Here is a 288358-nt window from a genome sequence, read left to right on the forward strand (position 1 = left end):
CTAATAGAGAAATAAACTTCCAAGCTATTTAAGACACTTTTTAGTGAGACAGTTTTTCAGCAGCCAAAATGGTACCCTAAATATTTTGATCGCCATTTATCACATCAATAAATTGAAGGTCATGTATCATAAATGAAAGGATTTTAATGAAGATTCTTGTACACATTTGTAAATTTGATTAGAAAACGAAGTCTAATGGTTTTTAAACTAACATCAAGAAAGCAGAGGAACTTTTATTCCATTTAACTTTTCTTAGTTATGTGATATGATGGCAATAATAATAATAAATTAAAGGTAAATCTAACTATTAACAAGAATATCACAATACTCTCTTTTCTAATGCAGAAATTCATAGTCATGTATCCCTTGGGGATACTTTGTTACCTAATCATTGGGCTTCCTACATTATGAACAGGACCATGATTTAGTGGCTTTGACCTAAGAATTGGCACACTAGCCTCATAATTCCAAATGTAGACTATTTTTCTTACTGAAAGAAATACTTAAAATATATATTATACATTATATATTTTAACAAATTTATTGGAGCATAAGTGCTTTACAATGTTGTGTTAGTTTCTGTTGTATAACAAAGTGAATCAGCCATATGCATACGTACATCCCCATATCCCCCCCCCCCGTTGCGCCTCCCTCCCACCCTCCTTATCCCACACCTCTAGGTGGTCGCAAAGCACCAAGCTGATCTCCCTGTGCTATGCAGCTGCTTCCCACCAGCCATCCACCTTACATTTTGCAGTGTATATATGTCAGTGTTACTCTCTCACTTTAACCCAGCCTACCCCACCCACTTTCCGTGTCCCCAGGTCCACTCTCTACATCTGTGTCTTTATTCCTGTGCTGCCCCTAGGTTCATCAGCACCTTTTTTTTTTTTTAGATTCCATATATATGTGTTAGCATATGGTATTTGTTTTTCTCTTTCTGACTTACTTCACTCTGAATGACACTCTCTAGGTTTATCCACCTCACTACAAATAACTCAATTTCGTTTCTTTTTATGGCTGAGTAATATTCCATTGTATATATGTGTCACATCTTCTTTATCCATTCATCTGTTGATGGACACTTAGGTTGCTTCCATCTCCTGGCTATTGTAAATAGAGCTGCAGTGAACATTGTGGTACATGACTCTTTTTGAATTATGGTTTTCTCAGGGTAGATTCCCAGTAGTGGGATTGCTGGGTCATACGGTAGTTCTATTTTTAATTTTTAAAGGAACCTCCATACTGTTCTCCATAGTGGCTGTGTCAATTTACATTCCCACCAGCAGTGCAAGAGGGTTCCCTTTTCTCCACACCCTCTCCAGCATTTATTGTTTGCAGATTTTTTGATGATGGCCATTCTGACAGGTGTGAGGTGATACCTCATTGTAGTTTTGATTTGCATTTCTCTAATGATTAGTGATGTTGAGCATCTTTTCATGTGTTTGTTGGCAGTCTGTATATCTTCTTTGGAGAAATGTCTATTTAGGTCTTCTGCCCATTTTTGGATTGGGTTGTTTGTTTTTTTGATATTGAGCTGCATGAGCTGCTTGTATATTTTGGAGATTAATCCTTTGTCTGTTGTTTCGTTTGCAAATATTTTCTCACATTCTGAGGGTTGTTTTTTTGTCTTGTTTATGGTTTCCTTTGCTGTGCACAAGCTTTTAAGTCTCATTTGGTCCCATTTGTTTATTTTTGTTTTTATTTCCATTTCTCTAGGAGGTGGGTCAAAATGGATCTTAATGTGATTTATGTAATAGAGTGTTCTGACTATGTTTTCCTCTAAGAGTTTTATAGTGTCTGGCCTTACATTTAGGTGTTTAATCTATTTTGAGTTTATTTTTGTCTATGGTGTTAGGAAGTGTTCTAATTTCATTCTTTTATATGTAGCTGTCCAGGTTTCCCAGCACTACTTATTGAAGAGGCTGTCTTTTCTCCATTATATATTCTTGCCTCCTTTATCAAACTAAGGTGACCATATTTGTATGGGTTTATCTCTGGTCTTTCTATCCTGTTCCGTTGATGTATTTTTCTGTTTTTGTTTCAGTACCATACTGTCTTGATTACTGCAGCTTTGTAGAATAGTCTGAAGTCAGGGAGCCTGATTCCTCCAGCTCCGTTGTTCTTTCTCAAGATTGCTTAGGGACTTTTGTGTTTCCATGAAATTTTTTGTTCTGGTTCTGTGAAAAATGCCATTGGTAGTTTCATAGGGATTGCACTGAATCTGTAGATTGCTTTGGGTAGTATTGTCATTTTCACAGTGTCGATTCTTCCAATCCAAGAACATGGTATATCTCTCCATCTGTTTGTATCATCTTTAATTTCTTTCATCAGCGTCTTACAGTTTTATGTATAGTGGTCTTTTGTCTGCTTAGGTAGGTTTATTCCTAGGTATTTTATTCTTTTCGTTGCAATGGTAAGTGGGAGTGTTTCCTTAATTTCTCTTTTAGATTTTTCACCATTAGTGTATAGGAATGCAAGAGAATTCTGAGCATTAATTTTGTATCCTGATACTCTACCAAATTCACTGATTAGCTCTAGTAGTTTTCTGGTAGCACCTTTAGGATTCTCTATGTATAGTATCACGTCATCTGCAAATGACAGTTTTAATTCTTCTTTTCTGATTTGCATTCCTTTTATTTCTTTTCCTTCTCTGATTGCTGTGGCTAAAACTTCCAAAACTATGTTGAATAATAGTGGTGAGAGTGGGCAACCTTGTCTTGTTCCTGATCTTAGAGGAAATGGTTTCAGTTTTTCACCATTGAGAATGATGTTGACTGTGGGTTTGTCATATATGGATGGCCTTAAATATGTTGAAGTAGGTGCCCTCTATGCCTACTTTCTGGAGAGTTTTTATCATAAATGGGTGTTGAATTTTGTCAAACACTTTTTCTGCATCTATTGAGATTATCATATGGTTTTTATCCCTAAATTTGTTAATATGGTATATCACATTGATTGATTTGCGCATATTGAAGAATTCTTGCAATCCTGGGATAAACCCCACTTGATCATGGTGTATGGTCCTTTTAATGTGCTGTTGGATTCTGTTTGTTAGTATTTTGTTGAGGATTTTTGCATCTATGTTCATCAGAGATATTTGCCTGTAGTTTTCTACTTTTGTGACATCTTTGTCTGGTTTTGGTATCAGGGTGACGGTGGCCTCGGAGAATGAGTTTGGGAGTTTTCCTCCCTTTGCTATATTTTGGAAGAGTTTGAGAAGGAAGGGTGTTAGCCCTTCTCTAAATGTTTGATAGAATTCACCTGTAAAGCCATCTGGTCCTTGGCTTTTGTTTGTTGGAAGATTTTTAATCACAGTTTCAATTTCAGTGCTTCTGATTGTTCTGTTTATATTTTCTATTTCTTCCTGGTTCAGTCTCGGAATGTTGTGCTTTTCTAAGAATTTGTCCATTTCTTCCAGGTTGTCCATTTTACTGGCATATAGTTGCTTGTAGTAATCTTTCATGATCCTTTGCATTTCTGCAGGGTCAGTTGTTACTTCTCCTTTTTCATTTCTTCTCCTGTTGATTTGAGTCTTCTCCCTTTTTTTTGTTGATGAGTCTGACTAATGGTTTATCAATTTTTTTTATCTCCTCAAAGAACAAGCTTTTAATTTTATTGATCTTTGCTATTGTTTCCTTCATTTCTTTTTCACTTATTTCTGATCTGATCTTTATGATTTCTTTCCTCCTGCTAACTTTGTGGGGTTTTTTGTTCTTCTTTCTCTAATTGCTAGAGGTGTAAGGTTAGGTTTTTTATTTGAGATTTTTCTTGTTTCTTGAGGTAGGATTGTATTGCTATAAACTTCCCTTTTAGAACCTCTTTTGCTGCATCCCATAGGTTTTGGATCATCGTGTTTATATTGTCATTTGTTTCTAGGTATTTTTTGATTTCCTCTTTGATATCTTCAGTGATCTCTTGGTTATTTAGTAGTGTATTCTTTAGCCTCCATGCGTTTGTTTTTTTTTACAGTTTTTTTCCCCTGTAATTGACATCTAGTCTCATAGCATTGTTGTCAGAAAAGACACTTGATACGATTTCAATTTTCTTAAATTTACCAAGGCTTGATTTGTGACCCAAGATATGGTCTATCCTGAAGAATGTTTCATGAGCACCTAGAAGAAAGTGTATTCTGTTGTTTTTGGATGGAATGTCCTATAAATATCAATTAAGTCCATCTTGTATAATGTATCATTTAAAGCTTGTGTTTCCTTATTTATTTTCATTTTGGATGATCAGTCCATTGACGAAAGTGGGGTGTTAAAGTCCCCTACTATTACTGTGTTACTATAGATTTCCCCTTTTATGGCTGTTAGCATTCACCTTATGTATTGAGGTGCCCCTATGTTGGATGCATAAATATTTACAATTGTTAAATCTTCTTCTTGGATTGGTCCCTTGATCATTATGTAGTGTCCTTCTTTGTCTCTTGTAATACTCTTTATTTTAAAGTCTATTTTGTCTGATATGAAAATTGCTACTCCAGCTTTCTTTTGATTTCCATTTGCATGGAGTATCTTTTTCTGTCCCCTCACTTTCAGTCTGTATGTGTCCCTAGGTCTGACATGGGTCTCTTGTAGACAACATATGTATGGGTCTTGTTTTTGTATCGATTCAGCCAGTCTATGTCTTTTGGTTGGAGCATTTAAACCATTTACATTTAAGGTAATTATCAATATGTATGCTCCTACTACCATTTTCTTAATTGTTTTGGGTTTGTTTTTGTAGGCCTTTTCCTTCTCTTGTGTTTCCTGCCTAGAGAAGTTCCTTTAGCATTTGGTGTAAAGCTGGTTTAATGGTGCTGAATTCTCTTAACTTTTGCTTATCTGTAAAGGTTTTAATTTCGCCATCAAATCTGAATGAGATCCTTGCTGGGTAGAGTAATCTTGGTTGTAGGTTTTTCACTTTCATCACTTTAAATATGTCCTGCCACTCCCTTCTGGCTTGTAGAGTTTCTGCTGAAAGATCAGCTGTTAACCTTATGGAGATTCTCTTGTATATTATTTGTTTCTTTTCCCTTGCTGCTTTTAATATTTTTTCTTTGTATTTAATTTTTGGTAGTTTGATTAGTATGTGTCTTGGCATGTTTCTCTTTGGGTTTATCCTGTATGGTACTCTCTGCACTTCATGGACTTTATTAACAATTTCCTTTCCCATGTTAGGGAAGTTGTCAACTATAATCTCTTCAAATATTTTCTCAGACCCTTTTTATTTTCTCTTCTTCTTCTGGGACTCTGATAATTCAAATGTTGGTGCATTTAATGTTGTCCCAGAGGTCTCTGAGACTGTCCTCAATTCTTTTTGTTCTTTTTTCTTTATTATGCTCCCTGGCAGTTATTTCCACCATTTTATATTCCAGCTCACTTCTCTGTTCTTCTGCCTCAGTTATTCTGCTATTGATTCCTTCTAGAGTATTTTTAATTTCAGTAATTGTGATGTTCATCACTGTTTGTTTGCTCTTTAGTTCTTGTAGATCCTTGTTAAATGTTTCTTGTATTTTTCTATTCTGTTTCCAAGATTTTGGATCATCTTTACTATAATTACTCTGAATTCTTTTACAGGTAGGTTGCCTATTTCATCTTCATTTATTTGGTTTTGTAGGTTTTTACCTTGCTTCTTCGTCTGTAACATTTTTTTGTTGTTTTACTTTTTTTTTTTTGATGTATGGTACTGTATTCCTGTCTTACTGGTTGTTTGGCCTGAGACATCCAGCACTGGAGTTTGCAGGACATTGGACAGAGCCGGGTCTTGGTGCTGAGATGAGGACCTCCGGGAGGCCTCACTCCAGTTAATATTCCCTGGTATCTGAGGTTCTCTGTTAGTCCAGCAGTTTGGACTAGGAGCTCCCACCACAGGAGCTCTGGCCTGACCTCTGGCCTGGGAACCAAGATCTCGCAAGCTTCATGGTGTGGTTAAAAAAAAAGAGAAAGAAAGAAAGAACAAAAAACAGGGACAGTACAATATCAAAGAATAAAAAGCAAAATAAAATTAGAAAGATAAAAAATATATTAGGAAAGGTAAAACTATAATTGAAACAACTGCAATAAGGCAAAATAAAACCAGAACAGAAAAAAGAAAAAAAAAAAAAAGGGCGGGGGGAACAAGCCAAAAGGAGAGAACAACAAAGTTACACAATAACAAAGTGTAAAGAATAAAATAAAATTAGAAAAATAAAATATTTATTAGGAAAAATAAAAATATAAAAGAATCAACAACAAGGAACCAACAAGGCAAAACAGAACCCCAATCTAAAAGAGTAAAAAAGAAAAAAGAAAAAACCCTTGGCTATGGGGGTGGAATTTAGGCAGGGGTGGAACTGAGGTAGGGGTGAGATTAAAGGTGGGGCGGGGCCTAGGTGCAGGACCCATTTAGCCAGAAAAAGCCCTGGGGGTGGGTCCCAGGTAGGGCGGTGTTCAAGCTTGTGGCGAGGCTCTGCTTAGGACCTGCACGGAAGGGGAGAGGCAGCACTTGGAAGGGAGGGTCTCTGGAGTGTGGAGATCCGGAGTTTGGAGATAGGGCCCTGAGTGAGGGTGTGTGGGTGGGGTTTAGGCCCAGTGCATTGGAGGGGGTCTCTGAGTATAGAGATTCGGCCCTGGGTGTGGGTGTAGGGGCGGGGCTTGGGCTCTGCACAGCAGGAGGGAGGCTCTGAGGGCAGAGGATAAGGCCTGGGAGCCCAACAGGCTCCCCGGTGCCTAAATGAACAGGGAAAGTGCTGGCCCCGGTCCTTTCCGTTCCTTTGAATCCTTCCCCAACCATCTCCCCCAGGGTCTCCCCTGTCGCTGCTGGACCCCTAACTGTGGGTGGGTCCCGCTGGGTGTAGGAACTCCTCCCCTCCCCCAGTCACCCATCAGGGGTGCCGGTCCCGTAGGTCTGGCCTTTACTTTTGCTCCCCCCTCCCTCCCTCCCACTCACTCAGGACCCACTCGGCTGGAGGGGGCCTTGGTAGGCAGAGGATCAGGCCCAGGATCTCAGCAGGTTTCTGAGGGCCCAAGTGGGCAGAGGAAACCTGGCCACACTCCCTTTTAATCCTCTGCCCTCCCAATGGTTCCCCAATTTCCCCCTTTGGGTGTGGGAACCCTTCCCCTCCCCCAGCTGTCCTTCAGGGGTGCCAGTCCTGTCCCACCTCCACTTCTCCCCCTTCACTCCCCCCACGCCCCACATCCTACCTGGTCGCTGGGGCCTCCTCCCATCCCCTTAGGTGTCCGTGGTCCCCCACTGGTGTCTGTTAGGTGCCCTAGTTGTGAGGAGACACTAATTCCGTGTCCTTCTAGTATGCCATCTTGACTCTGCCCCCTATATATTATATACATTTTTCAGAAGTCTGTGAAATTTACAACAAATTATAATAGAATCAAAACCAAAATTCTCTTCATTTATTCTCAACCTCTAATTACATAATTGGGAAGAACCTTGTTATATTTTCAATGTTTTCAGCATCTGCTTGGGAGAGTGATATCCAATTCCTCATATATCAAAATTTTCAGGGTCCTGATTATTTAAAGCCTTGAAGGCCATGGAAAAGATCATAGAGTGCATTCTATGGCAAGCTATGTGGGATGACACTAGAAAGATTAGGATAGAATAATAATACAGTAAAGTTTAGGCTTAAAAAAAGTAAGGTTAGTCTGTGGAGAATATAAATTAATATTCACATATATCATCTTAAGAGTTTCATGTGAAAGCAGGAAACTGAGTACATAAATTCCTATGGTATATATAGCAAAGACTGTAGTAACACCCTACTGCTACTACTGTATCTGCTATACTTATCAGTTATTGTTAATATACAATTCAGTTGAAATACCATGGTAACAATGAGGAAAAAATTGGACTGTTGGAAATTTCTTTTAATCTTATCTGGTAAGGGTTACTGATTTCACAGCCAGATTTTGAAGGTAAATATTATTACTATTATTTTTTTTTTTTTTCTTTTTGGTCAGGGGAGGTAGGAAACTTATACTGTCCACAATAACATTAATGTTTACAGAAAATCCATTAGGAACATTATGGTGTCTGATTTGCACAATTCATGCCTGTCTCATTTAATCTTTATAACAACCAAATGAGAAACACAAAGTTCTAAAAGGTTTTTCTTAGAAATGCCAAGGCATACATCTAATAAAAGAGAGGTAGAATTCTCCCCTAGGTCTTCATTTATCTTTTAATTTCCTTTTTTTCTAAAAAAAAAAAAAAAACTATGCTAGCCAAAAATAAGTTTATTTTTTTTGAGTTGAATGTAATGTCAATGTGAATTTAAAAATACATATTAAAAGTTTCAATGTAGATATGGATTTTTACTTAAAAATGCTACTCCTAGAAATTTATCCTTAGGAAATAATTAGACATTTAGCATAAGCAACAATCTAATTGTCCAGTGGAACACCACCCAGTCATTAATTACCATATAAGGCTAAAGATATACACTTATTCATATAAAAAGTTGTTCTTGTCATGTTGCTAAGTGTAAAGATGAAAAAGAAAAATCACTGAAAAGAATGCATACTAAAAAGCTATTTGGTTTTGTTTGTTTGCTTGTTTGGGTAAAAATAAACATTTCATGTGTCCATGTTTGAGGGAGTATCAAAGATGTCCTGCAATTTCTAATTATTAAAAAAACAATTTTTAATGCTTGAATAACAATCATCAAATCTTTTATCCTACATGATTACTGGAACCACAGGTTTTACCCCATATTCCTGCCCAAATCATTAGGGAATGTTTCAATAATGCTGAAAAAGTTCACACATCCCTTTCAGCCCCAATTTTAGAAAGTCATTTTGCTTCCATCATTCTCTAGTCACTATTCCTTGATTTTCCTAAATATCTTTTAAACTTGTCTACATAATTTCATCTCTACTGCTATCACTATTCTCCACTTCATTATCTTCACCCATTTGAGCTATGTTAATAGCTTTCTAATGACCCTTCCGTCTCTAGTAGGATCGTCCTGCAGCTACAATGATTTTCATAAATGCAAAGTTCAGCATACCATGCTTTCTTAAACTTTCCAGTGACTTCCTAGAATCCTTAAAAGAAGTTTTAATTAAATATTTTAACAGCAGTGTCCATAACCTGGCTTTTACCTTTTTGTTTTCTGTGTTACATCACATCCCTCTACCTCTTACAACGCAGCCACATTGAACTTGTTTTAACTCTCTCTAACTTTAGAAAGATTGTTAGTTCCTTTCTAGTGTACATATCATCCCAAAGCATCAAAGAATCCCAGGAACAGGAAGCGAAATGCACACTGAGTGAACCAGAAGCAAAGTGCTCTCAGATTGTCAAGTCTGCCAGAACTGGTAGACACAGCAATGATTGTAATAAGAGGTGCGGCCAAGAGAATTTGACGTTTTTTCATGTGTCTGTGATAAAGTTATGCACAGAAACATACTTTATAGACTCATATTTTATAGAATTCAGAATTCCATTTACCCTTACATTTTTTGTTGTTGTTGTTTTAGCACTGCCATAATATTTGTTCTCTATTTGGTGCAAACCTTATTGCTTTTCGTTTCTAACATTTTATACACATGTTCTTAACTCTCTTTTTTTCTCAACAACTTATCTAAACTTTTTCCAAAGAAAATATATTTATTTTATTTTATAAGCTTTTAGATGACACATTTTAATTTCTCCCATCTTTCAGAAGTAAATATTGCTTAGGAAATCTCAGAATCAAAGTTAAGTTTAGGTAGAGCCAATTTGGCACTTAGGAAACATCATATTACCTAATATAAATAGCAAACACCAATTCCTTATTTCTGCCTTTTCAGATAATGAAAGTGTTACCTTAAAGCAATAAAATGAACTTGTTCAGCTCTACTAGATATGTCACCAGCAGAAAGCAATAGAGCTGGACCAAATAAGCTACAGAAGACAACAGGCCACATTAGACAAATGTTGTACCTTCATTCATCATCAGAATACTTGAATTTTTCTGGAGTTATTTTTTTCTTTCTTTCTTTATGTTTTTTTGACCTAATAGCATTGCGTTTTAACTCTCTGGTCCTTGCACATTACTTATCAAACACACTACTTGTCTTATTACATTATCTATATTGGCGATTCTTTCTTCTCCTATGTGTCACCCTATTTCTTGTTAAGTATTTTGACTGGCTCTGACCTATCAATATTGGCATAGTCCCACTTATTTATGCATTCCACAATTATTTATCAGCTATACGATAGTGACTATGCTTTGTTATATATTGTTTTATTGTTTTCAGATTATTTAATAATGTTTTATTTATTATTGTTATATGTTACTTATAAAAGTGTATAAAATAAAATACTGTGTTGTCTAAAAGTTCAGAATAAGGATAGCAAAACAACATTTTCACTAGATAAGATTTGGATTTTGATAGAGTTAATTACTGGGGAAAAAGTGGGAAGCCATCTAAATCAGCTTGGGAAAAATGGGAGCCTTTTAAGAAGAAATAACACTAAAAGGAATTTTCCATGATAATTTGACATTATTGAGGAAAAATGTAATCTTGTGTTTTATTATGAGAGGTACAAGTACTTTCACTTGGCTGGTCATAACATAAGAGTAAGATATAGTCAAAGATGGAGCAAGTGAAGTAGAATGAAGTATAAATATGATGAATCATTAAAGAATTTTAGATAGAAGGCATGATAGGATTTATAATAGGAAGTTTAGCAAGGCTATGAACGGTTGGTCAGAGAGCTGTGACTGTAGTAAGTTAGATCAATTAGGTAACTATGTAAGTAATCCAGAAGGGAAGTAATCTAGATCTTACTTTAAGAGGGTATAGAAGATACCCCCATTTGAAGAACATTTATGAAGCAGAATTGAAGGCAGTGAAATACTGAGTTCCTGAATATACATAAGAAGGAAGAGAGAAAAAGAGAGAGAAAGAAGAAGAGGAAAGGAGGAGGAAAAGGAGGAGAAGGAAGTGGAAGAGGAGGAGGAGGAGATGAGAGAGACTTACTCCATGAAGCATGAATTACTCCACAAAGTGTGGTCTCATTCAATGAGTTAATCACGCCATTAGACATCTTCCCCACGGGTGGTGAATGTTCGTAACTATAGCCTTACATAAACTCTATTGTTTTGAGAAAATTGTAAATCTATTTTTATTTGTTCAAAGCATTATCATTTTTATAAATTGCCTTGAGGTGCAATTTCATTTACTAAATATTCTATTCAATAAACAAATATTGATTCAATACTGTATGGCAGGGATTATTTTTGGCTATGAGTACACAATAGTAAATAACAGAAATATAGTCCATATCTATCTTCCTTCAGATTTTTTGACAGGCTATAAGCACATAAATAAACACAGCAATTACAAATTTGTATAAGAGCTTTGAAGGAAAAAAAGGAGGATATTTTATAGAGAATAAATTTTAGAACTGTGTAGTCTGATAGTGGGAGATACCCCATAGGTTGTTCACAAAATACTTTTCAGAAGAGAAGATATTTTGGCTGAGACTAGAAAACGGAGAGGTGCTGTATCAACTCTTTAGGAATAGGATGGACTTTTACTCAAAATTTGGTTCAGATGTCAAGACTGATGAGGCTGCACACACTGAAAGGGTATGAAATGCTTTATCACTAACACAGTGAGGCTCCCTGAGAGCAGAGCAGGTCTCTTAAGTTGATCCAAAAAATGGCTTGAGAAAGTAAGGAAAGGAGACTTGCTTGGGGTAATGAGTGGGGCCATAGTAAGGGTCTCAGAGCACAGAAAGGGGCTTGTAGTAGTTTGAAACTCCTATAGGTGTCAAAAAGCTTTCCTGGGCTTTCTTATCAGCTTGTCCAGATATGGAGCCAAAGAGGAAAGAGAAGGGGTGAGGCACCTGGCAGAAGTCAAACATCCAAAAGTAGAGACTTTCTTACAGAAAGCTACCTTTGGACAGAGCTGGATGATGGGTGAGGAGAGAGTTGGTTTAATTCTAGGATGAAGGAAAAGTTAGAACTTAGCCCATGAGACCTGAGAAAACTGAGCATGATTAAAGCAGAATGCTGGTGTGGATGGTGTATGGTAAATAAAGGTGAGGAAATTTTTAAAAACATTTATCATTTTATCCATGTTTCTCTGTATTTTGTTCAATCTCTTAACCAGGATGTCATTCAGAATAACATAATCAGAATGGACACCAGCCTTAGCTCTAGAGTAAGATCCTCCAGGCTCCCCACTGAGCCATGAATTAACCCTTTAATATTCAGATTACTTAAAAAGTCCATGATGTCTTAGAGAGAGGCCAGGTGCCCAGATCAGTAGGGAAGATAATTGGGAAGCTCAGGGCAGTGGCTCTTTCCCAAGGCACACAGAGTATTTCAAACTTTTAAAGCTGGTATAGTATCAGCTGAATGTTCACCTTATTTTAAATATTTTCTACAAGTGAACGAACTAGAAATTGAAACTTATGATCAAAAGTCAAAATGAAGATACAAACATTTCAAGTAGTACTATTTCTTAAACTTCAACATAAATATAAAATATAAAAATAGATATTTTAATATGACTTGCATCCTCAGTTTTAAAAACATATATGATATTGTACAGGGATATGATTAACCCATATACAAACTTGCGTAAATTTTAAAATATTTCTCTTCCTCTGGGTGCAAATATCCCCGTTCTTATTCTTCTGATTTGGTGAGGACCACAAACTAAATTTCAGCTCTTATGTGCCACTCAAAGAGTGCCTTTGTGCAGTGCACAACTTGAAACAGTACGTAGGTTGGACTTAGTGTTAAAATTCTTGAAAAGTGATAATAATCTAAATGTTCTTTAATTATTTTGAAAATTAGGGAAGAAAAGAGTAGCTGTCTTGCAAGTAATAGCAATGAGTCTCTACATATTTCGAAGGAGAATATTTTAGATCATCAACATTCAGTTCCAGTTTGGCTAGGAGAAAAACAAGAAACACTAGTCACTAGTTTTCTGTTTTTAGGAAAGAAATTGGTGAGAAAAATAATTCATTTCTTATTATTTTCAATTGTAGGTTGTTGGTGAAATTATCTCCACTTCGAGGAAGGGAGGACTGTTCTGGATATTTGCTTTAAAATATCACTAGAAAATCCTTCATTTCATTTTTTCATAGTTGATGGACACAAAGCAATGGCATACATATATGTATGAGCAAAATCACCAGCTGAAAAAACTTTTATTTCCCTGCGGGAACGTAATAGAAAAAATCTTGGAATTTCATTTTTTTTGTTACTTCTGCTTTTTAATGAAAATACTAATTATCCTCAATAGGAACTCTGGTAATACATTATTTAATCTTTCTTTGTTGAACTAACCCAGATGCTGTCAGACTATTCAAAATAGTTTTGTCAGTTTTTAAAAGGCAGTCTTTCTGTCATATGTGGGTGGAGAGGTTGATGAATTTACCTGACAAAATTCATTGGTAAATAATAATTCAGTTTGCTTTATTAAAGCATTTTTCATTTTACAGTTGTGATTAAAAGTCTTAGCTTTTTCTTTTGCATTTTATGATGTTTCAGAGTATATCAGTAAAGCTACAAAAATATTCATTTTTCCCCACTGAAAGAATACTTTGTATAAACATGTCTTAAGCAAAAAGGAAAATTCATTTTTATGGTTGATTTTTCACAGTGACTCACAGAGACAGAGTTTTTACTACAAGTGTATAGTATATTTAAATTAAGGAACCCTTCTTTTCTAAGAATTCATTTTCTGTTTTCCACAGCACTTTCTGTGAATCCTCTAGCTGTCTGTATTTTAATAAGAATGTTGGACTTCCCTGGTGACACAGTGGTTAAGAATCTTCCTGTCAATGCAGGGGACACGGGTTCGAGCCCTGGTCCGGGAAGATCCCACATGCTGTGGAGCAACTAAGCCCATGTGCCACAGCTATTGAGCTTGTGCTCTAGAGCCTGCAAGCCCACAACTACTGAGTCCGCGTGCCACAACTACTGAAGCTCGCGTGCCTAGAGCCCATGCTTCACAACAAGAGAAGCCTGTGCACTGCAAGGAAGAGTGGCCCCCGCTCGCCGCAGCTAGAGAAAGCCCACATGCAGCAACGAAGAGCCAATGCAACCAAAATTAATTAATTAATTAATTAATTAAAAAAAAATAAAAATGTTTATGACCAAAGGAATATATGGATTAAATCAGCTACTATAAGCCATTTGAAAGATCAAAGTAAATTTCTTTAGTAAAACTGTGTGCCCAGGCTGTGTTGATAATTGAACAGTTTTAGTTAAATAAAAAACACTGACATCTTAAAAGTTCACCATCATAAATATGCTTTGCCTAAGATTTTGAAGAGCTTCTGGAAAGAACATCGTAATAATAATTATGTTGAGAATATTTTGTTATTTAGCAAAACAATCTAATTGGCCAAAGTTCGTTTTAACAGGGTGGAAAACATATATGTAATAGATATTTTTAATGCAATGTCATAACAGAATTTCCAAAAATTTGCAATCAAAAGGAACTGAATCAGCATAACTGCTTATTTCAAAGTATTCTAATGCTGACTTTTTAATTGATAAATAAAAGGTTAAAGATTCACACATTTTATTGCATGAGAATATTACAAAAGCTTAAACTATATCTGATAAAAATATATAATGCATTTAAAACATCTTTCAAAATAAATTGCTTGGTGAGATATTTGCTAAATAAAATTTTACATGCTCTAATCTTACAGAGCTTTATAGAAATCTTAATAATTCATCTAAAATTATAAACATATCATTGTATAAAAGTATGAAATAAACTCTGAAATGAAAATAGCTGTATTTAATATTTTATAGCAATATTCACTTATAGAATAATAAAAATATTTTAAAATAGTGAAGATAAGGGGGATAATCATAATAGTTTTCATTATTTAAGCAGCAATTGAAAATATTTCTTTATAACATATTTAATAAATGTTTTACCAAATATTTGTTTAAACACCACATACAATATTGGTTTCAAAAAATTAAATAATTTAAATTGCTTCAATATAATTTTAAGAGAATTTCAAAAATTTTTTGCAAATATATAATTTTATTGTAGAGCCTTTTATATTAAAATTATAATATAAAAATTAAAACATTTATTTTTCCTTTTTCATACTAAAATATAACTATGATTCTCAAAAATGAGATGCAATAAACTTAAGTAAAACAAAATGTGATACTGAGATTCATTTATTTTTTGAAGGAGTTTCATTCATTCTTGTTTTAATTATCCAGTATTAAATCAACATTGTTAAACATAAGTTTGAAGTGTAGAAGGGAATATATAGAGGAAAACATAAAACAATAGAACTGGAAAGGAAATGGACCATTATGAAAGAAAGTGCGTCATTATGTAGGTCAAGGGGGAGCCTACATATATTTTAGTTTAAAAAAAAATTGTAGTCACAACCTCATGTAGCTTGTAAACCACTTCATCATTCCAGTTCCTATTTGGTATGTTAGTTAACTAGAGTTTGGGTAGCTGCCTCACTTTAGCACAAACAACCATGTTTATGATTCACTCCGTGGCAGATGGTAGATGCTATCCTTGTCCCATATGTAACTCATAGATGTCTCAGTGTGCAACTTCCAAATGCCTGAAGGAACTGCTGAAAAATTAACTGCCAGCCTGAAGTGCCAAGAAATGAATGCTGTGAGCAGCCCTGAAACAATGACTTTTCATATTTCATATAAACATATTCTAGCTATATTTACCACAGGATAAACAGGATAATTTTGAGGTGTGTCTTTTGCATTGTTTCCATCATTTTTCTGTGGGATTGAGGACCTTGTTCTTCACCACTATACATAAGCCTGAGCTGTGATGGGTAGCCACAGGAAACACATGAATACAGTAAGTTATTTCTCTACATAATATGTTAATTATTTTATATAGAATAATTAACCAGGTTCACAAACCTATTAGTTTTGAATTAATTCATTTTAATTCAACAAGGTTTATCGGCACTACTAGGAACTCAGTGGTGTGCCACTTACAACGATGGGTTTTAAGACCTTCTTAGACACTCTACATGTTTTACAGTGCTCAAAATAATTACATTTACATTAGAAAATTCATGAAGATAGGCAACATTTGAGCCACATTCTCCTTAACAAATTTTAAATAATAGACATCATAGAAAGTATGCTTTCACTACTACTATGGAATTAAACCAGAGATCAATGACAGAAAGATAGGTGAAAAATCCCCCCAAATTTGGAGATTAAACAATACACTCCTAAATAAGGAAACTGCAAGAGATTTTTTTTAAATTTTTATTGGGATATAATTGATTTACAATGTTGTGATAGTTTCTGCTGTACAGCAAAGTGAATCAGTGATACATATACATACAACCACTCTTTTTTAGATTCTTTTCCCATATAGGTCGTTACGGTGTATTGAGTAGAATCCCCTGTGTTATACAGTAGGTCCTTATTAGTTATTATTTTTTAACACCTTTATTGGAGTATAATTGCTTTACAATGGTGTGTTAGTTTCTGCTGTATAACAAACTGAATCAACTATACATATACATATATCCCCATATCCCCTCCACCTGTGTCTCCCTCCCATCCCTATCCCACCTCTCTGGGTTGACACAAAGCACCAATCTGATCTCCCTGTGCTATACCCCTGCTTCCCACTAGCTATCTATTTTACATTTGGTGGTGTATTTATGTCCATGTCACTCTCTAACTTCTTCCCAGGTTACTCTTCCCCCTCCCTGTCACCTCAAGTCCATTCTCTACGTCTGCGTCCTTATTCCTGTCCTGCCCCTAGGTGCAGAACCTTTTTTTTTTTTTTTTAGATTCCATATATATGTGTTAGCATATGGTATTTGTTTTTCTCTTTCTGACTTACTTCACTCTGTAGGACAGTCTTTAGGTCCATCCACCTCACTACAAATAACTCAATTTTGTTTCTTTTTATGGCTAAGTAATATTCCATTGTATATATGTGCCACATCTTCTTTATCCATTCATCTGTCAATAGACACTTAGGTTGCTTCCATGTCCTGGCTATTGTAAATAGAGCTGCAATGAACATTGCGTACATGACTATTTTGAATTACGCTTTTCACAGGGTATATGCCCAGTAGTGGGATTGCTGGGTCATATACTAGTTCTATTTTTAGTTATTTGAGGAACCTCCATACTGTTCTCCATAGCAGCTCTATCAATTTACATTCCCACCAACAGTGCAAGAGGGTTCCCTTTTCTCCACACCCTCTCCAGCATTTTGATTTGCATTTCTCTAATGATTAGTGATGTTGAGCAGCTTTTCATGAGTTTGTTGGCAATTACTATATCTTCTTTGGAGAAATGTCTATTTAGGTCTTCTGCCCATTTTTGGATTTGGTTGTTTGTTTTTCTGATATTGAGCTGCATGAGCTGTGCGTACATTTTGGAGATTAATCCTTGTCAATTGCTTCATTTGCAAATATTTTCTCCCATTCTGAGGGTTGTCCTTTTGTTTTGTCTATGGTTTCCTTTGCTAAGCAAAATACTTTAAGTTTCATTAGGTCCCATTTGTTTATTTTTATTTCCATTACTCCAGGAGGTGGGTCAAAAGGATCTTGCTGTGATTTATGTCGTGGAGTGTTCTGCCTATGTTTTCCTCTAAGAGTTTTATAGTGTCTTCCCTCACATTTAGGTCTTTAATCTATTTTGAGTTTATTTTTGTGTACGGTGTTAGGGAGTGTTCTAATTTCATTCTTTCATATGTATCTGTCAAGTTTTCCCAGCACCACTTATGGAAGATGCTGTCTTTTCCCCATTGTATATTCTTGCCTCCTTTATCAAAGATAAGGTGACCATATGTGCGTGGGTACATCTCTGGGCTTTCTATCCTGTTCCATTGATCTATTTTTCTGTTTTTGTTCCAGTACCATACTGTCTTGATTACTGTAGCTTTGTAGTATAGTCAGAAGACTGGGAGCCTGATTCTTCCAGCTCTGTTGTTCTTTCTCAAGATTGCTTTGGCTATTTGGGGTATTTTGTGTTTCCATACAAATTGTGCAATTTTTTGTTCTAGTTCTGTGAAAAATGTCATTGGTAGTTTGATAGGGATTACACTAAATCTGTAGATTGCTTTGGGTTGTGTAGTCATTTTCACAATGTTGATTCTTCCAATCCAGAAACATCGTATATCTCTCCACTGTTTGCATCATCTTTAATTTCTTTCATCAGTGTCTTATAGTTTTCTGCATACAGGTCTTTTGTATCCTTAGGTAGGTTTATTCCTAGGTATTTTATTCTTTTCATTGCAATTGTAAAAGGGCGTGTTTCCTTAATTTCTCTTTCAGACTTTCCATCATTAATGTATAGGAATGTAAGATATTTCTGTGCATTAATTTTGTATCATGCTATTTTACCAAATTCATTGATTAGTCCTAGTAGTTTTCTGGTGGCATCTTTAGGATTCTCTACATATAGTATCATATTATCTGCAAACAGTGACAGTTTTACTTCGTCTCTCCTGATTTGGATTCCTCTTATGTCTTTTTCTTCTCTGATTGTTGTGGCTAAAACTTCCAAAACTATGTTGAATAATAGTGGTGAGAGTGGACAAACTTGTCTTGTTCCTGATCTTAGAGGAAATGGTTTCAGCTTTTCACCATTGAGAACAATGTTGGCTGTGGATTTGTCATATATGGATGGCCTTAATTATGTTGAGGTAGGTGATCTCTAGGCCTACTTTCTGGAGAGTTTTTACCATAAATGGTTATTAAATTTTGTCAAAAGCTTTTTCTGCATCTACTGAGATTGTCATATGGTTTTTATCTTTCAATTTGTTAATATGGTGTATCACATTGATTGATTTGCATATATTGAAGAATCCTTGCATTCCTGGCATAAACCCCACTTGATCATGGTGTATGATCCTTTTAATGTGCTGTTGGATTCTGTTTGCTAGTATTTTGTTGAGGATTTTTGCATGTATGTTCATCATAATCTGTTGGTCTGTAATTTTCTATCCTTGTGACATCTTTGCCTGGTTTTGGTATCAGGGTGATGGTGGCTTCGGAGAATGAGTTTGGGAGTGTTCCACCCTTAGCTATATTTTGGAAGAATTAGAGAGGGAAAGGTGTTAGCTCTTCTCTAAATATTTGATAGAATTCACCTGTGAAGCCATCTGGTCCTGGGCTTTTGTTTGTTGGAAGATTTTTAATCACAGTTTCAATTTCAGTGCTTGTGATTGGGCTGTTTATATTTTCTATTTCTTCCTGGTTCAGTCTTGGAAGGTTGTGTTATTCTAGGAATTTGTCAGTTTTTCCAGGTTGTCCATTTTATTGGCATATAGTTGCTTGTAGTAACCTTTATGATCCTTTGCATTTCTGCAATGTCAGTTGTTACTTTTCCTTTTTCATTTCTAATTCTGTTGACTTGAGTCTTCTTTTCTTTCTGGAAGAGTCTGGCTAATGGTTTATCAATTTTGTTTATCTTTTCAAAGAACAAGCTTTAAATTTTATTGATCTTTGTTATCACTTCCTTCATTTCTTTTTCATTTATTTCTGATCTGATCTTTATGATTTCTTTCCTCCTGCTAACTTTGTGGGGGGTTTTTTTATTCTTCCTCTAATTGCTTTAGGTGTAAGGTTAGGTTTTTTATTTGAGATTTTTCTTGTTTCTTGAGGTAGGATTGTATTGCTATAAACTTCCTTCTTAGAACTGCTTTTGCTGCATCCCATAGGTTTTGGGTCTTCGTGTTTTCATTGTCATTTTTTTCTAAATATTTTTTGATTTCCTCTTTGATTTCTTCAGTTATCTCTTGGTTATTTAGTAGTGTATTGTTTAGCCTCCATGTGTTTGTTTCTTTTTTTACAGTTTTTTTCCCTGCAATTGATATCTAGTTTCATAGCATTGTGGTCAGAAAAGATACTTGATATGATTTCAATTTTCTTAAATTTACCAAGACTTGATTTGTGACCCAAGATATGGTCTATCCTGAAGAATGTTTCACGAGCACTTGAGAAGAAAGTGTATTCTGTTGTTTTTGGATGGAATGTCCTATAAATATCAATTAAGTCCATCTTGTATAATGTATCACTTAAAGCTTGTGTTTCCTTATTTATTTTCATTTTGGATGATCAGTCCATTGGTGAAAGTGGGGTGTTAATGTCCCCTACTATTATTGTGTTACTATAGATTTCCCCTTTTATGGCTGTTAGCATTTGCCTTATGTATTGTGGTGCTCCTATGTTGGTTGAATAAATATTACAATTGTTAAATCTTCTTCTTGGATTGATCCCTTGATCATTATGTAGTGTCTCTCTTTGGCTCTTGTAATAGTCTTTATTTTAAAGTCTATTTTGTCTGATATGAGAATTGCTACTCCAGCTTCCTTTGATTTCCATCTACATGGAATATCTTTTTTCCATCCTCTCACCATCAGTCTGTATGTGGCCCCTAGGTCTGAAGTCGGTCTCTTGTAGACAGCATATATACGTGTCTTGTTTTTGTATCCATTCTGCCAGTCTATGTCTTTTGGTTGGAGCATTTAATCCATTTACATTTACGGTAATTATTGATATGTTTGTTCCTATTAGTATTTTCTTAATTGTTTTGGGTTTGTTGTTGTAGGTCTTTTCCTTCTCTTGTGTTTCCTGCCTACAGAAGTTCCTTTAGCATTTGTTGTAAAGCTGGTTTGGTGGTGCTGAGTTCTCTTAGCTTTTGCTTGTCTGTACAGGTTTTAATTTCTCCATCGAATCTGAATGAGATTCTTGGTGGGTAGAGCAATCTTGGTTGTAGGTTTTACCCTTTCATTACTTTAAATATGTCCTGCCACCCCCTTCTGGCTTGCAGAGTTTCTGCTGAAAAATCAGCTGTTAACCTTATGGGGATTCCCTTGTATGTTATTTGTTGCTTTTCCCTTGGTGCTTTTAATATTTTTTATTTGTATTTAATTTTTGAAAGTTTGATTAATATGTATGTAGTAATAATTTGATTAATAAGTGTTTCTCCTTGGATTTATCCTGTATGAGACTCTCTGTGCTTCCTGGACTTGATTGACTATTTCCTTTCCCATGTTAGGGAAGTTGTCAACTATGATCTCTTCAAATATTTTCCCAGTCCTTTTCTTTTTCTCTTCTTCTTCTGGGACCCCTATAATTTAAATGTTTGTGCATTTAATGTTGTCCCAGAGGTCTCTGAGACTGTCCTCAATTGTTTTCATTATTTTTTCTTTATTCTGCTCTGTGGTAGTTATTTCCACTATTTTATCTTCCAGGTCACTTATACGTTCTTCTGCCTCAGTTATTCTGCTATTGATTCCTTCTAGCGAATTTTTAATTTCATTTATTGTGCTGTTCATCATTGTTTCTTGGCTCTTTTTTCTTCTAGGTCCTTATTAAACCTTTCTTGTATTTTCTCCATTCTATTTCTAAGATTTTGGATCATCTTTACTATCATTACTCTGAATTCTTTTTCAGGTAGACTGCCTATTTCCTCTTCATTTGTTTGGCCTGGTGGGTTTTTCCTTGCTCCATCATCTGTTGTGTATTTCTCTGTCTTCTCCTTTTGCTTAACTTACTGTGTTTGGGGTCTCCTTTTCACAGGCTGCAGGTTCATAGTTCCCATTGTTTTTGGTGCCTGCCCCCAGTGGTTGAGGTTGGTTCAGTGGGTTTTGTAGGCTTCCTGTTGGAGGGGACTGTGGCTTGTGGTCTGGTGGATGAGGGTGGGTCTTGTCTTTCTGGTGCACAGGACCGTGTCTGGTGGTATGTTCTGCGGTGTCTGTGAACTTATTATGATTTTAGGCTGCCTCTTTGTTAATAGGTGGAGTTGTGTTCCTGTCTTGCTAGTTGTTTGGTATGGGGTGCCCAGCACTCGAGCTTGCTGGTCGTTGAATGGAGCTGGGTCTTAGCGTTGAGATGGAGATCTCTGGGAGAGCTTTTGCCAATTGATATTACGTGGGGCCAGGAGGTCTCTGGTGGACCAATGTCCTGAACTCGGTTCTCCCTCCTCAGAGGCTCAGGCCTGACACCTGGCCGGAGCACCAAGACCCTGTCAGCCACAGGGCTTAGAAGAAAAGGGAGAAAAGATAAAAAGAAAGAATGAAGAAACTAAAATGAAATAAAATAAATACAGTTATTAAAATAAAAAATCAAAACTATTATTAAAATGAAAAAACTTAAAAAGTAATACCAAAAAAAAAAAAGAAGAGAGCAACCAAACCAATAAACAAATCCACCAATGATAACAAGTGCTAAAACTATACTAAAAAAAAAAAAAGAAAAAGAAAGAAAACTGGACAGACAGAACCCTAGGACAAATGGTAAAAGCAAATGTATACAGACAAAAATCACACAAAGAAGAATACACATACATACACACTCACAAAAAGAGAAAAAGGAAAAAAGAAAATATATATATATGAAAAAAAGGAAGAGAGCAACCAAATCAATAAACAAATCTACCAATGATAATAAGCTCTAAATACTAATCTAAGATAAACATAAAACCAGAAACAAATTAGATGCAGAAAGCAAACCCCAAGTCTACATTCCTCCCAAAGTCCATTGCCTCAATTTTGGGATGATTCATTGTCTCTTCAGGTATTCCACAGATTTAGGGTACATCAAGTTGATTGTGGAGATTTAATCTGCTGCTCCAGAGGCTCCATGGAGAAATCTCCCTTTCTCTTCTTTCTTCACACATCTCCTATGGTTCACCTTTGGATTTGGCCCTGCCTCTGCATGTAGGTCACCCTCTGACATCTGTTATTTGCCCAGACGAGGGGATTAAATTAGTGGCTGATTAGGGGGCCCTGGCTCACTCAGGCCAGGAGGAGGGAGGGGTACAGAATCGGGGCAAGCCTGTGGCAGCAGAGGACAGTGTGACATTGCACTAGCCTGAGGCATGCCATGTGTTCTCTGGGAAAGTTGTCCCTGGATCACTGGACCCTGGCAGTGGTGGGCTGCACAAGCTCCCAGGAGAGAGGTGTGGATAGTGACCTGTGCTTGCACACAGGCTTCTTGGTGGCTGCAGCAGCAGCCTTAGCGTTTCATGCCCATCTCTGGTGTCCATGCTGATACCTGTGGCTCACGTCCATCTCTGGAGCTCGTTTAGGTGGTGCTCTGAATCCCCTCTCCTTGTGCACCCTGAAACAATGGTCACTTACCACTTAGGCAGGTCCAGTTATTTTCCTGGATGCCCTCCAGGTTAGCTGTGGTGCACTGGCCCCCTTCAGGCAGTGTTCATGCCACCAACCCCAGTCGTCTCCCTGGGATCTGATCTCCAAAGCCCAAGCCTCAGCTCCCATCCCCAACTTGCCCTGGCGGGTGAGCAGACAAGCCTCTCAGGCTGGTGAGTGTTGGTCGACACTAATCCTCTGTGCAGGAATTTCTCCACTTTGTCCTTGCACCCCTGTTGCTGTGCTCTCCTCCATGGCTCTGAAGCTTCCCCCCAGCCACTCCCCGTCTCCACCAGTGAAGGGGCTTCCTAGTGTGTGGAAACTTTTCCTCATTCACAGCTCCCTCCCAGAGGTGCAGGTCATGTTCCTATTCTTTTGTCTCTGTTTTTTCTTTTTTATTGTGCCCTATCCAGGTATGTGGGGATTTTCTTGCCTTTTGGGAAGGCTGAGGTCTTTTGCCAGCGTTCAGTAGGTGTTCTGTAGGAGTTGTTCCACATGTAGATGTATTTTTGGTGTATTTGTGGGGAGGAAGGTGATCTCCACGTCTTACTCCTCTGCCATCTTGAAGGTCTCCCTCCTCAAGAGATATTTTAAAATATTTTGAACTAAATGGAAATAAAAATATAAGCTACCAACATTTGTAGGATGCGGCAAAAGCAGTGTTTAGAAGAAAATTAGCACAGAATACATGCGTTAGAAAAGAAGAAAGATCTAAAATTAATAATTTCAGCATCAGCCTTAAGATATTAGAAAAAGAATTAAATCCAAATTAAGCAGGAGAAAAGAAGTAATAAAAATCGGAGCATGTATCAAAGAAATTGACAACAGGAAAACAACAGAGAAAAACAAAGAAACCAAAAGTTGGTTCTTTGAAAAGGCTGACAAAATTGATAAACTCACAACCAGTCTAACTGATAAAAAATAAAAATACACAAATACTAGTATAAGAAATAATGGAGGCTGTATAGCACAGGGAACTCTACTCAGTACTCTGTAATGACCTATATAGGAAAAGAATCAAAAAAAGAGTGGATATATATATATGTATAACTGATTCACCTTGCTGTACCCTTGAAACTAGCACAACATTGTAAATCAACTATACTTCAATAAAAATTAAAAAACAAAAGAAATGAAGGAGGGCACTCACTATCAATCCCATGGATGTTATAAGGAAAATAAAGAAATATCATAAACAATTCTATGCCCACAAATCTGATAACTTAGATGAAATGGACCAATTTCTTGAAAGCCCCAATCTACCGAAACTAATTAAATATGGAGAAACAAATAATTATATGCACACGCGCACACACACACACACACATACATGCATATATGAAATAACATCAAAAATAGAAAGCACCAGGCCCAGATGGTTTCACTGGCGAATTCTACCAAACAACAGAAGAGCAAATCATTTCAATTCTCAGCAATCTCTTTGAGAAAATGGAAGCAGAGGGAACACTTTCTAAACTCATTGTATGAGGCCAGTGATACACAAATACCAAAACCAGACAAAGATATTACAAGAAAGGAAAACTACAGACCAATACCTCTCATGAAAATGGCTGAAAAATCCTTAAGAAAATATTGAACAATCAAATCAAAATGTGTATGAAAACTATTATTACCATGACCAACTTGAACTTATTCCAAGAATGAAAGATTGGCTCTACATTCAAACATCAATTAATGTAATCTATAACATCAACAACAGCTAAAGAAAAAAGATTATATTATCATATAGACAGATGCAGAAAGGGCATTTGACACAATCCAACTCTCGTACAGGATAAAAACTGTTAGAAAACTACAAATAGAGGGGAACTTCCTCAGCGTGATAAAGAACATCTACCAAAATCCTATAGCCAACATCATATTTAGTGATGAGAAATGAGAAGCTTCCTATTAAGATCAGGAATAGGCAAACATTTTCCCTCCCACCAATACCATTCAACATTATACTGGAAGTTCTAGCTAATGCAATAAGAAATGAAAAGGAATTTAAAAGGTATGCAGATTGAAAGGAAAAAATAAATATCTCTTCATTTAAAAATGACATGAATCAAAATGCAGAAAATCACAAAGAATCAAACAAAAAACTCCTGGAACTAACTAGTGATTATAGCAAGGCTGTAGAATATGAGGTTAATATTCAAAAGTCAATTGTTTAAGCAATAAACAATTGGAAGTTAAAATTAAAAACACAATGCCTTTTATATTAGCACCAAAATATTGTGAAATACCTAGGTATAAATATAACAAAATATGTGCAAGATATATACGAGAAAAACTATAAAACTGTGAAAGAAATCAAATAATATCTAAACAAATGTAGGTATATTCCATGTTCATGGGTAGGAAGAATTGATATTGTTAATGTATCAGTTCTTCTCAATTTTATCTATAAATTCAATGTAATCCCAAACAAAGGCCCAACAAGTTACTTTGTGATATAAACAAACTGATTCTAAAGCTTCAAAGGAAAGAAAAGAAGCCAAAATAGTCAATATGATATTGAAGGACAGAGTTGGAGGACTGACATGACCCAACTTCAAGTCTCACTAGAAAGCAACCATCAGGGCAGTGTAATATTAGTGAAAGAGTAGTAAAATAGATCAATAGAATAGAATAGAGAGCCCAGAAATAGACCCACACAAATACAGTCAACTGATAACTGACAAAGGAGCAAAGGTCATTGATTGGAGAAATTGTAACAAATGACACTAGGACAATTAGAAAGCTATATGCAAAAGAAGAAAAAAAAAATCTAGAGACGACCTTACATGTCTTACAAAAATTAACTCGAAAATTAACTCACAGACCTATACATAAAACATAAAACTATAAAACTTCTGGAAGATAACATAGGAGAAAATTTAGGTGACCCTGGGTTTAGCAATCAGTTTGTCAATAAAAACACCAAAAGATAAAAAGCATGACCCATGAGAGAATGAATTGATAAGTTAGACTCCATTAAAATAGACACTTCTGCTCTGTAAAAAAAAAAATTAAGAGAATGAAAACAGAAGCCACAGATTGGGAGACTGTATTTGAAAAGCATATATATGATAAAGAGTTTGTATCTGAAATACATATTTTTAAAAACCTATTAAAACTCAATAGTAAGAAAACAAACAACCTGATTGAAAAGTGGGCAACAATCTGAACAGACACCTAACCAAAGAAGGTATATCAATGGCAAACAAGCCTATGAAAAGATGTTCAACATTATACTTCATTAGGGAACTGCAAATTAAAACAATGAGATACCAGTACTCACTTATCACCCTAGGATGGCTAAATTCAAACACACTGACAATAAGTTCTAGTGACGGTGTTGACCAACAGCAACTCTCATTCTTTGCTAGGAGCAATGCAAAATGGTATGGCTACTTTGGAAGACAGTTTCTTACAAAGCTAAATATAGTTTTAGCATATAATCCACTCCTAGGTATTTGCTCAAATGAGTTGAAAACTTAAGTCCATGCAAAAATATGCAAACAAATGTTTACAATCAATTTTTATCATAATTGCCAAAAATTGGAAGTAAGATGTTTTCCCGTAGGTGAATGGATAAACACTGTGCTACATCCATACAATAGAATATTATTCAGTGATAAAACAAAGTGAGCTATCCAGCCACAAAAAGACATGGGGGGACCTTAAATGTATACTGCTAAGTGAAGCAAACCAGTCTGAAAATCTGTTTGATTCTAACTATATGACATTTTGCAAAAGACCCAACTATAGAGAAAGTAAAATGATCAGCAGTTCCCAGGGGTTGGGGATGAGGGGGAAGGGATGAATAGGTGCAGCACAGGTGATTCTTAGGGCAGTGAATCTATTTTGTATGACATTATGATGGTGGACACATGACATTATGCATAGAACTGCACAACAGAAAAAGTGAAACCTATGTAAACCATGGAATTTAGTTAATAATGATATATCAGTATTGGTTCATCAGTTGTAACAAATGTATCTCAAGAATGAAAGATGTTAATAATAGGGAAAACCAAAGACAGGGAAGGAAGCAGTATTTGGGAACTCTTTGTACTTTCTGTTTAATATTTCAATAAATCTAAATGCACTCTAAGAAATAAAGTCTATTTATTAAAAATAAAAATCACCAACATCCCCCCCAAAAAAAAAGGATTACATTTCCAAGTCACCTGCTTATGGTTAACTTTTGAAAATACATGTCTGCCAGATTAACGAAATTTGTTTAAAGTTAACTCATGTAATAGCTAGAGAAAATATATTAAAAAAATTAAGCACAATAGTGAATTGTACAGAAAGAAAACAATATGGATTTTATGAAGCTTTCCCTGATCCTATTTAAAATTATATCTCCCCAAACTTGGAACTCCCTATTGACCCTTTCTGACTGTATTTTTGCTCATAGCACAAACTACCATTTTACCTACTATATATTTTACAACTTATTTTGTCTCACTAGAACGTAATTTCCTTCAGGGCAAATATTTTTGACTGGTTTGTTGACTGCTGTATCTCCAGGGCCATGCACAGCATTTAGAATATAGTAAATGCATTGTATATGATTGGATTAATGGATTTATGGGAAAAGATTTAAAACTGATATGTGAAATAACAGAAAATATATTGATATATATTGGTCTCTGCCCTAGGTTCCCAGCACAGAGCTCCTAAAACCGTTGTAACTTTCTAAGTTATAAGAATTCTAGGAGCATCTTTTTCTAATATCTTGTCTTTGATCCGGGTTTCTCAGACAGAGGTCCTAAAACCCCTTGGAATTTCTTGGGTAATAACAGCATCTTTTGTTCCAGTGAGGTGACTCTTGGTGGGCTCCTTAAGGGGGGCTGGTCAGTAGAAAGACCAAGCCATTATTAGACGCTTGGAACTTTCAGCCCCACCCCCTCACTCTATGGGAAGGGGAGAAGGGCTAGAAATGGAGTTAATGGTTGATCATGCCTACAGGATGAAGACTCCATAAAAATTCTAAAAGTATAGGGTTCAGAGAGCTTTGGGGTTGATGAACACATTCACATGCCAGGAGGGTGACAAACCCTAACTCCAAGGGATCAGAAGCTTCTGTGCTTGGGACCCTTCCAGAACTTGCACTATGTATCTCTTCATCTGGCTGGTTGTTTATATCTTTTATCATATATTTTATTCTATACGAAAGTAGTAAGCATAAGTAAGTGTTTCCCTGACTGTGAGCTGTTCTTAAAAATGATAGAACCCAAGCAGGAGAGGCATGGGAACTTCTGATTTACAACTACTTGGTCAAAAGCACAGGTGGCAACCTAGACCTTCAACTGGCTTCTGAGGGGTGGGGTCAGTCTTGCGGGGCTAAGCTCTTAACCTGTGGGGTCTGTGATAATGTCAGAATTGAATTGAGTTGTAGGACACCCAGCTGGTATAGAAGAGAACTGCTTAATGGGGGGAAAAAACCCATACATTTGGTGTCAGAAGTGGTATAAATAGAGCGTGAGTACAGCAGAAACAGAGTTTTTTTGAGACAGGACAATCATTAAAAATTTAAGACTCCTCATAGTGGAGGATAGATTAGGACTGGCCTTTAAATGATTTGTAAGATTGGAAAGAAGGAGAAGAGGACAAGAGAGACCACACTTGGTGGTAACACTATAATTCAAGTCAAACTGATAAATACCAGGTCAAACAGAACTGAAAAAAATTTGGATCAGGTGGACCAGAGAATGGGAGTAAATGTGCATAGCATCACAGAAGCAACCCGTATCAGCTATAAAGGCCACAGTTTCCAGACTTCATGATAAGAACTATGTGTATGCTCTTGGTTAGCAGTCAGACCCTAATCCCAAATCCTAATGCATTACAAAGTCTACCACAACATTTACACAAAAAGTCAACAAGGTATTTGGGGTTATCAGTGCCCAATTTTTGTTGGAAAGACCCCACCCCCGACCCCAGTGTGTTCTACACATCGCCAAATATTTTTTCAGTATTATTTCAGTATCATTTCAATGTAAGAAGAAAAGAAAAAAATGTACACACAAATAATGCAACTAGAAAATTGTGCATTCAATCATTTCTTCATCAGATACATTTTTGACCACATGTAAGTAGATTAAAATGTAGATAATATAAAGAATGGGATACATATTTTGTAAGCACAATTAAATTACAATCTTTTTTGGTGCACACATCACAAAAGACATCAATTCTTAACAATGAAGGAGCAAAGCAACACATTAAAAATATATCCAAAATAAGACAGGACAGAGGGAGAAATAATACATAATTATTACTCCAGAAGATCCATAGGAGTCAAAAGCATTGCATACTGTGCCTCAAGTGGCAGGGACATTTCAGAGTCAGCGGATTTTAAGCCAGTACAGAAAGATAGAATAAGGCAAGGTACAGAAAGGTAGGAAGGTGTTCCTGAGAGGGTTAGAGTCACCACTTGATTTAAAATTCATTTTGTGCCCCACCAGCTCTTCCCACTTACATCTGATCTGATACACTTCACTTTACAGCAGAGCTACTTAGCACATGTCTCTGAGCTTTTCAAAAAGTAAGGATTACATTATTCAACTTAGAACCATCAGTTCTTAGCACTGTGCTTTTTAAATTTCCTAATTTGAGTAGCTAATGAATGCATGCATTTAGGGGAATCAACGACATTTTAAATAATTAAAACCTCACTAGGAAGATACATTTTGGGGCTAAAATATCATGTGGTGAATCCCAAAGCCATTTATAGACAGCTTTTGCAAGATTCACTGCTCTAAGTTACACTCTAACTTGCTCCAACTCTATTTCACATTGAGAAGAAAATACATTTTAGTTTATTTCAGAAGAGCTAAGAAATGCATTATAAAGGAGCAGGGTAGAAGCATTTACTGAAGATTTATAATAGTTATTAAAATTTTGGCAACCAATTCCTGAGGTTTCTTGTTAGATTTAAGAAAACAGTAGCCCAGGATGTCTCCGTTACTTGCCCAAGGTCACACAGTAAGTAAATGGCAAACAATATCTCCATTTCTCCAAAGACTCTTCATATATCACATTAACTATTATAGAACAGCAGAGGGGCAGAAATGACTTTTTCTAAGCCGTGGGAGTATTTTGTGTCACTCTGTTTGAAAAATATTCAGCCATGTATTTTCAACCCAGAGTCATAAGGAATAAAGATAAGCCTGTAAAAAAGCGCCGAATTGCAGAAGAACATGAAATTTCTTATGCACAATTCCCAACTCTATCAATCATGAGTTGTGTAACCTTATATAGGTCATGTTAACCTCTCTAAGCTACCAAACTTTCATCTGTAAAATGGAGATTAAAAAAATCACATCTATAGTGTTGTTATGAAGATTAAGTAAAACAATATTTTAATGTGCTAGGGGCCGGTACATAGAAACATTCCTTGGGCATGATAGATGCTCTTTTTTACTTTTTAAACTATGCCTCTGACCCCTAAATATATATTCAGTCATTGAACAAAAGTTAATACAGTATTTGTTGTGTGTCAGACACCATATCTAGAATCTTGCTATACTATGATCTACAAAAAGACAGGCTCTTACCCCTCATCCTTTAGAAAACAGAGACTGTAGCAAATCAAATGCTGATGACATACTTAGAGAGTGAGGATCTAGGGCATCATGGTGAGAAACAATACAAAGTGAGGTAAAGAAAGATGCAAACAAATGTTTACTGATGCATACCTTTGGCAGGTGGCTCCACAAGTATAGTACCAGGTAGACTATACGGCATCAGTACTGTGCTGCTTGGCCTACAGGAAGAACATCTCTGGACAGGCTGCAAGGTAAACTCAGGTCTCAGAGTGGTCAATCAAAGAAAAGTAGGACAGGAATTATGTGCCAATTTCTTTTTTACCTACTGTTTCCTATTATTCAGAGTTGATCCCACAGGGAAATACCTTACGTCCATTCTAAAATGCACTACCTAGTGACTGGGCATCCGTTCTGGGATCCCAGATCCCCCTGCTTGTGCTATGGTGTTTCATCTAAATGTATCAGGTGAGCAAGAAGGCAGAAATTCCGTGATTTCACTGGTCAACGCACGCTGTTGAAATGGCCAGAGGGAATGGCTCAGAACTCTCATGACAAATGAATTGCTGGCCCTCAGAAATGGCAGCATCTTAACAGAAGGTGAAAACAAACTATCAAAACTTTGTATCACTGGCACCAAAAGAGAAACATGCTTAGGAAAGGAAAAAATGCTTAGGAAATGAGAAAACGTGTCCATTACAGTCAGAGAAGCTTCCACTGGATTGAATAACATGAACAACCTAGTTAATATATGAAAAAGCATATTGTTTGGAGGAGCCCAAAAGACAGATTAGAGCAAAAAGAAAGCAAAAGCAGTCTCTCTATCCAACATTCAATGCCAGGCAAGACATGCAAGAAACTACATGATACGCTAAAGGACTGTAGGGCTAGGCTCAGAAAATAGAAATGGTATTTTGATATATCAGAAATACTGAGGCTTCTCCTGAGGGGCTGAAAATACATTGCCTTTGGCCAAGAAAAAGTTGCAATGGAAGCCATTAATTTCAGAATATGTAGGATGCAACAAAATTTAGACTAGTAATACTAGAGACATATGAACAGGATTTTTGGTAGAAATCATAAAGATGTTAAAAACCTGAGGGAAAATAAGATATATATCTATATCTTTAGATATAGATATAGATATATGTATAAATAATCTCACAAGTCATGAGAGGAAGACCACTGCCAGGAAGGAGATTAAGCAGCAGTCAAAAATATGAGAATCAGACCTATACTGGGCAATAAAGACATATATACAACTAAAAATAAGACTGTATTAATTTAAGTATGGATGTTCAATTTTCAATGTTAGAATTAAAATATTGAAATTCACTGTCTATCTTTCCAAGTAGTAGAGAGGAAATATATGCTTAATAAAAGCAATCAATACAAAAGGAGAAGAATAAATAAAAAGAGGAATAAATAAAAGGTGGGAAAAATAGAGCACATAATTTGAGAATGGAGATATATCTAGATATCTAGATATGAAAAATGTATTAAATTGATTAAATTTATGTGTATATATGTGTGTGTATATATACACATACATATACAAGTGTTTTGCTAATCACAGTAATTATAAATGGATTAAATTTTTTGTTAGAATACAGAAATTATCAGATTATATAAAAGAACTAGTGATATTTACCAAGGACACACATAAAAGAGAAGAAAAAGTATGATGCAGACAAAAAATAGAACTGGTAAATGAAATCCAGTAATGATATATATCAGACAAAATTAATGTTATTGTAAAAAACATTATTAGGAAAAAAGAGAGCCTCTATTAGTTAATGATTTCAACATTCAAAATAAAGTTAAAAAGCCAGGTAAGGAAAGTAAATTCTAAAAAACATGTGTAAGGATTAGAAGAGGTTAAGCAAAAAATATCATTACGTGCATAGTATCTACAGAAAATTTTTAGAATTAATGTGTGCAACCATGTTGCTATATGTAATATTTTTAAAAATCAACTGAATTCTTCTTTCTCAGTGGCAAATATTAAGAAATCATAGTTAGTAGATACCATCTGCAATAGCAACAATATAAAGTGTATCTTCAAATAAATCTAAAAAAGATGCTCAAAAACTCAATAAAAAATATTATAAAGCTTTATTGAAGTAATTTAAAGACCACCTGAATTAGTTGGAAGATGAACAATTTGATCCTGTCCAACCATATATTAAGGCTCATTTTAAATATGTAATAATTAAAATCTTGAAGCAGAGACAAAATAATACATGCAGAGGCCAGTAGGACAAAACAGAGACCCTATTATTTGACAAAGCACACTTAGTGATATGAGAGAATGGTCATTCTATATTGTTAAAGAGAAAGAAAAAATTGAAATGCTGCATGATAACATGACCACCATGATCCTAACTACACTGAAAAATATATAACCAAAGGAAAGTAATAGTATATTAGATGATGATGTGTCAATGTAGGTTTATCAATTGTAACAAATGTACCACTGGTGGGAGATGTTAGTAATGGTAGATGCTATACATGTGTGGAGGCAGGGGTATATGAGAATTCCATGTACATTCACTCAATTTTGTTGTGAACCTAAAACAGCTCTAAAAATTAAATTTACTAAGAAAAAAAGAAAAGAAAAAGGAAATCAGAAAAAAAAGGGTGGGGCAATGATAAAGCCTTCTACCCATTGCCTCTGTAAGAGATGGGAATATATTCTCCCACCTCTAGAGTTTCTTTCACTGGTTCCAGTTAACATCATTTTAGGGCTGTAAAAACAGAAGAAGTGAATGTTGTTGCCTATACTGCCAAGAAAGAGACATTATAACGATAACTAGGACATCTGCCAGTTTATGAATGCCTTTAAAATCTTTCCAGGAGTATTTGGATATTTTGATTGGCTATTATTTTCCATTTGTAAAACCTGCAAATAATTTGTTTGCTAAAATCATCTATTATACCTCAATTTTTATACAATTGACCTATTTAACTGGTATCTAATATTTTACATATTATTTAATATTTGGATTAAGCTATAAGATAAATTTCTGAACTCTTTCAATCTGATAAAATGTAGTCCTATCAGGCAGAATGCAGGATAAGTAATAATATAATTAAATCCTTTTAAAAGCATGAATGCTTAGCTTGAGGAGTTTGAGTCTCCTGTGTTCAAATTCACACACACCCATGCACATGTAAAAAGTTTTTTCATTGTTCTGGGAAATATTTAATTGACAAAAATAGAAAATGGAAGAAAAACAGGGATTGTTAACTGATAGAAAAACACTAAAGTTAACTGCTTCCAGTTAAAAACACTCTGTCTCTTATTTTACTGAAAATGAACAAAAATGATTCGATCTGCAATAGCTATAATAAATAAAGTTACATAATGTGTGAAATCTATTATTAGCAAAGTAAAAAGCAGGTAACTATATCCAACTAAATACTGAAATAGTACACTATGAATTTTTTGCAATTTTAATATCTGATAAATCTGATTCTTTTTCTACTCCTCTAATTTTATAAACAGAGAAACTCTCTAATCAAAAAAATTTCCCAATTCCTACTATGGGCTTTATTTTTATCTGTTTTTTAATTTCAGTTTTAATTTGTGCTTTTTTATCTTATGGTTTAGGTCCTGACATCTCATCCAATGTATTAAATTCTCATTTTTTGAATAATTTTTTAGCAAATACATTTCTTTTCAGTTTCTTTTTGAACTACATCTATTTTTTTCTGTATTATTCTATTGTTTCATAGCATGTTATGTGATGTTTCAGTTTTACCACAATGAACTTTAATTATGCAATATGTAACTCTTAGATAAACTGGGGCATATAGGTGTTTCTGACATTTTGAAATTTGATTCTAAAAAATGAAGATAAAACAGTGTGGGAAAAGGTCTATTTTTCTAGCCTGTTCTGTTACAATTTGAAGCCCATTCCTTGCTCTATGAGGCTTAGATCACAATTCTAATAATTAATACTTATTAAGCAACTTCAATGCTTTGGACACTGTTTTTAGTGCTTTATACATATTTTCTATTTTATTTTTTATTGAGTTGGAAACATGTTCATAAATTAACCATCACTCTCTACTTCCAACCACTGCAACATTTCTTATCCCTCTCTTACCCTCATTTTGAGGAGTTAGACTTTCTCCATTCACTGACTCAGCAAAGTGCTAGCCAAAGAAGAATCACAGTCTTACCTTTTGTGCTAAAAGCTTAAGAGTAGGGTGTAATCACTAAATTTGGAAGATGCTATTTATCAAAGAAAGGTTTTTCTATCACTCCCCCTCATTTCTTCATACGTCCCTACACTACACACACACACACACACACACACACACACACACTTGATTCATTTGATTTTGAGAATGATAGCATGATGAAGAGGGAAATAACAACAAAAATAAAACTTCTACATGGAGGAACCTTTGAGAAGGTACCCAATGTTGCAGCCCACACTGTCCTGGGTGGCCATCAGTGAGGGAGAGGATCCTGATAGAGACAGGGTCCAAACTGCAGAGGAAACATCTACCCCTGATATCCAAGTGTTCAGATTCCAGAGTTCTCCTCAGTCTACCAGGGCTCAAGAGTCTCAAGTTAACTGAGGTACTTAAATCCACAGGCCAAAGAGAACTCAGTATGCAATAGATTTTCTCTTGTGTCAAGGGCCACAGGAAGCCCTTGGACTGAGGGAGAGTAAGCCTGAAGAGAATGTCATGGCAGTGAACTGCTTGGCCCCAAAGTCAGAGTCTCAGCCTGAAATGTGGAAGGTGCCCTCAGCAGATGGCAACATGTGCGGGTGACAACTGGACCCGAGGTAATGTGCCCCCTGCACATAAACACACACAGTGGCCATGAGAGGGTCTGACTTTTCCAACTACTCTGATTTAGAATTTAAGTGCTGGCTCAAGAAATGATGAAAGGAACATGATTTAAGTGAGACTTTATTTGTCAGCCAGCGGAATGAGAAATTTAATTATATCCCAGTTATAGTTAAACAAAGAATATATTTTGCATATGTGCATTTGTAATTTGATACACATATTCAGACTGATACAACCTTACCATCCACATTTGATGGATAAAGAAAACAAGGCCCAGTATGACATTAAGTTTTCAAGGTCATATAGCAAGAAAGATCTACAGTCAGAATTGAAATGCTTGTAGGCTGATCCTGAGCCTACACTTTAAAAAGAGATGTCTTCTCAGAAATTATTTTTTATAGTAAAAGTGGCTGAGAAGCTTTTTTTTTTTTGGAGGGGAGGGGCATTCTGCCAACCCAACACTAAATGGGTGGATTATGTCAATAAATAGTCACATAAGATCTCTATCTCTATCTAGCTATCTAAAATTTGAGGATTTTTGTTTAAATGCTTAATATATTTTCTCACTTTCTCTTTCATTAAAAAAGAAATGAAAAACTGTGTGATATTTTAAAATTTTGCTTTTCAGGTTTATTAAAAATTAATTTATCAAATTAAAATAAATAAACTGACATCCTTTTTGTCCAAAATACTGTGTAACTGAGGCACACAGTCCCTGATCTTGAAGAATAAATGTGGACACAGATGTCTTAATGTTAATATCACATAGTTACTCAAAAGTGTGTCAAAGGAAGGTACAGTAAATGCACATGGCTGTGGTTCTCATCAGGAGTGAATGTTTCTATTTCAGAAGATCGATGAAGGAGATTCCATTTGAGCCTAATCATGAGACCATATAGAAGAATATCCATAAGCAGAAACACAAAATATTAAGAACAATCTAGTTTTGGGAGAGTATATCAAAGCCCAAAGGCCAAATGGCACAAGAATTTAGAATATCTGTCACATAAAGTAGGTAGTGAAAGTAGAAGCTTGAAATATCACTGGAATATTGATCAGAGAGGACCTGACATAAAATATTAAGGAGTTTGAACTTTATTCTTAAGGAATTAAATTATAGACCTAAAATATAAGATATACAGATATTTAAGATCTCTGCACATGTTCACTCCACAGCCCAAAGTGGTGTGTGTCATTCACATAGGCTCCAATATAAGTTATACCCCCTACAGTTGGGCCAAATGGTGGCTCTGAAGACACCTTCATTTGCAGAATAAGGGCTACATCAAAATATCAGTGGCAATGGAAAATGAGACAAAGTTTAGCCCCGTGGATATGTGAGATGGTGGTTGTAGAAATATTTGAATTAGACAACCAAAGAAGAATGCTCTGGTTATCAATGGATTGCTCTTGGCTCCAAATGCACTTTACCTGCTCTGCAATAAAGGAGATTTCTGGCAGGCACAATAGTAAGCTTTGTCAGTAGAGAGCACTGGAGGGACATTACAGTAGTAAGGAGCTTCTCTTCCCAGGTCTATTTTGTTGCCATTTTCCTTTCTTATTGCTGCCACTATGCAGCTGTACAAGGATTCTGCTTGAGCCCAGAGCATGTAGTTTCTCAGCAAGCTTGCAGCCCCTGCCCAGGTCTGGTGACCACCTTTCTGCTGCCCTTCTGAAACAGACACTCAAGACTTCAAGCTGCCCTGGCAGGACACGTTCACAAAGCTGCGACTCCCTTTCTACCCTTGCTTGCTAGTGTGAATGTAAAATATTGCTTGCCCTATCAGTAAACAAAGGATGCTGCAGCCATCAAGCCATCACTTTATGGTGAGCCCTGAGGGAACTCAGGAGGGAGGCAGGATGGCCCCCCCCCCTCCAACTAGCAGTCAGCTGCTGCAGGCACCCCCGACTGTGCACCCGGAGTAGACTCAGGATGAGAAGCACAGGATACTGGCCCCAGATGGCTGAGGTGCATAGCAAAGGAATGATTTCAATGAGCCCAGACGTTGCATCTTCCCATACATAGAAAAGCGCTAAATTCTTTAACTTGAGATATCTGTTTTTCTTTATTTCTTCATTTATTTATTTTTAAAGGGTGATATTTATTTATTTATTTTCAGAACATTATTTTATTTTAATTATTTTTTAAATTAATTAATTAATTTTTGACTGCGTTGGGTCTTCTTTGCTGCACGTGGGCTTTCTCTAGTTGTGGCAAGCAGGGGCTACTCTTCATTGTGGTGCACAGGCTTCTCATTGTGGTGGCTTCTCTTGTTGCGGAGCACGGGCTCTAGGCGCGTGGCCTCCTCAGTAGCTGTGGCTCGCGGGCTCTAGAGCGCAGGCTCAGTAGTTGTGGTGCACGGGCTTAGCTGCTCCGCGGCATGTGGGATCTTCCCGGACCAGGGCTCGAACCCGTGTCCCCTGCATTGGCAGGCGGATTCTTAACCACTGCACCACCGGGAAAGTCCTGCTTTTCTTTAATTAACAGTAATCTTTTGATATTTCGACCACCTGGTCTTTGTTGCAAAAACTCCTATATCTCCTGGCCCCCCACCTTGTCTCTTCAGAGCAGTCTCTCAGAGCTATCTGAGATGCTGTGCCCGGGGTTAAGTCCTCAGTTTTGTCTGCCAAATAAAACATAACTCAACTTTTAGGTTGTGCATTTTTTTTCAGTTGACACTAGCCTCTCTCAGCCTGCACCCCCGAGGATAAGAGGGTAGTTTATGCAACCCTACCAAGAGCACCCTAGGCTTCTGATGTCCCAAACAACTCTGCACGCCCTCCTCTCGACCCACCTGCACAGTGGATGGAGTCTTTCCATCCTCTCTGGCTGGGGCAGGCCAGTGAGCTTTTCCGCTATGCAATGGGCTGCACCCACAACTTCTGCCAAGGAGACTTGGAGCCCAGCCTTGGGGCAGGGGCACACTTGTCCAAATTTGTCCTTTCTTCCTCATGTACTTTAAAATTCTGTTTATATTTTGATCATGCCTTTGCTTATTGTTAACAATTATTTATATTAAACTTCTCCTGTTCAAATTAAATTGTAGTTTCTGTCTCCTGATTGGATATGAACTGATACAGGAGAATAAAATAAAGGAGGAGGAAAGAAGAACTGGATGTAATTATAATGACTGTGTTTGTTGCAATTTGACAGAGTAATAATGGAGATAATTTCTGGGAAGATGATTAGGGAAAGCAGAGAAATATTGCTAAAATACTTATTTCATTGCTTAATAAAGAAGCAGCTTCATAAATACTTGAATGCCCAAATAACTAACTTAGTTAATGAGATATATCATGACACAGTCACTGTGTCCTTGTTCCACTCCTCACTTTCTAGTTTGAAGTTGTTAAATGTATGCAGAAACTATTACAATTTTACATTAATCATATTTACAATGCATTTGTGTTTAAGTAGGTTTTAATTTGTTTACCATGAAAATATAACTCTCTAGTATGGCATGTTTCTGACAGCTTCTCAATTACATGTTAAATATATGTTTAAATTAGCTAGTCAGTATATCTTCTATCGTTGAAGCTACAGAGAATTTCCTGACAAAAATTTGCTCTTTGATCCCTGTCTTGCTAAATTCTATTGAATATCCCCTTCTTTTATATTGTTCTTTCTTCAGACAGAGGACAATGTAATTGCTTGGGTATGAACTTATTTATTACGTTATGCTTCTAGATCACATCAATTAGAAAATGGTGTTTCTTAATATCTTCAACGATCTATTTACAAATTATTCCTTTGGTGAAATAATTGTTACAGATGGTTGATTCTACTTATTGTATATCTTCATTTTATTTACAATGTGTATATTAGCTTCCTAAGACTGCTATAACAAATTCCCAGAAACTGGATGGCTTTAAACAACAGAATTTAATTCTCTCACAATTGTAGAGGTCTGCTATCTGAAATCAAGGCTATCGTTCCTCTGAAGGCTCTAGGGGAAAATCCTTTCTTGCCTCTTCCAGCCTCTGATGGCTCTTGATATTCCTTGTTCTTTGATTGTAGCAACATAATTCCATCTCTGCTGTCTTCATATGTCATTTTTCCCCGCGTGTATGTGTTCTCTTCTTATAAGGACACCAGTCATTGGATTTAGGACCTGTCTCAATTCCATATGACCTCATCTTAACAAATTATATCTGCAAAGATCCCATTTCCAAATAATTTCCAGTCTCACATTCTGAGATTCCTGGAGCATGAATTTTTGAGGTATGTTATTCAACCCACTACTCTAGGGATATTAATTTTAAGGTTAAGGAAATTATCTAGGATGGCTTCTGAAAAACAGAAATAACTTAGATATACCCATTTCAGTTCTTCTTAGTCCACTTTTATATTTGAAATATAGTACATACTTTTTATACTATAGACTTAAAATGGAGAGATAAATGAATATATCTGGAGATAGTAAACAACATGTGCCTAAGTTCCAAACTCCTCTTCAGCTTCACATTCTTTTAATAGGAATGTTGCTTTTTTTAAACCATTTTGTTGACCTTGATAGAGGTGGGCTAAATCCCTGCTAAGTTTCCCATAAGAGTCAGGATATATTATCCTGAAAAATAAATAAATAAATACTCCAGTTTGTTAGACAATGATGCATATAAGGATAAAAATCAAAACGGAAACGTAGATGAGAATTTCAAAGCAGAGTTCATTGATAATGGTACTATTTAAACAAAAGAGGAGAGGGAGTTATCATAAAATGATAACCAGAGATGAGCTTTCTGGAGAGAGAAATAGTCAGTGTAAATGTCCTGAGATGGATGTTGCCTGATGTGTTTCTAGGATAGCAAAGAGGTCAGTGTGACTGCAAGAAAGTGAGCAAGGAAGAGCTGCAGGAGATGACAGCACAGAGTTACGAGGGGGTGTGGGATCCTGGAGCATTTCTAGACCATAGTAAGGACTTTTCCCTTTAGTCTGAGTAAGATCAGACACCTGGAGGGTTTTGCCAAGAAGAGTGAGATTATCTAATGCAAGATTACAAGAGCTGCTGTGTTGCAAGTAGTCTGGGGTGGGGGGGAGGGACAAAGTGGAAGCAATACTATTAAATTAAAAAGAGAGAGTTTATTGCAATAATCCAGGTGAGAGATGACTGTGGTTTTGACCACGGTGTGAGGAGTACAGGTAGTGAGGTTTAGCAGCACTTTAACATATCTTCATACATCCACTTACAAAAACTCGGTGATTTTGTAACACATACACATTTACATAAGTAAACTGCCTCTTCAAATTCAGCAATGACATGAACATTGTGAAAGACAATGGTCAAATCTCGTTTTCCATCTCACAGGATATGCTCCCTGATTAAAGGTAGATTATCCATACACAGTAGTGGAGAAGTCTATGGATACAAAAGGTTGGGGGAAGGCAACCAGGAATTCAGTTTCCATGTCTAACCTGAGATATCTACAGGCCACCTAGATGGATATATTGTACAGATAGTCAAATATATGAATCCACAGTATAGGAGGAAATTCAAGCTAGAGAAATAAACTTTGAAGAGATATTGCTGGTACTGTTAGCAAAGAGGTAAAATGAGATCAATAAGGGAGTGAGTGTATCTAAAGAATCAAAGGGGACATTTGACGTTAAGAAGTCAGAAAGAAGAGGAAGAAGGTGGGGGACCTCCCTGACTGTCCAGTGGCTAAGACTCTGCGCTTCCAATGCATGGGGCGTAGGTTCAAACCCTGGTTGGGGAACTAAGATCCCGCATGATGCACAGCGTGGCATAAGAAAAAAGAAAAAAAGAAAAAGAAAAAAGAAGAGGAAGGAAGAAGCAACAAATGGAATGAAAAGAGGTTGCAGCAAGTGAAGAAGAAAAAAAAGGCCAAAAGAAAAAAAAAAAGGCCAAAAGCCAAATAAAGGCAGTGTTTCAAAGACATGGGAGTAAAGCATGAGCTGTGGTCAATATGGCTGCTGGGTCAAGTGAAATGAAGACTGTGAACTGACCAATGGCTTTAGCAATGTGGAGGTTTTTGGTGATTTTGACCAGAGGTATTCTATTTAGGTAAACTTGGACAAATCACAAAATCTCTGCACTTCTGTGTCTGGATGTATAATGGAAAAATTAAGTGACCCATGTACCTTATTTGCCTGTGGCTCATGTAGAAGAAAACATGTCAGAAGTGTCTTAAAATTGGTAAAGGTTTGTACAAACATAAACCAGTATGCTTCTTGTTATGAATAACTGACATTCCACACATCTCCTCTCTTTGTTAACTAACTCAGACAACCATTTGCTATGCTTTTTGGTTTGGCTTTCACTTCTTTTTATTCAGATGCTTTTACTCTATGTCAAAATATAAAGATATGATTTCTGTGAGGTAATAAGTATTGGAAACTCTTTACTAACACTTTTTCTTTGAACCATGCAATTTATGTTTCTGTTAAATCTCGATTGCACTTAGGTTTAAACCTCATTTTTATAGAATCCACATACATCAAAAAAAAAGTATTCAGTACAAGGCAGCGAACAAACCATTTTTTAAAAAGTAATATGGATTTGCATCATCTCATAAGTGCAGATGTGGAGTGTACGTATTTAGTGCAAGATTTATTTTGTTTGAAAACACAGTATTATATAAAATGTGTGAGGATCTTATTTTGCTGCTGTTACTAAACTGTGGTTAGAGGACATTTAAATCTTTCTATGTCAAATCTTCATCTCTGAAATTAATACATTAGTTTAGATGTTCCTCTAAATTCCTTTCAACCTCTTAATTTCTGTGGTTCATTTCTCAGAATAATGTCCAAAGATATCTGCTTCCATATTTCTAGGTACTTCCTTTCTTGCAAGTTTCCTAGACATCTCATTTTATCTCATCATAAATAACTCTTCAGTTGAACTATGCCACTCTTTTTCCATAAAATTCTTAAATGTGTCTTTTAATTTCATTTAAATTTAATAGAAAAAAACAGCCCAGACTGCAGGTATTCATTGCACATGTTGGAGAAAATAATTGTTATTAAAGGATTGACACTAAAAAATTTTATACGAAATCCAGATATTTCACTGACCTCCATTTAGGATCCACTTCTGAAAGCAATATTACTGAGATGTTAGTCATAGTCATAATATATCAAACGTATACAGGAACATGAGTTAATGTCTATACATTATGTAATTTCTAAAGCAATTATATTCCTATAGGCATTTCAAAAATTGATAAAGTATTTTTTAAATGTTTAAATATATTTGAGTCAGCAATTATTATACACTTACTATCAGGTAAACTAGTTTTCTGGATGTTGCCGTAGAACAACGTTGAGTAAAACACTCTGCCTTCAAGTAATTAATAATGCAAGGAAAGAGATAAGATTAAAATTATTTATTGTGATTCTAATCCATGTTAGGTATTACGCTAGGGCCTGGGGGCATGACAGTGAATAAGACAGTATTTCTTTCTTTTTAGAGTTTATAGTCTAATGGGGAGAAATAAAGGAGTAAGTACACAATTAAAATAACATCTGATAAGTGTTATGGTGTTAATGAAAAGAGTACAATGGGAATGCAAGGAAAAGCCACTTAATTCAACTGTATGGATACAAGGAAAGGATCCTAAGTGAGAATGACATTCGATCCCAAACCTGAAGAACTAGAGAAGGACGAAAGAGTTAAAACCAGGAAATAATATGGAGACAAGCTTAAATTAAGTAAAAGCAAGGCACATTTGGAGAAGTAATGTGTTTCACCAGATTTTAAAGGTGGCATGTGTTCTGGACTGAATTGTGTCCCCTCCAAATCCGTATCCTGAAGTCTTAACCCCCAGTAACTCAGAATGTGATTGAATGTGGAGAAAGTGTGTTTGCAGAGATAATTAAGGTTTAATGAGTTCATTGGGGTGGGTCCTAATCTTATACAGCCAGTGTCCTTATAAGAAAAGGAGATCGGGACATAGACACTACAAGAGAAAAGACCATGTGAAAACACAGGTGGAAGGAGGCCATTTACAAACCAAGAAGAGAGGCCCTAGGAGAAATCAACTGTGCCAACACCTTGGTCTTGGACTTCCAGCCTCCAGAACTGTGAGAAAGTAAATTTCTGTTGTTTAAAGAAATTAAACACATAGTCCGTGGCCCTTTGCTACAGCAGCTCTAGCATATTGCAACAAGGTTAAAAATATGTTAGGCATACCATAAGGAATTTTGAAGCTATTTCACAGACTCTGGGCTTTACTGTGAAGTATTTGTAAAAGCTTTGCATTGCTTTCATCAGTGGAGTAATGATTTTAAAATGTCACCCTACCTGCAATCCTTAATGAATTGGCAGGAGACATGACTGAATTTGGAATGATATATAGGAGGACGATGTGCAGGTTTCCAGGTAAGAAATGAGGATAGTCTTAATCAGAATAGGTAAAGTGAGGATGGCAAAGGAAGTGAAGTGCCTCAAGGGATATGTGAGAGGGAGAATTGTGAGGATTTCATTGACTGTGTGTGAATATTGTGGAAAGAGCCAAGGATGCCACTCACTACCAAGAGATGGAACACTGGTTTGATGGAGATGCCATTCACTGAGTAGAGGACTGTAAAATGCTGACATGTGCAACTAACCTCCCTTTCAGGATGGAGGCACTTATTACCTTAGATCCTGGGAGGACTGATAGCTGATGTCTCATCTGAGTTGCTTCCAGGAACTGCCCTTAGCTGAAGGAGCATCCTTTCTCAAAGGCATCCTTTTTGCTAGGGAGTAGCCCATATCCAATGACTGGTTACTGCAGTGGTATCAAACTTAGGCTGCTTCACCTCAAAGAAGGAAATGCTGAAAGGCTAGGGAAGCTTCAGAGACCCCAGAGTATCCGCTATGGCTTATATTCCAACTCTAGCATTCTTAAATTCAACTGCTCCCATTACCCAATTCTGCTTCCCTCACTCTTTCATAGGTGTTGTTCCTTAGACACTGTTTAGTAAACCTCCCCCTTGTACATTTTTCTCTATTTTATATTTCCAATTGACTTAATACAGTTAAGTCAGAAGTTATCCTAGGGAGCAGGTTTTAAAATAAGATTTTTGGACCAGGATCATTCACTTCATGGCTAACTGGCAACGAGGACTGGCATATTAGTGGTATGTGTAATAACAGTGATAGCCCCTTGATACAGTATTGGTACAGTTTGACTACTGATGGGATACTAATGGAAAGAAATGAACTGAATAGTACAGTAGCTCAGAGATTTGCAAGCTGTGGTGGGAATTGATGACCATAAGGACTGTGGAATCAGTTGGCTAAAACTAAGTGCTACCAGTAAGTCAAAGAAAAACAAGGAAAGGCTGAGATTGTTAATCACCAATTTAAGTAGCTGAAAGTCAGAAGGCCGCTTTTAAAAAGACATTTATTTTCTGTAGTCAAAGGAGAGAAACTTAATATTCAGACCCAGGACTCAGTTATAAATGTAGAGTAATTCCAGGAGAGGTTGGCAATTCTGCTCTTCTGGGGTCAGATGGAAAAGCAAGGAACTCTGTAGGAGTTGGAGTAGGGACCTCTGAGTCAATGTGCTTGAGAGCCATGAAACCCAAATCTTCCAGAGCTCCCTGGGCCTGGAGAATTGGCTCGATCCTTTAATATAACTCTGATGCTTAGCCTTGCTTGTAGAATGATGTAGGGACCTCCTCCTTGACAATGCAACTCACCCCTTCCTAAGGATCCATCCAGTCTTCTCATCCTAACCACCAGACTATAACAAAGACCAAAAGGATGAAGTCAACATATACTGGGAGCAGCCAGCAGAGTATGTAGGCACTGGATGCTGAGAGCTCTGTGTCAAGGGAGGGAGATACGTTGTTAGAAAATAGCCATGGTAGAGTGAACATAAGATGTAAGGCCAGAAAACTCAGCAGCTGACTATGCCTTACAGGAGAGCGTGTGAGGTATTCTATTATTAGTGAAGGTAACAACAATCTTGTTGAGAGGCTCAATGGTGGCTGTCTTCTCTAGAACATGAGTAACTACGTGGTATACTGTTACAGAATCAATCTCCTTAACAGCAATAGGGAACAATAGGGATGATAGAATCTCAAAATAATAGAGGTCAGATGGCTATGTTTAAACACAATGTTAATACATTCTTTTCTATCCCTGGCAGGAGTAAGGATCAGAATTAGCTATTATTTATGTGACACAAACATTTAATTCTCTAGTTCTCTGACATCAGCAGTGATAATGATTGGCTTTCTTTTTTTTTTTTTTTTTTTTGGTTCAGGGACCTGGAGATAAATTTTCAAAAAGAGTGGGGGAAAAAGATCAAGGATTAAGAAGTTTCAAGAAATAGAATGTGGATGGAACTATGGCAGTGGGCACAACGTATGAAGATCTTTGAAATGCAAATTAGCCACTGGAGAGCATACTCTACAGAAGAGGCTTTAGCCCACCCAGTAAACAGAATAGCATAGTCATTTGACATCAGAAAACTTCTATCATTGATTGTAGGCACAGTGATTCATAACAGAGTGGCCAGGGTGGCAGAGATCATGGCTATGCATGGCCACAACAGCATGAGTTCCTACTCCCCAAGCCTGATGTGCAAATATCCAGTAAAACAGTGCTGAACCCCCAGAACCTGTTGTCACATTTATTATGTAGTACTACTTCCAACCTGAAAGGACAGTGATATGCATTTCAGCTAAGGGTTTGTCTTTCCTGCCTATAGGGCTTTGGCCAGCAGATAATTTGGAGACTTGCAGACCTGTAATCCCACATAAGATTGCTTCAGACCATGGAGCTCAGCCCCCTTTCTAGCAAAGAAGTATGCCAGTGAGCTCATGACCATGGGATCTACGCGTTATACTGCACACCAGACCACCCAGAAGCTGCTATCCTGATGAGCAAAAAAAAACAGATTCTGAAGGTGAGATGCCATTTTGAAAATGATACTCTGAAGTGATGGGGTTTCATGCTTCCATACTCCAGGATGCAGCGAACATCCTAAATTATCATTTTATGGTGCTGGGTCCCCAGTAGGTAAAAAATGTTGATACAGGAATCAAAGAATGAAAAGAGAAGAAGTGTTCCACTTACTGTCATTCACCAAATGGGGAATTCATGCTTCTTGTCTTCACAGCATTAGGCTCTGTGGGTCTAGAGTCCCTGGTTGCTTGAGAAGAACACTTCCACCTGGGAAAAGAGTAAGAGTACCAGTGAACTTTAATTTATGGCTGCCACCTGGTGATGGCATCTCTTTATGTCACAGAATAGTGTCATCATACTAACAGGGAAGGAGGTAAAGTCGATGTTACATAGTGGGGACAAGGAAGGATTCACTTGGCAATCATTTGGGGTCTCTCTTGCTACTCCCCTGTCCAATTTTGATTGCAAGTGGACAAATGCAGCAGCCAAGGTCTGAGCGGGCCATGTTGAAAATAGACCAGCCCAGATACTTTGGGGATGAATTTCTGAATCACCCCATTCTACAGTCTCCTTAGGCTAACAGAGATACTAAAACAGTGTGGGGAATCTAGACTGGGTAGTAGGAGACAGAAATGTTAAATGTTGCCATGAGAATTATAGCACCAGTGGGAACTTCATTTGTTCCCTTTTACCTTCCTCTTCTGAATTACTCCAGAAAAGAGGCCAATTAGAATCTTAGGGAAAATATACCTAGCTGGAGTTGGATCATGTGTTGCAAATTTATGGTCAGTAATGGATTCTTTCTTGAGTTGCCCAGATCACCCTTCAGAAATGAGGATCTCATTCATCCAGCTACCAGGAATGTTGTCAGTTGCTGGCTCACAACTAAGCCTTTCGTAAGGAATTGCTCTTGACCAAAGGAGACTCATCTCCTGAAGTTACTAACTCTTCTTCAAGTGTGAGCCCACGTCTAGTTACTGGTGAATGCCACAGTACAAAGGTTCAATTCCCTTGCCTCAATTTAGGACGACACTGAAGGGCCATTCTAGTCCAGAGCTCACTGTGTTACTGGCTAAAACCTATATTACAGTTGTGTTACAGTTCAACTCCTCTATCTGCCAACCCCATTTCTTTACTCTACTACAGGAGATATTCTCCGGATACTTCCCTAGAAATTTATTGCAGGCAAATTTTCATGCCAGAGTCTGTTTTCAGGGAACCTTAGCTAAGACAAGAATATACCAGTAAAAGCAAATTAGAAGAAACATATAAAGAACTTAGTTGACTTTTATGGTGTTCTGGAATCTTCAGAAGCCTGGTAGATATATGGATTTGGAGTTAGTTAAGGTGATCTGGGCTGGTGATATATTTGGGAGATATCGACACTAGAGCTGGTACCTGAAGTCATGAGAATAAAGATCATTTAGTACAAGTGTTCAAGTAAAAAGAGAAGAAAGTCTCAGACAGAATCCTGATAAAACAACAAATTCAGTGGGTCGGCCAACGGTTAGATTCCAGCAAAGTGAAAGTGAACACTGGGGAAGGAAGAAAGCCATTTAAGAAAAATGAGTCTCAATGAATACACGTAATACTGAAAAGTCAAGACACCTAAGGCGTAAAAATGTACCTTTCACAAAAACATTAGCACTGATGCCCTGGACAAGAACAAAATTTATTGGTGGTGGCAGAAGCGAGGCTGCAATAGCTTAACCAACATGTGTGGTAAAGATTTGGAATCATGAATGTCAGACAAGGCTTCCAAGAGGTTTAACTGTGCAAGAGAAGAGAAAGATGACTGGAGTGTGATCTGGAATTGAAGTTTTTTTTTTGTTTTTTTTTGTTTTTTATTTTCTGTAATGGGAAAAGTCTTCCCATATTCAAGCCTATTTTTCATCTTATCCCGAGTATCTCTATCTTTTCATATATATATATATATATATATATATATATATATATATGTGTGTGTGTGTGTGTATATATATATATTTAATTTTAGTAATCCTATCCCTTGCAATTCATAAATAGAATTAAAAACTGTGTAGAAAGGGACAGAGAAAAATGAATTTGAAGAATGTACAGAAAGAATAAAGATAAACAGGATGGGAAAACAGGAGGCCAGGGCATATCGAAGGTAAGTGATGGAATTTTTGTAAATAAAAGTTTAAGAAGCAGTGCAAGATTTTGTTTTGTTTGTTTACTTTTAGTTATGATCTCTGTTATTGGGTTTGTTCTTTTGTCCTCCTTGAATTGCACTTGTTCAGTGATGTGAAATGGCTCTTTCTCAGTGCTAATTCATAAGTTGCAAAGAGTATTGCTTATAATTCTTTTTACAATGATATAGGTCTATAAATTTCCAATTTTAAATAACTAAATATCAGTATTTCTGTGTCTCTTTTATTCTTTTACTGGAATAAACTATAAGAAATACCATTCAACATTTGTCACTGAAACCCAAAGGAAATATTCTCATCATCTTTGAACACATTTTTTGGGGGGTAGTTTCAACAATTTATACTTTTGATCCTGGCCATTTTATTTTTTCTCTACTTACAACAGTGCAAATATAATGGAATATAGTGCTATAGGATTGAATTCTTAGGCTGAGCAGGGAATATATTCAGAATGTCATCATCTTCTACTGCATCTACTAGATATATTCACACTTGGCACATAACATGCTCATGAAAATGATAACCCCCAAAGAGAAAATGAAACTCCCCTCCACACAGTGAAGAGAAAAAAGGTAGGAAAAATATATACACAGTTTATTTTTGTTACACTGGGTAATTGTGTGGACACCTTCAATTCCCTAGCAATTGCTAGATATGGTTTTCATTTCATTTTCTGAGAACATTCCTCTGCTCTACGTTAAATCATGACCTCCTGGGACATGATACGTTTGATGCATAATGTGTTAAAATAATAAAATATAACATGTCAAGGATTATTACCCACCAAAAATCAAACAAAACAAAGGAGGTAAGAATAACAAGGTGCCCCCAAAGCTCCAGAGGACTTATTTCTTTTTGTTTGAAATATGAGGGATTGGTTCAGTACACTTCAACTTGGAAAAAGAGAAGACTACTAATGTCATTATTCCAGGCTCTGCTTCTACTTAAGGGTTACCTTGGACTGCACAATCACAATGAAAGTGAGAAAGGAGCAAAATATAAAAGAAAATGGCAAGCAATCTCACTATCAACAGATTTTCTCATAAGTCTTATAAAATCACAGCTTGAGAACTGAACTGATCTAATATTCTATTGAATAAATCTGTGCAGCTGAGATTTATAATCAATCTACCAACATATGTTTGTGTCAAAAATATTGTACATGCACTCACTCAATAAAACTCTTGAGCATGTAATATGTGTTTGAATATCTAGATGGAAGGATTAAGCCTATCTTCTCAGGCTAGTGAGAAAAGGAGCTATGAAAACAGAACCCAAATTCATCAGTGATGCCTACATATCTGAGAGAGAGAGAGAGAGAGAGAAAGCGGGGGGAATATTCCAAATTTTGATGGGAAGACTATATCCTCAGTCCATTTATTTCTTTGGAAAATCAATGTTGAAAGCTTACAGATTCACCCTAGTCTCAATCTCATGTGTTTTTCTCAACATTTGTCCCTGATTGAAATATTCTTCATCTTAGACATTGATTCTGCTACAGACTCTAACCTGCCAATATAGGTAGTCTTTTTCTGTAGCAAGATCCTGACCTCTTTATTGGAGGAAACTGTTCAATCACACATTTGTGCATTATTGCTTGGAAGTATTATACTTTACCCAAGGCTAGGTCAACTACTGCAAGTTGATTTTACCATAATTCCATTCTTAAGTTCTTAGAGTTATCTTGTTTTACTGCTTAGAGTGATGGATGCTCTAATAGATGTAGGGAAATTGACCTGTAGAGTAGAGGAGAAATAAGTTCTGAATGCCATTATTTCTGATGGTTCATACCAAAATAAGACTTTCCTATATGGGGAGCTTAAAAAAAAATCATGGTGTCTGATCTGGGCTGGGATATTCAGTCAGGAGAATGTATAAAAGGCCATTCCAGGCAGAAAGACAAACATAAATAAAAGCATTGAGCCATGGAAGTTTATTCTGACTAGAAACAAAGAAAAAAATCACTTAGAAGACACATAACTGCTGACTTGGGAGTCAGAGTAACACTTTTTCCCTCTCTGTCTGCCCTTCTTGTTAAGGACAAATATTCATCAATTTATTCATATCGTGAATAAGCTCAATTGTGTGCCCATTACCATTCTATAAGGAAGAGATTATGCCTACTTCAAAACACCCACATCTCAGAGGAGGAAAAGAAAGCATTAAAGATAATTATCATAAATGAGATAAAGATAATAACAGATGTAGTGTCCAAGAGCAAAGAAAATAATCAGTAGCTAAAAAAATAAAAAAAAAAAATCAGTAACTAAACCAGCCTGGTAGAGCAGAATGCGGGGGGGGGGGGGGGGGATTGCAGGAGGGAGTGGGCAAGGAAGTCTTCACAGTAGAGAAGAAAAATATGCCTGATTTATTTAAGAAGATCAGTAGGAGATTGAAAAGAAAAGACGAAATGAGAAAGTCAATTTACTTAGAGAAAATAACAAAGCTACAGAGAGGTAGGTGATTCTAGGAGTGTAGTCTGGGTGCAGTGAAAATGTATGGATGAGATGATGTCAAGAGGTCATACCAGGAAGGCCCTGTGTTCCATGCTAAAGAGTTACACTTTGACCCAGTGCCATAAGAGCAGTTGTTGAAGGGTTTAAAAAGAAAAGGACACAGCCAGCTATGCATGTGAGACAGATCACTCTGTAGGTGTATGGATGATGGATTTGAGGATGCACTATTAAAGGGAGGGAGACCAGGTCACAGTACTTAATTGAGAGATGATGAGTGAGAAGCCTAATTAAGGCAGTATTATTAGGGATAGTGATTAGTGAGTGTACTTACCATAAAAAAATTATGAAGCAAATATTCCTGCCTTTGTGATGGAGCTGTAGGGGAGATGAGAGAAAGGAAACAAATCTGAATTTGCTTTCAGCTTTGTAGCCCTGGTAAATTTATGAACAGTGTTGTCAGCAAACAAGATAAAATAAAAAGGAAGAGGAGAATTACCTTATAACTTTCAGACTGAACAAGTTTATCTTTGTTGCATTTCAAAACACCACTAAAATGGCAAGAGGCATATAGGTCCATAAGAACCAAACAATGGAGAGAGGAAAAAAAATTGAAGAAACAATGTCACTGCAAAATTTAAGGGGAAGGGATGAACATTTTAGCAGAGCAGAGAAAGATGGACTCTAAGTGAGAAGAGGGATAATAACAGGGATAAAACTAGTCCAATTTGCTTGAATATTTTAAGTATTCAAGGTTTTTAGGGACTATGAGGGGCACATGGAGGGCTAGGGGCTGAAATTAGAAGGATTGGATGAACAGCTATATCTTTACCTCCCTCAGGACCCTAAAAGATTCAGAAGTTTATTCTCTAGAAATATTGAACCATAATGCTCCAGACTCCAGGATATCTGGCACAGGTGTGGGTAAGGTGGGGAAATGGTTCATATACATATGTATAAAAGATTCACTTTGCTGTACACCTGAAACTAACACCACATTGTAAATCAACTATACCCCAATAAAAATTATTTTTTAAAAAAAGAGAAATGTGGTGAAAGAGGATGGCAGTGATGAAGACTGTGGTTGGATATGACTGCCCTCAAATGCCTTAACTTTTACACAGTAACTTGGGTAAGGGATAATTTATGAACCAAAAGTTTATTTTCAAATCAGTTTGGTACTAAAAATAATTTTAATACAAAACTTACATCTGTGGGAAAATACTTGATTTGGAATGGAAGATATTACAGAACTTTAGAACATAATCTGGTCACCTGCCAATCTACAGCTGCTCATTTAATATACAGCATGCCAGTATATGATGTTACACCACTACTAGTCTTTTCCTACTCACTCCTAATGGAAGACGTTTTCACATAGTGAGGGATGAGGAAGTCATTCTGGTTTATACCTAATTTGGTTTGAACTTCATGCTAACTAAACAGCCTGCCTTGTGGCCTGTCAACATAAATTGTATATCTGTTTAACCACTAAAGTAAAATTGGTGTTGCCCACCATCCAATTATACAAAGGGTTAAGTTGCAACCCACTGCAGTCACCCACTGACCATGTGCCCTGAGGGGAATTGAGGGGAAAAAAATAAATAAAACAGGATAAGGCATTCTGTGACTTGAATACCCAGCCCATAGACAGTTAAGATGCACACCTCAGGAAGAATTTTAATGACCCAGATTCTTGTATCTTCCCAAATAGAAAGTCACTAAAGTCATTAATTTGTGGTGTCTGTTCTTTGTGATTAGCAATAATCTCTTACCAAGATGTACTGATACTTGACTACACGTATTTCCCAGCCAAAATATTCATATATAAGCTGGTTCCTCCCCTACTTCTTAGAAACAGTGCCCTCAGAGCTACTGCGAGGCTGTTTCCAGGGCTATAGTCCTCAGTTTGGCTGTAATAAAACTCTCTTCTATTCTTATTATAGATTGTTTATTGATTATTTGCATTGACAATCTGTAGGACTGTAAAAGAAAAGAAAAAGTTATGTGGTTCAAGGCACAAAAAAAAAAAGGAAAGGAAAGAAGATAAATTCCAGCTCTTTTCCTAGGCTAACCCACAAATTTCATTTACTTTGTGTATGCACTCACCTCCCACTCTTCTGGAGGTCCACAGTACCCACATGCTGGCCTGACCCCTGTGAGGGAGTCCCCAATCTCCCTCACCAACTTAAACTTGACCTACACTCCTACCCACCTTCCCACCCTCGCCAAGATTTTCATAATCCTGGGTCATTTTTATGTTAAGAGCACTAAATTTGGGTACTAAACACTCATTAACATTTGTTATTGTTTTATATGTTGTTGTGTTTTCTTATACAATAAAGATATGCACACTTACACAAGAAGTGTGAGATTCTGTTTTCAAAGAAAGACTGAGGACTGAATAAACATACAATATCTTTACTGACTGAGGAAAGAAACACACTATATTCTCTATAATTTTATAGAAAACAATATACAGGGAAATAAAATTATAGAGAATACTGTGGACAGCTAAATAAATTGTATACAAAGGTCACCAGAGATCACCAGGAATTTGAAAGTAAATATATTAAAATAGAAATTTGGGACAACAACAACAAAAAAACCCTGTAAATAAAACTGTAAAAGAAATTCTGAGTTCTCTGAACCAAAAAACTTTTGTTGTAAGTTCTACATATTTGCTAGTGAGTTAAAGTTCTTTTGCAGCCAACTATGTCTATGGCTTGCAGTAAAGTCATAGTTCTTCACAGGTGTTAAATATTGAAAAGCACAAAGTTCTGTTGACAATGTGAATATAGTAAACCAATTATGAAAATGACAAAAATGTCTTAAGGTGAAAACAGTGTGTTAAAAAGAGCAGCTTTTATATTTTTGCTATTGTAAAATGTTCAGATAGCAGTTGAATGCAAGGGAAAATAATCCTGTATACTAGAAACCTTTATAAAATTCTCACCTACAACTAAAGCAATTGACTGTGGCTTAATGTTGTTTATAAAAATATTTGTGTGTACATATTAATTCACATAATCATATATGTATATATATATATTTATACATGTATTAGTTGACACAATTTGTTGTCCTTACATGAAACAGAAAAAAAAATTGAAACTAATAAAATAGGTTTAACATGCTTTTGAGCAAAAAAAAGTGTTTACCTACAAAAAAGAATGAAAAGTTCATTGTATTAATTACTTTACAAGATCAAGACATATGTGCTAATGTCACTACTTAAAAACTACGCCATTTTATCCCAGTTCATGACTCCCACTACACCTGTACGGCAATGTTTCAAAATGGAAATGATTCTTAAGAGATAGAAGTGAGCATCTTCCTGGGGAATGTGAATGAGTTGCCACACAGACACACAAACAGAATCTAAAGGGGGTGATTGACTATAGTGATAATTATTGGTCTTTAATACCTGTCCTTTTAGGTCTTCAAATTGTGTAAAATTACTCCTGAGGCATGCAAGTAAGAAGTAAGGGTTAACTTGTCCAATGCTACACCCCTGCAAGAGAGACTCCTAAGAGGGTGCTAGTCACCCCCAAATCCACTGCTTAATGGAAAAAATTAAGGTCAACCTCAAAGCTTGGACCCCAGTCCGAATTCACCCAAGAACAACAATGCCACAAGGAGTTTGCCACATAATACAACTGCAGTTGCATGTCTTGTGCCCCAAACCTCAAACATATCCTCCCAGGAAAGGGAGTTTTCCCCTCCAAACCTCAGTTCCCACCTACACTGAGCTGGCAATAGGGCTCCCTGGATTCACGGTTCTGAACCATCATGTTATTTTGTATGTGACCCCTGCTATCACCAAAGGAGAAGCTCTCTGGTTCTTTCCGAAAGCCCCACAACCCGAGGGCTGCAGTCTATTTCCCTAAGTCTCGCTTCAGGTCCTGTGAGCTCACTTCAGATATCAATTAGTTGTTCCAGAATGCAACAGGGCAATGGGGACTGCATGCCTGTCATTGATTTTCATCTCTGCAAGCGTTAACAATAAATGCTGTTCCAGCAAACATGATGTTTCTGCTTGACCATCTGTCCTTTTTCACATGAGATCCAGAACACATTAATCTGGATACACACAGAAATCACTGTGTCCCCAACTCTGGTTCCTTAAACAGAGCTCCAACTAATGACAGTTTGGAGTCCTTTAACATATGGTACTTGAACAAGAATGTTCTTTGTCCATCTTTCACTTGGATCACAACGCACTCAGAAGAACAATAACACACATAATATAAATAAAAGGTCAAGACATTTAGTGTGTACTTATGTTCTGTTTGCTCAAACTGATTTACTTCCAGCTACCATTTTATTTTGTTTGTAAAAAGAAAAGTGGCAAGAGAAAGATGAAGTAAGTTTTTCAAATATTAACTTCCCTATTTAACATTTTCCCCCCTAAGGTAAGTCTCTCTTACAAATATATGATAAATGAGAAAAAGGGCAAAAGACTTATTGGTTTGGGACTAAGAGTACAGCTATGTAAGTGAACTCATCATTTTTCACCTTTTCTTTTCAAGCAGTGCATTCTTTGTAGGGTTGTTCAAAATAGAAAGTTAAGTGAATCTAAAAAACAACATATAACACTTGTTTCACAATCAATTTATGATGTTTCTGACACATCGAAAGAAATGGTCAGTTTAAAATTATTAATTAAATGCAGGATTCTTTTAAGATGCAAGCAAATCTTTAAACTCTTTATTAAAACAACTGGACCCCTATATCTAACCAATTTCTCAATTGAAATATTAAATAATGTAATTTATCATTTATGAATTACTGTATTGCACTGAAAATGGATTTAAATGACATCATTAAAATAATGTCACCACAGAGAAGCACTATAAATGATCTCTCAGTCCCTTCAAATACTTGAAATTAAGATGGAATAAATCTTCACTTTGGCATATTCCTCAATTACTATTGATATTTTATGAATCATTGCCTTTTGGATGCATTATAAATACTATGAGATATTCAATACCCTCGGCAGAAAAGCAACTCTAGTTCCTCTAGTCTAAATCATCTGCTTTCCTGGGGTGACAAAATTCAGGTTTGCTGAAAAAGTTGATTCCCAAATAATCACTCAGTAGGTAGTTGCTGAGTGAAGACTAGGCAATAAATCTGGACAAAGAATTGTGATGTCATTAAGAAAGCGTAATATATATTCCTTTAATGGAAACTGCAAATGGATAAATGGTACTAAACTCCATGCCGTTAGAATGGTTCATGATGATCTGTGCTCAGCTAACCTCTCCATCCTTCTCTCCCTCCACTCTCTCGTCATTCTCTGTGTTTCATCCACACTGGCCTGCTTTCATTTCCATAACCACGCTGCACTCCTTCCTATCTCTAGCATATGGGGTTGCCTTTATCTAAATGTCCTTCCACTTTGTCCCTAGTTAATCTATTCATTCTTTATAATCATTCTTCAGATATTATTGGAGAACACTTTCCTTTCTTCCTCAGGGTAGGCCAAGCACCCCTCTTCCATCATTTCTTAGTATTGAATATTTTTTCTTTTCCATTTTAGAGTTACATATTTATTTTTGCCATTTTTGAACTTATCTTTTCTCCTCCCTAAGTTGTAAGCTCTATGATGGTCGATTGTATGATGTATATGATGGTATGATTTCTTTTTTGTTCAACCTTGTACCTCTGGGGTACAATGCCAGACAAAGAGAAAGTGCTTAATATTTGTTAAATGGATGAATGACTGAATGAAAATATGGATGAATAAGAAAATACCACAATTTGCTGTGTAATCTATTAATTATGTTATAGGTCAGGTAATATATCTAAGTATTTTAGTGTGCTCATTGGTATACTTGTAACATAGCAAAGAGATGTAGATGGGAGCACATTCTGTCCAATCTCAGCCATAGTGAGGTCCTGCCTGCCTCTGTTGCTAGTACCTGTCCATACACGTATTATACATTCCTTCAGCATCATAACATGTTGCTGAGAGTGGGGTAGATAGAATGTACCTGTCCAAAGATGAGAGTGAAGATGAACATTTTTGTATGGAATATATTAAATGAATGTTAATTCTATCATCATTTAAAATCAACGTAGTATAGTGCTGTCTTATACATGACTGCTTTGTAGCCTGTCCTTAGGGACTAGAACCTTCCATGTTCCCAACAGTGAGATATAATATATTTGTGTTTCCTTTGAGTTAAATGACCCAGTTGTCTTCCCTTTACTGTCACTTTACTTTATGTTGTATAGCTCTCCTTGGTCAAAAAGAGAATAACCAAATGAGAATTAGAACATTAAAATCAAGTTTTACATTCCCCATCCCACGTTTCCTCAATTTGGAATATGTAACATTTGGGATGCTAAGATAAAACTGAATAGATTGAACTGTTTTTCTGGGAAAGACTCTTCTAAATATGTTTAAAATAAAAACAAACAAACAAACAAAAAAAAACTTCAAGTCTTTTAAAATAATTTAGGAAATGGTATTCTGAGTTTTCTGAAGATCATAAGAAAGTTTACTTAAAGTTATCCATGATAAAGTAAATTTTGTACTAAAGTTTAAAAATGTTAACATAAATTGTAAAAAGCCAGTTTCTTGTACTTGAGTAACTTTTACTACAGATTTTCATGAAAATATTTCCAACAAAAGTTCAAAAAATTGTAGATCATTTGTTTCATATAATTTTATATATATATTGCTTCTCATGATAATGATCCTTTAGTTTAGAAGAATTTATAGGGTAAATCACAATGGATATCACATAAGGATTGAGACATGAAAGAACAATGTTAAAACATTCAAATCAAAACAGTGCTTGTTTGATAAAATAAAATAATCTTTGGTGTATTTTTTTCACTATTAAAAGTCCCTGTATGTTCTTTATTTAACTTGAAGTAAAAAAAAAATTATAAATAAGCAGTGTAAGGAGAGTATATGATCAACGATTACACTTTCCTTGGAACCATTACAGTTCTTCAAATATTTCAGAATTTATCATATATTCAAAACCAGATTATGTCTATATCAGACATCATTCATTCATTCATTTACTCTTTTCTTGGCAACAGAGAAATTTTTGTACTTGTAAGCCAATAAAACATGTACAGTATACCATAGGATATAGATGTATACACTGCAAAAAACAAAGTTTCCAAATTTCTTTCAAATATTTGAGTTTATTTTAAAACAGTTGACTTCTAGCTTGACTGGCAATCTAATTCTTCTGCATTGATCAAAAACATAGTGGTCTAAATTCTACTAGTAAAGATCAAGTGGATTTTTTTAATAAAAATATAATTATAGTGTACTAAAAGGTGCTCATTTACTCTTACTTTAAAATTCAAAATTAATTAGTGCCACAGAGCACAACTGTTCAATCATACATGAATATTATTAATTTCATCAAAGGAAATAAAACTGTAAACACAAACAGGAAATTAAGTAGCAAGGAAACTAAAAGATTCATATTGACCTTAATCCCATCTCAGATTCTGAGTTTAATTGCCAGTTGCAGAGTAAGCTCAATTTTAAAATCCCTCTAGTTTATTCAGAAAACTGACTTTTAAATTTTATGGAAATAGATGGAGACTTGATTTAAAAATCTGGAGAAATAAAAAATTCCTTGATGAAAGATTATGCAAAGTAGTATTCCCACAATAAGCACAGTATTCCACCAACTGTAAAGTCAAACAGATTCTACTCAAAAATCAAAAAAATATTGATATTTAATATGTACCTTTTGTTCCCTTTAAAAATGTAGTGTTTGATTTAGTTGTATGAGTTTAATCTAGTAAATCATTCACTTAAGCAAAAATAATACTTAATGATTGATTATGAAAGGCCTCATGAAACAAATTTTTATGAGAAAATAGTGATTAGCAACCCAACTGGTTTGAAGTAAATCAGAGAACCAGCAGAGTATGAGTTCACATCTTCCCATAGATAAACATAAATATCGTGATAAATAGTTGAATGTGGAGTCTTTCTACCAAGGCAGTTTTTCAATCCCATTTAGAAAAAAGTATAGTATCTGTCTCATTTCCTTCAGATTTATTATATGAAAAATGCTGTTTTGTACAACAGAAATTAAATCAATTTTCTGACCTATACTTTGGGGCAATTTTGTGGTTCATTATTTGTTCATTCTCTAGCTGTGGCTTAACTGTATATACAATCACCCTTTATATTGATGTTCAAAATTAGGCCTGTCATATCCCTCAAGAATTGACTCATCATTTATAAGAATCATAGTCAACAGTCCTTTATTTAGAATTCAAATTTTTCTATATATTTTGATATAATTTGGAGCTTGCTGTAAATTGCCTGGATTTTTAATCTACTAAACGTTTTATTTTAAATAACTCCTCCATTTCAACTACTCGCATTACAGTTTGACCAATATGTTGATTTGACCTCAAGTAAATTCTATTTTTATATTTTTAGCCATAACACACTTCTCCTGTAAGTAGCTATATAATTTATATGCATATATAAATGAAATTATACAGAATTCATTCCATGTGTGTACAAATTGGAATAAGTTACTACATAATCATACTTTCATACATACATACAAATTTTGAAAGAGTGAAATAGCCAGGTTCATATAACTTTTAGCTTTAAGGAGTCTATTTAGAAAAACCTATATCTTTGTATATTTGTTCTGTTAGTGCTCTCCATTTTTTTTTTTATCATTAGTAGCCACCTCCCCAAGCTCCATGTTCTAGGAATCATTCTTAAAGAATCATTTAAACTCCCTGATCTTTGGTTCCTGCTGTAAATTGATTCTATGCACAGCAGTCTAACGAAACCATATAAAAATAATTTTGTGATTCTAAACCATAGAAATATGTGGATGTTCCTTCACTAAAAGACAAACTTAGACACTGGTATGATTCTTTATCTCTTCACATCCTTTTTCACAAATAAGATAGCAAAACCACGAAGCCCAGAGAGAGCTCCTGGGTTAAGTGCTTGTGTAACTCTTTTTCTCAGCATGCAATTTCTTATTCTGCGCCTGTATTTCTTTAACTGACTCTCACTGTATGTTCCCATTATATCTTACTGTAGCAATGCTTCAAAATACTGTCCTTAGTGAAAAGACTCTGATCTGAGAGCTAGTGATGAAGGTGTAAATTACATGAGAAGAAGAAAAAATTCACCCTAGGAGGTTAAACCCATTTGCCTTCATGATTTGGACAAATTCATTCAGTGAGGTAATGAGCTACGAGAAACAAGCTATGTTTTAAACACTGCTGAGTGTAGAGAATGTTTTAGTAGGCTTGATTCTACCATTAGAGAGTTGTGGTCTGGTACACTGTTAGGAAATTCAGAATATGCTTAACTAACATGTCTTGTATTTTTAAGAAAGAGTGATTAAAAGGTGGGAATTTTCAAGAGAGCAGTGGTTTTTCTCTTTTTTGATAAATATGATACATTTAACATGCTTTTTATCACCAATAGTGTTTTACTTTTTGTGTATCTGTTTTTATACAACTTGTTTTATTCAAGATAATTTATTGTGGCTGACAAAATTTACCAGCAGAGCCTGCTTGAGACTTGGAACTGATGATATTTAGAAAAATAATTACTTAGAATTGACAGTGAGACCAAAGCTTAGCAAATGGTAAGAAGCAGGCCAATTAAGTGATAGGTACCACATATTAATAAAAATGTAAACCAAATGCAGGGAAACACAGAGGATTACAAAAAGGCTTTCCTGATAATGTCATGCATTCCAAGGAAGGAGTTCTTTACCCATATCAAAGATTATTTTACAAAAACATGGTGAAGCAGCTGCTGCATATTTTCAGGGATGTCTGAAAGAAACAACCTTCTACTTGCAGCAGTGAGAATTTTTGCTAAGATAACATTAGTTGACTTAATAATGGCATGACACAATTCCATTATTACTGTATTACTGTGACCATACTATTTGTACACAATAGTATGCTTTTAACCACAACAAAACATCATTACAATTTTTCTTATTTATTTTCAAGTAATTTTATGGAAAATTTAAGAGGCATAGCTTCCCATTTCTAGATGACTATGAAAATGACCAATAAATGCAAGGAAAAATACCTTGATCTTATCACCAAGTAGTGAAAAATAAGATCCAGCTGCACTTGTGCCTTTATTAAAATAAGGATGTGGTGAGAAAATACTGAGAACACATTACACTTAAAACACCACAAATAAATAAACCTTTGAGTTTTCTATGTTTTAGGAAGAAGCAATCCTTCCTGTTTTATGATTGTATTAAGCTCATGCAGCATTTTCCTTTTTCATAAACCTTTTTAGTATTGGCTAATAATAAAATAATAGTTTATGTTTAATGTACATGTATGTACTGGTGGCAGGAGTTTTTTAGCTCTCCAATGAATCCATTCTCCTGCTCTTACCTAAGAAGAGCGTTGTTCCTAGGCCTGAGAATTCATTCCTCAGCTTATATATGGACAGAGTCTATGAAATTAAATGTTCCCCAGGCAGTGAACAGCATTGTGCCAGTTTGGGGCCTGAGTCTGTAAGACTGTGGTCTTTCCCATATATTCTTTTCCTCTTTCCCTGCTTGATGGAACCAGACTCACAGAACCACTGTGCAAAGTGCAGATTATCACAGGCTGTTTGCTTCTGCCTTCCAGGAAAACTGCCATGTGAAAGAAATATGCTTCTTTGTTTCTTTTTATTTTTAAATTATAATATTGCTTTTAAAAAATGTAATAAAGTTAGCCTATTCTTCCAGCTAATAAGTTTAATACATGTCATGCAATCTTCTAAGAACTTTATATGAACTTTATATAATTTAATCATCAAAACAGTTTAAATAGGTGGGTACTTTTATTATTACCCTTCTTAGAATAAAGCATCTTAGTTTTATTTAGATGACGTAATTTGTACATGTTCACTCTGCTACTGCCATATTTCATCAACTCTAAGATGCACATTCTTTTCATATTGTAACATCTTTGAAGTCAAGATGCATCTTGAAATAATTGGTACCCTACAAGTTATTTGTAGGGGTTGCCTGTGTGTGTCTAGGAGATGATGTATAAAGTAATGATATGTTAAAAAAAGATGTCCTATTTTTGATAAAATAAGTAAACATGGTGGTAAGTATTCAAATCCAGGCAGCCCTGCTCCAAAACTCTTAATCTGAAGCATTACTTCACTTAAATAATAAAACAATTTCAACATAACACAAAACAGTATCTAGAAAGGGCAGTTTTGTATGTTTTCCAAGTTGATTGATTCTGTTTATTTTCAGTTCCCCATATCTCCTGAAATTTTGATTTAATAAGTAAATGACTTTTAATCTTTCAGCATAAATAAACAACTTTTTTGAAATATCCAAACAAATAGTAATAGACGGGAAGATCATTGCAACTTATTTTATATTTCTTTGTGATACATGAATACAAGAGAGGACTAAATCTTGTCTCCTGGGATATGTCTTGCTTTAATGGAATTAACAAATCAGACAAAATAAATGGTTTACGAGTAAGATATGTTTGAAAAAGAATCTCAGTCAAAAATACGTAGCCCTCCACTTAGTTGCTGCCAAAATGATAATGTATTTTTTCTTTTCCCTTTCTTTCCTCATCCTTCCAATAACTCTCTCTCCCTCCTCTGTCTCTCTTTCTCTGTCTCTGTCTGGCTGGCTGTCTCTCTTTGCTTTTCCTTTTGTGGGGAGCAGGGAGAAGATTTAATTTGAGTCATTTGAAAGGTTTTAAAGCAATCAGAGGAGATAAAACTATATCTTATACTTTGGTTTATCAACCAGATTATGAACTTCTTGAAGATATGCTGAATGATTTTTATCTCTGTTCTCCAGCCCTTGGTACAGAGTCCACTACTTACCAGCTCTTGAGAGTCTGTTAAATTTCACTGTGTTTTGAAAGAATGGGGTGGTAAAATTTTTTTCAATTACTTAACTCAATAATATTGAGCACCTACTCTGTACCAATTCATATTCCTGGCAGAGTTCAAGTGTAAGAAACACACTCATACCTACTTGGGGCTATCCTAAAGGTAATGATTATTTATATAATGACATTAAAGCTGATATTTTCCATTGTATATTTCTCCTAGTGTGTTCACTTCTCTCATAAATTTTGACTATGCTCATAAAAAAGAAATATAATCCTCAATAATACATTTTTATGTGACTTAAACATATAGACACATGATTCCAAAACAACCATTCTACTTTATAAAATCTCTCCTAAAGAAATGACCCTAAATATGAAAAAATATATAAAAACACATTTTAAATATAAATACTTATAACTGGACTTTACAAAGTGGAAAATTGGAAACAAGAAGTTACTATATCACAATAAAAGAGTTGTGGTCTTTGAGTTTTCATAACGGGATGTATTTTACTCTTAATTTTATTTTTCTGTGGTTATAAAAGCTTGTTATATATAGATATTTGTACTAGGAGCTGTATGGAAATTATAGAATATAATGTAATGCTTTTGAGGAGTTATAAAGGCCAATCACTATGTAACACAATTTAAAAGAATTATTACTTCATTATTCAGTACAAGATTATGAGATATTATACTATTATTCCCATTTTATTTCTGGTGAAACAGCCCAAGCAGATGAAATTATAAAAAAGCTACAAAGTAGGGGAAATAGGACTGGAACCAGGCAATTCCAGAACTGCTTCTTGACTCATCAGTTATATAATTTCCCCGGAAAAGGATGAACAAATACTGTCTCTCTCCTCAAGTAGCAGAGACAATATTATATACCTATGGGACAATGTTAAAGACTATCTGTAAATGAAAATAAAAGTCAGCCTAGACTGAAACGAACAAAAAATCTCTCTCATTAATTAGGCCAGGGAGAGGGGCTGGGTAGACACAGAAAATGACAGCTACTAAGTTAACAGGAATTATTGTATCTCCCAATGTCATAGAGCAGCTACAAAATGCCATAATGATCTCCTTTTTGAGTGACTACTGCTTTCTTACCAATCACTTTCTTTGCTATCTTCATTTATAACTAGAGATACACAATTACTAAGCTAGCTTCACTTTATTGAGAGTCTCCAATGCCTAATTAATCCCCACTTCTCCTATCTTGCCTTAGGAAAAGTGACATCCAAAACTAACCCCTACTTTCCTTAGACCCTTCTCAAAATCATTCCATAGGATGCCAAACTTTACAAAAGATGCTCCTCTGTAACGTTACACTTGCCACATCAAGTCAATAGCTCTGACTTAGATTACATGTTTGTCCCCGTGGTTTTCTGACCACATGGATTTAGGCCTTGCCACATGGATCGCCTTAATGCAAAACAGAAGTTGATAACTGCTGTTAGATGAGTTTAAATATTCTGCAGTTGGTGCACTGGAGAGGAAATGATTACATTAGTCAAAGGACCTATGAGAGTGGTTTTAAGTTGTAGACCAATTTGGTTGTGTGACTCTGCTTCAGGATCAAGGAACAGTTTGAACATGGGAAGGATACTCTCAGAAAACATCAAACCATCCTGCTTGGTTTGAATTAGGATTAAGGATATTAAGTCTGGAAAGGAAAGTTGGAGATATAATGTGGAATGTCTCAAATACTACAAAATAAAAGTTAGGCACGTCTTCCGCAGGCCATGAGGCTGGAGACAAAGGCATTTACATGGTGTATGATGGCTAAATCTTTGGATTGGAGAAAAAAAAAATCTAGTATCAGTTAAAGAATAGGTTGAACATGAGACAGAGAGAACATTTAGGAACGTATCACAAAATCTGAGACAGAGAGAAGGTTTAGGAACGCATCACAAACATTTGAGTGTATATTCCTGAAATGGGCCAGTGCCAGAATGATTAAAGTAAGGAGATTTTTTGTGTGACAATATTTGATGAGGGATAAAAGGGACAAAAAAAAATGTGCTAAGATTTTTAGTCAAACACAGGACAGATTCAGAAATTGGTGATGTTATCAAAGAGGGGAAGATGAATAATTTTTTGCTTGACAGGCTGCCAAGCTCAGGCATTGTACTAAGATGGAGTTACAAGCTGACATCTGAAAATAAGTATCTAGAAGAAGAGGAGTGTATCTGAACTGGAAAGGACAATTTGAGGGTTGTCAATATAGAAGTGATTTTTGAAAGTACATCAGTAGAGGATGTTAAGAAAGGAACTAGTGTGGAATGAGAGGAATGAGTCCACTTAGGAACCGTATTTTAGGAGAGAGTGAATAGTGGAAAACTGGTGAATAATAGAATAAAAAGGATGAGTGATACATGGAAAACAAAAATGTGTATTGCCGTAAAAATAGACTTTCAAGAAGAAAGAAGCTGACAATAATATTATACAGTGCAATGAGTGTAAGGAGGAAGAAAATAAGATTTGGTGGTTATGAAATCACTGCTGCCCCATTTAGAAAGTATTAACACATTCTAAATCTTTTTCCAAAGCTCTTTTTATTTTGAGCGGGGGATGTTAATTAAGGTATTGCCATATTTAAATTTATATAATTTTCCTCAAATCTATACCCCTTCCTAATTTCTCACTGATTTTATGATCTTTAAAGTCCTGTATTTCTTTAAAGTTAGAAGTTTCTATGAATGATGGTCCTGGTAGAATGTGGTAACACAGTGCAATACTGAATGAACACAGACCTGTGCTAGGAAATAAGAGCAGTAGAAATTGGCAAGATCATCTGAAGCTACCACTTGTATTCAAAGCACTCTGCCACCCCCACTGTTCTATGAATCCATTACTTAAGAATAATTGATTTTCTATTTAATTATAAACTTTCAAGGTCGTTTAAGCGTAAAGAGTATATGTCATATATTTGAATATTGTGGGTAACTTCAATGAATGGTTGATCTATAATCTTTCCTCGTCACCCACATCTGATTTACTGTGGCTCCACTGCTGCTAATTCACCATATGGGCAAAATGTCAAACAGGTTAATTTTCCTATGAATGTGAGTACTTTTATCGCTTATCATTTTTTGCCAGTTTTTCTTTTTCCTAATACATGAGTACCATTCTCAACACAGAGCTAGGTAACATTTTATAACTTATCTTTTATCTGTTGAGTCATTCCAGGAACTGCCAAGAACAACTTGAAGAACAATGCTGGGTCAATTACTGTAATCAGTTCCTCCTCTTTCTCTCAAAGACATTTGCCATTTAAGACACAGCTTAGTTCTGAATGGTCTCTTGATTTTAAACCTCTTGATGAAAGATTCACTGACTTCTCACATAAGAATCAATTTAGTAATGTTTCCAGAGCTTTGACATATTTGAAAAAGTCACCTTCTCTTTACTTTAAATATCATTTTCACCAGATAATTACTTCTCTTTTAATTTAAGTGGAAAAATCCTCCTTCATCTCCATAAAATTTTTTATATTCTTCTGTTGCCTTGCCCTAAACATGTTGCATTCTACAACATTCTTCATTTTATATGTGACATGTAATAATCTTCATTTTCTTTTTCCTGCTGGGATACTTTTCTGCTTCAAATGCTTTCTCAAAATTTGCTTATTCATTCCATTCTGAACTCTCCTTTGGTAACTTCATAATTGCTGAAGAAAAAAAAGTAGTTCCTACAAGTTGGACTTGGATTAATTTTCTATTACATGACAGTGAATGACAGTGGAGAAGATCTTGCCTTTCCAAACACTTGTGAAGAAACTGTTTTTCAAAATATCTAATAAGTATTTTGAAACACTTTCACGAGTTATATTACATTCTATACATGCAAAACTATTTAAAATATTTCTAAGGAGAATACTCATCTAGATACATGACAGTACTTCTCACTGGATATTTTCAACATGTTTAGGTAGGAAACAAATGTCTACCTTTTCTCTCAATGCCCACACTACTCAGGGAGCACCATTTTTGTCATGCCTGTTATGACAGAGCTTCATTGTCTCAGGATAATTGGTGCTCCTGGAGTTATTTCTGCCCAGGACCTCTTCCAACAATCATTACTAACAAACTATCACAGTATTTTAGAACACATATTTGTATAGAATTATATCACTTTCCTTACTACATTTATTCATACATTTTTCTCTTCAAATAATTTCCCAAACAACAACAAGTAAGGAGGACGTAGACAGACAAGTCTGCTTTTTACAGGTATATCTCCCCTTTGGACTGTAAATGTTATGAGGGATTATTGAGTTGATTTGTCTTCATATGCCTCAGTGAAGGAGGAGGTCATGGAGAGGATGTGACAGCTAGTTGAACCTCCAGCTGGACATGAGGTATCAGAGATTCCTCACTTCTTTCCCTGACCTTGGATGTGTATTCCACTTGCCTTCCCCATGCAAGTAGCTGCCCCAAAGTCATAACCTTGAGACTGTAATGTGATGCTGAGATCATCTGGAGGGTGTACATGGCTCATCCCAGTAAAGGCCTCTATATAAACTTTAAAATTCTGGTGACGGGTGCAGAGATGTACTTGTTTTGAGCCACCCAAGACAAGCCTTGTAAGTAAGTTTCCTTACTTATTAAACCTGTCACCTACCAATCTGGAGTGGTCTGCCTCTTTCTTCAGTCTCCCTGCCCTCCACATAAGGGGGCCAGTTTCAAATTATACCTGGGAAGTTCCCAAGGTTGTGAAGCAATATTCAGAACAATTAGAAATAAGATTTCCTTGCGAACTTTAGAAGATGGTAACATAGAAAGACCCTGAGCTCACCTCCTCCCACAGACACACCAAATATACACCATTACAGAGTCCTCTGTATTGCTGGAGAAGCCAGAACGGCAGATTACAAAGGATACTACAGGGCTGCATATACCTCCAGAATCCTTGGATCCTAAGAAGAAGATTAAAGACGCACAGTGAAGATTTATCCCTGATTGGCCAGCTGGCAATGATGAGTTAATATGATGAAATTTGGGGCTTTCCATATATGCAGGAAAATTTTTTCTCTTAACCTGGATTTTAAACTATCTCACTTTTACTGAGGATCTCTTGTGTAATCTATTTAAATATAAAGTTACATTCTAATAAGAAATAGGGCCCCCCCCCCCAAAAAAAACCTGAACTCTTAATTATACCAATCGTTAGTGTTTAAAATGTTGGGCCTATATTTTAGAGATTCTACATACTGAGAGAGTTATCAAAAATCCATAAAATTATCTGAGTTTAAGTAAGTGTGCTTAGCCAAGTTAACCCTGTTCATGAATTTCAAATACAGCAATATTGGTATCTAAAATCTTACCATAAGTGCCTCTCTTTAAACAACATGCAGAATGAGGTGATGCCTGCTTTGGTGGCATTCTGTATTTTAAAAAGATGAAACTGTAAATAGCACTCTAAGGCCAGTGGTTCCTTCAAATACTGCCCTCCTCCTTGCATTCAGAGATATGAAGATTTTCACGTTTTTTAAAGCCATTTATGAGTGAAGGGAAACAGAAGGATGAATTGACAGGTAGGCAATTAGCTCATTATGGGATAGGCAGGTGGAACGCTTGCCCTTTAAACAGGGTCTCAGCTGTTTTTCTGAGCTGCTGGTGAAGAAAAGAGATGATCATCAATTCCCATTTACCCTTTCCCTAATCTCCCTATCACTTGGAACACAGTTCTGACTGAAATGTGTCTGAATATATTTGGCATTTGTAAATGTCAAAATAATATCCTGAAACAATAAATACATACAGATATACTTAGAGACAAACAATACTTGAGACGTCATAGAAGACGTGTTAAGTCTTTGGTTTTGGGGTTTTTTTAAGGCAGGTTTAGATTATCTTTCATCATTCTTAAGACTCCAGGAAGGAATCTGGTGAAAAGATGAAACCTAGGGCACTTCCTGGGAGTAAGAAAAATTCTACCAAAATAGTAGGAACCTCTGTTCTGGCAGATTCTTCTAAAAAAATAATGATACCTTGTCACTTATTGTCACTATGAAGTCAAAACCAAATATCAACTAAACCCTATGCCACCAGAAAACTGAACTAAACCTCATTGTTTTCTAAGATTAAGTTAGCAGAATTTTAAAGTGGTAGTGAGTATTCCAAGCAGAAAGATGTGATCTTTCATTTCTGTATTTTATATAACAACTGTTATGTAATATTTCCTCTTGGTATTCGCTCATTTGTGATTTTTTTTAATTGAATAACTTCCAACATAGTAAAATATAATGCTAATGGTGATTAATTGGCTTTTACATTTTTGTCTTTAACCCCCAAATATGATTTACAGCTGACTCTTGAACAACACCAGGGTTATGGGTGCTGACTGCACAGTTGAAAATCTGGAAATAACTTTACAGTCAGCCCTCCATATACATGGTTCCACATCTGAGGATTCAATCAACCAAGGATCCTGTAGTTTCAAAGTACTATTTAGTGAAAAAAAATCTGCAGTAGACCTGGGCAGTTCACATCTGTGCTGTTCAAGAGTCCACTGTAATTGCAAATCAATTCATTCTTTGGGAGGAGCTAATCTACAGGCCCATATGATGAGTTAATGACATATTGTGCTTTAAAGTTACCCATTCTCTTTTGCTGGCACTTGTCCCTACCTCTACTTTTAATCATATTTAGCATCGTCTTCATAATATTTGGTATGTTGCTCATGGCAATAGGGAGAGAGAGCATGCTTACTTCAACAAAAAGAAGAAAAGGAAAGATTGAAAAGAATGTCAGCATTTCTGGAGGCCAAAGGGAGTGGAGGATGGGGCCGCTCTCTGTGCATCAGTCAGCGCATTTCTATAATGAGCCAATGATACAGATGCTAAGGGACTACTGTTTTTTATTCCTTCAGAAAGGCATCTTGCATATACAGTTTTGCTCAAACACTTGACAACTTCCTAAAATACCTTATGAACAAAAAGCAAGGAAAAAACATATAAAAATTTGATACTTGGAAAAAAGTTTGCCTAAATCACTATTATTATTTTTTTGTTCTATGATTTTCCTTTGGTAAATTTTAGGAATAGTTTAATTACCCGTATACCTTATTGTCTTTTCTCTTGTTCCTAACAGTGTCAAGGTTGGAAGCAGGCTATGGAAACATTCATGAGAACACAGATATACAGTTAATATCTAGTAGAAACTGTCATTTCCTGCCAGCTTACCCTGTGTCAGGCACTGTTCAAAGTGCTTCATGCACATTTGCACATTTCTGCTTCATCCGGAACTGTGGGATGTAGGTACTCATCTTCATTTTACAATTGAAGAGACTGAGTATTAGAAAAATTAATAAATGCACCCAAGGTTATATGCAAATGACTGGCAGAAGTGGGGCACCGTGAAGCTAGGGCCTGTTATAATAACCACACTCTCCTTTTGATAGATTCAAAATAAGGAACTATTGCAGGAAATTTTGCATCGTTGATGTTAACACTAAAAATTACTGTGAATGCTCAGGATATTTATAGGCATCTAGTTATTTGAATTTATATAAGTTAAAAAACTTGAATATTTGACATAATTATTCATCCAACTATTTAGCCATATTTTGTAATGTTTCACTGTAATTTGGTAAGCTGCAAATAAGATTTTCACCTAAAAACAGTTTCTTCTTTAACATGAGTGCTTTAATATTGTACTGCAATATCCAAAACTTTGAATTCTGTATAATAGTATATATGTAGTGTTTACAGCACATATATACACCCTATGTAGTGTTTATATATTTATATATTTACCTATTAAAATGTGATTTATAATACATGTATACATGGGGGTATGTAGATTATGTTTATATATATATATACACACACACTCATATATAGGAAATATAATGTGTGCATATATGTAAACATAATAAACTATGAGAAAAATGCATAGACAACTAATTTTGATTTTTAATGACAGCATTGTTCTTATTTGTTTTATATGATAACATTTATTTAATATAAATTATTTTGCCCAAAATTTAGATTATCATAAATATCTATTTAAAAATGGATTCTAATCATTCTATATACTAATGATCAACTTATTATTTTATAAAAACTAATATTTAGTCTTTTAATATCCAGACTAGTATCTAAAAAGATATTAAATATATAACTAGTATAGCTTAAGTAAAGATTAGTTTTACAAGGCTATGATTTTGAACAAGGAGTCATCCATCATCATAATAACTAGAGGTAGATGATGATCATTTTTAAACTTTCATGTTTATCAAGTTTTTACTTGGTCATTTGTCAAGAACATTTAAAATATTTATGTTGGAAAGTAAAAAGTCATATTATTCATAAAGCAAATATTAGAAAGTCTATGATACAGAGGAGAAAACTGTATACGAGTCACTATATCCTTGAAAAAGTACAAATTTGTCCACATTTCAGGTTTCAGTATGACTTATTTCCTGGAGATTTTTCTGAGTTTCAAGATATTTTCTCACATCTCAAAATAAACTATGCCATTTTAGCATGTGTTCATCATATATTAAATAATTTATGATACCAAAAATTTTTGTACGTTCTTCCAAATTATGCTGATTCAATTTTATATTGTATTTTTAAGGCAAATACATGGTTAAAAATAAGTTCATATTAAGCAAAAATTTTAACTTATAAAACATTGCAATAAATCTTTAATTACTGAACATTTCTATTTAAATCAGTGTTGAGGAAGGTAGGAAAGAAGGAAGGGAGGAAAAAGAAAAAAAGTCCTTTGCTTATTTTTATTAGAAGTTTAAGAGTGAATACTGTATTAATTTTCTTTTCTGCAATTGGATTTGCTGTTGCTGTTTAATTAATATTTTGTAGAGGTTCCAGATCAAGATTTAGAAAATCTAAATTATTGATTGAAAATAAATTGCCTTTAATGTATATTTCAAACTTTATTTATATAAAGTTGTCCACACATTGTGTCACATTTTGAGTACATACTGGAAATTTCTTCCAAAGAAATACGTTAAATTAGCATTGCACGTTAAATCAGAGTGCCCTTTCTACTAACTGCATTACTTATATTTTAGCTTTAATACCCAGAAAAAAAAATAAATATTAGGTATGCATAATTTGACAAATGATTTAACTAAGTCCAGAGATTTGAAATATATACACATTTAGTAAATGGCAAAACTGATTCAATCCCAAATTTCTCAGCCTCTGAAACCAATGCTGTGTTCACTTGACTATACTAAACATATTATACTGTAATATAATTCATTTTCTGACTTTTTTTCTTTATATACTCATCTCTCTGCCTCTCTATACAACTCTACCTTTTTCTACATGTACGCCTCTGTTCTCCTGTTTCGTCTATTCTGCTGCTGTATCCAAGTTTCCCCCCCATGTCACATCTACCTTTGCATACTCCCCGATTCCTTTCACTAATTGTTAATATGGAACTGAATTTACTTTATAAAACAACTTTATTATTTCTACAATGTATCATTATTTTAAAATCCATTATAAGTACTTAATTTGCTTTCTTAAAAATCTATGCGTGTGTATGTGCGTGTGTGTATGTGTGTGAGTGTGTGAATTATTCCTAACAGAATCTAAAATAGATTTCAAAACACAGATTAAATAAAAGACATGGAAAGGACATCGGAGATCTTTTCATCTCATCTATCTCCACCCATATCCTTCTCCCCTTAAATTCTTTTATAACATTATTAACAAATGATTCATTCAGACTCACCTTTCTGTTTATTTTCAGGATTATTTACTCGAGATAACCAATTGCATTATGAACATTCTACATTTTTTAATTAAAATATGCCTCTTCCTAACATTTGCGAGTTAAATAACATCATATTATAGTATTGAAAACTGAACAAAATTGTACCAACAGCTAGAATGGAAATATCTTACTTCCTGTTAAATTATTATTCTATTAATAGGTACTTATTTTTCTACTGTGTCTTACAGGGCCTAGAATGACAAAAGTTTTTGAAGTCTTTCCAGCTGTACTCATCTCAAGCCACATCTACTTGTTTTCACATTATATAACTTATTATTTGAACATATATTCAAATGTTATAAATGAAGGACTATTTCTACTAACACTTGAGGAATAATACACAGAATCCCAAAAAAAATAACAATTATAAACACTAGATAATACTAAAAAACAAAAAAATACTGTCTATAGCAAGTGTTGCTGAGAATGTAGAGCAACTGAAACTCTCATGTTTCCTGGTGAGAATCTAAAATGGTATAATTATTTTGAAAAATAGTTTGGAAATTTCCTAAAAATGAATATACACTTACCATATGACGCAGCCATTTCAATCCTGGAAATTTACTGAAGGCAAATGACAACATATATCCACATAAAATCTCATATATTTCTATTCATATTGGTTAAAACTTGGCAACAGCCCACACGTTCAGAAGATGAAAGGGTAAGCAAATATGGCATATCCACCCAATGGAATACTACTCAGCAATAAAAAGGAATACACTAATGATATAAACATCATAATGGATTAATCTCAAAATCATTATGTTAAGGAAAAGAAGCCAGACACAAAAGAGGACACATTGGAATGATTGAGAAAGGATGAATTAGGAAATGAGGCCATGAATGAGGAAACAGAGAAATGACTGAAATGTTTTACATCGTAAATGTGATTGAGACTGCACAAATGTGTACATCATTTAAAATTTATTTACTTGTACATTTTAAATGGATGCAGTTCACTATAGGTAGACTGTATCACAAAAAGTTATTTAAAGTGATATATCAAATTTAATATTGCTGATTTGGAGCTCCTGCATGAATATTCAATAATCTGAGTGCAGATTTTGCATGCAAGTAATTTGTTACCTCTTAATTAAAAAAAATTATTTAATAAACCAGAAAGCCATGCCTTCAACATTTTACTCTAAGTCCACACTTCTCAAATGTAAATACAGTCATATCCTAGAATAGAAGTAGTATGGGGTGTGGTAAAGAGTGTAGAGGGCCCAGACAGTTGAACAAAATTGACATTTCAAAATGGTAATTTAAAATAATTAATTGCTAATCTCAAACTTATTTTAAACTGTATTGTAGGCACACAGATATCCTATACTTATTAATAAGAATTCTTATGAAAGGAAGATATTTGTAAGGAATTACCACATTATAGTAAGCCCATTAGAGGACATTCACAGCCATTCAGAAGGATAGCTTCACTCTCTTCTCATTTTAGATTTACTTTAGTGGGATAACTTGAGAAACGTGTGAATTGCCATTTTAACACTGAACAAATTATTTCCCTAGACACAGCAAACATTTCAGGCCGGTAAATCATCTATGCATAAATCAGAAATATTTATTGACATTTTCTAAGAAGTACAAATCTACTTATAACTAAAGTTTCAGCATTATGCCCGCAAGGAGATTTCTGAAGCTATTTTCCAAACATCTATCAAAAAGTAAATGATTACAAAGTATTTTTCATATGAGCCTGTGCTTTTTCAGAGATGATATGCATCTTACAGGTGTAATTCATTCTGAGACGGAAAAGGGTAAGGGAATATTAATAAAAAGCAACTGGCCTCTTTATCGCAATAAATAATGCACAGAAAATAAGTCCTCAAAAGAGGACTTGTCCTCTACTTCTGGTATAAATAATCTTTTATTTTCCTTGATAATACAGGATGCAATGAAGACTTCTCATATTGTTTCTCAGTTGTTAAGAGTGAGGGCTCTGGTTTCGAACACTGGATGTCCAATTTACTAATCTGATCATGGACAACTTGTTTAAACTATTTGTACCTCATTATCACCTTATGCAAATTGGGGCTGTTACTGATATCTACCGCTTAGCATTTTTTTGTGTGATGTTCATATATATTAATATCTGGAAAGTGCTTTAAAAATTATCTGAAACAGGGTAAAAATTCAATACATATTACATGTATTTATTATGTTTAATTTTGATATATTATTCCCAGTATCTGTGAGCATTCTATTAAACACATTATTTTTACATAAATCCTCTTTCATTAAAATTGTCCATCTAATGCAGAATAAAAATTTAGTTTTTAAGACTCAATTTTGGAAATGCTGTTTATTTCTTTCAAAACCAACCTTATATCTGACTTTAAAAAAAAATACACTCTTATGATTCTAGGGTGAAGTTCCCCTACTTCACCATAAAAAAATATTTAGAATTGACCTTTGCTCATTACTCCATGCTTTCACTCTAATATTTCTATCCTTGCCATTTTATCAGGCATTTCCCTAAGAGTCACAATGAAGACTTGAGAAGCACTTCCCTGCATATTTCCACAAAATTCTGAGAGAGAAAATGCCATTGTATTAAATCAAGAATTTATCAGACGTTCTGCTTTCAGCATAGTAAAAGATACAAAGTAAAGAATGTTCTCCTCATCCAGTTCTACAGGGATTGAATCATTAGCCAGTGCAGTTTCAGACCTACAGACACTCTGAAAGGAATTCAAGGGGGAAGGTCAGGAATGAGGCACTCTGTGCTCTGGGAAAAGAGGCAGATAGACATCTTCAGAGGAAATTTTTATGAACTGGAATTCTTGCATCTTCCCATACTTAGAAAAGCACTAAAATCATTAACTGAGATATCTGTTCCTCATGACTAGAAGTGACCTTCTACAGAGAAGTATGCTTGATTACACGTACCGCTTTACCCAAAAGCACACATATACTGCCTGTCCCCCAGCTCTTCGGAACAGTTCCTCCGAGCTGAGAGGCTGTGTCCCAGACACTGAATAAACTCAACTCACAGTTCTAAGGTTGTGCATTTTTTTCTTCGAGTCCACAAAGATGTTTGGGTAGTTCAAGTGGAATGTAACAAAAAATCCAGCTATCTGAGATTTTATTCTGTCTCATTTTAATAAGAAACATGTAACACTTAAGAATAATTTTGTTCTGTGACAGTCACACTACCTTTTAGAAATTAGTAATAAATCACATTAAAAATACAACTATTTTCCCTTTTATAATGTAACTTTCATAATTTTTAATTTCTCAAAACAACAATTGTTAGTGAATATACTGATATCTGCAGACTGTAGATAAAATTTTCATTAAAGATAAGCCTTAGTATAATTCGCATAACTTAAAAAAATAAAGGGGTTAATTTTCTTTTTCCACTGACAAGAAAGAATATATATTAAAATCTTGAAAAGGCAAAACTAGAGTGACAGAAGATCAGTGGTTGCCAAGAGCTGAGGGTGATGGGAAAGGATTTACATTGTAGGAAAAGCAAAATATGTCACCCCCAAATGTGTCTTTTTGGCATGAGGATTAAATTATGCTGTTTATTTTAAAGAAACTGAAGACACGGGGGTCGGGAGAAATCTGAAAATTGAGTAGAAGTTTCTATTTTGTAAGAAACATTTACATTTATAAGAGAACTCCCCATTTGTAAGGGGGTCTCCCTCTCTGTACTAGGAAGAGAAGGATGAATTTAAATCTCTAGAAAGTCTTATCAATAAAGAAGGCAATGACCTAAATTTCTGTAATAAAATTACCCTTGTAGCCTGTGCTTTTCTTGGTAACTTATGATAACTGCCTTTCCCACACCCCCCCCCCCCCAACATCTTCTTTTTGTCTTTAGCTGGAGATGTTATTTAAAGTGGTACCTTGGGCCATTTTAGGGAGTTACTCTGTTTTCCTGGGTCTCTCCCACGTATACAGGAGGTATACATGTTATTAAACTTTCTGTTTTTCTCCTGTTAGTGTATTAAAGGGGGTGTCTCAGCCAAGAACCTAGAAAGGTAGAAGGAAAACAATTTTTCTCCCCCACAAGTGGCCCCAAAATGTGGGGTGGTTAGTTTTTATGGGCTAGGTAATTTCATAGGCTAATGAGCGGAAGAATTATTCCAACTATTTTGGGGAAGGGGAGGAAATTTCCAGGAATTGGGGCATCACCCACTTTTTGGCTTTTTATAGTCATCCTCAGATCTGTCATGCCACCTGTGGGTGTGTCACTTAGCATTCTAATGTATTACAATGAGCGTATAATAAGGAAGTTGAATCTTCTGCCATCTTGGACCTAATTGGTTCTAACCAGTTTTGTCCCAACCAGTTTTTCTCAAAGGTTGTGTCATTCTTTAAGGGTTGTGTCCTGCCCCCTTCTCTCTTATCTCAGTGGTGCAACTGGTGCTCTATTCCAGGCAGTAGGGCTCTGGAGAAAAGTACAGTATTTCTACAAACTAAAAGGTATGATTTAAATGAAAAAGTAAAGTAGAATAAGATATATTCTTTTATGAAATTAATTAATAGTTTAGTCAAAAATTTTGAAGTTTGGCTGATGATTTGTAGAAAAATTGTAGGAAGAAGGAATTTTATGCATGCTTCTCAGAGTCAAAATAAGCCCTCTTTCAAACAGCTTTACACCAAATGTTTTAGGTCACAGTAATTGTGTATTTAACAGTAATTACATCAGGTGACATGGATGGTCACTGCAGAATTTGTTCTAACACCATAATGTCAACTTAAAGAAAAACACACAACATAAAAACTGTGAGGTTAAGTTTTATTCAGGGTCTTACTGAAGGCTGTAGCCCAGGAAACAGTCTCTCAGTAGCTCTGAGAGAACTGCTCTGAGAAGGTAGGGAAGAAGCCAGTCTGCATATGATTTTGGCTAGGGAATACATGTAGTCAAGCATGAAATGAAGCAGGACCCTGTGGGGCCCTGGCTGGTACAAATCCCTTCCTTATTCCCTGTTTCTGGTTTGTAGGAAATAGGCTTCATTCAGCCTCCTAGACCTTTCCTGAGTTCCAAAGGGCAGATTCAAACAGTTGCTAATCAGGTTAGGGAGGGAATGAAGAAACAAGGGAGGAGCAATGAAGAAACAATAATTCAGCCTTGGGGCAGGGTCCTGGCTCCTCCTCAAGGGATATACATAACAATATCTTTGAGTTCTTCTGCAGGAACTAAGGCCCTCACTCAGCTTGGGGATGGTAACTTCAGGCTGAGCACAAGATTCCTGGAGCACTGCCCTGTTATCTCACTACCAACCAATCAGAAGAAAATCCCACACCCTGCAGCCCTCACCCCAAATTTTGCCTGTTAGAAACTTCTCCCCCAAAACCATCCAGGAGTTTGGATTTTTTGAGCATGAGCCACCCACTCTCCTTGCTTGGTCCTGCTATAAACCTTTCTCTACTCCAAACTCTGATGTTTTGGTTTGTTTGGCCTCACTGTGCATCAGACACACAAACTTGCTTTCAGTAACAAGAGTACATGTTGGTAAATGGTTACTGCTGGTCACAAGAGACAGATATCTCAATTAATGATTTTAGTGTTTTTTTATGTATATGGGAAGATGTAAGAATCTGGGTTCATTAAAATTCTTCCTTAGATATACATCAAACTATCTGTGGGACCTGTTTTTCCAAAGCACAAGTGGCTCATCTGTTTTCCATATTGAATTCCCCTCAGGGTACACTGTTGGCCAGCAACTGCAGTGACCAATGACTTAATCCTTGTAGAATTGGTTGGTGAGCAACATTGTTTGTTTTACAATAATATACATACACCCATACAAATATAAATATACATACATGTCTATTGTTCTATTGTTAGTGTTAAAATTAAAACAAAAAAGTGGAGACCGGCCTTGAAAATTCTCTGAGCAGACAAAATCAGGTTAGTCACACAAACAAAGTTTAATTTAGCTTATTTTGAAAAACTAATTTGACCTGGGTGGTTTCTTGCTTATGCCTCTGGAAATCATAAGCAAAACTCAAACTGAAACCGTGCAACTCAGACTGGGACTTGAACCCACGCACCAGGACTCAAACACAGCCAAAACCCAGATTGGGACTTGAACACACGTTCTTTTAACTGAGATCACACACCTGGTCTCAGGACTAAATGAAGCTCAGGTTCTTGATGTCTCATTGCAGAAAGAATTCAGTGAGAGACAAAGTGATAAATAAGAAGTGGATTCATTTAGAGAGAAACACACACCACAGACAGAGTGTGGGCCATCTCAGAAGGTGAAAGTGGCACCAAGATATAGGGTTGTCAGTTTTTACAGGGGTGGGTAATTTCGTAGGCTAATGAGTGGGAGGAGTATTCCAGCTCTTTTGGGGGAAAGGGTGGGGATTTCTAGGAACTGAGTCACCACCCACTTTTTGACCTTTATGGTTGGCCTTGGAACTGTCATGGCACCTGTGGGTGTGTCGTTTAGCTTGCTGATGTGTTGCAATGAGCATATACTGAGGCTCAGGGTCTAGTGGAATTCAACTTGTCTGCCATCTTGGACCTATTTGGTTCTAATCAGTTTATGTCGTGTTCTCCAGCTATGTCATTCTTTTAAAGGTTGTGACCTGCCCCCTTCCCTCCTGTTTCAAAACTGTTTTCCAAAATTGAAATGAGGTAACCAGTAACCAATTCCCTATCATTTAAGAAAATTCTAATATTATAACCAATCATTACAAAGAGTAACTTAGTCATTGCCTTCTCACTATATAAGCTGCTATAAAACAATATACCACTGAGCTCCATTCATGTTTTGGTTTGAGTGCTCCTGGCTTGCAAACTGTTTTTGTGTGTGTGTGTTCATGATAAACTTTTACCAATTACTACCACAGTGATTCATTGGTTTTACTTCTGTAATTTCTAAACTTTTGACATTGATTTAATATGACATGATATGCATGTGTCCATAAACATATTATATCTTTCACATTTACAGATTTTTAGGAAATATTTTATATCCATAAAGCTACTGAGATCTCTAAAGATCAGTACTGTGCTTATTCCAAAAAGAGAAAAACCAAGATTGTAAGCTAAAAAATAAAAAGCTTCTTTTTATTAGACATTTTATATTTTAAGGAATTAGGAGTAGGGGGAAATTCTAAGTAAAAAACTATTTTTCCTCAAAAACTTCTGACTACTTCATAAATTGAAATTTCCTAAGGACAGATGGACACCTGCTAGGATTTAATAGTTCATTCTGAAGCACTTTCCTTTTTAGTTGCAAATTTCTGCTGTTCATTTCAAGTATGGTTTTAAACTTTGTTTTTACTTTTTAATAAAAATTCTTCCTACTCTTTTGATATGCTGATATCCTATGATATCTCGCCTTTTGTTCAAACTACAGTGAATACTTCCTCCCTAGTCTCCTTTTGCCTATCTTTTTTTTATTCCCCCAATGGCATTTCCTTGAAATGTAATACATGGCTTTATACTTCATAAACCCATGGAATTTAAAATCTTTTTTACCTATGATCTCATTTCTTTGATTCTTTCCCACTTTCAAGCAATTCTTGCATGGTTGTGAAACATACATTTAGAATAATTTCTTCTTGTTGAAATCTCTAGTTTAGACAATGTAATTGACCTCTCAGAAACCAGGAAACCTTTCTGGTCTATTTTTAGCTATATTTGTCACCCACCAGCTGTCGAGGTAGTTAAAATTCCCCTGGAGAACACTGTTAAACAGTGTTATTGAGTGTTGCATTTCAAGTTCAAAATTTTACAGCACTGAAACCTGTGCTGTGTGCATAGTGGCTCCACCTCTTTTTTTTTTTTTTTTTTTATAAATATATTTTTAAAATCCTCATCCTGCTTTACTGCTCTATGGCATTTAACATCTTTTTTTTTTTTTTTAAGTGGGATGAATATCAGGAGTCCCACTTTCTTTTTTTTTTAATTAATTAATTTATTTATGGCTGTGTTGGGTCTTCGTTTCTGTGCGAGGGCTTTCTCTAGTTGTGGCAAGCGGAGGCCACTCTTCATCGCAGTGCGCGGGCCTCTCACCATCGCGGCCTCTCTTGTTGTGGAGCAGAGGCTCCAGACGCGCAAGCTCAGTAGTTGTGGCTCACGGGCCTAGTTGCTCCACGGCATGTGGGATCTTCCCAGACCAGGGCTCGAACCCGTGTCCCCTACACTAGCAGGCAGACTCTCAACCACTGCGCCACCAGGGAAGCCCGGCTCCACCTCTTAACAGGGATCAATATTGCTTTTGTTCTGCTTTAACTTAAATAGAAAGAGTGTCAGTAAACTCTGTTCAAAATCATATAAATATGATGTCTTCCTTTATCAAATAAAATTATAACCAATATTTCTGGATAATAGTAGATAAGCAGCACAGTAATTTTATAGATAACACCAATATTTTTTATATGACTTTCAGAAAATTTTTCCTCTTAAAAACAGAAAATATGTTTGGAAAATTACTGAAAATAGGGAGAAATTAGGTCAACATGTAATATAAGTGCTTTGTATTTAAAATGAAATACTAAAGTAAAAAGAATGAATTATAGATTTGAAATATGTAAATTGAAAAACAATTCTCATCTTTAAAAATAATGCCTTTCTGTCTTCACATAAGTCTAAATTTTGTTGCAAGTAAATTTTAGGAAATAGAGCTTTAAAATAGTGTATTGTACTTGGTCTGTAGTTGCTAAATTTCACAAAATAAAAGAATTACAAAGGTGAAAAGCGTGTATAGTTTTCAACAGCTCTTCATCCACTGAAATTAATTGACCATAAATTTGTTAGCAGTTGGACTCTGAAGTGGGATGGGACCAAGGTACAGGTACATATTATTTTAATGAACAATGATGTGTGAAAGGAATCATAGCCTTGTCAACAAGATAATGGTGAATTATATAGCCTATTTGTGGATGAAAGGCTGTGTGACAAGCACATGGAGTAGTCTGTAAAAAATGCCAGTTAAAGTTGTTATTTGAAAAGGAAAAACTCAAGGAAGTGCATAGCTTTCAGGACATGTCCATTAAATAAATACACTGAAGTCCTGTTTCGAAGATTTTGGATGAAATAGAACAATTTATTGGTTTTCTATTGCCTCTGTAACAAATTTACCATAAATAGTAGCTTAATATAAGATACATTTACTATCCTACAGTTCTGAAGGTCAGAAGTCTGACATAGGTCTCACTGGACTAAAATCAAGATGTGGTCAGGGCTGAGGTCCTTTCTGGAGGCTCTAGGGGAGAGTTCACTTTCTCCTTATTTGGATTCAGTTTCTTGTGGTTGTAGGTCTGAGCTCAGTGTAGGGGTTCAGAACAGGTTTCCCCAGGATGTGCCACTTGTGGCATGTGGGTTATTTTGAGCTAAAGGCAATGAAGACCTTGCAAGCTCAAGAGAAACTGCTACTTCCTTAATTAACTAGAAGAATTTAAATTGGGGCTTTTTCCCAGAAAAAAGTTATTCCCAGAGATACATTTTATCTAGGTGGCCCCATATGTATGGCAGGGCAAATATCTAATTACCAAACATCTGTTCTTCCTCTTATTGTCCTGTGAATGACCTTCCTGTCCTTGAAAGCCCCAGGTCCCTATCCCATTCCTTATCTCTGGATGGCATGTATATCCCATTTTAATTTTTCTGTCTTTGACCCTCTTATGTATGTGGGATTCCTGTAAGTATGAAATTAAATTTGATTTTCTCCTGTTAATCTGTCTCACGACAATATAATTCGTAGACCAGCCAGAAGAACCAAGAAAGGTAGAGGAAAGTTTTCTTCCTCCCTGACATCAGCTTTTCCTGGCTGGCTGTCAGCTGTCGCCTCTCAGCTTCAAGAGGCTGCCTTTGATCCTGGACTCATGGCTGTCTTCTTCCATCTTCAAAGCCAGTAACAACATGCTGAGTCCCTCTCATGAATCAAATCTCCCCTTCTTTCCTCTCATCTCTGACAAAGCCAGGAAAGGTCCTCTAATTTTAAAGATTCCTGAAGTAAGATTGGGCCAACCAGGACCTTCCCCTTAATCACACCTACGAAGTCTCTTTTGCCGTGTGAGGCAACATATTCATTAGGTTCCAAGGGTAGAGTATGGACATCTATTGCAGGGGGCCCTTATGCTGCCTGCCATGACTCTTGACATTGATTACTTTACCCAGGGCATTTGTTTGGTAAGGCTGACATAACGAAATACCACAGACTAGGGGCTTAAACAACCAAAATGTATTTTCCTCACAGTTCTATAGGCTACAAGTCCAAAATAGAGGTGTCAGCAGATTTGATTTCTTCTGAGGCCTCTCTACTTGGATAGCAGATGGTCACTTTCTTGCTGTGTCTTTACATGGTCTTTTCTCTGTGTATATGCAGCCCTGGTATCTCTTTGTGTGACCAAATTTCCGTTCCTTAGAAGGACACTACTCAAGTTAGATTAGGGTCCACCCTAAAGTCCTCATTCTAACTTAATCACCTCTTTGAAGACCTACCTCCAAATACAGTCACATTCTGAGGTATTGAGGATTAGGGCTTCAACATATGAATTTTGGGGAGAGGCAATTCAGCCCATAAAAGACAGTAATTTGGGCATTATGAGAGCTGGGAGTTTACAATGCCACTTCTCTCAAAGTGCAACTGAGAAAACCAGTAATCAGATAAACCAAGTAGCTCAAGGTTATGTAGGCAGTCCATTGTATGTCAAGAACTCCAATCAAGTACACCACATTTGCAGTGCAAACTTAATTTTCCCAATATGCCATGTTCCCTCTCCACACAGTCATATAATTTTAATACATATCTTACCAAAATTCAATTGTAGGGCTTGATTTTGCAAAATGAGCACATAAAAGAATAGTAATGTGTGCCTATCTACTGTGGCTTCTGAATATGAAACACCATTTTTGTGGGGGGGGGTGACCCATGTATTTTCACAGGCTTAAACTTCTGACTGATTGGCTCTCCTGAGTTTTGTTTTGTTTTATGTTTTTACCAGGAGTATGTTTTTTCAGGACTCAAGGAAAACACTTCACCACATTAAACATAAACTTAATTAATTTTAAGGACTTAATAGATATATTCAGTCTACCACATAATAATGAAATGACTCTAGCTCTGACTTTAAATAACACATGGTGAATTGTGGCATCAGACAAGGAAACTGGAAATCCTAATAGACTGTGGTTTTATGCTATGACTTGGGGTAGTCCGGGCTTCACACAGGAGGCAAACAGAGAAGAAATGGTGCAGTTGAGGGGTTGGATTGGGACAGCTGACTGGAGGAGATAACATTGAGTTTGCCCGGGAAAAGGAGGGAGTTGAGTGGAGAGAGAATGGAAGCAGCGGTGTGAATTCAGCAAGTAGGAGGCTCAGAATAGAGAGAGACAGCACTGGTAATTTAAAGAATGACAGCAAATGTAAAGAACTGAATGTAAGTTAGTTCATTCTGCCCAGAATCTGGAGTACCACGAGTGGATCTGAAAGGTAGAGAGAAAAGGCAATGATTGGAAAATGGTACATTAGTGGAAAATTATGAAAATAGAGATATAAACTAGGTCCTCATGATGAAAGGCCTAGTATGCTCTCCAAATACATTAGGATTTCATCTTGAAAGCAAATGGGAGTTCCTGAAGAACTGAAGTAGATAAATAGAATGAACATATTTATATTTTATCAAAACAAGTCCAGTTGATGAGTAAAAGATAAATAGGGGTGGGATATGAGAGTATGAAACAAGAAATAAAAAGCTGCAGCAATAATAGAAAATAATTAATACTAATTGAACTCTTACTATACGCCAGTTATTTTGGTGGATGCTTAAATGATGCACTTTCTTTTGACTTAACTTTTGGAGTAGGTATTCTTTTTAGCCATATTTTAGTAATGAGGAAACTCAAATCAGAGAATTCAAATGACTTTCCCAAAATAAAATATCTGTTGAGTGATAAAGGTATGATTTGAGGTCTGGCAATCTGCCTCCCGAGCTCATGCTCTTAAATACTACACAATCCACATCCTCAAGGAAGGTAAGACAATGAAATAAAGTCCAGAGGACTCAGGACATAGGAAAAATGGACAAAACAGGGTAATATATTGGATTTTAAAAGTTAAGGAAGGTAAAAACAACGTTAGCTCAGGAAACCCACCTTTACAGAAATCTCTGTGATTCCACGGCAATTTGTGTATTCCTCAATTGCATACGTTTTCAAATTTACTTTTAATTGGGGGTTTGCTTTCTCCTTCCTATACCTGACTTCAAACTCTTCATGGATAAGGAGTAAGTTTTAAGAGAGAGAAGGCTAGAATAATCTGTTATAGAAAGAATCAGAGAAGCTTCTCTTTCCTCATATTAAACAAATCTTGAGTGTTGATTCTTAATTAGTCACCTACTGATTATGTGATCCTTTGACAAGTTACTTCATTTTGTTAATTATTTCATTAATTACACATGAATTTATGACGATAATGAAGATTTCACTTTAGGATTAATTTGTCTATGTAGCTGCAGCATTGGTTAGTAAATGTTAATTATCTTTGTTTCATTGTTTTGGTCTTCAAGGAAACTTCAATCAGAGGTTAAGTCATCTAATACTGTTTAAAGTATCTCTATTTTTCTCATTTCCAAAGAGAAAAGATGCAGTTGATTCAGTATTAAAGGAAGTTAATGTGAAGAAAAAATATTATAATATTAAACTATTATTCAGCTAGATTCTTATGTAAATAGCCTTTGTGTCAAAGATACTTACAAAAGCATAGATCACTACTTTAGCATATCCCATTGCACTCAGCATTACTCCCAATAAGGACCAGTGTCACAGGCTGCATGTAGAAGGGCCCCATACTTGGTTTCATGCTCTGCTGTTGATATGTTGAAATACCTAATAATTTTTGAACAAGAAGCCTGCACTTACATCTTGTACTTGGTCCCACAAATTATGTAGTTGGTCTAGTTCCCACCTATCGAAATATAGATAGCTGGCACTCTCCTCCTTACTCTTTCAACATTAATTAAAATTAAATACATCAAAACCCAATTAATTCTATTTATTACACATAGATATTGAGAATTCTAGAAAATCACAGCCTTGCAAATGTTCATTAACATTACATACATTTAATGGATTTTTTAAATTTAGCTGCTCTAGGTCCCCAAGGCAAGGTATCCTCACCAAAAATCTAGGTTTCACAATGTATTTGGTTTTTGACTGAAAATTTTACCCATAGCAGTGCCAGGACTCACGTTCCAAGTATCTCCTTTGTGCCTATGTTTCCTCAAAGACCTCAAAGTCAGCTACTGTGGTATAATCCATATGTAAAGAAAGGGAAAGTGAGGGATATTCTCCATTGTATTTCTATATTTTTATTTTTCTTCTATCTGAAACCTTCCCAGTTCTTTTAGAAGGTTTTCTCAAAATTTTTTCCCACTTCTCCTAGCGATCATCTAATGAAAACCCTACAACTGGTTGGGCTAGGAAGGTTAATTCTTTACACATTCATTTAATAATTTTTATTAAATCACTATACTTCGCCTAGCATTCACCTAGCAGAGGATATAGCAGTGAGGAAGCTACAAAATCCTTTCCCTGTGGGAGCTTAAATTCTAGTGGTCATTTATACCTTTTAGGTAACTCTGACACATATAATATCAGAACTACAAGAACAATGCCCATTAATAACTTGGATACCTTTTCTTTTCTAAATACGATAAACATTTTCATTTTTCATGGGCAAAATTTTGAGGTTTTTTTTTTTTTTTTTGAGCTGGAAGGAAATTTTGATGTCACTAATCTTAGGAATGATAGGGTTTGTGGATAAATCATTCTCTTAAAAATCAAATTCTCTTTAAATGTGAAGCTACTCATCTATTTATTTTACAGTATTTGTTGTACAGTTTTCAGAATCCAAAAAAAAAAGGTACTAAATGTCAACTAAAATTACGTCTGAAAACAAACCTATTAGGGAATACAGCTATGATTGAATCAGATTATCAGCTGAGATTATACTGTTTTTCTGAGATTTAATGAAATTTGTATGTGTTTCCTAAGATATGTCTTAACACTCTGTTCTTCTTTTCCAGGTACTGTATGAGTTGTCGCTTTCTTAAATTCTTGTTCCCATTTCTGCTTCCAAGTTCCTTCTGCTGAGTTATACATCTCACTTTTACAACTGTTTCCTCTTAGCCTCTCACAAATGCAATTGTAAAATACAGTTCTCATCAGTGGATGTAGCATATATTAGAAGTTTTGAAACAAAAAAGTCTTTTGCTCCACAAAACTTACAAGTGAATATTTAAATTTTTTTATTATTACTTAGCAAGAACTTTATTCTTTATTAAGAATTGTTTTAGATCAATTATTTTGATCACCCTGAAAATATCCACACAAAGTCTAGCTCCAGACAATGATTCTTAGGCTATTTTCATTTTTATTTTTTGCCCTCTTTTGGTGTTTAATCCAGCCTCCAAATTCCTGTTCATTTCCTATCAATGTAGTTTAGCTGATTTCTATTTTTTTTGCCTTATATAATCACCTATATCAAATGAGTTTTTAGCAAAAAATGTCAGTTTTATTTCTTAGAGGTAATTTGCTGTAAGAAGTTTAAAATGATACTTTAAAAACTGCTATAAGTAATTGAGTTATTTAATATAATATGTGCAAAGTTAGAGAAGTACAGGGCACTATGGGAATCCACAGGAGAGGTATTTTGGTGATATTAGGATGGGCTGGCTCCCCACTTGAAGTGGCACTTAGGATGAGAAGAAATGAAACTATGTGCTATATATAGGCTGAGGAAAGGAAAGTGTTAAATACTCAAAACCAAAGCTGAGAAGATACTTGGGAAAGTGACAAGAATTCAATATGTTTGGAGGGTGGCGTGTGGAACACGAGGAGAAAGGAGGAGAAAGTAGAACAGGGTTTTGATCACTAGGGATAGTCACTGTAGGCTATTAAAAAGTTTGAACTTCTTCCTAAAAATGAAAACACTGGAAAGGTTTTAAGCAAAGTGATAACAATCTGTTCTCTACTTCAGAAATTTTACGATGGCTACAATATCCACAACAGATCCCAGGGAACAAATGTGAAAATTCAGGAACTAGTTATGAAGTACAGTATTGTGGAAATTCAGGTGATAAATGATTGTGGTTTGAAGCAGGATAATAGCATAGGGAATGGAGAAACAGGAAGGGGTATGAGAGTGTTCACTGTGAGCCAACGTTGCCAAAAATTCATTGATTTTGAAATTCACTGCATGGTAGAGAAGTTGGTTGATTTATATTTTTGATATTAAAGGCAAAGTGTATCTGACTAAACTGATTGTCTGTTATTTAAGTGGTTTTTGTTGCCTGCCCCCAAGATTTGATTTACACTTTGGAGATGACAGAAAATGAAGAATTCCTTTTATACGTTTTAATTTGATTTTTTTAGACAAAATGCCAATAAAGAAAAACAAGTGAGTTACACAATTTTTTCCCTCAAACAAGAGAGGTGGAACTTTAAGACTTGTTTCCTTTACCGTTTCAGAGAATCCTACTGAGTCTAGGACTGGGACAGACTTTAAAGCACTTTCTTTTCAAATTACATATTTGATGAGAAGATCCCATTAAAAGCATACGTATGAGGGTCACATAATCTGGTGCTTCTCAAACTTCAGTGTGTATGTGAATGACATGAGGATCTTGTTAAAATGTGAATTCCAAGTCTGTAATTTTGGGAGGAGGAATTTTAATAAGTTTTAATGTGAAATTTTGAGGTTTTAATACTCTTCCAGCTGTTGCTGATGTTCTTGAGGGACTATCTTTTGAGTATTATGGGTCTAACTTATACTTGAAAACAATTCCTAGTTAAACCAAGTTCATTGCTAATCCTGACATTATGGCATTATGAGAGAACACTGTTGAGTCCAGAATTAAGGTTAAATGAAAAAATGTTTATCTTTTATTTATACACTTTTACTATCTCCTAATCAGAGAGCCAGCTTAAGCTCAAGTTTTCTCTGCAAAGTGAAGGACAGATGGTACCTTTCTGTAGGACTCCTTGAATTAACTGGGGATAACTGATTGATCCACATAACCCAGTGAATTAACTGAACAAAACAGGCACCATTTAATTTAGTTTAAAAGTGACAGTGTAATATATCTATATCTACAAGCAAATTCCTTCACTTTACATATTTTTTGAAGATTCATTTACATGAATACTACTTCAGACTAAGCTTTAGAGACATATCACCAAATCTGGAAATACTTAGTTATCCTAGCACATTTCAATTTGCATCTTATCTCATATAAATATTTTGGAATGAATACTGAAAGCCATATAGTTATAGAATTTGATCCCATGTTTGTCTGTTTGAAAGCCTTTGTTTTTTCCATTATTACTTGACTATCTGTATTTTTTCTCCAATCAAAGTTAAATATGTAAAAAGATCAATTTGAGTCTGTTTCTATTTTTCTTATCTATAACATTCAGTAATAAGAAGAAGAAAAAGAAGAAGAAGATCACCTAATTCGCAGGTTCATTTAGTGAATTAGAGTCAATATGAGTACTCATCTGGTATACAGAAGGTGCTTATAAATTGTACTGGTGGGTGTAATTAGTAGAATTATTAAAGTTACCTCCTCCAGCTCTTAAAAATAGTCAGTATCCTTCTCACTGTCAGAGAATGTGCAGTGAAGTTGGGAGACTTCCTGCCTCATTCACCAGGGGTCTCTCTTGGGGCTTTTCATAGGCTCCCAACTTCTTTATATATATATTTTTTTCATTTTCAATGACATTTATCGTTTTCTTTCTAATTTTACAAGGAATACATGTTCACTGCAGACAACTAGAAATACATAAAAGCACATCAACAGACACTTGGTTTGCTTTCATATCTTGGCTATTGTAAATAATGCTGCAATGATAATGTGTGCATATATCTTTACATATTTTACAATTTATAGAAATACAGGTGGTTTATAACAGTATAACTTCACATGCAGAAGAGTCGATCCTATTGTTAAACGAAGTTAGAAATTTAGAATGAAGATCAAACCAAGGTGTGTGATTTCTATAAACGTTTCACAGACTCACTAATACATTTTTGGAGAGCTTAACTTCATATTTAACTTTCATTTAAGAAGCTTCAGTGGTTTTTCACATGTCTAGTGTTGTTTTGAAAAATAAGAAAGGAAAACACAAGACAAATATTATTCCTTAAATTATTTCTGGTTATAATTTTAAAATAAAATAAATATTTGATTTAGCAATAATATGTGAATTACTGGCAGTGGTGAGGTCATGAATGTAAATGAGCTGGAAAAGTTCCACATGACATAAAGTCCATTTAGAAAAAGTGAGAAAATTACTGGCCTTGTCATATGAGAAATATTTATGTCATTAGGTTGATTTTTGGTGTATTTGTTTTATGCTTGAATTTATTAACTGATCATTTGTAAAGTTTATGTAACTTTCTTTTCTGTTCATTGTTTATGCTTCCTATTTAGCTATGCAATGGAATCAAAGACACATGAATGAATATAATGTTTTTATAATTATTTGTTCATCAGCAATGAGCATTCAAGTTTTTCTGGTGTTATGAAATCATTGGTTTGATACAAATAATACACAATGGTTTTACTAAGTCAGAAAGTGACAATATAGAGTTCTCATCTAGTGGAACATTTTTGTTTGGACAAAATTATTTTAAAGAAAAAACTAATAAAAGCAAAACAATAGAAAAAAAGTAACAGCTTTTTATTGCCTTTGTCCTTTAAATTTTGTCTAAAATTTCCTGTTGTCCTTCAATAAACACTTATTATCAGAAAATATACTTGTTTAGTTGACATATTTAATTTTTAAATAATCAACTTACTAATATTAATTTAGTTAGCAAAGAACTATTACCTCATATGAAGTAGCTAAATCTATTTACACAACTAAAATCCATCTAAAATGTCAGTATCCTCTTCCACCATATTGTTTCATCACACAAACCTTCAGTGGCAAAATCTCATCTTTTATGAAATAAATAATGCTTTTTTTTTGTAATATGATGGCTGTATGGGGGTAATGCTTAGCATTATTATTTTTAAGAGGAGAATCTCTAGCCCTCCTTGGTCTATAGCCCTCTCATATATATAGCCCTTGAAACATGGGGTATATTGATTCCAGACAGCCTCCTATTAAAAAAAAAAGATCAGATGCTTGTTTTGGGAGTACATATTGTAAAATTGGAATGAAAACACTAGAGGAGACTAGCATGGACCCTGATCAAAGATGACAGACAAATTTGTGAAGCGTTCCTATCTTTATTCTCTAATGAAAATTAAAGTAGCCGAGTTTTGTTTTTTCATTTTTAAAGACTGAGCTGTATGATGCTTAGTTAGGTTTAAACAAATGAGATACAAATGAAATAAAAATAATATAATTTTACTTAAGAGCTCACAAAAATGAAGTAACTTATAATTTTAAGAAAACTTTCCATGGTATGCAGCCAAATGTTAATTTTTAAATGATGTGTTTTTACCTTTCTTTCCCTTTATAACTTAGTTTATAAAAAGCAGCTTTAAAAAAGCACTTTTATAAATTCATAAAATTATCCAGATTACCTGCTTTGCATTGCCCAAGTTCATGACAGAATTGTTTACTTCTTCTTTTCTTTTTGTCTAGGTAAACTTGATGCTGATATTGACAACTGATGTAATTGTAGTATTATTAACACTTTGCTTCAGATAAAAACAAATCCAGGCATAGATAAGGATAGACCTTATTCAAAAAGACTAATACAATAGGGGGAAACCTTGGAGCTCAGAAATCTGCAAGTGCCTCAAAATCAAACATAAAAAGGCTTTTCTTTCATAGAGAGAGGTAAGCAGAGCTTAAAAGAAACTTTTAAGAGGAAGTTGGACAAACAAGGAGTGTGTAAATAGCATAATAGATGTAATCTGTTGACTGAAAAAAATGCACAAACTAAAAACTGAGAATTATGTTTTATTTGGTGGACATACTGAGGACTTAAGTCTGGGATACAGCTTCTCAGATAGCTCTGAGGGACTGTTCCAAAGAGGTAAGGGAAGAGCCAGAATATGTAGGAGTTTTTGCACACTCAAAGAAAACAAAAAACAAAACAAAACAAAAACAGGTAGTTTCTTTTAATCTTTTTAATCAGAAGATTACTGTTAAAGAAAACCAGACATCTCAAGTTAATAAATTTAGTGCTCTTCTACGTATGGGAAGATCCAAGTGTCTGACTGGGCTCATTGAAATCATCCTTTTGATATGCACCTTAACTATCTAGGGCCAGGTTGTGCAATTTTTTTGGTTGAAAGGTCTGACAGGAAATGTGTCTGCTGGGCCTGCTGATTTGGGGATTTGGGGGGAGTACATATTCTGCATCTTAGCCTTTGACTCAGGGATGGGGACAAACTAAAGTTCAGGGAACTGTGGGGAAAGAGAAGCCTGAATAAAGTTTGGTCAAGACAAAGCAGAGGAGAAGAAATACACAATTTTGAATACTTGGTCAGGAGCTATAACAGTATATTATGTGTGTGTGTGTGTGTGTGTGTGTGTATGTGTAAGTACATTTATTGGTGGCTCAGTGTTTCACTTTGTTTGTGATAAGCTATTTTGATGGTTTGGTATGTAGCTGTGGTATTAGATAAAGATATTTGATGTTTGTCCCCTTCCTGTCTCCTAAAACCAAGCTCCTAAAAAGCTTGGGATTTCCTAAGTGATAAGGATGATAAAGGCCTTTTGTTAAAAGGAGGCAACTCTTGGTGAATGGGACCCTAGATAGCTTCAGGATGGGGGCTGGTTGCCAGAAAGATCATGCCTTGATTGGAAGCTTGGGGAGAAGAAACTAGAGATTGAGTCAATCACCGATAGCCAATGAAATCTCCATAAAAATATCTAAATGATGGGGTTTGAAATCTTCCAGGTTCATGAACACATGGAGGGGCTGAGAGGATGGCACACCTGGAGAGGGCACAGAAGCTCCATGATCCCTCTTCCCCTACTTTGCCCTCTGCATCACTGTCACTTTGGCCATTTCTGAGGTTTAGCCTTAAAAACAGACTGGAAAACGTAAGTAAAGTGTTTTCCTGAGTTCTGTGAACCTGAAGAGGTTGAACCTGATTTACAGTTGGTGGGTCAGAAGTATGAATGGCCTGAGACTTGTGACTGACATCTGGAACTGGAGCTGCCTTGTGGGACTGAGCTCCTTAGCTTGTGAGATCTGATGCCAACTCCAGGTAGATAGTGTCAGAATTCATCTCAATTGTTGAACACACAGTCAGTGTCTGGAAAATTAAATAAGTGGTGTTGGAAAAGATACCATGTATTTGGTGTCAAGAACAAGAAACTCTCTTTTGGTGTTAGAAAAAAATGGAATTTTCTAGAACAGCTCTGGCTCAGAGAAACATGTGGTTTGTGAAGAGAAAGAATAAAAGGGTAGTGGATAAGGAATCTTTAATCCCTGGATGGCTACTTAGTCACCCAAGGTATGAAACTTCAGCTGCATTGCGATCACTTACTAAAGGTAAAAGTTACTAGTGGTATTTAGAAATGGTTGCAGACCTGACTTCCGAGGACTTCAGTCACTGGATAACTAAGGAAATGTAAAATAATAAGAAGCATGCCAAACATATAATCTATTGTTGGTTATTATTATCTGTAATAGCTAAAATGAATGAAAATGCTGAGTTGGACCTTGATGCTAGACCAAGCACAGATTTCTCTTGGTGAGAGTCAAGGGACTTGTCCTAACAGGGTGGAAATTTTTAAAGGGTTACTAAGAAATGGAGTGAATAAAGGAAACATTGACAGGGGTGAAAAAATGAGGAAGAGAAAGGAGAGAGTCAAGAAGCCTCTTGCAGAAGGGTGGGAATATTTAGATGGTTATTTAAAAATGGGATGAATAAAATGAACATTGATGTTATTGAAACAAAGGTCTTAATACACCACTATTGAAAGTTAAGTGGACCAAAGAAAGTCCCTTCTGATCTCCCAACGTTAAAAGGCCCCAAATAAGTCTACTCTATGTGCCCTCGTTTGGAGTAATTAAAAAAATGAGAAGGCAAATATTTCAATGAGAAACTGGCCCTGGAAATACTTGATTCCATAATTGGGTCGATTAATCAAGATAATGATAGACAAAAGGACTCTGGTCCCTCAGCTAGAAACCCTGCTGGAGACAACAAATCCTTTTGTACTTATGTGGTTATAATGGTCAAGGGGTAGGAAGAAGTTTCTGGAATTTCTTGACATAGGAACCATTTGCACTGTGGTACCAAAACCCACTGGTGAAACACTAACATGGACTTCAATTAGATTTAGCAAATATAGAAATATAAGAGCTAGTAGGATTAAGGTGGAGGTCTGGAAGAAAATTAGAACGTTTAAACAGTTTCTGTGTGAAGAGGTTGTATCTCCTTTACCTGAATGTTTTATGAGAATGGATGTCTATGGATATTATGTCTGACTGCGGAATGCCTCATTTACCTAGTATTATAAAACCAAAAACTGTTAATGAAGGCCTGACGAAGGCTACAGTTACAAATGTAAGGGTTAATGGGATTAAGATGAAATTTGGGAGAAGAGTTGGTAAATTTGAATAGGCTTTATTTGAAATGGTTGCAGCTCTTTCACACGAATGCATTATTAGGACAGACATCATATCTGACTGGGAACATTTCCCTTATCTAGTATTGTAAAACACAAGCCATGTAAATCAACCCTTCAAGCAATATTAATTGGACATGCTAAATGGGAACCAGTAAGATTGGCTGAGCCCAAAAAGCACAGAATAGAAACTGGATTGCTGGTATGGACAAATTCTCTGAGATACCCCTGTATTGAGTGTATACTAGGGCTTATAGCAAAACCTGTGAGTGCCTCCCTGCAATGACTACTGGGACGTCAGAAATGTTCATTTGAGGGGCAGTTACCAGTTGGTATCAGAAATTAGTTATAACTGTCCCTATGATTGAAGGACATAAAATAATCTTGAAACCTGAAACACCCATGTCTTGGGTAATGTTGGATAAATGTTCTAATGGGGAGGACAGTGTCCAGAAGAGTTTCATAATGAAATGGAAATGATTTACAGTTGGCCCTCCATAGCTTTAGATTCCACATCCACAGATTCAACCAAGCATGGATGGAAAATATTAGAAAAAGAATCCAGAATGTTCTAAAAAGCAAAATTTGAATTTGCCATATGGCAACTATATACAAAGCATTTACGTTGTATTAGGTATTACAAGTAATCTAGAGATGACTTAAAGTATACAGAAGGATATGCATAAGTTATACGTAAATACTACACCATTTTATATGAGACTTGAGCATCCTCAGATTTTGATATCTGTGGGTGTCCTGGAACCCATCCTCCGTGGATACCCAGGGATGACTGTATATAAGATCTTTATACTAAGGTAATCCAAGGAGACACCCGTGAGTAGGGAGCTCTTTCCCCAGGACTGAATTTGTAACTGTGTGAAGAGCTGCTGGATTCTATTGTCACTTGGACAGCGTCCTATAAACAGCAATCAACTGACCAACAAAGAGGTGCCTGGTTTATGGATGGTAGCCCAAAAGTGAACGGACAGCATCCTGTTTAGAAGGCCATCACTTTGACTGAAAAAGGTAAAACATCAGTTCAGTGGGCTGCATTGCTTGCTGCTTGCCACAGTGTTTCAGTTTTTACTAAATGATGGGTTGCCCCTGGCAGGCCTGCAAGCCCTGTACCTGCCCAGCCTCAGGACTGAAGAAAGAGCCCGGAGTCAGCGACAGAACCATCTCATTCCTTTATCCTTGGCTACTCTTCTTTCCTTTTTCCATTTATGCCCAAACATTTACATCTTTGGAAGGGATATTAGGGTTGGCCACTGTGCTGGTCTAGAGTGTAGGCAGCAGTATTAGTCTAGCAAGTACTTCCCCTCATCTAAGGAGGGGGTTGTGGGAACCTCCTGATTTATAGCCATTAAGTCAGAAGTAAGGATGGCCCAGGGCTTGTTACTGGTGTCTGAAGTGTGGGACTTGAATCCCTTTAACCTGTGGGATCTGATGCTAAATCCAGGTAGATTGTGTCAGATTTGAATTGAATTGTTGGACACCCTGTTGGTGTGTCAGAGAATCAGAGAAGTGGTTGGTATGGGGGAAAAAAAAAACCTTCAATAGTATAAAATCAAGTCTTAAGTTTCTATTAAAGTTGGACAGTTTAGCTTTTTTTCTATCTATAAGCACATCACTAATCCTGGCCCATTACGTGAGTCCTATTGATCATAAGAGGGATTGAAAAAAGGAGAGTGTTTAAAATTGTTAAAAGCTATTCTCACTGCTGAGAAAAAGAATTTTAAGTTCTACTAGTGATGGGCCAGTAGTGATGGGCCAGTAGTTCTACTAGTGATGGGCCAGTAGTTGCAGATTTGCATATAAAGGACGGCATATTATTTTCACCTTTCAAGTACTTGAGACTACTATACCTCTAGACAACTGATGCTTAACTAAACAGTACATTTTCCGTTCCTGCAATTTTTTTTTTTGTAATTCAGTGGGTTGATTCCATTAATCACTTCTGCTCTCTTCAAAACTCTTTCCAAATCCCTGTATGTATCGATATTAAGGTAAATAAAGCATAAAGAAACAAATCTGCTGTCATCTGAGCCACAAGTTCCAGGTAATAGATTCATTCTTATCCTCGATTTAGGAAACCACAGCCTGTCCATCAGTGATGATCAGAAATTACATGATTTCAATTCTGTGCAGCCCAGCTCTTGGTAGGTGTGGGGTGAAAAGTACCCTCACCAATGAACTCAGCTTCAGCTTCAGGTAAATCCAAGCCCTCACCCTTCCATGACACATGAAAGGAGTCAATGTCTCAGATCAGTCCTAATAAAGACAATCTTGCTATTAGTACCCTAAGACCTATTACTCCAACTTCTCTTTGGATGTGTGAAATAAAATTAATATTTTATGGCAAGACAAGAAAAATTTAAACAAAAAATTTTCTCTGCCTTTTGGCCTCCTCTCTCCCCGCACTGTGCTTTGTGTATCTGCATTTTGCACCGACCAAACCTCCCCAATGGTAGCAATACCTGCTCAACCATAAAAAGCAACATTCTCCTAGCATCAGTAAGACAAGTCCTTAAAGATAACATTCCTTCTTGATCTCTTAAGGGGTCACATAGTGCTTTTATATCTGGATTATGTAAACTGTCAATAATACGTCATTTGATGTACAACTCTTTTTCTCAAAATAAACTTATATAACTGTGCCTTGACTTCTAATGGGTGGAACAGTTCTCAGAGCTTTCTGAGATGCTTTCCCTGGGTTATAATCCTCAAATTTGGCTTGAATAAAATTTTCCATTTCTTTCTTAGATCGACTGGTTAATTTTTCATCAAGAAATGGCTGTGTTTTCTCCCTTTATGTAATCTCAGAAATAGCCTCTAATTGTCGTTTGTAATTCTATGGCTGGACCTCAAGCTCTTGTATTTACGCTTCTACTCTTAAATATAATTTCTTTTTTTCCCACAAAACAATCATAAACTGTAGACAGACTAGCACCAGACACTGTAGTACCTGCTATACATATATAATTTCATTTACCACTCATAGCAAAAATATGGCATAGATAATATTTTCTCACATTTTCTGGAGAAGTTAAATTAACTGTGATTAACGACTACTAAGTAATAAATGGTCAACAGGATCTAATCTAGATCGACTCTGTTCTTTCTACTCTACTACGCTGCAGCTCCCAGCCCATGGTCCACTTTCCAGTGTGTTCATCTACAATGCCCACCTAGTTCTTTACTTCATATTGCCACTTCCTTATAGATAATATTACCCCCCAAAGCCACTTAAACTTGCCAACTGAAACCATGGAAACACAACCCTTCTATGCCTGTGGATCGTTAGGTTTTCCTACCTCTCCAGTATGCAAAGCAGGGATTCTAAAGGTGGGTTACATGGATCTCCCTGGGTTTAATAATTGGTTTGGGGGAACTCTGTGATATCCTTAAAGCTATGCAAAACAAAGCAAAAAACAAAGTAAAAATGTGTGTGTGTGTTTGTGTGTGTGTGAGAATATGTGCTTTCTCCTAGGGTAGTAAACTCTTTACCTACCACTTATCCTCTTTACAGATGTACAGATGTATAAATCAGGGATCATGTCATTGAAGGGCTTCTGTCATGCTCAAAGCCATTGCGATTTTTAAGGCGGACTCTATGCAACCACTCATAAGTAACTTCTCTTTCTCTTCTCATGTGGGAGAGGAATCAACAGCTGTATTTGGTGGTGCCACATGTGTGGCAGAGTGTAGGAGGGATTTTGTTTTCTGTTCTCATCTACTTCATCATTACTATTTCTCACTTTGCTTCTATCATCTTCTGGTGCATATCTCCTTTGTGGCCTATTCTATTTATTTATGAAAAATATTAATATTATGATGTGTATATGCTCATTTTATATTAATATAGAGGGCTATTTAATTATTTTTTCAGTTTTTTTTTTCTTCTGTAGCACTTTGAATATGTCATTCTACTGCCTTGTGGGGTTCTTTGTTTTTTATGAGAAGTCAGCTGTTACTCATATTGGGGTTTTCTTGTTACAAGCCATTTTCTCTTCCTGGTTTCAAGATTTTTTTCTTTGTTCCTGATTTTCAACAATTTAACTATGATGTGTCTGAATGTGAATCTTTTTACATCAACACTTGCAGTGTGTTGAGATTTTTGGATTTGTAGATTGACATTTTTCATCAGATTTGGGAAAATTTTTCAGCCATTATGTCTTTGAATATTATGTCATAAATATTTTTCATGTCCCTTTCTTTCTCTCCAATGCTGGTACTCCCATTATACATACGTTGATGTGCTTAATGATTTTAAACACTTCTCTCAGGCTCTGTTTACTTTCATTCTTTCTTTTTTCTCTTCACCATATTGCATAATCTTTATTAATCTATCTTTGGTGTGCCTGATTCTTTTTTCTGCCAGCTCAAATTTACTGTTGAGCCCCTCTAGTAATTTTTTAATTCTAATTACTATAATTTTCAACTCCAGACTTTCAACTCGGTTCTTACTTATAATTTCTATCTCTTTACTGATATTTTTTATTTGATGAGGCATTCTTATCTTTAATTCTTTGAACATATTTATAGTGGCTGCTTTTAAAAACTTTATCTGATAAGTCCAACATCTGGGCTTCTTCAAAGAGTTTCTATTGCCTATATTTTTCTTCTTTCTTTTTGTGTATGATTCACACTTTCCTGTTTGCTGTTCTTTATATGTCTCAATTTTTCATTGACCATCCCCCTCCTTGGGTGGTTTGATATGGTGTTGCTGTTGCTTCCTTGGTCATGTGTTTGTTTAGTAACTTGACTGAACTATCTCTGTAGCGTCTATTTTCCCCATAATATACAGCATCTGATGGCTCTTGTAATTTTTTTTTTCTTGTTTTTATCTTTTAGTCTAGTGGACTTTTAGATACCTAGTGGTCACATCTAAGTCAGTTAAGCCACTTGTTTGGTCAAAGATCATGTTTAAACATCTTTAGCCAGTTAGATTTTTATCCTTTACAGTTTTTACTGTTAGATATGTGTCTGGCATAGAGGATGCTATCACAATTTAAGGAGTTTATGATCTTGTCCCATGTTCATCTAGTAACTAATCATTTAGATTTTTCCTCTCTGATCATTCCTAAGAGGACACAGCCTAAGACATGCACATAGACTTTCACTCTGCCAGGAATGTGTGTGATTTTATTTTTAACCCTGGTTTCCTAAGATATGTCCATGAGTCAGAGTAGCTTATTATTCAGCCAGTGTTTTGTCAGAATTGCACTGACGTCTCTTGTGCCAATGAGGCTTCTGCCTTTTGTTGATGGATCTTTGTGTGGCTTGGGAAGTGCTTTTCAAATCTACCCATGTCCAGTTCTGATTGCTTCTGATGATCTGGTGCAGCCTAGCACATGCACACAACACTCCCAACCCCCATGGTTGACTGTTACTCCAAAGAAGTCTGGTAAAGACAATATTGTCCCTGGGTTCTTTTAAATTTCTGGTTCCTCTTCCATGTCACTTGTTGCTACTAGTATCAGGGTCCTATCTTAATTGCTTCCCTCTAAGGTCTTCATGGGTTTTGACAACAACCTTAGTAATGGAATTCTCTGAGCTCTGTTAAAAATAAAGTCAGCCCCTTCAGGCAGAGCTGTGGATCTCTAAATTATTATCGCCTTCCTCTTCCCTTGCTCAGAATCTTTGCAGGTCTGCACAGGAGTTGGAGGTGAGCCAATGGCCCACTTCTAGAGCGACATCCCAGCTCGAACAGCTGATACTGCAGGCAGTTAGTAACACCTGACCTTCTTGGCTTGCCCATCCCTGCATGGAAACTCTGCCCTATAAGCAAGCTGGAGCTGAGAAAACTGTGCCCAGTTTTTTTAGTTTATCATATCTAGAGTGGAGCTTGCATGCTACAATTAGGGCCTGAGTAGGGACAGGGGGCCTCAATCTTCTGAGTTATGCCTGTTTTGAATAGAGCTTCAGCAAAACAGGACTTGAGATGAGAAATTCCTACTACCTACCTCTTCTGAGGTGAAACCAGAGCTCTCAAATGAAACTGAAGGAAGGAGTTCCCATCTTAATGTCTGTACCCTCCTGGGGTAGAGGACAGGGGTAGAGTTTCTATACATGGAGCTGGGAGGGGGAAAAAGGAATAGGTCATGGCATAAATGCCATAGTCTCCTGCTATTGTTGAGATTTAGACTTTCTTGAACAAGTGTTGTTCCCTTTGCTTTATGGCCTTAAAACAATTTCCAGAGACTTTAAATTATTGTTTTGTTTTGTTTTATAATTTTCTCCAGTTAAAAGGTTGTCTTGTTGGGAGTAAGGTTCACTGCATTACTCACTCTTCCATTCCAAAACTACTACTTCCTTAATCATAATTCATCGCATTAATTTCATATTGCTCCCAGAGATAAACCCACACACATATGGTCACCTTATTTTTGATAAAGGAGGCAAGAATATACAATGAAGAAAAGGCAGCCTCTTCAATAAGTGGTGCTGGGAAAACTGGACGGCTACATGTAAAAGAATGAAATTAGAATACTCCCTAACACCATACACAAAAATAAACTCAAAATGGATTAAAGACCTAAATGTAAGGCCAGACACTATAAAACTCTTAGAGGAAAACATAGGCAGAACACTCTATGACATAAATCACAGCAAGATCCTTTTTGACCCACCTCCTAGAGAAATGGAAATAAAAATGAAAATAAACAGATGGGATCTAATGAAACTTAAAAGTTTTTGCGCAACAAAAGAAAGCATAAACAAGATGAAAAGACAACTCTCAGAATGGGTGAAAATATTTGCAAATGAAGCAACTGACAAAGGATTAATCTCCAAAATTTACAAGCAGCTCATGGAGCTCAATTTCAAAAAAACAAACAACCCAATCCAAAAATGAGCAGAAGACCTAAATAGACATTTCTCCAAAGAAGATATACAGATTGCTAACAAACACATGAAAGGATGCTCAACATCACTAATCACTATAGAAATGCAAATCAAAACTACAATGGGGTATCACCTCAAACTGGTCAGAATGGCCATCATCAAAAAATCTACAAACAATAAACGCTGGAGAGGATATGAAGAAAAGGGAACCCTCTTGCACTGTTGGTGGGAATGTAAATAGGTACAGCCACTATGGAGAACAGAATGGAGGTTCCTTAAAAAACTAAAAATAGAACTACCATATGACCCAGCAATCCCACTATAGGGCATATACCCTGAGAAAACCATAATTCAAAAAGGGTCATGTACCACAATGTTCATTGCAGCTCTATTTACAATAGCCAGGACATGGAAGCAACCTCAGTGTCCATCGACAGATGAATAGATAAAGAAGATGTGGCACACATATACAATGGAATATTACTCAGCCATAAAAAGAAACAAAATTGAGTTCTTTGTAGTGAGGTGGATGGACCTAGAGTCTGTCATACAGAGTGAAGTAAGTCAGAAAGAGAAAAACAAATACCGTATGCTAACACATATACATGGAATCTAAAAAAAAATGGTTCTGAAGAACCTAGGGGCAGGACAGGAATAAAGACACAGATGTAGAGAATGGACTTGAGGGCACAGGGAGGGGGAAGGTTAAGCTGGGACGAAGTGAGAGAGTGGCATTGACATATATACACTACCAAATGTAAAATAGATAGCTAGTGGGAAGCAGTTGCATAGCACAGGGAGATCATCTCGGTGCTCTGTGACCACCTAGAGAGGTGGGATAGGGAGGGTGGGAGGGAGAAGCAAGAGGGAGGGGATATGGGGATATATGTATACATATACCTGATTCACTTTGTTATACAGCAGAAACTAACACAACATTGTAAAGGAATTATACTCCAATAAAGATGTTTAAAAAAAATTTCATATTGCTAAAAAATTTTAAAGCATACTGAAATTTATTGTTCATTTAAATTGTATGTTGAACTGACTTAAACTTTAACCAACAAAGAAAATTTTGGTGGCATATTATTAAATACATTTAAGAATTTGCCTGACATAAATTAAGTAAACTATATGTTAAACACCATTTATAAGTTAATCTTTGGATATACATTTCATAGTGAGACAGGAACAAATGGGGCAGGGCACAACCTTTAAAAGAATGACATAGCCTTTGAGGATACAATAAAAACTGGTTACAACCAATTAGACCCAAGATGGTGGAAGATTCGACTTCCAGTAGACCTTGAGCCTTGTTATACACTCATTGTGATACATTAGCATGCTAAATGACACACCCACAGGTGCCACGACAGTTCCAAGGTCAACCATAAAAGGCCAAAAAGTGAGTGGTGGCCCAACTCCTGGAAATTCCCGCCCCGTCCCCAAAATAGTTGGAACAATCCTCTCATTTATTAGCCTGTGAAATTACCTGGCCCAGAATAACTAACCACCCCATAATTCAGGGCGTCTATCACTTTCCCAGATGGCCTACATTCTGTCTGTGGAGTGTGTTTCTCCCAGCGCTGATCTCACTTTCCAAGATGACCCCATTCCCTGGGGCTGCTCTCGCCTTTTGAGAGGGACCCCATTCTGCCTATAGAATTTGTATCTCTCTGAATAAACCTGTTTTCAATTTACTATGGCTCACTTTTGAATTCTTTTCTTTCTGAAGCTACGGACTCTCACTTGGCAACCTGTCCCAGGGACTCACCTGAGACCTGGGACATGACCATCCTCTCGCACCCCATTTTCCTGCAACAATAGAGCTTTATATTTTCATGAGGACTCTTTTGAAATAACTTAATATTTCATATCCCTTTTTTTATTTTTGCCTTAGTGACAGATATAATTATCCAACTCTACTGAGAAAAGATGTTGAAATATTTTCTCCTGCAATCATTGTGAAAAGTCAAAAATTTGTAAAGGTGCGACAGTAGGTCACATTACAATTTTTGAAAAAATACTTTTTAGGCCAGTAGTAACCATCGAAATGGCAGAGATTAAAACAACAACAACAGCAGCAACCAAGTATGTAATGACTACCTTTATGTGACTATTATGTAACACATTTGCAGAAAATTCCTTCTGTACGTTAAGTATCTATACATTTATTTGGGGCCCAGACCAATTGTGGGGCTTTTTGTGTTACTCTGTCCTCATTCCTCTTTTCAGGGGTATCTAATTTTCTTGTTGAATGACAGAGTCATAGAAATTTTTTAAAAAGACAAAAACAGTAGTATCATCTGATTCAACTGCTTTGTTTTATAAATGTTAAAAACTATGTTCTAGAGAGAAAAATCAAGGTCATGTGGCTTTTAATGAACATCTGAAACTTGGGTGTCTCAAACCCCTCCCCAATGCATACTTCACTCTGCATGCAGCTTCCCCCCAAAAAATAGCAGAAGGTGATGGTAACTGAACTCAAGTCACCAGAAGCAACCTAGCACCTTACTCATTTATTTCCCTATACAGCTGCTGTGCCAGATGCAGTATTCTGAAATAGAGGTAACACTTCAGAACGGGTCCTTTCTATGTTGGACACTTTATTTTTGCTCACATTTTCTGAAGATCCCATATACTTCTGGGAGATTATTTTTCCTTAACTTCCTTTAAAGGGGAGGGGGGTGGGGGAAGACTTTCCTAGGACATCTGCAATTCTGAATAAGTACTGCAGTCAAGGAAAGAAGTGAATGTTCATAATTGAAGGATATCTCCCAAAGGAAAAAGGTCAAGTTAAAAAAAAAAAAACTCAGGAAAGGGTAATGTTTACAGAGGACAAAATGCTTTAAACTGGAGAGATGCAGTATTTTTACTTTAGGATAATGGTAAACTTATATCTTTCTCAGAAGTTAAAATTTCTGTCCATAGTTAGAGAAAAAAAAATGTGTACCTTTGATATAGAGAATTACTTTTGATCAGTGTTTTTAGTTTATGTAGTACAACTACCTGGAGGAATATGCATTTTCTACATCATTTAAAAATATTTATAGCAACAAATAACTCATAAACAGATTATCTCTGACAATGGTGCATATCATTCACTGAAAATCTAATTTATTTTTGGTATTTTTAAAGAGAAAAAATAAACAAGTAATCTTTAAACAATTTCCAATGTGTTTTGGGGGCCCATCAGTATAAAATGGTGTGATTCTCATTTCCTTTCCTAAACTCTCTGTGGGAATCCTCAGTCAATTGTTGCAGTGATTAGATCTTAGTTTTGTGGCATGTTGAAACACTCTAAATCAGGACAGAGGAGGTGAAGAAATCTCTCCTAGTTAAACAGATAACTTGTGTACTGCAAGGCATTCTTTTGTTTATGAACTTCAGAGAGAACTCTTTGTACATTACACAAGCCCACATTGTGAAGAACAAAGATGGGATTTCAAAGGCTGGCCTCTTTTGTGATAGAAGAAAAAGCATTTTTCCTCTCCAGGTGGATATTTCTAAGAAAGATTAATAGGTAGAGGAAAAATCATCTTCAGAAAAGATCAGAGTTTGAGCTGTGCTGTTTGGGCTTCATGGTTTTATATATCCCCTCAGTAATAGTGGGCCATGCATGAAAAAGTTTTTTTTTTTCTTCAAACTATCCATTGCATAAAATGAATTGACAAACATAACCATGTCTGACAGTGAAATTTGCAATTTAGTGTGATACACACAGTATGTCTTCTACTTTGTGCAAATATTCCCCAGATGCTTTCATTTTGCTGGTAAGGACATATCTTCCTCTTCTACTATCGTCCTCTTTTACTTTTCATTGAGTCATTTCTATACCCTCGCAGGCACATTTTCAAGTGCTTCTGAAGAAGGATTGGTCTACACTGCACCTTGTCTCAACGTGATGTCTCCCAGGCTCTACGATCAGAACCAGTCTTCTTTTTCACCACCCACTTTGTTTCCTTTGCCTGTGAAGATTTTTAAATATTCTAAGTCGTTTCGTATTTCTATGTAATCTGTTAAAAATCAAGCTTCCCCCGACAATCTCTGTAACAACAGTGTTCTATTTCCTGCTCTTTTAATATAATTACCAGCATGAATTATCTCATGCCTGACATTTGTACCTCTATAATATATGCCTGTCAGGATTGGACTTTTAAATATATATTCTCAGTAGAGTTTAACCTATTGTAAATAGGTTGCTTAGCACTGCCATTGCATCTTACTTTATACATATTATTCAAAAATAAGCATGAAGAGCACTTCTGTAGACCAAGGACACTCTATAGGGTTTAGAAACAACTTAGGTGAGTAAATAGTGTTTTGAATATATAAAACAGTCAGCTTATGCACTTTTATTTTTTTGGAAAATTGAATTCTAGTAATTCTAAGAAATTCTAGGAAATGTCATATACAGTCCTAAAAATCTTCCAATCAGTGAACTAAAAAATTGCCCTGATTCTTGTTTGTGTAAAAATACTTAGAGTTAGAAATAATTTCATTACTAGGATGTATATAGCAGCCTCATTGCTAAAATAAAATAAGCAAAAAAATAAAAATAAAAATAACCAGATACACAAAATTAAATCGCTATCTACAAAAGTAATGTGGCCAGATTATATTAAAAGTGGGACATAAGATCTTAAGAGAGAGATGCTGGAAGTGGAGCAACATGGACCAGGCTCCATTATCTCTTTTTCCTTAAATGAATAAAATTATTTTCACAGGGGACATCATTTTTCCCATTTTTCCAAGACATTTTTTCCAAAATGTTTCCCATTTTTCTTGGGCAGTTGTTTCAGCAGCAGAAGGCATTTAAACCTACAAAAAAATTTTTTGAAAACAACTCAGTATAATAAATAAAATATATAAAATGTTACATTGAAGGATCCAGGAAAAGATTTGTAAAATAAGAAATAGGCTCAGGAAAAAAAAAAAAAAGTAATATTCAAGTTCAAAGATTTTTATGTACACTGTAGGGGCAGAAAAAAAAATTTCCCTTCTACCCTTCTAGGTTCTTTGGCTGGTCTAGTAATTAAATTGACAAAAGACAGATTAACAAGAAAAAAAATTGATATCATATGTACAGGAGCCCCAAAAATATGAGATCCAAAAGGCCGTCAAGCAATTGAAGTTTCTATGCTATCCTGAGCTGAGGACTGGGATGGGGGCTTCAAAGAGGAAGAGGGTAATTCATGGGACAATAAGAAGAGCAGATGTTTGCCCTGCCATGCAGCTCTGTGTTTCAGATAAAAAGTTATCTCTGGTAATAGTTCTCTTTCTGGGCCAGACCCCCAATCTAAATCCTTTCAGGCAGTTACGGAAGAGGTAAAAGCTTTTCCTGAGTCTGGAGGATCTTGATTGCCTTCCACTCAAAATAATCCACATGCCAAAGTGGCACATTTTTGGATGGCATATTCTGTTCCCCTTCAGTAGCCGTTCAAAAATTTTTTCATATATTATTTAGATATACATTCAGAATATGTCTTTTATTTTATTCTCTAACATTTCTCTTTTATTTACATCCTTCTCATAATCTTCTGGGTATAGAAGGAAAAAAGGAAAGTAATTTTAGCAAAAATCAGTTAAAAACTTGGTCCAATCCATTAATTTAAACTGGATCTTGAGGTTGAAGTCAGTGTCTTTGAGGTAATTCATTCTTAAACTTTCTCCATTTTCCCCTCACTCCTGCCACGGGTGGGATTAGAGATGTGAGGAAAAGACTTCTATGACTTTGAGGCATTAGGAGGAAGAAAAACCTCTCACCTTATTCCCTAGGCTAGTTCTTGGATGGATACTGTCAAATAAAAACAAATCTGAACTTCAGCAAGGAGAAACTTATTCAAAAAGATCATTGCAATAAGGGGAGGAAGACTGTTGTGATGGGGGAGGGGCACTCTTGCAATAGGGGCAGGGGGGTTATTGAAATAATATGATGCGGAAAATATGCCAGGAGATCCGCAAGTGTATCAAATGGCATGAGAAATGGACTTTTCTTTTTCAGGGAGGAGTAAACAAGACTAGAAAAAAATGGATATGGGAAAATGGGATGAGTGATGGTGTGTAGGACAGCTGATGGGGGAATATCTTCCCCTGAGGTCAGCTAACATTCTGAGGAGTGGCTGCAAAAGAGGAGTTGTACAGCGTTGGGATGGTGAAAAATGGGTGAAGCCTTAGGGGCCTGGGGAAGGAGAGGTGTCTGATTAAAGTCTGTTCAAGCTAGCAAGCATTTCATCCAGATTGCTCAGTGGGGATAAACAGTTCAGCTCACCATTTAAGAGTCAAAGAATGGGAATTTAGAGAGCATTGGCCAGGCCTTGTCTTAGTAAAATGGGGGATACACCTGGGTCTTGCCTAACTATACAGAGAAGGGTGGATTTTTGCAGTCAGTCATTTTGGGGAGCACAGAAAAGCTGGGGTAATTTCCTGACTGTTGCTCTTTGGGGGAGAATCAAAGGATTCTGGTAAAGTTCAACATTGTCAACCAAGTGGAACTTTGCTGGCAAGTGCTGCAAATACCCTTGGCTGGTGAACTCGCAGTCTCCACCTTCTTAGCTCAGTCAGGGCTAAGAGGCTGCTGTCAGATGGCTCAGTTTCTTATTGCCTCTTATTGGTGCAGAAAACCACCAATGGTGAGAGTCATAACTCTAGCACCATTTCCAGTGTAGGGGTAAAAGGATTTTCCCACCCAGTTCTCTGACATCAGTTGGGTGTCCTATAATTCAACTCAATTCTGCCACTATCTACCTGGAGATAACGTCACATTCCACAGGGTAAGGGCTCAGTCCCACAGGACTGCCTCCCCACTTCCAATGCCACTTGCAAGCCCAGGTTGTCACCTGTGCTTCTGACTCACCTGCTATAAATTGGAGGTTCCAACAGCCCCCTTCTTGGGTATGATTCATCTGTTAGAGCAGCTCACGGAACTCAGAGATACTGGACCACCAGTTTATTAGAAAAGGATTTAACTCAGGAACAGCCAGATGGGAGAGATGCATAGGGCAAGGTATGCAGAAAGGGCATGGAGCTTTCCTGCACTCTCCAAGCTTGTCACTCTCCCCAGATCTCCACCTGTTCACCAACCCAGAAGCTCTCTTAAACCTGCACTTTGGGGGCTTCCCTGGTGGTGCAGTGGTTGAGAATCTGCCTGCCAATGCAGGAGATGCGGGTTCGAGCCCTGGTCTGGGAAGATCCCACATGCCGCGGAGCAACTGGGCCCGTGAGCCACAACTACTGAGCCTGCGCGTCTGGAGCCTGTGCTCCGCAACAAGAGAGGCCACGATAGTGAGAGGCCCGCGCACCGCGATGAAGAGTGGCCCCCGCTTGCCGCAACTAGAGAAAGCCCTCGCACAGAAACGAAGACCCAACACAGCGAAAAATAAATAAATTAATTAAAAAAAAAAAAAATCTGCCTCTAGCCACATTTAAAACAAACAAACAAACAAAAAAAACCCATGCACTTTGGGGTTTTTAAGGAGGCATCGTTACATAGGCATGATTGATGAGAATCATTAGCCATTGGTTCAACCTTCAGCCCATTTCCCCTTCCCCAAGTTCAGGGGGGTGGCACTAAATGTTCCAATCCTCTAATCACATGGTTAGCTCCCCTGGCAACCAACCCGCATACTTAGGTTAAGTTTATTGCTCTCATCTCTTAGGAAATTCCAAGGGTTTGGGGAGCTGTGTCCAGAAATGGGAACAAAGACCAAATCTATATTTCTTATTATAAATCATGTTATCACAAGGCAATCTCCCCACTTCAGCTCTTGGTCTAGAAGGTCCTCTCCCCAGAAACAACAGCTCAGACACACAGAATTACAAGTCAGGTCCATAAATTTTCAGCTTAACACACACCATAAAGAAACTGAAGGGTACAAACCAGAAAAGCTGGCTGCCTGACCATGCTTATTTACTCTCTTAATCCATCATGAACAAAAATCTTGGTACTAAATCACCCTGAACAGTGACCTGTTCCAAAGTCTGAATTTTGGATTGGTGAACAGCCTCTCTGCTCATAACAGAGCCTTCCTGACATAAAATGCACTTCCAGTGCAATGGCTATCTCACACTAAGCAGAAAAACAATGAATATGTGATTACTATATGGAGGAGGTGGAGAGGTCAGGAAAAGACAAAACATTTTCCTTTAAAAATATTACCTAGTTACCCTTACAAAGTATATATTCAAAAACACATAAACTAAAAACAGATTTGCTGTACATCAGCTCTCAGGACAAAAATGTAATGAAATATAAATAATTAGATGTCAATGGAGGAAATTGATCAGATTAAAGGAAACTATTATTTATAATATAGCAATAGTGAAAGGAAGTAATCAGACACCCATCTAAGCATAGCTTTTTGGTAGCCAAGGTACAGAGCTTGGCAGTGACAAGGGAGTTGAATCAACCTGACACCTGCTAACCAGGAAAGATGCTCTGTTGTAAAAAGCAGAGGAATTGACATGGCTGAGCTTCTTTATTTGACTCTTATGCACCCAGGAGAACTGCATGTTGTAATCCGCACAAAACTTACCAGGAACTGATAGAGCTGAGAATTCAAAAGCAGAATGGGGGTAGGGGTGGGGGTGGGAGTTAAGCAACACAACAACTATGTTTCCAGAAAGTAGATTTAAAGAGAATTAAGGAACAAGTTTTGTTTTTTATGCTTTGTTTTTAAGTCTTGTAGGATGGAAAAATTGAAGGGATAGTAAGGTAAAGATCTGTACCTTCAGAAAAAAAAAAATTTAAGTTTATTTTATTGGTGAAATAAGTAAAAATATGGGGAAAACCTAATTACCAGACAATGACTTGAGGGAGCTAAAAAATAAGCATGCATATATATATATATATATATATATTTAGAGAGAGAGACATGGATGACTGCCCAAAAGAAATATCTTACAGAGGAGGTAAGGAAATTTAGAGTAGAACACGTCTACAAACAAACACTTATTGGTCACTTATGTGATATGCACTGGTTTTATTTAATTTTTCCTTCACAATTGCCAGGAAAGACAGTGAGGACATGGAAGGTAAAAGAGAAGAAACAACAACTGGACAAGATCATATGACCTTGAATGCTTATTCCACTGAATGAGTTTTAATGGAGAATTACCCATGTTTTTTCAGACTTAAGGCTCTAATGCTTAGCACATTTCTCTGAAAGTGATCTTTCAGATATTGGCTCTCTGCTAAAATATTTCCCCTTTGTCAAGAATATTTGGACTAAAATCTGACTCTTTACTCTAGAATTCCAGATGATTCATTAGTTATTCTTCACTAACCTTTTCATCATCACATATTAACACTCCCTGAAAATCACCCTATATCCTGGTCATGGCAATTTTTCTTAACTTCTTCACACATTGTGTGTGCTATGGTGGCCAGTCCCTTTGCACATGCTGTTCCCTATAGCTGTAATGTCTTTCCTGCCATCCTTTATCTGGTAATTCTCTACTCAATCATCAAAACACATCTCATGAAGTTTTCTTTGTTCTAACTCAGCCAAGGTAAATGTTTTCCTCTAGGCTCTCACTAGAGAATTTCATCTAATGAAATTAGTATGTGTATCACACATGGCTGTAAAAGTTAATTTTTTAAAAAATTTATTTTATTTTATTTTATTTATTTATTTTTGACTGCGTTGGGTCTTTGTTGCTATGCACAGGCTTTCTCTAGTTGCGGCGAGTGGAGGCTATTTTTCATTGTGGTGCATGGGCTTCTCATTGTGGTGGCTTCTCTTGTTGCAGAGCATGGGCTCTAGGTGCGTTGGCTTCAGTAGTTGTGGTATGTGGGCTCAGTAGTTGTGGCGCATGGGCTTAGTTGCTCCACGGCATGTGGGATCTTCCCGGACCAGGGCTCGAACCTGTGTCTCCTGCAGTGGCAGGCGGATTCTTAACCACTGCACCACCAGGGAAGCCCAAAAGTTAACTTTTTAGTTTAGTTTCCCAGGAGCACATGAGCCCTATTAGTTCAGAATCTTAATCCTGTGCATCTCTCTACCCCAGTATCTATCCCACTGCCTGGTATAAAATAAACCCTCAAGTTCTATTATTTGAATGGATGTTGAATGGAATGATAAGCACTGACTAAATGACACTACTACTGTACACTAGAATAATTCGAGTGCTCGTACTGGCTCCATTCTTTTAAAACCAGTCTAGGGAAACAAGAGTTTTTTGTTTTTTTTTTATCAATGTCCTCCTTGAGATTCCATCCAGAAGTTGCCTCAAACTCAAGTGTTCCTCTTGTTCCTGTCCAGGACTTTCATGTGACACTTCGACTACCTTCATTGTCGCTCACTTTAACTTACGGATACATTATATAATGGGATGCTATTCTTTTCCCAAGGGTGGTTAAGAAACCTAAGGAGAGCCATACTTCTTTTTTATAGCTTTTCTTCTATCTCTTACTATTATGAAAAAGACATATCAAGCTTTGGTAAATTTGTGATTAAATTAAAATTACTCTAAGGAAATATTGTTAAATCATGTGAAATCATTTTTATATGTATATATATAAAAAGTACAAAGGAAAATACTCAGAAAGGTAAACCTTTGTGGGTGTTGAGGTTCATCTCAAAGCTATTCCCAATTCCTAATACCACTCCCCTTTTTCCAGAGCCATGCTGTGACACCCTTTCCTCTATTTAAAAACAGTTATGTCTCTATTCAACTTTGGAAAATCTACTTCCTGTCCAGAAGGATGATCTTATTTAGCTCAGGCTATAAGCTCCTCCCTCTAGAGTTCATCCATGACCTTGAGCCCTCAATCTAGCCATTGGCTGAGCTGTGCATCTGCTCTGTTCATTACTTAAAGGGGCGCCTAATGTTTAAATTTACTAATCATAAGTGGCCAAACTATAAATCAGTTCATACTGACCTCTTGCTAACATTTTTCAATAACTTCCATTTTCACTTGGATGTCTTAACAAGCCATTGTTCTGTTTTAACCTTGGATTTTTCTCCAGCTTACTCTTGAACCTGTAGCCGTCCTGGCCTTGTTTTTACACACTGAAACTGTCAAATTCCTTCCAGCCTTTAGGGCCTTTGCATTCCTATTTCCTCTGCCTGGAGCACTCTTCTTTCTAACCGTTACAAGTTTAGCTTCTGTTTTTTTCATTAGATGTCATCTCAAATGTAAAACTCTTATGAGGCCTTTCCTGAACTCCTAAAGAATTCCATGTCAATTTTGTGTTATTTTCTCATGGCACTTGTCATTCATCCAAACAGTCTTGCCCAAATATTTGCTTACTTACACTGTACTCTTCCCACAGCTAGAATATAAGCCTCAGAGAGCAGGGAACTTGTTTCTCTTATTCGCTGCCATATCCTCACAATATAGAAGATCACCTGGCACGTTAGAGTCATTAAATGATGACTGAGTGAATGAATGAGCAGCAGATAGAGAAAATGCTTAGCCTATAGTATAGCCATTCTCATACTCCTCTTTTTAGGAAGGCAGGAAGTAAAGAGTAATTTCATTTTTCCAGTAACAACTATAATAGCTCTTAAATAATAGGTCAGTCATTACTGTCATATTCACTATAACAACAAATGAAAAATTATTGTCTGCTGATAGATCAATGAATAGATCAATTGGCATGGGTTTGAAGACTGCAAAGAATGTTTGCTGAGAAAGTTATGTGAGAATACTTCTGAGACAGAGTTTAATTGAAATTTACAAAAGTACAAATTTTCTTGATAAGGAGACTGTTTAGAATTTTCCATATTTCAAACCTGTTAAGAATAGCAAGTCATTGATGGACAAAACAAAATAAAATGAATTCTAAAAGTGCTAGAACATTCTTCCATCACAACCTAATGTAGGGTATCTATATGAGCAGCAGTTAATCAGAATGTATGGACGAAGGGGCACAGAGCACCTGAGCTACCAGCACACATCCTGCAATATGGCTCCATTTAAAATGCAAAAGTTTTACATAGTTGAACAAATCCAGAACTCATAGAGTAAAACTGAAGATATATATCCAAAACACACACAAAAAGAAATTTCTAGCTGATTGCTTAATCTCAAAATAGCATCACTACCTAAATGGTCACCATTACTCAGAGATGCATAGATGCACAATGTCACTTCTTAAATTTCTGCCTGCCACGGGTTGCGAAAATCACCAAAGGAATAAATTAAAGCAGGCTTGGTGTGAGAAGCATCTCTCTTCCAATTTTTATGGAATTCTCCTGAACAGAACAGTTTCATGAGCCTTTTTATAGAAAAGCTGTCTGTATTGCACACGTTTTGCTTCTATGCAAAGATCCCCCCTCTGTCGCTTCTTCTATACTTTCATAGAACATCTAGTGGCCTAACTGCTATTCACTTTTGCTTTTTTTCTTAGTAACAAAACCATGAATTTATATGAGGTGTCAGTGTATTCAGCAAAAGTATTTCATTTTTCAAACTTTTCAACTATATATGACCATTGAAAAAAATAGGAAAAAGGTGCTTTGAGGTAATTCCCAGGAAACCTCTGGAAAGGGGGCTGACTCAGCACATAGATAATGCCCCCTTTCCCCTTGATCCTCTCTATCTCCCTGCTCCATTCACAACCACTTGACCTTCAGGATAGAAGTCAGCTACTCCATTATATACTATTTAACCTTCCGGATAGAAGTCACAGGCTAACAATGATGAGACAGACAGGATGAAGGAGCCTGTGTCCTCATGATATGATAGCCCTAGATAGTCATTTTAGTTAAGAAAGAGAGAACAAATTCCTGGGGTTGGTTTGTTTGTTGTTTTGTTTTTAACCCACTACAAATGGGTCTTTAATTTTAGCAGCCAGAACAAAATTCTTACTGATATATAAGCTTATTTCCATAAGCAATATGAAGCTACCCTATGATGAGACACAGAAATAATAAAAGCACGACGTCATAAAAGTAAAAATAAATAATAAACAACAATAACAAAATAGCAGTGATGGTTGCAGTTATTTATACAAGAAACCCTTAATATAAAAAAACGCAACTGAAATTGAAATATATTGTCCCTTTGAGCTTCCTGAAAATTAAGAAAACCCAGGAAATTTGATTACTTAATCTTTTAAAGTTTCATGATCAAAAAGTCCTACATCAAAAATGATACAATGCTACTAATATTAAAAAGTTCTACTTTATGGAATGCCAAGATATCATGCTGATCACTTTAAATTTTGTTTAATCTTTATAATACGTCCAAGTGGTGGATTGTTTTCCTATTTCCATTTTACACCTGATAAATAGAGGATCACAAATGTTAAAGGGTCAAATCAATTTTCTGAACTTGAAATAAAAGTACTCATTTAAGGGTAAGGTTATCATTTTTAATAGTGGGGTTTTTGTTTGTTTCTGGACTCCTAGCTGTCCCTACACTTTCTTTTCTGAAAATAGGTAGGTACTGAATTATCCCTATTATTATGAAGATTAAAACATTTAACCTAAGTGAAAGGCATGCAGTAAGCCACAGTATTTTAGCTATTATTGATTCTATTTTGGTTATTTTTTATATCATTAGAGGTTATTTTATCAGCTTAGAATCTTGTGCTTTAATGCTACCCCAATAAGAGGTTCAGAATTTAAGCAAAGAAGCAGAACTTTATCTTTGTAAAAGTATTGTTTATAAATTTTTATAAATCTAAAAATACTTTTTTTTACCTAACATCTGTTGCCATTCTTGTTTCTTCAATTATGTCTACATTATATATTATGTAAAGAAATGGGACCCTAGTATTAAAGCTATTTCAGAAATACGTACCTAAAATTATTAATGAAATTATTGACATTTTAAGCATAACAGTCACAAATATTTAGGTAAGTTTATTGTTTTCCTCTTGCTGTTGTGACAATGAAAACATATGTCATTGAAATCGTGAAGGGCATGAGCCTATCATGTTGACAGGGCATTTTCAACAGGACAAATATGTTAGAAATATTTCTTATTGCCTCAGGTGCATGATTTTTCTCAGAAACAGTCTAACTGGTCTTATACGGCTCTGGTACTGGTCCTTTCCAGCATTCTGATCTCTCCTTTTTTAGTGCATCATTTATCAACATGCTTTGCAGAAAGACATGCTTTTAAACATAAAAGTGTACTCCTAAAGTTCATGAACTGTTCATGAGCATGGTAGTTCATAAAATTGAATGAATACTTTTTGGAAACGATTCATAACTGCATCTCGGTGTTTATGAACCAAGACAACCTGTACAATTGAATAGATTGTATTCCTTACCTAGCTGATGAACCGAAGCTGATTTGTGTGTGTATGTACTCTGGTCATTCTGTCAAGACCTTTGCACTGAGCATTAAGAATATATTAGGTTAAATGTTTTAGTCAATGGAAAAGTTAATAACAACTCCCCAGTGTCAGGTAAGGTCAATCTGACATATTCCACAATTGTGTGCAGTTATGGTCATATAAGTAATACATCTTAAATAGAACTGTTCAAAAATATACTTGTGTTAGAAAAAAAAAGCCCCAGGAAATTATGTTGGCAAAGAATGAGAAAATTCTCATTGTTTTGTAAGATTTTGCAGGTTTCTTTTTAAATCTAAAGCAATCTTTAGTATCACTAGCAAGACTGAAACTCACCAGTCATCTCAATATATAACCCATGTTCCTGTGCCTTGTATTTTTATAAAAGGAAGGATTTTTTTTTTAAAAATACATATTTAAAAAGGCATGCTATTACTTTTGTGAAGATTTCTTGAGGACATAAAACCAAAGAAATGGAGTTATTTTCTATTCATGGGTAGCTTATTGCCAACTGTATATATTTATTGGTCAGGCAAAGTTTTTAGGCAGTTTTGACAGACTTTGGGAAACAGGTTGTGGTTAGATGAGAAGCAAAATGTGCGGGAAAGGGAAAGGAAGTGAACAGCATCAAGATGATACATTTGTACTAGTTCCCATGATTTTTAAAATGCTTTACTAAACACTAACAATGTACTACACTCCCTTTTACATTGCTTACAAAACATCCATTAAACATTTTCTTGCTTTTAATTATTTTCAAATTTAAATTGGTTGTCATCAAATGAAATACTGCTTTGAAACAAGAATATAATTGGAATTAATTATCTTTAGGTTTACTTGTATTTATTCAAGATATATTTCTTTATAATTATCACTCTTGGTATCTTATCTTTCTTAGTACTATTTGTTTTGTAAATCCCCAAAACACAGTGACATAAATCAATAAACCTTTATTAATTCTGACAAGCCTAGGGTAGGACTAGACAATCGTGCTGATCAATGAGTAGGACTGACTTTGACTGGGTTTGTGGGTCAGTGGTCAGCTGTTAGATCAACCAGGGGAAGATGTCTAGGATAGCCACAGCTGGGAAGACTCAGGGCTGTTCCACATGGTCATGTCTTGCAGCAAGCTAGTTCAGCTTATCCATTGGCTGGTTTCAGGGTTCTGGTGGAGTGAAAGGAAGCATGTAGGGACCTACATGCTTAAGGCCAAGGCTTACAAATGGCATGCCATCACTTCCATGTTAGTCTATTGGTCGTAGGAAAACCCAATGTAAGTCCATACTCAAAGAATGAGGAAACAGACTGTGATCCTTGATGGAAGAGCTTCAAATTGCAATTCAAGGGACACTATTATATGCAGTGAAAAGTGAAACTTGTTTTTTCCTCACAGTACGCTTAATAAAATGAGGTCTGTTTGTAAAGTATTAGTACAACTTGGTCTTAAGTTGCCCTTTAATAAAATACCTCTGGTAATTAAAGAAAAATTGGAAACATAATATTTCTTACTATTTTAAATGTGATTTGATAAAAAAAAAGAAAGCCTTAATTCATTCACTGTAGAAAAATTTCTAAGTGCCTACTGTGTCTCAGGCAGTGTTATAGGAGTGTCCTATGAACTTGGTAGAAAAAATAAACATATAACAATAGCTTTGCTTTCATTTGGCTTGGAGAACTGTCAATACCAGAAATCAAATAGCCACACAAATGAATATATAATTTAATATGTGATAAGACCAGTGATAGTAAGTCTAGAGTTCTGTGACAATATAATTAAAGATTTTAATCTAGTCCGTGTCAAAAGACATTGTTTTTCAAAACTGTTTTGGTCTTTTGCATTCTTATACATACTGTAGAATGAGTTTGTCAAATTCTACAGAAAGCTCTGCTAGGATATTCACAGGGATGGCCATACATCTGTGGATAAACTTGGAGAGATTTGAGATCTTAACTGTATTGAGTCCTCTGACCCATTATCACAGCATATTGCTCTGTATATAACAACTCTACTAATTTCTTTCAACAATGTTTTTAGTCTTCATTGTACAGGTCTTGAACATATGATGCCTTTTGATTGGGGTGTTTAAACTATTAAACTAGCTGGGTCTAATAGGAATTGAATATGAGCTCCTTATATAATTTTAAAATGTACTAGCAGTCACATTTAAAAAAGTAAAATAAACAATACACAAGGCAATCTACAGATTCAATGCAATCCCTATCAAAATACCAGAGGCATTTTTCACAGAACTAGAACAAATAATTCTGAAACTTATACAGAAACACAAAAGATCCTGAATAGCCAAAACAATCTTAAGAAAACAGAGCTGGAAGTATCATGCTCCCTGACCTCAGACTATACTACAAAGCTACGGTAATCAAAACAGTATGGTACTGGCATAAAAATAGACACATAGATCAATGGAACAGAACAGAGAGCCCAGAAGTAAACCCATGCAGTTATGCTAAATTAGTCTATGACAAAGAAGGCAAGAATATACAATAGGGAAAAAATAGTCTCTTCAATAGTTGGTACTGGGAAAATTGGACATCTACATGCAAAAGAATAAAATTGGAACATTTTTTCATACCATATATAAAAATAAACTCAAAATGGATTAAAGACTTAAATGTAAGACTGGAAACCATAAAATTCCTAGAAGAAAATATAGGCACAACACACTTTGACATAAATCGTAGCAATATTTTTTTGGATCTGTCTCCTGAGGCAAAGGAAACAAAAGAAAAAATAAACATATGGAACCTAATTAGACTTAAAAGCTTTTGCACAGCAAAGGAAACTATCGACAAAACAAAAACACAAGCTACAAAATGGAAGAAAATATTTGCAAATGATAGGTCTGCTAAGGGGTGAATATCTGAAAAATATAAATGGTACATACAACTCTATCCCAAAAAAAAAAAAACTGATTAAATAAATGGGCAGAAGATTTCAACAGACATTTTTCCAAAGAGGACAGGCAGATGGCTAATAGGCACATGAAAAGATGCTCAGCGTTGCTTATAATCAGGGAAATGCAAATCAAATCCACAATGAGATATCGCCTCACACTTGTCAGAATGGCTATATTCAAGAAGACCACAAATAACAAATGTTGACTGAGATGTGGAGAAAAGGGAACACTTGTACACAGTTGGTGGGAATGTTAAATTGCTGCAGCCACTATGGAAAACAGTATGGAGGTTCCTCAAAAGACTAAAAATAGAACTACCATATGATCCAGCAATCCCACTGCGGGGTATATACCCAAAGAAAATAAAAACACTAATTCAAAATGATGTATGCACCCCAGTGTTCATAGCAGCATTATTTACAATTGCAAAGATATGGAAGCAACCTAAGTGCTAAGTGTCCATCAACAGAGGGATGAATAAAGAAGATGTAATTGATTTATATATAGATATATAGATATAGATATATATGTAGACACACTCACACACGAACACACAATGGAATACTACCTAGCCATAAAAAGGAATGAAATTTGGCCATTTGCAACAACATGGATTGACCTTGAGGGTATTATGCTAGTGAAATAAGTCAGATAGAGAAAGATAAATACTCTTTGTTATCAGTTATATGTGGAATCAAAAAAATCAAACAAATGAATATAAAAAAACAGAAACAGATTCACAGATGTAGAGAACTAGTGGTTACCAATGGTGAAAGGGAAGGCAGGAAGGGAAAGATAGGGGTTGGAGATTAAGAGTTACAAACCACTATGTATAAAATAAAGAAGCTATGAGGATATATTATACAGCACAGGGAATATAGCCAGTATGTTATAACTTTAAATGGAGTATAATCTGTAAAATTTTTGAATCACTAAGTTGTACACCTGAAACTAATATTATAAATGAAATATAATTCAATATAAATTAAATGAATAAATAAAAGCAAAAAAAATGTACTAGTGGCCTCATTAAAAAAGTAAAAACAAATACATGAAATTAATTTTAATAATATATTTTATTTAATCCAATACATTCAAATATAATCATCTCAACATGCAATCAATATTAATTTATGAATAATTCTCATTCTGCTTTTAATATGAAATCTTCAAAATTCAGTGTATATTTTACACTTGCAGCACATCTCTATTTGGGTGAGGCAATATTCAAGTGCTCAATAGTCACAAATGTCTACTAGCAATAAACTGAACAACACAGGTTTAGATCATTTCTCTTCAATGTAATTTGGAATCATCTATCAACTTTCTGTTCGATTTCTAATTGCCCAGCTCTTTGTTTTTCCTTCTTTCCCCTATTCCTGCTGATTTTTAGATTAATTGTAGTACTCTTCATGATTTCAATTTAACTCTTTTGTTGGCAATTTAGCAATATCTCTTAAGTATCTGTTTTAGAGAACACTCTAAGGTTTACTGTATACATCTTTAAGTTCTCACAATCTACTTTCAAATATTATTATACCATTTCATGTATATTTTAAAATTTATAACATTCCTCAAAATCTCCCTTGTCCTGTTGTATTGCTATCCTATGATTTAATTCTACATATAATCTCCATAATACACTGTTAATTTTGCTTTAAACTATAAATTATCTTTTTAATAATTTACTTTAATGAGAAAAAATATTTATACTTAACCACATATTTGCCATTTCTGATGATTTTAATTCCTATTTCTCCATAGATACTTTTATTTCAAACCATGTTCCTTATACTAAAGAACATCCTGTTTTTCAACATTTCTTATAGTGCAAGTATATTAGTGATAAATTGTCTCAGGTATTTTTTTCTCTGAAAAAGACTTTATGTCTCTTCATTTTTGAAATATATTTTGGTGATCTGAAAGTTTTTTTGTTTTTCTTTCAGTACTTTTATGGTGTCTCCCTCACTTTATTTTACTCCATCGTATTCTGGCTGGTATGGATTCTGATAAGAAGTGTGCTGTAAAATCATTGTTGTGCCATTAATACTATGTGGGTTTTAATTTTTTTTCTGGCTGTATATAACATTTTTTAAAAGTATTTGTTTTGTACAATTACATCCTGAAGGAAGTTGTGTGGTTTTTTCCATACTATTCTACTTGGGGTTAATTGATCTTGTCTACATGGGTTTATATTTTTCTTCATTATTTGGAAAATTTTTAGCCATTATGACTTTAATTTTTTTTCTATTTTTTTCCTCTTTCTCTTCTCTTCCTAACATTCCAATTACACATATGTTAAGCAGAATAAGATTTCCCAGAAGTCACTGAGGTTCTGTGATTTTTTTCTTCTTCTTCCATATTTTAGTGTTTTAACCATAATTACTATAGCTGTCTTCCAATTCACTGAATTCATTTTGCCACAGTATTTAATTTGCTGTTATTCTTATTTAGCATACTTTTATTTCATGATATTTTCTTTTCTAGGAATATGATTTGGATTTTTGTTTCATGTTTTCCATTGTTTTTTTTATATGCCAGTTTGTGCATTTTTTTTTTTTTCTACCTACAGAAACATTTGGGTGATATTTACAGCCACTGGTTTAACACTCTTGTCTGCTAATTAGATTGATGAGGAATCTTTCTGCAGATCTCTGGATCTCCTCTCTATTCAGCTTCCTCTTGATTCAGCTACCTTCTCTCATTTGTTTTGCCCTGAAGTTTCTAGTCTCTGGTCTAGAGGCTCTAGATCTGTGATGCTTGGCTTCTCAACTCAGTAAGAATTCTGGCCTCTATGTTCCCTCTCCCTTTGCTGAGACCTGGATATTCTTTCCAGGAAGTAAACTGGGATATTCATTTGGCTTGCCCTGTTTTATCCTCTTTTCTCAAGGATTACTGACCTGAACTGCTTGTTATCCACCATTGAAAAGCCTTTGTCTCAAGTATTGATATGTTGTCTGGCCTCCTAGTTGTTCAAGTCAGAAGGGTAAACCAGTCCAGATATAATTTTTTGAAATTCACCCTAGCCTAACAATATTTCTATACATAATTGTTCTTCAATTCCTGGGGCTAGGGGTAATCCCAATAAACAATTTCTAAAACTTCAAATTATCTTGGGTATAAACTGCTTTTAAAAAGTCCATATTTTCTCCCATGATGTATAATACTAATAATATAAATTAATGTGACAGTGAAATTAAATTAAATGCACCTCAGCCAAGTTTTCAATCATAATATTAATTTCACAATCTATGGACTAAGAACCAAAGTTGGATTGCTGTGAATATAGCCATAGATCTCGTGCCATTCTACTTAGAGATTTTTGGATTATTGTGTTTGTTTTATCCAAAATCTTTTGAAAAAGAAGTTAGAATCCAATATTTAAATATGGCATGGTTTGTTCTTTTACATACATCCACAAGACAGTCTCATTGCTACTCTATTAAATTTCAGCCATTCCAGTTTTAATCGCAACTCTTAGGATGAATTTACCCTTGATTGCCCTCACTTTTCTTCTACATTTCATTGCCAAGGATGAAGTAAAGTTAGCATTTTTAGGCTATACAGGGTAAAATATCTTATATTCTGATGTCCACTTAAAATGAACAAGTGCAAAATTTATAATTCATCTGAGAAAATTTAATATTCTTTTATCCTTCAGCAGTTAATGTAAAAGGTTCATGGAAAACAGTTTTACAACATGCAGTTTAATGAATAGAAAAACATTCTCTTATCATTTTCATCCTCTCAAACATTTCATCATCACCTCATGGTGCAGAGAACAGTTGTTTATATAGAAGTCAAAATCTCCTATGGCATAATTGTTTTAAAAAGTCCCAAGACTTCATGGCAATCTTAATAAACACTAATATTCTCATTTAAAATTACATATTATATACTAAAATATGTGTGCTTCTCCTCAAGTCATTAAAATTATAATTACTATATGAATTGAAGATTAAAAGAATAGTGAGCCATGATTCAATGAATGCAAGTTATCAGGAGAGGGCATCAACAAGACCATAGTGTTATTTAACTAAGGCCAGCCACTCTTTTTATCCCCTACATAAATTAATTTGATATTTCCTTTTATATATCTTTATTAATCCAGTTATTCTATAAAACTATTATGTGTGGTTAGATTAGGCAGTATTTATTAATAATAAAAATATTGGTAGCAAATAAGTTTGTTGTAGTCCTTGCTTACAGGTATATGTGTTTAGGAAATATGACTTTTCTTTCTTTTTTTAATTTTTATTGGAGTACAGTTGATTTACAATGTTGTGTTAGTTTCATGTGCACAGCAAAGTGAATCCGTTATACATATACATATATCCACTCTTTTTTTAGATTCTTTTCCCATATAGGCCATTACAGAGTATTGAGTAGAGTTCCCCATGCTATACAGTAGGTCGTTATTAGTTATCTATTTTATATACAGTAATGTGTATATGGGAAATATGACTTTTCTATCTCTGAATATTATCTACTACATAAAATGACCTAATATATGATACTTAAATGCATGCATATTACCTTGATAAAAATATTGTACAATATTTTAATACTTTAATATATTTATTTTTTGAGGATTAAAATATTAAGTTTTTTATTTTAATATTGAGGGAAAATGTGTACAGAGTGCGAGCCATTTTTTAGGGATGAAATTATTACAGTGAAAATGTAGCCAAAAGAGGAAAGATAAATAAGTGTAATGGTAGACTTCCTAACATTACGTCAATAAATCACGAAACTCAGAATTTATTTACCAAATTTTGTGTTAACTAGTATGTTAGTTATTCCTGCAAACTCAGGAGCTGGTCATTTTAAGTGGCATATATTCAACCTGAATATAAAATGGCATGAATCACAAATAAAAAATCCAATCCCACCAAGCATTTCTGATTTTTATGGGCTTTACTAAAATGTTTGAGGGCAAAAGGATTGTTCACAACTATAGCACACTGATAAATCCACATAAGTCTTTCTGTTCTCATAGGTTTCTTGGTCAAATTGTACCTGACAGTCACTCCTCAAATGGGCTAAATTGTGTCCCCTGCAAAATTATGTATTGAAGTCTAACTTCCAGTACTTCAGAATGTGACTTCATTTGGAGAAAGGGTCTTAAAAGAGGTAATTAAGGTTAAATGAGATTATTGGGTGGATCCTAATTCAATATGAGTGGTGTTGACTGGTATCCTTATAAGAGGAAACTAGGACAGATACATGCAGAGAGAAGATGATGTGAAGACACAGAGAGAAAATGGTCATCTACAAGCCAAATAAAGATGCCTCAGAAGAAACCAGCACTGACAACATCTTGATCTTGGTCTTTAAGCCTCCAGAATTGTGAGAAGATAAACAATAGAAATTTATGACACCCAGTCTGTAGTCCTTTGTTATGGCAGCCCTAGGAAAATAAGCAGCCACCCTATCCCTTTCAGTGCCTATTACTTCTTTTCCCTTAGATATCATGAACACATGACCCAAAGTATTAGAAGACTGTCTATCCTAGAGGTCTATATCATATTACAGTTTTTAATATTTCTATGATAGTTTGGAAATAGAGCCGATAGAAGCAGTGAAAATGATAATAAAATCTGTTTCACTGGTCTCTTTGACTCTGGAAGTCTATGTATCACTAACTTCTAAAATATGTGATTTATTTTTATTATTTTTTACTTCCATGCTGAAGCACAATCAAAAGAAATTTTAATAGAAATTTATTTTCAAGTCTTTTTAACATATAAGAAAAAATATATTGAGATTTCTGATACAGTTTTAAAACAAATTATTTCTGCTGAAAGCCATCGTTTAAAAATATCATCTACTAAATTTTTCATACCTTAAAACAATAATGTTTCTCCCTGATTACTACATTTTAAATACTGTGTAAAGTCTCACAATTTAGGACTATTTTCTAATAAACATGTAGAAATACTATTGCTTTTTTAAAGACTGGTAAATCAGGGACTTCCCTGGTGGTCCAGAGGATAAGACTCTGCGCTCCCAATGCAGGGGGCCCACGGTTCCATCCCTGGTTGGGGAGCTAGATGTGCATGCTGCAACTAAGAGCCTGAATGTCACAACTAAAAGATCCTGCATGCCGCAACTAAAGATCCCTCAGGCGGCAACGAAGATCTCACGTGCCGCAATGAAGACCTGGCTCAGGCAAATAAATAAATATTTAAAAAAAATAAAATAAAGACTGGTAAATCAAACCCTGTTATATTCTATTTTGTTTATTGTTTATGAGCAAGTATGTATAGAAAATAATGCACAGATTTTAATAATGAAAATGATTTGATATTAGAGCCCAAACAAAAGCTTAGTTTTTTCTCAGTGATGTATATTTACATAGATTTCAGATCATAATTTTTTAGTGCTTTCAACCAGCTTTCTGTTGTATGATTTATTTTGGAGCTTTCAACTGATCTTTCTACTTCTAGTTTCAGCATTGTGTGACTTTAACATCTATGCTCACTCGACTGCTTATGGGCACTACACACACACACACACACACACACACACTTTGCACACACAGGATTTCGAGGCTTGTAGCTCAAAGCATCGAAGATATGAATTTAAAACTTATATTACTTAGACATACAAACATCATAATCTCAAGACTTCTCCAGCATCGATTTCTAGGGTCACAGTACTTGAGAAGATTGGTCATGAGGAGATGAGAGGTTGTACCTGAGAAGTAAAGTAAACAATCCCTGGGGTAAATACTTATTGGCATTAGGCTTCTGGAATTAGGATCAGACACAGAAGAATTGTGTGTTCTACTAAAATTATGATCTGTGAAAAAGAATATTAAACTCATTTACCCCTGTACTGATATTTTCCTTGAATTTCTCTCTGAAATATATAAGGAACATGACTTTCTGTTTCCCAAAGGGAGGGTACATATCTCCTCCTCTATGTTCACTTCCTATCTTTGAAAAGACTAAATTCCCTTAGTAAATCAAGAGTCCAGTTCCTAATTCCTGGCATAATATTACTTATTCATTCCCACCTAACTGAAGTTTAAGTCTTCCTACACTACTTCCAGGTGCTCTATTTGCTGAACCAAGGCACAGCATTACTTTCCATAAAATCCAGAGGCATTTTTTTAACCTTTGCTATGCTTTTCCACTTTTTTCCCCTTTTCTTTCCCATGCTACTTGGTATAGGGTGCAACATATGTGGTGGTTTCCTCTCTATGATGTCTACATATGAATATAGTTCTATGAGAAATGCTCTGAAAGCTATTCACTTACCTTAATGAACATTATTTACAGGGAGAAAGCCATTTTACTCTGGGGTTTGGTACTCCCTGATTTGATTAGAAAGGTGACATGAGCCCTATCTTTGCTGGCCTACAGTGTGTCAACTTGTAGGATCATGTATCTTTTTGGAATAATACTGAAAGGCTTTTTAATACCATAACCTCCTTGGCATCCTTTTTTTATCCATTAAACACTGAATTTATTTGTGATATTGTACATGATGGCGTGCGGGAGTGAGGTGGGGACAATGCATCAGATGAAACTTGTTTGCTCAAATTTGTATCCACCAATGGCAGAGCAAAGGAGAAAAATAGGTTAGAAAATTTACCTGTTTTTCCTGCCTTCACTAAAGAGGCTCCTGAATATCTCAAAAGTCTTATGTAAAGATAATTTCTCTTTGGAGGGAAGTCTAAAAATCCCTATCGGGGCTTCCCTGGTGGCGCAGTGGTTGAGAATCTGCCTGCCAATGCAGAGCACACGGGTTCGAGCCCTGGTCTGGGAGGATCCCACATGCCGCGGAGCAGCTGGGCCCGTGAGCCACAATTACTGAGCCTGCGCATCTGGAGCCTGTGCTCTGCAGCAAGAGAGGCCGCGATAATGAGAGGCCCGCGCACCGCGATGAAGAGTGGCCCCCACTTGCCACAACTAGAGAAAGCCCTCGCACAGAAACAAAGACCCAACACAGCCATAAAAATAAATAAATTAATTAATTAATTTTTTAAAAAAAAAACTGCTATTAAAAAAAAATCCCTATCAATACTACTGGTAAATTTATAATTTTGGAATAAAATGACTGCAAATTCACACTATATTTGCTAATCACCTTAAGTATAGGAAATTTTATTTGGTTGTTCGACATTTTTTAAAACATCTGTTTTCTAAGTGTAACTGATGCTTTTGCTACAATCCAAATTGTAATTAGAAATTGCCTGCCAAAAGTCACCCAACAGGTCTTTACACCAGGCTTGACATAAGTAATAACAGAGGAAATGAACAGTATCATAAATCTAGTTAGTGACATTTCCTGTGGGATAATATAGAAATCACAATTCTATTCAGATATTTTAAAAAATATTAGGGCTGAAGGGAACACGTCAACATCAGCAAGTAATTACCAATGATATCTCTGAGGTTTCCTTAACATTGCTGACAGCTCAAAACTGAAAAAACAAGGGCTGTATACAAAAAAGATATATATCATGTAGCTCAAGAAGGTTGCAAATGTGAAGCATCTTTCTCACCTGACTACAACACAGCAATGCACTGGGAACCTAGGGAGGGAATCAAGGACACTTGGCAAGCTAAAGATAGGAAAATTCAATTTTCCAGTTAAGTAGACGAGAAGAAATGAGAGGCATACTGCTATTTGGATTAGAGTGACATACACATTTTTCCTATTCTTTACAGAATGATATGGGGTCTGCACACTCCAGTGTGAGTCCTCTCCCAGGGCTGCCATTAGCTAGTTGTGTTTCTGTGAACAAATCATTTCTGTGGACCTTATCTTCCATCAAATGAGTGAGAGATTGGCAATAAGCAGTCTTCTCGTTACCTTCCACCACAAATACCTAGGCATACATGATGGTCAGAAACATATAAATAGCACTGTTTAAAATGAAAGGGAGGTACAGAAATACATGTGGCATACTGCTAATGACACACAAATTTCATTCTTCCTTGTTCTTGCCTATTAGGAGCCCATTTTGTTTTGTCCAGGAGGTGAGATATCTCATTTGTTCATTCATCTACATAGATTTATTGCATGCCTACTACCGCCAGACAGTGTCCTGGGCATCAGGACACTGTAGTAAACAAATCAAAGGCCCTGCCTTCATGGAACTCATGTGACCTCTTTAGGCTCTCTTTTAGCTTGTATTGTCTGAATGGAATACTGCTTAGTAAGATGGGGTTAGTTAAATGGGCGGTGGGGGGGGGCGGATTCCAAGAGATGTATTTTCTCTTCATTAAAATAAGAAAAGGCTCAGCTGGAATTTTTCCCTTGCTATTCTTTATTCTCCTTCCTCCTGCCCTATTCCTACCTAGGATGCCAGTGAAATGTATAGAATTGTAAAAGCCATATTGTAGCTTGCAGTAGATTGGTGTATCTTAAAAACATAAAACAGAATTATAGAATGTACAGAGAAAGAAAAAAATCATGGTCACAATATGTGTGTGTATTGGTCAGCTAGTGCTGTAACAGAATACCATAGACTGAGCAGCTTAAACAATAGAAGTTAATTTTCTCCCAGTTCCAGAGGCTGAAAGTCAAAGATCAAGGTGTTGGCAGGGCTAGTTTTGGGAGAGGTCTCTCTCCTTGCCTTGCAGATGGCCACCTTCTTGCTGTGTCCTCACATGGTCTTTCCTCTGTGTGCATGTGCTCCTGGTGTTTCTTCCTCTTCCTATGATGACACTAATCTTATTGGATTAGGGCCCTACCCTTAGGACCATATTTAACTGTAATTACCTTTTCATAGGCCCTATTTCCAAATATGGTAACAATGGGGGTCAGGGCTTTAACTTATGTATTTTAAGGGGAGCACAATTCAGTCCATAACAATGTGGACCAATGTTGACAACTGTTTTTCTTCTTCATGCTTGCCTTCATACATTTTCTAAGAGCCCTTAAAAATGGCCCACCATTTAATAACTGACTTTGTTGGCCAAATTTGTAATCACTTTCTGTCCATTTTCTTTGACTAACCCCTTATCCTCAAAGTTGCCACTCATCTCTGCTTCTTCATCCCTATTAACCCTCAAGGTTTTATCCTCTGATCTACAGTCAGTGTGCTGTAACACTTCAGAAAAATACCACATGACTTAATGAAATTTGGCTGTTTCTTTTATTGGGTCCACCCATTCCAAGTTCTATGACCATTACAGTCTTATGCCTCCTTCAGGACTATCGCAAACAAATCCACTACTGTGACACATTTCCTAACCCTAATGCAAATGATTGCTACTTATCACTGAGTTCCAACTCATGGTAAATTTACCTCTGGTTATTATGCCAATCTTTTGAACAGAAGCACAACAACACAGACCAATGGTTCTCAAAGAAGATAGAATTTCAATGTTTCTTAAAGCATGAGTCAGATTCGACGAAAATAACTGGTTGGAAAATAGAAAAGGGGATGGCAGAAATAATGAAGAAAATCATACAATGTGTTTGTGGGTATAGTAAATAGGAGATTGGCTAAGGTAGGGATTGGAGGAATTGACAGGTTTGGAATGAGAGTTGAGGTCTAACTGTACACTGCTCAAAATTGTGAGCTATGGGGTTTAGTCTTTATACGATAGCAATGGAAGATTTTGAGTAGGGATGAAATATGATCAAAGTGCTAGAACATAGATGAAGAAACTAAGGCACAGAGGCATTACAAGAACTGCAATTTGGAGAGAAAGCCCATATCATGAAAACATGTGAGCTGGGTATTGATACATATTTTTCAGTCTCCAAGACTCACACCAAGCTCTAGTGCAAATGACAATGTCCCTTTCTGAATTTCCTCAACTATAAAATATAAAAAGGTGAATCAGATGATTGATTTTACATAGTATAACCCAATAGCAAGAAATACATTTTGATTAGTTTGTCAAAATGTTAATATATTCATAGCAAATGTTAGAATACTATTTCTCTTTTTTTAAGCACTCCACATTTAATATAACATTAAAATAAACAGAAAGGCCTCATGTTAAACAAAAGATAGAAAAAACTATAATTCAATAGTAAGAAACATATTTAAAAGTATTGAATGCATGAAGTTTGATACTTATGAATTACATAGTGATATCTATAAAGACAAAGAATTTTCCTCTAATTTTTCTTATATTTCACATTTTAACTTATAGGGTGTGCTTAAAGCAAGGACTACTATAAGTACATGTCAAAAATCACAGTGATGAAAAAATAATTAGTCTTCTAAGAGTATTTTGTTTATTTAATTTTTATACCAGATTTATTGAGATATAATTTACATAGAGTAAAATGAACTTTTTCCGAGGAGACATTCCAATGAATGCTGATACATGAACATAGTCAGGTAACCATAACCACAACTGAAATATAGACTCTCAGCCCGAAGCATTCTCTTGTGCCCTTTGAAATCAGTCCACACCCCTCCTGACACCTGCAGCCAGTGGCAACTACTATGACTCCTATCTTTATAATTTTGACTTTTACAGAATGTCATACAAAGAGAACCATATAGATGCAGGGTTTTGTTTTGGTTTGGTTTGTGTCCAGCTTCTTTAACTTAGTATAAGGATTTTTAATTCATCTGTGTTGGTACATATGAGTAATTTGTTTAGTAGTATTCCATTGTATAGTATTGTCATGATTTGTTTAGCCATTTTCCAATTAAAGGTCTTTTCGTAATTACCTTTGGGGTTATCATGAATAATCATGTTTTGAACATTTCATATAAAAACATTTGTGTGGGCATAGATTGTCATTTTTTATTGGGTTGATACCTAGTGGGGAAATTGCTTAGTGAAATGCTAAGTGTTTACCTTTATAGGAAACAACTATATTGCTTTTCAAAGTGGGTGTATTATCTTGCATTCCCCTCAGCAATGTGTAAGAGTGCAGTTACTTTGTAACCATCTGCTTTTGCTATAGTTAGAGATTTCAGAACACTAAACCTCACCACTCCTCCTTTAATGTCTATAAGATTTGGATTTGCACATTTAAAGGTCTATTATTAAACACATACACAATTAGGAAACATATCTTCATGATGAAATAACCATTTTATAATTATGAAATATCCCTCTTCATAAAATGAAAGCTATTTGCAGATGTAATTAAGGACCAAATCGATTGATTTTGTGTTAATTAAAAGAGCAATTATCCTCAGTGGGCTTGAATTAATCAAAGGAACTAAGCCCTTCCTTAAGTTAGAAATTCTATGTTGCTGGCTTTGAAGAAGTAAACTCCCATGAAGTAAGTAGTCATGTTGGGGAAGCCAAGCACCATGGGTGGCAAGAAAATGAAGCCTTAGCCCTACAGCAGCAAGGAAATGAATACTGCCAACATCCTGCAGAGGCATGGGAGTGTATCTTTCCCCAGTCCAGCCGCTGATGAGGCTGCAGTCCCAACCAACAGGACTGCAGACAAGGGAGACCCTGAACACAGAGCCTAGTTAAGCTGTAGCTGGAATTTTGACCTACAGAAATGGTGATATATAAATATGTGTGTGTGTGTGTCTTTAAGCCACTAAGTTTGAGGAAGTTTCTCACACAGTATTAACAACTGCCTTTACAACCCTTAAGTAAACTGGCAACGTGCACATCTCAGTCCAGCTGTACCATCAACATGATTCTAAGAACACAGTATCTCTGTTACAATGTATCTCTTTTATCACTTATTCATAGGAAAGCCCCTTTATCCTTTTTTTTTTTTTAACTACTAATCATTGTCTTCTCTCTCATTCTCTGTCTCTGTGTCTGTCTTTGTGTCTCTGTGTGTGTATGTGTCCCTCTGTGTGAGCATCTCTTTCTCTGTGTCTGTGTGTGTGTCTCTCTCTCACTGTCTCTCTCTCTCTCTCTCTCTCTCTCTCTCTCTCTCCGTCTGTCTCTCTGTCTCCCTCCCTCTTCCCCTCCATCTTGGTATGTGGTAGTTACTGAAAACTTTTCTTGTTATGAAAAAAATCAAAACATGAAAATATATGTTTTATCTAAATCTAGTTAATGTGCAAATGGAAGCAGAAATATAATAACGATAAAAAATAATATATTGGTAGATAAGTAAACACGTAATTGTGTGGTAACAAAATGACTCCAACTAGAATCATTCTTCATCTTCAAATAAAGGTATCCAACTCATATTCAAATATGAATAAAGTAATAAAACCAAGACTCTTGAATGGCATACCTGTGCTCAATTTTTAAGTAAATGGTACTTTAATGAGGAACCTGTAAACTTAACAAGGCATAAGAAAAGTCAACTTTCCAATTTCCCTATAGCTTGGGTTGCTCTGAATGCTCTGGCTTTAACCTGTATTTACCTGTATGACCTCTGGAAACTTCTACATACCTAATCTCATGAGGACTTAGGTTTATATATTTATGTATTGTTAATAGCCATCTTATTATCATTTTATTCTTCATATGTTGACATGAAGCATTTTACTCCCTGAATTGACTATGTAAATTCAAAATTCAAAGTCTCCCTAAATCTCAAACCACTAAGAAGGGTTTGCTCGGTGGTATTATTTCTCCAACATTTCATTATTAATATTCCTTAGCAAATAAACCTCATTAGAATTGATCATTTCCTTTTGAAGTGTGGCGTTCTGGAGCAAAATGTAAAGTCACAGAGAAATGTAGTTTTCACAAACCTGCAGTGGATTAGAATTCTGCGGAATTTCAGAATTTAAAATGCTCATAAATATTGAATCTGGTCTTAATCCTGTCTCTTTTTCTCAGATAAAAATAATCTCTCTCTCTCTCCCTCCACCCCATACATCTGTGAAAAAGATATCAGCATTATTAACCAAAGGCAGAAGCCTACAGAGTGTTCAGTTTTTGTATCCTCACTAGTCTATCAAGAGACATGGTAAGACTAGGAGAGAGTGTAGTTTTGTACTTTTTTTTTTTAAAGCAAAGCCCTATAAAAAAAAATCAAAACAAATAGTACTGAGTTACTTAATTTGAAGAGTCAATCACCTAGATTAAATGACATATGAAATGACACATAAGCGTCATTTTGCATCAAAATGAAAATGTTCTTCTTGCTGCTGAAATGAATCTTAAGCCACCGAGAGCTCGCGCATTTAACAAATTGTTCTGCTTGAACAATCCTATCAAAAAGGACAGTCAGACTGTCAGACTGAACTATAGAGGCTCCCTGATTAATAGAAGTCCCCATATGATGGAGTAAGTTACAACCTTAATGTACAAATAATGAACCTCTATTAAAAGGAAGGGTATCATAAATCAAAATGCTGTAGTAAAACCATAAACCTGTGGCAACATAATGGCCACCAGAGCCCAAGCTATATTAATCTTGTATGGCGCAACATCATTTCTCTAGGAGAGACAACTAAATATATCCCATACGAAAGTGAATCATGAGTGTGATAAAGGTTGTGGACTATTCATTTAAGTTAATGGCAAGGCTCATATTGGGATACCCCCCTAGTTAACTCCTCCTCTCGATCTACCTTAACTCTGCTTCAGCTGAGACAAACATCAACATGTTTATCTACATTCTAAGCCTCCCATTTGTCTGCAATGTCCTCAGAAAGCAAGGAAAAAAGAAAGGCTAAAGGCCAAGAACTTATCTCTCCTTCAAAATAGTTTTAGTTTTTCTTCCCTTCCGCTAATGTTATTTAAACCTTCCTTATATATATTCTATCTTTACTCATAGGTACACACATTATTGCATAGCATTTTAGTACTATGTATAGGATTGAAACTTATACCTTTTGATATAATTCCTGCATATTTTTCTATTACCAATTGCATATTGGAAATAACCCTTCCATATGAATTAAATTCTAAAGAGCAAAGAAAATATTTAACACAAAATATCTTAGTGTACCATTTGTTTGGAAAAGATTTTCGCTTATGTTTTAATGTAAGAGAAGACTTTTTTCATTAGTATTCCCTGATATGTCCTGATTTGTAACTATCTCCTATGGATAAAACAAACTCTAGTAGGATGAACAATTCAAGTTGATTGTTTATGTATCTTGTGCTTATTAAAAAGTATTTGCATTTAGTCTTGTTCTATTAGAAGTTGCTCCTGTGTGATGACTGTGCTTTAACATCACCTAGAGCAAGATCCGATAGTCTCTGTTGTTTTTAGAAGTACATGTGTTCTTAGTTGTAGAAGGCATGTATTTTCATTATTTTACTGTTTATTTGCCTACAATGAATTTAAACTTAGTTCTGGAACCTCAAGTTTTTTTCTATATTGGATATATTTATACAGTAAGTTTCCTACATAGAACCTTCAAGTTGCGAACTTTCAAAGGTGCAAACATGCATTTGCAGTCGAATTATGTAAGTAAGTTCAAGTGTCTGGCATACATTGTCATGTGTGTGCATCCTCTACAAGTGGTTGTGCTTTTGTGTACTCTACTGTACAGTACTGTATAGAGTACAGTAGTACAGTATCTTTATTTCAAGCCCAGAATGGCCAGAAGCAAGTGTAAAAGCAGCGGTGATGTAGCTGGTATTGCTGAGAAGCACCAAGTGATAACGATGGAAACAAAAGTGAAAATGATTGAGAGAGTGGAGCAACAAGAGGAAGAAGTAACTGAAGAACCGAAGAAATTCACGATGCAGGAAATGGCAAGGGGATTTTATTTGAGGAGGCACCGTTAGTTTTTGAGGCACAGGACAGGAACGTAGAACGGTACGCAAAGGTTGCAGCAGCCATTCAGAATGCAATCCAGTGCTACTGTGTCATCTATGGTGAGAAAAAAAGATCTACTACCCAGACATCACTGGATCTTTTTTTAAGAGGGTAGATAGAATTGAACCCAGCAAGGAACCAGAACCTGTGCCACCAATGTCAGGCATGAGTGAAATTGCATGTTGCCCTCAGTCTCCTATTGCTGACAATCCTTCAGCTCTACCATCTCCCACCTTCTCTCCCCTCCTCTAGTCAGTAACTCTTCTTGCCTGTTCACTCTATGCCAGCCCCTGTATGACAGCTGTTGTAGTGTACTACTGTACTTTTCAAGGTACTGTACTTTTCAAGGTACTGTACTGTAAGATTAAAAATGTTTTATTTTTTGTGTTTGTTTGTTATTTATGGATTATTTGTGTGAAAAGTATTATAAACCTATTACAATACAGTACTATATAGCCGATTGTGTTAGTTGGGTACGTAGGCTAACATTGTTGGACTTATGAACAAATTGGATTTATGAATGTGCTCTCAGAATAGAACTCATTTGTATGTAGGGGACTTCCTGTACTATCAATTCAAATACATCAAATATATCTCAGTCACTTATAGATTTTCCCCCGTTTGGTAACTCAGTCAATTCAGGATGCCACCTCTGTCTCCTTCCCTTTTCCATCATGGTGACCCACTTTTCTAGGCTCACACTTGCTGGCGTTTATTCACCCCGAATTCTATAGTCATGTGGAATCCCAGAGAGCCTTTGGTGGTTAATAACTATCTGTTTTAATATCTATGATGTGGGTTCCATTATCATCCCAGGATAACAAGCTTACACAACCTTTGCTCTTCACATCTGAATTCTGAAGTCACTATAAAATCCCTAGTCCCCTAGGGTGGGATCAGGGGTAATTAGTAGGAGGTGAGGGAACTCTTATTTTCCTGCTTGGCTTTGTGACACAGGAGACTTGAGGTGGTGGGGTGTATTTCACGACTTAAATTTGCCATAAAGTAATCTGCTATCTCTAATCTAATATAAAAAAGAAACAAATAGGATAACCCCATATAGTGATAAAATCAAGGAAGAGGATGTAACATGGTCATGCAAAAGAAGAAAGTGACTGGGTGAATCCTTTGCCTAGGATCATCCTGAAGACATGACATTTGAAATGGCATGTAAAGGAAAAGAAAGTGTCAAGCATGTGGACATTTGAGAAAAGACTTGCAAACTGGAGAACAGACAAAACCCCTAAATTACAAATAAACTGAAAACGCCCTGGAAGAGAAAACTACTTTGTATTTTTGAGGGACAGAAAGCAAGCCATTATGACTAGGCATTGTCTCTCCGGGAGAAAGTACAGACATGCATAGCCAGAAGAGATACAGGAGCCAAATTTGTAAGCCATTATGGGGAATTTGGCACTCATGTTTTAAAAACTTTACTATGGAAAGCAGACTGGAGGTGAACAAGAGTAGAAGTAGAGAGATCAGTTTGGAGGCAAAGTTGGAGTTTTCTAGAGAAGAAGTGATCATAGCTTAGAATGGGATTATAGCACCAGAGAGAATAAGAACTACTCAAACTAGAGGGATTAGGGCCTAAGCGTATCTCAAAAATTATGTGTTCAAGGTATGAATCACGAAATAATTTACTTGAATGGAGAAGATTTGTTGTAGGTGGGGAAAATCAAAGACTTTGTTTTGTTCTGGCCACAATAACATAGCGATGATTGTCATGCTGTCTCGAGGCAGGTGCTCAATCACTATGTGTGAATAAAACGATGACTGAATCAATGAGATGCCTATAAAAACCCAAAGGAGAGAATATGTACTTGTGTATTATATATTTGTATTATATATGTATACACACATATATATGAATATATGTTTGTGTGTGTGTATATATATATATATATATATATATACACACACACATGCACATCAATATGTGTTCATATCTATACGTATGTGTGGATAAATATATAATTACCAGGAGATTATTATGGGTACGCTGGGACTGAAAATATACGAGGGGTACATGCAGTGAGGTAGCTGCGTCCTAAGCCCTCACAAGTATGACCACCAGGCTCACCCAATTCCGATGGGTGGGGAGGGGGAAGGGGGACAGGCAGGCAGGAGAAGCCCAGGCTCTGGCCCTGGGTGCAGCACGCCTATGCCCCCAGCAAACATTGCAGCCTCTGAGGAAAGGCACTTTCCTGCCTGCCCATCCCGGGGGCATCTCTTTGTGGGGGGCAGAGCCATCAAATACAGAGACCATTGAGGACAGAACCCTGGGAGGCATCAACATTTAGAATTGTAATAGGCAAAGAGGTACTATAAGAATGCTGAGACAAAGCAGGCCTCAAAGTAGGAGAAAGACCAAGTGGCTGTGGCATAATGGAATGTTCTCCTACAACACAATTAGATCAGGAGATCAGATATCTAGTTATATCTAGATATTCAATAAAAACCTATTTAGTCCTTATAGGTCTCTGTGCCAGTCCTTAATACAGAGTGAATAAAAAAGATGCATAGGACATGGACACTGTCTTCGAGACACTTATTCTAATGGGTGATAAGGCATAAACAGCTAAATTACAAGACAGTATTTGTTACATGTCACAATTTTAGTAATCATCTTTTCTGAACTCATTTTCTAAAGAGAATACACGAAATTGAGTGTCCTTCAAACATCTAAACTGTAGAGTACAAGGTGACAGGAGAGCTCAACCAGGCTTCTTGTTCTCATGAAAATAAAGTAAAACACAAAATACTCTTGGGAACCTTTCCCTTGTTTATGTGTGGTAATGTAGTCATTGTATTTTCTTCAAATGTAGATTATAATCTAAAGTAGTAAATCCACTTTATTTTTTTGGAGTTTTGGAAGGGACTTTTAAAATTTTTTTTGGCTGTGTTGGGTCTTCATTGCTACGTGCGGGCTTTCTCTAGTTGCAGCAAGCGGGGGCTACTCTTCATTGCGGTGCGCAGGCTTCTCATTGCGGTGGCTTCTCTTGTTGCAGAGCACGGGCTCTAGGCGCACAGTGTTCATTAGTTGCAGGATGCAGGCTCAGTAGTTGCGGCACACGGGCCCTAGAGCCCATGGGCTTCAGTAGCTGTGGCGCGTGGGCTCAGTAGTTGTGGCACACAGGCTTAGTTGTCCCGCGGCATGTGGGATCTTCCTGGACCAGGGATCGAACCCGTGTGCCCTGCACTGGCAGGCAGTTTCTTAAGCACTGCACCACCAGGGAAGTCCTTGGAAGGGACTTTAGAGTGTATCTAGTACAACATTCCCTGTTTGCTTATGAAGAAAAATGGAACCCTGGGAGGCTTGCTGATTTGCCCGAAGTCACATAATGAATGTCACTGCCACAGTGTCACGCTGCCACTTTTTCCTCTCGGATGCTGGTGGCCTGCCTCTAGGAGGCCCCCAGCCCTGCTCCAACGACCATGATGGTGGAGATGAAGGTGGTACTGAAGGCATCTTAGGAAAAGTGAATAGGAGGCAGGTCTTGCCCACCCCCGAGTCGCCGATCATCAGCAGCTTGAACAGCTAATCATACGTCTTTGCCGTCTTCTCTCTCCTGCCCTCTAGTAAACCCACTTTAAAAGAAAGCAGAAACCAAATAAGCACTAACTCAATGATTGATATGTTGTGGTTTTGACCAACTTGACTCCAATCTGGAGGATTTGGGGATTCTGTTAGTCAAACTCTATAAATCAGTACTCTGGATTAGTAACATAACATTAAAAGTTCTGAACAATTGTATTTTTTTTTTTTTTTTGTCTAAAAGGTTGTATAATAAACTTTTAATGTTTTAATTGTGGATTATAATAGAGGAATATCATACATGGAATTAAAATATTTTTATTAGTAGGGTCCAGAGACAGAAGGTGAATGTTGAAATGCACCTTGACACAAAATCTGAAGGATTCTGTTAAAATTTACAATGTTATTTATAATGCCCTGTATGAGGGTAACCAAGAAAAAAGAACCATATGTATTTTGAGCTCAAAAGAAAACAAAAAAGAACACACATGAACATACTATTATGTTAAACTTGAAGACATTTTAAATGACAATGTTAATATGTACATTTTCTATAAAATGATGGTGATGAAATAAAATGTTTCTATATAGAAGTGGATGCCATTTGTCAGGCTAACAGGCTGAGTTTTTGTTGAGCACTCATCTGCTGCACAAGAGTGATGAAAGCCACAAAGAGCCTAACAGGCTCTACTTGTTTCTTGGACCACTGACAGTGGCTTTCTGCCTAAAAACAATGATTCAATTAAATCTAAACAATTAAAAATTCTGAATCACTACAATGCTGAAAAAAAAAGATTCATTTAATTTAGAATATTTTGTGGAAAAAATCTGAAATTATTTATATTTGCCACTGAAAATCATGTTAAAATATTGTCACAACATTTTAGGTAATACGCACATATAGTCAATATTTAAATACACGAATGAAATTAGAAATTACTCCTCTTGTTTATCAAAAATACTGATAGATCTTATTTAACAAAACCCTTAGTGGACATCGTCACTAGAGTTAATGGACTATGTTCAATTAATACATAATGGCTCAATGTATAGATGTATAACTTTTTATCTAACTATTCTCCTACTGCACATTTAGGATATTTCTGATATTTCTCTGTTACTTAAAAATGTGTTTAAATTATATTAAATTACTACAATGGGTTTGCAAAAATTAGAAATGCTCCCATATTTTCCGCTTCCCTTTTTGTTTCTTTAATTATATTTTCCTATACTATCTAGAAGTCCAACTAAATCTGCTGAATTATTCTACATTACCTCGCAGTTGTGCATAAGTGGTTCAGTGATAAAAGAAAGGATCAGGGGCTTCCCTCGTGGCGCAGTGGTTGAGAATCTGCCTGCTAATCCAGGGGACATGGGTTCGAGCCCTGGTCTGGGAAGATCCCACATGCCGCGGAGCAACTGGGCCCGTGAGCCACAACTACTGAGCCTCCGCGTCTGGAGCCTGTGCTCCGCAACAAGAGAGGCCACGAGAGGCCACGATAGTGAAAGGCCCGTGCACCGCGATGAAGAGTGGCCCCCGCTTGCCACAACTAGAGAAAGCCCTCGCCCAGAAACGAAGACCCAACACCGTCATAAATAAATAAATAAATAAAATTAAAAAAAAAAAAAAAGAAAGGATCAGGATCAGGCTTAATTCCAGATCAGTGTAATTTCTGTTGCTCTCACACTGGATGTTGTGTTTAATTTATAGTTTCACTTTAGGAGACATACAGTTTGTAGATAAACAATTTGTAGACAAGACAACGCTACATCATTTGAGGGGCTGTGAACATAATGGAATTAGACTCTGAATTCTCTTTCCACAGCCTATTAGAATTTAAACATTCCCTGGGTCTCACTTTCCTCATGTGAATAAATAAACATAACTATACTACTCCTCAGAGAGTGTCACCTAAAAAACATATGTAAAGGGGAGCAAACTGTCTAATGTACAGAATAAATTCAATAAATGGCAGAAATTATTCTTACAGGCTCATTTTACTCTCTTCAGAATTTGGAGCAGTTTTAAAGTCACCCTCAGAAATAAGAGATGACTATCAACCTAAAATAAATATATATGGTTATTCATCAATGAATACTACCTTCCTTTTATAAATAATCAGCTGAAGTGACTAGAAATTTTCCCATTTAAGGTCAATACTTCTTACAAATCCAATAAAAATGAGTTAGTTCTATTCTTAAGAAAGCTTATCCTGGATAATGGGGGAATGTGAAGAAAGACATTCAAGTGGTAACAAATATTCACATAATATATGATATAATACATAATGTAAATATTTATCAAATGTATTTTAGGTAATATTTTCTTAAAGTTCTAGTTTTTGAAACTACTCTTTTGCTCATCAATCTAAATAAAACTATATCTAAATATAACCTTTTAAACAATAACATCTGAAGTTTGTCTCTTAAAAGTGAGAGACCGAATACACAAATGGGCAATGACCAGACCATATATAAAGACAGAACTCTGACTCAGAATCTGCAGCAGGCAGCCCAGAAGAGCAACGTATGATTTAGAGTAACCAGCTCAGGAATCCAACCTATTATCCACAAGACAAACACGTAGAAAGTCAGACCACTCACTATCTCTAGCAAACATTCCAGGAAGCCAAACAGCAACTCCTGTAACAAGCAGCCTAAGATGGCCAGAACCTGGATAATAATTCTCAGCTTCCCTGATTTTTGTCCCTGCTTCCAACATAGAACCAACCAGAGAAAGCCAAATATAAATATCGAACCAATCACACTGGATGCCCTGATTCTGCTTAGCCTGCTTGCAGCTTCCCTGTGCTAAGAGCCTCCAGTTAGAACATTCCTGAAGTTCCTCCTGTTTTCCACTAGAAAGCTTTCCCGTTCTACTGCTTGCATCTGAGTTTCTGCCAAAGCACAAGTGATAATGATGACTCCCTTGCAAGAAGAGCAAGCTCTGAAAAATAGTCTTCACCTGTTCTCATTTGTTGGTCTTTATTTCCACAATAGAAAAAATATATAAAATCACTTATGATTTTTAAGACGAACCAAACCTAAAAAGAATGCAAATACAGAATCAGTGTAAGTACAAACAAAGGCTGCCCCAATTTAACCTCACCAATTTCCTTACTCAGACTGGCACATCCAGTAGCTCTGTCTCTTTCCTGAACATTTCAAGACATGACTTGCTTATTCCAGCACATCCCTTCTAGAAAGGGCCTAAGAGGAGTGACATGTTAACAATGAAATATTACATAGCTTTCAATAATAGCTTTCTGAGTTTTTCTCTCACTTTTCAGATCATTGAGTTATAAGACTATTAAGCCAGAAATAAATGTTATCTCTAACATTTCTTTCTACAAAGTTCATATAGGAGACACACATCTAAATTGAATAATTATTCAGAGAAGTGGATGATGACCAAATCAGGACACTTGGAAAATAAGTAGTGGGGAAAGTCTCAAAGAAGATCAGGAAAAAAAAAAAAAAAAATTAAAGGGAACAAGGGGAATTTGTTTAATGTCATTAAGGCTCTCTTAACAGAAAGGAACCAGCCATCAAAACCAAATTATACATACAAAAATATTTTAAAAGTAACCTGAAGCAAAGGAAACATTTAATCTACCTCTCTTTTTGTCACCTGCCCCAGTAAAATTATCAGATTACTAGAACTTTTAGACTAAGAAAGGGATTCTATAATTTAACAATTTTAAATTATTATCTAATCATTTGGGATACAAAAAAACATACAGGAAGAGCAAAAGAAAAAAAAAATCATATGTTTAGCACAAATTACACTTGGTATTGTGCAAGGTTCTTGCACATCTAGTAGCTCACTTTGAAAGCTCTGCTTGACAATTTGGAAATGTATGGTACAGATATTGTTTTGACTGTGACCTCATGCTACATTCTAAATTGTTTAATAGCCACTCGAAATGAGAACAGAAAGATATTTCAGAAAGATATTTCAAGAATATCTTCTTTGAAAACAGAAGATATTTTAACTCAGACTACTAACCTACAGTATAAATCAGAAGTCCTCGGGCTTCCCTGGTGGCGCAGTAGTTGAGAATCTGCCTGCCAATGCAGGGGACACGGGTTCGAGCCCTGGTCTGGGAAGATCCCACATGCCGGGGAGCAACTAGGCCCGTGAGCCACAACTACTGAGCCTGAGCGTCTGGAGCCTGTGCTCCGCAACAAGAGAGGCCGCGATAGTGAGAGGCCCGCGCACCGCAATGAAGAGTGGGCCCCGCTTGCCGCAACTAGAGAAAGCCCTCGCACAGAAATGAGGACCCAACACACCCATAAATTAATTAATTAATTAATTTTAAAAAATAAATAAAAAAATTTAAAAAAAAAAGAAGTCCTCTTCAGGAATTCACTGTTTAAAAAAGATGTCCAAATATATAAAGACAGGACAAATTGCTTTGGAACGTATAAATGTTTAATATAGGGGGAAAACCCCACAACTTCACGCCTTTCTGTCTATGTAAATCTTCACCAAGCCTGTGAACTTTTCAAGTAAGAAGATGTAGGTAAGTAGGCAATAGACACCACCCATAGTTATTACCATGCTTAGTCTAAATGACTGATGCTTAATATAGTTGAGAAGGAAGCAATGTGGAAATAGATATTGATATTTACTTTAGGTCATTGTACTATAAAGTAACAGGGAAAAAAAGGATAATCGAAGGGGAAAAAGATAAATCGACATTACACTTCCATTTTCAAAAGTGATAACTGTTGAATACACTCACACATTATAAATGTCATTAGACCTTGCCAGGTTATTGTATCATGATATTAAGTCAAATGGTTCAATTTTAGACCTTGCTTGTTTTTACAGATATGGTGTATTTCATGCAAAGCAAAATAAACTTTCTATATTCAATCATGTAATTGATTTTTGAATATTCTACATGACTCGTAATAGAGGACGTTGCAGGTTCTCTATTTTCCATTTTAATGCATATTGAAATGTAATTTCATTAAGTAGTATACAAAATAATTTAAGTCACAATTAAATATGCAAGTTTGGATATTTCCCAGTATGTGAAATATGTTGCAACAAAATCACCTTGAAAACCTAACACTAATTTTTATCTCCAGAATTCATATAGCACATTTCAACAGGAAAAGTCTATAGTTCTGTACAGAACAAAAAAAAAAAAAAAATCAAGTGAAAAAAAAGAGAATACTCAAAGTGTAAAGAGACCCAGAAAGGTAAATTGTAACTGAGAAAATAAAAGCAAGAAATCAAAAAGAGGAACAATTTTCAGTTATGAATGATAATACACTATTTTATATAATAATGGATTGTCTAGCAATATCATAGTTTTAGTTGATTCAGCTCCTCATCTTTTCTCACCAATTTACATTAATTTCTTTACCAGGAATACAAGAACTCTATTATTGACACTTCATTTTAACTGTTACTGTTCTACTTCTCTACTGTGTGGTCACCAATTTTTTATATGTAGCCTTATGAAATCCTGTGTGCACAGAAACACAGGTGACAAAACATTAGCACTTACAAAATTATGCAATAAACAGTATATATAAGGTAACTTTTTAACTAGAGCATTACTATGGTAAATGCTGTAATACATGAAATGGGAAATTCTTCTAGTGATAGTCTGGAAAATCAGACAGTACTTAAACTGGATGCCATGTCAATGTATAAAAATTGTTCCTGTCAAGCATGTTATTGAAAGTGACATCATCACAACCTTATATGTATCTTAGATTGACAGTGTAGCCAAATAAATGGAATAAAGAACAAGGTTAACATTTGATATCTAGTAACATATTATCAACTGGCTTTAAAATTTTAGTTTTTCATCCTTACTTACTGGTGGTTTTAGGGTTTAAAAAGAAAGTTTAAGTGACGGACTACTATTTCACTGTTTTTTAATCTAGGTATATAAATGTCATTAAAAAAATTTGAGATGTTCTTAAATATCCTCAATTGTCGATATTAATCTGCCTAAACAATTAAATTTCCTTAGACAATAAAACTAAACACAGAAAATTCATTTCACATTTTATTCTCATTTTGAAGCATGCCATGCAATGTTTCATGAAGAAAATACTCTATTTAAATACCTTATATTTTTCTTCAGTAACTTCACTTCCAACAGAGTTCAGCAATTTAAGTCCAATATGTTTTATAAAATTTTATGCCATTTTATTCTGTGACAATGTACTTAGATTCTAAAACATACTCTAATTCTATTTTCATTAGAGCAATTAATGACATAAATTAAGCAAGAATATTCAGAAATCCTTGAAATAAATCTTGAAATAAACTTGATGAGCAGCTCACCTGATCTTCCCTCAGTTTCCCCCTTTGTGATAATATTTGCTCTCTACATTAGAACAAATGAAACTGTGCTTATGAAAGCATTTGGTATCCTTTAAGCTCAAAGTTGCTATGCAAAAAAAAATATTTTATTAACATTACCATGCACATTTCATGTGTACAGAACTCAAATGAAAGTCAGTAAAGGTTATATGCCTAAGAGATCTGCTCAGTCAAAATTCATTTATATTAATCAATACGGAATGGAAACTGTCATAATGTGTTAAAAGATTGTAGATTTGGTGTGTGTGTGTGTGTGTGTGCTTCTGCCTGTATGTCTGCCTGTAATTATATTAAAATACTTACTGAAAATGTCCGTTTTAAAAGAACATCTGCTACAAATGACAAGCTGATAAATTTGTCAAATTAAGTTATTTAAAAAATCCATATTTTTCATTAACAAAATAAACTTTCTTCAAAAGGGAAGAACAAATAAAAATCTAAAATTACATTTTATAGCAATACATTTTTTATATCCTTTACGTTTTTTCCTTCCTATAGGTTTTGTTCAAACATATTTCGAGAATAATATTGTCTCCAAGTAAACCCCTAGTCTCTTTACTCAGCTGCCTATGCAAGTTTTTCTAATCAGGGTACAATACAGATGAAAAACAATTGAACTAGTTTTCAACACAGAGGTTTTTTTGTTTTTGTTTTTTCCCCAATAACATTAACTCACATCATTTTATTCAAATTCTTTCAATCTCTTAAATACTGAGTCTAAGCTGTTAAGAACTTATCCTCTCTCCAGTATTCTGATGCTTATGTAGAATAAATTTGGTGAGAACAAACTCATTTTAAGGCTATTATTTGAAAGAAGAGTTTATAGTCCTGCAAGTTAGGGATCCATTCACATTTAACTCGACAAGAGTTCTTAATATAACACTTCCAACTAGGCTGCTATCATGGCTAGTCACAAAAATTCTTTATCAGAATGTTTATACACCTATATAATTTAGTAATTTTTTTACATGATCAAATAACATAATTAATATGAAAACCTTCTGTAAGAATACACTACTGCCTATTTAAAAGGCATTAGGAGTATTTCACTTCCTCCTCTGTCTTCCAACAATATTGCACAAATAATTTTACTTGTTCTAAGAAGTTCGTAGAGCCATGGATATGAGGAAGCATGGATATAGCAATCAGATATTTTATGTAAAAGTTCTTTTAGGAATTAAGGTCTACTAAAATGTAAGAAATTAATGTTACAACATGTAAGTATATAAATCAAACCAAAGAATCCACATTCACTCCATATAGGTTGGTCAGCTGTCTTTCTTTCACCATTATTTTTCTATTTGTTCTCCTTACTGTTTCAGAAGTGAGGGAATGACATACACAGAGAGGTAAGGATAGAAAAACTACAAATGCGGAAATAGTTTAAGATATCATTTGCTTCTTAATGCTCCCCCAATCCCACAGTATTAGTATTAAAAGAGATGTCTGGACATTCTTCATGGAGAAAAACTAATGAAAGCCTAAATTTACCATTTAAACCGTAATATCCTATTTACTAACTCACCTTTCATTACTCACCTGTATCTCTCAAAATCTCTCTCTTACAAACTCACAGTCATGAAGATTATCCCTTAATTAAATTTCAAAATGAAAATTATTAAAATTCATGATGAAATATTAAATAAAGAAATAACATAGCTGTAGGCTCCAATTAATTTCTCAGCTAATTTTTATGATGCCAACTAAATTATTCCTTAAATAACAGAGCAAATGTTTAAAAAACCAAATAAGGAATGCCTGAAAAGGCCCTTAACCATTCCTTTTATACTCTATTAACATTGAAAGTATAAGCTTAGGAGTTTGAAAATGTGAATAGAGTGTTAAGATGAACATAATAAGTTAAACAATACATCTAAAAGGCTTTACATTAAATTAATTCTTACTCCACTATTTTTCCCCAAGTTACAGACGACAAAACCAAGGTACAGAGAAATATACAATTTTCCCAGAGTCAAAATCTAATGAAAGGTGGAGCTGGTCTTTGTACCCAAGAGGTTACACATCACAGTTCTTGCTCTTAATTATTAGAATACACAGCAAAATCTCTCAAAACTATTGTAAGAATGAAAACCATAGGAAGCTAATGTTTCACAAATAAGTCTGAGGAGTCTGGCTCCTGGTTAAAAAACCATATGTGATTTTTCAGTTCTGGTCATAGAAAATTACAAGGGCATTATCTGGGAACCCTCACAGGGAAAGTTGCCCTTTGCATACCAGACTTGGTGCCCAGCAGGGCACTGCAGTTTCTGAAAGGAGTTGCAGTCAGGCACTCAGCCCACTTGGCCCGCCATGTTTTGATGCATAGCCACATTCCCAGCCCAGGTGCCTTCATTCAAAGGTCTTTTTAGTGGGGACCTTCAGTCAAGGACTTCCTCAGGTGCCTCTACTGAAATCTTCTTACCAGAGGGAAGGAAGGATCTTAAAGACACTGTCCCCCACTCTGACTCAGTATCTAGTACTTCTCTATTCCTAGCCCTCCCCATTGACCTCTCCCCATCCCTGGGTTCAAGAACTTGCAAGCCTTGGCAGTGAGATGACACTCATGTCTGTCCGGATCCACTTGACCCTCAACATGACTTTCCTTGGGGTTAAAATGAAAGAGAGGAGCCAGTGATATTGAGACTCTTGCTAAAACTACTGTAGTAAGTGACGAGAGGATTGACTATTTTTTGATTTGGCTTGTTGTCTTGTTGTCTTAATGAGCTACTCTAGCATCTGGCAGCTCAGCCCTCTCCAGCTGAGCTGAGCTCCTGATAAGGACATATTCAATTGCATCAAGTTTTTGAAGATGAGAAAGGAAGGTACTCCAAAGATATCTGCTGCGAGAAGACTCTGATGAAGAATGGTGAAGACTACACCCATGTTGAGAAGTTCTGTGGTCAATGAAAGTCTGAGAGGTAAAAAATCAAAGACAAAATATAGATTACACTTTAGGAGGAAAAAAAAAAACTTTTATGAAGGACATGAGATGATACCTAGAAGCAGCTGTAGGATCAAGGGATTTTTAAATTTTAAAATATGGTGACACTGAGGTGTTGTGATGTGAAATAGAGAGTAGGTTGGAAAATTCTGAAAATAAAAGGAGAGACAATATGAAGGTGGGAGGTTCTAAGAAGGTGGAAGGGGCCCAAGTGCAAGAATTGGTCTCAGGTAGGAGAAGGGACAATGCTTCATTACAATAGAGTAAAAAGTAAAGAACAAGTGCAGATGTGGGCAAACTTGGAGATCTGATGTTAGCAAATTTAGATAGTTCTTGTTCTGTAACTTATAATTTATCATCGGAAGTTGAAATAAATTATCTGCTAAAAGAGGTGTGGACACTGGGGATGGGCAGATATAGGGAAGAGTGTGAGAAGCATGAAAGAACCAAGAAGAGAGTGTGTTCCCTGCAAAGGCATGCACATGATGCTGCAGAAGGCGGGATGCTCAATACAGGTGAAAGTTCAATAATGGGTATAAACAGCTGGTTCTCCACATTCCCTAAGACCCCATTCAAAACCTTGCAATGTGGCATCTCGCTTCCATAAAGCTTCCGTAGGGCAACAGTTCATTTATTTTCAGAAATTGAATTCCAGGGGTTCTGGTCTCAGAAATGATAGTCAAGGAAAGGCTGGGTGGTTCACATGACTGTATTGAAAACAGGGGGATCCTATGAAAGTCTAAACAGAGAAAACTGAAATCCATAGCCTCCTTTTCTGGCCCAGTTCCACGACACCTAAAGTCAGATCCGTACTGTTCAAATAGAACATAAGAGGATCATAAAGAACTTTAGAACTTGACTTCACTCATAGAAAAGACCATTAGAGGAACCCTACTAAAAAGCCCAATTAATTATTCTGCAGTGATGCCCACCAGGACCAATATTTATTTCCACTGAATAGAAATCTTTAAAACAGATTTTCAGTTTCTCACTAGTATTCATACAATGATCATAATAAATTTGAGGAACGACTCCAATTCAAAATATAGAAGTGAAAACACAGCCATCTATATACACACATATACATACACATATATACATACAGGAGTGTATATGAATTATAGTATTGAACAAAATAATACTTCAAAGAAATTGTATATATCTTCCAAAATTTAAGATGGTGTAAAACTGAGAAAAGAACCAGATAATATGAAAAAAAACCAAAAAGAATAAGTAAGAGTTTGTGATATTTAGAAAGAAAAAGAGCAAACATTTTTAAAACTCAGCAAAGAACTAGAAGATAATATTTATGAGAAAATTTCAAAAAGATGAATAATTTAAAAATTAAACTATTAAACATTCATAATAAATTTTTAAATTATGATAATTAGATGTCCAATGCTGTGTTAACAAAAAGATCAGCATTAGGGGTGAATTAAGGAAAGAAGATATTAATTCATGAGTTTTACAAAAAAAAAACAAAAAAGAAAATAAAAGAGTGGGAAATCTTATAAGAGAGTAAAGATTATGTAGTGTGAAGGATACTACCAGTTTTTCAGGATCTTTTTGTTTGATTCCTTGTCATTTAGAGATCAGCTGATTTATCAGCTCTCTAGAGCAACTTTACTATTGAAACCAAGCAGGACCCAGCAGGGTCTTCCTGGGAACAGACCCACATAACCCCCTCCTCTTATTTGTAGAAAAGCTTTAGCCTCCTAGGCCTTCCCTGAAGCCCAAAGAGCAAATTTAATCAAGAGAAGTGAGAAAATGCAGAAACAAAGGAAAACAGTCAAGCAAGACAAAATAATAACAATTTAGCCATAAATCAAAGTCGAGGGCCTTTAGTTCCACCTCAAGGGCTATAGATAATATTCTGAGCCATATCCTTGAGTTGTTTTGCAGATACCAAAACCCTCACCAGGTGGAAGAAGTTAACTGAGTGCTGACCACAACCACTAGACCCCAGACTGGCTGGAACCAGAAGGTGGATGATGTTGACTGCTGATTACCTCACTACCAACCAATCAGAAGGATGTAGATGAGATGATCATGTACCCTGCGACCCTCTCTCTCACCCTGTCTTTGAAAACCCCTCCCTGAAAGCTGTTAGGGAGTTTGGGTCTTTTGAGCATGAAATGTCCATTCTCCTTGCTTGGCCCCACATTGGGCACAATAAATGCTGTACTTTCCTTCACCACAATCCGGTGTCAGTAGATTGGCTGTACTGGGCTCAGATGACCAGACCCAAGTTTGGTTCTTGACACTAAACCATCCAATCTAAAGTGAACTCCCTGACCTACTAAAATATATTGCATTAAAATTCTTTATATATCATCTATCAATATCATATTATTTTTTATTTTTATTGCCTATTTCCACATACTGGAATTTATGTTTATTGGAACTAGAACCTCATTTGTGTTCTGTTTAATCACAGAAGAATTCCTAGCATGTAATAAATTGCTTACATTTTGGTTGAATTTTTTGTTATTGTTCACTTTTGGTTTGTTTCTTCATTTGAAGTAATTCAGTTGTCTCCTTCAGCTATTTACATTTCTTTAAAAATACCCACCTGCAAACCTGAATGATTTGCCTTCTATTTTAATATTGCAACACTATTTTTCTCTTTTCTGCCTAGTTTTAGAAGAGCTAGGATTTTCCATTTCAATGTTAACAAGTATTCCTAAAAGGTGGCAAATTTGGGAGTAGGCAAGAGTTGTAAGTGAGCTTCTATTTAAACAAAAACATATTAACATTATCAGAGATTTAGATAAAATTCCAGAAACATCATCATCAACATTTAGAATATCTTGGCATTCAATGCATTCTAAAAATTATTGTTCACAATTAATTTATACTTAATGGTTCTGAGAACAGATGGCAAAATTAAATAGCTTTTACATTTTCAGAAACAAAAAAGGCAAGCTTGTTATTGAAAATTCATAGTGAGATATTTAATGGGATAGTTACTTTTCTAGATAAAAATATTTATTTGAAGTCTTCACAACTTTCAGACACACATTTGTTCTTAATCATTTAAAAATTTAAAGTAATGTTTAACCTTGCTTCTGTTATAGTCATCTAGTCCATCTAGTTATCCATTCAATCTGTCTTTTAGTATGGTCCAATATCCCGATTATTACACATGATTATAAATGACACAAGTGTTTGAAAGGATTCTGTTGCAGATGGTTAATTTCTTATTAATGGGTAGGAATGTGCCTGTCATAAATTTATATCTTGAGAAGAAAAGCCAATCAGTTATTTTGCCTAGCAGAGTAATTTACTTATTCATATATATTTTTGTACCCTGTCTTGACCTAAGCACAAAGCCTGTATATTCTAACTTTTAAAATACTTTCAAACTCTTTTACTTACCTGTGGTAGGCAGAGTAATGGCTACCTAAGGACGTTCACATCCTTATTGCTGAAACCTGTGAATATCTTATGTTACATGGTAAGGGTGCATTAAGGTTGCTAATCAGTTGACCTTGAGATGGAGAGATTAGGCTGGATTATCCAGGTGCGACCAACATAATCACAGAAGTCCTTAAAAGTGAAAGAGGAAGTCAGGAAAGTATGGAAAGACATTCCATGAGCCAAAGAATTTGCAGAGCCTAGAAGCTATGAAATGGCAGGAAACAGATTCTTCCCTAGAGCCCTGCTTGATTTTAGCCCATTTCAGACTTATAACTTCCATATTGTAAGATGATAAATTTGTGTTTTTAAGCCACTAAGTTAACGGTAATTTATTACGGTAGCAATAGAAAACTAATTCATCACCTATTTTCTGATATTCCTACTGTCCTAATTCTTCTTTCTACTCCTTGTGTTATGTATCTCACTCAACATAGTTAACACGCATTCTGCTATGAGTTGAATGTTTAAATCATGTGCTAATTGCTTATTTAAAGCTGCCAGTGCCTTTCATTTGCCCAATGGATTAATATTTCTATAGCTGCTTTTCTACCAGCCCTTCTACATCTGCCAGTACCACCAAAAAATCAATATATGTCAGGCATTCTCTATGTGCAAGCATCGTGCAAAGCAAGTTGTATTTTTTATCTTCTTTGCTATCCACTCAGAAATCTATGATGTAACAAATGTTATTATCTTTATTCTTGCTATTTAGGAAACTTAAATGAACAACAAATAATTTCACCATCGTCATGGAGCAATTACATAAAACAACAAATAATTATGTTGAGATGGGCCTGGCTTCAAATCCTTGTGACAAACATGTTTCTCTACTGTCCCTAAAGCAAATACAGATTTATTTAAAATACTTCACCCATCAATAACTCTACATTACCAAGATCATATTAATTGGATGGGGGCAGGGCCAGGGGACTAATCTTAGGGGTTTATCTGAGATGTTTCCTAACTGCAAAAAAGATATTTAGAGTATTTTTATAAGTCATGATACCACCTCTCTTTTTTTTAATATCATCAAGCTCTAATTCATAAAATTGAGTCCCTAGTAGCTATATTTATAAGTTATGAAGCTGTGCTCACTGTTTACAAAAGTCAGTCTGTGTTGATCACGAGTCAAGCACAGTCAGATCCTTTCTCCTGGGAATTTGGAATTTATAATGACAAATGCTAGCCTTGCTCTGGGTGGTCCCTTTAATAGAAAATTTTGAACATATGAGTTGTAAACTGAACATGTACATGGAAAAGGAGAAGAAAGTTTATCTGCAGAATACATGCACACAAACACTCACTAAGGGGAAATACTGATAAAGATGTGTGTGTGTATGTGTGTGTGTGTGTGGGTGGGTACGTGGGTGTGTGGGTACGTGGGTGGAGAGAGAGAAAGAGAGAAAATATTGGCTTTTAACACCTTCCTTATACTTTTTGAATTTCCTCTTCACGTTCCCTTTGCCTTTTGTTCCATATATATATATATATATATATATATATAATGAATTTCCTATTAACACAGGTTCTTTCCTTTTTACTAGGCCTTTTTACAAGTTTTAATTTTGGTATTTGATAGAGAATATAGCCCCCTCTAAGGTTCTCTGTGTATTCTATGAAGATATTTCATGACTCCCTAGGTGTCATGAAATATTATAAATAAATGTGTATTAGCTCTTTAGTATGCTTCAAGATGTTAAGACATCTAGCTATATTCCTTAATTTGCATACGGCTAAAGTGTATTATGGTTGAAAGACTGATCTCAGTGCACAATCGAGATTCAGACAGGAACAGACTTATCCACCAGAATCTTACTTAAACCATTTCCTCTCATCCAGAGCCAAACAACAAAAAAACCATTTCCCATTATCTAAAAAAATATGAAAAAAAATCCAGTAGAATTATACTGAAATAATTTCCTGTAATTTAGGGGAAAAAAAGGTATCCATGGCTTTAATAAAATATGACCTATGCAAGAAAAATGTGAAAAGTTTGCATGTCCTGTTGAAAATACTTGGAACTATTCTTCAGAGATTAAAATGTTATCTAAAAGGTTACAGTACATATAATACCAATACTTATATCAAACTAATAATGCACCAGATGACAGATTCTCCAAGCCAACATAACTGAGAACACATTTATTTAAATAGCATTAATTCTATAAAGTATTCTATTTAAGTAATACATGTAATTCAAAACTTTAAAAACTCAATATTTATATTTTCCTTAAAAATTTCCTATATATGATACAAAACTCACATTATTCCTAGTATATTCTCCCTCCTTCTTGAATTTTCTACAGTTATTAGTTTGTATTGTATACCTGAACTTTGCAAAGTCTTTAGTCAGAAATCACTTATTATTCCTTTTCTATCTATCTCCCACATCATGACTTCAAAAGAAATAACAAGAAGTTTAGATAAGAAAATTTCCTATAATTTAAGAGAGTAGGCAAGCTTGAGATTTTGTCTTCTCTCCTTTTAATTTTCTTTTCGTAGTCTTTTTAAAGTTTTTTCTTTTCTACCTCAAGTTTAACTTTTTTCTTTAATAATCTTTGATAATATCAAAGACTTCTTTAAAAAAAATTAAATGGATTAGCTAAAAGCAGGAATAACTAACTGATAGCTACAGGATTATTAGTGTTTAATTTCTTTTCATAATTATCACCATAGCTGAAAGGGGAAAAAATACTTATCAAAGTGTTATTTAACCAATAAAATTCAATGCTTTTGTGGCACACGAAAATATTTAGCTAATATTGCTTGTCAATAGGGTCCTTCTTTGTGGAACTAATAACATGCTTTATATAAAAAATGATGAAAGAAAGCAAATGAAAAATGTAACAGACTTAATAATAACAAAACAAAGAGAAAAGACAATTCTGTTTTGAGATGATTCTCTCAGCTTAGTTGGTAGTTCTTTCAGTGTCTTATGTGTAAACACTGAACAGAACAGCTCTATGATAAAATGGATTTCCCAGGATGGATGTGCACTATGGTTAATTGCCACCTTCCTAACGAACTATAGACAAGTCTACTCCATGAATCATGCTTATAATGTTTTGCATGTATTAATGAGTAATTAGTAATGCTAAAACTGAATAAGATATCACTTTAAAGGTGACAGTATTCTTTCTATTAATCCTAAATATCAATAGCTCTGTTTAAATTATTAGGCAGTATTGTGGATGGGACATTTGTATCCTCTCAAAATCCACATGTTGAAGCCCTAACCCCAATCTGATGGTATTTGGAGATGGGGCCTTTGGGATGTAGTTAGGGTTGGATGAAATCACTAGGTTGGGGCTCTCGTGATAGGATCAGTGTCCTTATAAGAAGAGACATGAGCTAATTTGCTCTTTCTCTCCATCTTGTGAAGACATAGTGAGAAAGTTACCACCTCCAAGCAAGGAAGAGTGCGCCCATCAAAAATTGACCATGATGGCACCCTTATCTCTGACTTCTAGACTCCAGAACTGCGAAAAAATCAATTTATATCATTTAAACTACTAAGTCTATGGCATTTTGTTACGGCAACCCCAGTAGACCAAGATTGGCAGGAACTTAAAATATATACATTTTTACATTCTGTGCCACTAAATAGGATCTTCAAACTAAACAAATGTAAAAAATGCTTTCTGGTATTGTTGTTTAAGGTTTATAACTGAGAGGAAACTCAGAGTATAATTTAATTTATCTGTATAAATATTTATTTGTACTTTTAATATTTTAAACAGTTATATAGAAATATCATAAGGGGACTGCTACAATAAAAATAAATAGCATTATCTAATTTTTAAATAGTATAAAATGTGTTATTTTCTACATTTAATCAAAATATAGTAGACATTTAATTAAATAATTTTGAAAAATGTAAATTTCCTGTGCGTAGTAGTTTCTCTCCCACTATTTTGTAAACTTTTCCAGGATGCAGGCTACTTCTTAAGGAACTTTGCTCCACTTAAAAACTGTGCCTTTTTTGGTAGAAGATTCTGAATACACTTTTTGAATATTTTGAATTGAAATGTTTGAATATTTTATATTTTCCACTATATGGTTTAAAATAAATACTACAGATTTTATAGTTAAAACCAACTCTATAGCACTGCATCTCTCTTTTCTCTCTCTCTAGATGGATGGAAGGATGGATGGATGCATAGATAAATAGATTTACTTATATCTATACATAGATTTAAGTTGTGGGCAGGAGCTTGGCCCTGGGGGCATCAGATACTGACCCAGCTAATAATAAGTGGACATTTTTTCTGTTATTCCTTGAGTGTTTAGTTTAGGAGGAGAGAGAACTGACAGACCAAAACGCAGGTATTCCTGGGCCCTTCAGTCAAACGCCACTTACTAAAGCAAAACATCATTTAGAATTCTAATAAATGAATAACCCTGTCTGAGTGAGATGGAGAGGGAGAATGAGGGAGGGCTTCACATGAGAAATAACACCGTAGCATTAGTGTTATGAATAGGAGTTCTTTAGGAAAATAATTCATGAGGAAAGTGCAACAATGTAGAAAAAACAGGTATTAAAGTCAGAATGAAGTAGGTTCAAATCCTGGTTCAGTTATTAATTGTGCGAGCTTTAGTAAGTTACCTACCCTCTTTGTATGTTTCTTTACCTGTAAATTAGGGATAACAAAACAAATACTGCTCCAGGTACAGCCATACACATACACACAGAGAGAATGAATGTGTGTGGGAGTAGATCTGAGAAGACCATGCTTTCTTCACTGACCAAAAAACTAAATAAACTAGGAACTACTAAACTTTTACAAACCCATCAGTGTGCTAAGGTCACAGGTCAAACAAGTAGCCTGAAATCTAAAGACAGGCTCTTCCAAGACTCTATTTCTATTTTGTAAATAGGATCATTTGTACCATTTTTTTTTAGATTCCACATATAAGCGATATCATATGATATCTGTCTTTCTCTATCTAACTTACTTCAAAAAGAGGTTCTAAATGCATGAAGTATAAACTGATAGAAATGAAAAAAGATAAGAAAAAATATCCTCATTGCTCTTCCTGATATAACAAGTAGACAGAAAATCAGTAAGGGCGTAGAAAAGATGAACAACGCTATCAACTAAATTGACCTAATTGACATTTGCAGAATTCCACTCAACTTCAGCAGAAAACATATTCTTTTAACTTCACATGGAATATTCGCCAATATAAACCAGATTCTGGGTGACAAAACAAAACATGACAAATTTAAAAGAATTGAAATCATACAATATATGTTCTCTGACAACATTTGAATTAAACTATTAATTAATTATATAAAGATATCTGGAAAAATCCCTAAATATTTAAAAATTTAAAAAATATACTCTATCTACCCTATAAGTCAAGGAGGAAGCCACACAGGAAATTTTTTTTTTGAAATTTATTTTACTTATTTTTTTATACAGCAGGTTCTTATTAGTTATCTATTTTATACATGTTAGTGTCACACAGGAAATTTTTTAAGATTTTTAATTAAATGAAAATGAAAACACATACCAAATTGAGTGCAATGCATCTAAAGCAATACATAAAGGAAAATTTATAGCATTATAAATAAATATAAATTTATATTTATATATTTATAAATAAATAAATATATATTTCTATTATCAAATAAATGTCTCAAATCAATTATCTAAGCTTCTACATTAAAAAAAAAACTAGAAATATAAAGAGCAAATTAAAAATCAAAGCAAGAATATGAGCATAAGAAAATAATAAAAACAAGAGCATAAATCAATGAAATTGAGAGAGAAAAAGAGATCCATGATAACAAAACTGTTTTGAAATATCAATAAAATTAATGAACATCTAGCGATAATAATCATGAACAAGAGGCACAAATTACCAATAAAGGAATGAAGAAGAGGATATCATTGTAAGCTTACAAACACTAAAATGAAAATAAGGAAATGCTACAATTTTATGCCCATAAATTTGACAACTTAGATAAAATGGTCATATTACTTGGAAAGAAACCAGCCACAAACATCCCCTCAAGAGAAACCCGGTAACATGAATGGTTCTGTGTCAGTTAAAGGACAATATGTGAATCTAGGCTGTTTCTAGCATTGGCTCAGGGACTCACTCATGCCATCAAGGGCACAAGATTCTTCTACATTTCCCTTCTATCATCTTTAGAATGCTGGATTTTAATTTTCATGCACATAAATCATGATAGCAAAATGGCTGCCCCAGTTCTAAGCATATTTACAATTGCAGTAGAAAAAAAAGCAGAAGGAAATTTAACAAGTTTAATCTGTCTCTTTTATCAGAAACGCAGAAGCTTCTTCTAAAACCCCATAACCCCCCCACCCCCACCACCCCAGCAAGCTTCCCTTTATGTCTGTGGAAGGAAAGCAGTGTTACCGCAGCCACCAGTGGCAGCAAGAGAATAGGGGGAGCAGAATTCTAATTGCTGGTTTAGTTCAATCACCATCTACTATTTGCAGCTGGGCTCATTGTTGCTTCAAACAAGATCAGGTATCTTATGGCCAGGAATATGGGGGAGATGGATATTTGTAAGGAGTCAATGTCTACCACATCATTCCACTGTAATCTGACTGCCCTGCCAAGTTTTGATAAATGATACCTGCACTAAAAAGAAAACAAAGATTTTAAAAGTACCTTCAGTGACAGATGAAAATGGATATTAAAACAGTGTGATCAGTGATTTAATACAACTTTATTCAATAAAAATTCCTTGCAACTTGATGTGAGATTTTAAATTAATTAATTTTTATTTTTAAAATAAGGTTTTCTCTGCCTGTGGGTAGAATCCATCTGTCAAACCACAGATGAGCAAGCCAGATTGAAGAGGGACAGACTTTCTTAGTGGGCAATATGTATGAAATGTGGTAATTTTGCAGATTTGGTTGCTTAAAAATCTGTGAATCCCTATAAGCAAGTTATGAACCCTAGCCAAAACTGTTAGGAAGAAAAAAATTGAAATTGTTGTATTGAAAACTCCTTTTTTACATGCAGGGACCTCTGCAATGGCTCTGAACCAAACTACAGGATTCAGAATGTGTTCTTCCTTAAGAGTATCAGATAATTCATGGAAGGTTCTTTATTTCTTTTTCAGCTACTACCCATAATGACAGTATAAAATGCTGATCTCTTGTCAATATGATAATGTTAATGTGAATAAAATATAAATTAACCTAAACAGAATAATTTTAGATTAAATGGGAGTGGAAGTTTTTGCTACAAAATTTGGCAGTAAGTAACTGAGCATGTGCTTCATGCCATAGAGCTCCAAAATATGAACACAAGCATTGTGTTCTTATGAATGCAAATTTTTAGCTTTTTTATCCTTTAGTTGACAATTATTAAGCAAAATCGTCATAGCAACAGTCCGTTCTTCAAAGTTTTATAAATGATCTGGAAATAAATGAATGAATTCTAAACATGCAAGTTACATATTAAAATGTTTTTCATGTATTTAAAAAAGCATATGCTCTTCAGCCATATATCCATATATAATCACAAAAAATATTCATTTATTTTTCCATATAATGTATTTTTTTCTACATCTTTTTTATGATTTCTCCTACTTGGTTGTGGAACATTTCCAGTTTCTGTGCATTACCTCTGTGATATATACATGTATATGTATATATAATGTGTATATATATACATATATATTATATATAAAAATTTATGCATTTTGTTATCTTGCTAGACTTTGAAATAAAACATAAAACTGAAGTGTATCAAAACAGAGTTCACTCTTCATTTTTAAAATTATGTAATATTTATTTAGGACATACAAAAAGGAGCAAAGAATAGCAAAATGAATAATTATGAACCAACAACACAGTAAACAATAGAACTTTGCCCACAGAGTTTAGGTACCACCCTCCACATCCTTGAGTGCATTTATCTTACCCTTCCCTCCCCAGAAGTAACTATTTTATTAGGTTTAGTTTCAATTATTCCTATGCATTATTATGTAGTTTTATTGCATATGTATTCATCTTTAATGATATCTTTCCTCAGCATTATGTTTGTGAGACTGTTGTATGGCAATATATTGAATGAATGTACTATTGTATTTTGGCGGCCGTAGTCTATTCCATTGATAAACATTTAGGTTTTGCCCAATTGTTCACTATTATAAGAGACTTTACTATAAATATTCTAACATGCCCTTGTGCACATGTGCAAAAGAAATCACAGTTTATAAACTTAAGAGTGGAGTTTATATGCGTTTTCCCTCATTTTTAATGGAATGCTTCTACCTTTTCACCTTTAGGATTACAGCCGTAGATTCTCTGGTAGATACCATTCAGCAGATTAAGAAAGTCCCGTTCTAATCTCAGAATGACAAGAAATTTTGTCATGGAAGAATACTGAATATTATCAAATATTTTTCTAGAGCTCTTAAACTTATCCTTAAACATATTAATAGGTAATCTATCAGGGATTTCAAATGTTAAGCTACCTTTGCTTTCTTATGCTAAGTTAAAATTGTTCATGTGCATTTTTTATATACAATACTGGGTTTGATGTGTTAAAATTTACTTAAAATATTTGTGTTATTTGCCCAAGTGCACCTTTCTCATGCTCTTTTTTTTTCATATTAAGGTTAAACATGTTATATAATTGAAGAAATATTCCCCAATTTTTTCTTCACTGGAAAAATGTATAATAATTTGAAAATATCTGTGTTTGTTTTAAGTAATGTGCTACAACATCTAGGCCCAGACAGTTCTGTGTATATGTGGGGTATGGAGATGGGGGTAAATATTTAGTGTTGATTAATTTTAATTATCTTAGATGAGTTCAGGTTTTCTAATACTACTGGAGTAAATTTTGATAAATTAATAGTTCTTTAGAAAACTGAATATTTCATTAAACTTTCTAAATTATCAGCAAATCACTGTGAACCAAACATGAAATTGACATTTTAAGGGTACAGGACTTAGTTTGCAGATAAACAGCGCACAGGCTTTTGAAGTAGAGACTTGTGGTATCTTTGGTAACCCAACACTTTCAAAAACTTGATAATTATCATTTTGCTTCTTGTAAACTCCATGTTCAAAAAATACATGAAAATTAGATTAAAAATTTAGTCTAAACCTTGCAGTCTTTGTCTCTAGTCTTTGTCTAGCTTCTTTGCTCTTCCAGGGCCCTCTCTCTCAATGTATGGTTGCTCCTTTGAGGACATCTCTAACAATGGATTTGAGTGGAAAAGCAATATCCTTAAATATCTTTACCAGTATGGCACCAGAACTTGATTAACTATATTTATATCTTTCTAGAACTGACAGTTTGAAGTCATGATCCTTTACTGGGATAAAAATTCAGGGTCAAAAAACATTTGGGTTTTTCAACATTTTATGGCTTCTTGGCAGGGGTGCTTGGACAATACTTTGAGAACCAGTGGTCTAGGTGAAGCTTGAGGCAGTCTATTGTACTGGCTCCTGATACAAGTAACAACAAGTATCTAACGTGAAGCATTCAAATCTCTTCTACCATATGAGATAATGCTCTGAACTTGGTCAGCATACTGAATGGCAATTTATTTAACAAATGTTTGGCCAACACATAATAGGGATCACCACCTTTTATTTTATGTTTTCTTTTGTTGAGCAATCCAATCTCAGTAAAGAAAAAAAATAGTGTTAGATTTGGCAGTGAAAGAAAACAAAAACAAAATAATAGTGGCTTCATTATGTATGACAGAATAAAGTAAGTCAGAAAGAGAAAAACAAATATTGTATATTAACATACACGTGGAATCTACAAAACATGGTACAGATGAACTGGTTTGCAAGGCAGAAACAGAGACACAGATGTAGAGAAGAAACATATGGACACCAAGAGGGGAAGGGGGGTGTGGGAAGAATTGGGAGATTGGGATTGACATATATACACTAATATGTATATAATAGGTAATGAATGAGAACCTGCTGTATAGCATAGGGAACTCCACTTTGCTGTACAGTAGAAACTAACACAACATTGTAAAACAACTATACCCCAATACAAAAATAATAGTGGCTTAATGAAATAGATTTTTACTCTCTGGTACAAAATTCAAATCTAACTAGTAGTGCAGGACCATTGTATAACTTCTAATTTAAGAAATCATCAGACTCATGCTCATCATGTTTCTCTACCGTACAGAGCCTTAAACCTCAGGATTAACCATGGCTGTCTACACATTTCAGGTGGCAGAATGGGAAATGGAAGGAAAAAAGAGATCACCTGTCTCTCTAATGATACTTTCCAAAAATTGCACACGCCTCTTCTACTTGCACCTAAATTGATTGCCTTTAGTATAACTATATCTCATTTCAAGTGATCTGCAGAATTTTAGTCTTTATTCAGAGTAGACAAATTTCTGATGCAATTTAGGATTCCATCAAGGAGATCAAAAGAAAAAAAAAAACATTTATAGGGATATGTACCCACTGATATGCAAATTTTAATCTTTTCCCTTTGTTGCTGTTGTTCTACACTGTACATTGTCACTTCAAAATCTCCAAAGGGATTCTTTTTATTTATACTGCTTGTTTTGGAAAAATATTAGGCTCTCTTTGAGCACGTCTTTTCCTACATTTTGAATTAACAATTTCAGGAACTCCAAAGCATATGTGCTTTGCTTCTCCCTGGCTAATTTCTCACTTAGAGATTTTTCTGGACCACAGTTTTTGAAAATTCAACCTATACCTCTATCTCACCAGGCCTATAGAAGGGAAACATCTTATTCCAGGATGAAAATATTTCTCACTGATCTCCTCTTGCTAATGAACAAATCTTTCCAAGTCTGTATTTTTTCTGATTAATGTACTGGGAGATGATGTAGGAAGCTATTTCGTATATATGTGCTTTCACATGTATATATGCATTTTCTGACATTATGTGTTAATTTTTACTTTATGTTGTTTATTGATTATTACTTCAGATATAAATTTGCAGGTTTTTCAAACTACCCTATAAAATTCTCTATAAGTTTATTAATTCACCATAATCCTCATTTTATTCATTACTTGGTGGGAAGAGTACATTTTTAAAAATTAACAAGGAAACATAAATTTATGAAAATAAGCAGGAAAGTCTGGAATAGTAAGAGTAATTCAAGGGACTTCCCTTGTGGCGCAGTGGTTAAGAATCTGCCTGCCAACACAGGGTACATGGGTTCGAGCCCTGGTCCGGGAAGATCCCATATGCCCCGGAGCAACTAAGCCTGTGCGCCACAACTACTGAGCCCACATGCCACAACTACTGAAGCTCATGCGCCTAGAGCCCATGCTCTGCAACAAGAGAAGCCATCACAATGAGAAGCACATGCACTGCAACAAAAAGTAGCCCCCGCTCACTGCAACTAGGGAAAGCCAACATGCAGCAACGAAGACACAAGGCAGCCAAAAATTAATTAATTAATTAATTCATTAAAAAAAAAGTAATTCGGGGATATTTTCAGTAAGATAAAAATACAAGAAATCAAGGAACTAAAATAATGTGAAGCTAAGCATATCACATATAAACTAGATTTCACTGCTTTAGAATCTAATGAAATTTAAGATAAGGTAAAATATTAAAATCAATTATCAAAATAAAGAGATAATTATTAAAATTCTCAGTATTTTCATAAAATTCTCAGTATATTCATAACTATCCAATTAAAATGTCATTATAAAACTTTCTTAGGATGAATAAGTAATTTCTATTATTTAGCTGAAACCTGTATAAATACTAATAAATCAAAGCAAAATAGTCAAATTACATCTGGCTTATAACTTATTTCTATTGATCAACAGAGTCTACCTCATAAATATGTGATCACATGTTTATTATGGGGTATCAAGAGACAGTTTCTAAGAAGGTACTAAGGAAGCGATTAAACTTATTCCAAAATATCAAGGAGATATTTCCATTATCATCTTTGTCTGGGTGAATAAATTAATCTATTTAAACATGTCTACTTTAAAAAAATAGTAAACCAAAAATACTGCAAGAGTACTTCATAATTTTTTTATTGTCATTTGGATCAGCTTATGTTTTTGCATATGAAAATTGTGTACCATATGAATACACTCAGATGCATATTTTTTCCTTTACAAGGTTTCAGTTTAAGTGCGGGAGTAAGTGCTAATTAGCAGAATTATATGGGGGGGGGCTTATTTACATGATTGACTCAAAACCTTTGAGTCTACTGTTAAATTCAAATAGCATACAATAAGGAATTTCTGTAAATAAGATGAAAGAATGAGAAGATGAGAAGAAAGAAGTGAGAAAATCCAGTGGAATAAGAGACTGCAGTAGGTATTAAAATTCTCCCCAAGGAAGTATGCTTTCTATAAGGTTGGTATTATCTCCTGGATATATGTCACTGAGTGAGGAATTATTAACCTGCTTTTAGGGTAAAACCAAACCAAACCAAACCAAACCAAAACAGCCACACATAGTCAAGAGTTTCCCCAGAAAACATATATAATGTTTGATGTACGACCAGTAACAAAATAATTTAGCATTATTCCTGGAAAAAACTGATGTTGTTTGCTTTTATGTCTTTGTAATCACTCAAAGACTGGAGAATAGTATTAGGAAATAAAATAGTCTCTTCATAATAGAAAACTACGAGTATCAAACTTACTATGTATATTTGTATATGTATATACACACATATATAATAACTACTATGTGTACATATATACATACCTGTATTATATATAATATATAGTATAGATATGTATACATATATAGTAGTATTTATTGTATATAATTACATTGTATTATTAATTAGCATATTTTTGAAAATATTTGGTTATGTATCCCAATTTCTAGCAAAAACTTAAGTGGACAGGAATAAGCCTTATCATTATTAAAATCTACTCTATGGAAGTTCCCAATGGCATTGTGAAGATCATCCCAGAGCTAGTTTAGCATGAATATATGAAAGTACAATTTATATTTGCTGTTGTATGCAATTAAAATGTAGAATTGGTCCCAACGCTAATATTATACCATTGTTTTTATTTTCTGTTAAATTGTATATAATAACTTCTAGCTGTATTATGTCCTTGAGTGTAAAGTGTATAAGTATATAAAAATGTTTCATTATTTGACGATATTAATTTTACTATGTTACTTTTGAATATTCCTATTTTTTACATTATTTTGTTATCTAATTTTGCTATTTCTTGTTTTATGTATACATGCTTATCTTAGGTATATATTTTAGTTTTTTTCTTTGGAATATTTAGCTAAGTTTTCCTCTCAGCAGGCAAATGGTATTTTTTTCCTTCAGGGATGATAGTAAAGCTTAGAAACCCATTTTAAGATGTGTCTGGTAATAATTTCTCAACTGTCATGGTCTAACACACCCTTGTAATTTCTGCCGGTATCTAGGGGGCTCTTTGGGCATCTATTATAAGGGATGAAATGCCAATAAACAGGTGTTCTTCTGTCACTGTAGTTACTGTCACTCCCAAGACTCTTACAGTCTCCATTACACCACAGAGGTTAATCCAAGTAGTTCAGAGATAACCGTCCCTGCCAAATTTCACACTGACTGGACTTTTTCACAGAATTTGATAATTTTAGATAAAGCAAGAAAGAGTTCCAAGTTATCAAAATTATTCAAAAAGAGAAAGAAAGGCTTTTAAGATACTTTCAAAACATTAGAAAAATAGTAGAAGGATTTAAAAAATATCTTCCCTCTATTTTCTGTTCTCTTCTACCACAAAGATCTTTGCTTAGACATAGGACTTTCTCATCTTAGATGCCAGACATGATAAAAACGGGGTCATTATTCTTATTGTTGACTTATTATTACTGTATCACTGCATTTTGCTCATCATCACACAAATTTTTAAGTATTTTATTCAATGATGTTACATTATAACACTTCCTTAATCTACTTTTGGAAGTTGGTAATTACATTCCGTAAGGTAACCTTTAAGTTTAACATTAAAAAATGAGGTCACAAACATATTTTAGTTTTACTTAACAAAACACTGTCCTGCTAAAAATACTGCCTTTTTTATTGCCAGTAATTAACCTTGGATAGTTACAATTTCAACACCTTCTCACAGAAAGGAGTATAAAATCATGTCATATACTTTTAATGCACTGTACCATTTAATTGCAGAATCTTGTACTAACAGGGGCTCAGTAAAAATTAATTTACTAAATCAATGCCTTTATGTGCTTATATACAGCAGTTTATAAAGGAGATTTGTTTGCAAAGTATAGGTATTGAGTCTTACAGAGGAAACTTGCGTTGTGTATATTTAGCTTGGAAACTTCATTTAGGTACTGATATTACATGTGAATTGAAGAAGTCAAAGCTATAGAATATATGAAGGAGAAATTGGAAGGATTAGGGCTTTGAAGAATAGCAGTTTCACAAAGAGACTAGAAATCTCTAATTACTACTGAATCCACTGCTTTGTAACCATTGTTGGCATATCTTGTTTTGACTGCTTAAGAACAAAAGCTTCTTTAGTTTTCTTTGCTTCTGTTTCCATGAATACGAGAGTACTTCTGAGCCACCTGCAGAACTTTCAGTAGGTGATGGTGAAATGAATTCCAGAGGGTGGGAGGAGAGAGAAAAAAGAAAAGAAGAATGCTGTAGAAACATGTAACTATAGATTAAATAAATCTCAAATATTTACTCAGAGCATTCATTTGAATTTCCTCATTAATTTGAATAAAATTATTTCCTATTTAACTATAATAATCCTAGTAGATTCTGATTCCTCAAAATATCTGGCAAGAAAAAAGTTGAAAAAAGCGATGAAAAAAACATGGACCTTCTGTATAGTCGATGCAAAAAAATTAGTGATATGCTAAGGATATCCCAGTGAATGAATGTCCACTGACTTTAATATTAATTTGCGTTGTTGAGAAAAACTTTTGAAATGAGCATTTCAATTGTCAGGAATTTTAGTATTAAATATATTACTATGTTTCCCAATGAATTATCCATTTGGGGTAAAAACTAGATGTTTATTTTTCATATATATAAAGTTTTTTTTAAAAGTTTCATGCTGAGTAAGTCTGAAAACATTCATTCATGGAGTACTTTTTTCCTTATTCCTTCTTTATGTGGACGCAGCCTTTCTTGAGATTTTGATGCCAGAAACTAATTTAAAATGGGGAGAACTATCAGATAAATGTTATTAAACACATTATGTCAATATCAAATAACCTGCTGCATAACTAAACAAGGAGATGCAAGTGATATTAACTGAAACCGTGTCTCTCAAGATTTCCATTTAAGGGAGCCATGTGATTTAGCGAAAGAAATTTAGGATTTGAAGGAAACAATCTATTTATTAACATATATTGTTATTGCTTAACTTCCTTCAGAAGGTTTTCAAGACCACTGGAATTTGCAATTAAGGTTTATCACCTTCCAGCATATATTATTTTCAGAATCTCTTCTGGTGTGGAGAAAGATTTTTCATATGTAAAGTGGATAAAATATATCTTCTTCCAAAAACAAAACTCCAAGAGCAGAGGTCTGTAGCCTCTACATTTTTAAAAAATAATTGAGATAAAATTTATATAACATTAAACTAATGATTTAAAAGTCCATTTTAAAGTGAGCAAGTCAGTGGCATTTAGTACATTCACATGTTGTACAATCACCACCTCTATCTAGCTCCAAAATATATTAATTCAGCACCCCAAAAAGAAATACTGTATCTATTAAGCAGTTACTTCCCATTCTCCCATCCCCCAACCCTAGCAACCAATCTGCTTTCTGTTTCTATGGATCTACCTATGCTGGATATTTCGTATAAGTAGAATCATACAATATATGACCTTTTTGCTTGTGGCTTCTTTCACGTGGCATAATGTTTTGAGTTCATACACACTACTGCATGCATCAGTACTTCATTCTTTTATTCAGTTCAATGATATTCCTGTAAACTTGCTACCTATTGACCTGTTGGTGGACATGTGAATTGTTTCTACCTTTTGGTTATTGTGAATAGTGCTGCTATGAATATACATGTACATCGACTCATTTGGGTACCTGTTTTCAATTCTTTGGGTATATATCTCGGAGTAGAATTGTGGGGTCATACAGTACTTCTATGTTTAACTATGTTTTGAGAAATTACCAACCTGTTTTTCATAGCAGCTGAACCATTTTACATTCCTACCAGCAATGTATGAGGGTTTCCATTTCTCCACAGTCATCAACACTTTTTTTCTTTTTCCTTTTCTCCTTGCCTCCCTCCTCCTTCCCTTCCTTCCCTTGCCTACCTACCTACATTTGTTCCTTACTCCCTCCCTCCTTCCTTCTTTTCTTTTTGGTTACAACCATCCTAGTCAATGAAAAGTGGTATCTTGTGGTTTTAATTTGCATTTCCCTAATGACTGCTGCTGAACATCTTTTCATGTTGTAGAACCAATCTAAAATGGAGTCACTTCTGTCATGGATGAAATGGAAATGGTCAACACAGGTGCACAAATGAAACAACATAATGTTACAGGAATTTACAGCTCTTCTCAGAAATCAGCAGAGCATACCAGTCAGTCCCCAATACTTATGCCAAGTAAGTATGTCCACACCCTCTCTGTGCTTCCTTGTTCCTTTGACTCAGGTACCCCGATCCAAATAAGAAAGAAAACCACCAGGTAATCAATCAGCTGAAAAAGCCAATAACTTCTGTATTTATCCCATATCACCCTTAGTCTGTGGGCAATTTGGACTCATTGCTCCTGTAGCTTTGCCCAGCTTGCAGGTTAAAAGCCTTGCAATAAATTCATCTTTCTGCTTTTTAAATTTTTACTCAGTGTGCAGCATTTGGCTTTTGACAATGTACTTATAAGCCATTTGTATATCTTCTTTGGAGAAATGTCTGTATATGACCTTTGTCCATTTTTATATTGGGTTGTTTGTCTTTTGTTTTTGAGACATAAGCTTATATTCTTTATCATGTATGGTCTCTGAAGTCAGTTTTCTTTAAGCTGTGTTTAGCTAGTGTTTTGACAGTCATTTCCTTGAATGCTGGGAGAGAGAGAGATCGGGTGGAGGGGAGCAGGAGGGAAATGAAGGGAAAAAAAAGAAAAATAAATATCTCCCAATCTTTGCGGATTGGCTAAATAGTGGGGCCCTCCTTCAACACTTAGCCAGGCCAATTCTGCCTTAGTCTTCATTATCTGCTTACCCTGTGCCTAGAGATTAGCCAGAGGGGAAAGCTTAGTGTATCTGCAGGTCTTCTCTGAGCATGTGTCCTACCTAGGGCATGCATATGATTTTCAAAATCCCCCAGTATACATAGGCACTTTTGAGTGCCCTAATTTCCCAAAGAAACTCTCTCCCCAGTTTCTCTCCCAGGCCTTTGGCACTCTACTGTTTGCTTCCATTGTAATCTTTTGCCCCAGGTGGCTATGGGTTTTTCATTCACCTTATCATGTTTCTGAGGCAATCCCACAGATTTTCAGACATGACTAAGTTCTAAGCTAGGTTAGACAAAGACAAGTTCCTTGCCTCAATATTCAGGCAGCCCCACAGAGGTTAGACCAGACATATACAATTTTTTGAGAATAAGTCCTGCTCTGCTCCTCTGGAACCAGGGACCTGGGTCCCAGTCTAAGACATGGACTGCTATCATCAAGACTGTTGCTGAGGGTTTCCCTGGTGGCGCAGTGGTTGAGAATCTGCCTGCCAATGCAGGGGACACGGGTTCGAGCCCTGGTCTGGGAAGATCCCACATGCCGTGGAGCAACTGGGCCCGTAAGCCACAATTACTGAGCCTGCGCGTCTGGAGCCTGTGCTCCGCAACAAGAGAGGCCGCGATAGTGAGAGGCCCGCGCACCGCGATGAGGAGTGGCCCCTGCTTGCCGCAACTAGAGAAAGCCCTCGCACAGAAACAAAGACCCAACACAGCCAAAAATAAGTAAATAAATTAAAAAAAAAAAAAAAAAAAGACTGCTGCTGAGCTGGGAAAGAGAATGTGACAAGGGCAAATGAAAATGCCAAAAAATATCCTTACCATGTTCACATCTTTGTTTTCTTGATTCAGCATTTGCTTGTTTGCTATAAACCTTTCACTGTTTTCCAGAATTCTGACAAAATTGATTCTGACAGTTTTTGCTGGAGTTTTCAATGTTTCTGTGGCGTGTTGAGCCCTTGAAGCTACCTGTTATATCATTTTCACTGACCTCACTCACTCGTTTGTTTTTAAATCACAGAATTTCCACTGAAGTAGCATCTCCGTATACCTTCTAGTGCCTGAACATAAAGACTGCAGCTTCTGCTTCTACCTTTGGAAGCCCGGAAGGTGCTCTCACTGGGACAGTAAAGATGTTCACAGCATCCCTTATATACTTATTCCAAATATTCTCCAGTAGCTCAGGAGTTAACATTCTGAAAGCATGTTTAAGCCATTTAGAAGTAAACAGATGCTCTTTATTCTGGACTTAAAAGGAATAACCTAAACTATTTCTTGTCAAACATTGCAGTTCTCTTAGTCCTAGTGTCCCATGGCACACTGTGCACTAAATTTAGTCCCATTAAAATTGGTATACAAAAAAAAAAAAACCTAGGGAAAAAGAGCTGTTTTAATTGAATAAAAGCCCAGGCGTGGAAACTCTCTACATGTTTGTAATGATTCCGAGTATACAGAATATTGAGGCATTTGAGATGAATGTAATATTCTGTCTTTGATATACACAACCTGGCATGGAAGGCAGACAGTCAGGGCATCCTGCAGAGTAGGTGATGATGTGTTGCTCTGCAAGCAATATGTCTAAATATGAGAACTCAGTTTTTGAAAATTATTCATGAACAGATAGGAGATGAAGTCATGAGAGAAGAAATCCCTCATCAGTAGGGATATAGTGACAAAGTGAATCCAACTCAGTTATATGGTATATTTTCATTAAAATAAGTGGAAAAGAAAAACACTAAAGTTGTAAATTGCAGGACAACAGATCACAATGTTTAAACTTCCTTTTTTAATTCTTAATAAAGAACCTTTAATCCTGAATTTCAAAAACATGCATATGAATAAATCCATACAGATATTTGGATAGACACAGTGTAAGTACAGCTTTATTTTATTCTGTCCTAATAGCTTTTATCTATAGCCTTACACTCTTAGACAATTGAAAAGAAGGCATAATGTGAATGGCATCAATATTTGTATCTATATATCAAATATATGTCTTTTCTCTCGCTCTGATGATTCCTTAAGAAAAAAAAAAGTAAATAGTACACAGAGATAGAAGTAAAGGAAATAATTGTTGTTACAGAGACTTTGACACATGTTTAGAAAATGAGAAGCAGATGGGAACTTAGTGCTACATCAAAGACAGTGGAGGACATCCTGGTCCAATGCACACATGGGAGAAGGCTGCAGTAGCACAGTTGGCCCCAGTAGCAGCCTAGAGAAGCTCAAAGCTTGGGATAGGAGGAAAAGATGGAAAGCATAACAGAGAAGGGTATTAACTGAGCGTTATGACAATGGCTGGAATTTTTGCCAATTATTCTTCCCTACCTTTTAACTTCACCCACATGTTGTGTAGAATCATCAGAGGTTCAGCATTGACTTCTAGAGCAGTGCTTTAAAAAAAGTGGAATGATCTCCCTAGAAAGGACTAGAAATTCTAGTATAGTTTTAATCAGGCCAAAATAAATCCATCATCTGCATTTTACTAATTTTAGGTTGATTGCAGTAGTCATCATTGTGAACACCGTGCTAATAATTATTAGGTTTGCTACTGGAAACACCATTCCTAAAAACACAAAACATCCAATTGCCTCTCAAGTTTAGAAGAAATAACTATTACAAATAATTAAATATATATATATTTGCATTTTCCCAGTAAACCTGTAATCATTTAGAGAATACTTAGGATGTGGTTAAGAGGCCCCTGCCCCAAAAATTCCAATTTAATTGGTCTGGCATAGGGTCCTGTCATCCATTAAAAACTCCCCTGATTCTATAATTATGAACACATAACTAATAATCACCAGGTACAGTGAAAGATTTTTAGAATATAAAGCATAAGGAATATGCATGTGTGTATATATATGTGATTTTCATTAAACTGACATCAAATTTTCCTTATTGATAATAAGTGTTATAAAACAATGGAACCATATTATAAGAGGAAATAAAATAGAACATAGATTTGAGACCCAAATCAAATATAAGATTAGACAAAATAAATATCAAGATAAGCAAATTCTTCACTCAGAAATTTTGAAAAGTATTATCTGTGGGTATACGTTACCAACATGCGAATTAAATCCAATGAATAGAGACTATAAATAGTGGGCCAAAATTGGGAGCACACTGAAAAATATATATATATCTTGAAAAGTGAAACTCTTCCCATACTTTTGGCCTGAACACAGAAGATTGAAACTACCTACCCCCATTTACCTACATTTATCAGTCTGCTGGGACTACCATAACAAATGCCACTGATGAGGTAGCTTAAACAGCAGAAACTCAGAGTGGTAAGGCAAGGGTAGAATTTACTGATAAGTTCTGGATGTTAGAAGTCGGAGATAAAGGTGTCAGCAGGATTTCATTCTGAGGTCCCTCTCCTTTTGTCTTCATGTGGTCTTTCTCCTATGTGTGAACATGTCTATGTCCAAATTTCCTATTCTTAAAAGGACACTACTTAGATTAGATTAGGACCCACCCATATGACTTCATTTTACCTTAATTACCTCTTTAAAGGCTCTACCTTCAAATACTGTTATATTCTGAGAAACCAGGGGCAAGGACTTCAACATACAAATTTTGGTGGGATTCAGTCCATAACACCACAATAACGTGACTCAGCTATTCCACTGTCTTTATTAATATCATTGTACTTTTCTAGAAGTCTCTAGTCTAGGCAGATGTTTTGATTGTTCATTATGGAACTTCCTGAAAGACCCGTCAAGTTTTTAATGGAAAGCATCAATAGACAGATTGTGTCCTAAGATTCCTTGAATCTCCTGCCTCAAAATCTTTACCTTGTGTTTTCCACCAATCTGAGACTATTATATCATGATTTTTACCCAATCCTAATCAAGCCTACCAGTATTTAAAGTCTTGCCTTAAACCAAACTTCAAATTGTCAATAAATTCTGATCTTGCCTCCTCACTCCAAGACACTGTCCAAGCTCTACAGAAACATTATTCTCCTTTATCCTGTGAGTAACAAAGTCAATTTCTCTTATGAAGAATTTATGCTGTTGATATTTGAAGATCATAGAGGAGGAAAAACTTAACTTCTTTCTTCTATTCTCCTAGGTTCTCTGGCCTGGCTTTGCAAATTAGATTGATGAAAAGATCAGTAAAAGAAGAACAGAGTTTGTAAATGTATACAGCACACATTACACAGGAGAAACCTCAGTGATGAGTAACTGAGAGGGGTGGTTAGAGCTTAAATTTATATAGCGTCTTAAAAAAAAAGAACAATATATTTGTCGAGAAGTGGCAAGGCAACGTAAAAGGGGTTTAAGCTTTTAAGGGTGGCAAGTTGTGGGAATATAAATATATGGGGACACTAATGGAGAGAGGTTTGTTGGTACAGGTCCATTTCACACCTACTTTGTCTTCTTCATGGCCATAAAACTTCCCCAAGAGAGGAGATTTATGACATTCCTCATTTCTTAGAAGTTTCTTCTCATAAGAGAAGAGAAGCTCCAGGAAGGTTTCTTTCTGCATATGTTGATTCTCATTTGCCTCCAGCTTAAAATAATCCCCCAAGCTAAAGTGGCATATATTTGGGTGTCATACTCTGTACCCCTTCAGGATCCAACATTCTACAACATATAACAGGATTCACCTATACATGTGGTATGAAATAAGACACTCAGTGTGTTTATTAATAAAATAGAGTCATATACATATTTTACAAGTGAAAAAGGCTATTGCATACTCTAGATAAAACAAAATCTATCAAACGAAGTCATGTTCCAATTATGATGCAATTTGGGCCATAAATTTTCAAAAGCAGTGTGTACTACGTAAAGATAATTCATTTCAACTTGATACCTCTCACATTCTTAATCAAATTGGACAGTTTTAATGACTTCAATATATATCATCCATCTTTTCCCATCAATCTTCCTAGAGGATAAGATTTATATAATCATAAATTTGCAAGCACTCTGCATTGGATTTTAATTTTCAGAATCAACTTCTAGACAACTGTGAGGTAAGTAAAAAATCCTACCAACAGAGAGAGTCCTCCATACCAGTAGAGAAAGGAGAGAACACAATTTGTTATTGCATATGTAATCAGATTACACTGAGAGACTACAAAGTATAAACAAACTTTTTCACAAGTTTATATACTAATGTAGAAGGAAAGATCAATTAAAACTTTTCTTATCTCCTTGAGAGACAAATAGTTATACCTTTTGATAGTCTCTCATTAAACTGGTGAGAAATTCCTAATGAATTTCAGAGTATGTGTTTCCAGTTCCAACTGAGATCTTAGAGTATAAAATTTAAAACTTGAACCTAGTATTGAGCCTATTATATTTTCAAGGAACATTCTAGTAAGGGAAGAACAGCTGCCTTTCCTTTATTAGACAAAGAAAATTTCATTTTACTTACACTTATACAACTTATCAGAACTTATAATTTCAAAATATATGTTATAGACTTTGATAACCCACAGAAAATAAAATCATTCTTGTTGTAAGCTGGAAGATAAAACTATTTGGAAATAGATGAGAGTGTGGAAGCACTAATTTTACATAGTGATAATGAGATATTATCTAAAATTCATGGATTAAGAAATATAAAACCAACAAAAATATGTAAGTTATTGGGGGGGATAGGTTAAGTAAGATCATCTCTCATAAAAGTATTTTAGCGGGTGTTGTTTAAGTTTGATAAACTGAGATATAAGCATATTGTTAAGATTGCAGAGGTGACTGCCAACAGAATTAAGAAGAACAGCAATATGAGCATGCATCTCACTGAGCATATTTATGTAGGACTTTGTTCAGGCAAAGGGTACAGTACAGCAGGAGAAAGAAAGCACAGCCAAGCACTGGGGGCCAGAACGACTTCCAAGAACAGCTCTCAAAGTCCTTTCTTCAGTTATGTAGAATTCACTTTGTCTCTGGAGAGGACCACTGATATATGTGTAAAGACTCGTGGTTTGGGGAGATATCCCACCCAAGTTTCCCATTGAGACTCTTCCATCCTTATTCATGTGGTCAAACCAGACCCTCTAAACAGTTATACAATGTGTGAGCTACCAATAAGCGAGATTGCCCTGGGTGCCACAAGGGAAGTTTTCAATATTAAACAGCTTAATATAAATCATTAGTTACCAGACTTATTCTTACCCTAGCCAGAAGTCAGGACCAAATATCCAGGCTTACCAGGAGATAAATAAACAGAGAACTGTTCCTGTCCAGTTGTAAAATAGCTTTGTTTTACACAGGGATAGTGTAAGAAGTAAAGTGAAATATTTCTACTTTCAATTTTTATTTACTTGTTTGAATTTGACCAATAACAGTGCTCAAGTATTAACAGTTGAGAGAGAGGCATACCATTTTGTAAAGCATGTTGGCTTATTTTTGCTCTTATATTTGAATAAGTATAAAAGAGCTAACAAAATTCCATTTAAGATATGCTGACCAATAAATATTATAATAAAATCCTTATATATTATAAATACCTGACATTTGATTAATGTTTGTCAATGAAGTTATTTTTACTGCTATATAACAACAATATCAAATAAGTTGTCAGGGGACATTTAATTTCAATTGCTTGCTCTTTGAGAATGAAAATGAAAATTTTAAAATCAATGTACATCTGATTCAGTTTTTCTACCTGTCTAAAATAGCAGAAATAATTACGTGCGTGTTTAAGAGGAAATTTATAAATTCTATTTTGCATAAAGTTCAACAGTCATGAAATGTATATAGTTCCAATTTACTAAGTAATGTATAATTCTAAAATTGTGTAAGATTTCATTAATAAAATTGAATCAGTGGCAGCTGAATTCGTTTGGTTAAAAAAATTATTCTTCTACTTTTTATACAGGTAACTAAACTATTTTTCCAGTAGTTTGGTCAGATTTGTTTCTTTTTCTTTTTCTTTTTTTTTTTTTTCTGTTTTCTTACTTTAGCTTCACACATATTTATTGTATTTTGTTGACTATATTAAGTTCAAGATGTCACTAAGAAATTCTTACAGCATTTTTACTTCCCCCATATAAACACTTACTACTCCTTATTAAAGATGTACAAGGGAATTTTAAAAATATTTCCCCTGTATTTTACTTCCTGGATAATATGGACTTTTACCCCTGCCACCATTCACCATGCAGATAAAGTTATGAAGCTACAGTGGGAGAGAAAATAATGGATTCCCATCAGACAGAAATCAGCAGAAGGCCCTTCTGGTACTGGGTAGAGCAGAGGAGAAAAAGGAATAGAAGGCAAGGGATAAATATCTTGAATGCTCCATATCATTCCCCTCCCAAACACACACACAGATTTCTATCAAAACTCTGCTTTTGGGTGATGGGAGTATGTTTTAGACACAGCCAGGGGAGGCTGTGTAAATCCCACAGAAGGGGATCTTGTTCCCTGATTCCAAGACCATGGTCTTTGAAAATGTTCAGGTTCTTAGATACATTTGGTATCTAGCATGCCAATTACTGTCCTAAGGCTCTAGATTAGAAAAATAAAGGCAGCAATGAGAGTATTTAGGCAGGTGGTCCAGAGTACAACACATAAAGTACTACCCACACCAGCCTGAGGGAGAAAAAGCAGTCTGTAAGTGCTAGGAGTCCCACTGTTTTAAAATGTTCTCAGAGAACAGGTATATCAGTGGGTGCCTGGTGTATGAAAAAATTAAAACTGTGGAAAATGAGGATCTCAGGAATGGCATCTAAAGTAGAGGTCTCTTTAGTATTAGTATTAGTATTAGTAATCATTTAGTATTAGATGCAGTTCAATGTCAAACACATACACACACACACACACACAGAGGCAGGACTACACAGTTGTCAGCTCATTCCAACATGTAATGGCTGGTCACCAGACAAGGTGAAGTACACCTGTTTGGAGTCCTGCATAAGAACTATAAGATGAACAGCCATCTCTCCTTTTCTCTTACACCAACCTGATCCATAATTTCCTCAAGAGAAAGGGTAGAGGGGAACCCAGATATGACTGAATGTAAGCTTGAAATGATTATCTGAAAGAAACAAAGAGAGAAAAAAAGTAATTTTAAATTAGAAGAGTCTAAGATGGGCAATTTTGTTGTATTTTGCTTGTGTGTAGGAAGACACATTACAGGAAATAAAGGATTTCTACATTTAATTCATCAGCTTTATAGGTTGTAAATTTTGACTTCAGTATAGCATTAAGTTTATAAGCTTTCATTGCTGTATACTACAGTTCCCTGAGCCAGGGACATATCTGCTTTTTATACTATTCCAGGAACAGCCCCTAGAAAAGTGTATGAAATTTAGTAAACGTGTAATAAGTATAGATTGAATGGATAACAGTTTCAAAAAATTAGTAAATTATCCTCAAGTCTTGTGCCCATTTCCAAGCACTTTATTCACTATATCTGACTTTATATACAATGACAAGAATATCTAATGGGAATTACCACAGCTTATGAACCTCCTCTGCTTTGACATTTCTCAAATGCAGAGACTGTTCAAATACCCTATATTCTTGCTCTCCAGTTGCAGAGGACTCTCCTTGTTCCTATTTAATCACTTGTATCCTTGATCCCATTTTTTTTTCTTTACTAGTAGCCACAAACTGGAGACCCATTTTATGCCATACATGCATTTATTTATTTACAAACATTTATTGAGTGGGTACTGTTAGCCAGACACTACTTGAGGTTTTGAAATGTAATAATAAAAAAATAAACAAGCTTATGATCTTATAGTTATTAAATTTAATGGGGGTATCCAATAAGTCAACAAATATATTTTATAATATCTATAATATCAGGTAATGACATTATTATAATATCATCTAACAGAACTGAGGGGTGTTAACCTTTAAAATTAGTCTATTTTCTAATGAAGCTGTGTCATCATAGTAATATATTAATAAATGTATGTGCATGAGGTTTTCTTTGGTAAATGATTTTTGCACACTTAAGATGTTGAGACATTATATATTTATATATACCTTCTGTTTATTCGCTGAGTCTTTAAATGATTCCTTAAACTGATGAAATACATAATGTTACATATTTAAGAAACTCTGAACAATCCAAAGCAAGATAAATACAAAGAAACATCACCTAAACACATCATAGTAAAAATGTTTAAAACTAAAAACAGAAAGAAAATTTAAAAAGCAACCAGAGAAAAATGTACATTGCTTTTAAAGAAGTAACAATAAGACTGACTCAGAGATGATATTTAAAATAGTGAAATTATATAAGACAATGAAATGATATCTATAAATATTGAAGAAAAATAACTGCTAAGGTATACTTCTACATTTTTTTCTTTTTTAAATATAAAGACAAAAAAAAAAAGAAAACAACTGCCACCAGACTTACACTAACAGATGAGCTTCTAAGCAGAAAGGAAATAATCCTGATGAAATTAGAAAAATAAAGGAAACAATGAAAAGGAAAAGAGTAAATACTTGGGTATATATAATAGAAATATAAATTATTATTAACTTTAAAAAAATGTGATAATTTCCAGTAGATAGTAAAATAGTTATAAAATTAAAATGGATGACACCCTACACATTTACAAAATTAATGCAAAGTAAAACATTTTACAGGTCAACGAAGCTGAATGTGTTGCCACAAGAGTGGTACTCAACTAATTTTAAAGTAAAATCTACATAATAAAAGAAATAGTATCAGATAGAAACTTTGATTTGGAAAAATACATAAAGAGTTCCAGAAATATAATATTGCAGGTAACTATAAAAATATATTTTTCTCAATTTTAATGTAAAAATCATAATCTGTTTAAAGCAAAACTAATTACAATGGACTAGGAGATTATAAGTAGAAAGAAATGTGTGACAAAAGTAACACAATGGGAGAAGAAAATAGAAGTATTAATATTAGAAGGTTCTTATGTCCAAGGTGGTATAGTATTATTTCATGGCAACCTGTCATAAGTTAAAGATTCATATTGCAAACCCTAGAGAAACTGCTGAAAATAAAATATGTAAAGGAGAAGCTAAAAGTTCATTAGGAAAGATAAAATAGGATATTAAAACTATTCAATGTAAAATAAAGCAGTAAATGAGGGAAAAAGAACAGAATGAATAGAATTCAAACAGTAATATAAAATTATTAATATAATTGGTCATTTCATTTAATGCAAATGGTACAAAATCTCCAATAAAAAGGCAGAGACTGTAGACAGGAAAAACAACAAAATTCAACTGTATTCAATTGTATGTGTGCAATGAGTTGAATACTGGCACCCAAAGAGACATGTTCAAGTTCTAACTCCCATGGAAAAATAAAAACAAAACGATAATGAAAAATTAAGTTGAATTGAATGATGATGAAAACAAAGCAAATCAATATATGTATAATTCTGCTAAGCAGTGCTGGAGGAAACATTATAGTTTCAAATTCCTATATTAAAAAAAGAATGATCTAAAATAAATTATTTAAGGAGGCAGAAAAAGAAGAGCAAATTAAACTCAGTATCAATAGATGTTATGAAATAATAAAGATAAGAATGGAAATAAATAAAACAGAACTGAAAAACAATTTAAAAAATCAATGAAGAGATAAGAGTGCTAAATCTTTAGCTAGACAGTTAAAAACAAAAAACAAAAAACAACAGCAACAAAAAGAGAAGACAGAAATTGCCAATATCAGGACAGAAAAAAGGAGTAAGTTTATCAACATTTTTAAAAAATAAGGTGATATTGCATACAAGCTTATGGCAGAACAAACTGCAAATATGCATAAAATGTAACAATTATTTTTTTAAAGTTTAAATATTGTCCCTAGAAAGAAATAGAAACCATGAATGAGTTTATATCTGTTAGAGAAATACATGATTGAATATATTTCCACAGAGGATACTCCAAACCTGGATATTTTCACTAAAGAATTATAGCACACATTCAAAGAAGTAATGTTCCCAATTTTATATATATATTTTTTAAATGAAAGAGGCAGAATGCATCCCCAGCTCATTTTTTGAGGACCATTACTCTGATACCAAAACCAAGAAAAGTAAAAGAAACCTGAAAATGAGTATCCCACATGAACATAGATGCAAAAATATCAAAACAAATATATCAGTATATGGAAACAATAAATGTGAACAAATGATGTTTATCCATGGGATGCAGGGCTTATTTAGTATTAAAAGTACATCAATGTAAATCATCAATAGAATAACGAAGGAAAAACATCTGAGTAACTCTATAAATACAGAAAATCATTTGAACAAATTTTAACAATTTTCAATGCAACAAACTAGAAGGAAGTAGCCTCAGCCGGATAAAGAGCAGCTGTAAAAAAAAAAAAATCCCCACAGCTAATATAACACTTCAAAAAACTTGAATGCTATTTCCCTATGATCAAGAACAAGGCAATAGAGCTGTCTCACCAGCTCTCTTCAGTATTGTGTTAGAGGGCCTATCTAATGCAGTAAGAAAAGGAAATGAAATAAAAGGCATACAGGTTTGAAAGTAAATAAATGATCAGTAAAGATGTCTTAAGTAGAACACAACCTGACTGTTGGGCTGTCTATTGTACTAAAATTGATCTCTAACTTCCATTAGAAAGTTAGAAATGGAAGCATTTCCAATCATTTATCTACGAACTTTTTTTTTTTTGGTAGAAATTGACATACTGAATCCTGTGTCCCCCAAATACAGTAATGCAAATACTATGAATGGTCAAAAAATCTTGCAAAATCAGAACAAATTTGGAATACATAATTATCTGATTTTAACATGTACTTATGAAGCTATGATAAACAATTCAGTGTGGCACTGGTAAAGATATAGACATATGGATCATTGGAATAGAATAGGGAGTCTAGAAATAGATCACACGTAGATATTCATTTATATTAAGCAAAGTTGCCAAGATAAATCAGTAAAGCAAAATAATATTTTCAATAAATTTTCCTTGAATGGAATATCCATATAAAAATAAAAACTTTTGATTTACATGATACACAAAAATTAGGTTGAAAATGATCATGGATCTAATACAAAAACTAAAATTAGATGACTAGAAAAAAAGCATCTGGGGGGAAAATATTCACAACCTGGAACTAGGCTAAGATTTCTTAGATAGGAACAAACAGCATACAACATGAAAGAAAATACTGGTGAATTCAACTTAATTAAAATGTTAAACTATTGTCCAACTAAAGATACTATTAAGAAAATAGGAAAATAAAGCCATAGATTGGGACAATATGTTCACAGTACTAATTCTCAGTACAAAGAACTTTCATTTGAATATATAAAAAATCTTTAGAACTCAACACTATGAAGATAAGTAAGCCATTGGTTTTAAAAAAATTGAAAATGATTTGACACACTTTACAAAGAAGTTATACAAATGGCCCATAAGCACATAAAAAAGCTCTCAACATCATTAGGAAAATGCAAATAAAATCAAAATGAGATACCAACGTGCACACACTACAATTTTTATAAGACTGACAATTCTAAGCGTTGTCAAAGATCTGGAGCATCTGCAACTCTCATAAATTGATGATAACGTTTACTATCACAATCACTTTGGAAAATTATCTAGAAGTTTTTTCTAACATTACTATATGGCCTAGCAATTGAACTCCTCTCCTATATATTAGCCAACGAAAATGAAACTATATGTCCATCCAAAGACTTATATACCAATGCTTATAGCAGCTTTATTCATAATAGCTCCAAAAGGAAACAAATGAAGTATTTTTCAATAGGTGAATGGATGGATATACTACTCAATAATAACATTTATGTAATACTGATACTCAGAATCACATGAGTAAATATAGGAAACCTTACGCTGAGTGACAAAATGCAAACACAAAGAGTATATGCAGCATGAGTTCATGTATCTATATATCTATGCCTACGTATAGATCTCTATGCCTATCTCCCTCTCTCTCTCCCTCTCTCTCTCTGTCTCTAACCTATCTACCAACCTAATTTCTTGAATGGCCAAAACTAATCTATAGTGACACCTAGCAGTAAAATGGTTTGGGCCAGGGTTAGGGAGAGAGATTAATAGCAAATGGTCATGATGGAACACTCTGAAATTATGAAATGCTTCTATATCTTGATTATGGTAGTGGTTACAAAGGTGCATATGTTTCTCAAAACTCACTGAACTGTGCATTTAAAATGCAGGCACTTTGAAATTAAACTATAACAATAAATCTGATATAAGTACATCCATTCAAGTATGTCAATAGTAGCATTTTTTTTTTTATAAACAAAAATTGGAAATAATCCAAGAGAAGGCACCATGGGGACTTCTTGAAAGCTTCTAATTTTACTATTTTATCTCGATTTCCAATAATTTACCAAGCTATAGTACCTATGATTACTTCCTGTTCTGTATCAACTATACTTTAATAAATAATCGAGTAAAACTGTCAAACATAAAAGAGAATTCTAGGAGAGGAATTGGTGACAATGTGTTCAAGACAACTCTTCCGAGGAGTTTCACTTAGAAAGTGGAGAAAATATCAATAAATGGTCTGGTAATTTACGGGGTAGAAATTTCAGCTCATTTATATTCTAAAGAAATACTGGAGAGAGGAAGATTAGGTTTGCAAAATCCTTGGTTAGGTGATCTATGTTTGGATCTAGTGCACAGTGGAAGTACTTGCCTTGGTGAGGAACAAGGATAGTTCATCCATGATAAATAGTGGAAAACAGAATATGTGTAGATGCAAAAAATTATTATGAGCATTATGTGAATGTGAATGGGTAACACAGGTAAGGGTGTCTAACACACTGTAAACCTTTAACATATTACTTATTAATGACCACACTGATACTACGAGTACTACTACTACTACTACTAGTTCTGTTAGGGGACAACTGCTGAGCAACATGAGGGAGGAACTGAACCAAACCAAAAAAATTAAAAGTGACTTTCATGGTGAATTTTATTCTTAGTGACTTTCATTATTTCTTTACGCAATTTTAATTATTTTATATAGCAGGAAATTTTACATGTTTAGGATTAAATCTAGTGACACAGGCATTTACAAGCAAAATAATTAACCTGTTAAAATATACAATAATTCCAATTCATAAGTGATGTTGTCAGCACACACACAAAAAAAGATTTTTAAAAATTTGACTGAAAAAAACCTTTATAGAACAATTTAACATTGTGAATAAGATCAAATGGGCTTCTGTTTATTGCAAAACAACATTTTATAAGGTAGCAAACATTTTAAAGAACTTTATTAACTTTTTCATCTGCAAGTAGTACAGTTAAAAATGTAACTCATGTTTTGACTTGTTTGACATTTATTCAATATTGAGACTTAGAGAGTGAGTGCTAAATAATTAGGTTGAACCATATGAAATTGATGATATTCAACCATTCTGACCTTCTGAAACGACAATTTCTTGTGGTTCAATCTAATAATATAGTATAAAGAGAATAATTTCTACTTTTAAGGAGTATTAGTTTCTTAGGATATGTTTCCAAGCAGAATTCCATTTAAAAAGAGAGATCATTAAAGATTATTTGTCAAAACATTAGATGTGTGCATGCCTCTGTTTTCTCAAAAACAGTAAGATTCTGGTCAATAAGAATTTGGTTTTGAAAGATTTCAAGTTTTCAGACTCTCAGAAAAACACATATATTTTTAATTTAAAGATTATATTTATCCAGTGATTACTACATACAATGTTGCATTCTAGATTATTTTTAGACATTGTTTAATGTTTAGGCAGTCGTGGAAGTAAATAATACTATACTCCAAGTTTCAAAGATAAAATATGCTCAGAAAGTTTGTGTTGCTTGTCCTAGGTTATGTTGATGATTGGGTAGCAGATCATGAACTAGAAGTCAGTCTACCTTGATTCCAAAGCTTGTGGTAATAATATTCCAGAGTGAACAACTATGTCCTTGATGGGTCAGATGTCTCTAAGCAATCTTTCCTTTGACTCTATGTTACTATTTGGGAAAAGGGTAGGGTTGAAAGTGTTAAAATGAGGTAGAGTTAGGGCAAATATTGCTTTAGTTATTATTAATAACTTGCATGATCACCCTCTGATTTTAACACTGGGTTTTAGCTTTGGGATTAGGGGCAGTATAGATTCTTCTCAGTTGGAAAATGAATAGATATTATCTGCAACATGAATTGAGAGATTCCTCATCTATTTTTGCTGATAATTCTACCAGCTATTGTGTTAATTACACCCTCAAACCCTACCTTTCAAAAATGAAAACAGAAACAGAGGAAGTGGAGCTAAACTAGCTTTATCACCTATGAGAATTTGGAAAAAAATATTGGTTTTACAGAGTCATAGCTGGACTTGAATGTTCAAATATAAAGTGGAAGATTTGGAGAGAGCACAGGCAAACTCAACAGTAGACAGCTAAGGTAACCATTAGATCAAGGGATAGCAAAGATGGGAATTAAGGTAATGTTACAAAGTTAGAAGCTTAGAGAAAATAAGATAGTGGACTGGTATCAGTCTTGATAGAAAATCATAAATGAGATAAACATCCATTTCTCAGTGTTTGGATCCATTCTTCTAGAGATACATTTAATGGAATTTCTAGAACTTTGAAAACAAAGGACTTTGTGGTGATTTCAAAACCAGATGAATAAATGTGTCTGTGAAATTTAAATTGGATTTTATATCCTATATTTGGCACCTCCATATATTCATGTGTATAAATAACAGTAATATGGAATGGTCAAGTTTAATACTAGACTTTCAGCCATATTTTGACATCAAAAATTTTATAAAATAAAATTCTATTTGTCTCTATATGAAAGAGATAAGTGTATATTTCTAAACATAAAATCATTTATAGTTCTGGCATATTAATATTATGATTATATTGACTTGGGAAAAAAAAAAAATCAGCATTCCTTGACTTTGATAACAGATGGCCAGTTAACACTGACAAAAAAAAATACCTAAAAATCTAGAAAGACTTTATTCTCCAACTCTGAAAAACTAAAATTAACAGTATACAATTATGTTGTAATTGCAACAAGTTTTATTAATAAAATCAAAATTCTATTAGAACCTACTATATGTTAAGTTATAAGATACAGTTAATATTCTTATTTTGTATGAGAGGAAGCTGAAATCAGAAAGCTAAAACAATCTGCCACACCTCAAACTGGGTATAATAATTGTGTCAGGATGTGAAGTTTGTGTTCTTTCCAATATAAACTACCGTTTCCGTTGAATCTCATACATACTCAAGGCACAAATTACTAAAGAAGCTAAGGCTGGGAGATTAAAAAAATAATAATACAAGTTAGGCAAAATAAAACTGACTTAAGATAGGTATGTATTTTTATCAGAATAAAGTATTAATGTATGTGTATACATATATAAAAATATAAATAAAGGAAGTTTTCATGAACCAGATAGCTTCCAAGATAAAGCAAGTATTCTACAGTTGTAAGTAGAATTTCTGGAGAATTCTAGAAAATGGGTACAGAATAAGCTAAGGATCATACAAGTATATGAACTTAAATGTTATATTCCTGGAATAGTGATAATTACTGAGGCTGAAGACATTTATTGTTAGAGTCTGGATCCAATCTCCTAGGTTTATTAAACACATATAACCTCTTAATATTTAATTCCCTCTTTTCCCAAAAGTAACAAACACCTAACAAAATCACACGCATACAATTATATATTTATCTACTTTTAAAATATTTATATGAATAGACCTTACATAGCATTGTAGATCTGTACGTATATATATAATTGTTAGAGGGACTTCAGTGTAGTTTTAGGACAATAACAAATTCAATACCAGCTTTAAAGAGAAAATCATCTAAATATCCAAACAGCCTATGTTTGTTAAAGGTCTTCTGACTTTTAAAGGTCAGAAGCCCAGAATCAGCATTTTAATGATATTTTCTAAAGGATTGTTATCATCTCCTGTTGATATAATTTTATCAGTATTTCTGCTTGCTAATCATTTTGTTCTGTTCATATAACCAGGAACTCCATGTATTCTCTCATTTTTTCCATCATTTGAAGTGGTGTCTCCTGAACCACTTCCTTGATTTGGTGTCCACATTCCTTCTCAGGGATCTTAGGATATCAGTGATGAAATTCCCTCCAAATCATTTTTTTTTTTCTTTCCTTCCATTCTCAGTTTGCCTGCAAACATGCTACCTACATTTATTCTTTGATAATCTTCCAATGAGCACACTTCTTCCCTGCAGATCATGTTCTTGGCTGTATTCCCCAAGTCATATTTCTCAGAATATTGTCATTTTTGGTTTCCTCTTCCTCAGGCTAATTCATTAATCACTGAGAGTTATGTCTACCTCTTCCAACATTCTACACAATCAGGTCCTCTAAGGCTTCTAATGACGTCTTAAACATAGAGACATTTCCTTTACCACTATTTTGCTTAACTTCTCTTGCTTGATGAAGTGGAAAAAGCATAGGCCCTCGAATGATTCATACAGGTATTTCAATCCAAATTTTGTTTCTGTGTTATTTTAAATGTAATTTTCCCACTTATACACAGAATTTAGATAAAGTAATTTTCAAGGCTGCTGTTTGACTGAAAAATCACCCAAAATACCAAACACAATTGGACACGCAATGATTTATAGGTTGCATTCCAGCTACCAAGTACCATAGTACTTGTTTTAATCTCTATATTTTAATACATCCCCAGTAACTTATATAGAGTAGTAATGAATAAATGTGACTTAATGTATGAACTTATTTTCCTTTAATCTTGGTGAAACTAAACACCATCTAAAAAAACCTAGGGGTTCTGTTTTTCAAATTTTCTATACATATTCTTCTTAGAATAGTCAGCCATTCCTATGATTTCAGAAATCACCTGTACGCAGATTGTGCCTAAATCTTCATTTCTGGCTTTGAAATCTTGAGTTCAAGTCTTACATGTATAGTTCATTGATAGTCAACTTGTACATCAAACTGGAAATAAGCTCTTTTCATAATTTCCCAGGATACTTCAGAAAAGTGTTGTGGTATAAAAATTATCAGCAATTATTATCCTCCTGTTCACTGACTGTGTATCACCATTTATTAAATGATGCTCCCATCCTCTCAGGCACCCTTTGCCCAGACATACATAATCTGCGACTAAGTTCAGACAATTAAATTGCAAACTGCATCTCTCATAAATATGTATGATTCTTGTATTAATTTTTTGGCCAACATTCTAGCTTCTGCTCTTGTTTTCTCTTACATCAGAATGTTGGAAAAGAATATTGATTACCCATTTTCTTTCATTGTTATTGTTGTAATATACTTCTTCTGGTTTTCTTTTTCTTTACTTTTATAAAGAACACTTTATAAAGTGGTAAGAACACTTAATAGATGATCTATCACCTTAACAAATTTTTAAACATATAATACAATACATTACTGTTGACTATAGGTACAATGTGGTAGAGCAGATCTCTAGAACTTATTCATTCTACAAAACTGGAACTTCATGCACATTGATTAGTAACTCCCCATTTCCCCCTTCCCACACACCCTGGAAATCATCATTCTACTCTTTGATTCAATGGCTATTTTAGATACCTCATATAAGTGGAATTATAAAGTATTTGTCTTTCTGTAGCTAGCTTATTTCACTTAGCATAGTGTCCACAAAATTCAGCCATGTTGTTGCATATTACCAGAATTTCCTTCTTTTTTAAGGTTGACTAGTATTTCATTGTATTTATATACTACATTTTCTTTATCTTTCCATCTGTCGATGGATGTTTAGGTTGTTTCCACATCTTGGCTATTGGTAATAGTACTACAATGAACATGGAAGTGCTAAAAGCCACAGTGGTATTTTTTACAGAAACGGAAAAAACAATTCTAGGAATTATAAGGAACCACAAATAGGCAAATCAATCCTGAGAAAGAAGAACAAAGCTGGAGGTATCACACTTTCTGATTTCAAAATCTACTACAAAGCTACAGTAATCAATCTAGCATGGTGCTGGCATAAAGACAGACATACAGTACAGACCACTGGAACAGAATGGAGAACCCAGAAATAAATCCACTCATACACAGTCAATTGATTTTTGAAAGGGAGTCAAGAATACACCATAGGGAAAGAATAGTCAAATGTTGTTGGGAAAACTGGATATTCACATGCTAAAGAATGAAACTGGACCCTTAACTTACACAATACACAAAATCAACTTTAAATGGATTAAAGACTTAAATGTCATACTTGAAACTGAAAAGCTCCTAGCAGAAAACATAGAGGAAAAGCTTCAGGACATTTGTCTTTGCATGATTTCATATATATGACAGCAAAAGCACAGGCAACAACAACAACAAAAAAATGAACAAGCTGGACTACATCAAAACGAAAAGTTTCAGCACAGCAAAGAAAACCATCGAGTGCGAAGACAACGTACAGAATGGGAGAAAATATTTGCAAGACATATATTTGATAAATGGTTAATCTCAAAAGGATGGGGGGAGGGAGAGATTGGGAGTTTGGGATTAACATGTTCACTCTGCTATATTCAAAATAGGTAACCAACAAGGACCTACTGTACAGCACAGGGAACTCTGCTCAATATTCTGTAATAACCTAAATGGGAAAAGAATTTGAAAAAGAATAGATACACGGATATGTATAACTGAATCACTCTGCTGTACACCTGAAACTAACACAACATTGTTAATCAACTATGCTCCAATATAAAAGCAAAGTTTAAAAAAAGCAAAAAGATATACATATAAAGAACTCCTACAACTCAACAGCAAAAAACCTAACAACTCTATCAAAAAATGGGCTAAGGACTTGACTAGACATTTCTTCAAAGAAGATATATAAATGGCCAACAGGTATATGAAGAAATACTCAAGGTCACTAAGCATTAGGGAAACCAAAACTACAATGATTTCCCATTTTGTACTGACTATAACTAAAGACTCTCATTATTTGACCCCAGGCCTGTCCTCACACCATCATTCCAGTCCTTTACCTCACGGTTCCCTCTTAAAAGCAGCATACCTCAGCCACATTAGGCTAGTCAGGATTTACCAACATAGTCTTGGTAAATTTCCATCTTGATTTCCATCCTTCCCCTTACTTACTGCTCAAATACTTCTTTCATTCTTATCTATTTTTTTGAAAGCTACACATCCTGCAAGACTTAGACTTAGCTCTAATGTCCCACTTACATTAAACCTTTCTTATAATATCAGCCTGATGTAATGTTGGCTTAGGTCTTCTATAACATTTTTGGGGGGGACAGTTGGGGTGGATAGTGGTGAGGGAGTATTTATCACTACCTTATTCTACATATTATCTGTATTTTATCTCCACTAATCTTTTGTTAATACTTGGAATCATGAACTTAGTCATAGATATGTATTTCTGAAGTTTCTGAAGAATGTATTTTGTGTACCTTTTATTAGCTCTGTGTAGATCTTTACAATGCATAAATTATTTCTGCATATATTATACAAATTTTTTTTGCTATAAAAGCTTTACAAGTCAGAGATAGATAAAAATGGGATAAAATACTATATGACCAGTCAATTGTGGTGAGATCATAACACATTTTATTCTTATTTAATCAATACTAAATTGTGGCTTTGAAACATTTGGAGGCTTGTAAAATATCACAGGCATATGAGTAGAGGCTCAAAAAGCACTTCACAATTATTTTAACTCTAAGACCTGGGAACCTGGAATGCAAAATAAATATGTCACTTTTCATGAAGTTATATTATTGTTTTATATTAATATGTAAGCATAATTGCCTACTTTGCTTTGGGGGATATAGAGGCCTGGTGTGGAGATTAACAGCATTGCAAGACCATGTCATCTTGGATCACTGAACCACAGCATGTATGACCTAGTATAGAGAGTTTCTTGTGCCAAGATCAAACATGGTGTGGGCAAGCATACATTTTGTGTGCATGAGTTAAACCAGTGGTTCTGCTTATTTGGTTATTATTACATCACATTCTTGCTATCCTAATAGAGCTTGCAATCTTGTAATTCTAATCATTTGACTGTAGATTCTTTCAGGTTTTCTACGTAATAAACTTGTCTTCACTTTGCAAAATATAACATTTTTTTTTCCCCCAACATGATGCCTTTTATTTGGGGCTTATTTACTTGCTATTATTTGCTAAATTTTGAACATAAGAAATATAGTGAACATACTTTGCTTGCTCCTGATTTTGGAGGGAAGACTTTTAAAAAGTTACTATTAAATATAATACTTGTAAGTTTTTATCAGTTTATCTGGTTAAGAAAATTACTTTTGTCATTCTACTTAGGATTGTTTTCTCATCAGTCATAAATGAGTATGAATGTAATCTAATGATTCCCTAAATCCACTGAAATCAACATGATTGATTTTCTTGAATCTTCTAATGTAGAGAATTACATCAATGGATTTTAAAATATTCATCCAATTTTTAATTATCGGGGAAGTGTATTTTTAAATGACTATTATTTTTCTAATATTTATTTTTTAAATTTATGAGTGTATTTGCCTGTAATTTCCTTTTCTTCTAAGGTTTTTGAATCAAATCTATAGGAGATTCAGAAAATTATTGAAAGATATTTGGTTCTGTTCTTGTTTAATACTCCAAACAATTTCTGAAAGCTAAAATTTCTTGCTTCTTGAATATTTGGTAGATATATTCACCATTAAATGATAACTTTTGGGCATGATAACTTTATTTATTCAGAGCTAAAGCTGAGATAGACAATTTTCTCAGCCTTTATCCCTGTGAGATAGATATTTTATTTCTAATAAACAGTACCTCAGGATTGTCTCCTGTGTCCAAGTTCTAAGTCATAAAGGAATGTATATGCCCTAGGAGCTGGGCTTTGGTATTGCTAAATTATGTCTCTAAACCCATACAGGCTCTAACTTTTTATCTTTTGAGTATTTTTCACTTTCTTGCCACCTCTGCTATGTGTGTTCATGTACATTCATACACATACTGTTATCTCTTTATAGTTGATCACAAAGCATACATTTTCTAAGTATTCTCTTTCTTATACTAAATTTTCAGATATCTATTTTTTAATCATGAAATCTTTAGGGCAATTCTTCCTGTTCTTATGCTATAATATATCCTTTTCAGTTTATTATCTATTTTTATTTTTGGAACAATGTGTGTATAGTCACACAAAGTCAATTATTTTCCCATTAGACACTTGTTTAGACACTTGTTTACTGCTAGCTTCTCCCTCTCAGATTTAATGTTAGAAGACAGAATCTTATTCCCAATAGTCAGTTCAAATTCACATGGTTGAAATTCATCTAGCACATCTCTAGTGGGTGAAGAGATATGCAAATACCCATACAAGCTTGAACAATAAATACTAATATCTCCAGAATATCCTGACCTCAAGTCTTTACATTCAGTATTTACTCATGCCTTGCCTAACTCACCTTACTTTCTAGCAGTGAACTGCTGTCTTGAAATTGATTTAAAAATGACTTTTATTCCACTGTGGGGAGAGTAAATGATTTTTGACTGGCACATAACCTTTGTCCTTGAACTAAGTTTGGGTTCTGTACAGGGAGGTAGACTTTTACTACAGTTAGCAGGATATAGTATTTTAACTCTAAACCTTTATTTTAGAAGCTGATCTGTGTGACCATGTTTAAACATTTTTCCAGTTGATCTCGCAATCCCATTATGATGTCAATGAGCATCGTCACAAGCACTTATGCCATGATTTTTCATTGTCATTGGAGAACTCTGCCTCCTCCCCCCCCACCTTTTACATTCCCCTTGGCCTTTCCTGCTTAGCTGAGCCCTACAGATTAGAAAATCTGGTAAGGTGGTATTATAAGATTAATTCATTGGAGAATTATTTCTCCTATTATTCTTTTACTTCTCATAGGCAATAAATTTACTGAACCAAAAAGAGATTAAAAAGTTAAATTTTAGCCTTAAATTATGCCCTGCAAGTCACACAGCAGTAAAATATACTTAAAGCCGTGAAGGCACTAAGGGAGTCATCATAATTTGATGTTGCTAAGAGCAACTAGGACATTTAAAGAGGAGAATTAAGGGAATAAAAATTAAGATCACAGTAAAAGAGAGAAAAATGTTTCAAAGAAAGGATGAAGACATTTTGTAGGCCTGACCTCTTCTTAGTTAATTATTTGTGGGTAGGTCTGTTTTTACATTTTATGAGTATAAATAATGCTTTCTACACTTTTCATTCTACTCCTTTTGTTCAGGCCTCCAACCTGTATCCAAAAATGCAGCAGACTGTAGTTGAAAAAGTATATATTTCAGACTCAGGCATATCTAGGGTTACACATTAATGTCTCAGCTAACGTACTGACTGCATAGTCTTGGGCAGTTTTGTTAATCACACTAAATCTGTTTACCATGTTTTATTATTGTTCTGAAATGTAGTATATAAGATACCTAACATAGAGAAGGTGTCATATACAGGTACAAGAATCAATATGAACATTTATATTCTTCATTTCTTCTAAAGCTATGCATAGTAGCTAAATTACCCATGAACTGCTCATATTATATGTGTGGATCAAAGGCATTGGATAATAATTAGATATGCTCCCTACATCTTCAATTGGAAGTCTGATTCATCCACACACCCCATTACAAATAACCTTAAGTATTTATGAACTAATTAGATATTATCACATAAAGATAATACCACCTTAAATTCAATAATCCATTTAAAAATATAGATAGCATTTTTCTTTGCTACAAAAACATTATTTGGGTCTCTGGATAGACACTATAAATACAATTTTGAAACTGAAAAAAATTTAACAACCTTGGTTAAATTTGGTTTCAAGAAGAGAGTTACTAATGTCATTGTAAATAATGAACACTTTAAACATCTATGTGAGGCATTAGGGATTTAAGGATTGCTCACTAATTTAAAAACAGCAATTAGCATAACACAAAATTTCCCATAAGAATTGGAACTGGTCCAAGTTGGCCCCAGGGATCTCAGCCACAAGAAGTCATGACCTCCACTCTAGTACACCACAATTAATAGGACAGTTTCCAGTTTCAGCAATATTCTCCTCTTTCTATAAAACATTACACATTTCTACAAAATATAGGTTTTATTTTGCATTCCATTGCTTCTCCTACTAGATAGTTTTCCAGGGTACCACTGTAATCCTGACTCTGCCATTTACAACTGAACGATCTGAGGCAAAATTAACTTAAATTCTGTGTGCTTCAATTTTCTCACTGCTATAGTTGAGACAATAATAGTACCTTCCACAAGGAGATGTTGGGAGGATTAAATGAGTTATTGTGTATAAAGTTTTTATAACACTAAATTAAGTACAATAAAAATGGAAGGTGGATAGCAGAGAGAACTTGGGGTAGCCTACACTATTAAAATCCTAGTAAAAGGATTAGTATTTAAGAACTAGAATGTCTTCATCACTGGACTTCTTTGACAGCTACTCAAAGTAAGAAATGTATTTTACATCACAATCCTAGGAAACCATGGGTGTACATGTATACACACAAAATGCCAAAACAATACTTTTTATTCTATTAATGTTTTTAATTATTCTATTCTATTCTGCTTTATTCTGTTGTGTTGAAAAATAAATTCCTGGCCATCCTCCACTAGATTAATTTTATAACCCACAAAAGTGTTACAACGTCTAGATTAAAAACAATTGTCTATTGGTCCTTAAATATATTAACTGCTTCCAGGGCACTTTCTCTTTTGTTCTTTACCCTCCTCTCCCTTACTTCCCTCTTCCTCTCTCTTATCTCCATGTGGCAGGGTGTGTGCTATCTGAGAAACGACTGGGACACACATACTTTCAGCTTTCAGGGTCACACAGGAGTGACACTTCTCCACCACCTTCAAAGAAAAAGCCGATGGTTCTGCTGTGAATCAAGAAATCAACTGGCTGTTTCTAACCCAATCCCTGGTGAAAAAGGTGCCCCTCTCTGGTTACTAAAATCACGCAGGGAAATTAGATACTGAACACACATAAACAATGGCTGCAACAAGTCTATCCCTTGAGAGCCCAGATCTCACACACATGCTTGAGGTATATAGACAACTGTCTTCAGTTATATAAACACCAAAGAATGTCTCATCCAATGCAACTGTCCCATATACCTATTATGTAAATGAAGTTGTAGCTATTATGACTATAGTTATATGTACTATCCTATCTTATTCCACAATCTGAAGCTGAAGTATATGTAACATTTAAGTGCCCAGATGTTTCTTTTTAAAAACCTGCAACCTTTGAGCTATCTGATCATTTAAAATGACTCCATAAACAAACAAATGAATATAACAAAACAGAAACAGACTCACAGATGTGGAGAACAAACTAGTAGTTACCAGTGGGGAGAGGGAAATGGGAAGGGGCGAGATAGGGGTAGGGGATGAGAGGTACAAACTACTATGTATAAAATAAATAAACTACAAGGAGGTAGTATACAGCAGAGGTAAATATAGCCATTACTTTATAATATCTTTAAATGAAGTATAATTTATAAAATATTGAATCACTATGTTGTAGACCTGAAACAAATATAATATTGTACATTGGTTATACTTCAATAAAAATAAAAGTAAAAAATAAATATGACTTCACATACAAAATATAATAGTGAATGGAAAAATAAGGCTTCTACACTAAACATTCTAATTTAGTAGAGGCTACAAGTTGAAGGAATACACAGTGACCATTGGTATAGGTCCTATACCTCATACCACTAGACAAGAACAATAAAGTAAATTCATTATTGACATACTCAAGTCTGAAAATCTGCAGTCTGCCCATTCATTGCCAATGTGGCTATAAAGGCCTGTGGAGGGAATAACCACACATCCCCATCCAGCTTGATGCCAGAGCTCTAATTTCCTTAAAATTTTAGACTACTACCCAAAGATTTAATTGGGGGCAGGGAACCATCTTATTTATGTCCAGCAGCAGAAATCTTTTAAACCATGAAATTTTAATGTGAAGCCCACTTTCGAACTCTCTTGTAGCCATAGATGTAAACAGCTTCAGTCAGTGTTGTCAGTTCTTAGCATTTGACTCTGACTAATGAGAAACAGCAGGCAAAACTAGTCACCTCTGTTCCCTGCCTGCCATCTGATAAATTGTGCCAACAGGTGAGAGTACTATTGATATTACCTTTGCAGAGCATAGCAGCCATTGGAGTTTTACGGGAGGAGATAAAGAGTTCGGCTCCCTGCTTTTTTATGTTTGTTTTGCTGTTGTTGTTTTAATTTCCCGTTGGATGCCAAGCTAACTCCTGACATTTCTGACTTTCATTTTCTGGCCTGCCACAACTACAGCGTGAGGCAAAGAAGTCACTTTTGGCAGTTTCTAATTATGGACACTTAGCAGTGTTGGATCTCTGGCAGAAAGGAGAAAGGATCTCTTTTCTCACAACAGTATGTATGTATCTGTTCTTCCTTCAGACCGGTCAGCTTAAATCGAAAATTCTCTCTTTAGCAGCACTGACATTTATCTCTTTTAGCACCTTACTGAGGAGTGAACATAAGTCATTGCCACACACCAATAGCTTGATATTTTTTTGGAGAGTCCTATTTTTTCTAAAATGTCCCATGTTCTTCCAGAGCCTTGACTGTGAATTCTAAGCAACAAAAGTCAGTATTTTAACCAACTGGTTAGCTACAATATAATAAGGTTATTTCTCACAAGCTTAGGGTTGCTAGATAAAGTACAGGATGCCCAGTTAAACTTGAATTTCAGATAAACAAAAAATAATTTTCAGTATGCGTGTGTTCCATGAAATATCTGGACATAAACTAAAAAATTATTGTATATCAGAAATTTAAATTTAACTGGGGGTTGCTCGTGTTACTTGCTACGTAAGCACAAAGTGGAGGATCCTCACCCCCCTTACAGGATTTATCATCTGGAATCCCTAACATTGTGTACTAATTATTGATGCATTATACACAGTCTGTATATATTCTCATAGAGTCCAAGGAGAGAATCCAAAGACTTCCCAGGATTTTAAGGACTGGAATTGGGCATTTGATAGACTTGGTGAACTTAATCCATGAATCCATCATTTGTCTCTGCTTCACTCTAAATGTTGGCATTATTCTTTCAATTTTTCCCATATGATAGAATGGGAACAAGATGGATATAATAGCATTCATTACAAGTTCCTGCCTACACTGAATTTTGGATCTAATATTTCTTTTTTTTTGTACTTATGTTAATTCAATACCCCCTCACACTAATCATTCAACATAATGGCCCTAATATCCTGGTCATCTTTTATCACATCATTGTATTTTATTCTTTCAGAACAATTATTTCTTCCTGAAATTTTTTACGCAGTTATTTGTCCATATGTCAATGGTCTGTCTTTCTGATTAGAGTTTAGACATAAAGTCTAGACATAAAGTAGACATAACAGCAAGAACTCTTTACTCAGAGTATGAAATTTGTCCACATGTATAAACAGTACAGACTTTTTTCTCTCACAGATTATCTACCACTAACATGTTTTTTACACAAGTCAACCTCTAGCTTGATTTATTTTAGGTTACAAACTGATCTGTTTGTTTCTTCAGAAACTATGCTGTTTTCACACAACATTGCATCATACTCACAAAAACTGGATAGTCTGGTATTCACTGACATTCTCAGAAATTCAAAGGACATCTGATGTCCAATATATTCCTACACTCAAGTACTAAATTTACTAATGTCATCATATTTGTAAGTTATTTATAAATATTTCTAACAATTTTGAAAAATCTAAAAAGGATTCCTGTGATGGGAATACCACCTTCACTATATGTTGCTTCTAATTACTAGCACTTTTCCCTAAAAAGATTTAGGTGAATAAGGAAGTTGAAAACAACCAGAATATGTCACTCCAAAATATGCCTCTCTGACATGAAAATTATTTTGAGCTGAAGGCAATTAAGAAGCAGCAAACACATAAAAAAGCTCCCTCTTTTTCTGCCTAAAGGCAGGATATAGTATCTCCTTTTACTGGAAACAAGCTCTTTCCAAGTCCAGAAAGGACAGCAGAGGAATCTGCAAACCTTACACCATTAGTTTACTCCCATACATTTGCCTTCCCACAGTTTGCTGCCCGTGGAATCCTAACACTACTTCCTTCCCCTTGTCCTACCATTGCTCTATAAATGTATTCCTTTGTTGAAAATTCAATTTAAGCCTAGTTCTAAGAAGCTACTTTGAGTTACTTTGCCTTTAGGTTTCTCCCATGTGGTATGTGCTACACACATTAATAAACTGTTTTTCTCTTGTTAATCTGTCTTTTTGTCAAAGAGTTCCAGTTCAAAACCTAAGACAGGTAGAGGTAAAGTTCTGCCCTCCTACACAGATTAGGGAGGTAATTTCCACAACCTACAATAGGATATTTATTTGTATGTGATTTTTAGATCCAGACTATGTTTACAACCATAATTCTTACATTTTCAACCTAATCATTTTCATTTGTATGCGCACTGTAATCTAAACTAAATATATGTAAAACCAAGGCCATTATGCTCTTAGCAAACTCTGGTCATGTATTAAGTTGACCTTAGAAATCATAAAGACTAGGTGTTTCATCATTTCCAGGTGACTTTTCATCTTCTCTTTTAAGACATCACCAAATCCTTCTAACTCTTTTTTCGTATATTTTCTTATGTATAACACTATCTTTTAATCATCCCACCACAATTTAGTTAAATTATTTTCAATAGCTCTTAATGGTGCCATAGCCTCTTTACAAGGTTTCCTAACTAACAGTCTATTTAATGTATATTAAATTAGAAGTAATAGTCAGCTACGGCAAGTGTCCTTTTGATCCCATTATTCAGCTTCTTATAGTACTATCATGTTGCCAAATAGCCACTTATATCAAATGAAAATTACTGGCCATGTCTTTTAAAATATTACACCAATTAACACACAGAGACCCTGCAACACACAGATATACTTTACTGGGATGAGCTCATTCCATTTCATCTATGTTCTACTATAGTCCCAAGTATCATTTTATGGCTAAATGTGTGAACTGTTAGCCTCAGTAAAATATACAAGTGGATTTTTCTTTTTTTTTGAGGTGGATACAATACGGGCATTAATATCAGAACCATCTTAAAATCCTGGTTTCACCACTTATTAACTACCTAGTGACATGCTAGGCTTTTAAACTTTTTGTTTCTTATTTACTGTCTATATTTAAAAATATAGATAATAATACCTATCTCAAGTGTAGAAAGCTAATAATTAATGTGATATATTTTCCCCTAAAATCAGTTCGAGAGAAAAAGTTCAGAGAAAAAGCAGCTCATAGAACATGCATGGTATTAAGAAGACAACAAAATAAAAAATATACCAAAGTAAACAAAGGACAAGATATGTCAATTCTGAAAGTAATGTAATTGAGCTTAATACCTCTATTGCTAAAAATGGAATTTTCATGTTAGGTTACAAAGAAAGAAACAACAAAACAAACCAAAACCACAAAGAAAAAATTAAAAAAAGTAATACTCCCACAATGGTGTATTTTCTAAAGACTGAACTACAAAACTAAAACAAAGTGAGCCAAATATCTTGACAGTAAAATGATTCTCAGACTAATGAACAACAACAACATCAAATAACCAGAGATTAATATGTTTACAACAAAATGTAGAAATCAAGAAAAGTATTATTAAATAAGCAAAGTTATTAAAAAAAGACTAGCTAAACAGTCATGGACTTTAACACAAACAGAAAAATAGCATAAATATATGTTTTAAAATATCATATGAACACAACAAAAATGCATTGCAACAGCTGTTTCAAAAATCCCTTTAACCTTGAGCAGTCAAATGGGCAAAAATAAATGATATGAAAAAAATGCAATATGATTAATGCCATAGAATTACTAAATAATTAGAACTATAAATCATACAGAAAACATATGTCACTTTTAAGTGTCTATGAGATAGTTCCAACATAGGAATCATTGGTGAGGAATTAAAACACACATACGCGGGATCTTTAGCTGTGGGGATCCGGCATGCCGCAGCTAAAGATCCCAAGTGCCGCAGCGGAGATCCAGCACGCGGCAACTAAAACCTGGCACAGACAAATAAATAAATAAATATATTAAAACACACACACACATACACACTCAAACACATGTACACACCTTTAAAAATAGTCATCAAAAGAGAAATTTTACAGGTACCATTTTCTAATGGTATTTCAAAAATTACAGAAATAAAAAAGAAAAATCCTTGGGGAATTCCCTGGTAGTCCAGTGGTTAGGACTCCACGCTTCCACTGCAGGGGGCACAGTTGGGGAACTAAGATCCTGCATGCGGCCAAAAAAAAAAAAAAAGAAAGAAAGAAAGAAAGAAAGAAAAATCTTTAACGAAGTCCTTACTCTACTGAGTTACTTCATGGTCATATAAAGCCAAATCATAGGTTTACATTTTTTTTAAGAATTTAAAAGGAATTTGGCCAAGAAAACTGGAACCCAAATGAAATAATACTGAGTTAAATCAAATTTATCAATTAGCAGATGATTATCAAAAAAGCTTCAAGAATAGAATAAATAAAGGTAAAGGGAGAAGTGATAATGAAGAGAGATGTAGCACTGATGATTAAACTCAATAGTTATTTTTTTTAGAAAAAATATAAACAAGGAAGATAACAGTTAAACTACTCTAATAAGGAGAAAAAACATACAGGGAGAGGGAGAGAAAGAACAGTTTCATGAAGTTGAAAATGTAAAAATAAACAACGGACCAAATAAAAGAGACTTAATTTTCAGATGATCAATACCATGTAAAAAACATTACATAAAATTCTGCAATGTAGTATAAGAGTATATCGTTATTTTAGATTTCATTTACAAAAGTGTTTGACTACAGTTTACTATAACTTTTGAGGACGAATAATGTCAATTAAGGGTTGCCAACCCAGTTAACCCTTATCCCTCTGATATTAAGACCTATTAATAAGTTACAATGATAAAACAATATTAAAACTATGTGATATTAACATAATAGAATTAAAGTTTATTAGATTATATACATGTCCAGAAGTGTTCAAATATATGCAAAAAAGAGATATATAACATATTGATATAAAACATTTGAAACCATCAGATAAAAATTATCTATTATTTTACCCATAAAAATTATCTAATATTTTATCCATAAAAATTATTAAATATTTTATAAAACATATTGTAGCTTATTTCATAATGTGGCAAAACTAAATGCAGATGGTTAACGGAGTTAAATGTGAAGAAAGGAAAATCTGTTATAACAAAACTCTTATGCATTTCAAAATATTTTTTAAAACAGACTAACTACTATAGTTAAAGCACTCTTTTATAATGTTGGAAGTAATATTCTTTCCACAAGACAATTAGACATTGTAGCAAAATCCCTGGATTTGCTCACATACTTTGAGCTGTATCTCCAGTTCTAGGAATTCATTAAAGATCAGATATTGAAACAAATGTGTATCCTCATTTATGGGACAGGCACCTCCGTATTAGAAAATGCTACACAGCCATTGTTAATTTCACTACCAATCAGTTAATGACAGGAAAAATGTCCATGGCATTCATTCACGCATTCAATCAGTTTAGCATCATGCTTGTGCCAGGTACTTTTCTAGCTTTTAGAGCTGTAGAGATAAAAACTCAAACAGATAAAAAAAAATCTAGCTCTTTCAGAGTATACATTTTAGTGATACAGCACTAAGAAAAAAAATCACTGTGGGAAACAGGAAATTATACACTCCATATTCTTAATAAGAAGACAGAAGATTATAAAATCCGTAGTTTTTTGCTTTTGGTGATATAAAAACAGAATTGTTTCCTCAGGTTAAGGATCTTGAATCATGAATTAGCAGTCATTCCAGAGAAATGGTTAGGGAGGAAGGAAGTGTTGACTACAGACACGTGAGGAGGGAAGTCTCAATTATTTTCAGATAAGGACAAAGGCTTGAGATATTCTTAAAATGTTTTATCTTTAAGATATTAAAATATAAATATTAATGCAAATAGATTGAGAGCATCTTTGGTCAGAATTATATGGTTATTGTTAATATTCCTTAGGTGTTTTACCTGAAATTAGTACCCTTTGTATGATCTGAATTTAAAATCGCTAAACAGATTTCTTGCCATGGGGAAAAAAAAAAATCAGTCTTTGCAATTTCCCTTAGTTCCTTTCTCTATGTGTAAACCCTATTCATTGACCATGTCCTTTTCTGAAAAGTTTCCAGAACAGATCCACGGTATTCTTAACAAATTTATCTTTCCTGTCATATTTCCCAAATTGCAAATACTCAGCATTCATTACATGGGTTTTTTTCTGGGCTCTATCTTAAAGACCTGCACTGTAGCATATTTTAAAAATATTGATTTCAAGCTCATCAGCTCAGTGATGAGCATATCATCTCATTATGTGGGTTAAATAGGGTAAAAGTGCTTAATTACCTACGCAGTAGGTGTAAATACAAACACATTTGTTTCTACTTTCTCTCCCCATTGGAAACAAACTTGATAAAACTGGAAAAACAAACAAACAAAAAAACAAACTCTAAATTTAAAGAGATAAGGAATAAAAATATAACAAAAATTCTTTTAAATGACCTCCATTTTACCAACTCACCGCATAAACCAGTGCTTTCCCATTCTTCTGTTAAACACACGTGCTGAAGTCTCTGGCTTGCTGAATGCTTTTGGCTCACATAACTGTCTCACACACTCCCTATCCCTCTGTTTCGGAAGGATGCGTACCAAGTATCAGATGTGCTTATACCTAAATCTGTTTGTACCAGTTGTTTTTGTTTTTGTTTTTGTTTTCACTTACATAACTTACTTAAATATCACTTAAACTCATGAAAATAGGAGTGTGAAAATAGAGTTGTTTCTATAAAAACTAAGTTGTATGCCTTGAAAACAAGTTTGTAAAGGTGAGTTGCTTGAAATAAGCTTTCAAAGTAAGTGTGGGCTGGACAACCATAAAATCTGGGGAAGATATTACAGATGTCTAAAAGGATTCTGCACACAAATTGCTTACAAGTGGTTGTAATTGCTTGACGTGCTTTAAAGAGATGGAAACAGAAAATTGCAGAGGATGAGTTATGAGTATACTTTATGTAAAAAGAAAAAAAGAAGTAAAAGGAAAAGAAAAGTGCATAGGACCATCTATTAGCTGACTTACAAGCAAAGCCCTTGGCCTCAAATGATAAAATTTTAAAATAAATTCACGTTTATACTTTCAAAGTTAAAATAAAACGTATAAATTATAGACCACCTTTAATTATTTTGAGGTTTTCTCATATGGTAAATTATTTGAGTAAAAGGGCTTCTTCCATATTGTGTATGTGTTAATCACCAAGGGCGACTTGCTTACCTTTGTTTTGATGAAAAGTGCCTCAGTATAACCCCTTCCTCATTTGATGCCCTGTGACTCTCACCTCTGCCTATCCCATAGACACAGCTAATTGGAACAATGGTGGTAGCCTAATCAAAGGAAGTCATTGGGTAGAGGCAAAAGACTGCTGACCTGTTCTAAAAACGTGGAATGGAAAAATCAGATTCCTTTTTGGTGTATTTAGATTTCAAATGACTTAGCTATTAATAGTGGGTATGGGTATCAAAGTTTCCTTGAAGTATATATTCAGGGTCAAAATTCTTTGAAATTGTGTGTAAACTGAACTTATGAGGGAAGAGGAATCATGCATAGGCATTCAAGTGGAAGGAATCTGTGATATTCAGAGAAAAGCAAAAATGTCATGAAAGATGATATATTTTATTGCCTTTAAAATGAAATACTTTAGTGCCTGTAACAGTACTTTTCCCCCTGCTTTTTGAATAAGGGGCTCTGTGTTTATATTTTGCACTGGGCCTTGCAAAATATTTGCCCTATCCTAACAACTAATGGGAGTTTCTGTTTATTGAAGACTTAACATGTGTTAGGTTCTTTGGCAAGTGCTTTTAATGAAATGGCTCATTTTACTTCTTGAATTAGCCCAATTAATTTTACAAATAAAGAAATTGAAAATTGGCATGATAAAATTTCCCAAGAATAAACTTGCTTTTAAATAATAGCCAAAGAAACTGGAAATAAATCTAGGTCTATCTGATTCAAATGTCCATGATTTAAGTCATGATGTAGAAAGATGACCTTCTTTAACACTTGCCCTTTCTCACTATTCATATACTCCCCTTTACAGAGATAAAGTAATGAACTTCTGTTTTTTGTAAGTAAAACTGCTTGACAAGTATCAGAAGTCTGCAATACTGTAAAGAGATTCCAAATTCAAGGAAGAATATCTTTTGGCATTCTTTTCCTTAACATTAGTAAAGTTCTTAGCCCGGAAAATTATTAATTTCATATATACATATATATGTATATACCTTAAAAATTATGTACAAGGGAGTATTCATCAGTGAAGTTTCTTTCTGTATTTAACTTATTAAGAAGGTGAATTTGTTGAAATTAACACTGGGTCTCTATCTTTTGAAAAAAAAAATTGAAGTGTTTACTTGCAATCAGGTAGTTGTAAGAAATGCACTCAAATTATGTATGCATTTATACTTATGCAATTCTAATAATCAGTGAATTTATCTACTGACCAAGTATATGCTCTTTGCAATTTAGAGATCAAAAAATTTATTATGGGTGTAGTCATGTAAAGTGACATAATTATCATCAATGGTTATTTTTTTTTAAATCATGACAATGTATACCACAGTTTTGCCTCCCGTGAGGCAAATCCTCACATTTGTGTGATATATGAACTCTTAATATTTATAAAATTAATTTGAATCACTGGTTATATAAGCTAAAAGTAGTTAAATATTGGCAGTTTCATATGATTCAACTTTATATATAGTGCATATTAAAAAATATATATATGTATATAAAAATTCATTAAATTCCACCACACTGTTAAACAGAAAGGGCATGCCATCCTGTGAAATTTCCAATATCTTAATATCTACTTATCCTCTTTTTATGATAGCAGCTCTTAAGTGAAAGTTCTGTCTATCTCTTTCTCTGTTTTTTGTGTCCTATTTGTTGTTATTTCTCAGTCTTGAAATCTGGCATAAGAATAGCAATATATTGTTTTGCAACCCTATTTTATGTCAATTCCTTAGCAACATTTCTCTTGTCGTTTCCTTAACAACATTTATTAAAAGAGAACATTCACAAGTAAATATAGGAGGAAGTAACTACCACTCAATTCTGAATTTTGATTTGAACTTTGCAAAGACCAAGATATATCAATATATGTGCACAAGTGCATGCACACACATACACACATTTCTTTTCTTTTTTTTTTTTTTGGTTTTATTTCATTTACATAAAGTCAAGTATTTTAAGACTCTCTGAATAAGAGCTAAGCTATGAATAAAAGCAGGAACTTATGTTCCAGAAAACCATAATTTTACTGCAAGTGATTGCTAAGATATGCAAATGATTTTCAACCATTATCTTATCAGATGCTTAACTCAGAAATTCCTATTCCTCACTAGAGATTTTTTTCAAGTTTTTGATTGCTATTTTCAGATGTCTATTTAGCTATGATGATAAGTAAAATGTTCTTCTTATGAGTCCATTACTATTATAAATGTATTTCATCTTTATCTCATATAAATCATATCAAATAAGTTTCTCTATTTGGACAGTAACAAGTGAGAAACAGATGGCCCCAAATACCAAGAAATAAAGAAGGAATTCAAGCAGGAAACAACATATAAATATTGACAGCAAAATGGAAAACATAACCAAACTTTTTATAAGAATGGGTCTGCCTCAATGCTAAAAGCAGGTTATTTTTTAAGAGTATTTTCAGATATTGATGTTCAATCAATGTGCCTTCCTGAACATCACATTTAGTCAGATACTTGTTATTTATATTGATAGAGTTAGAGGGAAAATGCTATGCTTATACATTGAATCTAGTCTTGTTTGTATGGTTTTTTAAAACAGGAAATTTTAAAAATCCAATTTTGAAGGAAAAATTCCCTATAAGAGTTTGCCAACAGTGAAAATGGTGCTTCATACAAGATTAATTCCAGGAGCACCAGTAGAGAAAATCCAAGTCTGATGAAATGGCTTCAAAAAATAGATAAAGATGGAATTATTTCAATAGAAAAAAAACTAAAAATGTATATTCCAATGAATGAAATTACAATATACTATCCCCATAATGTGCAAACAGGTTTTCACAATTCTGAACACTGGTATTTAAACAGATGTTGAGCTGATCTCTATCATGTGTCATCATATGAGCCAAGTCTTAAGAAACATGCACCACTGACTTTTTACGTCTATATGAAAAATAATTTCATATTTTAACTGTTGGTTTTCCATAATATAATAACAATATCAATGCACTTGAAAAATGACTCATAATGATTATTTATTATTATGGAGATAAATGGATTGGATATTATCTCATTGCTCTCTGTTTTGTTTTATAGCAAAAATTTTATTTTTCATTATTGCTAACAGCAAACAAATATCTTCTTAAAACAGACTAGTATGTTTAATGTCTAGGTGTCTTTTGCAGAGTACAGTATTGAAGTTTAGCCTTTTCTGCCTCAGTTTCGCCTTATGTAAAATGACGATAATAATGAATACAATGATGATGATTATGAAAATAATAGTACATCCCATTAGTTTTCTTAAGCATCAAGAGCAATGATATAAGTCAATAAGTGAGCACATTACATATAATAAGCACTAAATAAATAGTGGCCTATCTGAAAATATATTCATATATGCTGAAAAACTTTGGAAGAATACATGAAGGGGACACTTGTTGGAGTAGTTTATCACTGGAAAAGGTTACAAAACAAGAGGAATGGATTCATGACTCTAACACATAGTTTACCATGCAGTTTTAGAAAAGTTTTTAAAATCCCCATGCCTCTTTCTTCATTTGAGAAATTGATGATAAAACTTTACCTATGGAGTTGTAAAAAGCCAAAGAGCTTATGTATGTGAAAGCCTTTTATTATGAAATGCTATATGATTCCAACTTTTCACATACTTACTAATTTAATCAGCGTTTATTTAGAACATTAGTAAGCACCTACTGGACCCAATGCTGATGCTGGAACACAAAAAGAAATAAGACAGATATTCTCCCTAACTTGGTAGTATTCAAATTTTATCAGTATAAACCATTATTGTAGCACCAAATTTGCTTCTTTTGAGTATCAGCTCCCCATTATTTGAGAATTCAAATTCTGTTTAAAGATTGAGTAAACTACTTTAAAAAATGATATGTATCATTTGAGCTTAGATGTTCATACTATCCAACTTTGAACATTATTGAATGAAAAAGAGTATATTTTAGATGGAAAGTCTATTCAAGTCATTTCACGAAGTATAAAGAAAAGGAAATTCTCTTTATTCTTCAAAAACTAAATTGATGTATGCAGCTTTTACTTATTCAACTTGACTACCTCAGTTATTCTTATTACTAAAATAATACCACCAGTGTGAAAAAATTTAAAGAACCAGATGTGGTCTTTGATCAACAAGGCAGAGACTGTTAATACTATTGTTATTTTTTTTTAACAAATAGAGTTCCTATAAGAAGTTTTAATGAAGGGACTACTTACATATGTTTATGGAAATGAAAGGATGTTGAGGTACCTAGACACTATCAAAGGCAGGAAATCATTATCAAACCCAGACCCAAATGTTCACCAGGACTTGGACGGGAACTATGGATGACGTGCTTTGGGCAGAGTAGGACACTACCATGACTGAGACATTGAACCAGCACTGGAACGCATGGAAAAAGGAAGACAACTGGGGTTTTCCCTGAGTCTCCTATTTGCTGAGCCCAACCAGGAGCAAGTGAGAGAATGAGACCATATTACCCTAGAGCACAAAGTAAAAGGAGGGAGGTATATTGATGAGTATGGAGGCAAATGAAGACTAAACCACACACGAGTGATGTCATTTCAATTACACTAAGATTTAGGTGTTTGCTTCCCTTGTCTATTAACTAGTAGCCTTTGGTTTAGCTAATATTTGAATATGAGCTCATAAAAGCAAAATAATTTAGAATGGATTAGATGAGTTAATAATACCTCCTCTAACAGTCTCTGTATTTAAGAGATTATTTAGGAAAGCCAGTTTTTCCATTGACACTATTGGCCTATTAAAAATTAAAATTAAAAAATCATACCATATACATTTCAGTGTCTTCTTCATAATAAGGATATGCGTATAACATCATATGTCCTTAAAATTTGTAATGCAGGAGGTGATGTCAGCAAGCAGGCAGACCAGAAGATCCCAACACTCCTCTCCCCAAGAAAACAGTGAAGAAACAACTACAAATAGAAGAAAATAGCTCTGGGAAAGCTTTGAACTACAAAGATGCAGCAGAAACCCCATGGAGCCTAGAAACCAATGACTGGCACATAGAAAAGCACAGGAAGCATCTTACCTCTGCTGCGCCACCCCATCTCCAGTCTGGAGCCGCTAGGTGCTAAGAGGGATTCCCTCAGAGGGCTTTCACTCCACTGGGAAAAGAACCGGAGGACTTCAGTCATCCTCATCACCACCGGGGACATCTGCAGCCTTCGCTACGGAGGGCTCCACAGCCGTCACTGCGGCTAATTCCAGTTGACAAGCTGCCTGGAGTCCCTGTGGCTGTGTCTCCTCCCCAGGGCTGGAGCTGTGGCATGGAGACTTCCCCTGGGCGCTCAAGTTGCGCATGTGCCTTGTTTTCCATGATGAGACGCCACATTGGCTCGCCATCTAGTGGTCCGGAACTGCCACTGCACGGTGCCCGACCCAAGGAGTCCTAAGGTGCAGCTTTGATTTGCCATGCCTGGGGCCATGCTGCCAGTACACTGAATCCAGCCTTCGTGGTTCTAAATCCAGCTTTGATCTGCCATCACCCAGGCCACACTGCTGTACTGTGCCTTGCTCCCGAGTCCTGAGTTAGGTCTTTGACCCACCATCACCAGGGCTGTGCTGCCACTGCTCTGTGTCCTGACCCTGGGTCCTGAGTCAAAAACACAACAGGTAATTTTTGGTGGGAATGTTGAGAAAAGGGAATCCTTGTGCACTGTCAGTGTGAATGCACGTTGGTACAATCATTATGGAAAACACTATGGAAGTTCCTCAAAAAATTAAAAATAGAACTACCATATGATCCAGCAATTCCAATTCTGGGTATATATTGGAAGAAAATGAAATCAGTACCTCAAAGAGATATCTGCACTCTTATGTTCATTGCAATATTATTCACAATAGCCAAGATATGGAAACAACCTAAGTGTCCACTGATGGATAAAGAAAATGTGTTATATATATATATATACACACATATATACACATATATATATAATTTGTTGTGATTGCTCTGGTATTTTAATTTTTGTACTGAATCCATTTTTCTAAAAAAATTAAATATTTTTAATATATCTTAGAAAATTAGCGAAAATTAAGAAAGTTGAACATATTGCATTGTATAATATTTAGATAAGAATGTTTGAAAATTATAGATATTTTATTCCCTCTCAATATAGCACATCACTCCTATTTAGGAGTCTCGATTATGACAAACATTCACACACACCTGAAATTTTATGTACAGTAACTACAAAAGTAAAAACCAAGGGCAGTCTGTCATCACTTTGATAGTTGAAACCATTTTAAATATTAGGAGGAATTCAGTTTGTATCAACACACACACACACACACACACACACACACACACACACATAATGGGATATTATTCAGGAATAAAAAAGGAAATTCTGCCACCTCTGACAACATGTGTGAAACTAGAAGACATTTTGCCACTTGAAATAAATCAGAAAGAGAAAGACAAATATGGTTTAGTATCAATTATCTGTGGAACCTACAAGAAATAAAAAGCCAGTCTTACAGAAAGAGTAAAATTGTGGCTTCCTGGAGTGGGGGTGGGGGGGGGTAGATGAAAGGGGGAAGTATATTTCAAAGGGTACATGTTTTGAGTTATAAACTGAACAGGTTCTGAGGAGCTAATGCAGAACATGGTAACTGTAGTTAAAAATACACTATTGCATACTTGAAATTTTGAGAGTAGATTTAAATGTTCTCACCACACACAGAAGAGTTAAGTATGTGAGGTAACAGATGTGTTAATTAACTTGATTGTAGTAATCATTTCATATTGTATATGTATATTAAATCCTCACATTGCACACTTTAAATATATATGATTTTATTATCTATTATTCCTCAATAAAGCTAGAAAAAAACTGTAAGTCACGTGGAAACTAATTTATAAAGGCTAAGTTTTGTTTCTTGTACTGCTATTAGAAATTGCTTACCATAATGTTTGAAATATTTCTAAACCAGTCTAGATTACACTGAATAAGAAACCTTCAATTATTTTTTTTACCCACATAGTTATATTTATGTAAAAGAAAAATATCATATATCAGATACATGCGCTTGTGAGTAAATAAGTTCCATATATATTCATCTTATTTGGCAGTTTGCATTTTGTCTTTATTAGTTTTAAGGTCAAGAATGGTCTCCTTGGGCTTCCCTGGTGGCTCAGTGGTTGAGAATCTGCCTGCCAATGCAGGGGACACAGGTTCGAGCCCTGGTCTGGGAGGATCCCACATGCCGCGGAGCAACTAAGCCCGTGAGCCACAACTACTGAGCCTGCGCGTCTGGAGCCTGTGCTCCGCAACAAGAGAGGCCGCGACAGTGAGAGGCCCGCGCACCGCGATGAAGAGTGGCCCCCGCTCGCCGCAACTAGAGAAAGCCCTCGCACAGAAACGAAGACCCAACACACCCAAAAATAAATAAATAAATAATTTAAAAAAAAAAAAAAAAAAAAAAAAGAATGGTCTCCTTTTCCCCAAATTATGTCTATTTCATAGTCAGTTTCCACTTTACTCCAAAAGACTTGACTCAATCTTCCAATATCCATTGTGAGCCCTTGGCTCCCACAAAAATGCCGTTTTTCTAAATCCTGTATTAGAGGAAACCTTCAATTATTTTCTAATAATTTTTTGTTTTAACCTCAATCAGTAAGTGCGTTAACAGATATGAAAAGGAAAGATGGGGACTTCCCTGGTGGTCCAGTGGTAAAGAATCTGCCTTACAATGCAGGGAACTAAGGTCCCACATGCCTCGGGACAACTAAGCCCACACGCCTCAACTAGAGCCCGGGTGCCACAACTACATAGCCCACGCGCCCTGGAGCCAGAACTCCGCAACTAGAGAAGAGAAAACCTGCACATCACAACTAGAGAGAAGCCCACGCACCGCAATGAAAGATCCCGCATGCCTCAACAAAGACCCCGTGTGCCGCAACTGAAACCCAACACAGCCAAAAATAAATAAAAATAAATTAATTAATAATAAATAAATCTTAAAAAAAAAGAAAAGGAAAGATGGATGGGCATTAGATTGTTGAAGTTAGTTAATTAAGAAAATCATGTTTCATAAAATGAATTAGACATTGTCAACTAAATTCTCATTTATTTTTCATATTTAGAAGCATTTATATTCTTTTTTTAATTAATTCATTTTATTTTATTTTTGGCTGCGTTGGGTCTTTGTTGCTGTGCGCGGGCTTTCTCTAGTTACGGTGAGCGGGGGCTGCTCTTCGTTGTGGAGCGCAGGCTTCTCATTGCGGTGGTTTTCTTCTTGCAGAGCACGGGCTCTAGGCGCGCTGGCTTCAGTAGTTGTGGCTCGCGGCCTTAGCTGCTCTGCAGCATGTGGGATCTTCCTGGACCAGGGCTCAAACCTGTGTCCCCTGCACTGGCAGGCGGATTCTTAACCACTGCGCCACCAGGGAAGTCCAAAGTATTTATATTTCATAGTCACATATCTTAAAGGAAGTAAACATGCTTATATTATAATAATTAACTATTTTTTCTGAATTATTGTAAACATATTACATATACAAATATATGTTAAATATATGTATTTTTTATTGAATTTCTGTGATGTGTTTTGTACACATAACCATAAAATCACTTCAAAGTAACAATTTCTATATTAGTGAAAATAATGCTAGCTGTTATAACACTATAAGATCAATAACCATCAATGACAAAAAACACCAAAATTTCATTTCTTGTTCACATCACCACCCAGTTGACAGCAAGTGAGTGGCTATGTCTGAGACCAAGGCACTTTTCAACATATGAATTTGTTATCTCTGAGTTTCCTCCATGCCATAGGCAGATAAGAAAAGAAACACTGTTGTCCAATAAATTTACCATTTTGATTAAGACATAAAGTAAAATTAATTAAAAAAAAAAAAGGCTTGTTTTTCCTTGAGAATTAAAGATTGAATATACAAGATAAATTAGGGTAAATCAGTAATAGAATTTTACTAAAAAGACAAAAAAATGTGGACTGTAACACACACATAAAGGAATTGACCTTAGGAAAAATGAGAGTGCAGACTGAATATGTTTACATTTTGTAGTATTAATGTATTTGTAACCTAATTTTATGATTTCTATTTTCTTTGACAAGTAGCTGGCAAAGACATCTGTTAGAGTGAAGGAGATGTGTGGGTATCAAAATTTGAAGACCGATAAGAAGATTAAAACATTTTGTGGTGAGTAAGATAGATGGGCAATGGCTGGCTTGTGAGTGATAATACATTTTAGGGGGCTAATATGACCTCATGTGTGAAAATATCTAGCACTGCTCAGCTGCTGGGGTAAAGGCATGCTGCATTATGATAGTTTAGGTCATCCTAAAACAGGTTGCTGTTTTGCTTTACAGGCTCAATAAGAATAACAGAGGAACAAGAGAGTTTAGAATATTTGTAAGAATGTCCTTGAAATCACAGACCATGGAACTCAAGGTAGAGAAAGATAAAGTTTAAAAAAAAACAAAAGGTAGATGGCGAGAAATTTATGGAGGTCTCAGCTCCTGACCAAGAGTTTTTGACCAAGCAACTAGATAAAAATGAGCCTGTGGTCACAGCTGGGAATCATTGAGTTAGTGTTATGTAGAGTTGGAATAATTGTATTATGGGTAACAACAAGGTCAAAATTGTAATTGTGGAAGTGGATTGCTGAATGAGTCAAAAATGTCACTGAACATAAAATAATCATAAAGCTAAGAATTTGGTTGTTTTTAGGATTGTCTGCGTGGATGTTTATACCCGATGGCAATGAAATCTGGGAGTGGAAATAATGATTGTGAATCAGGTGTCAAAGTGTTCAAGGAAAAATGGAAGTGATAGTGAAAGAGAAACAGAATATTTGAAGAGGAAAAAAAAATGCCCTCAAAGGAGAAAATACCAATCTCCACCTCTGGATCCTGAGATCAGAGGGAAGTAGAGAATAAATGATGGTTCAAGAGAGTTTGGGGATAAAAAGAATTCTATGTCCCCAGAGAGAGAGAATCTGAGTTTAGTTAATGCAGTTATTAGTGAAAGCTAATAAAGTTGAAAATACAGAGAATTCTGCAGTGCTCTGTGGTAGAGGACTTCCATGAGGGAGAGGGCTGAAGACTGAGACAGTAATAATAAAGTAGAACTCACTGTGGCAAAAAATAACATGTTAGAGAACTCTTGGGGTCATGGGGTGGTTTCTTGTATCTCGCAAACAAAGATGACAGGCATGGGACCAATGGATTTTTGTCTCAATCATGTTTTTGACTTGGATGGATATAGTACCTCTGGATAATACATGCTTCAATCTGCCAGGTGAATGCTGGCACAGATGAAGGTCTGCAATCTGCTTGGTCTGGATAATAATAGGTCTCCCAGAACATGCAAACATGTACTCCCCTGTGCTGTTCAGCCTAAACATGTATGGAGATATTTATATATATATATGGTCATATACATATCCATATATATGTCCATATATATATCCATGATATATGTACATATCAGCACCTATAATTGCAAATATATAGTACATAAAATGATGTTAAAATTAGACTAATTTTGTCTTGGTTTCAGTTGAGGATCTAGAGGCCTAAAATCATAGAACATTATGATAAGTATCCCAGTATCTTAAAGTGGTGATTGAAAACATATGAAGGATATCCTAAGATTTTTAAGATTTTAGAACATCCTAAGAGATTTAAAATCTGGATCAATCAGCAATAATCCATTGCAAATTTTTAGGTGTCTTGGCTTCAGCAGAGACTTCAAAGGGGAAGAATAATATAACCTTTCAAAGTATCTCTACATAATGAAGACATGGGATCACACATATATGACACATCCAAAGATCTTAAAACTAGATCAGAAGCAATAATTAATCATTCATTTTGAGGTGCCCTGATTCTGCTAAGTCCCAAGAGACTAAAAATAATATCATATTGAGTCAAATGTCCCCATGTACTAAAGAGGTTCTGAACCACATATGCAGGACATGCTAGCAGATTTTAAAACTGAATCAGCCAGTAATAATCTACCGCTAACTTCAAAGAGATGGAGTAAAGATTTATTTGAAGAATGTTGTTTATGTGCTGTGTGTTGCCACTACCTAACATCTCCCGAGGACAGGTGAGATGCTCTTCAAAGATGTGACACTTGGGTTTTGGGCTTAAAGTGGCAGAGAATGAGAGCTGCCCTGAAGCAAGCTTCAGTGACACTTAGGTCAGGGCAAAGATGCTAAATGTATCTACAAAAGAGAGCCTGCCAGGGGTTGTATTTCAAAACATTTCTTTCCAGAATTGACTGCAAGAGTAAAAAGGCTCCATCCCAGAGAACAGCTGTGAATGGACAGTCAAAATACCAGGGGCAAGAGGATTCATAAGAGGCATGTGTCAGAGAGTGCTGTGAGCAATGACCCCAGTAGGATGATAGTTCACACACACACACACGCACACTCACACACACACACACACACACACAGTGCATTTTTTAAAAAACATTAGTTTAAATTAGGCTGGATGGGAAAATGTCATCTGCACTGGAATCCGTTTGGAAAAAGGAGTACAGGAAACATTGCACCTCCCTCCCTTTTTCTGAATATTAAAATTTAAGTTTAAAATTTCAATGTTTAATGATCCCCCAGAATGTTTGACAAAAAATCAACCTCCTTTCAAGCTGAAAAATATTGGAGGGTTCTCTGAACAAATAAAGTTGTCTACAATGTATATTCTTTTGGAGATGCACCGATTTTTTGTAGAATCCACATTCAATTCATTATCCTTCCTAATGTGGAATCTTTAGGGAGTTTTCATTTTTTTCTTGATTATACATTGTATTTTTTAAAAACTTACATTAAATTGCTTAGGTTAGATTTCTAGATGTGGAATGGGTAGAATGGCTTTAACTCCTATTTGCGAGTTGACTTCCAGAAATATTAGTTTCCATTTCTAGCAACCTATCCACGCCCATTTCAGCTAAGTAGCATTGTTGCATATTATCATATTTTAGAAATTTATTAGTTTGAAAGATATAAAGATATCCTTTCTTCCACCCTTCTATCATTTTTTAATGATTAGAAACCAAATATATTATCATAACATTTTCAGACATTTGTGTATGTTATTCTGTATTATTATTTTCTCAGTGTTCAATTTTTTAAATATTTTATTATTTATTTAAAAGCCTTCTATATCTAAAATATGTGAAATCATTATTTATTGTACTTAGTTTTTTACAACTCATTTTATCTTTTAACTTTTTCATGTATATTTATGCAAAATGTTTAATTTTCATACCATCAACAATATTGTTTCCTTTAATACTGGAAACATTACATATTCAGTGATAGTAATATTTCATCATCTTAAAGAAAAATAAATATTGAAATAAAACATTCGATACAAGATGAAATACCTACTTAGAAAAATGTAAGAAGAAGTGAATCTACAAAATAAATTTTCATCTCCTAGATTCAAATGGAAAGGATGCAAATTGAAAACATGTAGTGAACTGTTTTGAGTAATGAGGTTAGAAAGAATCTGAAAGTGCACTGGTTGTGAAGTAAGACACTTAGGCAATACTACCTTGTGATCCAAACGAAAGGGCCTGGATTCTTGGACCAGGTCCTTAGAGATCCCAGCCATGACCCATCTGTCTCAGCAGCCATTGCACTGAGGTGATGCACCCACACAGAGCTTGGCCTCCTCTTCCAAACCATAACCTGGACCTTGGAATCCCCCCACTCAATGGGTCAAGACTTCTCCTTGCCCTCTATCTTCTCTCCTTAGAGCATCTTTGGTGTTCACACTCCTGGGCCTAAGAAATGACCAGAGAGGGAGGAGCAGGAAGATGTAGGCCTTTCACAGGCTGTGAATCATGTCTGGTTATATGGATTTTATTTTCCAAATACATGATCAGGAGGCCACAGAGGAGGAGGGAGACAGGTGTGAAAAAGAATGTGCATACTGTGAACTGGAAACCTTCCTGTGTACTTTTTTTCAGGACAAAAGTGGACCTGCACTTAAATTAGAACTTTTCTAGGCCATTAGCTGGATTCTGAATAGAAAAGTCTCTTATATCTCTGGATCTTAGTTTCCTCAATTGAACAATGAAGGTGTTTAACCTGTAGCAATATTCCTTGGTTGGCTTTATCCCTCTCAGTGAATTAAGATTCTTTGGAAAAAAATAAAGAAAATAAGAATTTAACAAAGTGTACACATAATAATTGACTTTTCTACCTTAAAGGGATTTATATACTTTAATAAAGTGGTGAGAAGACTTTTATACGAATTAATTTCCCCTGTTGTACAGAAAATTGATTTCTATAAACTCACAGAAATGAAACATGTACATGCATATGTGTATATCAGCAAGGACAGCCACTAAATTTCAGTTTTTGTGGTTGCATGTGTAGTTTCTGAATGTGGTATTTCTTACAACAGGAATTATCTCTGATTTATCCAGGTTCCTTTATCAATTCATACCATACTCTGTTGTCTGCTTTCTACAATTTCCCCTTTCCTGTACAGGATGATTCCTATGTCAATAAAAAAAGTAATGCAAGAGGCTTCAAATAAGAGTCTTAAGAACTGCAACTTGGGAGTCACAGGTTCTGGAACCCGAAAGAGTATTCTAAGAAAGAGAAAGAGTCAGGGGCTTATAAAGACAAAGAGCCATGACGCTGTTAAGAGTTGCCTGGTAAGAATTGTGCTCAACTCTAAAGCAAGTGAGAAAATATTTGTTCTTAAGGAATCGCAAGTTGTTTTAGGGTAGGGGTCCAATAAGGACATGAATTTCTGGCAGATGTTCTGGATGACTTCACTAGGTCAGAAAGTCAGATTCCATCCAGGCTGAGACAGGCATGTGTCACACTTCCTTAATGGCCTCCCAGTGCCATTTTAGAGCTCTCTTAGCAATACCAACTCCATTTTGATTTTTCTTTCACATCCAAGTTTATCAAAACTTCATTCTTATTTTCCATGAATATGGAGGTTGAGTTTCACTTTTGCTTAAGATAATTAGGCTATCCTTGCAAAATGGTGATAATTATTGTACTCTTTTGTTGAATTGGATCTGTTTCTTTGTGCTTTTGCACTGGGCCCTTGGAAGCATTTGTGTAACAGAAGAGTAACCAAAAGATCGAAAAGATATGTGTTTTGCATTACTACCTCTAGCATTAATTATCTCTGTGACCCTGGGTAAATTACTTCAACTATTTGAGTCTCAGTTTTATCGTCACTAAAAAAAGGAAAAAAAAAAAAAAAAAACCCTACCTCTGATAATGTAAAGTCCCTGGCACAGGATAACTTCTAAAGATGTATTAGCTTATTCTATTGTTGTTCTAAATGTGCTACTTCAATTCACCTTATGGGTATTCAGTGTTATACATTTGCTGAAATGCCTTGGTACCAAAGAAGAATTGCTAAAATCTGTTTGCAACTCCTAGTTCCACCTATGAGGAGGCTTTAGGCTACTTTTGCAGGGCAGAGCAAGTGGATCTGAACTTCTACAGCAAAAATTGCTTCTTTTAGAAAAGACATATTTGAAGCTAGACAACAAAAAGTTTGCTGCTTTCCCGCTAATGAAAATCAAGGACTATCCAATACACACGGAGTAGGATAAACAATTACTGACAGAAGCTGCTTAGTTGCTTACAGGTTTGAGTGACAAGAATTGAGAATTTTTCAGTGAAGAAAGCACATGAAGGATCTAACAAACATTGCTTTTTCATCAAATTATAAAGATAATACATTAACTGTTAACAATTTCTTTCTTTGTATTTCAATATGCATTTTTTACTCATTACAGTTGATCCTCACTATTCACAGATTTTGTATTTGCCAATTCACCTACTCGCTAACACTATTTTGTAACCCAAAAATCAATACCTACGGGGGCTTCCCTGGTGGCGCATGGTTGAGAATCTGCCTGCTAATGCAGGGGACACGGGTTCGAGCCCTGGTCTGGGAAGATCCCACATGCCGCGGAGCAACTGGTTCCGTGAGCCACAATTACTGAGCCTGCGCGTCTGGAGCCTGTGCTCCGCAACAAGAGAGGCTGCGATAGTGAGAGGCCCGCGCACCGCGATGAAGAGTGGCCCCCACTTGCCGCAACTAGAGAAAGCCCTCGCACAGAAACGAAGAGCCAACACAGCCAAAAATAAATAAATAAATAAAAAGATTACTATTAAAAACTCAACTCTCCTTTCCCCCATGTAAAAAATAAATAAAAATCAATACCTGCAGTGCTATCCCGGTCACCTGCAGACATACAGAGAGTGGAGAAAATTTGAGCAGCCAGATGTGCTCCTTCCCAGCTGAGACTGAACAAGGTAACTCTGCTTTCTTGTTTCATCGTTCGTACTGGAAACAAGAGGTTTTTTGTGGTCTATGTAGTGCCATGTTTTGTTGTGTTTTTGTGGTTTTTTGGTGATTTTACTGTTTAAAATGGCCCCCAAGGATACTGCTGAAGTGGTATCTAGCATTCCTAGTGCAAGAAGTTTGTGACATGCCTTTCAGAGAAAAGAGGTTTGTTTGAATGCTTTCTTCAGGCATTAGTTAAATAAGCCTATCTATGAGTTCAGTGTTAATGAATCAACAATATGTGGAAACCCAAATAAACATATTAATAGGTTGTTGAAAGTGCAACTAGAGGCTTCTAGGAACCTAGCCCTGTTTTTTCCCTAGGAACAGTGGTTCTGCATTTGCTAATTCAGGATTTGTGGCGACTTGAGAGAATATAACTACAGCAGGTAATGAGGATCGACTGTACTTAGTAATAAAACACTATCAAGTGTGCTCAGCTAAAAAGCTGTATGTTCTAAACTCTCTCGAAGCTAGCTGGGTTACATTATAAATTCTACTAATATAATTTAAGTGAAACATTGCACTACAATTCCAAGAAGCATTTCCTAAAGGGAGGGGACAATATTTCCTATATATCTCATGCATATAACCTGGAATGCAAACTTAAAGGTAGAGGTCCAGCAGGCATGTTGGATGATATGGTGACTTGGAATGGAAGCAGTGTGCTGAGGAAGTTAGAAGGGTAGCTAGAAACTAAGGCCTACTGACATCTACAGAGCACCTTCCATCCCAGCCACGAAATGCCTATCAGCTCAAATATTATACATATCAGAGAAATAATCTTCTGTTTTTTTTAGTGCACTTTAAAGAATCAGCTTGCATGTAGTGATTTTTAATTGTAACTTCTGATATAGTATACAGATCAGTTTGTCAATTAAATAATATTGTCTCTACTTGATCTTACTCTTCCTGCTCTCATTCTCAGCATACATCACTTGGGCCATGGCCTTGCTCCAGTACCTCTTAAAGTCGCTACTCAAAATGCCCCACATTGTTCTGTATCTTTTTAAAAAATTGTTAGTTCCATGTCTCTATCATGTTTATATATTCGACTCTTCTCTAATTGCCTGAATCAGTATATAATGCTGCCTTTTTTCTTCAACTATTTTATGTGTATTAGTTATGTCTACATAATTAGGTTGTAAAAATTGTAGATGGGAGTACATCTTAAACTTTCCTTGTACTCCATGATAATGATAATAAATTTGTAGGTGCTGAATAAACACCAGTTACTGTTTAAATTACTAGAGAAAATGAATAATTATATATGTGTTCTTTAGATATTCAAATTATACCTAACACTTTCAAACTGCAACATCCTGTGCCATACATATAATATATAGTATTTAATCATATATAATATATATTTATATAATATATAATATAATGTAATTTACATATACTACATAATATTTGAATTTGTTTCTGTTTACATACAGTGATTAACAAAGTTGTAAAAATTGAAGCTGAATAGTTTACATTCATAATTGATTATACGTCAATGAAATTAATATCATACCATATGTTATTTTAAATGCATATTTTATGTTTATGTATATATGTGTGTATAGGATATATATATACCATAGTCTTACTTTTTTGTAATTTTAAGTATGTATGTCACAAAATTTTAGTAAGAATACTTTCCAAGTCTCCATTAATATTGAGTCTACAAACCATATAACCTTTAACTACTCATGTCAAGATCAACCAGGTATGATGATATAAAATATGTATTGTTCAGCTCTATTTAGTAACTAGAATAATTAACAAATCAACCTGTTTCTTCATTCTTTTTCCTATATTCTTTTGTTCTGTTTTTGTTAGGTCACAGCATGGTACTTCCTGTCTTTACATTCAGGTGGGATTTTCCTGCTGTGAAATGGTGTCACGACTTATGCACAGCCTTCTTAGAAAGTTATGATTTTGTAGTTATAAAAACATGAAAGCATTTTTCATCAGTTTAGATTTTACTTCTCTCATCTGATTTCATTTCAGAACAAATAGCTACTAAAGTGGGAAAAGCAGTGATTCAAATAAACTTAATTCACAATTATTCTGTACATTTTTTTCTAAGGGAATCCAGGCCTTAATTATATTTATCATATGCACCAGCTATATAATTTTGTTTTTCATAGTCACTCTGTATCCTTAATGTAAAATTTCAACTAGAGTACCCTTTTATAAGAAAATCACTTGCTATTGGCATGCTTGTTCAGGAGACTAAGATTTCTTTTTTTTTTTTTTTTCTTTCATCATTGTAGAGCAAGTTACATTATCTGCTCCCCATAAATGCTTGCCATATGTAAGAAACATATGGCAGAGTTTTATAATTATGTCAAGGATGGGCAATGCAAGTTTTCTTAGAAGGACAATTCTGTTCTGGGCTAGCTAAGATATTACACACAGATTCTTATGTAATTCTTTATTATCAGGAAATAATAATACTACTTATAAGTGCCAGTGGCATTTGTTATATTAAATTAATTATCCTAATTAAAATCCTTCCTAAAGAAATAAATGATAGAGATCTATAAGTATTTTTCTTTAATAAATGATAATGTTATAGTTTTGAAGAGTTTTCTTTTAAATTTTATACCAGTTGGGATGAAAAATATATATTTTCTACCTTGACTAAAGCAATTATTTTCTCAATATAACTGTTTAAGACCACCATAATATTCCCCATCAAAAGAACTATGTCCCAGTCCATGCATAAATGTCTGTGTTGGTAATATAATTTTATTTTTTAATAAACGGATCTATATATATGGAGATCTCATTTCCCTCCTAAATAATTTAGTTGTTCTTTCACATTACAGAAATGGAGATTGTGCAGATTATGGAGGAAAAGAAAGAAACCATGGCCATGAGGCAGTACTACATGTCTTCATTCTATAAGAAGGTTGTGCATTTGTTGTTGTTGTTGTTGCTATAAACATGGAATAATTTAAAAAATTATTGAAAGAAATGGTTGGTCATATAAAATTACTCTTCAAAGTTAGTTTTTATTTTAACCACATGATTTTTCTCATGTTGAATGATTCAGGAATTTTAAGGAAGTAGATGGAATTTTATGTGTGTGTATATATATATATATTGAATCCCTGATTGATTGAATCTGTGGATGTAGATGTGGAAACACGGATACAGAGGGCCTACTGTGAAATTATATGTGGATTTTCAACTGCAGGGGGTCATAGCCCCTAGTGCCCATTTTGTTCAAGGGTCAACTGTATATATAGATATCAATATATATGTATATGTACATAAATATAGATATATAAGCATGAAGCATTTTTCATCAGTGCAAGTGCTGGTTGACTGACTTGCACAACTTGTGATTAGAAATAAGTAAGAGCTCCATGATGTTTTCTTTATTTTGGGTCCAAAGAAGAGAATAATAGACTATTGCTTCTGGGTTGTAATCAATAATAATTAATTAAGTTTGGAAAAAAAGAATGCATCAAGTAAGCACTGCTTTGGGTTCTTCCCCTGCTGTTGCAATTGTGCCTGCATCTTCACTGCCCCACATCCCAGGTGGAGAATGCCTCTCATCCTACCCAAGTATAGTAATCCCTCTGGATTCTACTTACTTTTGACTGTCAAAAGAACTTCCTTCTTTGTAGATTTGTTTTCTTCTCAATTCCTCATATCTGTCTTTCATACTGGTTCCTTTCTCAGTATTTATATTTCTCCAATATTAAAACCAATCATCAACAAACAGTTTACCAAACTAACTTTCTTTTAGCTCTATTCTCAGTCTCTATCTTTTCCTATATACTGATCCACATGCCCTTCAAACTCAAAACTATGTTCATCAAAATTTTCAGAAAGTAACCTCTCCTCTTATTTTGCATATGTTGATTAATTCTAATACCATTCACCTGATCATCCAAGCCAGAGTTAACGGTTTTCCTACTTATCCTCATTAATCATTTTCCATAGCCAAATCCCATGATTGTTTGGTTTTAATATAAACTAATCCCACAAATATCTTGCGTGGTTTCTTGTTTTTACTACCCTGAAAGTTTATTGTTTTTAAATTACTTACTTTCCTATACAAAATCTGAAACTATAGAGAAACACTGAAATACATCCTCTGAGAATGGAAAAGATAACTGATGCAGGGGAAAATAATTTGAATTTCACATAAATATTCGTCCAACTTGAATCTGAAAGTCAGAAACAAGTAGCAGTATAACTTTTTCCCCCTAAATATCTTAGTAGCTCCATTAAAAAAAAAAAAATTGCCAAAGGAGATGCATTCAGTTCTGCTATAATGTGATATGTGAATTCTTAAAAATCAGTTTGCTATGCAAAATCACACAATAAAAAACACAGGGCTTATGGATAAAATGAAGTTAAGGGCACAACACTCCAAAACTTTAACAGTGACATATTAAAAAACAAAACAAAACACCTGATAAAGGCAGTAGCATAGGTTTGCATGTGTCATATGGTAAATAAATACATAAATGCTACAATAAATATGCCACTTTACCTTGGAAAAGACCTGGAGTGGAGTTTTGCTTGTAGAAGTGGGTATTGAAATGATTGCAGTTTATGATTTATTGTGAAATCACAGATGGAGGGTTATATGAAATCGAATGAAAGTGAAAAGCCAGACACGGAAGGGTGTGTAGCATAACACATGTGGTGAATTGAGGTAGTAGGTAGATGTTTGAGGTTTGAGTGTAGGTGTGTTTTGTATATTCCTACATGGCTTGGTCCAGCTGGGTGAAGTTTTCTCTGTTCACCTAGTGTTTGGTTTTTTCCAGAAAAAATTGTGCATAGCTATTTTAGAGAGAAGAATCTGTCAAAATTGATAACATCTTTAAGATTCTTAGAAGTTAAAAGAAATGAGGAAAAATAAATATTGGTAAAGCAACAGATGTGATCCTCAGAAGATGGTAGGTTTTTTTTTTTGTAATAGAAGGAAAATTGAAGATGACAGTAATGCCATCTCTCATGCTGCATATGGGTTATTTTATAATTTGCACTTGAGCAAGCTGTAATAGGAGCTGTGATTTCAGGAGAAAGCTATGTTATACTTCAGGTAAGAAGATGCAAACGTTTTATTAAAAGTAAAAGGATCAGGACTCTGGTTTCTGATTTTGCATATAAGGAGCTTGGTGGTCACCACCCTGTTGTAACAACAAGTAAATAGGTAGAATAGACTGAAAAAATAGGCTGAAAAGACTAAGAAATCAACAACTCTTCTTGGATCTATAAGAGAAGGGAGGACACAGGGCAAATCACTACCCTCAAGATAGGAGGGTAGACAGACAGGCAACTAGAAGTAGATGTGGCTTACCAGAGCAAGGACTTTTATGCACAGACTGATGTGGAAGGCAGAGCTGGCCTAGAAAACCTGAACGGTAATTGATGGATTGCTAGAGGTTCAGTTTCGACAACTCTGAGAGTTAAAAACTCCAGGGTAACCCAGTCTTGGGAGTTGGTGGGGGCACAATATTGTATGATTTATCTCCAGAAACTTGACCATGGTCCCAAAGTAAATATCAGAGAAAAATCCCCTCAGGCCTCCAGCAGTGGGGAGGGGAAGGCAACCATTTTGAAGGACACACAAGCACTCTGTTCTTCTTAACAAGGCCTGTCCTCAGGGGAAACTAGTTAGCCATAAACTGACATTCTAGAGTTTTGTCAGAGCCTAACTGCCCTTGGAAAAGGAAATACCCGACTCCAGCCCAGGCAAATGATTCACTCCCACGTAAGTGGGGAGAAAAACAACTGAGAAACTGTTGTAAAGACAATAGTCAAAAGGCATGGGCTGTCTAAAAGACTGAGACCTAATCACAGGACTATATATAAAACACTTCCTCTACCCACACACCTCATCACATTACTAAATGCCTATTTACATCAGTTCCTTTTACCTGGTACATCCTGTACATCTATCAAGAAAAAATTAGGACACATACCAAAAGCAAAAGATGTGAGTTAAAACAACTGTGATTAATATGCTAAGGGATTTAATGGATAAAGTAAATAGCATGCAAGAACAGATGGGCAATGTAAGCAGGGAGATGGAGGTTCTAAGAAAGAACCAAAAAGAAATACTACAGATAACAAACAAACAAATAAAACAAAACAGACAAACAAGACACTAACAGAAATGAAGAATTCCTCTGATGGACTTATAAGTAGATTGAACATAGCTGAGGGAAGAATCTCTGAGCTAGAAAGCTAGGAGATATATCAATAGAATCCTCAAAAACTAAAGGAAAAAAAAAAGGAATATCCAAGGACTGTGGGACAATGACAAAAGGTAACATACACATAATGGGAACACAAGGAGAAGAAAGAGAAAGGAACAGAATATTTGAAACAATAGTAACAGAATTTCCTTAAATTCATGTCAGACACCAAAGCACAGATACAGGAACCTTGGGGAACATCAAGCCAGCTAAATGCTAAAAAAATTACACCTAGAATTAAAATTAAACATCATCTTCACACTTCAAAAAATCAACAATAAAAAACTCTTGTAAGAAGCCAGAAGGGCAAAAAAACACCTTAACTATAGAGGAACAAATATAAGAATTACATCTTTTTTAGAAACCATACAAGCAAGAAGAGAGTGGAATTAAATAGTTAAAGGATTGAGACAGAAAAAACAAACAAAAACAAAACAAAACAAAACAAAACAAAAAAACCTCCAAAATACCATCAAACTAAAATTCTGTATCCTGTGAAATAACCCTTCAAAGGTAAGGAGAAATAAATTTTCTCAGAAAAATTGACAGAAATTGTTGCCAGTAGGCCTAGCAGACAAGAAATGTTAGGAGTCCTTTACAGAGAAGGAACATAATATAGATCAGAAACTGATATCTACATAAAGAAAAAAAGACCATCAAAGAAGGAATATGTGAAGGTAAAATAAAAACTTTCTTGTTCTTAGTTGATCTAACAGATAACAATTTGTTCAAAATGGTAATAGCAACAACGTATGTATGCTTATGGATATATTTTATGTATATATATGTTTATACATAAGTGAAATGAATGACAGCAATAGTAAAAGTGACGTGAGGAAGGAATTAGGATTATTTTGTTATTATAAGGTATTTACAGTACTCATGAAGTAGTACAGTGTTACTTGAAAGAGGACTTGGATTAGTTGTAAATGTATATTGCAAACTCTAAAGTAACCAGTTTAAAAAAAAAAAAAAATATATATATATATATAACTTATATGCTGAAAAGGAGAGGAAATGGAATTATATAAAATGCTCAATTAAAACCACAAAAGGCAGAGCAAGGGTGGAAGACAAAAATAAGAAGAACAAGGGCAACAAAATAGAAAACAGTAACAAATAAGGTAAATGCTATTCCTACTATATCAACCATCACTTCAAATGTCAATAGTCCAAATGCATCAATTAAAAGACAGAAATTGTCAGATCAAAAAAGCCAAGACTCAACTACAGTTGTCTATAAGAAACCCACTTTAAATAGAAAGACACATGTACATTAAAAGTAAATGGATGGAGAAAAATATACCATGCTAACACTAATCACTAGAAAGCAGGATTAGCTATATTAATTTCAAACAGAGCTAACTTTAATGTAAGGAAAGTTATCAGGGATAAAGAAGGTCATTATATAATGACAGTGGGTCAACTCTTTAAGAAGACATAATAATTCTTAACTTGTATGTGCTTAACAACAGAGTGTCAAACTACATGATGCAAAACAGATAGAACTGCAAGGAGAAACAGATGAATCCACTATCATAGTTGCAGACTTCAATACCTCACTCTCAGAAATGGACAGATTCGGTAGGTAGAAAATCAGTGAAGATGGGATTGAACTCAACAACACTGTCAATTAACAGGATATATTAATATCTGTAGACAATTTCAACCAACAACAGCAGAGTACATATTTTTCTCAAGCTCCTATGGAACATTCACCAAGATAGACCACTGCCATAAAATTCACCTTAACAAATTTAAAAGAATACAAATCATAAAATGTCTGTTTTCAGACCACAATGGAATTAAACTAGAAATCAATAACAGAAAGATAACTGGAAAAATAAACTACATGCATGTTAAATATTACACTTCTAACATAAGTCAAAGAAGAAATCACAAGACAAAAACATTTTGAGCTAAATGAGAATGAAAACACAAAAACTGTAGGAAGTAGTGAAAGCAGTGCTTACAGGGAAATTTATAATATCGAATAGAATGCTAGTAAGAGAAAAGAAGGATCTAAAATCAATAACCTTTCTTTCTACTTTAGGAAATTAGAAAAAGAGAAAATTAAATTCAAAGTAAGAAGTAAAGAAATAATAAGAATTAGAGCAGAAATCAATGAAATTGAAACAGGAAATCAATAGAGAAAAATCAATAAAACCAAAAGTTGGTTCTTCGCAAAGACCAGTAAAGTTGATAGGCCTCTGCCGGGGTAAAGAATAAAAGAGGATACAAATTACTAATATCACAAATGAAACTGGGGACATCACTAAAAATCCTGTGGACACTAAAAGTAAAATCAAAGAATAGTATGAATAACTCTATGTATACAAATTTGACAACCTAGGTGAAATGGATCAATTCCTTGAAACACAACTAGTCAAAACTCACACAAGAAGATATGAACAATCTGAATAGGCCTATATCTATTAACTTGAATCAATAATTAATAATATTCTAAAACAGAAAGCACCAGGCCCAGATGGGTGCCCAGGGAATTCTATCAAACATTTAAGAAAGAAATTATACCAATGTCTACAATCTCTGTCAGAGTATAGAAACAGAGGGAATACTTCCTAACTCATTTTATGAGGCTAGCGTTACTCTAATACAAAAACCAGATAAAGAGATTGCAAGAGAAGGAAACTGCAGACCAATATCTGTAATGAACATAAATGTAAATATTAACATTTCAAACTTCCCAAAATAATAGGAAAAATTATACACCATGACCAAATGGGATTTATCCCAGCTATGCAAGACTGGTTCAACATTCAAAAATCAAATAATGTAATCCACCATATCAACAGGCTAGAAAAGAAAAAAATCACAGGATCATACCAATAGATTGAGAAAAAGCATTTGACAAAATCCAACACCCATTCATGATAAAAGCTCTTAGTAAACTAGGAATAGAAGGGAACTTTCTCAACTTGATAAAAGATATCTGCAAAAAACTATGGCTAACGTCATAGTTAATGGAGAGAAACTCAGTTTTCCCACTAAGGTCAGAAACAAGTCAAGGATGAACCTCTCACCACTCCATTCAATCAGCACCCTGGAAAAGGCAAAACTATGGAGAGACAATAAGATTAGTGGTTGCCTGGGGTTGGAGGAAATGAATGAATAGGCAGAGAACAGAAGGTTTTTAGGGCAGTGTAAATACTCTGATGGATGATGATGGGTATATCATTATACATTTGAATAATGACGGATATATGTCATTATACATTTGTCCAAACTATACAACACCAAGAGTGAACACTAAGGTAATCTATGAACTTCAGGTGATTATGATGTGTCAATGTAGGTTCATCTTGGTTAAAAAAGAAAAAGAAAAAGTACCATTGTGGTGAGTGATGTTGATCATGGGGGAGGCTATGCATGGGTTGGGCTGTTTATGGGAAATCTGTACTTTCCTCAGTTTCGCTGTAAACCTAAAATGCTCTAAAAAAATAAAGTCTTTTAAGAAAATGTCAAAGAATTCAGGACATAGCTTTTAAAGGGAAGAGAGGGTCGGTTTATGGGAGGAAAAGCACAAAGCAGTCATGAAGCTGAGAACATAGGAAGATAATAAGTAAACAGAAAGCCTTATTTCTTTTTTTTTTTAACATCTTTATTGGAGTATAATTGCTTTACAATGGTATGCCAGTTTCTGCTTTATAACAAAGTAAATCAGCTACACATACACATATGTTCCCATATCTCTTCCCTCTTGCATCTCCCTCCCTCCCACCCTCCCTATCCCACCCCTCTAGGTGGTCACAAAGCACAGAGCTGATCTCCCTGTGCTATGCGGTTGCTTCCCACTAGCTATCTATTTTACATTTGGTAGTGTATATATGTCCATGCCACTCTCTCTCTTTGTCACAGCTTACCCTTCCCCCTCCCCATATCCTCAAGTCCATTCTCTAGTAGGTCTGTGTCTTTATTCCCATCTTGCCACTAGGTTCTTCATGACCTTTTTTTTTTTTTTAAGCCTTATTTCTTGAGTGATGACCTGGTTTCACAGAAATACATAGCATGACAGATCAATCTACTAAGAGGGATTCTAACAGAATTAATCCCAGCTATCTTGCTCTGTAAAGAGCTGGGGACTGTTATCTACAATCTATAGTGATCGACTTCTGAGAGAATATTTGTGTATCTGCACTGAGTCTCAGTGGAAATAGTTTTTACACCGTTTTAGAAATTATAAGTAAAGTAAGAATTAAGTTGTGTTTGTGTGTGCATGTTCGTGTGCACTTCAGGAGCCCTGGACTAGGTAGGTTCTTGTGAGAAATCAACTTACCCCATTAACACACTAGGTAAACACAGTCACCATTTAATTAATGAGGAATTAGAAACTGGAATAAGAACCCCCAAATTAAAGACTTGTTTTACATTTCTGTGAGAAAAGTGTATTTGCTTATTCTCAACTTCTTCCTTTAGCTTCATAAGAACAGGGGTGATGTGCCCAACATTTGATGGGGTCCAAATATTGGTTCCATACCCCGGCAATTTCCTGATTTCCTGATAATCAGTTAAGTCAGCAATTACCTGAATTCCTTATATATATATATTTGTAACTCCTGAGGGTAGTGGGTCATATTAATTACTTTTATAACTCTAAAACCGAAAATGGTAACATAGCTAATAGATGTTCTTAGACAATATTTATTGAATTAACAGATGAACCTAGAAATATGATACTGAAGCTTAACAATGATGTATTGTAGCCACATATCAGATAACATTTTTAAGGGCATACTGTTGAAAGGCATGATTTGCCATTTCTATATAAGATCTGAAAGGCCAGAACCACTTCCCTGTGTTACAGAAAGTACTAGAACAGAATTAATCAAGAAGATCTGGGACATGAAGTCTCCCACACTTGGAAGTATATTTCAGTTAGGAACTCCTTGAGCATGGACAAATTTGGAGCAACCTTATTTTATGGGATAAAAGACCTCTAAAACAATAGGAGATAATTGCATGTGAATAAAATGGAAAACTATATACATACAAAGTGTTACTATTCAAAGAAGGAAATGTGTTAAGACAATAAATGCTGGCTGGAAGGTCAGTTCACTACCCACCCCTTCTCATTCCACAGCCTAAGAAAAAATACAAAGAAAGGTGTTCAAATTCAGAACACTTTCAAGAAACAGAGAGAAACACTTACGGCCCTGCTCTTTGACATTTACGGTTAAAAACATAGCTAAGTGCTCTTTCTGGGCACTGATTTCCCATCACCTCTCCAAACACTTGAGTTATATTTACCTTTCCATGAGATTATAAAGTCTGGTCAGTACACTCTGGAGAGTAAACTGAGAAATGCTTAACAAAGTCCTGACTCATACAAATGCTGTTACATAAAGGCTGCAATCCATGTAGTCCACTGACTACTCTAAAAACTCAAGCCTCTCCTTATTATTACTGTCACAGCTAGAGACAAGTCTATCTTGAAAAAGATTTTTATAATGAAAGCTTTTGTAAGTCCTGAAATATGATTTAAAAAAAGTAACAACATCAGCGACAGTCAAAACTTTTGTTTTCTGAAAATATGTAATTCCTTTTATTTTATATAAAAGAGCTAAGAACTGAGTGATAGTGTTTGGTTTGGTTTTGGGGGCAGGAGGCAAATCAACTGAGAGGAACCTAGTCAAGATTAGTAATTCCTTTGGGTAATTGGGGACATACATAAACCAAAAGGAATTGGGGATTATTTAAATTTCTTTGTTCAGGGGGTCGCTGAAGTTAAATGATACTCAACCAAAGCAGTTAAAACAATAATTTTACTTTAGCATTTCATGGAATATTCACTGACCCAGAGTTGATGGCAATTTTATTTTTTAATTTAAAACCTTCTGTGCCCTTTGCAACTCAAGGTTAGTTATGGGTATTTTGATGTATGTTGGAGAACAGCGTTGGATTGTGAGTGTTAGTGTTGATAATATAACTGTATATTTGATCATTTTAATCTAGTCTAGATGTTAGAGTTCTGTATATTTTAATAATATCTTAATGGAATTATCAAAATGGCCGGCTATTATGGGAACTTTATCAAAGGGTAGGAGTTGTACCATTGTAACAAAGTAGCCCCCGTAACAGTGGCTTAAACAAGAAACATGTTTACTGTTGTTGTGTCAGACATGATTCAGAGTTGAGAGAGCACCTTCCCTCTCAAGGTCCAAGAAAGGTGCAACAGTTTCAACATCTCCCAGAGACAGGAAGGGAGAAAAGGCTGAGAGAGTATGCATATAGTGTTTTTAAGATCATGGACCAAAATGGCACATGTCATTACTATCCATGTACCTTTGCCCAGAACTTGCTTACGTGGCCACAAATAACAAGGATGACTGAGGAATGGAATGTCAGGCTAAAAACCATGTGGCCAGAAAGAGTTTGAGAAAGAGAAAGATAAATGAATATTTGTGGGTAACTATTAACAGCCTCAGCCAAGAACTATTACCAAATTGCAAGCTCAAATCTATTACTTTTTTCCATATCCTCCCTTTATGCATCTCTAGATTTTCAAGTGCCACTGAAAGAAATTCCTCACCTCCTCTGACTAAATCTGTGTTTTGCCCTCTGCAACTTTGACCTTTAAATACAACTATCTTATAAACTACTAAACCTAGATCAAACCTACTGATTTTTTCTTCTTACTCTGTGTTGTTATAGGACATTATTTAATTTCTCTTGCTTTAAATTCAATCTTCTCAAAATCACAGTTTATCAAAATTTTTGAAATTTTTCATGTGCTCTTTCCTCAGCAGTCCATCACAATCAACATTCTATCCCCATAACTCCAATGACTCCCCCTTCATTAAATTTATCAAAATATCCATACACCTCCATTGGTCTCCTAATTCTCCATAGATCATTGTTTGCCTCCATTATGGATTCCTTTTCTTCTGTGTATCTTTTAAACAATAATGTCCTCCATTTTCAACACTGAACCACTGATTTTTTTTTTTTTTTTACTGATTTTTTTAAACATACTTCTCTTAGGTACTATCACTATTTTCATTGCCTGTACAACTCCCCTAAATCTCCATTTTTATTTAACTGCATTGTTCCACACATAAATGATCTTTGAGAAACAATTATTTTATTGTCTTAGATTCTATAAAATACATGGCCAAACCACTTTTTCATAAATGTAGAATATTAAAAAGTTAATTTAGCACCAATCATTAAGCCTAAACAAATTCAGCCAATTTTCATGAGTGGCTTGATGAGGCATATTTTTTTTCTCAGAAATGCAAAATAAGCTCCTAATTTGTCTTTAAAAGTTTACATGACATTTACCTGTAGGAACAGCCTTGTCCTGTCCTGGTCACATAAAATGCTCTTCTTCACATGACCCAGCCCTAAAATAAGTCAATAACAAGTACTTCGGCCAGCGTGTCTGTGTTTGTGTGCATTGTGTATAGGCGATGGTAGTGGTGAGGGAGAAGGTTGCTAAGTAAAAGCTTCCTCCTTGCTCAGCAGGAGCCAGGAGGCTTCGGTGAGGGAATGGACAAAGATGCCTGCTGATTGAGCCTCGAATTTAGGGAGCCTGCCTAAGATGGAACCTCATGATCCTGATAAAGACCTTGCAGGAAGGAGCACCGCTGGAATAAAATTACCTCTAAGAGAGAAATTCAACTGGGACAAAGTTTTAGAATTGTGCTCTGGTAAAATCATTTTCCCTGGCAAGAGCTAAGGCTCTGGGCATGTTTCACAATAATTACTCTTCCCTTCCCCTGCTCCCACAGAGATCTAGAATCCTCTAGATGAGAATCTGGCTGGGTTCTTGGAGGAAAGCTCATGAAAGTTAGGGGGCATGAGGTGTTTCTCTCTCTCATGCTCATCCACACTCAGCCTCCAGCAATTCATCAAAATTGCCATTTACGGGCTTCTCCCGGTTCATGCCTCCAGCAGCTTTTGCTCCAATCAGCAGACCATGGTTACCTATCTCTCTAGATTTTGGAGAAATAGTTTGCCCTACAACCTGAGACACATGGATGTAAGAAGAGTTGTCGGTTTTCAGTTGGTCCAGCTTCTCCTTGTTGTAAGAATGAGTGAGCACTGCCAATCTCTTTACATGTTGGAACTGAAATTGAAAGTCTCAGCTTCAAAGATTTACCTTTTAACTTCCATGGCTAAGTAGTGGGCAAGTCTCCAGCGATAATTGTGGTAATACTCAGCCCAAAGGGTCATGTGTAATTGTTTCTAACAAAGACGGGACCTGTGAGGCTATTTCCTTTGCAAGATACTAGTTAGTACGTGAAGGTTCATAGACATATAGGGCTTAGATGGACTTCTTAAAACTATCAGTGTTTTTTTATTCCTCTTACTCTTTGGAATTAATTAGTGATGGGATGAATGTGGGTGCATGTGTGTGCGTGTGTGTGTGTGTGTGTGTGTGTTACTTGCAAAAGTATAGGCTCATGTAGAATAGAATTTTTTTAATTAGAATTATCTTCTTGGTTTCCAAAGAATGTGTCCAACTACTCAGTACAGGTAATTAAAACCTATAAATGTTTAAAGAAATAGGTATAAACATTATTTTATGAATGTAAAATGAGGAAATTAGTTAGTATTTTGCCCCAAGAGAGAAGTATAGCCCCAAAGGAAAATAGGGCCAATGTCATAATCTTCCTTAATTTCCCTTTTATAGCCCAACATGGAACATTAAGTAGAATCCCTCAAGCTAACCTAGAAAATGTTGCAGTAGCAAACAACCTTTAAATCTCAGTGGATTACACAACAAAGGTTATTTTTTTTTTCATGCTAAATTTTCATTCACATTTTAGCTGGTGGCTGTTTCCCATCAGCCTTACTCAGGAATACAGGCTACTAGAGCCCCACCATTTGGAATATATCAGTCTCTGTGGTAGTAGAAGTGGAAAGTGCTAAACTGGATACTAGATAAAGTTTCTTCCCACAAGTTATACACTTTACTTCTACTCACACTTCATTTTCCCAAAGGAGAGAAACTTAAAATTCTCTCATGTCCTATAAATAGTGCCTATATTATATCCTTCATATGTTAAATAGTTAAGCAGAATTTCAGTAGCATATCTGACTAAAATCCATATTAAATTTTTTTCAATATAATATTTATGTAGAGCAAAGAACTTTATTTCCTCAAATACTTCTGAATATCTACAGGAAAAATGAAGCAAAGTAAGAGACCAACATGTCTATGTAATTACAGCCTCTGTTCCCACAAACTGTGGTAGGTAATTTACCACAGTTTGCCTTTCAATCACTGTAACTGCTATGAGACATGACCATTATCATTGTTTTATAGCTTCTAAGTAACCTGACAAAATTACACAGCATATAAAAGCAGAAACATAATGGGGTCCTAAGATCCTCTTCTTCAAACAGCCCTGCTAATGGTGCTAAATTGGGGAAACATATTCATAAAAATAAGTATTTCTTAGAATTTTCTCTTCGTTTTTCCATTCAGTGGGCACTTGATAAAGACCTAGTATCAACCCTTTTCTTTTTCAACAAAGTTGGCATTGCAGAATAGTAGTTTATGAGACTGGGGAAAAGGCTGGAAAGATTTAAAACTTCCTCGTTTTTCATACCATATCCACTTCAAGTAAGCTTCAAGCACATGTAGGTGACTGCTTTGGACCAGACCTAAGGAGAAATTCTCTAAAGTATTATCAGTTATTTTCAGAATAGTTTGACTAATTTACATTTTCAGTAAACATGTATATATGTGTGTATATATATATGGGTGTGTTGTGTATATATATATGGGTGTGTTGTGTATATATGTGTATGTACATGTATATGCATCTATACATACACTGTTAAAGTAACTGACACTTAGTGACTATTGTCACTAAACAAATATTTTTATAATTTAATGAATCTCTGCCCCCCCCCCCCACACACACACATACACGTTCTAATGTTGTAGATCTGAAAAAAAATCTCGAAAGTAAGTTCACGGGACACATTGTAGGTTACATCACCAAAGAAAAATGATCCCACTTACTGTTTCATATTTGATGGTGTGAACAAGAAACACACACAGTTCAGAATAACTAATTTGCTTACACAAAATTATTTAATGAAACTGTTTATTTTGCTCCATTTCAATAGTGTTTCTGTGTTCCCAGTAGCTGAAGGCACCTATTTAATATTCATACCAGTAGACATACACTGGAAGACTCTTAATGTGAGCAAATACATTCTTCTTGGTCAAAGGTAAGACATGTATTTAAATTTCTAAAATTTGGGGGCAGAAGGCTCACAGTTTTAGCTCCCACACACATACATTTTGAAAGGCTGATCACTTGCCAACTTGTTTCATTTAAATGAGAATTTAGATCAAGGATATGCTAAATAAATATGAAGATGCAGTATCTCTTTCCACAATATTATATTTAATTTGATAGTAATATTGAAATATATATGAGAATGTAACACATCTAATAAGGATAACTTAATGAAGTCAATCTGACCTAAACTTACCATATTAAACTATGGGGTATGAGCAACAAAAACTATATATTGAAGGATTACAAAATGTTATCACAACAATAGTCATTTAGAAGGAACACATGATTTGGGGAATAAGCACACTAAAATTTTGAAAACAAATTCCAAATATGTAATAAACTAGAAAATTTTCAGAAGGGACAGCCATTATTTTAAAATGTTCAGTCTTAGAAAGTTGATGTGTCAGCAAATGTGAGATTATAGATTCACATACAGTTATAAGAAATAGATTTCTCGACCCTTTACCCAATTTCCCCCAATAGTACCATTTTACAAAACTCTACAATAATATAATGACATTGATGCAGTTGAGATGCAGAATAATTCTAATACCCTAGCGTTGTCCTTTTATAGCTACCCCTTCCTCCTCCCATCCCTGACACCCATCAATCTGTTCTCTATTTCTGTGATTTTGTCATTTCAAGAATGTTATATGTATGAAATGATATATTATGCAACCTTTTCAGATCAGCTTCTCTCAGCATAATTCCTTGTAGATTGATCCAGGTTGTATCAGTTGTTAGCTCATTTTTATTGTTGAATTGTATTCTATGGTATGGATGAACCAGTTTGTTGATCCATTCACCAACTGAAAGACAACTGGGTGGTCTTCAGGTTTGGGTTATTTTGAATAAAGCTTTATTTGTATACTGGTAAACATTTATGTACAGGGTTTAGTGTGAACATAGGTTTTATTTTTCTCAGATAAATTCCCAGAAATAGAATCAACTGCATGTTAAATTTTATAAGAAACTGCCAAGCTGTGTTCACTTGTAGTTTGTTTGTTTTTTTACCATTTTCTATGCACACATATCTTCCAAGAAAGATTTACTTTTTAATTCCAACCAATATGCTTTTTGTTCTTGTCTTATTGCACTGCCTCAGATTTCAGTAAAATGCTATGTGAGAAAGTGGTAAAAAAGGACATTCTTGTCTTGTCCATGATACTGTATAAAACACTATCAGTGTTAAAATAGGAGTTGGCTGTAGCTTCTTTGTAAATGCTCATTATAAAGTGGAGAAGATTTTTCTATTCTTAGATTTCATCAAATGGTTATTCTACGTCAATTTAAATAATCATATGATTTTATACCCTCAATCTGTTAATGTGGAAAATTAACTATTACATGGATATTTGCTAATGTTGTACTAAGGATTTCTATATGTGTCTACATGAGGGATATTGCTCTGTAGTTTATATGTGTGTGTGTGTTTGTGTGCATATGTGTTTCCTGATATTGAGTGGAGAGGTTGCTCAATTCTCCTGCTTCAGTCTTAGTTTTAGGCAGTACTTGGGTATCTAAACCTCAGGGATGAGGCTTTCTCTGCAGTCCTGACCCTCCTTGTGTGGCAATCAACCTTTCCTTTTTCTCAGTGCAGGGCCTAGCCCAGGTGTTTTCTGCCTTTCCCCCAGTAGCAGAGGTGTTGCCTCAAGTCAGTGTAGAGTCCTGGAGGTGAGGAGGTTTCTTGCCCTTCTTTCAGCAGTAGATGGCTTTTGCCTTGTATCAGAGAAGTGTCTGGTACACAGACATGTTGTCTATTTGTCTCCCTGTGATAGTCAACCACTACATTGTTGAACGTACCCAGGGTCCAGGGTGCAGAGAGCTTTCTCTAGGTTCCACTGCTTCCACCTTGGCAATCCCTGTATGTCTACACTGCAGGGGGCTTTTCCCTCAGGCCTCTTGCGGTGCTACTAATCTTCCTTGTGAACCCTTGGTGGAGGAATGTAGAAATGAGTTGTAGAATGGCTGCTGACTTTCCTTGTTCTCGGTGCTTCCTGGGATTCTAAACTGTTGTGCTACTCTAGATCTGTAAGGATTTGTTAAAATTTCAGCTGCTTTATTTCCTCCTTCTATGAAGAACACCTCTTCTCCCTGAAGAACTGCCTAAAGTAAGCCAGTTCATTTGTCCTGTCTCTCTACTCTACCTCTTTGAATCGTCACCCTCACTCTTTGGATTTAATTTCACCAGGTGGCCTTGCAATATGAGTCATCTGACGAGCTTAAAAAATATTTTATAGGTTACTGAGCTTGTTTTTTCAGAGATGATATAATATTTTCCTGTTGCTTTCTACTTGATAATGGGAAGTAGAAGGTCGAGCATGCATGCTATGATTTTTATTACAGGCATTTACAAACACAATGACTTAGGAGACATGATTTCCTTAGGAGATATGATTAATCATTTCCACAGGATAGTAAAACATTCTTTAAATTAAATGTGTATATATATTCATTTTTATATTTTCATCTTATAGGACAAGGTTGTCCCCTTCATGGTTAGCACCTGTCAAGTATCAAGTTCAAGGTCAGTTCCACAATTTTATGCTAAACACAACAGGAAATAAGCTGCATTGAGGAAAGTGACAGTTTGCAAAAAACAGAGTCAGCAAGAGACTTTATTGGGCCTTCATCTTCCCATTGTCCCCCAGAAATTTTTCACTGGCTAAGGTGCTCTACTGGGTATGGAATGTGGGTTCACGTTCTTCTGGGATATTGTTCCCCCTCAATTTTCCTTCTTTTATAGAAGGTGATGAGAAAGCAGAAATTCAATAAAAGAATATCCAGGAAAATTCGGATGTGGTATCTTACCTGAACTCACTAATCACAAATTTCTGCTTATTAACTTTGACAACTTTTCTTCTTCCAATACTACTGATTCTCCTCCCAGTAAATAATAATGCTCAGTCATTAATAAGCATTGTATCCTATGCTAACAAATATATGCACATATGCTTTTAAGTATAGCCCATGAACTAATCTTACTTAGAAGCACAAGCACACATATCTGGAAGGTAAATAGGTCAGGGACTCTTTTAGAGATTATTAAAAACATGAGAGCTTTCAGGAACAACATTAAATTTAATAAGATAATTATCTACACCAGACAGCTATAAATGAGATCTTCATATGAGGAAACTTTGTAAGTTGCATCAAGATAACCCTAGTTGTTAGCTAGGTGCTTAAACTGAATTGTTTTGGAGAATTTTGTTTTTATTCTGTACCCCTGCTTCATTTCTCCATTACAATGATTTTATAGTGAACGTGCCTGCTTGTAAAGTAATTTTAGCAAATGTTTAAAAGTATCTTCCAGGCTGAGTGTATTAAGTTTTATATAAGCTGTGTGTTTGATGTTCTGCTTTATTTCAACTATGTCCTTGGACCTATAGTGTTTATGTAAGCTGCAGGCTACTGCCATCATCTTTAGAACATCTAGCCAAATGCTTTTATGTCTTTAAGAAACTCTAACAGTTAAAATAACGTTGGCAATAAGCACATCAGGAAATAAAGATACATTTCGGGAATGGACTTCCTTAAAACTCTGCCAACTGATGGTTGAATGGCCCATAGTGCTTTTGTAGCTTTTGCAGATAATCAAGAATGAGATTTCTGTTCAGATTTTTATTCTCAGAAGGAGGTTATTTTCACTTAGAAAAGAGAATATGTTCTGATAAAACCATGTGTGTGACCGGATCAATTCTTATGGCAGTATTTGAACTTCTTTGATTCTTTTTGGAGGTAGAGGGAAATGCCTGGTTAATTTGAATGGCTTCTAATTTAGCTAACAATTTGGATTGGTTTTATGTATTATTCCTCCTAGAATTCACATGAAATCAAAGCAATATGCATATTCTATATACTTCTTTCCTTTCATCCTCCTAACGTTTAAAATCAATAGTATTATGTAGTCTCCAATCCAAAATAAAGAAAATATTCTGATTTATAAAATGAACCGTTTTGGAATTAAAAAAAAAAAAGTGTGAACAATAAAATGGCAATAATTTGAGCATCCAATTAAAATTTAGAGGGCTGGAGCAGGAGGTCATTGTAACTATTTTAAATTTTCTAATCCTCTGCATTTTCCGCACATTTTTAAATGAATTTTACTTGTATTCACATTTACTCTTATAACTGTGATAGAATTAGATAGTAAGAATTAGAATTCTATCTATCTTTCCATTATTTAGCTTTAGATTTCATCTGAAGCAACAAAAATTTAGGAACACTTTTGTATCTGAGAAATACCCCAGATGCAAACTACAATTTACTCTTTTCACATCATGGGCTCTAACAAGGACAATGAGATGAGTGAATGATCAGCCTGAAATAAGAGGTATGTTATGCTGGTCACAACCATATGGCAGTCTATAATTAATGTGCTTTAAATATTTGTAAATTTTAAAATTGAATATTCTGGTTTTACCATCTTGTTTTACTATAAATATGATTCCTATAATTTGGGGGGGCCAGGAATGAGGACATATATTAAATAAAATTAAAGACATGATAAAATGTAAAACTTGACTTACAGCTAATAGAAGTCAATATTTCTAACATAAATGTTATATACATAAAATAAAATTCTTATTGAAGAATTTCACTATAATTGGTTAATAGTAAAGGTATATTCTATTAGGTGAAAATACTTATCTTAAAATTATTTCTGTCATGAAGAGAAAGATAAATGTCTTTCAAAACTGTATATTTCTGGGCTTCCCTGGTGGTGCAGTGGTTGGGAATCCGCCTGCCAATGCAGGGGATGCGGGTTCGGGCCCTGGTCCGGGAGGATCCCACATGCCGCGGAGCGGCTGGTATCGTGCGCCACAATTGCTGAGCCCACATGCCGCGGCTACTGAAGCCGCGAGCCTAGAGCCCAGTGCTCCACAACGGGAGGCCGCTGCAGTGAGAAGCCCGTGCACAGCAACGAAATCTCTGCAACTAGAGAGAGCCCAGGCGCAGCAGCGAAGACCCAATGCAGACAAAAATAAATTAATTAATAAAAAAAAAAAAGAAGAGTGTCAGGCAACAGGAAAGGATACTTGTGAAATAACGTTAAAAAAAAAAACCTGTATATTTCTATTTAGCTTTGTATACATGGTGGTCTTTCATGATATTTAGTGAGGACACAAAAAATAAAAAGAGGCTTTTAATATTTATCATATGCTAAAAGATAATTTTCATAATTTTGAAGTGAGATGCAGGGGATCATTTAAGGAAAAAAATGATGGAATGAGCACAAATAGAGGAGATTTGACTTAGATTTGATAAGAGAAAAAGGTGTAAATATTTGAACATGGCACTATTTTCTTCATTTTGTTAAATATTACTGTATATTCAGGATTGTATTGCTTCAAATTTAATTGAAATTTTCAATGTCAGTTTTCTCTAGTCCTTTAAAGTGAAAAAACAATGAAATCAAGTGATATAGATAAATGGTTAATTCCTTAGAAAAATATATATTGAAAACCCAGTCTTTGTATTAGGCATGGGACATATAGCTATGATTAAACTCCTGGGCTTCAAAAAGCTCAGTCTAGAATAATAAAAACAACGTAAGCTGAGATTTTTGAATGCTAGAAAATACATAGGCATATTGCATAAATTATGTTAATTAGCTCTCAAAGTAGCCCTTTAAGGAGATGCCACCAATATATTCATTTTTCAGGTAAGATCCCTTCCTTGTTGCAGGTTGGTAATCTATAGAGCTGGGATGTATAATTGGAGGGCCTGAGTCTCTTCAGAATATCTCCCTAGAGAAGCATGATAATTCACAGAACAGCCTAGTGTTCTGAGCTAGGGTTTTTTTTTTTTTTTTTTTTTTTATTTATTTATTTATTTATTTATTTATTTATTTATTTATTTATTTATTTATTTATTTATTTATTTATTTTTGACTGTCTTGGGTCTTTGTTTCTGTGTGCGGGCTTTCTCTAGTCGTGGCGAACGGGGGCCACTCTTCATCGCGGTGCGCGGGCCTCTCACTGTCACAGCCTCTCTTGTTGTGGAGCACAGGCTCTAGACGCGCAGGCTCAGTAATTGTGGCTCACGGGCTTTGTTGCTCCGTGGCATGTGGGATCTTCCCAGACCAGGGCTCGAACCCGTGTCCCCTGCATTGGCAGGCAGATTCTCAACCACTGCGCCACCAGGGAAGCCCTGAGCTAGGGTTTTTATGTACTGTATATTCTTACTTGAAATTCTCCTCAGCAAATCTCAATGACTATTCAGTTTCCCTACTTGAAAATGTGGAGTCAGGTTGTCCAAACCTCAAGATTTGTTTTTAATGCCAGCAATCAAAATCAGGGAGTCAGAATACTATATAAAAACTGGAAAGCTTGGTGCAAAAAAAGATAGTACAATTAACCATATATAAAGTAAAGCTAAAAATGTGCAGAAAGTGGGAAAGACACAGAAAGGATGAAGGTTTATTGGAGAGAGAGCCTTAAATAAGGGAATTACAGAGTGATGGCAACCCCCAAGAACCACATTATCTATGGCATATCTTGGACTGGGCATGGCTGGTCTGACTTCATCATGGCTAATCTTTTGTTAGAGCATGGCTTCATCCCCATAATGCTCAAAATGTTTTTAGAGTCAGGAGGATTGGAAACATCTATGCAGTTTCATCTAAGCAGGCTTCAGATTTTTTGGTTTTTTTGTTTTTTGTTTATTTTTAGTTGAGCTAACTTGGATTTTCTGAGCCAGCTGCTAAGCTAATATAAAGGCATAGAAAATGAGCCTCCAGGTAGTCCAGATTTGTCTGTCTTCAGCTCCATGAGCTACCTGTACTTTCTCAAGCCAGACAGCCTAAGGAAGGGCAGATATGTACATAAAGAGCAGTTGTACCTTTCTAAGCTCTTTCTTATTTATCCTCAATTTCACTTAATGTCATGATCGTTCCCCCCTCAGTTGCCTGAATCAAACAAACCTCTGAATCATCTCGTTTTGTTAATTTCCCTCACAGAACTAGCCAGACACTAAAAATGCCAAAGTTGATTTTTTTTCTATTACTGTTATTTTTGCCTTAGTTCATATTCTTATCACTTTTTAAAAATAACTCCAATAATCACCTAAATGATATTTCTGCCCTATTCCACGTTTGGTTCACAACTCTGTTTTAAACCATTACTAATACATTTCTTTTAAACAAATACAAGAACTTGAAATGCTTGACTAAAATTCTTTACCCTAGCATCTATTACAGAAGGGTTTAAGTAACACCTTGCAAACATCTTGAAGTGAAAATATTGAGGCATGTTTGAGGACAGCAAGGGAGCTGGTGTGGCTTGAGAGGAGTGAGCAGGCGGTGTAGTAGTAAGAGCACTTGTCTAAGAGGTAAGGAGGGTATATAAACTTTGGTTACAGTAAGGACTTAGGTTTAACTGTGGATCCTTAGAACAGAGGAGTGGCATACTGAATTTTATGTTTCATAGGGATCATTCTGGATGCTATAACTTTCAAATAGACAACATTAGAACAGGTTCAGGAGACAACTGCAATATTCCAGCTGAGAGATGATGGTGGCTTGGCCAAAATAAAATGGTAGTAGTGACGGTGGGGACACCAGATGATTCTCTTGTGTTTCTAAATAAATATCCAAGAAAATAAGAGCACACATCTATCTATATCTTTCTTGAAATCAGGCAGCCTATGCAAGGCTGTCTATCTGTGAGACCTGTTAACAAGAAATTTGGCCAGGTTCCTCCTTCTGAACAATAATAGTGAAAATGCAGAGTCAGAGGGGTCAGGTTTGTATTAGCTTAGTGTTTACCAGCATCATTTTACAAATTGTGTATCTTCTAAGGTTTCTATAGACCAATAAGACTACTTTACCATGAAAGCTTACTGAATAAAATGTCACTCCCTTCAATAGTTCTTACGAATGATCTGATTGCCCTCCCCCCGCCAAGTCTTGATTCTCTTTCTCAGGAACAGTGAAATGCACTGATTGACAATAGTTAGAGATGAAAGAGGCAAAGTCATTAAGAGAAATTGACATCATTCTCACCATTTAATTCAGGCATTGTGGAATAGGCTAGAATATCCTTTATCTAATGCCACTTTTCCACCTTAATAGAAGGTGTGTGGAGGGGGCTAGGTAATGCCTGAAGTCCTATTATGCAGTTTTGATGTCTTAAATAAAGGAGTGTTTACAAAGATCAATATTTTGAATTTCCCCTTTGCTTGATATGATGGTTAATTTTTTGAATCAACTTGACTGGCGATGGGGTGCCCAGACAAACATTTTTTCTGGTTGTGTCTGTGAGGGTGTCTCTGGAAGAGATTCACATTTGAATTGGTGGACTCAGTAAAGTAGATTGCCCTTCCCAATGTAGGTGGGTGTGATCCAATCCCTTGAGAGCATACAACAAAAGGTGGAAGGAGGAGGAATTTGCCCCGTTTTCCTGCATCACTGTTTGAGCTGGGGCAGCTCATCTCATCTTCTCCTGCCCTTGGACTGGGATTTAAACCATTTGCTACCCTGGTTCTCAGGTCTTTGGACTTGACATGAATTACACCTCTGGTTTTCCTGGGTCTCTACCTTGTAAAGGACAGACTGTCAATTAGAATTTTTAGTCTCCACAATCACATAAGCCAATTCCTCATAATGTCTCCTTTACATATATACAGATACACACACACACACACACACACACACACTTCATTCTATTGGTTCTGATACTCTGGAGAACCCTGACTAATACACTTGGCACCGTGAGGTTTTTTATCTCAGAGTGAAGTAAAAGTCAAGTATCAGAATGGGTAAGAGATAAGTATGAATTTCTTTTCTAAGTGGAGAATGATTAGGAAAGGATGGATCAAAAGAAAGACAGGCATCATGTTTTGAGTCAGGCACATTCTCAGACATAATAACTTAGGAAAAAGTAAATATGAACCTTAAGAATATGGAGTTTTTTCCCATCTTTCCTAATAGTCTATATGCCGGCCTACTCCATGAAAATCTTTAGGAATTCAACAATACCTGAATCTTTGTATCCAGCTGCCCTGGGAAGTGTGAGATACATTTTGCTCAGCAACATACTTTCTCAAGGAGGCAACACAGAGAAGTATATTTTAAAAATTCAACAGAATGAATTGTTAGGGGATTAGTTTATTCATCTGCAAAAGAAAACCTAGATGCATTTCTGGATAAGCAGGTTGAGAAGAAGAAAATATTTCTAGATTTTCTCGCATAAACTTTAATATCTACCAGTTTCAGGAGTCAATCTATAGGGAAAACACAGCTAAGCCTTGAAGAAAGCATCACAATGTTGAAAAATAGTTCTACAGGTTAAATTTAGGAAAACTTTGTTTATTCCCTGAACCAGTCTTGCCTTTAATGAGACACAGACTTAGAAAAAATGGGTACCACGTAGTAATAAATAGATTTTAAGAAAAAAAATTCACCGAAACTGTTACCTTTTTATAAACTCTGGCTTAGAAAAAATATGCAATATACTATAATAAATTTTAATTTATTTGTATTGATATATATTTCTCTATCAACTTTTGAAAGCTGTTCAAGTTGATGTGAATTGAAATCAAATGCATCCATATCTATAATATATTTTGCAGCAATTTGTTACCTGTTTCTTTTACTAAAGTTTATCCATGGAAATTGCTTTTAAAATGACTATCTAAAGTGCATTTACTTGAACAAAACAGATGTAGTATTAGGGATTATTTTTTTGCAACATTAATTCAACATTGTTACTATAATATTTTTAAGTAAGATGTTCCAAACATATCAAATATCTGGATTATAGTCTTAATCTGCTAATTATGTAAACTCTTATTCAGTTTCAGAATAAATATCTACAACTTCCTCTTCCTAATTTACTTAATCTATAGGTGTTTGTATCATTATGACTTTCCTTGCTGAAGTAAAATAATTCTAGAACAAAGCAGACAGACCATTTAATTCTCAAGGTCTTATATAGTTGTTTTTTGAATTGCCACTACAAAATGACAACCTTTGGAGAAATTTAGTTAAGCCATTGAAAGTTCAGGGTTGAACTAAATGTCCTATATATTCTAATATTGTCTCTCTCCTCCTTTTCTTTCAAACAATAAGGAATAGTACAAAAATAGCCGAGTCCAACCTTTACAAGAACTGATTTGAGTCTAGTTTCTCTAGTAGAATAACTGTATACCTTGTCAAAATATTTAGTTCATTTGAAAGACATTTCAATTCTCTGGGAAATGCAGGATGATACAATATTTGAAAGTGCTTTCACAGGCATATAGACTAGAGTTTGATTTGTGGATCACATTTTTACTACCTTCCTCTCTGAGTAAGACTTAAGATCCCTTGATAGCTCAGTTTTCACACTTATATAAGTGTGTTAAAACCCTTGGTGAAAATGAAGTAAGATATTTGCAAAAATTTGAACATAGTGTCTGGCATACATCATGACTAAATTATATGTTTTCATGGTGTTTCATAGAATTATAAAGTAAGAGCAATATTAAAATGACGAGATGTATGTGTGCTGTACTTACAGGAGTGTTGTGAATAGCAAATTATATATTTGAAAGCATCCGCAAATGTATATAAAATGTCGTGCATTTTTAAAGATATCCTTTGAAGTTTTGCTGAAGATTGTAATGAAACTTGGTGGTCAATTTTCTGGCCACATATGTGAACACATTCTTTAGAGTATATGCTTCCTCTCAGATATATTCACTATTTGGTATAGGTAAGTTATTTTCAAACTTTCTATGGAAACCTAGAAATTGGATTGAGTGCTACCTGAATAATTTTATGTTGTATGTGCTTGTATGGAGAAAGGGTAGGATTCTGTTCCCATTTCTTTATTCAACCAGAGCCGTTCTTTTGTGATGGTATAATTTTTAATTAAAAAAAACCTTCAAATGGAATAAATTTGAGATTCCACATTTCAGTAATAACAGAAAAACTTGTATAGACAAACTTTCCTGTAGGTAATATCTATAAAATCTGTATACAACATTTTAAAAATATTGACCTCAAACAGAAACAATCTTGAGAAGGATAACCCCTGAAAGATAGGAAGTACACAAGGTGAGATTTAAATGCTTTCAGGATTTTGCTGAAGGGTACTCCCTGATCTCTATGGTGCAGTGGGCATGAGGTTAGCATGCAGATTTGAGGCTGGCATATTGGTTGGGAAATTAAGGTGAAAATCCTGGGAAGGAAGGAGTTGAATATGGAATGAGAGCCAAATTCTATATTTAAAAATATGTAAAATTCATGATTAAACACTGATCTAGTCAAGCATTTATGAGATACTAAAGAGCCTGGCAAATAAAGTCACTAGAAGTTGGAAGGATGCAGATTTTCAGTTGCTGCCTCTCCTGAAGGAAATAGACTTCAGAGTTTGAGTTTGACCATTTTAAACTCAGCTTGAACAAATATCAGTCCTTCAGAGGAACATAAGTAGAATCAGAAGCCTACAAGTTACTTTTATTGCCCAACATGCAATAAAAACTTACTAGACACGTGAAGAATCAGCAAAGTATGACATACTCAAACAAAGCAGTCAACAGAACTGATTCCCAAGAAGGCATAAAAGGTGAAATTATCAGAAGGAATTTAAAGCAGCAATTATAAATATATTCAAGGGTTCTGAAACAAAATCTAGTCACAATGATTGAACTAGTCACAATGATTGAACATTTGGAAAATATGAGTAGTAAAATTGAAACTGAAAAAAAAGGAAATTCTATGAAAATTAAATTAAATAATATGATAAGTGAGCTCAAGAGCAAGGAGAAAAAAGAATCAATAAGCTTGAAGATAGATCAATATAACTTATAATATATAGAGAAAAAAGAAAATCAACAGAAGTTTTATCTGTAGGAAATATAAAAAAGTCAATAGAATTATAGAATATGTAGGAGAGGGGGGAAAAGAAAAATTCAGTATAACTTGGGACTATATCAAGTGTTCTAAGATATGTGTGTTTATATACTAAAAAAGAAAGAAGAGAGAGAATGAGGAAAAGTAATATTTGAAGAAATAATGGTTAAACATTTTTCGGATCTGATGAAAATCTTAAATTTATGGATCCAAGAATAAAAGTGAGTTGCATGCAAGGTAAACACAATCACACCAAAGCACATCAGAGTCAAGATGATGACATCCGAAAATAAAGAAAAAATCTTGAAAGAAACTACAGAAAATTGTTATATTACATACAGGAGAATAATGCTACAACAGCTGACGTCATCAGAAGCAATAGAGGTCATTCTCCACTAAAACTACCAAGACATTTTAGACAACAGGCTGATTCCAGGACAGGTGCATGTAAAATACTAGAGGATATTCCTACATCTTGTTTGGGTCACGGAATGATATAAGCTCATGAGAAAAGCTCAAGGAATTATGGGGAATTCTCAGAAGAATCTAAAAGTCAGCTGGAAGAGTTCTCACATATCATATGAAGGACAATTTATTGCCCCATCAGATAGAATACAAATGTTTAAATTCATATTAATATACAAGCACACATATACAGAGAATGAAAATCCCTTCCTTACAGTAGAATTTCAACTGAAAATATATTCACAAATATAGTAAAAAAAAAAAGTTGTAAATTCAGTAACAAAGGGATTAGAGAATCAGTAGTTAGAATAGTTAAGTGAAATTTTTACAATGAACATTTACATAGTTGCTAAAGGTATTCTACAAATTATTTAAAAAAAAACAAGTAGTAACTTTATAGCAGAGAAATATGGCAGATACCATCTTAATCAGGTCACCAATCTTAACCTAAGCTAATATCACTTACAGTAGAACAAAGTAGTATCATGTTCTTCCTAAAACAGCACCCCCAAAAAGACACAGTACACTTCAGTAATATTCCTGCTATCACACACAGGTGCACAAACACCATAACCTGAATTAAATACAGGGAAATAGCAGACAAATCCAAATTAACTGACATTCTACAAAATAACTGGCCTATTCTGTTCAAAATTTTAATATTAAGAAGGAAAAGGCTGAGGAACAGCTACAGAATAAAGAGACATAAACAGTGCAATACATGAATCTCTACAGGATCATGGATGGGAGAAGAGAGCTATTGAGAATAATGTTGGGAAAATTGATGGGATTTGAATATGGGCTGCAGATTAAGGCTGGGATACAGTGATAGGAGGAAGCCACTCATCTCGGGCACATAGAATTTATGGTGGCACAAATAACTCAGTAATCAAATAACATTTCAAAGTAATGTTTAAAAAAAATTAATGCAAAAGTCCATGATGAACAAAGTATCAAAATTTTAAATTACAAAATTATTTCTTGCATTGGTGGTATAGTGCTGAGTATAGCTGCCCTCCAAAATTATTTCTGATCTTTCCTTTTGCCTTAGGCTCCAATATGACTAGGTAAATACTAACTATATCAATGTTAAGTTACCTGATTTTGTCAACTGTTCCATATTTAAGAGAATACACATTTAGGAAATATATAATAAAGAAATTTTGGGGTAAAGGGCCATGATATCTTTTCCTGTGGAAGAATTAAAAATGATCCAAAGATGTGTTACATTCCTAATCGCTAGAACATTTGAATAGTACCTTATATGGTAAAGGATGTGATTAAGTTAAAGATCTAGAGAGAAAGTGGACATCCTGGCTTATCAGCATGGGTTCTAAATACAATCATATGTATCCTTACAAGAGAGAACCAGATAGAGTTTTAGGAAAGAAGCAGCAGTAGCAACGTAACTAAGGCAGCAGCGATTGGAGTGATGCCACCACAAGGTAAGGAATACTGGCAGCCACCGCAAGCTGCAAGAGGCAAGGGATGGATTCTCCTCCAGAACCTTTGTAGGGAACAATACTGCCCAGACCTTGATTTTGGACTTCTCTCCTTCAGAACTGTGAGAGAGTAAATTCCTGTTATCTTAACCATCAAGTTGAGTTTTAAACCACTAAGTGGTAATCTGCTATGGCAATCACAAGAAACTAACATAATCTTAAATGGCATTAGGGTGGTGATAGATGATATAGATAATTGATAAATATAGGAGAAGGAGTAGGGGAGAATGAGAAGAAGGAGAGAGAATAAAACTGAAATGAGGATGCAGTACAGTACTGTTGAACCTGGGTAGAGAGTATATGAGATTTCCTTGAACTATTTGTACCATATCTGTATGTTTGATATACCAGAATCAATTTACCCAGATCAGCTGGAAAGCCTCTAATATGTATTATTTTTCTTCTATAAATCATGAAGTATGGATTTCTTTATGTATATCTTTAAATCTTACAGTTTTTTCATTTAGCTGTAATATTCTTAGTGGTCTTTATGAGCCTCCTATTATGGTACTCAAAGAAGGGATAATTTACAAAGAAAAATAATTTTTTTCAGGGAGACTAGTTGCTTGCCTGGAGAGAGTAATTTGCCACCAATGTCCCTCCCTTTTAGACTCTAAAGTTGACGTGGTGATAAAAGGAAAAGAAAACAAATTAATTTTGTTTTAATCTAGCATGATTCCAGGTACAAATTAGAAGCCTATTATAAACTTACTGAAAATAACCAATGAATGAATAAGTATATAAATAACCAAATATTATGTTTACTTCTTTCAGAGAAATTGGTAATTTTCCAATTCCTACTGTATCTTTTCATTCTTTTCCCTTTGTGTATGCATGTGCATTTAGTTTTGTAAACTTTCACAACATTCACATCGAGATTTCCATAAAGTGTCAAACGAATAAGGCTCTATGGGAATACTGGTTTCTAGAACACAAATAACAACCCAGGGTTCAATTATTTAACATAAAAGGGGTAACAGGACCAAGAATGAGGCATCAAGAAGTTCTGCCATTATCCATGTCTGACTCTGATAATCTTCTTACTCAAAATATCTATAATATCCCAGATAAACATTATAGGAGATATTTTATTATTTTAATAACACCAAAAGTGTTATGAGACACAATTTCAAGATGACAAAACTGGTACTCAGAAAACTTAAGTATCACCCTCTACAGCAAGCAGGTCATATGTGACAATGAGATTGGACTTTTGGTTGCCTTTACTGAAATGTTAGGCACCTACACATTTTAATTTCTGACTTCCAAACAAAATTATGTTCTCTATTTCCTCACGTATAAAAGAGGTTACAGTAGATACTTTCTCAGGTCCCCTTTTAACATAAATTGGAATGACTATGAGGCTTAACAAAGGTCAAATTAACAGTAGAGGATAAAAGTTCCCAAAGTCTTTGATATAAATTAGATTTTTTAAAAATTTAAAGTTAGTTTTTATGCACGGTAGTTGTTTGAATTGTGCCTCTCTGCCAAAAAAAAAAAAAAAAAAAAAAAAGTCCAAGTCCTAATTCTATTACCTGTGAATATGACCTGTTTTTCAAAAATAATGTCTTTGCAGATATAATCAAGTTAAGGATATCAAGAAGAGGTCACACTGGATTTGGGATGGGCCTAACTCCAGTAACTGGTGTCCTTATACTGGGGAGATACAAAGGGGAAGGTCCTGTGAACACCAAGGCAGAGATTGGAAGGATGAGTCTATAAGCCAAGGAATGTCAAAGCCATTGCCCACAGCACCGGCAGAAGCTATGAGAGAGGCAGGGAGCAGATTCTCCCTCAGTCTCTAGAAGTAATCAACTCTGCTGACACCTTCATTTCAGACTTCTGTACTCCAGAACTGTAAGAGAATACATTTCTGTTGTTTAACACCAGCCAGTTTTTGGTATGCTGTTATGGCAGACCTAGGAAACTGATACATATGTTTATGATAGAAAAAAATAAAGTCTTAATTTTGGGTTATTTTAAAATATAACTGAGAATTTTCTTCATGTAATTTATCAGAGCACTATTTTATGCTGTCAATTATGCTGCTTTGTGGGAAAGATGAAATTAACTGATAAAATTTTGATTAAAGATATTTGTGGAAAACAGATTAAATTTTAAAAATCAAATAATAAACCACAGTGCTATAACATGTTTCGTTGGAACAATATTTTAATTTATTGGAATGATGAGCTGTATAATTCAAGGGTCTATGTCAAATAATTATTCTTGCAATATTTTAAAGTAAATTTAAATATTTTCGTGCATGTATTACTCGTGTGTATTATCTATTGCCACATAAACCTGCATACACAACAAACATGCAAACTTAGTGGCATGCTATAATCAGTGTGTGTTTCTTATGCACATGGAGTCATCTGAGATTGTTAGTGATCTCTATCTTGTCTGGACTCATGTGTACAGACATGTCTGGAGATCAGCTGGTTTGCCATGATTTAGGCGAGCCTTGTCTGGGATTCCACATGCCCCACGTCCTCCAATAGGTTACCCGTATCATGTTTTCAGGGCAATCACAGAAGCATAAGAGCAAACATAAGAACTCAAGGTCTCTTTAGGTCTAGGTTTGGAAGAGACATGCTGCCGTTTCTTCCTTATCGTATTGACCAACCAAGTATATAACCAAACCTTGAGTCAGAAGGGAAGGGCACTACAAAGAAACAAAGCAAAGGGCTTGGTTACAGGAAGGGGTGAAGAACTGGGGTCTTTGACACAATGTAATTTATCATGTTTGGTATGAAGAGATACCATTCTTGATTTTGTCAGTCTTGTTCTAATCAGTCAAATGGACATTCTTCCTGCCTATATATCTTCAAAATGTACCCTATACTGTAAGCAGCAGGACGTTTCCATCTGTGTTATATATGTCAAAGTTCGGTTGTACACAAACTCCATAAAAAATTCTTTCTATGTCCAATTCCCCTTCTTTTTATTGCTAGGTTTCTCAGTATCATACTGAGTCACTGTATGAATAATAAATGTGGTTATTAAGAACGATTTAAAAGGCTTAGTCAAGCACCTCGGTCACCAGAGACAGGAAATAATTAAAATATTTTTGTGGATCGACTGTCTTTCAACACTTTTAGTTTACCTGGCAATTAAGGATTGGATCATAGGCTTTTACAAGTGGCACAGCTGTGAAGTGAGAACATTGTGCCTCTCAGAAAACAAATGACAAAACAACAGTAATGATATTACATTAAACCTCAAGTGTCTGTGGCAGAAACTGAGCACTAGAGTTAGAGAAGGAAAGAATCCTGTAAAGTGAAAGTCCTTAAAATAAGAGGCAATAAACATTGTTTTTCAACAAAAGATAAAAATTGATTATAAAATTTTCCCATTATTTTTCAAAGTTTTACACTACATAATAAGTAATCTAATCATTCCTAAAGGCTTACAACAAAAAAGCAGTCCCTAGGTTACAGCAGTAGAAAAATCCTTAATTCACAGTTCCAAGAAGCAATCAATTTAAAGTTAAGCTTCCCTCTACCCTTTTTTTCCCCCAGTTTACCTTTATATTTGGCAATGTCATACTTATAATTTGCTTCCTTAATTTTTCAGCTTTTCATATTATCTGCTTCCTAAAACAAACACTGACATTCCTTATATCCCCCAAACCCCTCACCTTCACACACACTTCTCTTTCTCTGTCAATACTACAGTATGGCTCTGTTACTGCTTCAGTCCAAGCAATTATTGTTCAAGGTTTACATCATTATGAGTACACTTTCATGAGCATGGAAGTTTTGGTTTTGTTTTTCTACAGCAATGCTATGGTAATATGTCCTTTCCTACATAACTTCTGTTATTTTCCTGGAGTAGACAAATTCCTCACTTAATTTTTTCTTTTTCTATGTACGTTTTATGAATCCATCTCCAGATTCTGTAGGAAAATCCTCCAGTTTATAGATCACAGTGAATGTCAGTTTAATTTCCTTTTTTCTTCCCCTTGGAAGTGATTTTCCTCAGAATTTGGAGCAAATTGTTTTATCATCTTGAAACTTTAGTCTCCCCGTTGAGAAGCTCAATGTTATCATATTTACTAATCCCCCACTGTTTTGGATTCTCTCTGTAAAGGTATGAGATCTTCGTTTACCCACTCTATTCTGAGATTTCATAAAGACATACCTTGGTTTGTCTTTGAGAAATTCTCCTGAATTGTTTGACAATATTCCTCCACTCATTTTCACCAAAGGAGTTCAAGATTAAACTATTATAGGGTAGTGGACTTTGTGAACTGAATCATTGACTTTTTACTTGTTTTATAGTGTGTATCAAATTCTCCATCTTTTACAGATGATTTCTTTATTAGAAAAATCCTTGATATTCTGATCCTATTGAATTTTTCTGTATTGAATTCTTATTTTAATTTCCATGAGTTCTCTTTATCCTCTAAATATTCTTTTTTATCTTTGTTTCATGTATGAAATTATCTCCCTAGACTTTAAAAAGGAGAATACTTTAAGAATTCAGGGACAAGAAAACTTTAAATTTCTTTTATTCTATTTAACAATTTTTTACTGCCTTTCAAATTTGGGCCTTTCTTCAAACGTATAGTGAATTCTGAGGGTCTAATCATATTTTTGAATGAGCCAACACTATACTGTAAGCTTCTTCAGCATGCAAGAAATTCGCCGGGTAATTAGTCTCAGGGGAGCTTAATTAGGCTGGGCATTGTCAACCATTAGAAGGGAATTACAACTATAGCAGGTGTAAGTTTTATGCCTTTGGCTAGATTGGTTCACCAGAGATAAATCTTTCAATTTCTTTCCTTAGGAGAATACACTTGCTTGCAATAACTCTGGAGTTTTATCTTTATTATTTTTTTTAACATCTCTGTTGGAGTACAATTGCTTTACAATGGTGTATCAGTTTCTGCTTTATAACAAAGTGAATCAGCTATACATATACATATATCCCCATATCTCCTCCCTCTTGCGTCTCCCTCCCACCCTCCCTATCCCACCCCTCTAGGTGGTCACAAAGCACTGAGCTGATCTCCCTGTGCTATGCGGCTGCTTCCCACTAGCTATCTATTTTATTTGGTAGTGTACGTATGTCCATGCCACTCTCTCACTTCGTTCCAGCTTACCCTTCCCAAGTCCCGTGTCCTCAAGTCCATTCTCTATGTCTGCATCTTTATTCCTGTCCTGCCCCTAGGTTCTTCAGAACCTTTTTTTTTTTTTTTTTCAGATTCCATATATATGTGCTAGCATACGGTATTTGTTTTCCTCTTTCTGACTTACTTCTGTCTTACTGTATGACAGACTATAGTTCCATCTACCTCACTACAAATGACTCAATTTCATTTCTTTTTATGGCTGAGTAATATTCCATTGTATATATGTGCCACATCTTCTTTATCCATTCATCTGTAGATGGACACTTAGGTTGCTTCCATGTCCTGGCTATTGTAAAAAGTGCTGCAATGGCCATTGTGGTAAATGACTCTTTTTGAATTATGGTTTTCTCAGGGTATATGCCCAGTAGTGGGAATGCTGGGTCATATGGTAGTTCTATTTTTAGTTTTTTAAGGAACCTCCATACTGTTCTCCATAGTGGCTGTATCAATGTACATTCCCACCAAGAGTGCAAGAGGGTTCCCTTTCCTCCACACCCTCTCCAGCATTTATTGTGTGTAGATTTTTTGATGATGGCCATTCTGACAGGTGTGAGGTGATACCTCATTGTAGTTTTGATTTGCATTTCTCTCATGATTAGTGATGTTGAGCATTCATTCATGTGTTTGTTGGCAATCTGTATGTCTTCTTTGGAGAAATATCTATTTAGGTCTTCTGCCCATTTTTGGATTGGGTTGTTTGTTTTTTTGATATTGAGCTGCATGAGATGCCTGTATATTTTGGAAATTAATCCTTTGTCAATTGCTTCATTTGCAAATATTTTCTCCCATTCTGAGGGTTGTCTTTTCATCTTGTTTATGTTTTCCTTTGCTGTGCAAAAGCTTTTAAGTGTCATTAGGTCCCATTTGTTTATTTTTGTTTTTATTTCCATTTCTCTAGGAGGTGGGTCAAAAAGGATCTTGCTGTGATTTATGTCATGGAGTGTTCTGCCTATGTTTTGCTCAAAGAGTTTTATACTGTCTGGCCTTACATTTAGGTCTTTAATGCATTTTGAGTTTATTTTTGTGTATTGTGTAGAGAGTGTTCTAATTTCATTCTTTTTCGTGTAGCTGTGCAGTTTTCCCAGTACCACTTATTGAAGAGGCTGTCTTTTCTCCATTGTATATTCTTACCTCCTTTATCAAAGATAAGGTGACTATATATGCATGGGTTTATCTCTGGGCTTTCTATCCTGTTCCACTGATCTATATTTCTGTTTCTGTGCAGTACCATACAGTCTTGATTACTGTAGCTTTGTAGTATAGTCCAAAGTCAGGGAGCCTGATACTTCCAGCTCTGTTCTTCTTTCTCAAGATTGCTTTGGCTATTCAGAGTCTTTTGTGTTTCCATACAAATTGTGAAATTTTTCGTTCTAGTTCTGTGAAAAATGCCAGTGGTAGCTTGATAGGGATTGCATTGAATCTCTAGATTCCTTTGGGTAGTACAGTCATTTTCACAATGTTGATTCTACCAGTCCAAGAACATGGTATATCTCTCCATCTGTTTGTATCACCTTTAATTTTTTCGTCAGTGTCTTATAGTTTTCTGCATAGAGATCTTTTGTCTCCTTAGGTAGATTTATTCTTAGGTATTTTATTCTTTTTGTTGCAGTGGTAAATGGGAGTGTTTCCTTAATTTCTCTTTCTGATTTATCATCATTAGTGAATAGGAATGAAAGAGATTTCTGTGGATTAATTTTGGATCCTGCTACTTTGCCAAATTCATCAATTAGCTCTAATAGTTTTCTGGTAGCATTTTTAGGATTCTCTGTGTATAGTATCATGTCATCTGCAAACAGTGACAGTTTTACTTCTTCTTTTCCGATTTGGATTCTTTTAATTCTTTTTCTTCTCTGACTGCTGTGGCTAAAACTTCCAAAACTATGTAGAATAATAGCAGTGAGAGTGGGCAACCTTGACTTCTTCCTGATCTTAGTGGAAATGGTTTCAGTTTTTCACCACTGAGAACAATGTTGGCTGTGGGTTTGTCATATATGGCCTTTATTATGTTGATGTAAGTTCCCTCTATGCCTACTTTCTGGAGAGTTTTATCATAAATGGGTGTTGAATTTTGTTGAAAGCTTTTTCGGCATCTATTGAGATAATCACATGGTTTTTATCCTTCAGTTTGTTAAGATGGTGTATCATATTGATTGATCTGCGTACACTGAAGAATCTTTGCATTCCTGGGATAAACCCCACTTGATCATGGTGTATGATCCTTTTAATGTGCTGTTGGATTCTGTTTGCTAGTATTTTGTTGAGGATTTTTGCAACTATGTTCAGCAGTGATATTGGCCTGTAATTTTCTTTTTTGGTGACACCTTTGTCTGGTTTTGGTATCAGGGTGATAGTGGCCTCATAGAACGATTTTGGGAGTGTTCCTCCCTCTGCTATATTTTGGAAGAGTTTGAGAAGGATAGGTGTTAGCTCTTCTCTGAATGTTTGATAGAATTTGCCTGTGAAGCCATCTGGTCCTGGATGTCTGTTTGTTGGAAGACTTTTAATCACAGTTTCAATTTCAGTGCTTGTGATTGGTCTGTTTATATTTTCTATTTCTTCCTGGTTCAGTCTCGGAAGGTTGTGCTTTTCTAAGAATTTGTCCATTTCTTTCAGGTTGTCCATTTTATTGGCATATAGTTGCTTGCAGTAATCTGTCATGATCCTTTGTGTTTCTGCAGTGTCAGTTGTTACTTCTCCTTCTTCATTTCTAATTCTACTGATTTGAGTCTTCTCCCTTTTTTTCTTGATGAGTCCAGCTAATGGTTTATCAATTTTGTTTATCTTCTCAAAGAAAGCACCTGCTTTTAGTTTTATTGATCTTTGCTATTGTTTCCTTCATTTCTTTTTCATTTATTTCTGATCTGATCTTTATGATTTCTTTCCTTCTGCCAAATTTGGGATTTTTTGTTCTTCCTTCTCTAATTGCTTTAGGTGTAAGGTTAGGTTGTTTATTTGAGATTTTTCTTGTTTCTTGAGGTAGCATTATATTGCTATAAACTTCCCTCTTAGAACTGCTTTTGCTGCATCCCATAGGATTTGGGTCGTTGTGTTTTCACTGTCAGTTGTTTCTGAGTATATTTTGATTTCCTCTTTATTTCTTCAGTTATCTCTTGGTTATTGTGTATTGTTTAGCTTCCATGTGTTTGTATGTTTTACAGATTTTTTTCCCTGTAATTGATATCTGGTCTCATAGTGTTGTGGTCAGAAAAGATACTTGACATGATTTCAATTTTCTTAAATTTACTGAGGCTTGATTTGTGGCCCAAGATATGATCTATCCTGGAGAATGTTCCATGAGTACTTGAGAAGAAAGTGTACTCTATTATTTTTGGATGGAATGCCCTATAAATATCAATTAAGTCCATCCTTTTTAATGTGTCATTTAAAGCTTCTGTTTCCTTATTTATTTTCATTTTGGATATCTGTGCATTGGTGAATGGGGCATGTTAAAGACCCCTACTATTATTGTGTCACTGTCAATTTCCCCTTTTATGGCTTTAGCATCTGCCTTATGTATTGAGGTGCTCCTATATTGGGTGCATAAATATTTACAATTGTTATCTCTCCTTGGATTGATCCCTTGATCATTATGGAGTGTCTTTGTCTCTTGTAATAGTCTTTGTTTTAAAGTCTATTTTGTCTGATATGAGAATTGCTACTCCAGCTTTCTTTTGATTTCCATTTGGATGGAATATCTTTTTCCACCCCCTCACTTTCAGTCTGTGTGTGTCCTTAGGTCTGATGTGGGTTTCTTGTAGACAACATATGTATGGGTCTTGTTTTTGTATCCATTCAGCCAATCTATGTCTTTTGGTTGGAGCATTTAATCCATTTACATTTAAGGTAATTATCGATATGTATGTTCCTATTACCATTTTCTTAAGTGTTTTGGGTTTGTTATTGTACGTGTTTTCCTTCTTTTGTGTTTCCTGCCTAGAGAAGTTCCTTTAACATTTGTTGTAAAGCTGGTTTGGTGATGCTGAATTCTCTTAGCTGTTGCTTGTCTGTAAAGGATTTAATTTCTCCATTGAATCTGAATGAGATCCTTCCTGGGTAGAGTAATCCTGGTTGTAGGTTTTTCCCCTCTCCCCACCCTGCTTTGGGTTGCTTCCAGCAGGAAGAGAGCAAGGCTGGCCTAGACTGGCCTTGCCATCAACCCTGATGGCTCAGCCTCAGCCTGGGGAGCCCCGAGTCCTGTGTAGGCCTCCCTGAGGCTCTGAGACTGGACTTGTAGGCTGAGGGCTGTGGACGGCAGGAGCCTCTTCCCTTCCACCCCATCCCTGCCTGGTGCAGAGCCAGAGACTGAGACCCCATTTACTCCAGCTTAGGTGTCCTTGGACCAACTGCCCCAGTTCTCAGACTCCCGTACTCTGAATTCTTTTACAGGTAGACTGCCTATTTCATCTTCATTTGTTAGGTCTTGTGGGTTTTTACCTTGCTCCTTCATCTGCTGTGTATTTCTCTGTCTTCTCATGTTGCTTAACTTACTGTGCTTGGAGTCTCCTTTTCGCAGGCTGCAGGTTCGTAGTTCCCATTTTATTTTGGTGTCTGCCCCAGTGGCCGAGATTGGTTCAGTGGGCTGTGTTGGCTTCCTGGTGGAGGAGACTGGTGCCTGTGTTCTGGTGGATGAGGCTGGATCTTTCTTTCTGGTGGGCAGGACCACATCCGGTGGTGTGTTTTGGGGTTTCTGTGAACTTATTATGATTTTAGGCAGCCTCTCTGCTAATGGATGGGGTTGTGTTCCTGTCTTGCTAGGTGTTTGGCATAGGGTGTCCAGCACTGGAGTTTGCTGGTCGTTGAGTGGAGCTGGGTCTTAGCGTTGAGATGGGGATCTCTGGGAGAGCGCTCGCCATTTGATATTACGTGGAGCCAGGAGGCCTCTGGTGGACCAATGTCCTGAACTCGGCTCTCCCACCTCAGAGGCTCAGGCCTGACCTCCAGCCAGAGCACCAAGACCCTGTCAGCCACACAGCTCAGAAGGAAAGGGAGAAAAAGAAAGAAAGAAAATAAATAAAATAAAATAAAATAAATGTATTAAAATAAAAAATAAACAAAATTATTATAATAAAAAAAAATTTTAAGTAATAAAAAAAAAAGAAGAGAGCAACCAAACCAATAAACAAATCCACCAATGATAACAAGCCCTAAAAACTATACTAAGATAAACATAAAAATCAGAAAACTGTCAGTTGCATACAGGAAACCCCAAGTCTACAGTTGCTCCCAAAGTCCACCACCTCAATTTTGGGATGATTCATTGTCTATTCAGGTATTCCACAGATGCAGGGTACATCAAGTTGACTGTGGAGATTTAATTTGCTGCTCCTGAGGCTGCAGGGAGAAATTTCCCTTTCTCTTCTTTGTTCACACAGCTCCCGGAGCTCAGCTTTGGATTTGTCCACGCCTCTGCATGTAGGTCGCCCTCTGGTGTCTGTTCTTTGTCCAGACAGGAGGAGCTTAAAGGAGCAGCTGATTAGGGCACTCTGGCTCACTCAGGCCGGGGGGAGGGAGGGATACAGAATGCTGGGCGAGCCTGCGGCGGCAGAGGCTGACATGATGTTGCAACAGCCTGAGGCGCGCCGTGTGTCCTCCCAGGGAATTTGTCCCTGGATCACGGAACCCTGGTAGTGGTGGGCTGCACAGGCTCCCTGGAGGGGAGATGTGGATAGTGACCTGTGCTTGCACACAGGCTTCTTGGTGGCGGCAGCAGCAGCCTTAGCATCTCATGCCCGTCTCTGGGGTCCGCGCTGATAGCCGTGGCTCGCACCCATCTCTGGAGCTCGTTTAGGTGGTGCTCTGAATCTCCTCTCCTCGTGCACCCCGAAACAATGGTCTCTTGACTCTTAGGCAGTTCCAGACATTTTCCCGGACTCCCTCCCGGCTAGCTGTGGCACACTAGCCCCCGTCAGGCTGTGTTCACGCCGCCAACCCCAGTCCTCTCCCTGCGATCCAACCGAAGCCCGAGCCTCAGCTCCCAGCCCCGCCCACCCCAGCGGGTAAGCAGAGAAGCCTCTCCAGCTGGTGAGTGCTGCTCGGCACGGGTCCTCTGTGCGGGAGTCTCTCCGCTTTGCCCTCCGCACCCCTGTGGCTGCGCTCTCCTCCGTGTCTCCGAAGCTTCCCCCCTCCGCCACCCGCAGTCTCTGCCCGCAAAGGGGCTTCCTAGTGTGTGGAAACCTTTCCTCCTTCACAGCTCCCTCCCACTGGTGCAGGTCCTATCCCTATTCTTTTGTCTCTGTTTTTCCTTTTTTCTTTTGCCCTACCCAGGTACGTAGGGAGTTTCTTGCCTTTTGGGAAATCTGAAGTCTTCTGCCAGCGTTCAGTAGGTGTTCTGTAGGAGTTGTTCCACATGTAGATGTATCTCTGACGTATTTGTGGGGAGGAAGGTGATTTCCACGTCTTACTCCTCTGCCATCTTGAAGATCCTCCTCCGCAGCCAAGTTAATTTTACTACATAACATCATAAAGCTTCTATGGGTATTTCCTCACTAATGTTCACTCTAAAATAGATTATTCTCATGTGCCTCAAATAGGGAGTGTGTGGGCATGAGAGGGCAGTACATGAATGAGTTTTTTAAAAGTCATTTTTTAACGTATATCAGTTTATTAGGATAATGATAAAACTATTTCAAGTAGATTTCCTCAGTCTCCTGTTCAGTAATGCTATAGACAGAGCAGCAATAATTATGTTTCCAACTTTGAAAGCCAATGGCAATACAGTTTCTAGTTCCTTTTTCTCAATTTGGATGCGGTTAGTTCCATTTAGCCAGCACTATTGTTTGTGTCAGTTTTAGAAGCTTCATTTTCCTTCATAAAAGTTAAAAAAAAAAAGTCATCATTAGGATATTCACCAGTTTAACGTTAGAAAGCTGTTGTTTTATAGTTATGATTTTGCTTGCCACTAAAATAGTATTAAGTTGCTCTGTGACTATTTAAACATCTTTTCTTGCTGAGTTAACCATTATCACCTGAATTTAATTCAGTCTAGGTTTAAGAATTTAGACTTTGAAAATTTAGTCATTTTGGAGTCTATTTACCACTCTACTTCCTCAGTTCCAATTTTCTTTACTATCTTCTCACTATCTATCCACTGTTTCCTTCTAAGTTTATTTTGACTCATCTTTGTAGCTCTTAACAGGTTGTGATAACTTTCATACCACCAAGCTCACTTTTAGTGGGTATTATCCAAACATCCTCATTAGAAATTCTATTTCTTTTACTGAAAATGTCAAATGGCCCCTTGATTATCAGAATTGATCAAACATGTCCATCTTCTTTTTCTTTTTTTTCCTTCTTCAGAATTAAGGAGAGAACCTAAAGGTCATCTTGGCAGTCCCATAACAAAAAGAGATTCCTGTCAGTCTTCTTGCAAACTAGATAAAATTTACTGAGAACGCTCAGGTGAACAGATTGTCAAATAAGCACTTCTACTTCGAGTCAGGTACCTTGATTTGTATTAAGTAATTCAGGAATTGCAGTTCTAGTACTGTGCTCTTAGAATTTTATAATAGTAATTTTCCAATATGGTTTCTCCTGAAGACCCTATTTTAGACAGTGCAAAAATTTTTTTTCATCGTTAGTGCAGTGAATAAATTAAACATGTAACTCATTGCAATTTATTGTCGACTACATCTTGATTTATTCATAGTGATTAAATAAAAGTTTACTGAGGAAAATAATAAGATACATAAATTGAAAACATCTTTACTTAAATTTTATATCATATAGGCACTTATAGTGGAGAATACAGAATTTTCATTCTAATTTTTCTTTCTTTTTCATTTACTTACTACACATATGTGATTTTCTAATATTCTTTTACATCTATGAACAAAAATTTTTAAAGATATATTTGCATCTATAAATTACTGACTTACTAGATATTTAAAATGTTCATATTAGTTGACAAGTAAAAAATAATTTCATATACATATAATTTAATTAACTATAAGGAAGTAAGAAGACAAAAAAAGAACACTCTTATGTAAATTTACAATACAGAGGCTAACCTAATCCATAACATGGCACAAGATTTAAAAAATGAACAAGTTTATTTTGACCTTTTGAATATAGAGATATAATTTAACATATTTTTTTTGTGATTCCAACTGAACAAACAGTGGCTATACTATTATTTTTGTGCATACTTAAAGGAACTAACAAATCACCTCTATGAAAACATGCATGGTACAGCATGTCAATATGTGCTTCTTTGCCCTTAGTAAAATATCATAAAATATTGCAAAACTCATGGAAGTAAAACAATCAATGTTTCTTTTAAAAGAAAGAAGTACTATAACTGACAAATGACTTTGGCAATATGTGGTAGATTTCAATATCATTTCTACTGCTCAAGAGTATATATAAAAGAATATATTATGTTATATATCAAGTGAGTGTCTGCAATCCCAATAGAGAAATTGAGGATCAGACACAGACAGATATATAACTGCCTTCTGACTTCAAAGCTGTTCCTTACAGGTTAAGTTTTATATACTGTGTAGGGAAGGTCAGGAAAGAATGAACTCTCTTTGGCCAAGTTGCTAAATTACATGATTAATGAAATAGTCCCTAAGACTGTCAGTATGAGGTTCTTTCAAGAACACAGAGTTTAAGTAGAACCAATAAAATGCACTATATTAGTCAGGGTTCTCCAGAGAAATAGAACCAATATATACCCTACTGGTATATATTGACATATATAAATATATTTCTCTCTCTCTCTCACTCTCCCCCCTCCCTCTCCCTCCCCCTCTCCCTCTCCTTCTCCCTCTCCCTCTCTCTACCTACAAGCTGAAGACCAGCACAGCTGATGGTGTAGTTTAGTCAGAGTCAGCCTGAGTCTGAAGGACTGAAAACCAGAGAAACCTTTGGGGTAAGTTCCAGTCTGACTGCAGAACACCACAGTCCCAGCTCAGCAGTCAGGCAGAGGAGAAACAAATTTCCCTGTTCAGCCTCTCTAAGGATTGGATAACGCCCACCCACACTGGGGCGGGCAGTTTACTGAGTCCACCAATTCAAATTCTAATCTCATCCAGAAAAACTCTCATAGACATACCTGGAAATAACGTTTAGCCAAACATCTGAGCACCCTGTGACCCAGGCAAGTTGAAATATAAAATTAATCATGACATGTACCAACAGCATCTCTTATGAATAGCCTAGTGCATCCTTAGTGACGTGACAGGGATTTCTGTCATTCTCTCGACATTACCTCAGTAATGCTCCTGTGATACCTGATGTGTTTCCGTTGGAGAACTGTCATCTTGACTGTTTCATATTTTATAACCTGGGATATTAATTTAGAAATTTTCTTTGACATTCATTAACTATGTTTGAAGTAGTATGTCCAAATAATATTTTTCTAGAGGTAATATTATTGCATAGATCTGTTACCCAAAATGTAGAATAATGGAGTGTAGTCTTGTGATAATAGTATATTTGCAAATTACTGAGTAAATGTTACAATATTTACCACTTTTTAAGTTTGGAACCAGGTTTAGAATTTTATAATTTTCTGGTCAAAATTATAATGTTTTCCACTTGTTAGACAAAAATTTAAATATCCTATTATTTATGCAGGAAAAATAGAAACAATCTGCAAACAATATATTTGGATGCTGTTTCTTTGAGAAAGACATGAAATAACATTGTGTTTAAAGAAACACAGTTTCTAACCAAACATTATTATGCTCTTTTGAGAATAGATCTGTTGGTATTTATGTATGTGTGTTTACACACATAAACCTACAGAGATATTAAGGCACACATTTTTTTCAAGTAATCAAATATTTATGGAAGAACATTTGCTTGATAATTTTATACTGCCTTATATGTTCCTAGGACTCACCTATTTTTTTCTCATTGATTGGGATAAAGTATCCAAGTACATACATAGTTGCTGAAGTTACGTTAAACATATTTCAAGCTGAATTCATTACTTCTGGGAAAGCCATACATTATAAATGCTCAATTTAAGTATTTTAAACTATTTAATATTCTTATCTTGGTATACAGTATTACAATGTTTTTCACATGTTAATGTTTTGTCACCTATGACAAAAACTATGTGATTATTGAGGTTACAAATCATGTAACATCTCTACTTCCCTTATCTATTTATCTATCTGTCTGTCTATTTATCTATCTATCTGATCTATTATATATATACCTATGGTATTTGAATGATTATATTACTGTTATTTTTATAATACAGTTCTTATTTAAATGACAAGAGAAGATTTAGAAAACCACATGTAAATTTCAGAATGCTAAGAATATTGTGTGTGCAATTAATATGCCTATTTTAAAAATGCCATAATTGGTACACTTCAAGGATTGTAAACAATCAAATTCAAAATATTTTAATTGTGCACATTGGAAATATTTATATACCAACTTCCTGATTCAGTGGCTCTCAAATATTTACATGCATCAGAATCACCTGTAGAACTTGTTAAAACCCAAATTGCTCCAGAAGTTCTGATTTAGTGGAACCCAGGAGTTTGTGTTTTTAACAAGTTTCCAAGTGACGCTCCTGCTTTGAAGTTTCTAGGTTGACATCCACTGATCTAATATTCATTTCGAAGGACAAGGTCACTATCCTCTCCAGCCAAATGGGAAATTGTCTAATAATTATATGAATCATAGCTAACATTTACTGAGCAATGATAACAGTCACTGTACTATTCCTTTATGAGGAATACGTAATGGAATCCTCATTAGAGTTGCGAACTGTAGCGGTGAGATCCTATCCTTGGCAATCTGACTCCAAAGTGTTCTCAATTTACAGGATAGCCTCCAGTCTAACAGAAAATCAAATAACCACCTCCACATCTCAGTTGGAATCATAACAAAAGAGAATAAAATAAGTGAAAGGTTATTATTTTGAATTACTTGTAGATAAAACACACTAGCAGGTTATAAGAATTTCAATTTGAAATACTGGAGGAGAGTTTTGTAGTTAAGTACTAAAACACAACCGTCACCCCTTTCATATGCTACCAACCCATGCAAGCATCTTTTGAAAACTTTAATAGGCACAGTTCATCCAATGTCTGTTTGAGTATGTTTTAAAAATATGAGCTATGTCTTCTCTATCTGAAAAATGAACCATCTGAATTCTTTCATTCAGTAGTGCCAGTTCTTCCATCTGGGATTTCATAAATAGCAAAGCAGAATACCTTCTAATTCAATATATCTTTGATGATATAAACCTCGAATATTCGAAAGTGGCATTAAAATTTTTAATTAACCATTCAAATAAGTGTTCTTTGACCACCACCACTGTCTCTGTGCTTTGACTAAAATTCGTTGATACTTGATTCTCACTGCTCTTTAGCAAGAGGTATAACTTGTTACCATGGTCCATGTGGTCTCTTAGTATTGAATACTGTCTCTAATCTCCCTCTTCAGGCACATTGAAAAGAACATGTGAGGCTGTCATATGTGCCAACATCAGGCTCTTACATGTGCCAAGCTTTTTACCCTATGGGATCTTAGTGCCTGAAGTGCTTTCCTTTTTTTTTTTTTCCATTTTTATCTTTTTTACTTTTGAGCCATCCTTCCAATATCATCTCAGTAACATTTCTCAGGATATTTTCCTCAATCTCCATCTCTTCAAGAATCATGTATCTCATTTCCTAGCATCTCTTCCATACGAAGTTGTACACATCAGATTTTTTAAATGTCCAATATAAAAAACATATTATGTTGTTCCTTTTAGAGATATGTTCTATCTCTAACAATATATTATGAGGTCAAGAATTCAGTTTAATTTTGATCAACATTATGCCTACAGATTTTATGTTGGTGACACTGTGAATGACTGAATAAATCCATCTAAAATGATGACCTGCCCTTTGGACTTCAGACTTGCCTTTCCAGCCCTCACAATCATGTAAGCCAATTCCTTGTAATAAATATTTTCATATATGTCTAAAAAATCTGGAAATAATGGTATCCTATTCTTTCTCAAATTTTTTCTTTTAAAATACTTCTTTTTGATATTTATTATCAACTGATTCTCTTAACCGATAGAAGGTGATTAAAAGAGTAAGAAAAAATGATTTTTCAATAGGACTTTTCTGATAAACAAAATGTATGATAGTACAAGATGTTGCAGGGTCAGTGGTCAGACTGCTTGAATTTAATTCTGGCTATGAACTTAAAACAGGCAAGATCCTGGGCAAATTACACAACCTTTTTAAACTTTACCTTCTTCATCTTCAAAATGGGGGTTGTAATAAACTCACACAAGGTTTATGAGGACCATGTGAGACAGTCAATGCAAAGTGCTTAACATGGGGCTTGAACCTGTAGTAATCTCTGAATAACTAATAGCCTATATAATTATACTTTTAAAAATATTAAAATACATGCATTTTACATGTTTGTATCTTCTAACATCACCATAATGTACTGAAATTGAAATTTAAGGAAGTCTCCCTAACCCCTTTGAGGGCAGATGTTGCTTTACGTCCTAATGTATCCCCCTTCGTGACACACACACACTCTTCCCAAAAAATGTGCCCAGATGTCTGTTGAATAAGAAAATTAACTCCTGTGATGATTAAACATCAAGTGAGGAACCTAAATTTGAGCACCTCTATATCAAAATTGCTAAGTAGAAAATGGGTTAACAAAATAGAAGTTTCCTTGCCAGGATGTATATAAAACACGTGCTTTCTTTTCATATTTCAGGGAGCAGCTTTGAGGCAGACTCCTCCAAGTGGATGAAATAGATAATTACTAAATTAACTTTCAGTTAATAAAGATGTCAATTCATCAAGCAAAATACAGTAGGTTTTATTAAATATATTTGTGTATGCTTTCCTCTAAAAATCTATACTTGACCCATAGAAAATGCAGTTAAAATATTTTGAATATTTATCCAGTTAAAATAAAATATGTTCTATTGCTTAAAAATATTATTGCATATTAACATAGGAATAGATTATTATAACAGCTGACTTTGATAGAATTCTCTGAAAGCACTTTTTATTGTTTGCTAACATAAACACAAATAATCAAGCACAGTATTTGAAGGTTTCTATGTAAACTTTGTGGACTCAAGTTATTAATCTTCCTATGCTCCAAGTGATTCAGTTCTTTATTTGTATTTGAACTCCATAAATCTAATTCTTTGCCAGTGCCAAACTCAAGACATCGTCTTTACTATTATTCATGAAGCTTCTTAAAAGTAAGATTATAAACTATCAGGAACAGTTTCCAAGTTATCTATTACAAGTACTGTGTGTCAGAGTGAGATCACTGTAAGATAATTCAATTTGATGTACAAGTTTTAAACTATACTCAATAAAAGAATGCATTTAACTGTTGAATTAATGTTTTTTAAAGTCAACCTAAGACTATCTGGTTCCAATTCAAGGATGTTTGATATATTTCTTATTTTAAGTACTTGTAGACAATTAGGTCATTTGGTGCATTAATACACAGTATTTTGACATAGAACATTTATTTGTTTACCACTGACCTGGTACTTCATGCTATTTTATGAAAATTTAATTGCTTTATGACTGCTCTGGAGGTTTTAAACTTTTATACCCATTTTGAATCTGTGATTTGTCCGAAATGTGTGAAGAAAATTAAATTAAAATGCATCACGAGAATTCCTCACTGATCTAATATCATTAACAAGTGTATATTTGAGGAACAATACAAGCACTCTATAACTTTCATTTTCATTTTTAATTATTTTTGCTTATACTGTCATCTTTGATGTCTGTAAATAGAATTTTCTTCTTTACCAACTTTCTTTTGAAATTGAATGACACTGATTGCTTTCATTCTTTTCAATGAAGCTGAACATATCCCTCCCCTTTCATTTCTATTTTATGTTTGTTCACTTATATTTACAATTTTCTTATCTAGTTTGCTCACACTAAAGGCTTGGGTACAAAGCCTGCCAGTTATCCCTCTGCTGTGTATCAGAATTAGGAAGTATACACACATTCTGATGGGATTTTGGGGAATCTTAAATTTATTCAAAGCTTAAATTCATTTATTGACCTCCATGCTAGAGATTAGTGACTTTGAAAAATAACAATATCAAGGAGGTGGTATAAGCTCTTGTTTCTAGTTTTCTTCTTTCCTAGGTATGAATTTTAGAGGAAATAAAACTTTATATTTGGATATGTTTAGATACAATGATTATTATCATGATTTCGATCATCATCGTCATTCATGAAAATACGCATTCAAAATGAATTATGAGCAAGGAAATTCACACATTATATTGTATATGTATCTAGATTAATTAATACAAGTTGTGTGAAATAATTTATAGGTAAATGATCAGTTTTTATCTCCTATAGAACATGTTATACGGCCAAGAAAATAATATTTCTTGTAATTTCAGTGCTTTAAAAGCTTTATGGAAGTTGTAAGCAGCACGACATACTGTTATTTGTATTCTTGGGAGACAATTTATGGATTTTAAATAGAGAAGTTCTGATCATATCAAGATTTTGCTGCACAAGTCTAGCTTTTGTCCCTTTTTCTTCCTGTCATTTACATAGTATTTCTGTGACTAGTGACATGTTAAGATCATCTAACCCTCTCTTCCTTAATTGCTGAGATTGATCGTTTTCAATATGGCTTTTGAATGCCTATATCAGGCAAAATTATCTTCTAGACACTTTTTACCAGATATTATTGTAAGTTATATTTCTATAACTAACATAATTCAAATAAAAGATTAAGACGCAGCAGTGGTTCAGTCAGAATACAAGTGCTGCCACATAGAAGCAGGATAACGAGTTTATAGTTTTCTGCAGCCTGGATGTGATTGGATACCAGGAGAACACAGAGGTTTCTGCAGATTCTTCCTGAAGCCCACCATTCAGTTAGGTACCCACTGCTGGAGGAGGAAGAATATGGCTCCTGCTTCCCCTCCATATTCCAAATCTGGAGGAAAGGCATGGCTGGTTAGAAAAGTCAGCTTCAGAACTCTAAAGACAAGGGACGCTTAGAACTGTGCTAAGTAGTTTCCAGCCCGGATGTATAAGGGGAAAGGAGATACAGGGCTGAAAAATAACGCTGATTGCTTAAATTAAGGAGAAAAAAAAAAAAAAAAAAAAAAAAGCACAATAGGCCACAGCCATTATCTTTAGTTCCTTTTCTTCAACAGGTCATATTCTCCAGAATGAAATCTTACAAAGTCCTGCCTAATGGTGTAGCCTGGGTACCATGGATGTGAGAGTCAATGTGGTAGAAGTGGGTAGATGTTTGCTCAATACAACTACTTTTTGTGGGGGGGGGGGTACCCTGATTCTCAGGGGACAGGTGTTACTACAATCGAAAATATTTCTGTTCACTCTCTCAAGAGGTTAAACGTCCACAATTTTGTTAGGGTTTGGAGAAAGAATACACCCTCTTTTTATAAGTTAGTTTTAATTTAAGATTCTTACACAAGGGGAAAAAAAAGTGGCAAGAAAACAGCTCCCAAATACAGACTTCAGGGAGAAAAATAGGGTGATTTCAGAAGTGATTTTTAAAAAATGAGTCAATTTTAAAAACAACCCACACCACCACCACCAACACTGAGCGTTAGTGAGCATCACTGTATTCCAGTGCTGCCAGGAGGAGAATGCATTCTATGAAAGAAGCCTAACAGGGTAGAAAAAATACTATGATAATACTATGATAAATCATGATAATACTATGTAGCCTTAACAATTCCTTTAAAATATTAATTAATTAAGGGATAAAAGCATTGGAAATCTTTTTATCTATTGTTATCCTTTATCATATAAGAATTATTTATCAGTCTTAACCAGTGATCTCAGGATTGATAGGGTTTAAATAATAATTTTAAAATTGACACTTTGGTTACATTATTTAGCACATATTCTAAGCTAGTAAAATTCTATTTTACTTCTAAATTTAGAATCTGATCAGCAGTTCTCCAATTTATCTATTTCTAGAATACAACAAATTCTCTCATAGAGAAGATACATACCTATATGGAAATTCTGATTTTAAAAAAGCATTTAAAATTTGTTTAAATATAAAAATGCTTCCCCATCTTAACAATTATTAGGCAAATATTTACTGTGATAATTTTTTAAGTTGACTGAATGTCTAATGTACATGGGAATTATTTGAACTATTTTGAATTGATTTGAATTACTAAGTATGTTACATTGTAATTATTATTATGAAAATTGTGTTTTTTAATATTAAACTTATATTCAAAAATTAAATTAATTGGAGAGCAAAATATATTTAATTAAAAAATCCATTGATAAGGTTATTTTTAGCATGACAATGGATTTTTAAAAATATGTTCAAAATAACTAATAATTCTGCATTGAAAAGACAGTTCTTCTTTATAGTAAATACAGTAATCATGATAGCAACACTAGCTATAACTTAATATTAGTTATAAAAATAATTAAAAGTACAATTGCATTTCATACTATTATATAGTATTTGTTTTAACTGATATTGGCCTGATATTTCATTAATTTTTGAAATCCATTCTCAAGCTTTGTGAATGATTGAACGTGGTTTGATGATCTCAGTGAAAATTCTAGCATTTATCTTTAAAAACAATAAGCACATTTTATTTGTACAAAACTTGGTTTAGCTGAACCCATTCAATCTGGCCTTATTTAATTAATATACTTAATATAATTAAAATATATTTAAATATAAATCACCTTTTAATTCTGTACATTCCACTGGAAAAGGGATTGCACAGAACAATATAAAACAGAAACTACTTGGTAAGATTATAGGAAAAAATAACATAATCAACAGTTACTATTTTTTAAGGAAGTGAGAGTAAAAAAGAACAAAAAACTACTTTCACCATTTAAATAAATTTGCTTTTGTTGTTTTTCCTGTTGTTGCTGGCTGCTCTTGCTTTTGCTACTCTTTTTAAGTTAAGATCTTGTACTTGCCTGAGGAGAAATCTACCAACCCAGAAACCAAGAGCTATCAAGTGTTCTGTGATGAAACAAAGAAATATTCTTAATTTGATTTCTTAAATGTCAAATAATTTATTACTTGGTTTTCCAAGTATCTTAGGAAGAAGAGAAAATGGGGAAATCTCAAATTAATTATTATTTAATAAGAAGAGCTTGTACTCTATTCGTTATTCAACAGCTTTCACTCATGTAACTTATTACACATTGCAAATATTGCCTCATCAATCATCACTAAATGAAGGCAGAAGACATGACACGTTTTAAATAACTTCCAAGAGCTCCAATATTAATATCATATTCATTTATACAAAATAAGGTATAATTCTTGCTGAGTGATCATGCTGGCTTTCATGAAGGATAAAAGCATCAATCCATGTCCTGGAGGAAAAACTGACAAAACACTGTTCTAGTGGTGGAATATGATTAGAGCATTGGATTTTAAAATGTGGCTCTTGCCTGTAAGAGGAAATGCAGGAAAAGTAATCAAATTTCCTGCAACACAGCACTTACAAATATAAGATATACTGAAACTTCAGTTATTATCCATATAACCAATGAAAATGATGGTCTGATCCTAAGTCAAACTTGGTAACTTGCATGAACTATATCAGTTCAAAAAGAACAGCCTGGAAGTTTTTACTATGCAGTTTGAGACTACCGAAGAGTAATTTAGTAATTGAAAAAGCTGTAATTCTTTTAAAACTTCTATTTTAATTCTAAAATCATTATCACTAGAAAAGTAACAGCTGACCCTTGAACAACATAGGTTTCAATGGTGCAGGTCCACTTACATGCAGACTTTTTTCAAATAAATATAGTGAAATGATTTTAGAGATTTATGGGAATTTGAGAAAACTCACAGGTGAAGCATGTAGACTAGAAATATTGAAAATATTAAGAAAAAGATATATCATGAATATATAAAATATGTAGATGCTAGCTTATTATTACTTAGGCATAAGGTGAGTGATATTTAATATAAAATTAATAATGTGTTAGTTTTCTGTTTTATAACTTTGCTTTCGAAGTTACATTATCTTACAGTACACCTCTCTCTCTTATAATTGGAGAAACTGAGTATCATCATATTATCACGTGTTTTTTTTTAAGTAACAATGTTTCCAATACTGTATTATGTATATGGCTGTAATACTGTATGCCATAAAGATTTTATAATGAATTATTTATTAGTATATAGGTTAGGCTACCATAAAGCAATCATATTCCTGTTTCTTCATTATCAAATCATGAATCATTACACCCGTAAAGAAATATGAATTTTTTTCACATTATCTTTTTATTTTTGAAGTCTAGTGTTAGTGATAAGTATAATATATACAGTGTTTTGTATCATATAAGACAACGTTGATGCAGGTCCTGACAGACGATTCATCTTGAAAACAGATGTAAACTTATGGTAATGATAAATACAGTACAGTACTGTAAATGTATTTTCTTTTCCTTATGATTTTCTTAATAGCATTTTCTTTTCTCTAGCTTACTTTAATGTAGAAATAGAGTATATAATACATATAAGATACAAAATTGTTAACTGACTGTTTATATTATTGGTAAGGCTTCTGGTCAAAAGTAGGCTATTTGTTACTAAGTTTTCGGGGAGTCAAAGTTATAAATGGATTTTTGACTGTGCAGGGGTTGGCACCCCTAACCCTCGTGTTGTTCAAGAGTAAACTCTATATGCCTTAGATGTTAGCTAACATACTCATTATTTTAGAGTCAAATTTTCTAATTTCCTATACTTATTGATTGAACAACTTATTCAATAAATCAATCAATAAAGTCCTGTGTATTATCAAAAAGACAAGAAATACAAAGTGTTGCCAAGGATGTGGAGAAAAGGGAACCCTTGTGCACTGTTGGTGGAAATGTAAATTGGTGCAACCACTATGGAAAACAGTTTGAAGACGCCTCAAAAAGTTAAAAATAGAACTACCATTTGGATACAGCAATTCTACTTCTGGGTATTTATCTGAAGAAAACGAAAACACTAATTTGAAAATATATATGCACCCTCATGTTCATTGTAGCATTATTTACAATTGACTAAGACATAATAACTTGTGTCCACTGATGAATAGATGGATTAAAAAAACGTGATACATGCACACACACACACACACACACACACACACACACACACACACACAATGGTATATTATTCAGACATAATAAAAGAATGAAATTTTTCCATCTGAGACAACATGGACAGATTTTGAGGGCATTATGCTAAGTGAAATAAGTCAGAGAAAGACAAATACCTAATAATCTCATTTATATGTGACATCTAAAAACAAAAACAAGGGCATAGATAGAACAGATTGGTGGTTGGCAGGAGTGGGGGGGTGGAAGGTGGGCAAAATGGGTGAAGGGTGTCAAAAGGTATTGATACAAATTTCCAGTTATAAAATAATTCATGAAGATGTAATGTTTAGTGTGGTGACTACAGTTAATAATACCGTATGGCATATTTAAAAGTTGCAAAGAGAGAGATCTTAAAAGCTCTTATCACAATAAAAAATATTATAACTTTTAGTGATGGATATAAACTAGATTAATTATGGTGATTATTTCACAATATATACAAATACTGAATCGTTAAATTATACACCTGAAACTAATATAATGTTATATGTCAATTATACTTCAAAAAATTTTTTTAATTATCAAGGAAAAAAAGGCCTGTGAAGTTACTGACAGTCAGTTTTTTCATAGTAACATTTAGAAACTGATACACAGGTAACATTTTAAAAATGGTATTAATACAAAATTAAATTAGACTGTGGATAAAATGAAGGATCGTATATACCAGTCAGATCCCTAAAATATACACTGATATCCAGTGGTCATGATAGACATAAATATCTATTATCCAAAATACTGTATCCACTGCTGGTCACAATTCAGCTGTGAACCATCATTCATTTCGTATTGCTCAATAACCAATGAATATTTGGAAAAGCATCAAGTGATAAAGTAGATCTATGGTTTAAAAAAAGGATCTTTTTTGTCTAAATAATTTCTAAATTAAGCTCTTAATCAATGACTAATAATGTTATTAGATGCACTTACTGAGTACTTTTTTTTCAATTTAATTTAATTTTTATTTTATATTGGAATATAGTTTATTTTCAATGTTGTGTTAGTTTCAGGTGTACAGAAAAGTGATTCCATTATACATATACATATACCCATTATTTTTAAGATTCTTTTCCCATATAAGTTATTACAGAATATTGAGTAGAGTTCCCTGTGCTATACAGTAGATCCTCGTTGCTTATCTATTTTATATACAGTCATGTGTATAAAATATGATGCTTAAGTTCTCACTTTCAAAGAATGTCCACAACACTGATTTAATACTTCTAAAAATTATACTTATAAATTAATACTTATAAAAAGTGTTGGATTCAGAAGACAGATATTGATTATTTTCAGCTGATTAAATACTGATGGTCTTCAGCTGATTAAACTGATGTCTGGACAGTTTGACTTTTTCTTTAATGTCATAAAACATTCATTTCTATTGCTCTACTTTTTGTAGTTTAATATATAGGAAAAATATAAGTAGAAGTTGAAATCTAAATACTTACCCAACTGTTCTTTGCAATAAAACAATTTGATGCCCAAATGGAAAATTTCTGTCTCCCAGGCTACCATTTTGTGCACTAATCAAGAAAGAAATGGAAAGAACTCAAATATTGATATAAAGAACTCAAATATAAATACCGATATTGAGTTGGTATTTGCCAACTCAGTAGTTTTTTGTGTAAGTCTTTACAGTTGTAATAGATAAAAAACAGAATTCTGGGGAAATTTACTGTTTTGATTAACATAAATGGATTCAACCGAGAAAATTACACTTTATCTTTATGTTGTGAGTGACCATACATGAGTATGCCATTCTTCTTCTAGGCTCTTTAGGTATATTTTAGTTCACTCATATTTATTGACCAACAATTAAAAACCAGCCCTGTGACAAATGTAGAAGACTATTTATTAATTTAGTTGAACACATACTTATTGTGCATCTGCTGTGTGTATTGGTGTCCTACAAGGTAAATATAATATAGTTGTTAAGCGGACAAACAAGAAACCTAACCTCAAGGAGGTTAAAACTGAATTATAGTCTCTGAAGTAATGTTAGAGAATGTCTAATGCCATCTACTCACAATACATTTTTTAAATACCCTAAATATTTTAATATTTAAGAAATAAATAGTCTCAGAGCAAAGATTAAACTCCTGATCACTTATTTTGGAACACAGGATATATTTGCATACTGACCAGATATTTTGCCACTACGTTTTAAACAGTAGTTATCACATTGGGTCAGAGAAACCTGGATGAATGCAGGTATTGACAGTTCATAATTCAAGAAATAGCATATAATTATTAAAAAAATTAAATCATGTAACAATGGCTGCTTACATCTAATTGAAACCATTTTGACATTAGAAGTAGTAGTTTGAAAATGAAGTCTATGTATATATTCGTAGACATCTAGAAACTCTTCATTTCAGAAAACCTTGCCATGTATAATCATTTCAGAGTTCTAGTAAAGTTAAAAAAGGGTATATTTTCCTATAAAAATTACACCCTGAAATGTTCAAGTCCTCCTCTTCCTTGGCTTTATATTATATTCTCTTTGTCATTGAACAAAGATCAGCTGGCCTGAGTTTTAATGTAGATGAGAGACAAGGTGAAATGAGAGTCATATTGCTAGGAGATGTTCAATCAATAGTGATTTAATTTTTACCTTTTTTTTCTGAATTGACTCAGAAAAGACCTAAAGAAAAGAAATGTCATTGCTATGAGACTTTGCATTCAAAATAGCTATGGACTTTATGTTTTAACAGCAAATTATGAGCTAATTTTACATTTCCATATAGTTCACATGTTTAGTAAAGAACAAACAGAATAAAATAATATGAATAAGTCATGAAAATGTTTTTATTATTTAAAACTTTCTAGAAGAGCACTGTTCTATAGAAATTCTATGATGACAAAAATGTTCAACATCTATGCTCTTCAATATGTACTACATAGTAGAAGTATACACTACTAGTACTACTACTACTGGCTACCATATTGGACAGTACACTTCTAGAACTGAATTTCAATTGCATGGCATGTTAATTAAATTCTTAAGGAGATGGTTTAGAAGCTTTTTGACATTGTCCAAGATTTTAACATATTATGATATTATGATGCTGCATTTTTACAGCACACTACACTATTACTATTTTTGAAATTTTTGAATAGTAAATGTACAATTTTAAAAGGTAAAACTACATTTTCTTCACAGTTATAGTAATGGATATTGATTTCTCCATCATTCTTATAGCTATAGCCAGTCATGATGCTTTGTTTAGTAGTGAAAATAGTTGGGAGTTCAAATACGGTTTTATACAACCATTAAAAAAAAAAAACAGTGGTTATTAAAACACATACCTTTGTATTAAACCTTTTATAAATGTAAATGTAAAATGTAACAAATTAGCTTTCCATTTCTAATGTGGGAATAAAATTATTTATTATTGTCAAATTGTGCTTTCCCATAATGCATGGTTTTATATTAACTATGTTATTCCCTCTATATTTTATGCTTACATAAGCCTAGTGAGAACTACATCTGACCTATTGTTAGTAATCATTCATCTAGAAACTGCAGGCATTTCTTCCATAGTATACCAGCTCAAAAATATTCCGATAAAGAATTTTGGACGAATTCATTCCCACATTCATAAATTAGCACCTTGTATGTGCTACTGACTTTCTATCATAAACATTTATTTTGAGCAGAATGAATTACTGAAACCAGCTGCTTAGAGTGATCAGTTTCACCCATCTCTCCACTTTTCTTGCTTCTATTGGCACAACTTTAAAATTTCATAATTTCATTTTCACAGTAGAATAACAACATTGCTCTTTCTCTTAATGCCTTTCTGTGGAAGGCAGATATATATTAGATAACACTGAGATTGGTTCATCTGTTCTTACCTCTTTTATATCCATTGCCTGCTCACCACTGATAACATAAATATAATTATCATATACCTTAGTCAGTAATAGAAACAGATTAGCTTTTTATACCAACAATCTTTTCCACTTTGCAATGGCTTTTACAAAGCCATAATTGACTATTCCTTTTTATGACCATATTTAATGTGTTTTGGTTCAAGTTTTCCTTATTATCTTTCTCATGACTTTGCTACACGATATATTCTGAGTCAGAACTAGAATTATACTTAATTTTCAGTACATGCTACCAAAACCCAGCACATATACATTCTAGGAGTGTTTAGGAAAATATCACTGCAGGTAAAGACAGTTTTTCCACTGAGGCAATAATAGTAGAAATGGGTGTACTGAAATGGCAGGCAGTATCAGCATGGGGAGACTGGTTTAAAATAGGGATTTACTTAGTCTCAAATATGGTAAATCAAGGAACTGAACATCAATTCATCGCTAACTGTCCAACCATTTCCGGCCTGGCTTCCAGTGTGAGGAGTCCATCAATTTATAGACAGCTGTGATGATACTTAGGTAATATTCAGAATTGCCCTCTATTTGAAATGGTGAAACTAGACAATAAATATTTTTTTGGTTGCAGACTATACTTAATGATGCTGTATTCAAGCTAAGATATTCTACTCATTATTAATGTTTTGGCATATGGCTAATCAAGACAGATAAAATATTTTATTTAAAATAACCAGAAATTTGGAAAGGAAAACAATAGTATCAGAATCAAAATAGTATCTTGAAAAAAAAAAAATAATGTGAAAATCAGATAACAGCAGTAGATTAAATCAACAGATGTAAGATTTGATCATTTGAGAAAAGAAAAAAAATCCAAGTATGATGAAATAAGCAAAAACATCATATAGAGAAAAATAATATAAAAGCATATATGGAATTTTAAAAAAAATTATGAAGTCATTTTTATACTCTTTTTCATACACATAATCCAACTCATCAGTGAATCCTATTGGCTCTATCCTCAAGATATTCTCTGTATTCAACCACTTAACTCATAACTACCATCCTATTCCAAGTTCTTTCTTTGACTCTTAAAATAGTTCCCAAATGGACTCCCTAAATTTCCCCACTTAATTCCTAGTTTCCATTCCATGCAAGAGTCAAAATTATCTTTTTAAAATAGAAGTCATACATAACTGATTTTTCAAAATTCTCCAGTTTTTTTCCATTTTACTCAGAAGAAAATTGAAAGTTCTTCTCATGGCTTACACATGTCTAAATAATCTTGGTTTTGGCAACTACTCTGACCTTATCTGTTACCACTCACTCTACTGTTCACTCTACCCCAGACCCATTGTCCTTCTAAAACCAGTTTTCCATGGGAATCCAGATGGCTTATTATATCCCTTCCTGGGGGGCTCTGCTCCAGTGTCTTCTTTTTAGAAAAGCCATTCTAGATAATCGTTTAAACCACATCTTTTCCTATGACAGTTTTTTCTTGCAATTATTAATACTTAAAAAAAATTTTAGTAGCACTTTTCACCATTTCACTTATGTGTTTATTTTCTTCCTCTCCCATAAGACAGTACCTCCATGAAATCAGTGACCTTTTTTTATTAATAGTTTAAACCAATCTTTTCGCAGGGCCTAAAAGAGTGACAAAAACATAATCCCCATAGACTCACTATGTGTTGAATCAATAACACAAGGATCCTATTTCAATAGATATTTACAAGGAATTTAAATCAGAATATAAAGATGACTTCAAGAAGCTCAGATAAGCTTCTAAGACTGATTCCCTCTAACATCAGGACACAAAGGAATAGACTAAAAATTTAGTGCATCCTCATACTTGTATGTCTAACAGCAAACTATGCACTCCAGCAGCTTCTATTTACATACATTGAGGAAATCCATCTTCAAGGGTGTCACATGGCCAGAGAAAGTGAAAGACTGGTTGAGGTGTACTTTTTCCAAGAATATTAAGGGATGTCAGGAAAACTTGTGGATATGTTAAGTAAAATAGTGATAATCTTAAAAAGTACTTTCAGTTCAATGATTCATTCATTCAGTCAGTCAGTCACTAATCGGAATATTGTTTATCAAGTTCCATTAATGTGTGAGACACTGAGCTGGGGATTAGGAAATTATGATAAAGCAAAGCAGACAGGACCCTTGGCCTTTATTTTGCTTATGGTATAGTCATGGTGACAATTATGACTCACATAATCAACTAAAGAAAGTTAACATTTAAATAGCAAAAAGTGTTACAAATAATGAGTTATTAATAGAGATATTTAATGTAGTCAGAAAAATCAGAAAATTTTTTCTTTGGAAAAAGTAAAATTTGAATTGAGATATGAAAAATGTATGGGTATTAATTAGGGAAAATGGAAGAAAGGAAATGTCAAAGGCCCTGGTGGGTGGAGATTATCTTGCTAGTGAGAAATTAAGGAGACCCTTAGGGCAGGAGTGTGAGGGTAATGCTATGCTATTTAGAGAGAGAAGCAGGAAGGATACCAGACAATATAGAACTTTTCTGGCCAAATTTAGGGATATCCTAAGTGAGATAGGAATACATTGAAAGGATTTATGCCGAGGGTCAGCTTGAATCCTGGCCACAACATGAAGAACATGTTGGACAAAAACTATTTTAGATGTCATTGGGCTAGTTAGATGTTATGGAAGTATTCAGGCAAGAGACAGAATGACAATTTAGACTAAAATGGGCTGGTAGAGAAGGTTAAAAATCAGAGATATTTAGCAGGTAAAATTCACAGGACATCGTGATCAGAGTGAAATAGACAAATGAAGGTATGATGATGTTCTATAATATTTCTGGCATGTGGAAGCTATATGGAAAGGCATGCTATTCAATGGGACAGAAAGCAGACTGATTTATATGAAGAAGTTCATTAATTTCCAGTTGGGCATGTTGAATTTGCTTGAGACAACTTTAACAATTTCAAGAAAATATGCCCAACAGGTGGTTAGATATAAGGATTTGATGGGCAGAGAGGTAACTCAGAAATACATTTGTGATTCATTTGTAGAACTGGAAAATATAGTCCTGTATGTGTGTGTATGTACATAAGATTCTCTACGGAAAGTTTATAATTTTTGGAGAGTAGGTAGCTTGTAATGAGCCTTGAGGATTTCCAAATTTTAATATCCAGATAGTATAGCATTAGACAGCAAAAGGGTCAGAAAACGAAAACCAAGAGAAAACTGGGTCACAGAAACTAAGGCAGAGAGTGTTACCAAAAGGACAGAGTATTTAACAAGTCCAAAATCTACTGAGAAGTTAAGTATCATAGAAGCTAAAAATCTCTATAATAGTATTGACATGAGGTGAAACTACAGTAGCTTCAGATAAGTGATATAGGAGTTAGTAGGGAGTAAGGAAAGGAGATGGTTATTAAATAAAATATTTTGATAATGTGGATATTTATTTATTTTTATAGCAGATATTTTGTTTCTGCTTTATTTATTTATTTGGCTGCATCAGGTCTTAGTTGTGGCACGCGGGATCTTTCGTTGCAGCACATGGGGCTTCTCTCTAGTTGTGGCACGTGGGCTCTAGAGCATGCGGGCTCAGTAGTTGCAGCACACAGGCTTAGTTGCCCTGTGGCATGTGGGATCTTAGTTCCCCGACCAGGGAGTGAACCCACGCACCCTGCATTGGAAGGTGGATTCTTAACCACTGGGCCACCAGGGAAGTCCCAAATGTGGATATTTAGAAGAAGAAAAATATATATTGTATTTGGATTGGGTCCATATAATTTTAATTGAGATTTCTGTATCTTTAAAAATAAGTGGGAAGATGCAGTTCCCAAAGAGATGTTGAATGTACTTGAGATGTGTGGAAATGGGGTCCAGACATATATATTAGCTAGCAAAAAGGACAGCTTTTATATTTAAAGAAGAAAGATAATCAAGAAGTAGTATTCTGTATTTTTCACTGATAAATTGGTATGAGATACTAGAAAAAATAATTACATATCTATATATGTATCTATATCATATATATATATATACCACCTGTATATTTTTCTATCTATATGTCAATCTTTATAGATAGATAGGTAGATAGATAAATAAGATAGATAGATAGATAAGTAGGTAGGTAAATTTTTTTAATTCACAGGGACTGTGATAAAGCAAACAGTCACTTATTACAATAGATTCAGAGTAAGTGGTGCCCTTGTTTAGTTATGATAATAGGAGGAGAATATTTACAGAGATTGGGATGAGGCATTTTACTGTATATGGAGAGGTAATTTCAAAAGTCACAGTAAAATAGTATGGGATGTTGAGAGAGAAAAATACTAAATCAAGAAGAAGGAATTATACAAAAATTGGGGGCTTGTGGGATCAAAGAACCCTGGCTTAACTCTGTGACATAATGCATTATCAATAAAGTCTCAAGAGCCATTTTAAAATGTGTGGATTCTCATTTTATTTACCTGTGTAATGACACTTGGGAAATAACTGATCCAAAAGCTTCACACTCCATGCATAATACTAAAGAAAGCCCTGACCTGATGTAAACAATCTTTTGGCAAAGAAGAGTCACATAATAAATCTGATTCTTGAAAAATTATCAGAGTCATAAGCAGTGAAAACAGAAGAAACTTACTTATTTAATTGGACTTACTCCAAGTTAATTTTTAGGAATCAGAACTCAAACCTTAGCCAACATTCAACTCTTTTGTGGTGGTTATGGCACCATTAATACTCTGGGTAAAGACCTGCCCTGGGCAGATTTTTACCCATTCAAAAAAATAATTAGAAGAGAAAACAAACAGCAGAATACCTATAACATATGCAAAATACGGCAATATTGGCAAGAACTTGAATCACCGAAGGAACACATTTCTGAACATGATTTATTACAGAGTTCACAGGATACTTTTAGAAAACAACTGCTCTGTAGACTCCAAATTATAAGGAAACCTCAAATCTATGACATGATATGAAAGATAACATAGGGAGTTAAGAAGAAAAATAGACTGAGAGAAAGGAATTTGGAGGAAATTTGGGATGAATGTTGTAATAAAAAAATTGCAATATTAGTTCAACTCATTATGATCCCAGTAGATAGGTCTATTCTCTCTTTATTATAAATCTATTGAAAATACCAAAAATGAGAAATTTTCCAGTAACTTTATAAAGTTTTATTCACACTAACGAACATTTTAATAAATTATATACTTGTCATTATTTCTTAGAAATTACATCTTTTGTGGGGTTAAACATAGTAGAGCTTTTTCCAGTCTATTGTGAGTATAAAAATTAAACAATATTTAGAAATATCAAATAAAAATATTTTGTAAAGAGTCATAAATCAGGTTTTAAGTACCAATATTTATATATTATTATTCTAAACTGTCTTTGGACTACAAAACATAAAGATTAATTGGTACATTTTTATTTTATTTTTAATATTTTTTCTTTAAAATTCCACTCTAAAGAAATTTACATTAAAATAAAGAGTCTAGGAATATTTTGATTTGAATGGAAATATTTTTCCTCAAAATATGTGTAATATGTTGTATAGAATATATGACTACATATTTTAATGTGCTCCATGAGTAATTCATGAGTTCAGACCTGCAAGATAATTTTCCTCTTTGAATTTCAAATATTAAAATTTAATATGTCAACATATGCTATGAAATTTATTTTAGTTACTAACATCTTTAAAAACAGTTTATTCTCTTTTATATTCCCTGATGTTTAAATTGTATTCTAATTTTAAAGTTTCTATCAATGCATTTAATTATTATCCTCGTAAGTAAAATTAAACATGGTCAAATCTATAAAATGACTAAAAGTAGACAATATTTATTTTGTCCCAGTTAAATACTAAAATAAGATTACCTGATTTCATCATTTTGTTCATTGCTTTCTACCTGAAACCTACAACAAAACAAAACTGTACCATGTTCTTATTTAATCAGTACTTTAATCAGTTCCAGATATTTGTTTTACATCTAGAAACTGTTTCATTAATAAAAGGAAATGAGAACAAACTAATATGCTGAATATTTCCTCAAGATGTGAATGCATCAAGTTGTGGGCTAATTGGACATGAGAATCAATTTTAATTTCTACAGCCTAACAACTGTTTAACTTTTATTCTGTGTATGTGTTAGGTATCTTGTTTTCTGATTCAACTTTGCATTTTATATTAACTAAAGTGTATGTCAATTTAAAGTATATTATAAATGATGAAAAGGCCAGGGTTTAATATTATGTAAATTTACATTGAATTTACTGATCTTACTTTAAATGTCTTGCACCTATTTAAACCTTATTTATCTTGTTCATGATTTATTTGTAATTTTTAAAATGTATTTTATTCTAAGATATTTTGAATATTTTGCTCTAATGTTATATAGCTTTAACTATAAAATGGTTGTAAGGTCATATACATTTTTCTATAAGAAATCCGTTCCCCCTAATATGTTTAAATGCATTCTCTTTATTACTGCTGTTAGTCATTGACATGATTAAAAGAAAAGATCTGGGAAAAAATGTGAGAAAATGCAGGTATATTATAATAAATGTTAGCATGAGTTATTTATAAATTATTATAAAATAAATACTAACTTCTGCTCATTGATGGAAAAGAATCAGAATAGTGTTTTATCTGGATCTTATTTCTATGTCAGGAACATGTCAAATACGGGTTATATTTATTAGCTAAATAAAGATAAAATGAGTATTTACAAATGTATGAAACTAGTATAATTAACAGTTTTGAATTCCTCTACTTCTAAAGGTTGGATCACTGTTCTGTTGAACATTTAAAATGCATGCATTGATTTGCAATAAATTATTTAGTTTTTTAGTTGCTAAATACATTTTCAAAAATGTTTTCTAACATTAATACACTTACTAGTTATAATAAAATAAAATTTTAGGTTAATACTTCCTAAGGAATATTAAAAAGCCTGGCATTTATATTTAAAAAAATTGATATATAATCATATGATAAAATGAATATATATATCAATTTTTTGAAGTGGGAAAAAATTGATATATATATTCATTTTATCATATGATTATAGTTAAAATATCAGATATAGATCTAAATAAATTAAAATTTAAAAAAACTATTGTTCAGTTAAAGATAAGATGGCTAAAGCATAAAATTTGTATGGATTGTTTTTAGTATGATTTATTTAGAGTTAGACAAAACAGTGTAATCTTTTCTCAAAGTCATGATGATTAATTTTTAAAATTAATTGTCTACAAAAATATGCTTTAAAATAGTAACAGAATTCATTACTAAAGGTTTTGTGTTTGCCATTACCAAGAGTGATAGGTAATTGCCTTTTACTGAGTCAGCCAACTCAATAAAGACTCCATATTCATTTTTATTGAGACAGTGCATATGAACACACATACACACATACACACACACATTTAGACTGAACAACTGAATATTCAATAAAATATAAATGAAATATATGAACTGAATATTCAATAAAAAATAAATGTCTACAGGTCTCTGGCACAGTAATTTAAATGTAGTACAGTTTATAAAATAAGAATATCTATAAAACTTCCAAGAAAAATTCACTTACCTACTTAAAGTTACATTTATGTGTGAGTGTATAAACTCTCAAAATTTACTTAGCATTTATAATAAAAACATTCTTGATTTAAACATCAGACTGGGAAATTAAATTTTCTATATTATTCAATCTTCAAGTTGTTCATTAATGCAACAAACGTCTATCAATGTGCCCATGTATTTCTTTGTTAATGTCCATGTTAAAACAATGATTAAAGCAAATGCGTAGGGACTTCCCTGGGCACAGTGGTTAAGAATCCACCTGCCAATGCAGGGAACATGGATTCGAGCCCTGGTCCAGGAAGATCCCACATGCCGTGGAGCAACTAAGCCCGTGCGCCACAGCTACTGAGCCTGCACTCTAGAGCCTGCGAGCCACAACTACTGAGCCCACGTGCCACAACTACTGAACCCCACGTGACTAGAGCCCCTGCTCTGCAACAACAGAAGCCACCACAATGAGAAGCCTGCGCACCACAACGAAGAGTAGCCCCAGCTCGATGCAACTAGAGAAAGCCTGTGCGCAGCAACAATGATTCAACGGAGCCAAAAAAAAAAAAAAAAAAAGCAAATGAGTAAAGATGCCAAAAAAGACATTATCTCACAGTAAGAGAGTGAAACCTTTAGCTCTTTCTCACTATTGTGATTCTGAGTTATGCATCATGCTGAAAGAACAAACTTTAAAATTTACACAAGGACTCTACTTGGGTAATTTGTATGTATGTGACTGGTAGTTAGCAATGAACGCCCAAATCGTTCTGATGCTGTGTACTAAGATCACCCCTGGGATGAAAGGAGACACATCGGTATGTCAGAGTCTACTTTGCTGTTGTGACTACACCAAACTTAAAAGTGGGTAGAATACCATGTAAACAGAAATTTGTGTAATCAGAATGATGTCCAAGAAGGTGAACATTGACATGATACAATGGGCTAATATCACTTATGAGTCACACCTAGAAAGATGTATATGGGAAGCCTTGTGTCATATTCAAGAACTGTATTTAGGAGTTCAATATGTTGAACGTAAAATAAGCAGAGGACAGACACTTTTGGATGCATTTACAATTTTCTTGAATTGCACCCAAACCAAAGGTATTGGTGGCAACAGCATTTGATATAAGCTGAATAGATGCCATTTTAACCACTTCAGAGTGCAAAATGGCACTTTGGACTCACGGAACTGTTGGTTTTCCTGAAGCCTCACCTCAGATAAGAAAAAAAAATAACCTACTCTGGAACACTGAAGTGAGTGTTTATTCTTCCAGAATACTGACCACACTCAGAAATCGGCATAGAAGATGATAAAGTATGTGTAAATGGAGTATGTAAATATATTACTAAAGTGATAGAGCATCCTGCTTGCCAATAATTCTACAGGAGGTCATGGGGACTCAGGAAGAACTCATCGGTATGCTGCTTGCCATGGAAATTGATTTATTTAAATGGTCAATGACTAGTTGTGCTGGAAGCTTACATCTAAGGAAACCTTATGGCCAGTCTAAACTATAAGTGTGATCTTACTGTAACTGACTCAAAGTGTCACACGTTAAAATTAACATGTACAGAATAGCTCAATTAGTCAGGATGACAGAAATTAGGTATCATCATTGTGCTATGCTCCTGGGAGAGAAATGGCCTATGATCCAACATGATACTAGGAAGCCTGTATTGGTAAAAATTTGTTCTTTGATTGGCCTTCCACTAGGTTGAATTCAGTGTTTGTTGTTGTTGTTTGTTTTTTTGTGTGTGTGTCTTGGCCCATAGCATCCTACCTAGCAATGGAAAATATATGGCATGTAAGGAAATGATATTTTTTTGGGAAGGTTGAGGAAATGATCTGGTAATCTTTGGATTTAAATATGTCTATATTTTTGTACATCAAATAATTGTATAGACATGGTTTCAGTTAGAATTACAAAAAGAAACATCCAGGAATTGCTTGCCAAAAAGTATTGTCAATGGTTAGACACGTATTTGATGAAATGGATGAATAATTGGAGAGTAATCGTTTCCCCAGCTTCAGGGATATATAAGGATTTGACTCTTTACTCTTTGTATAACTAAATCAAGAAGTTTATAATTATCTAAGATAAATGAGATGTCTGCTGAGTTGGCTAAATACTGAGTACAGTTATTCAAGCATACTGTACCTGCTTATAAAAAATTATATTGTGTAAACTGACTAAGATAACTGATATCAATTGACATAATCAATAGATATAATCTATAATCAACAATATGCATCAGAAAATGGGAGTTAGTTACATAGTCTTGAGAAGGCTATGTGACTAGAAAGGTATAAAAGCTGACCAGATCCTAAACTGAAGACTTAATTTGAGTTGAATTGGCCCATACCCACCCTCATCTTTGTGATCATGTATGCCCCCCTGTGGAATGATTAGGAAAACTAGAAGCCATGTCTGATATTAACATACCTAAGCTAGGCTGTTAATGGGCACCCTGTGTCACCTTTCATGAATTCTTCCTTAAAAGCAGGTAAATTTGGTCCAGAGTAAAGTTTACTGGGCATAAAAATTATACTGTCAATTTAGGAACTCCTTTGTTAGTAAATGTACCCTTTGTCTTATAACCATTTATGAATGAAGAAAATAAATTTTAAAAATAATATATTATCCAAGTTTGCACATTCCTTAAATGTCAGAAATTTGGTTTTAAACCTAAGAATTTTGGTTTCAATATAAGTGTTACCAACTTGAGGATCCGAGAAGTTACATGGAGTTTGACATCTAATTACTATAAGGAAAAACAACAAAGCTAAACAAAAATATGTTATAAATAGAGATGTCCGATAGAGGAATGGTTTTTCCTCTCACAAATTCACATGTGTTTTCAGTGAAAATTGGTTGACTATATTTCAGAGGTATCGTGTAATACATTCCTTCACTAAACAGAAGATGGGACAAGGTACTATTTAAGGCTTTTAAAAAAGAAATAAAAGATTCAGATGGAGTTGAGAGCAATTGTTCTCTTACCCATAGAGAAAAACTATGCAGTACCTGAAATCCTAATATAGTTAGGATTAGGTTAAGAATTAAAATATATTTATGCATGTTGGTATAATAATAGCATGTTTCTTTTCTTCTCAGTTGTGTAGGGATTTACTGTTGAAGAAAATCCTGAAATTACCTAAAGGATAATGGTAACACATCTCTCTGTCAAATGCCAATTAAGTCCTATTGAGCTTACCATCACTTCTCTATTAAAAAAGTAGAGAGGCAACTAGATATAAAATGAACAAAAGAGAATATGATATTTATTTATTACCAAATATGTGCCAGGAATTGTAAGCTAGTGTTAAAATTTGGTGAAGTCTACCCCATCTCCAATTACCTCACCTATAAAGAAAGAAGATGAACCTTGGAGAATGATTACGGGCTATCATAATCAGAAGGTGACTACAGTTTAAGCTGCTATTCCAAATGTGGCATATACTCAAACAAATCAACAAAACCTGGTGCTAGATATGTGGCTGTTGATTTAGCAAATGCTTTTAACTCTATAGTGATTTGGAAGAATGACCAGAAGCAGTTGATGGTTATCTGGCAGACAACAGTATTCCTTCAATTCCACATCTCAGCATTACATCAGTCCTGCAGTCTGCCCTAGACTAGCCTGCTGAAACTTTGATCTTCTTGACATCCTGCAGAACATCACACTGTTTCACTACTCTGTTGACACTGTACCTGATGACAGAAGAAAAAATAAGTAACTTAGATGCTTTGGTAACAAACATGTTAGATGTTGAAAGAGAAATACAAAAGGACCCATGCTCTTAGTAAAGTTTCTAGTGGCCCTGTGGTCAACAGCATATCAGGCTATCACCTCTAAGGTAAAGGAAAAATTGCTGCACTTTGCATTGCCTGTCATTAATATGGAAACACCACACTCAGTGGGCCTCTTTGGATTTTGGAGGCAACATTCCACATTAGAGTGAGCTATTCTGGTCCATTTCCTGGGTGTCCAGGAAGGCTGCCATCTTGAGTAGGGCCTAAAGCAATGGAAGCTCTGCAACGCATCCAGAAGCTTCAGGCAACTACCCTACCCTTGTAACGTGTAAAACAGGTGAACAAAACCACAAAGGACCTGTGGCAAATAGGAATGCTCTAATGAGCTCTAGAGAGTTTTATCAGTGAATCATCTTAGAAAACCCTAGGGCTTGGGAGCAATCTCTTGCCTTCTTCTATAGATAACTATTATTCTTTGGAGAAACAGCACTTAGGATGATACTGGGATCAGGTAAAAATGCAAATAGGATTATTGGATATAGGTTAATACTCTAAGCAACCTGAGTTGTTCATTATGAATTGAGTCTTGCCCACAAAATTGTTAATGGACAGATAGTCACAGAGCTGAGGCTGCAAAGAGTATTTTTCTTGGAAGTTAGAAGGAGAGTGTTGGCTTGTTTGTAGTGCTGTACTATGCTGAATAAGAGGCCTGGTTAAATAAGGTATTATGTGTGAAAGTGCTTATTGCATGATATGTGCATAATTAAATGCCTATCGAAAAGAATTTAATCGAGTTCACTTTCCTGTAGGATTGTAATTCTAGCCTGTAACTACTTTCTGATTTAAATATATATTTGTCAAATATATACTGAGATTATTCCTTATCACTGGATATTTCACTATGTGCTCATAATGGGTAGCTCATAACACTACAGTGTAAAATACAATAAAGTTAAGATAAGCACTCATAAGGCACTGCTCATCATTTTGATTATAATATATTATTTTTACTTTGCATTTAGTTTTCATTGCAAAACACAATTACAGTGGTATTGCATATCAAGAATAAAATATGTTTTGGTATTTTTACTTTGCAATTTTGAAATAATAAAAAATAATCCATTGCTGTATGGTTTAAGAGAACAAGAAATCTGTGGCTTTATGCTTTAAGTGAAGTGTATCCTTTTCTTTTTTCCTAAAAGATTCTATTCAGCTGTATAGGCACAGATTATACATATGTGGGATAAAATTAATTGTAGAAGTAACATAATTTACTTTCTTCATTATATCAATGAGGAATATAAAACAAAAGCTTTAAAGACCTCACCCGGTTCACACAAATTGTGCAGAACTGAGTTACACTCATGTTTCTAAGCCTATTGCAAATGAATATTCCACAACCCATTATATTGTACATCCATGAAAAAATAATTTTAATTTTTTCTGTTAATTCAATGTTTCTAAAAACTTCAAATAATTTATATCAAAAGTCATTTAAAAATTGAGCAGTTTTCGGGCACGAGCCGCGGCTATCAGCGCAGACACCAGAGACAGGCACGAAATGCTAAGGCTGCTGCTGCAGCCACCAAGAAGCCTGTGTGCAAGCACAGGTCACTATCCACACCTCCCCTCCCGGGAGGCTGTGCAGCCCGCCACTGCCAGGGTCCCGTGATCCAGGGACAACTTCCCTGGGAGAACACACAGCATGACTCACACTGTTGCAACGTCACGCCAGCCTCTGCTGTTGCAGGCTCACCCCGCATTCTGTACCCCTTCCTCCCCCTGGCCTAAGTGAGCCAGAGCCCCTAGATCAGCTGCTACTTTAACCCCGTCCTCTCTGGGCAGGGGACAGATGCCCTCAGGCGACCTATAAGCAGAGGCAGGGCCAAACCCAAAGGTGAACCCCAGGAGCTGTGTGAACAAAGAAGAGGAAGGGAAATCTCTCCCAGCAGCCTCAGGAGCAGCAGATTAAATCTCCACAATCAACTTGATGTACCCTGCATGTGTGGAATACCTGAATAGACAACAAATCATCCCAAAATTGAGGCAGTGGACATTGGGAACAAATGTAGACTTGGGGTTTGCTTTCTGTATCTAATTTATTTCTGGTTTTATGTTTACCTTAGTTTAGTATTTAGAGCTTATTTTCATTGGTAGATTTGTTTTTTGATTTGGTTGCTCTCCTCCTTTATTTTTATATATATATATTTCCTCTTTCTCCTTTTGGGAGTGTGTATGTGTATGCTTCTTTGAGTGATTTTGTCTGTATAGCTCTGCTTTTACATTTGTCCTAGGGTTCTGTCTGTCTGTTTTTTTGTTATGTTTTGTTTTTAGTATAGTTTTAGTGCTTGTTATCATTGCTGGATTTCTTTTTTGGTTTGGTTTCTCTCTTCTTTCTTTCTTTCCTTTTTTTTATTACTTTTTAATTTTCTTTTTAATAATTTTTTATTTTAATTTTAATAACTTTATTTTAATAACTTTGTTATATTTCATTTTATTTTATTCTTTCTTTCTTTCTTTCTTTCTTTCTTTCTTTCTTTCTTTCTTTCTTTCTTTCTCTCTTTCTTTCTTTCCTTTTCTTTTCTTTTCTTTTCTTTTCTCCCTTTTCTTCTGAGCCATGCAGCTGACAGGGTCCTGGTGCTCTGGCTGAGGGTCAGGCCTGAGCCTCTGAGGTGGGAGACCTGAGTTCAGAACATTGGTCCACCAGAGACCTCCCGGCTCCATGTAATATCAAA

General features: G+C 34.9%; 2 long non-coding RNA genes across 2 annotated transcripts; both read right to left on the bottom strand.

Moving 5' to 3' along the window:
- Nucleotides 1-44086: 44086 nt before the first annotated feature.
- LOC309628731 lies at nucleotides 44087-206451 on the bottom strand. The gene is made up of 2 exons (XR_014244678.1): nucleotides 205602-206451; nucleotides 44087-46569 (listed from the first exon to the last, which is right to left on the bottom strand). It is a non-coding gene; the product is annotated as an uncharacterized lncRNA (long non-coding RNA).
- Nucleotides 206452-233385: 26934 nt separating this feature from the next.
- Nucleotides 233386-238538, bottom strand: LOC309628740. The gene is made up of 2 exons (XR_014244688.1): nucleotides 237455-238538; nucleotides 233386-237085 (listed from the first exon to the last, which is right to left on the bottom strand). It is a non-coding gene; the product is annotated as an uncharacterized lncRNA (long non-coding RNA).
- Nucleotides 238539-288358: the final 49820 nt, after the last annotated feature.

This window comes from Balaenoptera borealis (genome assembly GCF_965194805.1).
Source record: "Balaenoptera borealis genome assembly, chromosome: 5".
Lineage (NCBI taxonomy): Eukaryota > Metazoa > Chordata > Mammalia > Artiodactyla > Balaenopteridae > Balaenoptera > Balaenoptera borealis.